This window comes from Lissotriton vulgaris, chromosome 9 (assembly GCF_964263255.1).
Source record: "Lissotriton vulgaris chromosome 9, aLisVul1.2, whole genome shotgun sequence".
NCBI classification, from domain to species: domain Eukaryota; kingdom Metazoa; phylum Chordata; class Amphibia; order Caudata; family Salamandridae; genus Lissotriton; species Lissotriton vulgaris.
In genome coordinates this window covers 396,349,711-396,638,068 of record NC_141697.1, presented here as the reverse complement: position 1 = coordinate 396,638,068, position 288,358 = coordinate 396,349,711, and the positions used below count along the sequence as shown (strand labels likewise).

The window sequence follows — 288,358 nt, the reverse complement described above, 5'->3', positions numbered from 1 at the left end:
AAAAGGGCATTCCCTCGTGATCGTGGTTGGGGAAACCTGGACGCGAAGATGGGACATTTGGTGTAGGCCGTGTTTATGAAGAGGTCGATGTCTGGGACTCCCCATCGTCGGAAGATGTCTTGCGTGACTTCCCTGTTTAGCACCCAGTCGTGCTCTTCTACAAAGTCCCTGCTTAGCGATTCTGCTTGGACGCTCATGGAACCCGGAAGGTGAATGGCCACAGTGCTGAGACCTCTTGCGAGAAGCCACTTTCAAATGGTCTGTGCCTCCAGAGAGTGAGTTCCCAACCTGGTGCCCCCCTGTTTGTTAAGATGATACATTGTTGTGGTGTTGTCTGTCTGAACCAAGAGGGCGCTGGACTGGAGAGAAGGATACAGCGACTTGAGAGCCAGGTGAACGTCTCTTAACTTGAGGAAGTTGATGTGATATCCTCGTTCTGTCTCTGACCAGAGACTTTGTACTCGAGGGGACCCCATGTGCGCTCCCCAACCTTGCAGGGAAGCATCCGTGACTATAGTCTGAGAGGGAATGTCTTGATGGAATGGGACTCCCTTTAGCAGGTGTGACTGCTTCATCCACCATCTGATGCAGTCCTTGGCCAATTGAGGTAGAGTCACACGGTCTTCCCATCGACCTGAAACTTACATCTACTCGTCCTCCAGAGACTGCTGCATAGGACGCATGTTCAATCTGGCATTGGGGACGATGAACACACAAGAAGCCATGGAGCCCAACAGTGATGAAACCTGTCTGACTGTGGGATGACTTGCACTGAGGAGATCGCGACCTTTGCCTCTGATTGAAGAGAACCCCTCTTAAGGACACACACTTGCCTTCACGGTATCCAGTGAAGCGCCTAGGTAATGGATTCTCTGTGTCGGCTTGAAGACCGACTTCTTGAAGTTGACCCGAAGCCCTAGCGTGTTCAACAGCTGGAGACAGTAGTTGAGGTGACTCTGAAGCACAGTGGACAGAGTGGTACTCTTCAGGAGTCAATCGTCCAGATAGGGGTAAATTAAGATTTTGCGCTTCCGTAGAAATGCTGCCATCACCGCCATGCACTTCGAGAACGTTCGGGGGGGGGCTGACTTGAGCCCGATCAGTAGAACTCGAAATTAAAAATGCTGATGGGTTACTTGAAAGTGGAGAAACTTCCGATGCCTCTTGGACACTGGCATATGGAAGTAGGCATCTTTCAAGTCTATAGCACACATCCAGTCTCCCTGATGTAGATGAGGAAAAATCTGGTGCAGGGCCAACATCTGAAACGTTTCCTTGTGGATGAACTTGTTCAAGAGCCGTAGATCGAGAATTGGTCTGTAGTCTCTGGTCGGTCCTCTTTTTTCGACCAGGAAGTAACAAGAGTAAATTCCTTGTCCTTGCTGTTGCTTTGGAACATTCTCTATGCCTTTTTTTTGTAGAAGACTGTCCACCTGTTTCTGCATGTCCTCCTCTTTCTGCAACAGTAGATGATGTTGATTGGATCTGCTTTGAGGAGGAACTGATGGAGGTGGGGCTTTGAACCTCAGCAGGTATCCATTTTGAAGAATATTCAGCACCCATTTGTCGCTTGTTATGGATCTCCACTCTTCCAGATGAAAAGTGACACTTCCTCCTACCAGAGTGGCTGACGGGCACGGAGGAATCCTCTGCTCATTGCTTGGCTGGCTGCTTAGTAGCTGAAGCCTGCTGCCTGTTGTTTCCTCTCCGTCTACCAGGTCGTCGTTAATGGAAATGAGACCTCTGCTGCTTCTGATTTTGGGATGACCACTGGGGGGTTTGGACCCTCTTGTTGGGAGGAGCGTCTGTCATATGGGCGGAAGCATTTTATGAATTCTTTCCGCTTCTCTAGACCAAAGGCCTTCACAGTGTCCAATTCAGTCTTCATTTTGGCCTTCTCATCATCTGAGTGAGACTCAAACAGCGAAGATACATTAAACGGAAGGTTGACAATTCTTCGTTGGGCATTTGGCTTCAGGCCTGTGAGATGCAGCCAGGCCGAGCGTCTGGAGCAGATACCGTGCGAATAGTCATGTGCGGCCAGATCAGATGAGTCTGCAGCTGCACTTATCCCCTGGTTCGTCACCAAGACCCCTTCTTGCAGTATCTCCTGAAAGTCCTGCTGGTCTTCTTTCTGGAGTTTGTCTGTGAATCTGGCAAGGGGGTCCCAGAGAGACCTATCATACTTCCCTAGGAGAGCTGATGCTCTGGCCACCTAAATTAACTGTGGCAGAGGTATTACACATCCTCTTGCCTAGTGAATCCAAATTCTTACTGTCTTTCTCGGGAGGGACTGACGAGGAAGATGTCGCAGAGTGTGCCTTCCTGGCCGCCGCCACAATGACAGTCTGGTGGGGGATCTGAACGCAGGAAAAGCGGGTCTTGATCCGGTGCTTTTTTTTTTTTTTTTGCGATACAAGATGGTACTGCGCCCACTGTGGAAGGGGTTAAGAAAGTCTGCATGGCAGGCTCTATGAGGCTTGGGACTAGAGGCAGCAGAGACCTGGTTGACGATCGATGGTGTAGAGTCTCCAAGATAACGGATGTGGAGACCGTCAAGGTCGACATACTGATGTTGAGCTTTTTGGCCCCTCTGCAGAGAAAGTCATTGAAGGTTCCAATGTCATCAATCGTTGATACTCTGGATGGCGGTGTTGCAGACAGAATTGGCAAATAGTCCTTGACCGGAGATCTGGTGGATGTGGACCACGGTGGTGATCTTCGCCTCCTCCCCTTGGGAGAGGAAGCATAATGCAAGCGAGACCGCTCCTGTGACTTTGTATGGTGGGAGGATGGTGACCGTGACCTTCTGGGGCTTCTTTTCGGAGAGACCCTCGATGATGTCGTTGGTGGAGGATGGCGAGTAGGTGCAAGAGTAATTCGAATCAGGACTTCTATGACCAGCACCCCTGCTATCGAATATCCAGTACCTTCCAGCCATCTTGGCGACAGATTGAAAGGATATGACTTTCTGGCCGCAACTGAAGAGCCCTCCGGTGAAATCTGGACAATTCTAAAGCCCAGGGATGATGAAGATCTTCTCGACGTCGAACGTCGTGACCTTGACATCGACCTTGCCCTCCCTGTCACCTCCTCCGAGACGACTACAGTATTTTTGTCTCTCGACGTCAACAGATGCCTCGACAACACCGACTGTGCCGTCTTTGACATCGACTTCCTTGGCGGCGAGATACTGGAAGATCCTCGTCTCCTCGATCTCTGCAACATCCTCGAACGCCCAAGCAGGCAAACTGGAGATTTCGCTGGCGAATCCCTCAACGCCGACCTCCAAGAAGGTGGGGAGTGTTCCTTGCCATCGACGGATGTTTCAACGTCGACGGTTGCTTTTCAGTTCTCTCGGGACCAGCATACTTCGAGCCCGAAGTATGTATCGACGTCGATTTACTTTTGTGCGATGGAGAGTGTGTTCGTCTCGACAGCGATCTGTTCCTCGACGCTGATGAGTGTCTTGCCTGCTTTTTCTACAGCGATCACGACGCCGACGGTGAGCAGTCTGGAATCTTTCTCTTTCTGGACTCTGGAGAGGTAGATCTTCACCGTTTTTGGTGTTCCGGATGAGACGGGGACCCTTGGACGCTCCCAAGGCCACTTTTATGAAGACTATTACCTCTCTCCAGCAAGGCATGGAGCCTAATCCTCTCTGTCCCAAAGAGTCAGTTTTGAAAATTGCTGACAATTACAAACATCAGGCTTGTGTGAAGATGGCAGATACACGATGCACACAGAGTGTGGGCAGATTTTGCCATCTTTTTACCACATGATGGACATTTTTAGAATAATGCTGCCATTCTGACAGAAAAATATATGGTAAAGTGTCAGAACAGATTAATAAATATCAACTAGCAGTCAAAAATGTCAAAAAATGAGAGAAAAAAAACAATTTCTGACTAAAGATAATAAAAGACTGTCGAGCTCAAGCTCCAGAATCCTCACAGAGGGAGACAGAAAAAAGAACTTCTGTTACCTGTGGTGCATGATGGGAGCAGAGGGGCTCCTAGAGGTCTTAAAGGCACGGTGTCCAAGTTCTTGGAAGCCTTAAAGGCAAGGTGCCAGTTTTCTTTACTGTACTGTGATGTTTATTCATCTATGTAGCTTGTGGGCCAACTGCCTGCTATTACCTGTTTTCCTTTCTGAAAATAAAGGTTTTCTTGTATGACACTATTACAGTCTATGTTCTCTATTACAGAGTGTATATGGGAGATTATTTTTTGTAGCTATATTTTATTCTCAATCCCTTCCAGGGGAATCCACAAACCCGGAGTAGCTTCAGAATCCCCAGATGTTGGGAAAAAGAGTGCAAATTTGGTGTGGATAGCTTTGTGGGAAACAAATTTGAGGTTTAATCGCAAACAACCCCAAAAAAATAGGAAAAGAGCTTAGCATTCTAGGGGGTGAAAGGCATAGCAACAAAGGCAAGCCCCTGCTGGACTGAAGACAGCACAAAAACAAAACATACGATAATTCTGTCTACAATGTGTCTGTATGGTGGGAACAACAGCTGGCAGCGTCTAGCATACAAGGATTGTGGGGATAACAACTTGGCTGCTAGAATGACATCCAGGACTTTGGGAAGGAGATCAAAAGCAATCAACTATCTGCGCTCAACCTCCACGCATGGAGTTATAGATTGTGCAGTCCTGGGTGCTGGACCCTGCCATGCTGCTGTTACAGAAGATCATCCTAAAGCACCATCCTCATTGAAGGACAGATGCTCATGCCCAATAGATCTGAGTACCACACTCTCCTGGACCAATTCAGGAGCCAATAGGATGACTTGGCCTGATCGTTCTAGACCTGCAGAACTCAGGGCAGTAGAGGCAGAGGGTGGAAGGGATACATTAGTCTTGTGATCCACTAGAAGTGGATTGCATCTCCCTGAGGGAGCCTTCTTGGGAATACCAAAGCTATAGAGAACTGCTACTGGACATTCTCAGAGGGGGTGAAGAGATCAAGCCAAGGCGCTCTGCATTGGTAGAAGGTTCCCTGCGTCATTTCAATAAGTAGTTGCCATTCACAATTCCCTAGGTGTTATTGGCTGAGTTTGTCCAGCCTAGCATTTAATGATCCTGCCATGTGGATCATGACCAGGGATATGCCCTGACGACTCAAACAGGTCCAGTCGCTGGGCCTATTATAACAGGTCCAAGGTACCCACTCTGCCCTGCTTACTAGACCACACAGCAGTGGTGTGGTCTGTCAGGACATCAACTAGGGTCCCTTTGATGGACAGTGGGTAGGCTTAAAACACATCTTCTCCAACAGACTGCTCTCTGGCAGAGACTAGTCTTCACATGAGAGTTCTGATATCCACCCATTCCAGATGGTCAGCAGCGACATGTCCATCCTCATTAGCAGCTCTGGGTGGGGTAGTGAGGGGTGTCTGGATAGAATCTGACAGTGCCCCTTGGTGCTGACCCACGAAGACTTCAGATGCCACTGCAGAACCCTCATGTGCGATTTGGCATAATCCAATAGAGGTTTCAGAGCCATTCTCATTGAGACCAGGGACAAAGGCTGACACATCGGGATCACAGCCTAAAGGCCTGGAGTCAGGGAACTAGGATGAACTGAATGAACCAATAAACGGATGCTACTACAAAGCTGTCAAATGTAACTTTAGCACATTGATGTAGAACCCGAAAGGTGATAAGATGCCAACCATTGGACTAACTGGGGCAGACTGTCATTGAGCTAGTGGAAGACTGGTACACAGGACCTCTAAAGATGACCTGCAAGCATCACTATCACTTTCAGGAACACCTAGGGGGGAAAGGGGAGGCCAAAGGGGAGCATGGAAAACCGAGTGCTCTTGGCCCGCCTTGAACCGCAAGTAATCCATGTAGGATTGAGGGACGAGGATGTAAAAGTAAGCATCCTGAAATTCCTACCATCCAATCTCCTGTATCCAGGACAAAAAGAACTTGGCCCAATGTGAGGATCTTAAATTTGTCCCTTTCCTGTAATAAAATGTGGAGGTGAAGATCAAAAATAGGATGAAGGCCTCCATCATTTTTCTGCACCAGGAAGTAACATGAGCAACATTCAGCCCCTATTTGAAATGATTGGACCCTCTATTGTGACTTGGTCCAAACCAAAAGAGCCTGGACTTCCTGCCACTAAATGGACAAATGGCCCTATGACAGCCACTCTGCAGCAGTTTGAATAGGAATGCTATGGCATTACTTGCCAGACTATCTGGATCCCCCATCTGTCAGATATGACGCACTGCAATAAAGGCAGGACTTGCACAGCGGGATAGTTCAATAGTTCAATCCAAATGATAATTTTGTGGCGTGCTAACGGGGTAGTGCGCTGTCTGTACCTCACAGCGTGAATCAGTGAACTAATACAAAGCTCCCCCCACTTGGAAGGAGACACCCAGTTGCACAGCTTGAAACATAGACAGGATTGTCTATAAACAGTTCATCAAAATTGATTCCACCTCATATTGGGGTTCCAAAAGTATTTAATACTTCATCAAAAGTTCAACATAATGCAAAGTTCATAAATTTCATCCAACGCATAAGTTTCATCAAACGCAAAAATCATCCAGTCATAGATCCTCCCCAATGCATTTCGGGCAGATGACAAGCCCTTCCTCAGGGGACAACTCTACAAAAAAAGGAACATGTCAAAATATCACTATGTGTACCCAAAAATTGCACCTCCACAATCACCTAATTGTGTCATTAACCACATATAACAAATCAGCTTTAAAGGTGAACACAAAGCTATGAATTCAAGATCCTCACTCAAGTACCATAAAAACAGTGCGTGTTGTTGTCGTGCTTGTGGCTCAACCCTAGTCCAAAACAACATAAAAACGTGAATTGTGAACTTGAATCCTCTGAGTGCCAAAATGAAAGGCCAACATAATGTGCATAACCGGTCACCGAACTGTGAAACAAAATCCAAAGTGCCCGTAAAGTCATGCTTTCGTGAGACCAATACTCACGGACTGTTCATATCAATGCTGCATGGCTCGCGTTATCTAAGGAATCGTAACACAATCGTGAAAATGTGGTTCGGAATTATATCAGGCACAAGTGCCGTAAAAGTAACGTGGTCCCCAGTGTGGAGTACTTACAGGTAATACATTACATACCACAGAGGTAAGAGCATAGAAATGTCCACTTTCTAAAGTACATGTCCTACCTTTTGTTTAACAACTGTTTCTTAAGCACAGACAAAAGGAAGATAGATGTCATGTCCTATCTTTTACTTACACAGCACCCTGCCCCTTGGGCTACCTACAGCCTACCTTAGGGGTGACTAATGTGTAATAAAAGTGGACTTTAAGGCTTGGCAAAAGGTTTTAAATGCCAAGCCGAAGTTAAACTGCACACAAAGGCTCTGCAATGGCAGGCCTGGACATGTTTAGGGGGCTACTTGTGTGGGTGGCACAATCAGTGCTGCAGGCCCACAAGTAGCATTTATTTACAGGCCTTGAACATGTAGTACACTTTACTAGGGACTTACAAGTAAATTTAATACGCCAATTGGGTGCACACCAATGTTACCAAGTTTAGGGAAGCAGCACATGCACTTTAGCACTGGTCAGCAGTGGTAAAGAACTCAGAGTCCTAAACCCCACGTATAAGAATCAGCAAAAAGTGGAGGTAAGCAGGCAAAAGGTTTAGGGAAAACCACGCTCAGGCCGACAGGTTTAACAGGGCAGGTGTCCAGCCAAATTACCTCCTGTTAGCCCATATAAAGATTTTCATTGCTATAATAATGGAAGCCCTTTCTCTCCTTCATTCCCATTATCGTTTCTCAGACCAAGCTATGTTCAGAGTCTGAACAAAAAAGTGTTAAGTACTTTCAGGTGACTGTAGGGAATGGTGGAGTCAGAATGAGGTTGAACAGGCAGCATCAAAAGATGTGGAAGGCATGGCTTCGGTCGAGGTCATGTTGGGCTCGGACAAAACACTTGGGCTTTCCTCCAATGTAGGCGGAGTCAGGGCTGTCATCAATATGGCAGGAACCGCAGGAGACTGTGGCGCTGGGGTTAGAATCGGGTTATGAGTCGGCTCGAGAGTCAGGGCTGATCCACCAGCAGGGTCAAGAGGCATGGATGACGCTGAGGATGATTCTGCCAATAGTAATCCAAATAAAGGCCTCTTCGGACCCTTGGGGCTAGAAGGCATGCCTGCGTGAGCAAGACCGGTGCAGAAAATCATTAAAAATGGCTCCTGTGGGGGCGTGGCCAAGATGGCGGCCTGACAAGACGTGTCTCGCGCGGCTCCCCGGCCCTGAACCGCGCATTGCCCTTTCATTAGCCCGCAAATCCCTCAAAACGCAGGCTTCCCGACCCACGAAGCTGTGCTCTTCGGCGTCGCCCACTTTACTTGCTGCGACCGCAGGGGCGGCCGCCCAGAGCCGCACTCAGCACACCGCGAAGACCCCGCTGGGAAGGTGCGGAAAAATGGCGGCTGCGCACCGAAGATGGCTGAGTCGGCCCTGGAGAGGAGGACTCCCTGCCAGGTGTCAGCAGTGAGTCGTGGACTGCTGGTCGACAGGGCCAGGACCCAGTGCAGGCGGACGGGACCCGGCGCGGATAACGCAGCATTGGGAGCCAGAAGCGGCGGCGTCCTGAGGAGGCGCAGCGGTCTGACGCTAAACTAGAGGCCCCGGCTTTGGGCCTGAGTCTTGCGGAGGAGTGGGACCTAGCAGCAGCATTGACCCCAGTGGGGGCTCACCACAGCGGATCCCGCAGCAGGCACTCACCTGGACACGTGGAGGCTGACCCCCCCTGCTTGCCAGCCGCTTGGAGACGAGTGCCAGGGAGTTAGGGCCAGTGCAGGCGACGTGGACAGTCGCAAAAATCGAGGCCCCGGGTTTGGGCCTGAGCAGGCCCGATTGCCGGCAGGGAAGAGAGTCAGCACCAGGCGCGAGGGGGCACAGACGGCCCAACGGCCCACACTGTCCAGAAGCAGAATCCAAGATCGACAGGTGAGGAGGGGCACGGAGGGAGTGGAGGTGCCCAGCTAATTGCCACACATCGAGCCTTCAAGTGGCATACGTCTTACTGGACCGGCCCGATCTACCTGGCAGGCGCTGGTTCATCACGCCACACCCAACTGAAAACACCAGCCTGCCCTGTCCCTCGGAGACAGTGTGATCCAGGCGACATGGCCAACACGGGGCGTAGGGAGGGCCGCACTATAACTGACATGTTAGTCAAGAGCACCCCGAAGGGGTAGTAGAACCCGGCACCCCCCTCGCCAACGACATCGGCCAGCACCCCGGAGCAAGTGGACGGAAGGGCCCCTATTACTAAGGCCTTCCTGGAGTCGCTATTCAACACCCTGCGGGACGACTTCCAGACTTTGAAACAGGAGCTGGCTGGGGGAACAACACAAACTTCGCCGAGATGAGGATGGCTTGGGGGAGAGGGTGGCCGCGGTGGAGGAAGCGGACCAGGTTCGCAGTGAAGAAGTGTAACTTTTTCAGCAAGAGGTCCTCCGCCTCCGGGAGCAGCAGGTGGACCTCCAAGCGCATGCAGAGGATCTCGAAAATCGCTCCCGGAGGAATAATGTACGAGTCCGGGGAGTGCCACTGAAAGCCGAGGGGAATAGCGTCACTTGCTACCTGCAGGAATTGTTCAGGGAGATTCTCGGCGAACCGGCTGACTTTGACATTCGCATTGATCGCACGCACAGGGTTGGCCTGGCACGGGGTGCACCTGCCCCTCCGCCGGACATCCTAGCCTATCTCCCTGACTTCCTCTTGAAAGAGCGGATCCTGAAAGAGGCCAGTCAGAAACAGCCTCTCCACTTCCAGGGCAACCCTGTAGCCCTATACCAAGACCTCTAAGCCATTACACTTCAGAAGAGGAGGGCTTTCCGGGTGGCCACTACATTTTTGCGGGACAACGGGGTGCCCTACTCTTGGGGTCACCCATTTTGATTAATCTTTAAATGGAAAGGGGCCCTACACCAACTCAGCTCGCTCCGAGACACGTGTGCCATGCTGGGCATCGACCTTGCAGAGGATGAGCTAACAGGAGAGGCCTCACCGCGCCAATCACAGGAAAGATACACACGGCAGTCACGAGGCGGATGGCAACAAGTGAGACGACAACGCTCTCCTAAGGCGGACCTTAAGCCTGAACTGGCGACCATGGCCCAGGAACAGGCAGCGGCCATACAAGAGGTGGTCAGAGACATGACGGCCCGCACTGAGACACTACTGACGAGGGATTTGCCTACACCGCATTGAATCTACAAGGTCGTGGGGATGGGCGGGGGGGCCAACGGGGCTGCCACTGATACGACGTACTCCTCCACATTGAGACTCTACGGGCCTGGACTACGTTCTGATAGGCCTGGGACTATGGTTTGCACTTGGAGATTCCTGATTGGGGTTAGGAAGGGGGGAAAGGGGATTGGTGGAGGGCTGGTTGGGGATCGGGTGGGGGGTAGGGGGTTTGGGAGGATTGGAATTCAGAAGGGGGGCAGCGGGGATGGAGGGGGGTTTTCAGTTGGGGTTTGGTTGGTGGCGGGGTCAAGGGTGGGAACCAGTGTGCCGAGGGGGGTTCAATGTGCTTGATCGATTGCAATACACATACATGTTACACCGCAAAGTCATCAACCTTCCATAGCACCTTCACTTCGGATGACAGACTCCGTCTTGAAGGTATTGACCCTTAATGTGAAGATTCAGAAAAGTGGGTGGTGATGAACAGAGTGTCTGAATTAAACAGACCACTCTTACCCAGTCCAAAGATCAGGGCTTGATCCATCACCGTTATTTATCTCACTGCACCATCCCAGCTCAGAACCTGGCTATATGCAAATCAGTCTGTCCCTGGCCCAGTGCATCATGGGAACAGGGCAGACTAAACTACCAAGCCAATTCTTCACCAGAAAGGAGACAAGCTACCGGGGACCGGTTTCTGGCATTTCAGCCGTCTTCGGCCCGGCTTGCTTGAATCCTGATGGTGCAGTGAGAAAGGGACTCATGTCTGAGTATACCCTGCCACACCTACAGTGGCCAAAAACGATTCAGAAAAGTGGGTGGTGATGAACAGAGTGTCTGAATTAAACAGACCACTCTTACCCAGTCCAAAGATCAGGGCTTGATCCATCACCGTTATTTATCTCACTGCTCCATCCCAGCTCAGAACCTGGCTATATGCAAATCAGTCTGTCCCTGGCCCAGTGCATCATGGGAACAGGGCAGACTAAACTACCAAGCCAATTCTTCACCAGAAAGGAGACAAGCTACCGGGGACCGGTTTCTGGCATTTCAGCCGTCTTCGGCCCGGCTTGCTTGAATCCTGATGGTGCAGTGAGAAAGGGACTCATGTCTGAGTATACCCTGCCACACCTACAGTGGCCAAAAACGATTCAGAAAAGTGGGTGGTGATGAACAGAGTGTCTGAATTAAACAGACCACTCTTACCCAGTCCAAAGATCAGGGCTTGATCCATCACCGTTATTTATCTCACTGCACCATCCCAGCTCAGAACCTGGCTATATGCAAATCAGTCTGTCCCTGGCCCAGTGCATCATGGGAACAGGGCAGACTAAACTACCAAGCCAATTCTTCACCAGAAAGGAGACAAGCTACCGGGGACCGGTTTCTGGCATTTCAGCCGTCTTCGGCCCGGCTTGCTTGAATCCTGATGGTGCAGTGAGAAAGGGACTCATGTCTGAGTATACCCTGCCACACCTACAGTGGCCAAAAACGATTCAGAAAAGTGGGTGGTGATGAACAGAGTGTCTGAATTAAACAGACCACTCTTACCCAGTCCAAAGATCAGGGCTTGATCCATCACCGTTATTTATCTCACTGCACCATCCCAGCTCAGAACCTGGCTATATGCAAATCAGTCTGTCCCTGGCCCAGTGCATCATGGGAACAGGGCAGACTAAACTACCAAGCCAATTCTTCACCAGAAAGGAGACAAGCTACCGGGGACCGGTTTCTGGCATTTCAGCCGTCTTCGGCCCGGCTTGCTTGAATCCTGATGGTGCAGTGAGAAAGGGACTCATGTCTGAGTATACCCTGCCACACCTACAGTGGCCAAAAACGATTCAGAAAAGTGGGTGGTGATGAACAGAGTGTCTGAATTAAACAGACCACTCTTACCCAGTCCAAAGATCAGGGCTTGATCCATCACCGTTATTTATCTATCTCACTGCACCATCCCAGCTCAGAACCTGGCTATATGCAAATCAGTCTGTCCCTGGCCCAGTGCATCATGGGAACAGGGCAGACTAAACTACCAAGCCAATTCTTCACCAGAAAGGAGACAAGCTACCGGGGACCGGTTTCTGGCATTTCAGCCGTCTTCGGCCCGGCTTGCTTGAATCCTGATGGTGCAGTGAGAAAGGGACTCATGTCTGAGTATACCCTGCCACACCTACAGTGGCCAAAAACGATTCAGAAAAGTGGGTGGTGATGAACAGAGTGTCTGAATTAAACAGACCACTCTTACCCAGTCCAAAGATCAGGGCTTGATCCATCACCGTTATTTATCTCACTGCACCATCCCAGCTCAGAGCCTGGCTATATGCAAATCAGTCTGTCCCTGGCCCAGTGCATCATGGGAACAGGGCAGACTAAACTACCAAGCCAATTCTTCACCAGAAAGGAGACAAGCTACCGGGGACCGGTTTCTGGCATTTCAGCCGTCTTCGGCCCGGCTTGCTTGAATCCTGATGGTGCAGTGAGAAAGGGACTCATGTCTGAGTATACCCTGCCACACCTACAGTGGCCAAAAGCGATTCAGAAAAGTGGGTGGTGATGAACAGAGTGTCTGAATTAAACAGACCACTCTTACCCAGTCCAAAGATCAGGGCTTGATCCATCACCGTTATTTATCTCACTGCACCATCCCAGCTCAGAACCTGGCTATATGCAAATCAGTCTGTCCCTGGCCCAGTGCATCATGGGAACAGGGCAGACTAAACTACCAAGCCAATTCTTCACCAGAAAGGAGACAAGCTACCGGGGACCGGTTTCTGGCATTTCAGCCGTCTTCGGCCCGGCTTGCTTGAATCCTGATGGTGCAGTGAGAAAGGGACTCATGTCTGAGTATACCCTGCCACACCTACAGTGGCCAAAAACGATTCAGAAAAGTGGGTGGTGATGAACAGAGTGTCTGAATTAAACAGACCACTCTTACCCAGTCCAAAGATCAGGGCTTGATCCATCACCGTTATTTATCTCACTGCACCATCCCAGCTCAGAACCTGGCTATATGCAAATCAGTCTGTCCCTGGCCCAGTGCATCATGGGAACAGGGCAGACTAAACTACCAAGCCAATTCTTCACCAGAAAGGAGACAAGCTACCGGGGACCGGTTTCTGGCATTTCAGCCGTCTTCGGCCCGGCTTGCTTGAATCCTGATGGTGCAGTGAGAAAGGGACTCATGTCTGAGTATACCCTGCCACACCTACAGTGGCCAAAAACGATTCAGAAAAGTGGGTGGTGATGAACAGAGTGTCTGAATTAAACAGACCACTCTTACCCAGTCCAAAGATCAGGGCTTGATCCATCACCGTTATTTATCTCACTGCACCATCCCAGCTCAGAACCTGGCTATATGCAAATCAGTCTGTCCCTGGACCAGTGCATCATGGGAACAGGGCAGACTAAACTACCAAGCCAATTCTTCACCAGAAAGGAGACAAGCTACCGGGGACCGGTTTCTGGCATTTCAGCCGTCTTCGGCCCGGCTTGCTTGAATCCTGATGGTGCAGTGAGAAAGGGACTCATGTCTGAGTATACCCTGCCACACCTACAGTGGCCAAAAACGATTCAGAAAAGTGGGTGGTGATAAACAGAGTGTCTGAATTAAACAGACCACTCTTACCCAGTCCAAAGAGCAGGGCTTGATCCATCACCGTTATTTATCTCACTGCACCACCCCAGCTCAGAACCTGGCTATATGCAAATCAGTCTGTCCCTGGCCCAGTGCATCATGTGAAGGGCCTGATTAATCCCGTTAAGCGGAGGGCAGTGATCTCATATCTGGAAAACTCGGGGGCTGAGATTTGTTTACTCCAAGAAACCCATTTACTTGCAAAGGATTGGCACAGGATGCGATCCCGCGCTTTCCCCCAACAATTCTTCTCTTCTCTATCAGAGAAAAAGGCAGGGGTGGCTGTTATGGTGTCTAGGCGCTTCCAGGGACGGACTGGTGATAAAATGGGGGAGATCAAAGGTAGGCTCCTAGCATATAGCTTCCTGATAGGTGGTCAGCAGCTGACAATAGGTTCCCTATACACTCCGAACACGGGACAAGAACCCTTTTTGAAAGGCACCATCTCGGAGACTCTCTGATCCCCTAACCCTCTTTTGCTTATAGGGGAATACCGTAACCTGGTGATGGACACTAACGCGGATAGATCTGGGCATAGATATGGGGACACAGGCCCTTTCTCCACTGCAGGCAAGACTTGGCTGCACGTGCAGGGGTTGGTGGATTTATGGAGAGCCAAACATCCGTGGGCGTCACAATATACATTTTATTCCCATGTACACCGCACTTATGCCAGACTGGATCACTTTCTCGGATCCTCTGACTTGGCCGCCAGACTAGCCGACATTTGCATTGTGCCAGCAGCTCTTTCAGACCACGACGCAGTCGAACTTACACTCACGATTCCTAAAATTAGACGTCCCCCTTGGAAATGGAGGTTACACAAAACTCTCCTGCAACACCCGTAGGTCACTAAGCAACTCTGCAAGTGCATTACTGACTACCTGGCCATTAATGACACGCCCGAGATCTTGGTCCCAGCCCTGTGGGGAGCCCTGAAATCAGTGGCTCTTGGCAAACTCATCACGATAGAAGCGGTGGAGGCTAGGGACCGTAAGGCGAAACGAGTGGACCTGACAGCCCAGATCTCTGAACTCGAAAGGGTCCATAGCCGCACCGGGGCTCCAAGAGTCTGGAAGCAATTAAAAGCTGCCAGAGACCAATTGGCCTGCTTGGATACGGATAGGGCAGAGTTTGCCGCCTTGCGCCTTCGCCACACTTACTATGTGGGAGGGAATAAGACTGGTCTCCTACTCGCTAGCGCACTAAAAGCAAAAACCCAGCGCTCAAAGATCCAGGGCCTAAAAGACGGGAATGGCGATGAAATCAGGGAGGAGGCACAGATCGCGGAGGTGTTTCGGGACTTTTACGCCTCCTTGTACCGAGCCGATACTGTCCCGGGTACGGACATTGACACATACCTGGAGAATGTGGCGACCACAGTGCTCTGCCCGGCGAGCGCAGATGCCTTGGAGGCCCCCATCCGAGTGGATGAGGTGGTGGCAGCTATATTTCGCCTTCGACCCCTCAAGTCTCCAGGCCCGGACCGTTATTCCGCTGGTTTTTACTAAGCCTTCAGCCCGCTATTGGCTCCAGTTCTTATCCGGCTTTTCAACTCCTTTTGCGGCCTGGGCTCCATTCCTCCGGATGTGCTGGAAGCCGAGATCGTGGTCCTACCTAAACCTGGCAAGGAACCCACACACTGCTCAGCGTTTCGCCCTATCTCCCTCCTTAACTTGGGCCGTACTGTCAGGATTGAGGGTAGCGCAAGAGTACGCAAGCGCCACTAACCTTCTACCGATGGCCCGCAGAGACGATAGATGATAGTCCTTCCGACTCCGCTCCGCACAAACCCCCACAATGGAATAAACCCACTGTTTGGACCTGTACGAATAGGGGCCGGGAGGTAGATTGGCATCGGGGAATGGCACGTCAGATATCGTCTGGTCTGTTACCATGAGGTGACTGGTACTGGGACTCTGCAGGTAGGGGAGACAGAGAAGAGAGGATTACTTCCACAGTACGATATGCAGGCACCCAGGATCCCTTCCCTCTTGACCTATACTCACCAGTTTCTCCACCCCATGTATCCTTAAAGGAATCCTCAATATACAGAACCCAACAAATAGGCGACCAGAAGTACAGAGGAGTTAACGTCACTCCGCTGTTACTTGTTAGTAATCTCAAATAAGCCTTTGAATTACACAGTAACAAAAACGTGGAACCTCCACGTAATAAACCCACTGTATCTTGGTGGTTATGTTTAGAACATTTACCATACTGTGTCAGTAGCCACTGACAACAGGCACCAAGGTTTTCCCCGGAATGTAAACAAGAAATGGCGGCTGAAAAGACGCCGATTGTACTAGTAACAAGACACAACAATTAAAGAGGAGGCGAGCCCGCTTCCTCTTGGTACTTGCACGACTGGAATGGTACAGGACCAACGGTTCTCCACCAGAATTCTGACCACGCTGGCTGTTGATCGGCGTTGGGCAGTCTACAGAATTCTGACCACGCTGGCTGTTGCTCGGCGTCGTGCAGACTAGGAGATCTGGCCACGCAGGCTTTTGATCGGCGATGTTTCTCTGGAATCTTGACTTGAAGCAAGGAAGGCTCATCCACAATGAGCGAATACGGAATCCGATTGACAAGCCCCGTTACGTTCCGGAGATGGCGCTTATATCACGTCCTCCCACTGAGCCAACCCCCAGCGCCGGATGGCCTTCTGGGACTTGTAGTTTTTCCGCCATGGACAGGATATTCGAAATCCTCTACCTTGTGTCTTGCTGATGGTAGCGATCGCTACAGAACCCCCTCTCGTGGACCGCCGTCCCGGCGGACGTCCCGGCTTCCCCGGAAACCTTTCATGGAATTGTTCCACCAAGTCGGGACAATGCAGATGGTCCAAGGGTTCCCAGGTCCGATCCTCGGGACCAAACCCTTTCCAATCCACCAAGTACTGGACGCGACCTCTTACCAAACGGGAGTCCAGAACAGAACTCACCTCATACTCCTCGTGGCCCTCGATTTCCACCGGATGGGGACGATCAGACAATCTCACGCTCGGGAGGCACGGACGCAGGAGTGACACATGAAAGACAGGATGTATAGTCCATGATACAGGCAATGAGAGCTTCATGGCCACAGCGTTTATCCTCTCGCAGATGCCATAGGGACCCACAAACTTCGGTTTCAGTTTCGTCAGACCTTTGATATGTAGATTACGCGTAGAAAGCCATACCTTGTCCCCTACCTTATATTCAGGCTCAGGAGTACGTCTCCTATCCGCATATGTTTTCTGGGAGTCTTGAGCATGTTCGAGATTATTCCGGGCCTCAATCAGTATAGCTCGAAGATGAGCATGGTGTTCATGTATGGCAGGAACCATAGATTCAGCAGGCCATTCAAACGGGAGCATGTTAGGATGGAATCCATAGAGGCAAAAGAAGGGGGAACATCCCAAGGTAGTATGTACCGCGTTATTGTAAGCGAACTCTGCCAACCATAAGAGTGCGGTCCAATCGCAGGCGTTCTGTAGAGAGAAACACCGCAGGTATTGCTCCAAAGTCTGATTTAGACGTTCCGTTTTTCCATCTGTTTGCGGATGGAAGCTCGTCGAGAGTCGCGCATCAATCTGCAATATGGCACAGAGAGCCTTCCAGAAACGGGAAGTGAATTGTGTCCCCCTATCAGTGATCAGCACTTTCGGTAATCCATGTGGACGGACGATGTGCTGGAGGAAGACTTTGGCTAATTCACTGGAGGAAGGAAGGCCTGGCAAGGGAATAAAATGTCCCATTTTCGTGAGATGATCCACCACTACCAGGATCACAGTTTGTTTTTCACACGGGGGCATCTCCACTATAAAGTCCATGGGCAAGGTGTGCCAAGGTTTGGGTGGAATGGGCAACGGTTGTAGCAGTCCTGGAGGTTTGATGTGACTGGCTTTCCCCTGTGCACAGATAGCACAGTTCTGCACGTATTCCTTGGTATCCTTTCTGACCCCAGGCCACCAGAAAGAACGTTCCACAATGGCTATAGTCTTAAAGATGCCCATGTGTCCCCCTAAAGCAGAATCGTGAGACCATTCTAGGACTTTGCGTTGTAATGCAGGGTTGGGGATATATAAGGCATGGAAATGATAGGCCAAGTGATCTTTCTCACATCGATGTTCGGGCTCTTTCTGTACCCAGTCAGCTATATCGAAGTCCGTTAGGGCAACCCGAACGTCGTCCAGGAAATCTTCGGAGGTGATCAAGGCGATAGCTCTATCCGTGGAATCAGCTCCTGGCAAGATAAAAGGGGGTTCCGTACAGGTAGTAGTTTCTCCATCACCCAACCTGGATAGCGCATCTGCTTTCCCGTTGCGAGTTCCTGGTCTATATTTGATTACAAAATCAAAGTCAGAAAAGAAGAGGGTCCACCTCAATTGTCGAGGAGTCAAGGCCTTCGCCGTCTTTAGGAACAGGAGATTGCGGTGGTCTGTGATGATTTCCACCGTATGCAACGCTCCCAAAAGGTAATGCCTCCATTCTTCGCATGCTCTTTTGATGGCCAAAAGCTCTTTGTCGGTGATTGAGTAGTTGATTTCACACGGAGAGAGTTTCTTGGAGTAGTAAGCCACCGGGTGGAGTTGACCAGAGGTAGGATGGCGTTGAGAAAGGACTCCCCCTAGAGCAAACTGAGAAGCATCAGTTTCCAGAACAAACGGAATCGTGGGGTCTGGATGTCGAAGGATGGGGGCCTGTGTGAACTTCTCTTTGAGGAGTTGGAAGGAGGAATCGGCGTCCACTCCCCATTTGAAGGGAACATTCTTTCGCAAGAGGGCTGTGATGGGATGGATGATTTTGGAGAAATCTTGTATGAAACGCCGATAGTAATTGGCAAATCCGAGAAAGCTTTGCACCGATTTAACGTTCCGTGGCGTTTTCCATGTAATGATGGCATCCACCTTACTCATGTCCATACGAAATCCGTGAGCGTCAATCACGTACCCCAAGAAGGCTACTTGTTGGACATGAAAAAGGCATTTCTCGAATTTGGCGTACAGGGAGTTCTGCTGTAGCCTTTCCAGTACGATTTTCACATGGGAGATGTGATCGGCTAGAGACACGGAATAGATCAAAATGTCATCAATATAGACCACACAAAATGTCTCCAAGCACCCCCTCAACACTTCATCCATAAAAAACTGGAAGGCGGCGGGGGCATTGCAGAGGCCAAAGGGCATCACGCGGTATTCGTAGAGACCGAACTTTGTTCGGAATGCCGTTTTCCACTCGTCGCCTTTCATCACACGGACTAGATGATAAGCCCCACGGAGATCAAGTTTTGTAAAGTACCGCGCCCCTTTCAACTGATCCATCAATACCGGAATGAGGGGGAGAGGATAGCGATTCTTGATGGTCACCCTGTTAATGGCGCGGTAGTCTATACATGGTCTTAATTCATCGCAATCCTTCTTTGGTATGAAGAACATGGGTGACGAGGCCGGGGAAGTAGAGTGTCTGATGAACCCAGATGCTATATTGTCCTCCAGATAGGTTTTGAGGTACAACGTTTCTTTTTCTGTTAGAGCATACACCCTACTACAGGGGATATCAGCGCCTGGAACGAGATCAATCCGACAATCGTAGGTACGATGTGGAGGTAAGTGGGTAGCGGTCTGTTTATCGAACAAGGCCTGAAAGGATATGTACTCTTCAGGAAGAGTGCTGGCACAGCAATAAGCATCCACCACACATTCATGAGCCAAGAAGGTTGCGATCGAAGGAACAAGGGGAAAATCGTGATGCATTCCTTCTCGACAATGTTCCTTACAATATTCAGAGGTCATGCTCACAGTACGGGAAGCCCAACTCACCACCGGATCATGTAGTGTCAACCAGGGCATGCCTAAAATGAGCCGGAACTGAGGGGCATCGATCAAGTCAAACTGTATATATTCACAGTGATCCTCCCCAAACCTCATTACGAGGGCCAACGTATGGTATTTTACTGGGCCTGACGTTAGTATGGTACCATCCACAGTTTTAACCGTTTCAGGTATAGCTTTCTTCTCACATGGAATACCCATACGAAAGGCATAGGTCTGGTCTATGTAATTACCTGTCGCACCCGAATCTAACAAGGCGTCTACCTGTACAGGTTTTTGGTTGGCAACCCATAGAGCGACGTTTACATTCATATGGGCGACTGCAGGGTGTAAGGTATTAGCTACAAAAGGAGAGACCGGATCAAGAGGTCGTCTCAAACCAGAGGTCTCTACCTGATTTAAGACCGACAGTTTTCCGCCGGTTCATCAGAACTAAGAACTGCCTGCCCTCGGGGAAGGGGATTTTTTCCAGGGACATAATTCCTTGCCCGGCAGTCATTGATGAAATGCCCCCCTTTACCACAGTAGAGACAGAGTTTCAGCCTCCTTCGCCTGTCTCTTTCCTCCCGGGAAAGGGGCCCACGTATTCCCCCTATTTGCATGGGTTCTGGTCCTTCGGGTGTCTTAGATTTGTCATCTACCCCCTGTCGGGATTTAAATAAAGGATAAGAGGGTCGGTAATCTCCCCCTCTTCTATCTCCCTTTCTTTCCAATAGCCGGTGATCTAGTTGGACAGTCAGGTCTATTAACTCCGCACAGGTAGTTGGTAATTGCACCACCTGAGCCAAGACATCCTTTAGTTCCCCCCGGAGTCCTTGGTAGAACAAGGAGATCCGTTTCTGGGCCGGCCAGTCTGTTTCTACAATGAGACGGTTGAATGTCGTGATGTAAGACAACAGATCTTGGGACCCTTGTCTCAAGGTCATTAATTCATGATCCAAGGACAACATGTGAGACTTCCGATCAAACAATTTCCTGAGTTCGATGCAAAAGGCAGCAAAATCATGTAGAACGGGATCGTCTCTTTCGAGCAAGGGAATAGTCCAGCTGGACGCGTTCCCTCCCATATAGGACATTAGAAAAGCCGTTTTGGATGCTTCGTCCTGGAAGAACATAGGTTTGCATAGAAAATGCAAACGGCATTGATTCAAAAAGTTTTCAAATTTTCTTGTGTCCCCATAAAACCTTTCGGGTGGAGCCAGGGGTATACCATGATTTTGGATGATATGTACAGTCGGTGTGGCCTCCGCAGAAGTGGAAGGGGCTGCGAGCGAACCCCCTGCTTGGAAGGAAGGGGGAGGCTGCAGAGTGGCCGGACGAATCAATGGTTTCGCCACCGGCTCTCTCATGGCGAGATCTGATACTTCTTTACGTAGTTCAGATATCTCTTTATATAACGCCTGGTTTTCTAACCGGGAATTCTGGACTTCCTGTTGAAGGCCTGTAAAACTCTCCAACAGGGCGGTAAGAGTGGCATTTGTATCCATCGTCTAGGCAGGGCTGTATTCTTGGGCTTGTCAATCTGTCAGGATTGAGGGTAGCGCAAGAGTACGCAAGCGCCACTAACCTTCTACCGATGGCCCGCAGAGACGATAGATGATAGTCCTTCCGACTCCGCTCCGCACAAACCCCCACAATGGAATAAACCCACTGTTTGGACCTGTACGAATAGGGGCCGGGAGGTAGATTGGCATCGGGGAATGGCACGTCAGATATCGTCTGGTCTGTTACCATGAGGTGACTGGTACTGGGACTCTGCAGGTAGGGGAGACAGAGAAGAGAGGATTACTTCCACAGTACGATATGCAGGCACCCAGGATCCCTTCCCTCTTGACCTATACTCACCAGTTTCTCCACCCCATGTATCCTTAAAGGAATCCTCAATATACAGAACCCAACAAATAGGCGACCAGAAGTACAGAGGAGTTAACGTCACTCCGCTGTTACTTGTTAGTAATCTCAAATAAGCCTTTGAATTACACAGTAACAAAAACGTGGAACCTCCACGTAATAAACCCACTGTATCTTGGTGGTTATGTTTAGAACATTTACCATACTGTGTCAGTAGCCACTGACAACAGGCACCAAGGTTTTCCCCGGAATGTAAACAAGAAATGGCGGCTGAAAAGACGCCGATTGTACTAGTAACAAGACACAACAATTAAAGAGGAGGCGAGCCCGCTTCCTCTTGGTACTTGCACGACTGGAATGGTACAGGACCAACGGTTCTCCACCAGAATTCTGACCACGCTGGCTGTTGATCGGCGTTGGGCAGTCTACAGAATTCTGACCACGCTGGCTGTTGCTCGGCGTCGTGCAGACTAGGAGATCTGGCCACGCAGGCTTTTGATCGGCGATGTTTCTCTGGAATCTTGACTTGAAGCAAGGAAGGCTCATCCACAATGAGCGAATACGGAATCCGATTGACAAGCCCCGTTACGTTCCGGAGATGGCGCTTATATCACGTCCTCCCACTGAGCCAACCCCCAGCGCCGGATGGCCTTCTGGGACTTGTAGTTTTTCCGCCATGGACAGGATATTCGAAATCCTCTACCTTGTGTCTTGCTGATGGTAGCGATCGCTACACGTACTTGCAGGGGATTCTTGAGCCCGATCAGTAGGGCTTCATCCCGAGCCGTCAGTGTAGTGATAACACTAAACGGATCCTCCACTTAGTAGACAAGGCCCATTTCCAACAATCGGACTCAGCCCTGTTGGCCATTGACGCCAAGAAAGCATTTGACCGGGTCGACTGGTCTTTCTTACAATGGGTCCTGGCCCATTTCAAGATAGGGGATCGCTTTCAATCCTGGATAGCGAGCTGTTATCACCAACCCCAGGCGCGCGTTCGCCTGGGTGGCTTACGCTCGAGCCCATTCGAGATCCAACGTGGCACGAGGCAAGGGTGCCCCCTCTCGCCTCTTTTGTTTGCTCTATATGTGGAGCCGCTAGCGCAAAAGATCCGCGATAACCCGGATATTCATGGCATCACTTTTGGCGGAGAGCCACACACGATTGGCCTCTACGCCAACGACATTATAGCTGCTCTCGATCACCCGGAACGCTCGTCCCCGCTTTTCTTGGGAGGTGGAATCCTTTGGTGAGGTGTCCGGCTTCAGGATGAACAGGGGAAAATCGCTGATACTGCCACTGGGCAGGAATGCCCGTTCTGATACGAGCACACCAGAGTACGGAGGGGGCCTGCAGATGAGAACGCAGATTCCGTACCTGGGTATCACCCTTACCTCCTCCACCGACGTCCTAAACTACGCAAGCCTTACATCCCAGGTCCGTGCAGATCTGCCACGGCGGTCCAAACAACCACTCTCCCTATTGGGGCGATGAAGATGTCGGCCCTGCCCAAGATTCTATATATTATATTATCTAACTATCCCGGTGATTCCTCCAGCTGGTGCCATCACAGCCCTACAGGGTGCCTTTCAACAATTCATCTGGGGGGGAAACGCCCGCGCTCACACAAACTATTAGCCTATCTGGGCGTGGACGAAGGTGGTCTTGGGATCCCCAATCTCCAGCAATACTTTCAAGCATCACAGCTCCGCTACCTCGTGGAGTGGTACAGACCGGAATCTGAAAAAAGATGGCTGTTCCAAGACAAGGCGAGGGCCCAGACGTCCCTCTGGAAGATCCCATTTCTCCACCGGCATGACAGGCCGCAGTACTTCCAGAAATCACCCATCACCCGCACCATTTTGCGCTTCTGGGATACGGTCCCCATTAGGAGAGACCTTACGACCTTCCCCTCCCTGCTCACTCCCCTTTTCGACAATCCAGAGTTCCCACCAGGCAATGACCCTCACGCCTTCTTACAGTGGCGCAGTAACAGCTGCAGGTCGGCAGGTCATGTCTTCGATCTGCTGGGTTTTCTTCCCCTCTCCGATCTGTCTCAGGGATATGGCGTTGTCTCACCCCGACTTTTCCAATATTTTAAACTCTGGCACTGGCTCACACATCCTGATTATTCCCCACTAGTAGGCAGACGAATGACAGACTTAAAAAAGTGGCTAGTGACGAAGGAATCCGATAAAAGTCTCATCTCGGAACTCTATCAGCTGCTTTCACCCCCGCTTGCGTCAGGTCGTGCAGCGGGACAGAAACGCTGGGAGGCAGAGCTAGGGAGGACACTGACAGACCGGGAATGGCGCTACATATACTTTAGGGCCTCACACACGACACGCAACACTGCAGGCAGAGAAGCGGCAGTGAAACTGGGCCATTTATTGGCACCTTACCCCAGTTCGACTCAACAAAGGGAATCCAACTTGTAGCCCGCTTTGCTGGAGGGGTTGTGGGGAGCGGGGTACTATGACTCCTCTCCTTTGGGACTGCCGAGAAGTCAGGGACTACTGGACAGTGGTATTAGATGATATAGACAGCACTTTCCTACACTATCCTAGGCCTCCCCAATGCGATCACCTTCCCCCTGAAATCCATGCGAGGGCGTCAAATGGGGATTGCCATGCAAGCTGCATCTCAACACATCTTGTCACTCTGGGGGACGACCACTAGACCCACTCACACGGGAGGGCTGCACAAAATCTGGTTCACACTGGGAATGGAACGCATTCAGGCCACACTCACACAGTCAGCGGATACGTTCCGCAAGATTTGGTTACCATTACTGTCCCTTCTCTCGAAGGAATTTACTTCCGCTTATTGCGCCTTACAGAGAACCCAAATGACTCTCACAGACCGAATGAAGAGACGAGCTAAGCGAATCGTGGAAGTCTTGACGATTGCTCCACCAATCCGGCACACTGGTGGGGGGGGGGGGGGGGGGGGGGGGGGGGCTGAGGAGGGGGTTTTCGGTTTGTGTTCTTGAGACTGCGTTCTTTTCACAGGCTCAATACACACGGCTTCTGCCTCACACTTATGGTTCGGCCCATGTATCGCGATTGTAGTTTGCTCTGTAGAGAAGACATGCTTGTCTGTCTCATATGCTACCTATATGTGGAACCCTTCTTTTGCAATGTATTGCCTGTGCCTTTTCTTGAAACCAATAAAAAAAAAAAATTAAAAATGGCTCCTGTGAAAGTGTCTACTTGTTGTGGCGTCACCGATTGACTCGGGAACGTAGGGTGCATTGAGACAAATTGTTGAATTGGTTCCTCTGCAGGAGACAGAGTCGAGAGGCACCTTGACTTCCCCATTACTTCTCTGGCTGAGAGTGGCGGGATGTGGAAGAATCCAACCTCATCATCTTATGTTTACTCTTTGATTTAGATTTACCTGAAGGATAGGAGTATGAAGATCTTTCGTGAGAACAACCGTGAAAACAGGAATGAGAATGGGTCTGCGTCCTGAAGTGGGAAGGATAAGTTACTTATCTGTAGCACAAGTTACTACTTGTGTAACAATATATCTGTAAGAGACATTAGTTAGTGATAGATTCCTTACCGTAGAATATCCCCAGGCGTCAGACTGGATCCGGAAAGTTTTTCGTCAGCATTACCCCTGCGCGTCGGTAGGTGGCGTTGTGCGGTTCCGCGTCCGTCGCTGGTGTCGTAAGCGCCGAGATGACATCACGGAGACTACTTAGGCGCCACCCATGCGCGCTGACGTCCGTTCTGTACACAACTTTCCGCGCCAGGAACGCAGAGCCATGCAAGAAACTGACAACTGGTGCCATGAAACCAGGGCCCTGAAAGGGATGACCGACACCCTAGAAATCAGTTCGCAGAACAGGGAGGATGGGTGGGGCGGTAAGGAATCTATCACAAACTAATGTCTCTTACAGATTTATCGTTACACAAGTAGTAACTTGTGCATCTGAAACAGACACGTTAGTGATAGATTCCTTACCTTAGAATAGATATCCCAGCAATACCAACCCGGTGGTGGGTCTGCGAATAAGATTACACTAGAAAGTCACGGAAAACAGAATGGCCAAAGAAGCAGTCTCTCCGGACTGGACTGTCAAGGCAGTAGTTTGGTAAACGTGTGCAGCGAGGCCCACGGAGCTGCCCGACAAATGCGTCCCAAAGCAGTAGTGGCTGCCGTCGCCCTGGTAGAGGGGCACGCAGCCCCACAGGAGGCTCCTTGATAGCCAACGAGTAACATGCTTTGATGCACAGAACGACCCACCAAGAGATGGCCCATTTGTGCACGGCCCAACCTTTTTTGGCACCCACATAGCCAACAAAGAGCTGGTCATCCAACCAGAACTGTTGTGTGCGCTTCAGATAGAACCGGAGCGCACGTTTTGGGTCCAGACTGTGGAGCCTCTCTTCCTCTTTCGAAGGATATGGAGGCGGAAAGAAGGTGGGCAAAGTGATGGTCTGCCCGATGTGGAAGGGCGTGACAACCTTTGGCAAGAACTGTTGTGAACGTATGTAGGACCCTAATTAAATATTCCCGATTCATGCCCTTATGTGGTTATAACAAATCATATCCTTATAAAGGCATAAGAATCATATCCATATTTAGTCATAGCCAATGCAGTCCAAATACGGCAAGGCTACTTCCATAGACTCCTATAAAGTACAATGCGTTCTTTAAAAAAACCAAGCCTCCAGCAGCCCGGGAATTCCCCCTGCTTCTGTTTTGATTTGTCCTAGAACTCCTGAGAGTCCTGAAAGAACTGCCAGTTCTTAGTGACAGTTCTTAGTGACGTCTTATGTCCAACCTTACGTCAAACACGGCACCTTCCAGGTATAAATATACCAGCATTTGCCTTAAGCAACACACAGTGGTTTGGAGCAGAGCGGCTATCTACTTACCCAAAGCCCAGCTGATGCGAGTGCCAAAAGAAACCGACCCTCCCATTGACGCACTGAGAGAAACGCCGTCTTTTCTCCTGCCGAGAAATCCAGCTCCAGTGTTTCCAGTCACCGTTGCGGGTTGCTGGGAGATCGAGTCCTGAGAAAGAGATACAAGACCTCCTTCATTCTAAAATCAAGGTACGGAGCTGATTAGATCCTTAGAGAATTCTTGATTCAGATTCTTGGCAAAACTAACTTAACTTAAACTGCAGCTCACTTACTCCTTCTCACGTTCTAGGCTTAGGTTAGGTACACCGGGGTAGGCGTATTTTAGAAGCACCAGTTGAGTACGTTTAGTCAACTTTTATCATTGTATGTATTGTATATATTTTATCCGTTTTAAGTATCATATGGCTCAGAAACCATTTAAATGCTTTTACAGTTTTATTTCATAATACTCCTTTTACTGTACGCACTTAACTTTATGTATTGCAATTGTGGCAATTCACTTCTTTTGCATGAGAAAGAAGACTGCTCAATAAATAACACCTTTTATTGAAAACGCCCGTCTCTCTATTTCTCTGCACTCTAAGCATGCACGATTGACTGAGTGAAATAGCTATCTATTGTTTTCACACGACTCTGGAGATATACTCCTTATTCTGGAGGGAGCAAAGTTGTCATGTTTATGCGGTTGTCAGAAGCTAATCCCTTCTTGTCTATTCAGGAAAGTTAACTCCTTCCTGTTCACTCGAGAAAGTTTCTAGTGACCTCTGAGCTAGCTGGCATTCATAATTAAGTCTAACATATTCAATAGAGACATAGTCCACCTCAGTCCTACGTCTAAACTATTGTTTATGTTATTCCAATGAGCAGAGCCTATTTGGAATATAGGAACTACACTACATGGCGCCCAACGTTTGGTAAGGCGATAAATCTAACGCAAGATACTAGATTAACTCAGTCGTGCTTTTCACACAGACCCCTATTCCCGTAAAAACTCCAATAGGCGTCTAGAGTGGGTAAAAGGTTAATATCCGCCAGAACTTAGTAGGAAGAGATTCCTATGTATTAGTTTTTGGTTTAGTCAACGTTGAAGGATACAGTGTTCCAAAATATTGTGCACCTAATCTTTGTTTTCTTGAAACTTGCTCTGCAAACTTTCATTAAACAATGTCAACTAACGGCGACAACAACGAAACCGGTGGAGCTGCAGTAGATGCGAATCAACCGGGTGCAGACGTTACAGGGTTTAATGAAAATTACCTGGATGCTATAATCATCCCGGTCAATATAAGAAAAGCTATAACTATAAAACTTATAGAAAATGGAGTATCATCAAGATGTGGTAAAGTCGTATTTGTGGTAGAGGCCCATGAATATCGGCAGACAGAGGTATTCTATTCCTGGATACATTTTCCAGCAGCACATGCTGTGACACGAGAGTTCCACTACTACAAAATAGAGGAATCTCCAGAGGAATACTCTCCTTTCGAGGAAGTTGAAATTCCACTAACATACCAAGAACACCTGCTCTGGTTTAATGGCGCCCTAAAACATCAAAATCACATTACCAGGCTCGGTCCACTAGGTAGACCAGGAGCCACATGGCCGGTTCTAGCCAGCTATACACCACATCCCGACATTGAAAAACATGTCAAGCGAAGAACTCTTAGTTAAAGAATTACAGAAGCATATAGAGATTTAGTTCAATTAACAGTTGACGGTACAACCTACCGACTAAATACACTAACTGAAAATCCTGAAAAAACTTTCATTAAAAATTATTTAATTACTCAAAAGTAGAAGTGGGAGGGTAATAAACAAACCTCTCCCAGAGAAAAAATAGTTTAAGTTCAGAGGAAGGTCTCCTCAACAAAGGGATAGATCTACAGAAGGAGGAGGCAAGTCTCCCCAAAGGGAGCCCTCTGAAAAAAGATACAATCTTAGAAATAGAGACAATTTGAGAAAACCGGACAGATATCAAGATATTGATACACGTCCCTCTCGATCTTTTCAGACTTCCTCACAGAAATTCTTAAAGAAAAGGATGGTCAGAACATAAAGTAGAACACGTCAAGTCCAAAGACAAGCAATCTGCTCATCAAAGTAAAAAAATTACAATTTCCCAGAAAGAAGGTAGCCATTATTAAAGTAAAACATGCCGAGAATTCTGAGGACACAACTGAAAAACAGAGAGTGGGCCCAGACAATGCTAGACAGCGCAGCAGAAGTGACCATAGCTCGCAAGATCCTGATGAATCTTCTGGAGACAGTGGACACGAATGAATATATTTAAGTGGAAACTGCAGACATCAGAGTTAGCGTGCCCCATAAACTATATGAAATAACAATACGTATAGAGGGGGACAAAACTAGGAAAATAAGAGTCTCTTTTGGGAGAATCTATCTAAAGGCTATGATATCCTTCTAGCAGAGAAAGACTGGCCACCAGAGTTTGTCAGGGAGTGCCCACATGGTGAAGAAATGATTATGCCTGCCTTCACAAATCACATTCCAATTCATAAAAAATACACATATGCTAGGAAATGGGCAGTGGCCCAAGCACCTGCATTATATAAAAATCATGTAGGGTGGGATGAGGATTCTCCTAACCATAAAATCCAGTTAAAAAATCAACCAACTGCACAGAGGCAGTATCCTGTTAAGCAAGAAGCTAAAAAACAAGCCAGAGAAATCTAAGATCAACTTGAATATCAGGGGGTGATTGAAACATGCACCTCACAAATGAACAATCCTTTGTTTCCCGTCTCCAAGCCAGACGATTCATATCGTCTAGTTTTTGACTACAGACACCTAAACTCCTGCTGTAAAACGTTTGCAGTACAAAACTCACACAGTGCAGCACTTATGAAAAACATTGTGCGCAAGAAATATAAAACGACATTAGATATTTCAAATGGTTTCTTCTGTCAAAACATAGCACCTGAAAGCAGATATTTGACCGCTTTCTCCAGCATGGGGACACAAAACAATTTTGTCGTCTCCCACAGGGATTCAAGAATAGCCCAGGATTATTTTCAGCCAGGGTAACAGAGTTACCACAGATATATGATGATGAGGCATTATCTTAAGTCGATGACATCTACCATACAGACGATGACCTGGAGAGACACTTGAAAAGAGTGAACACCATCATACTTGGGTTCTCATCTGAAGGATACAAATTTAACTTTAAAAAGGTACGAATTGCCCACCACACTGTCCTATTTTTAGGATATGAATTATCAAGTAAGGGCAAAAGCCTAGCAGACAACTTCTTAGAGAAGTGTGCAGTACTCCAAGCTCCAAAAACGCTGAAAAATTTACAATCAATTCTAGATTTCCTGAATTTCGGAAGAACATACATTCTAAATTATGCAGAGAGAGTTAAACCTCTCTACGAACTAATAAAACCTGATTTAATAATCTGCCAAGAAATTCTCTAGGAGGTATCACTCCGTACAAACTTTTGTTTGGTACAAGAATGATCATTCCTGATCTCGATTGTCACACTTCAGTGGTGAAACAAAAAAACCTTTGATATCAAAGATCGTTTGGCTGTTTTACAGGACTTGAATGAAACAAGAAAAAGTCTAAGTAACGAAAAGCTAAAGCCAACGACCACTGAAGAAAAACCACCTGTCCCAGCAAGACCTGTCTGGATTCCAAAGATTGGGGATCTGGTCAGAGAAAAGATCGCGGTGAAGAAGGAATTTGGGCCTTCTTACAGAGAAGCATTACCTGTCTTAGCCGTCAGCGGAACAAGATCAGTAGTACTACCGCCCCTTGCTGGTAAAAAGGAGAACCGAGTTGTATCAATCGACCTGGTAAAACCACAATCATGTGGCGAATCATAAGTAGTAGGCCCAGTGGACTCCCAACAAGTAGCAGAAGAACAAACCTGGCTACAATCCAAGAGGTTCAAACTGAGAGACTAATCACATTTGATAAACCTGCAGTGAATAAAAAAGGACTATGCAACAAAGCCATGGAACTTGTGCCTCTTGAAACCCAAATTGCAACAGTTCGTCAAGAAACACCAGTCTACAATGATGTAGCCTCGGACTATACTAACTTAAAAAAGGAAGAAAAGGTCATAGAGAGCACAATCCTGGAAAACATGTACAAGAGAGACTAATGGGTCATATAGTATCCACTATACTTTATGCTGTATATATCCTGTAAATTCAATTTTAGGACAAGACAAAGGAGTAAATAAAGTTCATGTTTATATTTTCATTTTCTTTATTTGGAGATCCATAAAATCAAAGTTGATAAAAAACAGCCGACACGTGTTTCGTCAGTACTATCAATCAGTACTCAGACTTTTTCAAGGCTGTGAAACAAGACAAGAAATATATATATAACATTACATGAGTGAATAAATCTTAATATAAAAAAGCAGGAAGTGCGAGCCTAAAACACAACAATAAAGAATATTGTTTGTGTAACAAAGAATATGTTGGAAACCAAGAAACCAGAAATGTGAATAGTAATGAGGAGAAAAAGAAAGTGTAATAGAAATGGGAGAAGAAAGAGACAAGATACTGGCATACACAACCCAGTGCCTAATAAATCATAAGGAGTAGTTTCTGTCCTGTAACTCCAGTTCTGTAGTAGGGGTATCTCTGTTATAGTCATAATCTAGTGAATAGTCCCGCCCATGTGCATGGACCCCGGCAATCAAAAATAATCTCTTAAATTGTCAAATTATGCAGAAACTGCAAAGACACTTAAGAGAGAATTTAAAGACAAATAATGCAGCCTATATCCACAGGCTACACTGTCCAGTACTTCAACTAGAAATTCCACCTAACAACACCACACACAACACAGCCTACCCAGTTTCTACCATAGAGAAACTTGCCTCCACCAGTAAAAGACTCTGGAATGATAGAGAGGAAGGCATGGACAGACAAGCCCCATAGGCTGCCATTATGTGGCTTAAATAGGATACTGTGCCTTTAAGAGAACTTTCCAGAACTTTATCCCAGAATGCATAGCAGGTACCTCATACTTTCTGTTTTTTTTAAGGCGTAGCACGCCAGACCTGTAGCATTGCTTACATGAAGAATTATCTCCACCGGGGAGGAGGGAGGGCGCTTATGACTATAACAGAGATACCCCTACTACAGAACTGGAGTTACAGGACAGAAACTACTCCTTCTGTAGTAGGGGATCTCTGTGTATAGTCATAATCTAGTGAATAGAATGGCAAGCCCATCCCCCCACCAAAGCGGCGGTGGAGAAAGAAATTAACACCACTATTGTGCGAACAAATTCCGCAGCGAAGCCTGTCCAACCTGAGCATCTGCCCTGGCATCAGTGTCCAGACAGTAATGCTTAGCAAAGGTATGAACCGACTTCCAAGTGGCTGCTTTGCAGATTTCAGCAATCGGCACGTTACGGAGCAAGGCTGTCGTGGCAGCTTTGCCCCTGGTGGAATGAGCCTTAGGCTTACCTCCTAAGGTCTTATTAGCTTTTTGGTAACACAATTGTATGCAGGACACAATCCACCTAGAAATGGACTGCTTAGAGGTAGCAAGACCCGTCCTGACTGATCCATAATTGATAAACAACTGGTCAGATCCACGAATATCTTTGGCTTTATCCAGATAAAATTTCAACCCCATCCTAACATCCAGGGAATGGAGAGACCTTTCCGCTGGAGATGAAGGATTCTGAAAAAACGTAGGCAAAGTTATGGTCTGGTTGACATGAAAATCAGAAATAACCTTGGGAAGAAATTTAGGGTGAGTACGCATAACAACCTTAGCAGCATGAAATACAGTATAAGGTTCTTGGCAACACAACGCCTGAATTTCACTCACCCTGCGGGCCGATGTAATGGCCACGAGGAACGCCGCCTTCCAGGACAGGTGCTGCAACAAAGCCTTATGAATAGGTTCAAAAGGCTCCTTCATCAACCTGGACAGCACCACATTCAGTTCCCATGAAGGCGAAGGAAGCCTGACAGGAGGGAATACTTTCTTCAAGCCTTCCAGAAAATCTTTGATCACAGGGATCTGGAAGAAGGAAGTCTGTGAAGGGCATTTCCTGTAGGCAGTCAATGCAGCAAGATGAACCTTAATGGAATGAACATTAAGTCCAGACTGCGCCAAATGCAGAAGGTAAGGAAGGATGACATCTTCCTTGCACGTTGTCGGGTCATGGTTCTTAGACTGGCACCAGATACAGAACCTCTTCCACTTGTAAGCATAGGAAGTCCGAGTGGAAGGTCTCTTAGACTCCTTCAGTATGTCCGTGCAATCTTCGGGCAGATTCAGATGACCATATTGCACCATCTCAGGAGCCATGCCGCCAAACTCAAAGACGAGAGGTTGGGGTGTAACATCTGTCCCCTGAACTTCATGAGAAGGTCCGGCCTACACGGCAGCCGAATGTGAGGAAGGAGAGACCGGTGAAGCAGGTCTGTGAACCACCACTGTCTGGGCCATTCCGGGGCAATGAGTATCATCCGAGCCCTGGACCGGGCCAGCTTGATGAGCACCGCCGGAATCAGGGGAATGGGTGGAAAAGCGTACAGAAAGCTGTTCGACCAGTTGATCCATAACGCATTCCCCTGCGTCCCCTGCTGGTAGTACCTGGAGGCGAAGTCTCGGCATTTGCTGTTTTCGGCGGTGGCGAACAGATCTACGTCTGGAGTACACCACCTTGCGAATACTTCTCCTAGTACTTCATCGTTTATGACCCATTCGTGGTTTTCCTGAACCAGTCTGCTCAGTGCGTCTGCCTGAACATTCTGCACACCTGGCAGATGGGTAGCCGTTATCGTCAGCCCTCTGGCCAGTAGCCAGTGCCAGATCGTCTGCGCCTCCTGCGACAGAGTGCGTGATCTCGAGCCCCCCTGCTTGTTGAGGTAATACATCGTGGTGGTATTGTCCGTCTGTACAAGCAGAGAGTTGGTCTGAAAGGACGGAAGAAAGGCCTTCAGTGCCAAGTGAACAGCTCTGAGTTCCAGGAAATTGATGTGATACGTGGCCTCCATCGGGGACCACGTTCCTTGAATCTGTAGGTTTCCGAAGTGCGCTCCCCACCCCTGGAGAGAAGCATCCGTCACGACAGTCTGCGTGGGAATGTCTTTGTGGAAGGGAACCCCTCTGAGGAGATTCTCCGCTGAACACCACCACTTCAGAGACTGAAGAGTATGCAGAGACAGTTGTATCTTGTCGTCCCAAGATCCTTTCCTCTGATCCCACTGGTCTTCCAAGCACTCCTGCAGCGGTCTCATGTGCAGCCGTGCGTGTGGCGTCAGGAAGATACAAGAGGCCATCGATCCCAGTAGAGAAGACACCGTCCTCACTGTTGTAGGGGGAGTGGTCACAGGAGCCTGAGCCTTCCGAAGGAGTGATAATCGTCGCTCTTCCGAAGGAGACACGCTTGCTGACAGCGTATTGATGGAGGCTCCCAAGTACTGTATGCATTGGACCGGAGTCGGGACAGACTTGGACATATTGATGTGCAACCCCAGCTTGTTCAAGAGAACGCACGTCTTCTGGAAGTGTGCTCGCGCTTCCGAGAAGGAGGATGCCTTGATCAACCAATCGTCCAGGTACGGGTAGACAAACACCTTGTTCTTCCGTAGGTGTGCTGCTACCACCGCCATGCACTTCGAGAATGTTCTCGGCGCAGACTTTAGTCCGAATGGGAGTACTGTGTATTGATAAAGATTGGCGCCGACTTGGAACCGCAGGAACTTCCTTTGTTTGTGTGCAATGGGCACATGGAAGTAAGCATCCTGTAGGTCTATAGCACATATCCAGTCTCCCTGTTGCAACTGAGGATAAATCTGATGCAACAACAGCATGCAAAACTTTTCCCTGCGAATCCATCTGTTTGCCTGTCGCAAGTCCAGAATGGCCTGAACTCGTTCTTGTCCTTCTTGCGCACCAGGAAGAACCGGGAGTACAGACCTCTTCCTCTCTGAGACAGAGGTACGTCTTCTATCGCCCTTTTCCTTAACAGGATATCTGCCTCCGCCTGAAGCTCGCGCAGCTGAAACTGCCAGCTGGCCGGTGGAATTGATAGAGGCGGGTTGGTGAACCGAAGACTGTATCCATTGCAAACAATATTCAGCACCCACTTGTAGGAGAGTAGGGTCTGCAATTCTATGATCACCCCAGATTTTTGCTTTTTGCTTCACTGGTTTACGACTTTCCCTGGCTGTGGGCCTGCTAATCAGACCCACAGCCTAGCTGTTCTCTCTCTAAATTGACACGTGTACCCTAGGTGCATTTACCAATTGGTACTGGGCCACCTTATCAGTCCCTGTACCCAGGGCATAGGTGTACCCAGGGCCTACCGGGGGCTGCAGGATGTATTATGCCACCTCTGGCTGGCCATCTATATCTGACACAACTGGCTGCACGACAGCTGGGGCAAGGTGGTGTAAACACACTTTGCTTTAGGCATAGTATTCCTATATCTAACCCTAAAATGGACACATATATTCCTATCAGTCACTCCTATGGCAGGCCTTATCAATCCTGAAGGCAGAGTGCTTGGAATTATGTGAGATGGTGCTCTAGCATGAGCTGAGCCCGTTTGCAGCTTGCGGAACCAAGTCCTAATAGCTGTTCCATGATAACGCGTACCATATACTCTTAAGTGCATTATAATCCTTGCGGTTATTTGCCAACTTTGGTATCGCTTTATCAAAACATGTTGAGTAAGGTGTCATACGAATTGGAATACTAACCCCTCGCCAATTCTGGCGACGGGGTTAGCATTCCACCCTTCTAGAGGGACACGACATGTATGTAACTGTGAACCCCGGTTAAAGCTAACTCGAGCCTCAGCATCACAAAATGGATGCTGCCACCACAGACACAAGTCTGACCTCCTGCTGCTGGGAGTCCTTCCAGCGAGGAGAGCTTGGACAAAGAGTTTCCTGTCAGGGGCGGTGCTAGCACCATCCCAGACAGGGTTTTGTGTATCCCAGGTAGGCAGGGCTGAGAGGAAGGTGACTGCAAGTGGCACCCCGGTGCTCACTGTGCATATGCCGGCTTGAACCAGTTCCAGGGGCACACCAGCCCCTGAGCTGGGGAAAGTCCGGACAAGGGAAAGGGGTGTAACCACCCCCTTCCTGGTCCCACCCATGGGCAGGACCTAGTCGCGTGCCAGCCCCTTTCTTTAGTATAAAGGTAGGAGCGGGCCCCCTTCCCAAATTAGATAATTCTGAATCTTGACTACTTTCCACGAAAGGACTCTTGACTATTTCTGAAGACTCTCCCTTGTGGCTAAGGAGTAGCCACCCTGCATCCGCAGGCACCATCTAAGCATCGCGGTTTGCTGTAAGTCCATCCTCCGGATCAAGACTGCCCAGCTCGACGAGACCCGGATTCCCTGGCATCTCTGACCTCTACCTGCATCATCAGCCCAGCTGAGATTCGTGGGTCTGACGAGACCTGAAGGGACCGGCCATCTTCAAAACTGCACGACGCTTAACCAGCCCGACCGCCGAGGGATCCTTGAGTGAGTGCTTTGGGGTTTGAGAAGCCCTAACCCTGAGCAGCTCCAGCACCGAAGTCCAGCCCCCCAGCATCCAGGAGATCTGCGTGGGGCCCTTCTGCTCTTTGCTGCTCACCGCGTTGTCCGGCCACTTGCCTGCTGGCTTGTAGCCCTCCTGACGACGAACTACGACGATTACACCGCTGGTCTGGTTGCTCCATACTGGCCCTAGCTCCCCTCCAACAGAGGAGCACCCCGGACCCTCCTGGTCCACTCCAGACGCCATCTTGACTCCACCACGTGGGCTTGCCTTTGCCATGGTTTGTTGCCCTAATCCTGGGCCCAGCATCGCCGACAGCAGACACCTTCGTGGGACAGCTCGCACCTCCATCCTGGTCGCCGACAACGCCTCCTGGTCTGAGAGACAGCAGAGTCTAGCGTCGCCCACACACCTGGTCGAGGTGACTTCATCCGGTGCCATCCTGGTGCCCATCTGATCACTGGCTAGTGATCAAGAACTGAGTCCCCTCTGCTTTCAGGTCGTCTCCATCATCGATCCAGGCTTGGATCACTCCGAACATCATCACTGGTCGCCTGCCAGCAACTTCTTCTTTCAGGCTCCATAGACTGTAACGAGGATTCCCGATGTCTTTTGAACCCTATGCAGCCGCAGGCCCTGGGCTAGGTAACCTGAGCATTTCGGTGCTCCAACGTAGATTCACTATCTAAGTGTCCAGATCCTTTTTCGTTTTCAGCCTATCTAGTCAGATTCGTCCAATAACAGTAACTTTACGAATACTAGCATCCATAGACTTTGTCCCGCATCCCGCGTGAGAGTGCACACTCTGCACCCGATCTCCCTAGGCCTCCTGCTCCTAACCTGAAGGTTCAGTAGTGTAGTCCTAGCGATCCTGAAGCCTCTGGATCTTGTTACTTACCTGCTAGTATTTCGCATTCCACTTTTAGTGTATATGGTTTTTCGTGCCCCTCGGGCATTCGTGTAAATTGTGCGACTTAAAGTATTTTCTTAAGAGTTTTGTTGTGTGCTTAGCTCCCTGACTCATAAAGAGTTCAGGGTAGACTTGTTATAAATAAATATCCTTTTATTTTCATAACAACTTGTGTGGTGTCCTTTCACTTGGTGTTCAAGGGGTATATGTGATGGTATAACAGCTGGCTTAACACGCCCTCTAGAGTGTAGCCTAAAGACTGCTTTTGTCCACGCTACTAGGATAGCTAGTCTATAAGGTTGACTTACAACCAATCATCAATAAGGGTCGCTTGGTATGATACAAAGTGATCACTAGAATAGTGAGCACTATATATCAGGCCAACTTCTCACATTGGTGAGCAGCGGTTGGGATTTGAGCTTGCTGTTGTTTTACCACACGTATCCTAAGAATATCATTTGAAAGATCACATAAGTACAAAGGTACATATAACTTAGCTTAGAATACTCTGAGTTCTACTGCACAAGCTGTTGTAGTTCAACAGGGCTTAGCACACCCTGACTACAACTCTTAGCAAGGGATCAGTAGGCAAACAAATAGTGTAGGTAAGTGCACCACTTACACCTCACTAGAAAAGCATGTCAGACAAAGGAGAGAACTCAGAGGCTCCCCTTATGTCAGTTGACCCTCCACAGGTCATGTCAAGATATGCAGCTCTTAGCTTCCAGGAGATGAGACAAGTGTGTACCTCCAGGAAGCTAAAACAGGGTTCTAACCCTACCATCCCATTTCTGATAGGTCTCTTAGAGACTTATGATGCAAGGAGGGCTTCTAACACAGGCCCTTCTAATCCAGATGGGAACATGCCCCCCTTAGAGGGAACCCTTGGGGACCCTGACCTCAACCTCAATGGAACAGTTAGTGAAGGCGAGGAAGAGGATCAGGAGTTGTCAGGGGATGAGACAGACAAGGGTCAGGTAGAAGTCAGTAGACTCACCAGGACCAACTTAAGCAGGCATGAAAATGGACTTGGGGGACCCCAGGCCCACTCTCAGGCAGGCTTAACATTGGGAGTGGACGAGTTAGGTCTCTATCCAGAGGCTCTAACAGATCCATTCGTACCAATGGCTCTCAGACCTCTTCTCACAGAGGGATGACATCCCCTCAGAGAAGAGAGCATGAGGCCAAGATGAGGGAAGTCAATCTGAGGATTGAAAGGGAAGAACTTGCCCTGGCCAAAGAGAGACTTGCCTTTGCTAGAGAGCAGAAATTGAGTGGGGCAGACCCCACTGGTGGCAGCATTATCCCTAGAGATAAAGAAAGGAGTTTAGACACTAGACACCTGAGTAAGATAGTGCCCCCCTTTAAACAAGGGGATGACATCCACAAATGGATGACTGCTTTGGAGAGGGCCTGCACTGTCCAGTGCGTCCCCCAGAGTCAGTGGGCAGCTATCTTGTGGCTCTCCTTTGAAGGCAAAGGTAGAGATAAGCTCCTCACTACTAGAGCTGAGGATGCTAACAATTACCAAGTCCTGAAAAATACACTGATTGATGGGTTTGGCTTAACAACTGAGCAGTACAGGTTGCTGTTCAGAGACACCCAGAAAATTCAGTCTCAGGATTGGGCTGACTTTGTAGATTGTGCCACTAAGGCTTTGGAAGGCTGGTTGCTGGGTAGCAAGGTTACTGATTACACAGGGTTGTACAATCTGATCATGAGAGAACAGATTTTAAATAACTGTCAGAACCAGTTGTTGCATCAGCACCTTGTTGACTCGGATCTGACCTCTCCCCAAGAATTGGGAAAGAAGGCAGACAGATGGGTCAGAACAAGGGTCAAGCAGAACCAGACTCAGAACCAGGGTGGTCAGAAGAAAGCAGACCAAAAGGGTAGTAACAAGAGTGAACAAAATGACCAGAAGTCTTCGACAGGTCCCCAAGAAACCAAAGAGGGTGGGGGTCAGGCTTCACAGCAGAAAAAGAAGACTCAAGAAGGCCAGTCCAAAAGGTGGTGCCAATACTGTAAAAGTAAAACTCACTGGTTTAGTGAGTGCACCAAGAAAGGAGGGCAAACTCCTACCACTACAGCCCCTAAGGCACCTGCACCCCCTAGTACAGTCAGTAGTGGTAGTGCACCTCCCAAGGGATTAGTTGGGTTAACCTTGGGATCTGAGGAGTATGACAACCTAGTTGGCACACTCACTCAGGCTATCCTTGTCTCTACAGGGGATGTGGATATATCCCCTGATGCAAGTCCCAATACTTTGGGCAAATACAGGCAGACACCTTTAATAAATGGAAAAGTGGCTCAGGCCTACAGGGACACTTGTGCCAGTGTCACAATGGTGACACCTAACTTTGTGGACCCTGGACAGATCATGCTAGGTACAGATTACCTAGTGACCAATGCCAGCAATGTCACTACCCACCATAGTATGGCAATTGTTGATTTCTCCTGGGGAGGGGTAAGTGGCCAAAAGAAAGTTGTGGTTAGTTCAGACCTCCCAGTAGAATGTTTGTTGGGCAATGATTTGGAAACATCACTATGGTGAGAAGTGGAGCAGAGGACTCACATGGAAATGTTAGGCTTGCCAGCACATGTCCTTGCTGTGACTAGGTCACAGGCCAAAAGATGCCCCACTGAACAGGTGCTGGATCCTGGAACAATGGACCAGACACCTTCCAAGAGAAGGAGCAGTAGGGTTAAGGCATTGCCTTCCCCCTTGCCCCAGGTTGTGGATCAAGTCTCAGAGGAGGCTGACCTCAAAGAACTGAGAGAAACTGAGCCTAAAGAACTTGAACCTGATCAGGTTGAGTTTCTGGGCTTAGGGGGACCCTCCAGGGAAGACCTGGGGAAGGCACAGTTAGACTGCCCTTCACTTGAACCCCTCAGACAGCAGGCTGCTGCTGAGGCTGCAGGGAACGCCACAGGTGCCCACAGGGTATACTGGGATGATGGACTCCTGTACTCTGAGTCAAGAGACCCCAAGCCTGGTGCAACCAGGAGGCTGGTCATCCCCTTGTCTCAGAGAGGTTTCCTTCTTACCTTGGCCCATGAGATTCCCCTTGCAGGACACTTAGGCCAGAACAAGACTTGGGACAGACTTGTCTCACACTTTCACTGGCCTCACATGAATGAAGATACCAAGGAGTTTTGTCGCTCCTGTGTCACTTGCCAAGCCAGTGGTAAGTCAGGTGGCACAACAAAGGCCCCCCTTATACCACTACCTGTGGTGGGGGTACCCTTTGAAAGGGTGGGGATTGACATTGTTGGTCCAATGGAACCCCAGACAGCATCAGGGCACAAGTTTATACTGGTGGTGGTGGACCATGCCGTCAATAAACTAGGGGGAAGAGGGTCTGCAGGGATAGTTTAATGACCCCAGAATGCTACTATCCCTAGGAACAGTTACAACAACAAAGAGTAGCACGGAGTCAAAACGAACTAAGTAAAACCCTAAGTGGTGCCTCAGAAGAACAAAAACACATAAACTAATAGTGTGTAAAATGAACATCTAGTGTGTAAAATGAACAACTATGGGACCACTGAACTCTTTGGGAGAAAACTCCCATCAGTCACCATCCGATTCCGCCCTTCATCATCTGGGAACCATCACCCTCAGAGACAAAGGTATGGGACTCACAGTGGACTGGTCAGTTGTTAAAGAACCTAATCTCGTCTGTTGAGTACTAAGAGAGGGGAAACTCAAAAAAAGGGGGAACTCAAAAAAGGTTGTTTGGTGACTGAAAGCAGTGCTAGAACTAGTGAGGTGCAATGTGCAAAGGTGAAATATGGAATATAAAATTAGGTAGGGAAGTGAGAAAGAATTATTTATTAGAGAATCACTTCACTCCTAAAATAAAAACATGAGTGCGTAGTGGTCTAAACAAATAACCACTGATGGAACAAAAAGGTCGACATGTTTCTGCAGACTGACAAGATCAACATAGTATCCAGCTGCTTCTTCAGGACCAAAACGCTACTGCTTTAAAGACACACAAGAATATCAAAAGAAGTAAACAGATATCACCTGGAATCCAGTGATTCTATCCTTCTCCTGGCTTTGTTGTTCAATGCCAAGAATGGTTAAACGAGAGGCACACAGCAAGGGAGAAACCAAGTACAAAGAAAGAAATTTTTAGAGACAAGGTGCTGTGTTGAAAAACGTTTTATCTAACACAATTCACTGTCATATATCAGGACAGAACCAAAAGTGTTCCAACCAGTCCTGACAATACATGGTCACATACTCATAGTTGCTCACTTACCAATTAGGCAGGAGAGAAAAATCCCACCTCACCTGGCATACAGCGCAGGTAAAACAGGGCACCGCTCTGAAAAGTAGCGAGAAAGGTATATGAGAAAGGAAACTGAGCAAACCCAGGGTGTCACGATACTCCAGCAACACCTCCAGACCACAAAACATTGTTAAAAATATAGTAGAGAAAGTACACCGGCATCACTTGTTGTCGTCATGCCGAAAAAGAGATTTAATTAATTAATTGCGCTCATAGTTTGGATTGTAGTCGAGCGCTGACATACTCTCAAAAGTGCTAACCATCTCAGTAATATAATGGCGTTAAGAGGAGAGACAGAAAACGCCTAAGACCCAGTCATGAAGCGGAGCGTAAAGAAACTAAGACTGGCTCGTGCTTAGCGGAGGTTAGTATTAGCAGCTATGGCGGTAGTCCGACACAGAGACAGGATCAGGACGCCTACCTGTCCGTCGGTACCCCGGGCGTCCCTCTGGGCTGTCGTGGGAGGTACCGACGAGGCGCCTGATCCGTCCTTATGTTTCCCCTTTCTCCCTCAGTCGCGGAACGCGACCGTGTGACGTCACGACAGCGAGCCACGCGCACTGCTTCATGGGAGTTGAAGTTTTAGGGTAGGAAATAAGCAAAATAAACGCTCGGTAGAATGTATATGTATATTATCCGTCACTAACCAGGGACACCCGGAATATTCAAATAAATTAATACTCATGAGAGCACGAAGAAATGAAAAAGAACTCCCAAGGGGTGCGGACGAAAGGAATTCGTCATCATTAGTGAATGAGAGCAAGAATTTTGAGTGATGTTAGTCTAAATATAGAAAAAATATTTGAGCTTATACCTACTCTAGGGGATGTCTCAAAGTCTGTATTCTAAGAGACCATGACCAAAGAGATGCCAAACCAATATACCCCATACACAATATTACAGCTTTCCTTCAACTGAAAAACAGATTTGAGGACAGACATCATTTCAGTGCCATCCAAGGAATTTCCTCATTCAGGCCCTCTTTATCAGAACTGAGTTTAAAAACCCATCTTTGTTCCTTTTTGAATAAGAACCCACTAATGTCAGTGATATGAGATGGAATTACAGGCTGTTCTATCACTGTCCATTTGAGTTCTGTTGGTGAGTGGCCAGCTTCTATATAGTGAGCAGTCAGTCTTGTAGCCTGTTTATTACATCTGATTGAACTCCTATGTTCGGATATTCTTGTCTTAATCTTGCGTGTAGTCATGCCCACATACCGCTTATTACAGGGGCAAGTGATCAAATAAATGACGTTCTGGCTATTGCAGTTTGTAAAACGTCGCTGCTCCCAGGGGCGACCTGTGCCAATGTCAATTTGTGTTGATTTGGTTGTAAGAGGGCACGCTACACAATTCCCACAAGGGTGGTGCCCTGTGACTGCTGGCATATCCCATAAGGTTCCAACTGCTCGTGGACAGATCTGTTTCGGTCTAGTATGGACCAACTGGTCTTTTATATTGCGTCCACGTTTGAATGCAAACAGAGGGGGAGGCAAAGTGGTTGTATCACTACCAGTATTTAAAATTGCCCAGTGCCTCTTCACAATCTTTTGAATTTGATTGGACTTTGTGCTGAAAGTATTCACACAAGTTATCCTGTTGGATGTTGGCTTGGGTGGTAGCAGTTCAAGTAAACCCTCCCTGTTATTATTTGAGGCAAGTCAAGAAAAGATAACCATGTGCTCCATGTGATTAATCCTTTTCCTTGAAAACGTGCATCTTTGTAAACGATACATTGACGACGTCTTGGTGGTGTGGCATGGTTCAGTGGATGACCTTGAAAAATTCCATGAGTGGCTCAACGCGAGGAATCCTTTCCTCAAATTCACCATGGAATACAACAGAAATCGGTTATCTTTTCTTGACTTGCTGATCACAGCTACTCCTAGTGGTTTGCACACAGAAATATATCGCAAACCAATAGCCAGGAATTCACTGTTGAATTACGAGAGTTTTCACCCGAGGGCACTTGTTAACAATCTGCCTTACGGACAATTTCTCCGTATTCAACGCAACTGTTCAACCAAGGCTGCCTTCGAAGAACACTCCCGGTCTTTGGAGAAACAGTTGCTTGAGAAGAGATATCCGACTAAATTGGTGAGAGCTTCCAAAAAACGTGCCTCAAATAATAACAGGGAGGGTTTACTTGAACTGCTACCACCCAAGCCAACATCCAACAGGATAACTTGTGTGAATACTTTCAGCACAAAGTCCAATCAAATTCAAAGGATTGTGAAGAGGCACTGGGCAATTTTAAATACTGGTAGTGATACAACCACTTTGCCTCCTCCTCTGTTTGCATTCAAACTTGGACGCAATATAAAAGACCAGTTGGTCCATACTAGACCGAAACAGATCTGTCCACGAGCAGTTGGAACCTTATGGGATATGCCAGCAGTCACAGGGCACCACCCTTGTGGGAATTGTGTAGCGTGCCCTCTTACAACCAAATCAACACAAATTGACATTGGCACAGGTCGCCCCTGGGAGCAGCGACGTTTTACAAACTGCAATAGCCAGAACGTCATTTATTTGATCACTTGCCCCTGTAATAAGCGGTATGTGGGCATGACTACACGCAAGATTAAGACAAGAATATCCGAACATAGGAGTTCAATCAGATGTAATAAACAGGCTACAAGACTGACTGCTCACTATATAGAAGCTGGCCACTCACCAACAGAACTCAAATGGACAGTGATAGAGCAGCCTGTAATTCCATCTCATATCACTGACATTAGTGGGTTCTTATTCAAAAAGGAACAAAGATGGGTTTTTAAACTCAGTTCTGATAAAGAGGGCCTGAATGAGGAAATTCCTTGGATGGCACTGAAATGATGTCTGTCCGCAAATCTGTTTTTCAGTTGAAGGAAAGCTGTAATATTGTGTATGGGGTATCTTGGTTTGGCATCTCTTTGGTCATGGTCTCTTAGAATACAGACTTTGAGACATCCCCTAGAGTAGGTATAAGCTCAAATATTTTTTCTATATTTAGACTAACATCACTCAAAATTCTTGCTCTCATTCACTAATGATGACGAATTCCTTTCGTCCGCACCCCTTGGGAGTTCTTTTTCATTTCTTCGTGCTCTCATGAGTATTAATTTATTTGAATATTCCGGGTGTCCCTGGTTAGTGACGGATAATATACATATACATTCTACCGAGCGTTTATTTTGCTTATTTCCTACCCTAAAACTTCAACTCCCATGAAGCAGTGCGCGTGGCGCGCTGTCGTGACGTCACACGGTCGCGTTCCGCGACGGAGGGAGAAAGGGGAAACATAAGGACGGATCAGGCGCCTCGTCGGTACCTCCTACGACAGCCCAGAGGGACGCCCGGGGTACCGACGGACAGGTAGGCGTCCTGATCCTGTCTCTGTGTCGGACTACCGCCATAGCTGCTAATACTAACCTCCGCTAAGCACGAGACAGTCTTAGTTTCTTTACGCTCCGCTTCATGACTGGGTCTTAGGCGTTTTCTGTCTCTCCTCTTAACGCCATTATATTACTGAGATGGTTAGCACTTTTGAGAGTATGTCAGCGCTCGACTACAATCCAAACTATGAGCGCAATTAATTAATTAAATCTCTTTTTCGGCATGACGACAACAAGCGATGCCGGTGTACTCTCTCTACTATATTTTTAACAATGTTTTGTGGTCTGGAGGTGTTGCTGGAGTATCGTGACACCCTGGGTTTGCTCAGTTTCCTTTCTCATATACCTTTCTCGCTACTTTTCAGAGCGGTGCCCTGTTTTACCTGCGCTGTATGCCAGGTGAGGTGGGATTTTTCTTTCCTGCCTAATTGGTAAGTGAGCAACTATGAGTATGTGACTATGTATTGTCAGGACTGGTTGGAACACTTTTGGTTCTTTCCTGATATATGACAGTGAATTGTGTTAGATAAAACGTTTTTCAACACAGCACCCTGTCTCTAAAAATTTCTTTCTTTGTACTTGGTTTCTCCCTTGCTGTGTGCCTCTCGTTTAACCATTCTTGGCATTGAACAACAAAGCCAGGAGAAGGATAGAATCACTGGATTCCAGGTGATATCTGTTTACTTCTTTTGATATTCTTGTGTGTCTTTAAAGCAGTAGCGTTTTGGTCCTGAAGAAGCAGCTGGATACTTTGTTGATCTTGTCAGTCTGCAGAAACATGTCGACCTTTTTGTTCCATCAGTGGTTATTTGTTTAGACCACTACGCACTCACGTTTTTATTTTAGGAGTGAAGTGATTCTCTAATAAATAATTCTTTCTCACTTCCCTACCTAATTTTATATTCCATATTTCACCTTTGCACATTGCACCTCACTAGTTCTAGCACTGCTTTCAGTCACCAAACAACCTTTTTTGAGTTCCCCCTTTTTTTGTTTCCCCTCTCTTAGGACTCAACAGACGAGATTAGGTTCTTTAACAACTGACCAGTCCACTGTGAGTCCCATACCTTTGTCTCTGAGGGTGATGGTTTCCAGATGATGAAGGGCGGAATCGGATGGTGACTGATGGGAATTTTCTCCCAAAGAGTTCAGTGGTCCCATAGTTGTTCATTTTACACACTAGTTGTTCATTTTACACGCTATTAGTTTATGTGTTTTTGTTCTTCTGAGGCACCACTTAGGGTTTTACTTAGTTCGTTTTGACTCCGTGCTCCTCTTTGTTGTTGTAAAAGGTGGACCATGCCACCAGGTATCCTGAAGCTATTCCCCTTAGGACCACTACAGCACCTGTTGTGGCAAGAGCCCTAGTTGGAGTGTTCTCCAGAGTGGGCTTCCCTAAGGAGGTTGTCTCTGACAGAGGTGCAAACTTCATGTCAGGATGTCTGACTGCAATGTGGAAGGAATGTGGTGTCAACTACAAGTTCACCACACCCTATCATCCACAGTGCAATGGGCTTGTTGAGAGATTCAACAGGACCCTCAAAGGGATGATTCATGGACTACCTGAAAAGCTCAGGCGTAGATGGGATGTCCTGATACCCTGCCTCTTGTTTGCTTACAGAGAGGTCCCACAGAAGGGGGTTGGCTACAGCCCTTTTGAACTTCTGTATGGGCATCCTGTAAGAGGACCCCTTTGTTTGGTGAAGGAAGGATGGGAGAGACCTCTCAAAAAGCCTGCAACCAACATTGTGGACTATGTACTTGGTCTCCGCTCCAGGATGGCTGAGTACATGGAGAAGGCATCTAAAAACCTTGAGGCCAGCCAAGAATTACAAAAAGCTTGGCATGACCAAAAGGCTGTCCTGACTGTTTACCAGCCTGGACAGAAGGTGTGGGTGCTGGAGCAAGTGGCCCCAGCAGCACTCAAAGAAAAATGGTCTGGGCCCCACACAATCATTGAGCAAAAGGGAGAGGTCACCTACCTGGTGGACCTTGGAACTCCCAGGAGCCCCCTCAGGGTGCTCCATGTGAACAGGCTCAAAGCATATGTCGACAGGAAGGACATGAGCTTGCTAATCCCCACAGATGAGGACAGGAGGAGGAGAGTGACCCTCTCCCAGACCTGCTCACTCAGAACCCTGATGATGGGTCAGTAGATGGTGTTGTCTTTTGTGGCAGCCTCTCTGAGCATCAACAAAAGGATTGCAAACAAGTTCTTCAATCCTTTAGACATATGCTCTCTCGGACACCCAGTCAAACAAATTGGTGTACCCATGAGGTTGACACTGGGAACAGTCTGCCAGTTAAGAGTAAAATCTACAGACAGCCTGATCATGTCAGAGACTGCATCAAGTTTTAAGGGTGTGTGAGGAGCACTCCAATGTAAACTAGTATTAGCAGTCTGCTCAAATGGTGCTGCAACTAATCAGGTTTGTCATTCCTGTAGTTAATGCTCTAGTTATGATGGGAAAGAATCTCATCTAGTTGCGCACTGTGCACATGGTGTTATCCTACACCTTCACAAATTTAAACAATTTCAACAAATATACATTTAGCAATCAGATATTTAATATCATAATCTGATTATCATCAATTTGTTCATTCCATAACCTTTTTACAATTTGCGATAAGAAAACATTTTGTCACAATATTTTCATGTATACAATATTCACTGCAATGCCGCTTCATAACCAATCATAATAATATCACTTTTCACATATTATAAATCCCTGCCCAATGCATTTCGGCACTGCATGGTGCCTTCATCAGGGGCTGATCTCTCTATGAAGTTTACGTTGTCAATCAGCCAATGCTTTCTGGGACTTGGAGTTCTTACTTGGACTGGTTATTTCGGACCTGAAGGTATTGCCGACGCTGTTATACTCGTATCAGGTTCTCCGAAAAAATGCAGCAAGACAGAAGTGCAGAAAATGTTGGAGCTGGGAGTCATTGAGCCCTCAGATAGCCCTTGGGCTAGTCCAGTAGTTCTAGTGCCAAAGCCTCACACCCAGGGTGGTAAGAAAGAGATGAGGTTTTGCGTAGACTACAGAGGCCTCAATGCAGTCACTAAGACTGATGCCCACCCAATACCAAGGGCAGATGAACTTATAGATAGATTGGCTTCTGCCAACTACTTAAGTACATTTGACCTGACAGCTGGGTATTGGCAAATCAGGCTAGCTGAGGAGGCCAAGCCCAAAACAGCATTTTCTACCCCTGGTGGGCATTATCAGTTTGTGGTAATGCCCTTTGGTTTGAAAAATGCACCTGCCACCTTCCAAAGGCTGGTGAATCAAGTTCTCACTGGGTTGGATGACTTCTGTGCAGCATATCTTGATGATATAGCTGTCTTTAGCTCCACCTGGGAGGATCACCTGGTCCACCTGTTGAAAGTGTTAGAGGCACTGCAGAAGGCAGGTCTCACTATCAAGGCAACTAAGTGCCAGATAGGGCAGACACAGGTTGTATACCTGGGCCACCTTGTAGGTGGAGGCCAGGTTCAGCCATTGGAGATCAAGATACAGGCCATAAAGGACTGGGCTCCTCCAACCACCCAGACTCAGGTTCGAGCTTTCTTGGGCCTGACTGGATATTACAGGAAATTTGTCAGTAATTATGGATTTATTGTGACTCCACTTAATGACCTGACGAGTAAAAAGATGCCAAAGAAAGTTCAGTGGACAGCAAGCTGTCAAAAAGCATTCGATGACCTAAAGCAGGCCATGTGCACAGCACCTATCCTAAAGAGTCCAGACTACTCCAAAACATTCACTGTCCAAACAGATGCTTCTGAGTTGGGTGTGGGAGCTGTTCTATCTCAGCTGAATTTTGATGGTCATGACCAGCCCATTGCTTTTATTAGCAGAAGGCTGACTCCCAGAGAGAAGAATTGGTCAGCTATTGAGAGGGAGGCCTTTGCTGTGGTTTGGGCCCTGAAGAAATTGAGGCCATACTTGTTTGGCACTCATTTCAAGATTCAGACCGACCATAAGCCCCTCTTGTGGCTAAATCAGATGAAGGGTGAAAACCCCAAACTACTTAGGTGGTCCATTTCCCTACAGGGGATGGATTTTACAGTGGAGCATAGACCTGGCACTGATCATGGCAATGCAGATGGGCTCTCCAGGTATTTCCACTTAGAGCAAGAAGACTCACCTGGTCAAGGTTAGCTTATTGTCCCAAAGTTTGGGGGGAGGGGGGTCATGTAGGAGAGTAGGGTCTGCAATCCTATGATCACCCCAGATTTTTGCTTTTTGCTTCACTGGTTTACTACTTTCCCTGGCTGTGGGCCTGCTAATCAGACCCACGGCCTAGCTGTTCTCTCTCTAAATTGACACGTGTACCCTAGGTGCATTTACCAATTGGTACTGGGCCACCTTATCAGTCCTTGTACCCAGGGCATAGGTGTACCCAGGACCTACCAGGGGCTGCAGCATGTATTATGCCACCCCTGGCTGGCCATCTAAATCTGACACAACTGGCTACACGACAGCTGGGGCAAGGTGGTGTAAACACCCTTTGCTTTAGGTATAGTATTCCTATATCTAACCCTAAAATGGACACATATATTCCTATCAGTCACTCCTATGGCAGGCCTTATCAATCCTGAAGGCAGAGTGCTTGGAATTATGTGAGATGGTGCTCTAGCATGAGCTGAGCCCGTTTGCAGCTTGCGGAACCAAGTCCTAATAGCTGTTCCATGATAACGCGTACCATATACTCTTAAGTGCATTATAATCCTCACGGTTATTTGCCAACTTTGGTATTGCTTTATCAAAACATGTCGAGTAAGGTGTCATACGAATTGGAATACTAACCCCTCGCCAATTCTGGCGACGGGGTTAGCATTCCACCCTTCTAGAGGGACACGACATGTATGTAACTGTGAACCCCGGTTAAAGCTAACTCAAGCCTCAGCATCACAAAATGGATGCTGCCACCACAGACACAAGTCTGACCTCCTGCTGCTGGGAGTCCTTCCAGCGAGGAGAGCTTGGACAAAGGGTTTCCTGTCAGGGGCGGTGCTAGCACCATCCCAGACAGGGTTTTGTGTATCCCAGGTAGGCAGGGCTGAGAGGAAGGTGACTGCAAGTGGCACCCCGGTGCTCACTGTGCATATGCCGGCTTGAACCAGTTCCAGGGGCACACCAGCCCCTGAGCTGGGGAAAGTCCGGACAAGGGAAAGGGGTGTAACCACCCCCTTCCTGGTCCCACCCTTGGGCAGGACCTAGTCGCGTGCCAGCCCCTTTCTTTAGTATAAAGGTAGGAGCGGCCCCCCTTCCCAAATTAGATAATTCTGAATCTTGACTACTTTCCACGAAAGGACTCTTGACTATTTCTGAAGACTCTCCCTTGTGGCTAAGGAGTAGCCACCCTGCATCCGCAGGCACCATCTAAGCATCGCGGTTTGCTGTAAGTCCATCCTCCGGATCAAGACTGCCCAGCTCGACGAGACCCGGATTCCCTGGCATCTCTGACCTCTACCTGCAACATCAGCCCAGCTGAGATTCGTGGGTGTGACGAGACCTGAAGGGACCGGCCATCTTCAAAACTGCACGACGCTTAACCAGCCCGACCGCCGAGGGATCCTCGAGTGAGTGCTTTGAGGTTTGAGAAGCCCTAACCCTGAGCAGCTCTAGCACCGAAGTCCAGCCCCCCAGCATCCACGAGATCTGCGTGGGGCCCTTCTGCTCTTTGCTGCTCACCGCTTTGTCCGGCCACTTGCCTGCTGGCTTGTAGCCCTCCTGACGACGAACCACGACGATTACACCGCTGGTCTGGTTGCTCCATACTGGCCCTAGCTCCCCTCCAACAGAGGAGCACCCCGGACCCTCCTGATCCACTCCAGACGCCATCTTGACTCCACCGCGTGGGCTTGCCTTTGCCAAGGTTTGTTGCCCCAATCCTGGGTCCAGCATCGCCGACAGCAGACACCTTCGTGGGACAGCTCGCACCTCCATCCTGGTCGCCGACAACGCCTCCTGGTCCGAGAGACAGCAGAGTCCAGCGTCGCCCACTCACCTGGTCGAGGTGACTTCATCTGGTGCCATCCTGGTGCCCATCTGATCACTGGCTAGTGATCAAGAACTGAGTCCCCTCTGCTTTCAGGTCGTCTCCATCATCGATCCAGGCTTGGATCACTCCGAACATCATCACTGGTCGCCTGCCAGCAACTTCTTCTTTCAGGCTCCATAGACTGTAACGAGGATTCCCGACGTCTTTTGAACCCTATGCAGCCGCAGCCCCTGGGCTAGGTAACCTGAGCATTTCGGTGCTCCAACGTAGGTTTACTATCTAAGTGTCCAGATCCTTTTTCGTTTTCAGCCTATCTAGTCGGATTCGTCCGATAACAGTAACTTTACGAATACTAGCATCCATAGACTTTGTCCCGCATCCTGCGTGAGAGTGAACACTCTGCACCCGATCTCCCTAGGCCTCCTGCTCCTAACCTGAAGGTTCAGTAGTGTAGTCCTAGCGATCCTGAAGCCTCTGGATCTTGTTACTTACCTGCTAGTATTTCGCATTCCACTTTTAGTGTATATGGTTTTTCGTGCCCCTCGGGCATTTGTGTAAATTGTGCGACAAAGTATTTTCTTGAGAGTTTTGTTGTGTGCATAGCTCCCTGATTCATAAAGAGTTCAGGGTAGACTTGTTATAAATAAATATCCTTTTATTTTCATAACAACTGTGTGGTGTCCTTTCACTTGGTGTTCAAGGGGTATATGTGATGGTATAACAGCTGGCTTAACACGCCCTCTAGAGTTTAGCCTAAAGACTGCTTTTGTCCACGCTACTAGGATAGCTGGTCTATAAGGTTGACTTACAACCAATCATCAATAAGGGTAGGTACACAGTGATCACTAGAATAGTGAGCACTATATATCAGGCCAACTTCTCACACCACTTGTCCTGAGTAATTTTTCTCCACTCTGCCAGAAAAAATTGAATGCTTCCCCCTACCGGAGTGGGTAACAGATCCGGGGGAAGTAAGTGCTCAGGGCCTAGACCCGGCCGGGCCTTTCGTCGCTGGAGCTGACTGTTGGCCACCTCTGCCCTTCTGGCGTTTCTGGAACGGCTTACGGAACTGTTGATGTTGCTGCGACTGTCCCGAAGGTCGGCCACGTCCTCTGCCCTACCCACCGAACTGCCTTTGGAATGGGCTGTACGATTTCTTCGCTTCTTTGGGCTTCTCCAGGCCCACAGCTGTGAGCGTTTCGGCCTCCGCCTTCATGCGGGCCATTTCGTCATCCGCATGTTTACCAAAAAGGGTCTCGCCAGAGAATGGAAGGTTGGCCACCCTTTGCTGTGCGTCCGGTTTTAGTGACGTAAGGCGGAGCCAGGCGTGACGTCGCTGGTTAACCCCATGGCAAAAACCATGTGCCGCTAATAGGGATGAGTCTGCTGCAGCGCTGATAATCTGATTCGCTACCAGCATCCCTTCGTTTAGCACTTCCTGGAAGTCTTCCCACTTCTCGCGAGGCAAGTGTTCCGCAAACTGCTGGAGGGAGTCCCAGAGGGCGCGGCCGTAGCGTCCCAACAAAGTCGTGGCACTCGCAGCCTTCATGAAGGTCGCCGATGTTCCACATACTTTCCTCCCAGCTGAATCCATCCATCTAGACTCTTTATCCGGGGGAACCGTGGATGACGGGGTGGTGGCATGTTGTTTGCGGGCCGCCGTCACAATCACAGAATCCGGAGGAGGTTCCGCCCTTAGAAAGGCCGGGTCCGAATCGGGAGCCCGGTATTGTTTCAGCAATCTCGATGGGGCCGCCTTAGTCACCGCAGGGGTGAGGAAAAGGTCTATGGCCGGTTCCTCCAGGCCCGGCACCAGAGGCAGCAGTGGACGAGACAGGTGTTTCTGGTGCAGTGTCTCGAAAATGACTGATGTCTTAGGCGTGGGCATCGTCAAAGAAATGCCCAAATTGGCAGCGCCTCTCAAAAGGACATCATGGAACGCCACCAGGTCATCAATCGGCGACACCCTCGTGTCCGGTGATCCCGACAAGGTCGGAGAGTAGTACCTGGTCCCTGAGGACCTCGTGCGAGAGAGAGATCTGTGCCTCCTATGGCGGTGTCTCGACCGCGTGGACGACCTTTGGCGCGATCGCTCCTTCCTCCTAGAGCGAGAGCGTGATCTCCCGGCCTGTGGACGCTCCACAGGTTTCCGTGGGGGAGTCTTCCTCGGTTCCTCCTGGGGTCTAGGTCTAGGGGTCCCCTTTGGAGGTGTCGGCAGAGGAGGCAATGACGTCGATCTCGGCGGAGGGACCGGGGGTATCACCGACCGAGGGGCAGGCCCATGCGGTGGAAGTGGTCGTCCTGGCGGAAGTGGAGGGTTGGTGGGAGGATCCTCCTTAGGTACAGGAGAAGGGGGCGACCTAGGCCGAGTTGGTGTATACACCACCGAGTACACCGAGCCCGGTGACTCCTTCTGTGAAGGGGACTGTGACCCAGTCCCTTCTGCAGGCGATCCCTTTCTCTTGCGTCCTCCACTAGATCCAGCTTGACTTCTGGCGCCAGAACTCCTCTTGCGCCGTTTAGGAGAGTTGGAGCAACTCCTAGATGCCCATCTCTTCCTTCTCGACGCTGAGCGTCGCTCTTCTGGCGTCGCACGTCGCCTCCGCGACTCTGGCGTCGGACGCCGCCTCCGCTACGTCGTCCTCTTCTTCCTCGACGCCGAACGCCGCCTCCGCGACGTCGACCGTCCATTCTCGACGACGAGCGTCGATTCCTCCTTTTCGAGGTCCTCGACGTCGAGGAGCCCCTCGACGCCGACCGTCGCCTCAACGGCGACCGGCGGTGTCGCCTCGACTGCGAGCGCCGATGCCTGTTGCTCCGTCTTAGACGTCGATAGGTCGATGCCGACGTCGCCGATGAAGGTGCAGTCGACGGTGGTCTCGACGGCGGCCTATCCAGGCCCTTAGACGTTGAATCTTCACGCCGTCTCGACCCGGAGCCCCGGGGAGATGGGGAACACACCGTCGTCATCCCTCTCGACGTCGTCGTCGATGCAATCGATGCCGACGGAGACCGGGACCGTTTGCTGGCCTTCCTGCCTCTGGGGAGCCCCCAGAGGCCTCAGCAGAGGCAGAGGGAACCTTCCCAGCCTGCCCAGACCCACCTGCATCCTGCAGTCGTCTCTCTTCAAGGCCTTGAAGCCTAATCTTCAGCCTGTCCCTCAGGGTCCTTGCTGAAAGTTGCTGGCAGATGTCACAGTCTTTAGGGACATGTGTGTCAGGGAGACAGACGATGCAGACGTCGTGTGGATCACTCTTGGCCTTCTTCCTTCCACATGCTGGGCATTTGTCGAAAAGACCAGGCATTTTAGAGCCCTAAAAAGCCTGAACCAACACACAGGAGAGAAGAGAAGCACCAAGAAATATAAACTCAAACACTTTTATCCAAAGTGACAAAAATCCAATAAACCCTTGAAACAAGGGAGAGCTCAATGCCAGGGTCCTGTTAGCAGGAGCCGGAAAAAAGAACTGAAAGTAAGAGGGACCTGCTATGTATTCTGGGATACTGGGAGAAAGTTCTGGAAAGTTCTCTTAAAGGCACAGTATCCTATTTAAGCCACATATGGCAGCCCATGGGGCTTGTCTGTCCATGCCTTCCTCTCTATCATTCCAGAGTCTTTTACTGGTGGAGGCAAGTTTCTCTATGGTAGAAACTGGGCAGGCTGTGTTGTGTGTGGTGTTGTTTGGTGGAATTTCTAGTTGAAGTACTGGACAGTGTAGCCTGTGGATATAGGCTGCATTATTTGTCTTTAAATTCTCTCTTAAGTGTCTTTGCAGTTTCTGCATGATTTGACAACTTAAGAGATTATTTTTGATTGCCGGGATCCACGCACATGGGCAGGACTATTCACTAGATTATGACTATACACAGAGATCCCCTACTACAGAACCACAGTGTCACAATGTGACACAGAGTGTAATACATGAAAAAGAAAACCCTCACCAGGTGAGTTATTAGAATAGGGTAATCTAAGCACACTGACCTATGATGAAGAAATTACCCCAACGCATGTAACCTCATGTCATGTGCATATGACAATAACAGACTCAGGAATCTGGCGATAAGAATACAGTTTCTATGAATGATATGACGATGCTATAGGCTATTAACACCAGCGAACAATGATGTTATGTTGTTGTTTTCCCCCCAATTATGTTGTAATATGATATGTATTCTTTTAATGTCTTTTTGTACTTAATCCATTGTATTACACAATGATGTGATTGCTCTAGTTGAAGTTCCATTTCACTTTTGTACTTTGCTCTTGAAATATAGGGCAGTATATTAACTTTAAATACCCAACTACTGTCTTTGTGATACAATATATTATGTGGTTCTCATTACCCTGTTTTATGTTGCTCTACTACTGTGCTTTTGTACTTTCCTCTTGAAATATAGGGTAACACAGTAATTTTTAAATGCCCGGTAACTGGTGTTGAGATACAGTGTATTCTTAATCTATCCTTCCACTTCTCTATGTGGCTTTACCACCTCTCTTTGAAGTAAATACCACTACTAATGCTTAAACTGTTAGAACCACTTCCTTTTACAAATCTACTCTGTTTTGCTTACCTCATTGGCCTACAGTACATCCCTAGTTCGATTTTTCACTTGAGATGATGCCTATTTACAGGCTTATTTAACTGAAACAACATTCATGTTGGTATACTATATCCAATTTAATTTGTATCATTTGTCCCGTAGTCCAGTCGACTGGGTGACCGTCTTCCTGGTTTCGGTGGGGATCCATCGGAATATCTTACGGAACATGCGCAGGGTGTTGAAGCACGATGACGACATGGCGTTGACTTGTCTGGTCATCGTGAGGGAGGAGTCCAGGATGAAGCCCAGGTTTCGTACGTGGTCCGTTGGCTTGGGGGTGGTGCCCAGGGCAGGGGGCCACCAGGAGTCGTCCCAGGCGGAGGGCAATGATCCCAGGATGAGGACTTCCGTCTTGTCTGAGTTCAGTTTCAGGCGGCTGTTCTTCATCCACTCGGCGACGTCTTTCATCCCTTTGTGTAGGCTGGCTCTGGCGGTGGCGGTGTCGTTGGTGAGGGAGAGAATCAGCTGGGTGTCGTCGGCATAGGAGATGATGTCGAGGTTGTGTTGGCGTGCGATGGTTGCGAGGGGGCTCATATAGACGTTGAAAAGGGTGGGGCTGAGTGAGGATCCTTGTGGTACACCGCAGATGACTTCGGTGGCCTCGGATCTGAACGGGGGAGGCGGACTCTCTGGGTTCTTCCGGCGAGGAATGAGATGATCCACTCCAGGGCCTTCCCTTGGATACTGATGTTGCTGAGGCGTTGTGCTAGGGTGCGGTGGCAGACGGTGTCGAACGCCGCAGATAGGTCCAGAAGGATGAGGGCCGCTGTTTCACAGTTGTCGAGCAGGGCTCTGATGTCATCGGTGGCTGCGATGAGGGCGGTCTCGGTGCTGTGTTTGGCTCGGAAGCCGGATTGCGAAGGGTCGAGGGATCCGTTAGTTTCGAGGAAGGCGGCGAGCTGTCTGTTGACGGTCTTCTCGATGACTTTGGCAGGAAAAGGAAGGAGCGAGATGGGGCGAAAGTTCTTGAGGTCGGTGGGGTCCGCTGTTGGTTTCTTCAGGAGGGCGCTGAGCTCGGCGTGCTTCCAGCTCTCCGGGAAGGTGGCGATGTTGAAGGAGATGTTGATGATGTCCCGGAGTTGGGGTGCGATGATGGAGTCGGCCTTGTTGAAGACGTGGTGGGGGCAGGGGTCGGTTGGTGATCCGGAGTTGATGGTGTTCATCGCGCGGGTGGTGTCTTCGGTGCTGACCGGGGTCCAGTTGCAGAGGGTGGTGGTGGGGGGCGTTGGTTCGGTGGTTGGGTGCGTGGTCTGTGCTCCGAAGCTGTTGTGTATGTCGGCGATCTTGCGGTGGAAGAAGGTGGCGAGTGAGTCGCAGAGGTCTTGCGAGGATGTGATGTTGTTGTTTCCGGCGTTGGGGTTGGAGAACTCTTTGACGATGCTGAAGAGTTCCTTGCTGTTGTGGGTGTTGTTGTCCAGTCTGTCTTTGAATGTTGTCCTTTTGGTGGTGCGGATCAGCTGGTGGTGTTTGCGGGTGGCGCTCTTGTGGGCAGTCATGTTTTCTGTGGTCTGGTCGTGTCGCCAGGCTTTTACGAGGGTGCAGCAGTTTTTCTTGGATGTTATGAGTTCGTCGGTGTACCGGGAGGCTTTCTTACTGCCGGGTCTGCTGGGAGGGTTCTTCAGTGGAGCGAGGTCGTCGGCGCAGATAGTGAGCCACTGTGTGAAGGTGCGGGCTGCTTCGTTGGGGTCCGTTGCGCTGGTGGGAGGGTTCAGGCTGAGGGAGGTGGTGAGCTAGTCGGTGGTGGTCTTGCTCCAGCTACTGCGAGGAGCCTGTTGTGGGTGGTGGTGAGTCGTGGTTCTTCTGAAGCTAAAGTGGACGCAGCTGTGATCCGTCCAATGAAGTCCGGTGGAGTGGCTGAAGGAGATGTGCTTGCTGGAGGAGAAGACTGGATCAAGTGTGTGGCCGGCGTAGTGGGTGGGGGTGTTCACCATTTGCTGTTGTCGAGGTTGTCCAGCAGGGTGGTGGTGTTGCGGTCCTTGGTGTTCTCCAGGTGGCCGTTGAGGTCCCCTAGGAGGATGTAGTCAGCGGAGGGGAGGGCGTGCGGGCTGATGAAGTCTGCGATGTCTTCGCTGAATTGGGTGCATGGTCCCGGGGGTCTGTAGATGAGGGTGCCTCTGAAGGTGGTCTTGGGGTCGGTGTGTATCTGGAAGTGGAGGTGCTCGGCGGCGGTGAAGGTGCCGGAGTCGGTCGTGATGCGGATGGTGTTCCTGTGGACGATGGCGATGCCTCCTCCGGTCTGGTGGACGCGTTCCCTCCGGGTGATCTTGTATCCGTCCGGGATGGCTATGGCGATGTCGGGCGCTGAGGAGGCGTTCAGCCAGGTTTCCGTGAGGAAGGCGACGTCTGGTGATGTTGTGTCGAGCAGGTTCCAGAGTTCGACGGCGTGTCTGTGGACGGAGCGGGTGTTGAGCAGGATGCACTTGAGGTGGTTGCTGCTGGTGCCTGGTCTTTTGGGTGCAGTGCAGGTCCGGAGGCAGGTGAATTTGCAGGCTTGGCAGCTGAAGGGTCCATGGGTGCGAATCGGGGTGGCTCGGTAGCAGAGGAGTGCAGATCGGGTTTGAGTGCGTTGAGGGTGGCGGCGTCGTAGGTCCGCCGTGTGGGCTGGCGTCGTCGGGGGCCAGGGGTCCTGGCGCTGGGCGCGGTCCAGGCGCGGACGGACGCAGACGGGGTTGCCTTCGGCGCACAATCTGCGCGCCCCCTGCGCGTACGCGCGGGTTCCATTTAAGGCCAAGTGGGAGGGTGGAGCAGCTGGGAGCGGGGGGGCCAATGGGGTTGACAGAAGGAAAAGGGGCGGGGCCGCGAGGGAGCAGCGGCGGGAGCGGGGAGATCACACCAGGGGGACAGTGACAAAAATACAAGGCGCAATAAACCAACTGTACAAAAAAAAAATAAGTACTAAACAGTAATGAACAGTAGAAATGCAGAACACTGAAAAATGGGCACAGAGGGGAAAAGAAAACGGAAAAACGGCCGAAACGTGCGAGCAGCAGCGAGGGGGCACCGAGGTCAGGGAAGGACCCGTGGCGCTAGGGGAGAGCCGCGCCTACAGCTGGTGGGCCGTGCGGCGTGGGGGTGTCCTGGGACGTTGCAAAAGCACAAGTTACTACTTGTGTAACGATATATCTGTAAGAGACATTAGTTAGTGATAGATTCCTTACCTTAGAATATCCCCAGGTGTCAGACTGGATCCGGAAACTTTTGCGTAGCAGTACTCTTGCGCGTCGGTAGGCGTCGTCTGCGGCTCCGCGTCCGTCGTCGGCGTCGTGGGCGCCGTGATGACGTCGTCGGAGTAGTTAGACACCGCCTCCGCGTGCTGACGTCAGTTCTTAGCCACAGCTTTTCCGCGCCAGAAGCGCAGAGACATGAAAAAAACCAACACTGGTGCCAAGAAACTAGGGCCCTGAAAGGGGATGACCTTAACCCTAGATATCGGTTCGCAGAACGGGGAGGATGGGTGGGTCGGTAAGGAATCTATCACTAACTAATGTCTCTTACAGATATCGTTACACAAGTAGTAACTTGTGCATCTGAAAGAGACACGTTAGTGATAGATTCCTTACCTTAGAATAGATACCCCAGCAATACCATCCCCGTGGTGGTGGGTCTGCGAACCAATAATCACACCAAAAAGTCCAGGAGGACGGAACGGCCAAAGTAGCCGTCCCTCCGGACTTGACTGTCCAGGCAACAGTGTCTTGCAAACGTGTGCAGCGAGGCCCACGTAGCTGCCTGGCAAATGTCCTGCAAGGGCACACCTCAGCCCAAGGCAGTTCTAGTGGCCGTGGCTCGAGTGGAATGAGCCCTCAGCCCAACAGGGGGTTCCTTCTTAGCCAAGGAGTAACACGCCTGGATGCACAAGATAATCCACCGGGAGATGGTCCGCTTGTGCTTTCCCTTTCTTAGCGCCCGCGTACCCAACAAAGAGTTGATCATCCACCCGGAACTGTTGTGTGCGGTTCAGATAAAATGAGAGCGCACGTTTTGGGTCCAGGCGGTGGAGCCTCTCCTCCTCTCTCGAGGGGTGCGGAGGCGGAAAGAAGGTGGGCAACGTGATGGATTGCCCAATGTGGAAGGCCGTGACTACCTTGGGAAGGAAGGAGGGCCTTGTCCGTAATACAACCTTGTCCGGATGGACTGAAAGGAAAGGAGGCTTACAAGACAGAGCCTGGAGCTCACTCACTCTCCTGGCAGAGGTGATGGCTACCAGGAAGGCAGTCTTCAAAGAAAGAAGGCGAAGAGGACAGTTGTGAAGTGGCTCAAAGGGAGCGCACATCAGAAACGTTAGAACTAGGTTCAAGTCCCATTGAGGCATCACGAAGGGAACAGGAGGAAAGGTATGAGTGATGCCCTTCAGGAATCGATTAATGATAGGGGACTTGAACAAAAAAGGTTGGTCAGGCAGCCTCAGAAAGGCTGAAAGAGCTGAAAGATAGCCCTTGACAGTGCCCAGAGCAGAGCCCTGCAGGGCAAGAGAGAGAAGAAAGAGGAGAACCTCAGAGAGAGGGGCATTGAGGGGGATCCACAGCCTTTGCTGTGCACCATGCCACAAATCTGTTCCACCTGCAGGCGTATACCGACTTTGTGGAGGGACGTCTGGCTGCCAGAATGATGTTGCAAACTTCAGGAGGCAAGTCAAATGGCCTCAACTGTCACTGCTCAATCTCCAAGCATGGAGGTGGAGACTGGACAGGTTCGGGTGGAGGACCGTCCCCTGCTGCTGCGACAGAAGGTCCTCCTGAAGAGGCAGACGAACCGGGGGATCGACTGACATACTGAGTAGCTCGGGATACCAGTACCTTCGTGCCCAGTCCGGAGCCACAAGGATGACTTGTGCCCGGTCGCGCTTGATCTTCTTCAGCACTCTGGGCAGAAGTGGTATAGGCGGAAAGGCGTACAACAGACCGCAGCTCCACTCGCGACGAAAAGCGTCTCCGAGCGAGTGCCGCCTTCGAAATTCCAACGCGCAGAACTGATGACATTGCGCGTTCTCTTCGGTGGCGAATAGATCTAACCAAGGCTCTCCCCACCGCTGAAAGAGGCCTTGCGCCACGTCAGAGTTCAGACGCCATTCGTGATCCATCGAGCACCGACGGCTGAGTTCGTCCGCCCTGGCGTTCAGAGAACCTGCCAGGTGTTGAACCACCAGAGTCACGCCCTGATGTTCCAGCCATTGCCAGAGACGCAGAGCCTCCTGGCAAAGGGTCCACGACCCCACTCCGCCCAGCTTGTTGCAGTACCACATGGCGGTGGTGTTGTCCGTGAACACCTGCACTGCACTCCCTCAGACAGACGGGAGGAATGCCTTCAGTGCCAGACGAATCGCCCGCAGCTCCAACAGATTGATATGGAGCCGGGACTCCGCCGGAGACCAGAGTCCTCTGATCTCCGCCTCTCCCAAGTGGCCTCCCCAGCCCTGGAGGGACGCGTCCGTCACAACCACGTGCCCCGGTGCTGGGCCCACTGAAACTTCAGGTCCCACTGCAGAGCCCGCATCCGCCACCATGCGTGATTCACCAGAAGGATGCAGGAGGCCATCAGCCCCAGAAGCCGCAGCGTCAACCTGACCGAAACTCGGGATAGCGGCCGGAAGATCGGAATCAGAGCCTGTATATCCCGAACCTGCTGTTCGGGCGGGTAAACCCGAAACTGCGCCGAGTCGAGAACCGCTCCGATGAAAAGGAGCTTCTGAGAGGGGCACAGGTGTGACTTCGGCACATTGATGGAAAATCCCAGCTGGTGCAGGAGATCCGCCGTAGTCTGGAGGTGGCTGACGACTGCCTGGGGCGAGCCCGCCTTCAACAACCAGTCGTCTAGGTAGGGGAAGACTGACACCCCTAACCTGCGCAGATGAGCTGCGACCACCGCCATCACCTTCGTGAACACCCGTGGGGCGCTGGTAAGGCCGAAGGGGAGCACGGTAAACAAAGTGCTCGAGGCCTACCATGAACCGCAGGTAACGCCGGTGGGCCGGCAGGACGGGGATGTGGAAATACGCGTCCTGCAAGTCCAACGCTACCATCCAGTCTCCTGGGTCTAGGGCAGCCAAGACCTGAGCCAGTGTCAGCATTTTGAACTTCTCCTTCCGGAGGAAGCCGTTGACGTTCCTCAGATCCAAGATAGGGCGTAGGCCCCCTTTGCCCTTCTTGGGTACCAGGAAGTAATGGGAGTAGCAACCACGTCCTACTTCTGGCCCAGGAACGCGCTCGATGGCCCCCTTGGCCAAGAGGGCCGAAACCTCCTCCTGCAGGAGCCGCAAATGATCCCCCGATACGCGGTGGTGTTGCGGTGGCATGGCTTGAGGGGTCGTCTCGAAGGGTTGGGAGTAGCCCCTTCGGACGATCTGCAGCACCCACCTGTCCGAAGTGACAGTGCGCCAGTGAGAGTGGTGATGGCGAACCCTGCCTCCCACTGGTGTCACATGGGCCGAAAAGCACGGACTAGGAGGGTTTAGAGGTGGATGCCGCGGGGGCAGGTGTGGACTGACTCCGCTTGTTCCCCCGACCGCCTCCACGGCGGTTTCCACGGCCGCCGCCGCGCTGGACGACAGTTTGCGGCGAGTGGCTGGCGGCACGTGTGGGGACGCCCCTTCCTTGGCCACGAAAGGAGCGAAAGGCACCCATTTGCTGGCGTGGGGCTGAGAGGCCCAAGGACTTGGCCGTAGCCCTGGAGTCCTTAAAGCGCTCAAGCGCGTGGTCTGCCGTGTCGCCAAAGAGGCGACGGCCATCGAACGGCATGTCCATGAGGGTGTTTTGGACGTCTGCTGAAAAATTGGCGGATCTCAGCCAAGCGTGGCGTCGTACCGCCACCGTCGTAGCCATCGCTCTGCCCAGCGAGTCAGTAGTATCCAGTCTACACCTGATTGAATACTGGGCTGCGTCCCGGCCTTCCACAAGGGCTTGGCCGAGTTTGGCCCGTACCTCCAACGGGCACTCTGGCAGCACTTCCGCCACCGTCTCCCACAGTGAGTGGGTGTAGCGGCCCAAGAGGCATGCGGTGTTGGAAGACCGCAGTCCAAACTAAGGGACGAGAAGATCTTCTTACCATAGTTCTCGTACCTCTTGGACTCCCTGTCCGGCGGGGCCGTCGGGAAGGCGGTCTGGGAGTTAGAGGCCTGGATGACCAGATTCTCGGGGGTGGGGTGGGAGGACAGGAAACATGGGTCGCCCGGAGCCGGGCGGTGGCGTCTGGCCACGTTCCTATCTACAGGCGAACCCCTAGCGGGCCTGGACCAAGTGCCCAAAAGAACGTCCGTCAAGGCCTCATTAAACGGCAGAAGAGGCTCCATGGAGCATGACTGCGGCTTAAGGACCTCAGTGAGGAAGTTAGTCCTCAAGGCCGCGACGGGGAGCTCAAGGCCCAAGGCCATGGCAGCCCTCGTCAACACCACACCATAGGTAGCTCCCTCCTCCGAAGCCACGGTAGGAGGAGAGACAAATCCAGTGTCTGGAGAGGTGTACAGGCCACTGGCCTCCCCAAGGTCTCCTGCCCAGTCCATGTTAGACTGGCACTCCCTGGCCAGAAGGTCCTCAGACCCCTCCCAATCCTCCTCATCCCTCATCTCCTGAGATTCAGGGTCGTAATGGTATGAGGTCGGCTCGTAGAAGCTGAAATCTCCAAAGGTCGTCGGGATCGGCGCCGATAGGAGTCGTCCCGACGTCGGAACCGAATGAAAGGAGGCATCGGGGACGGCGCCGCCCGAGGACGGCGCCGGAGGGGACACCACAGGGACCAACGCCGGGGGGGTCGTAAGGTCCACCAGTAACGATCCATCGCCCGAGGAAGGTCCAGCGGCGCCGGGCCCGCTGTACCCTGCGGCGCCGGGCCCGAGGGCACCGGCGGTGTCGGGATCGTGGAGCCCTGCGGCGCCGGGCCCAAAGGCGTCGGTGGCGTCGGGGCCGAAGCACCCGACGGCGTCGGGGTCGAAGCCCCCGACCCACTAGGGCCCCCAGACGGGTTCGCTGGGCATGAAGGCGCCGCGGAACCCGTCGGAGGAGAAAGGGACCTCATGGCCATGAGGAAACGCTCAATCTCCTCCGGCGTCGCGGTCAGCCCAGGGACCGGGGGGTATGGGGCCGGACGCGGCGCCCGCGACTCCCAAGGAGCTGCGTGGGCGGTGTCACCCGAACCCCCGGCCGCATCGCGCGAGCGTCGGGGGGGAGTCAGAAGAGCGATGATGTCTCTTCGACTTCTTATGCTTCTTACCTGACGACTTGGACCCAGAGGAGTGGTGCCGACTCCCGGAGCTGTGACGGCTCCGTCCCCGCGACCTGTCCCTTGACCTCCCGTGGGACTGGGACCTCACGCGGCGCAGGGCCGACTGCCGGAGTTCGAGTCGCCTGCGGGACCGCTCCCACCTGGCCTTCCTCGAAAGGGCCCGACAGTCGGGGCAGGCCTCGTCGTCATGGTCGACGCCCAAACACGTCAGGCACAGGCGGTGGGGATCCGTGACCGACATGGTACGGTCGCACTCGTCGCAATGTTTGAATCCGGGCATCCCTACAGGCACCGTCGGAGTCGTACAGACTTCGAAATGGATCAAAAGATCTCAAAAAGTTAGTCAAAAAGTGACTAGGGAACTGCTCTTTCCAGATCTGCGCTGGCTGGCGCGGAAAAAAGAACGGATGTCAGCACGCGGAGGCGGCGTCTAAGTACTCCGACGACGTCATCACGGCACCCACGACGACGGACGCGGAGCCGCAGACGACGCCTACTGACGCGCAAGGGTACTGCTACGCAAAAGTTTCTGGATCCAGTCTGACGCCTGGGGATATTCTAAAGTAAGGAATCTATCACTATCGTGTCTCTTTCAGATCCTCCGTTCAGGCTACGTGCCATGGCGTCTAATCAACACAACGTCATTATTTTCTATCTTTAACCTTACTGATAGACAAATCTCGATGGCACAAAAAAGAACACACTATACAGTGCTGAGCATTGAAAACTAGAAAGATTACCATTGACAATGTCAGAAAGACCTGTCATTGAATGGATAATACATGGCACCATTACAATCCCAATAACAACTTTCCAGTTACAATACTGCCAAAAGTATATACCAGCAGGCCTGTATGAAAGGTTGGGCAAAGGATACATCAAGTCAACCAGGAATTTACCTTATACACATATATGTTATAGTGAAGGGAAAGAAAGAGTTATTTCTTAGTGGTAACAATTGTAAAAAATCACTAAGCGGTACACTCCTGTGTCAAGGTATTAACTTGCATGGAGCCTGCGAAGGTTCATAAAAACAACCTTTCATGTCATCTGCACGGCACCCCTGCTACACAGATGGAGCCCTTTTTCAGACAACTTTCCAACGGTAGCTACGTTATTATAAGTGACCACAGCTGTTGTGGCATGATGCCAGGAAAAGCCTATCTCGTGAGCGTTACTTCCAGTGTCATTTGTTGTATGCAAGTATTGTATCCAAATGTCAGGAACCACGCAATTACTGCCATCTTGAACAAACCTTTGCCATGTACCTTTAAGAGAAGACCCAAAGTGGTAATCAAACCACAAATGGTCAATTTTTGGTATAATTTATAATGACAGTTAATCATTGCAAGATGGCCGCCGCATTGGTTGAATGCGACGCCATTGTGTTTCACATTCACAGTCTAGTCTATTTAGATGGCGTGCGCAGGTTACACGGCACACTTCAATTTGAATCTGTTTGAAGCAACACGTTCCGAACCGTCTCTCCGCCTTGTCTAGTGCGTGAGAGGGCGTTTCATTAATTACCAGTCTTTAGAAGTCATTCCGTTTTCGAGAGGCTGAGCTAGTCTCATTCAGCTCTCGGAATATTCTGTTGTCATCTTGAGTCCAGAGTTCCAGAGTATTTCGTGCGCTGAGAATCATCAGCGGAGAATACAGCGAGTCTTCATCAGATATTCCAAGTGCTTCGTGCGCTGAGAAGTATCAGCGAGGTAGAACTCACTAAGGACGAACTGTAAGATTAGTGGCTGGGAAAAGTCAAGCGTCGCCACTACCCAAGTAAGACTTTTCCATTGGTTGTCGCTCTGAACAATATTTCCTCAAGACATCGTCCTTTTGAACCCTGTCCTTTTAGCGCTTTACCTATCTTTTCCTCCCCTTTCCTTCCTTCCTCGTTTCCCTTTTGCGCGTGAACTAAAGGACCTTCTCGTTCAGCAATTCCTGGACTATGAAAGAAAGTCAAGGGTTCTCCTCAATGTAAGAATATTGAATAGACAACTCCTCTTTGGAATTAGAAGGTAAAGGTTCCAGAAGTTGTCAAGACTAAGAAGGAAAGACATTTAATACTTAGTACTAAGATTGTTTTTCTCATTACAGAAAGTTCACATGCTCTGCCAGTTCCATAGAATACCATAACTACACCACAGAAGAGAGGCAATACTCCAAGTTAATACTGGTATAGTAGATTAAATATTAGAGAATAGCAAGACAGAGAATTGGTTAGAGTGTTTGTGTTTAAGTCTCTTCCCATCTGTGCATTAGGTGTCCCTTCAAGAAATACGAAGACCAGTGGCTGTCTTAGAAGATTATTCGAGGACAACACTGGAGTGTCTCTTCTTTCTCTTCCAATTCCCCTTTCCCTTCCGTTGGTGGAGTTGCTCTGTCAGAAGCGCGACATCACTGGTGGTTGGGAGTTGGGAAAGAGCGGCCATTTTGTTCCTGCGAGGTTTCTGGGTCCTGACAGATTGAAGTGCCCACGAAATCACTTCGCTCGAGCAAAATGGTGGAAGGGTTTAATTTAAAGTCCTTGGGTGAGATGATATGAGGAATCCAGCGTGAGATAGGGGCAGTCAGAGAGGAAAATAAAAATTTAAGACAAGAGTTAGTAGCGTCCCGACAGGAAACCATGTTTCTCTCACAGAAGGTTGACGGGTTGGTTATGGGGAATCCGGTAGCTTCTTCTTCCACAGTAGACAAGTCAGCCCCTATTCAAGACCCCCGAACAGTGGCACAAGTAATTGATTCCATTTCACCATTAATTCCTTTGGCAGCACCTGAAAGGTTCATCGGAGACCCACAAATAGGCCCAATTATTTTTAACTCAGTGTTCCTTGCACTTTATGTGCCGTTCTACCCTATTCCCGGATGCCCAGTCTAAGGTAGCGTTTGTTTTGTCCTATCTAGGAGGTGATGCGGCGAATTGGGCCATGCCTTTGGTAACCAGAGATGATCCCTTTTTGCATGATTTTGATTTGTTTAGAGCTGAATTTTTGCACATATTCGACAGGCGTCGGATATCCCAGGCCACTGATAATGAGTTGCTTGAGCTTCGTCAAGGAAATAAAGATTTGATTACTTATTTGACACAATTTAACAAACTACTTGTGGAAACTAACTGGACAGAAGAAAAAAAGGGCAGCGCTCTTCTATAGAGGGCTACGAGATGAAATTAAAGACACCCTTGCTCAGATTCCCAATCGGCCCACAGATCTGTCTGCCTTGGTGGATCTTGTTTTGGAAATTGATTTCCGTAACTCAGAGAGAAAAGGTGAGAAGAGGAAAGAGTTCAAATGGAATATCCCACGCTTTGACAGAGTCCGAACGGAAGGAGGGAAGTCGGCAGGTTCAAATTCAGAGGTGGAGCCAATGCAAATTGGAGCCGTTCGTGGTCCTTTGAGTAAAGAGGAAAAAGACCAGCGACGATTAAAGAAACTGTGTTTATATTGTGGAGCATCTGGACACTTGGTAAGAGAGTGTCAAAAGAGACCCAAGTTCCCGAAGGAGGGAAACGCCTTGAACCATCAGTAGAGGGGGTCGCTCTGATGGCGAAAGTAGAAAAGAGGATCCCAGACACTCATGTAATAATGAACACCTTGCAAACGTTTGCCCCTCATGTGATACTACATATGACAGTCAAGTTTCAAGAAAAAGAAATTCCGGGAGTAGCCGTAATGTTGGATTCTGGAGCCACCGGAAATTTCTGTGACATAAAATATGCCCAGCGAATTGGTATGCAAGCAATTTGGAAAGAAAAGAGTGAGCCAGTTCGTGCTGTTGATGGGACCAATTTGTCTTCAGGCCCCATCACTTGTCACATGGAGCCATTAGAATTAATCCAGTCAGATGGTCATCGTGAGATACTACAGTTTAATTTGATTGATGCACCACAATTTCAGCTCATTCTGGGGTTACCTTGGCTGACTATTCACAACCCTACCATAGATTGGGAAAATCGAACTGTGCAAATGCAATCCACCTTCTGCCAGGAACATTGTTATCACTTACATGAATCAGAATTGGAACCTACTCAAGCAAGTTTATTATCTTTTGGAGGACAGTCCATCGGAGTGATCAACTCAGTTGAGATTCCCCAGGAGTATTTGGAGTTTGCAGAAGTTTTTAGTGAAAAAGAAGCTGAACAGTTACCTCCACATGGTCCTTACGATTGTGCAATTGATCTTGAGCCAGGTTCCGTACTCCCGTGTAGTAGGATATATGCTTTAACTGAAGCAGAAAACCAACATCTCAAAGAATACCTGGACAGATACCTTGCCAATGGGTTCATTCAACCTTCGCAGTCTCCAGTATCCTCGCCTTTGTTTTTTATCCCTAAGAAGGAAGGAACCTTGAGGACTTGTATTGACTATCGTGCCCTAAATCGAGTTACGATCAAGAATCGTTATCCACTTCCACGGATTTCAGTTTTGCTGGATCAAATTAAAGAGGCCAAAATTTTCACAAAATTAGACTAGCGTGGGGCTTACCATTTGGTTCGAATGAAGGAAGGCCACGAGTGGAAGACTGCGTTTCAAACAAAATTTGGATTGCTTGAGTATCGAGTCATGCCCTTTGGGCTTTGCAATGCCCCATTAGTCTTTTAACATTTTATCAATGATGTAATGGGAGATCTACTGGATAAGATTGCAGTGATCTATTTAGATGATATTCTAATCTACTCCAAAGACCCTCGAGATCATCAAGAACATGTGCGACTGGTGTTAGAGCGTTTGCGCACTCATCAGCTCTACGTGAAACTTGAAAAATGTGTTTTCGGTTCTCCTCAAGTAGAGTTTTTGGGGTTCATTTTGTCAGCACATGGGGTTACCATGGATGAACGTAAGGTGCAAGCAGTTTCTGAGTGGCCGTCACCAAAAGATGTAAAAGAGATTCAGAGGTTTTTGGGCTTTGCCAATTTTTACAGACGATTTATTAAAGGTTTCTCTCAGCTGATCGTACCCATCACACGTTTGTTGAAGAAAGGAGTAAAATTCCAATGGAATTCCGAAGCAGAACAAGCCTTCTCCAGTTTGAAGGAAAGATTTACTTCCGCATCGATCCTTTTACATGCAGATCCAGATGAGCCTTTCTTTGTTGAAGCGGACGCTTCTGATCAGGCCATAGGAGGTGTGCTTTTACAACGACATCGTGACACTGGACAGCTACATCCTGTTGCGTATCAATCTTGGAAATTGAGTCCTGATGAAATTAACTATACCATAACCGAGAAAGAACTCTTAGCAGTAAAAGATGCCTTCGAAGATTGGAGACACTACTTATTGGTAGCCAAGCATATGGTCACAGTAATCACAGATCATAAGAACCTCCTATTTTTGAAGACTGCCAGGACCTTGACTCCTGGGCAGTTACGTTGGTTCTTCTACTTTGCGGATTTCGATTTTGTCATCACTTTTCGTCCAGGAAGTAAAAATGGAAAGGCAGACGCATTGTCGCGGCTGAATACAGAGGAGGTTGAACATTCAGTAGAACCACAACCCATCATCCCAGAATCTAAATTTGTGTGCGCTCTTTGGATCGAGAAGTTTCATGAAGAAATACAAAAAAGTCTTTCTCCGGAGGCAATGCGACAGTGGGCTTCCCACGATGTGGATAGAAAAATTTGCAACCAGTTACCGTACTATAAAGACTCTTTGTATTTGCCCACCAAGGAATTACAAGATCAAGTCCTTCAAGAATGCCATGATCAGCCTCTAGCAGGTCATAAGGGAATCAATAAAACTTTGGATTAAGTTCAGCGCTATTTTTGGTGGCCTGGGTTGTCCTCGCATGTTAAGCAATGTGTTCAATCTTGTGAATTGTGTGCTCGAGGTAAGGCTTGCAGACAAGCTCCTCAAGGTATGTTGCAGCCTTTGCCCTCTCCTCATCCGTGGCAGATTATTTCCATGGATTTGATTGTAGATTTGCCTTTGAGTCAAGGTTTTAACACTATTCTTGTAGTGGTGGATACCTTCTCCAAGATGTCTCATTTCATTCCTCTCACAGGGGTACCCTCAGCAAAAGAGTTAGCAAAGGTGTCCCGTGAGCATATTGTCAAGATTCATGGGGTTCCCAAAGTGGTAATTTCGGATCAAGGTACCCAATTTGTGTCCCATTTTTGGAAGGCCTTCCTGCAGAAATTAGGAGTGGAGCCCAGATACTCTACCAGTTATCACCCAGAGACAGACGGTCAGACGGAGAGAATAAATCAAGAACTAGAACAATATCTTCGTTTGTACCTGTTGGACCGGGGAGTTAACTGGTCAGAGAAGCTTTGAATGGCAGAATTTGCATGTAACAATGCTAAAAGTGTATCTACTGGTTATTCACCCTTTTATCTAAATTATGGTTATCATCCGAACCCTTTTCACATACAATTGGATCTAAAAGTTCCAGCTGTGAAAGAACAAGTGAGAGATCTAACAGCCCTTCATCAGTCGGCAGAATCTAATCTAATAAAAGCTAAGGAGAAATACAAGATAGGAGCCGACAGGCATAGGAAACCCGCACCCAAGTATGTAGTGGGAGATCAGGTTTGGTTGTCTACTAAAAACCTTCGTTTGAAAGGGAATAGGAAGTTTCAGCCTCGTTTTGTAGGTCCCTACTCCATTACACAAGTTTTAGGGCCTGTTACTGTAAAACTGAAATTACCTCCCAAGTTAGGCAGTCTTCCATGTCTCCCTTTTAAAAAAAGACAGCCCCCACTGTACGAATTTCAAACCCCCCAGAACCATTAGAGATAGATGGACACCCTGAATATGAGGTAAAAGAGATTTTGGACTCTAAACTTTCTAAGGGGAAACTTTTCTATTTGATTGATTGGACAGGTTATGGCCCTGAGGATAGGTCATGGGAACCTTCTATTGATGTTCATGCCCCTCAGTTAGTCAAACGCTTTCATTCACAACATCCTCACAAGCCAGGACGATAAATCGGTCATTGCAGAGGGGTACTGTCGGGAACCACGCAATTACTGCCATCTTGAACAAACCTTTGCCTTGTACCTTTAAGAGAAGACCCAAAGTGGTAATCAAACCACAAATGGTCAATTTTTGGTATAATTTATAATGACAGTTAATCATTGCAAGATGGCCGACGCATTGGTTGAATGCGACGCCATTTTGTTTCACATTCACAGTCTAGTCTATTTCGATGACGCGCGCAGGTTCCACTGCGCACTTCAATTTGAATCTGTTTGAAGCAACACGTTCCGAACAGTCTCTCCGCCTTGTCTTGTGCGTGAGAGGGCGTTTCATTAATTACCAGTCTTTAGAAGTTATTCAGTTTTCGAGAGGCTGAGCTAGTCTCATTCAGCTCTCGGAATATTCTGTTGTCATCTTGAGTTCAGAGTTCCAGAGTATTTCGTGCGCTGAGAATCATCAGAGGAGAATACAGCGAGTCGTCATCAGAGATTCCGAGTGCTTCGTGCGCTGAGAAGTATCAGCGAGGTAGAACTCACTAAGGACGAACTGTAAGATTAGTGGCTGGGAAAAGTCAAGCGTCGCCACTACCCAAGTAAGACTTTTCCATTGGTTGTCGCTCTGAACAATATTTCCTCAAGACATCGTCCTTTTGAACCCTGTCCTTTTAGTGCTTTACCTATCTTTTCCTCCCCTTTCCTTCCTTCCTCGTTTCCCTTTTGCTCGTCAACTAAAGGACCTTCTCGTATAGCAATTCCTGGACTATGAAAGAAAGTCAAGGGTTCTCCTCAATGTAAGAATATTGAATAGACAACTCCTCTTTGGAATTAGAAGGTAAAGGTTCCAGAAGTTGTCAAGAGTAAGAAGGAAAGACATTTAATACTTAGTACTAAGATTGTTTTTCTCATTACAGAAAGTTCACATGCTCTGCTAGTTTCATAGAGTACCATAACTACACCACAGAAGAGAGGCAATACTCCAAGTTAACACTGGTATAGTAGATTAAATATTAGAGAATAGCAAGACAGAGAATTGGTTAGAGTGTTTGTGTTCAAGTCTCTTCCCATCTGTGCATTAGATGTCCATTCAAGAAATACGAAGACCAGTGGCTGTCTCAGAAGATTATTCGAGGACAACACTTGGAGTGTCTCTTCTTTCTCTTCCAATTCCCCTTTCCCTTTCGTTGGTGGAGTTGCTCTGTCAGAAGCGCGACGTCACCGGCGGTTGGGAGTTGGGAAAGAGCGGACATTTTGTTCCTGCGAAGATTCTGGGTCCTGACAACAAACAGCAATCCAGACATGGAGGCAGCAATATGGCCTTCTGTGAATATCTCTTCTATTCAAATTGATACTTTAAGCAGAATGAAGTCTATTCTTTGACAGACAACTGTGCCTTTAACCTCGTCCAAAGAGACGTATGACCTGCAAGTTGCAAGGACAGCGGCAGAGATACATACCCTATTATCGACAAATTGCCCCGTGCATTTCGTAGAAATGTTGAGCCAAATCTTACACACGTCTGATAACAGTGGCATCGCACATGTATTTAAGACAATTTTTTCGGGACTGTTAGCACCCTTTGAAACAATTCTGGGCATCTTCCCGAATTTTGTGCATTCCTTTTTCGGTGGCCTGCCTCTTATTTTGGGACTCGTAGCAGGAATTTTATTTTTGTTCCTTCTGCTCCGATATGGCAAGCCAAGTCACAGACAAAACTCAGGCTACGATGGAAGAAACGATCCTAGCAATACGATACTGAGAACGTATCACTTAAGTCCTCGGATTGACCCGGCTAAGAGATCTGAATACTACTTGGTTTCTTTCATTCAGACCAATCTGGAAAGATTGCATCTTACCTGTGCTTCGATGTCTGCTATGCGGAGAAGAATGCGTGTTGGACGTCTGTCTTACACTACCATCAGCAGTACCAATGGCTATCGATGCTTTGCTTGGTTCGGTAACGGCTCATGCAACGTGTTGTCCCCAGCGGCTACCTATTCTGATGACGGCATTCGTGGAGACTTCACCATTACGATTAGGTGGCGGTGAAGTACGAGATGAAAGCAGCACCACACAGGTACAACCTTCCGTGACCATTGCTGATCTAAACACCGATGATGGCAATGCATCGCATATATGCATTATTTCCGATTTTTCGGAGTTGGCCCAACTTTCACCTACTGTTGTAGACACATTTTTTGCCGGCCTATCTGAAGTAATGTTCTCTCCTAACAACGGGAATATTATTTGAAATAGCGGGCACACAGCATTCCCTGATCTTTGAATTCGGCCTTCAGTTTTGATAAACATAATTTCTAAAAAACATTGGGACTATTTTCTTCCCGAAAACGAAATTATTTTTCTCCAGTACCCAAAATGTTTACCTTTTTTTTGGCACATGGTACTCTGCTTAAAGTAGAACTATTCTTGGAGAACAGAACTTCTATTTTTAGAGGCTCTAGAGACAATATTTTGAATCAGCCTCTAGCACATTTACAAATCTTGTATAAATATGTGATGAAATGGTCTCGACCTTCTCTTCTGTATTAAGAGCCATTTCATAAATGTAAATTTAGTGATTCATTCAGTGAAGATTATAATGCACTACAGAAATTTTATCTGAATGATACCACTGCTTTAAAACGTACAGTATAATACTCATTTTTGTGTATCTATACCATTTCAAATGCATTTGATTTATTTTGGGGTGGGCTGGAAAACACATGCATACTTATATGTTTATATATTGCTTAGTATTTAGTAATGATGGACATTATACGTGGAGTGGGTGTTGTGAACGTATCTAGGACCCTAATTAAATATTCCCGATTCATGCCCTTATGTGGTTATAACAAATCATATCCTTATAAAGGCATAAGAATCATATGCATATTTAGTCATAGCCAATGCAGTCCAAATACGGCAAGGCTACTTCCCTAGACTCCTAGAAAGTACAACGCGTTCTTTAAACAAACCAAGCCTCCAGCAGCCCGGGAATTCCCCCTGCTTCTGTTTTGATTTGTCCTAGAACTCCTGAGAGTCCTGAAAGAACTGCCAGTTCTTAGTGACGTCTTATGTCCAACCTTACGTCAAACACGGCACCTTCCAGGTATAAATATACCAGCATTTGCCTTAAGCAACACACAGTGGTTTGGAGCAGAGCGGCTATCTACTTACCCAAAGCCCAGCTGATGCGAGTGCTGAAGGAAGCCGACACTCCCATTGACGCACTGAGAGAGACGCTGTCTTTTCTCCTGCCGAGAAATCCAGCTTAAGTGTTTCTAGTCACCGTTGCGGGTTGCTGGGAGATCGAGTCCTGAGAAAGAGATACAAGACCTCCTTCATTCTAAAATCAAGGTACGGAGCTGATTAGATCCTTAGAGAATTCTTGATTCAGATTCTTGGCAAAACTAACTTAACTTAAACTGCAGCTCACTTACTCCTTCCCACGTACTAGGCTTAGGTTAGGTACACCGGGGTAGGCGTATTTTAGAAGCACCAGTTGAGTACGTTTAGTCAACTTTTATCATTGCATGTATTGTATATATTTTATCAGTTTTAAGTATCATATGGCTCAGAAACCATATAAATGCTTTTACAGTATTATTTCATACTACTCCTTTTACTGTACGCACTTTACTTTATGATAAGTATTGCAATTGTGGCAATTCACTTCTCTTGCATGAGAAAGAAGAATGCTCAATAAATAACACCTTTTATTGAAAACGCCTGTCTCTCTATTACTCTGCACTCTGGTGAAACTAAGCATGCACGATTGACTGAGTGAAATATCTATCTATTGTTTTCACACGACCCTGGAGATATACTCCTTATTCTGGAGGGAGCAAAGTTGTCATGTTTATGCGGTTGTCAGAAGCTAATCCCTTCTTGTCTATTCAGGAAAGTTAACTCCTTCCTGCTCACTCGCAAAGTTTGTAGTGACCTCTGAGCTAGCTGGCATTCATAATTAAGTTAACATATTCAATAGAGACCTAGTCGACCTCAGTCCTACGTCTAAACTATTGTTTATGTTATTCCAATGCGCATAGCCTATTGGGAATATAGGAACTACACTACAGAACGAAGGACGGGTCCTTAAAACCACCTTGTCCGGATGAACAGAAAGGAAAGGAGGTTTAGAAAAAAGAGCCTGGAGCTCACTCACTCTTCTGGCAGAGGTGATAGCCAACAGGAAAGCCATCTTTAGAGTGAGAAGGCATAAAGGACAGTTATGAAGGGGCTCAAAGGGAGCACGCATCAAATAGGTCAAGACAAGATTTAAGTCTCATTGAGGCATTATGAACGGCACGGGAGGAAATGTGTGTGTAATGCCTTTCAGGAAACAGGTAACAACTGGGGACTTAGAAAGGCGGAGATGGCCGAAAGATAACCTTTGATAGTGCCCAGAGCAGAGCCCTGCTGGGCCAAGGAGAGTAGGAACAGAAGGACCTCAGAAAGAGGGCCAGAAAGACTTCGCTGTGGACCTTGCCACAAACTTGTTCCACCTGCAGGTGTATACAGTCTTAGTGGAGGGACGCCTGGCTGCCAGAATGACATCACAGACTTCGGAAGGAAGATTGAAAGCTGTTAACTGTCGCCACTCAATCTCCACGCATGGAGGTGGAGGCTGGACAGGTTCGGGTGGAGGACCGTCCCCTGCTGCTGCAACAGAAGATCCTCCCGAAGAGGCAGTCGGATCGATCGCCATGTTGAGTAGCTCAGGATACCAGTATCTTCGTGCCCAATCCGGAGCCACAAGGATGACTTTGGCTGGGTCGTGCCGAATCTTCAGCACTCTGGGCAGAAGTGGTATAGGCAGAAAGGCGTACAACAGACCGCAGCTCCACCCGCGACGAAAAGCATCGCCGAGCGAGTGCCGCCTTGGAAATTCCAACACACAGAAGAAAACTTGTTACTTACCTGTAACTTCAGTTATCCAGTATTGGTATCTTTCATAGATTCACATGCTTAGAATCATCCCCGCCGATGAGGTGGGAGTCTTGCAGTACAATAAAACATATTTTATAATAACATTATACCATAGGCTATAGTGTATAGCAAAGTCACTACATTAGCCTATCTTAGTCTTTTTGCAAAAATACCCAAACTTGGAAACCAGCCAATCAGGCAACAGCACCCTCTAGAACCTTCCCCACAGAGAGGCAAACCCTCAGATTTTCGTAGCACCAGAGATAGTAGTATACCTTCATGAAAAGGTAAGCCTATCCGGGGAAGAGGGTGGGTCGCATGTGAATCTATGAAAGATACCAATACTGGATAACTTAAGTTACAGGTAAGTTAATCGTTTTCTTATCCAGTATTGGGGTATCTTTCATAGATTCACATGCTTAGAATCAGAGTAGCTAGCAGTAAATAATACTTATACGCATAGTGGATGGTGGGTATCATAAGAAGTTCAAGAGATACCATATCAAACCAATACAAAATATACAAACATATCTATTTTGTAAGAAAGAGTAAGTTATACACATACACAACAATGGTCGTATGCAATAAAGAATATTTACAATATCAGAAACAATATATTCTTGTCATCAGGCTTACCCTATCTAAAAAGGTTTCGTAGTACTGCTTGTCCAACTGCTGACTCAGCCTCTGTTGCCAGATCCAGGCAATAATGCAGAGTGAAAGTATGTACACTCTTCCAGGTTGCGGCCCGGCAAATCTTGTCCAAAGACACACCAACAAACAATGTGTAGATGAGGACACTGCCCTGGTAGAATGAGCTTTTGGCTTGCTTGAAAATGGATGGCCTGACTTGCAATGGCAGAATTGAATAGCGGATGCAATCCACCTTGAGATAGTAGCTTTTGATACAGCTGATCCTGGCTTGGGACCACCATACGAGAGAAATAACTGATCAGATTTTCTGATGGACACAGTCCGGGATATGTAGAATTTCAATAATCTTTTGACATCTAAAGTATGCAATGATTCTCTGCCGCGGAAGACGGATTAGGAAAGAATGTCTGCAATATCACAGGCTTATTAAGATGAAATGAAGTAGGAACTAAAGGTATGAACCTGGGATTAGTTCGCAAAAGGACATAATCATTAGTAAATTTCAAATATGGTTGTCTTATAGTGAACGCCTGTATTTCACTCACTCGTCGGGAAGAGGTGAGTGCCAACAGTAGAGCGGTCTTCCATGAGAGGTATTTAATATCTGCTTTATGAATGGGTTCCAATGGATGTTTCATCAGTTGTTGTAGAACCAGATTTAGTCTCCATTCCGGAGGAGGAGCTCTAATAGGAGGGAAAGTTCTGAAAAGTCCCTTCAGGAACTGCTTAATGAGACAATTGGAACAAAGTGATGCCATCCCTGAAGATCTTCTGTATGTAGAAATAGCGGCTAAATGCAATTTAACCGATGCGAACATCAGACCAGACTTTGAAAGTGACAATAGATAAGGCAGAACCTTATCGGGAGAACATTCCACAGATGTAAGTTGTTGTTAGAGCACCAGCAACAGAATCTCTTCCATTTTAAGGCATAGGTCCATAATGTAGAAGGGCCTCTTGCTTTATTCAGAATGTCCCTGCATTCTTGAGGTAAGTCTACATCCATGAAATCTGTGAGTCAAGGAACCAAGCATGGAGTTGCAGTTGAGCTGGGCAAGGATGAAGAATCTGACCTTCGCTCATTGATAGCAGATTCGGTAGTATCGGAAAGCGAATGGCTTGAACTTGGAGAGAAGTTCTGTGAACTAGTACTGAAATGGCCATTTCGGTGAAATCAGAATAATGCAGCATGGTTCCTTCTTCATCTTGTGTAGAAGTCTCGGGATCAGAGGAAAGGGAGGGAATGCGTAAGCAAAGATTCCCGTCCACCTCATCATGAAAGCGTTCCCCCAGGAACCTTTCTCCGGTTCCCAACTTGCGAAGAAAAGTGGTGGCAAAGAGATCCAGATTTGGCTTGCCCCACTTCTGAAAGATATTGTCCATTATGGTTTGATCCAGTTCCCATTTTTGACAAGATTTTGTTGTCCTGCTGAGGGAATCTGCCCAGGTGTTCTGGACTCCTGGAAGATGTTCCACCTTGATTGCGATATTGTGCAAGAGAAGCCACTTCCAGATGTTTTGCGCTTCCTGGGACAGAATGTGAGACCTTGTACCACCTTGCTTGTTTAGATAATGCATGCAAGTGGTGTTGTCGGTTCTGATGAGAACTGTAGATCCCTGAAGTCGAGGTAGAAAAGACTGCAGGGCCAGTGAAATTGCTCGAAGCTCCAAAAAGTTGATGTGCATTTTCGCCATTGCTGAAGGCCATTTACCTCTTATGCTGAGGTCTTGAAGATGGGCAACCCAACCTTCCAGGGAAGCGTCTGTAGTGATGATAAAATCCAGAATTGGAGGCTGAAAAGTGAGCCCTACGGAGACATTCTAGGACCACCTCCACCAAGAAAGCGTTTCTTTCATGACTGGAGTTACTTGAACTATGTCGTTGAACGAACCGAAGATCTGGAGCCACTGATTGTCCAGTTCCTCTTGAAGTGGCCTCATTTTTAGCCGCGCCTGAGGCACTAGCAGAATTGCTGTTGATAAAATCCCTAGAAAAGATTTGATCATTCTCACTGAAGCGAACTTTCTTTTTCGGACATCTGATGCTAGAGAGAGAAGGCGATCTATTCTGTCTGCGGACAAGAATGTCTTGTCTTGAATAGTGCCTAATTTTTCTCCCAGAAATTGTATTACTTGAGAAGGATAGAGGCGTGACTTTTGGGCGTTTAATGAGAGGCCTAGAGAGTGAAACATTTGCAGGCTTTTCGTTGTTGCAAGAGAAGCCTGGCGAAAGGATGGAGCCTTTATTAGCCAGTCGTCCAGATATGGAAATAGTTGGATGCCTTGCAGCCGGAGATGAGCTGCTACCCGGAGATGAGCTGCTACCGGAGTTAGAAATTTGGTAAAGCCTCTTGGAGCCGGGCGCAGGCCAAATGGAAGGACTTTGAATTAGAAATGTGCACCTGCCACAGTGAATCTAAGGAACTTTTTATGTTTGGGATGAATTGGGATATGGAAATACGAATCTTGGAGATCCAAGGTTTTCATAAAATCCGCATGATCTAGAAGCTGAAGAATTTCCTGGAGTGTTATCATGCGAAAGGATTTCTTCTGAAGGTACTTGTTCAGCATTCGCAAGTCCAAGATTGGCCTCCAATCCCCAAATGTTTTCTTTATCAAGAAAAAGCGAGGATAGAATTGCTTTCCTGTTTGAGAGAGAGGAACTTTTTCTATCGCCCCTTTTGACAAACTAGCTTTCACCTCTTTCCTGAGTAGAGAAAGATGCAGTGGCTTTTTCTTTAGAGGTGGATGAGGAGGAGGAAATTTGGTGAACTCCAGGGTGTGTCCAAATTTTATGATATCTAATACCCACTAGTCCTTGGTTATTTTCATCCAATTGTTGAAATGTTGGGAAATATTTGGAATTTTGAATGCTTGAGGCATGTCTGCTGCAGGAGCAATAGGAGTGTCACTGCCTTCTGCCTTCTGGCAGAATCTCTGCCTTGAGATTGACGTCTCTTGCTTTGTTGCCTGGAGGATTCCTGTAGGTTTGCTGTTGTTGTTAGTAATTATATCCGTATCGCCCCTGGTTCCCCTGTTGTTGGTATTTTTGGTAACCCCCTTGAAAGGAGTAGGAGCCGCTGCCTCTTGCTCCTCGAAAACATGTCTTCCTATACTGCAAGGTACCCAATGATCTTGCAGTATCTGTGTCCTTTTTTATTTCCTGTAGTGCATCATCAATATGTTTGCCAAACAAGAGGTCGCCATCAAAAGGCATATCCAGAATTTTCGTCTGGTTTTCAGGGCGAAAATTTCTGGATTTATGCCAGCCCTGACGTCTAAGTGTAGCTGCTCCGGCAAGTTGACTGAATCTGAGAGACGCTATATCCATAGAGATATCTATGACTTCAGAAGCCGCTCTTTCACCCTCTGTGAGAATTTTTCTTGCCTCAATTTTCTTGTAATCAGGCAGATATTTTATATAGGGCGAGATGTCTGACCACAATTGTCGATCATATCTGCCTAAAATGGCTAAACAATTCGTAACCCGAACTGCAGCGCCTGCCATGGTGGTAAAGCATTTGTCTATGTTGTCAAGGAGCCTTCCATTTTGTCGAGAGGAGCTGTTATTGGAGTGGACGGATTCCGAGATTTTCTCTGCGCTGCCTGAGAGATAACGGAGTCTGCTTTAGGGTGATCAGAAAGGCAGGCAGGTACATCTTCCGGCGCTTTGTATTTTTTGTCAATCCTAGGGAGGATTGCAGGAATGGAGAATGGAGTTCATATGATCTTTACTCCCTCTTCCCATATATGATCAATTATGGGGATAGAATGTGTGGACTTCCCCTTGAGATCTTTAAAATCATATAAAAACACTCTGTCTTCTGTACTGGCATGGTCAGGTGAAACCTAGCAGATGCCCTTTCCATAATGGGATGGAAACCTCCTATGTCCTCAGGAGGAGTCTGCAGCTGGAGGACCCGGTGAAGCTGGAGTCGGGATCAGATATTCATCCCATTCATCTATGGTAGTGGGCGAATTAGGAATTCCTCCATCCTCTACTACCTGTCCCCGTCATCATCTTGCAGCAGCTGTGAAGCTAACACCACCTGGGGCTCAGAAACTGGTGTTGCAGGTGTCACAGGTTGCATCTCTATAGGTGCAGAAGCTTGTTGTGGAGCTGGAACTGGAGAAAAACGGCTATTATAGTCTTTCAACATTGCCGTAAGGTCTTGAAGCAAGTTCATAGTATTTCTCCTCTTCATCATATTCTTGATATTTAATTCTGGTTGTGAAGGGTCATGTGCCTGTCCATAGGGATCATCGTCATCTTCAGATTCCTCCAAATAATGGCTAGGAGGTAAAGGTGAAATGAGTGACATATCATGGTAAAATCATCTGGTAGACGTTAATTTAGAGCTCAAAATCAGCGTAAATTGTAAAGGCGTGGGTTTTTTACACTTCAAAGTGGCAGAAATATATGTCGATGGTGATTCATATTCTGCTGAGATGGCTGTAACAGACGGTATCGTCGATGTTGTGATCATAGACGTCGTCGACGGAAAAGACATTGTTAACGATGTGGTCGTCGACGTCCTGGTTGATGTGGTCGTCGACAGTGGACTCGCCGTCGAGGGTATAATAGTCGTCGACGGTGAGATCGTCGACGGTATCGTCGTCGGAATTTGAAGCATCGCCGACGGGATCCTCGACGACGAAGCCGGCGTCGACGTCAACGTGATAAGAGTCGTCCACCTCATAGGGACACTCGTCGACGGCGCCGTCGACGGAGATTTCATCGGCGGTGTATTTTTCTTCGACGCTGAAGACTTGTCACCTTCTGTGGCGATTTTCTCGTCGACGAAGATGTTTTACATGTCGACGGAGAGTTCTGAAGAGATTTAGAGGTAGTTTCCAGAGAAACCTTCACCTTATCACTCGATTTTACCTCAGTAGAGACTTTCTCTTTTTTAGAGGAAGAGTGGCCCACCTCAGAAGAGGATGTTTTCAAGGTCTTACTCAGCTTCTCAGGAGGATCCCCAGATCTATCTCTCTTCTTGGATATGGGGGTGGATGCTTGAGGACTAATACTGCCTTCACCTTCAGATACCACCTCAGATGATGCCTTCAACTTCTCCAACCAAACCAGCAGGCGTCCTTCTCGATCCTTCAAGTTCTTGGCAGGAAAGGTTCTACAGATCCTGTAGTCCTTGACCTTGTGTGCTGGGTAGAGGCAGTAAATACATTCCTTATGTGGGTCCTCAAAGTGTAGTCTCTTCTTCCCACATGAAGAACAGGCCAAAAACAAACTCTTTTAGGAAGGAATTAGTTACTTACCTGTACACTATAGTTCTCCAGTATTATCTTTCATAGATTCACATGCTTGTATCTTCCCCGTCGTCATGGTGGGAGTCTCACGGTAACAGAATGACCAAGCAGTATCATAGAGAAGAAAAACTGCATAGAAAATCCCCATAGGGGCTGTATTATTTGGTAACCAGACCATTTCTTTGTTTTGGTCCAAAAGCCAGCCAATCAGAATTGCTGCCCTGCCCTCACACTCCCCAGCAGCAGCTTCCTGCCTCAGATTTCCGTCCCCGAGTGAGAGACAAGGATAAATTCCGAGAACAAGATCTGCCTGAGAAACGGGGAGGCGGGCGGGCGCATGTGAATCTATGAAAGATAATACTGGAGAACTATAGTGTACAGGTAAGTAACTAATTCCTTCTCCAGTATTACATCTTTCATAGTTCACATGCTTGTATCAGAGTAGTAAGCAGTGCTCACCATACCTGTAGCGTTTCCAGGACAGAAACTAGAAGGAAGCTCTGCCGCAAAGCAATGATATAATAGTAGCTAGGAAAAACATCAGCAATACAATAAATGCATGTAAGTACACATCAAAGCACTGTATAGCAAAAAACAATATGCCATTAGGCCATACCTTACTGGAATAGACGCTTCAGAACAGCCTGTCCCACTGCCGTGTCCTCCTTCCACGCAGTGTCTAGACAGTAGTGTCTTGTAAATGAATGCACACTCTTCCACGTGGCTGCTCTGCAGATGTCTGGCAGTGCCACTCCTGCGAACAAGGCCATCGAGGTTGCCATCTTCCTCGTTGAATGTGCATGCACTTTAGAACATAGCGGCTTCCCCGCTTTGTCGTGACATTTCAGGATAGCTGAGGATATCCATCTAGCAATACTCAGTCTTGACAATGGAAGACCTTTTCTCTGCCCTTCAAATGCAATGAATAATTGCTTGGACTTGCGGAACGGTTTTGTCCTTTCAATGTAGAACTTTAGGCATCTAGAAATGTCTAGAGAGTGTAAGGCTCTTTCTGCTTCCGAGGAAGGCTTGCTGAAGAAAGTAGGTAAAATAATGGGTTCGTTGAGGTGAAAAGACGTCGCCACCTTGGGAATAAAGGTAGGATTAGTTCTCAGTATAACCCTGTCCTGACGGAATTGTAAGAAGGGTTCCTCCACTGAAAAGGCCTGGATTTCGCTAACCCTCCTTGCAGATGTTAAGGCGAGGAGGAGGGCTGTTTTCCATGACAGGAACTGCAAGTCTGTCTTATGTATGGGCTCAAAGGGTGGCCTCATAAGCTGCGATAGAACTGTATTGAGGTGCCACGGCACAGGTGGTCGTTGGATGGGTGGGAAGACCCTAAAGAGTCCTTTGAAAAATTCCTTTATTACTCTGGATGACCAGAGAGATGGTTCGTTTGGCTTTCGCCTGAATCGTGATATTGCTGCTAAGTGCATTTTGACTGAAGCATGCGACAGGCCTGACTTTGATAGTAAAAGCAGGTAAGGCAGGATACCTTCAGGCTGAACCTCAAAAGGATGCAAGTTTTGTGTGTTGCACCAGTGGCAGAAACGGGTCCATTTTGCAGTATATGTTTTGTTCGTTGATACAGCTCTCGCTTGTGAGAGAATATGCCTGCACTCTTGCGAAATATCTAGATTCTGAAATTCACGCTCGTGAGGTTCCATGCGGACAACTTTAGAGAGTGTAGGTCCGGATGCAGAATCTGCCCTTTCTCCATGGAGATGAGGTCTTGAAATGTCGGGAGCTGGATCTTGTCGCCCCTCGACAATTGAAGGAGGTCTGAAAACCACGCCTGTCTTGGCCAGGCTGGTGCAATCATTATGATCCGGCACGGTTCCAGTCTCATCTTGTGCAGGATGTGCGGTATCAACGGGAACGGAGGGAACGCGTATGCAAACCTTCCTGTCCAGTCCATGAGGAATGCATTTCCTATGGATCCCTGTTGACGGTACCTTGACGCAAAGTGAGTGCACTTTGAATTGCTTTGAGTCGCGAACAAATCTAATGTGGGAGTGCCCCACCTTTGGAACAGAATGCGAATCTGAGTGTTGTGTAGTTCCCATTCGTGTGTCGCATTGGGAGTGCGGCTCAGGGCGTCCGCCCGAGTGTTGAGGACTCCCTGTATATGCTGAACTTGGATCGAGATTTCGTTGGTTATGAGCCATTTCCAGATCCTTTGCGCCAGTGTCGACAGCTGTTTGGATCTCGTCCCGCCCTGTTTCAGCAGGTAAAACATGGTCGTGGTGCTGTCCGTTTGGATAAGTACTGACGAGTGACGTATTCTGGGAAGGAATGCTTGAAGCCCTAGGAACACCGCCTTGAGCTCCAACATGTTTATGTGAAGCTGAGCTTCCCAATCTGACCAAAGGCCCTGAATTTCCAGCTCTTGAAGATGCTCGCCCCATCCTTTCAGCGAAGCGTCCGTCGTCATCACGAAGTCGTGATCTCGATGAATGAAGCTCAGTCCCTGGTTCAGGTTTTTTAGGATCTTCCACCATGACATGGCCACCTTCATACGGGTCGTGATGGCAATGCGATCCTCGAAGGTTCCACTGGCCTGTACCCACTGTTCGTCGAGTTGTTCCTGCAAAGGTCTCATTCGCAGACGACAGTTTGGTACCAATGGGATGCAGGATGACATCATCCCCAACATGGACTTGTAAATCCTCACGGAAGTGGACTTTTTTGCTTGAAGAGAAGCCGTCAGCCCTCTGATCTTTCTCATCCGATCTTCGGAAGGGTAGGCTTTTCCTGCTCTGGTGCATATCCATGCCCCTAGGAACTGAATGCCCTGTGCCGGAGTCAGCGAGGACTTCTCTAAGTTGGTTTTCAGACCTAATCGCTGAAACAATCGGATGCAGCTCTGTAGAGCTTCTGCTGCGTCCCTGAAAGATGGACCTGTCACCAGCCAGTCGTCCAGGTATGGGTAAATGTAATGCCCTTGCAGTCTTAAGTGGGCCGCCACCGGGGCCATGCATTTGGTGAATACCCTCGGGGCTGATTTGAGTCCGAATGGCAGGACTTTGAACTGGAAGTGGCGACTCTCCACAACAAACCTCAAATACTTCCTGTGCTTCCGATGGATGGGAATATGGAAGTACGCATCCATGAGATCCAAGGACGCCAAGTAGTCTTTGTCCTTTAACATGAGTAAGATCTCTTGCAACGACAACATTCTGAAGGGTATCTTTTTTATGTAATGATTGAGATCCCTCAGGTCCAATACCTGTCTCCATTTCTGGGTCTGTTTCTTTTTGATGAGGAAGAAATGTGAATAGAAGCCTCTCCCTCTGAGATGCTGTGGTACTTCCTCTATGGCTCCCTTTTGTAGAAGCGAGAGAACTTCCTTCTGCATTTCTGTGCGATGATGGTTGAGCCTGAGTACTGGAGGGTGGTCCGGTGGTATCTCCACAAATTCCAGTGTGTGGCCCTTGCTTATGACATCCAGGACCCATTTGTCCGATGTTATGGACATCCAGTTGGTGTAGTATTGAGACAGATAGTGGTCGTTGTCCGGGATCTGTTGTGTGGGGAGCGCCTGCCTGAAATCATTGACGTCTATTAGACTGCTGATTTTTCCCCCTGGCGTTGGATTTACCTCTGGACTGTTGTTGGTAAGAGGAGTTAGAGGATCTGTACTGGTTGTTGGTGTTAAACTGACGATATCCCTGCTGATTGTACGGTTGATATCGGATGGATTGAAAAGAGGATCTTTGATTGAATTGTCCTCTTGCACCCCTCTTTCCAAAGGACTGAAACTTTCCCTGCTGAAGAGATCCCAGCGCTCTAGCCGTATCCGTGTCCGACTTTATGCCTTGCAATGCCTCATCGATATGTTTCCCAAACAGGTTTTCACCGTCGAAGGGCATATCGACAATTTTCGCCTACACTTCTGGTCGAAAAGAAGTCGCCTTGAGCCAGCCCTGTCTGCGAAGCGAGACCGCCCCGGCCATTTGTCTGAAGGCCAAAGACGAAACATCCATGGCGATGTCTATAGACTCAGCCGCCGATTTTGCTCCTTCTTTAAGAAGGGCTGCCGCTTCTTCCTTTCGATCCTCCGGCAGCGCTGACAGGATGGGAGCCAGATCTGACCATATCTGCCTGTTGTAACGGCCGAGCAGAGCCATCGCATTTGCCGCTTTAATGGTAGAGGCTGCCATGACCGCAAACCTCTTACCTGCACCATCCATTCTCCTCCCTTCCTTGTCTGGTGGCACTAGTGAAGTAGCCACCGGGTTTTTAGAATTTCTTTGCGCCGCCTGTGTCACAACCGATTCCGGCCTGGGATGACCAATGAGGCAGGCTGCCGTAGATTCTGGAGCCCTGTATTTCTTTTCAATCCGTGGAACCGAAACCGCTATAGAAGCTGGTGTTTTTAGAATCTTGAGGCCCTCCTCCCATAAATGCGGGATAATAGAAATTGAGCGAAGGGACTTTTTGTTATCATCCTTGAAATCGTACAAGAAACAATCCGTTTCTTGTACGTCCACATCCAGACTGAATCTCTTGGCCGGCCATGATATCATGGAAGCCTCCGATGTCTTGAGGAGGGGAGGTAGATTTGAGTGGTTCAGGTGATGCAGCCGAAGGCAAAACGAATTTGTCCCATTCCTTCCCCGAGGCATCATGAACTAGCTCTCCGTCTTCGGGCTCTTCATCGTCATCGGAGTCCGTTAGGTCGTCCCTAATAGTAACCACCTGCGGAGATTTAACCCCTTGATCTTGAGGGGCAGGCACTTTTTTAGGTGTCTGCGTGGGAAGCGTGTGCGTAACTGGTTGCGATGAATTCGCCTCTGGGAAGCGACGATAGTAGTCGTTTAGCATCAGTCTAAGATCAGACACAAGGGTGAGGGGTATAGAAACTGTCTCTTGACGTTCTTCCTCCCGTGAGTCCTCGTGCTGCTCTTCTTCCTCTTCATAATCACCAGATTCCTGGAATGATACATATCTGGAAGATTGTGGCCTGTCCCTGAAGGAAAAACTTTCCTCCTCATCCGTATCTTGGCTTTTTATCTGAAGCTGAGAAGGACTGTAGGCGGCACCTGAGGACTCCTCTCCCGCCGAATCCTGCTCCAACAGCGATGATGGCGGCAAGGGAGAAATCTTTGTCCAGGAGGTGAACTCTGCGGACTTACTGATGGTAGCCGAACCTCTTGTCGACTGAAAAGAGCGGATGGAGATCATGGTCTTCGACTGAGAACTGTACGCTTTAGCCGTTGAAAGCAAGATTTTCGTCGACGGACCCACAGTCGACGGGACCACCGTCGACGGGACCTTCGTCGACGGGACCTTCGTCGACGGGACCTTCGTCGACGGGACCTTCGTCGACGGGACCTTCGTCGACGAGACCTTCGTCGACGAGACCTTCGTCGACGAGACCTTCGTCGACGAGACCTTCGTCGACGAGACCTTCGTCGACGGGACCTTCGTCGACGAGACCTTCGTCGACGGGACCTTCGTCGACGGGACCTTCGTCGACAGGACCTTCGTCGACGGGACCCCCGTCGACATTTGTGACATCGAACCTGTCGTCGACGGAGTCGTCGTCGTCGACGGTCCTGACAGAGACATCTTACTCATCGATGTCGTTGCCGTAGACGTCGTGGTCGTCAACGCAGCCTTAGATCCTGTCGTCGACGAAGCCGTAGTCGACGGAACTGAAGTTTTCACCACAGACTTAACAGCAGAAGGCATTGAATTGGTAGAAGGTGCAGACCCAGGTCCTTTAAGACTTGACTGCTTCTCCAAAGGAGTAATAGGAAGAGATGATGTCGATTTTTCCTTAGATTTACTCCTTTTAGACTCCACTTTCTCCACAGAAACAGAGGCTTTTCTTTTCTTGGGAGTGGAGTGAGAAGATTCTCCCTCAGAATCTGAGCCTGATGTGGCCTTCTTCTTCTGAAGCCATAACAGTAATCTTGCCTCTCTGTCACGCTTAGTTTTGTCAGAAAATTTTCTACAAAGCTTACAGTCCTTCACCAGGTGTTTAGGGTAGAGGCAGTAAAGGCAGTCCTCATGTGGGTCCTCAGAGAAAAGTCTGGCCTTCCCACAGGATCTGCATGGCCTGAACAGCCTCTTCTTAGAGCTTTCAGCCATCATAAGCAATATGAGTACACACAATACCTCAAAGTAGAAGGCAGGAACAAGATTCCCAAAGGGTCAAAAGTTCACACAGGAACAGAAGAAAACTGAGCAGAGCTCAGGGAGACTCCTTTCTCACACGAAGGCGGTTGGAAATCTGAGGCAGGAAGCTGCTGCTGGGGAGTGTGAGGGCAGGGCAGCAATTCTGATTGGCTGGCTTTTGGACCAAAACAAAGAAATGGTCTGGTTACCAAATAATACAGCCCCTATGGGGATTTTCTATGCAGTTTTTCTTCTCTATGATACTGCTTGGTCATTCTGTTACCGTGAGACTCCCACCATGACGACGGGGAAGATACAAGCATGTGAATCTATGAAAGATGTAATACTGGAGAATCAGCCATACTTTTTCTCAGGAAGAAAGGTTTAAGGAAAAAAACTGAGCAGAGCTCAGGGACACTCCCTAACACACGAGGTGCAGTAGAAAATCTGAGGGTTTGCCTCTCTCTGGGGAAGGTTCTAGAGGGTGCTGCTGCCTGATTGGCTGGTTTCCAAGTTTGGTTCTTTTTACAAAAAGACTAAGATAGGCTAATGTAGTGACTTTGCTATACACTATAGCCTGTGACTATAATGTATATGTTTTATTGTACCGCGAGACTCCCACCTCGTCGGCTGGGATGATTCTAAGCATGTGAATCCATGAAAGATACCCCAATACTGGATAAATGATGACATTGTGCGTTCTCTTCGGTGGCGAATAGATCTAACCAAGGCTCTCCCCATTGCAGAAAGAGACCTTGCACCACGTCCGAGTTCAGACACCATTTGTGATCCATCAGGCACCGACGGCCGAGTTTGTCCGCCCTGGCGTTCAGAGAACCTGCCAGGTGTTGAACCACCAAGGTAATGCCTTGATGTTCCAGCCATGTCCAGAGGCGCAGAGCCTCCTGACATAGGGTCCACGACCCCACCCGCCCTGTTTGTTGCAATACCACATGGCGGTGGTGTTGTCCGTGAACACCTGCACTACACTTCCCCGGACAGAGGAAAGGAATGCCTTCAGTGCGATTCGCCTGAAGCTCCAAAAGATTGATATGGAGCCAGGACTCTGCCGGAGACCAGAGGCCTCTGATCTCCGCCTCTCCCAAGTGGCCGCCCCATCCCAGGAGGGACGCATCCGTCACCACTGTGTGCTCCGGTTGGGGAAGGGAGAGGGTTCTGCCATTGACGCAATCCAGATTTGTGAGCCACCACTGCAATTGTCGTGCAGTGCCCTCTGAGTTCTGGATATGATTGGACAGGTTGCCCTGATGCTGTGCCCACTGGAACTTCAGGTCCCACTGCAGAGCCCGCTTATGCCACCTGGCATGTTGCACTAGCAGGATGCAGGAGGCCATCAGGCCCAAGAGCCGGAGGGTCATCCTGACCGCTCTTGACAGGCGTCTGCTGTTGTGAATTAGATAGCGTGAGAGTAGCGGCCCAAGAGGCATGTGGTGTTGACGGACTGCAGCCCCAGGCTGGCAGAGGAAAACAACTTCTTGCCAAACTGCACCAGCTTTTTCGATTACTTATCCGGTGGAGCGGTGGGAATGCACTTTGGAAAGTGGAGGCCTGAATGATGATTTGTTAAAAAAGCAGGGTCACCTGGTGCCAGGCGATGATGCCTGGCCACGTTTTTATCCACAGGAACAACCGTGGCTGGTCTAGACCAGGTGCCCATCAAAACATCCGTCAAGGCCTCATTGAACAGAAGCAGAGGTTCCATACAACTTGCCGCCGGCTGAAGCACTTCAGAAAGGAGGTTCGTCTTGAGGACAATAGTAGGCAGATCAAGGTCAAGAGCCTCAGCTGCTCTACGGAACACCACAGTGTATGTGGCGCCTTCCTCCATGACAGCGGGAGGATACACAAACCAAGGTTCAGAGGAGAGGTCAAGGCCACCTGCATCCTCCGCCCACTCATGTTCGGACTAGCACTGCCGTGCCAGAGGGCCCTCCGATCCCTCCCAGTCATCCCCCTCCTCCACGGGCCGAGGCACAGGCTGCGGCAGTGGGGGAGGCAGAGGGGAAAAGAAATGCTCCAACGGCGCCGGGAACAGCGCTGATCCAGCTCCATGTCCCAATTAGGGTCCCAATTGTCCAGAAACTCAGGCAAGGGCAGAGGTGGGACGAACAGACCCCAATGCGGCGCCGGGAACGGAGCTGCGGGCGGAGGACCTTGTGGCGCCGGAGATGCCGGCGGCAAGCAAGGGCCCGCAATAGGGACCGCGGGCCCGACACTGCATGCCCTAGGCCTGAAAAGGCAGTCCATGGCGGCTAGGAACTCTTGCACCTGGGCCGGAGTCGCCGACGGACCCGGGTATGGCAGGTAGGCCGCGGGACTCTCAGGGTCCTACGGAGCGCAGGGAAAGGACCCCAGGCCCCCTCGTCCGTGTCCGGAGACTGACGGGGGGAGGTCGGAGAGCATACACGCTTCTTTGACTTTTTATTGTGACGTCTCTTACCCGATTCCGAGGGTGAAGACTTGGACTCCGAGCGATGGTGATGGCTCCATGGTCGGTCCCTTGAGCGACCCCTGGACCTCGCACAGCACGGAGAGGACTGCCTGGCCTCCGGCAGCTTTCGGGACAGCTCCCTCAAAGCCTTCGGAGCCATGGCCAGACAGTCGGAACATGACCTGGAGTCATGGTCGCACTCCAGACAGTAGAGACAGATGCCATGGGGGTCGGCCACCGACATCGTACAGCCGCAGGCCCCGCAGGATTTAAACCCAGGTATCCCTACGTGGCACCAGGAGTCAAACACTCAAAAAAGTAGGCAAAAAGTGACTAGGGTACGTGCTCTAACTGGATCTGCACTGGCTGGCGCGGAAAAAGAAAGAACTGTCGTCAGCGTGCATGGGTGGCACCTAAGTAGTCTCCGTGACGTCATCTCAGCGCTTAAGATACCAGCGACGGACGCGGAGCCGCACGACGCCACCTACGTACACGCAGGGGTACTGCTGACAACAAACTTTCCGGATTCAGTTTGACGCCTGGCGATATTCTTAAGTTAAGGATTGTAGATCCAAAAGGCTAAAATGTCAAAATTACATGGGTTTCTATTGCATGAAAATAATCCCACATATAAATACTGTAATAGAGAACATACACTGCCATAGTGTTCCACCATAGCCCTTTATTTTCAGAAAAAGAAAACAGGTAATGGCAGGCAATTGGCCCATAGGCTGCATAGATGAATAACATCACAGTATAGTAAAAAACTGCCACCTTACCTTCAAGGCATCCAAGAACCTGGACACCGTGCCTTTAGGACCTCCAGGAACCCCCTGCTTCCATCATACACCACAGGCGACAGTTAGGTCAGTTCTTTTTTACAGTGTACTAACTTGTAGTAACCAGGATAGAAGATACAAACAACACACTATTGTACGGTTAATGCTCGTCCGGGGAGACGGGAGGGTTGCTTATGACTTTGATGAGTATACCCCTGGAAGAGAACTAGAATTACAGGTATGTAACTTTTCCTTCTCTTCCAGGGGATATTCATCAATAGACATAAGCACTGAATAGAAGTAGCAAGCCCATATCCACTTCCCGCGGACGAGTAAACAGCACCAAGAACAGGTAACATAGCATCTAATATGGAAATATCCAAATACATTTCTTAGTGAGGCTTGCCCAAATTGAACATCCACCTGTGTATCAGAGTCCAAACAGTAATGGCAAGTGAAAGCATGAACTGAACGCCATGTGGCTGCTTTACACATTTCTGCAATAGGTACATTTCTAAGGAGAGCCGTGGTAGAGGCTTTCCCCCTGGTAGAATGGGTCTTAGGTTTGCCCGGGAGGACTTTGTGGGCCAGTTGGTAGGACAAAGATATACAAGACACTATCTACCTAGAGATATATCTTTTGGAGGCTGCAGAACCGGTATTTATGGAACCATAGTTTATGAACAGTCGGTCAGATTTTCTCAAGCCCTTTGTTTTGTCTAAATAAAATTTCAGAACCCTGTTGAGGTCTAGAGAATGAAGGGACCTCTCAGGAGGAGTTGAGGGATTGGGAAAGAATGTGGGTAGAGTGATTGCCTGATTGATATGGAAATCCGAGATCACTTTAGGCAGAAAAATCTGATGGGTTCTTAAAAACACTGTTTGCATGAAAAACAGTATAAGGCTCTCTATAACACAAAGCCTGGATCTCACTAACCCTGCGGGCTGAAGTGATGGCAACTAAAAAGGCAGCTCTCCCTAACAAATGCTGCAGAGAACCTCTGAATAGGTTTAAAAGGAGCACCCATCAATTTAGCAAGAACTATGTTAAGTTCCCAAGGTGGAGATGGAGATCTAATCGGAGGGTAAACCTTTGTTATCCCCCTCAAGAAAATATTTAACCACAGGGATTTGGAAAAAGAAAACCTGTGTCGGGGACTTTCTGTATGCAGCGATAGCCGCTAGATGAACCTTTATAGAGGAAAACTGAAGGCCAGATTTGGCCAAATGTAGCAAATACGGCAAGATCACCTGCTCTTGAACCCGAACGGGATCATGACCACTGTCCATGCACCATAAGTAAAATCGTTTCCACTTGAAAACGTATGATTTTCTGGTGAATGGTCTTTTGGCTTCCTTGAGCATGTCCATAGATTCCAAAGGTAAATCTAAGTGTCCGTACTGAAGGACCTCAGCAGCCATGCCGTCAATCATTAGGGATGAGAGATTGGGGTGAAACACCTTCCCCTCGTTTTTGGACAACAAGTCTGGGCGGCATGGTAACATCCTGTATGGGACCTCTAATAGCTGAAGAAGGTCTGGGTACCACCACTGAGGAGGCCATTCCGTAGCTATCAGAATCATTCTGGTGTTGGTCAGGTAGAATTTGTTGATCACTGCAGGAATCAATGGGATTGGTGGAAAGGCGTATAGTAATGTCTGAGACCATTTTGTCAAAAGGGCATTCCCCGTGAACCTGGTTGGTGAAAACTGGATGCAAAGACGGGCTTTTTGCGTTTGCCGCAAATAAAAACAGATCAGTGTCTGGCACTCCCCAATGCTGGAAAATGTCTTGCGGGACCTCGCTGTTGAGCGTCATGAGCTTCGACAAAATCCCGGCTTAACGCATCTGCTTGGACGTTTAGAGTTCCTGGAAGGTGAACGGCCACAATGGTTAAATATCTTGCAAGAAGCCATGTCCAGATGGTCGGAGACTCCAGAGAGAGAGGTCTCGACCTGGTACCCCTCAGTTTGGTCAGATAATACATAGTTTTGGTGTTGTCTGTTTGAACCAACAGGGAGTGGGACTGGAGAGTGGGGGAACAGTGATTTGAGAGCTAGATGTACAGCTCTTAGCTCTAGAAGGTTGATGTGATACCCTTGTTCTGTCTCTGACCAAAGTCCTTGCACTTGGAGATGACCCATATGAGCCCCCCCCATCCTTGGAGGGAAGCATCTGTGACGATTGTCTGAGTAGGAGGGTCCTGGTGAAAAGGAACTCCCTTCAGTAGATGGGATCGCTTCATCCACCATCTGATGGAATCCTTAGCCGATTGGGGGAGAGAAACACGGTCCTCCCAGAGCCCTGATATCTGCATCTACTGGTCCTCCAGAGATTGCTGCAGAAAACGCATGTTCGGTACGATGAAGATACATGAAGCCATTGAACCCAGCAGCCATGACACCTTTCTGACTGGGGTGCTGAGAGAGAAGATTGTGACATTTCTCTCGGATTGAGGGAAACCTCTCCTGCGAAGGACACACGCTTGCCTTTGAGGTATCCTGGAAAGCACCCAGGTAGTGGATCTTCTGGGTCGGGTTGAAGATCGACCTTTTTGTAGTTGACCTGTAGGCCCAGTTTGCTCAGTAGTTGAAGGCAGTATGAGAGATGACTGAAGCGGAGTAGGTGACGAGCTCAGGAGCCAGTCGTCCAGATAATGATATATGAATATCCTTTGTTTGCGAAGAAATGCTGTCGCCACTGCCATGCATTTCAAAAACGTTTGTGGAGCGGATTTGAACCCAAACAGAAGAAGCTTGAATTGGAAATGCTGGAAAGCCACTTGAAATCGCAGAAACTTTCTATGTTTCTTGGACACAGGAACATGAAAGTAGGCGTCCTGAAGGTCAATAGAACACATCCAGTCACCTTGGTGTAGATGAGGGAAGGTTTGGTGCAGAGCGAACATCCCAAAATTTTCCTTGCGGATGAATTTGTTTAAAACCTCGGGTAGAGTATTGGTCTCTATTCTCTGGTGGGACCTCTTCTCTGTACCAGAAAATAACGAAAATATATTCCTGGCCTTTGTTGTGGAACCGGAACTAATTCTATGGCATCTTTCTGCAGAAGACTGTTTACCTCCTCTTGCAACAAGCTGTGTTTTTGGAGACATTTTTCTCGTGGAGGTACTGGTGGAGATGGGGATTCAATTTGTGCAAATAGCCATTCTGAACAATATTCAGCACACACTTGTCCTTTGTTATGGTCTTCCACTCTTCCAGATGAAACTTATTACTTCCACCCACCCGAGTGGCTAACGGGCATGGAGGAAGCCATCACTCATTGTTTGCTGGTTGCTTCGATGTAGAAGCTGGCTGTCTTGTAGCTCCTGTTCCTCTACCAGGTCTTCTCTGGTGGTAGTGAGCGCTGGGTTGATTCTGATGCTGGGAGGACCATTGAGGGGTTTGGACCCTCTGCTGAAAAGAGTGCCGCTCGTATGGACGGAACTTCCTTCGGAATTCCTTCTGCTTTTCCAACCCAACCTCTTTAACTGTGTCCAATTCTGTCTTCATTTTGGACATCTCTTCGTCCACGTATGATCCGAAAAGAGAGGAGCCATTAAAAAGGAGATTCACAATCCTCCGCTGTGCGTCCGGTTTCAGCCCCGTGAGACGCAGCCAGGCTGATCATCTGGAGCGGCTGCCGTGGGAGTATCCGTGTGCAGCCAGATCTGATGAGTCTGCCATTCCACTAATAGCTTGGTTTACCACCAAGCCACCTTCCTGCAGGATTTCTTGAAAATCTTGCTGATCTTCTTTTGGCAGCTTTTCTGTGAACGGTGACAAGGAGTCCCAGAGTGATCAGTCATACCTCCCCAAGAGAGCGGAAGCACTGGCCACCTCCATCACTGAAGCCGAAGTGTTACACATTCTCTTGCCCAGAGAGTCAATGTTCTTACTGTCCTTCTCCGGGGGAACGGAGGAAGAGGTTGTCGCAGAATGCGCCTTTCCGGCCGCCGCCGCCACTATGACGGAGTCTGTAGGGGGATCCGATCGCAGGAAAAGCGGATACAGACCTGGGGCTTTGTATTTCTTAGAAATACATGAGGGTGCTGAGCCCATGGTTGAAGGAGTTAAAAAGGTCTGCATTGGTTCTAGTAGACCTGGGACTAAGGATAGCAACGGTCTCGCCAAGGATCTGTGATGCAAGGTTTCAAAGAGGACAGATGTAGAGACTGTTGGTGCCGACATACTAATGTTCAGTTTGCTGGCACCCGGGCATAAGACCCCATTAAAAGTCCCTATGTCGTCAATTGGGGAAACTCTGGATGGTGGTGTTGCAGAGTTGGAGAATAGTCCCTAATGAAAGACATTAAGGACGTGGACCAAGACGGTGACCTTCATCTCCTCTTTGGTGTAGAAGCATGACGAGATCGTTATCACACCCGTGATCGCAAGTGTCGTGGATGCAGTAAGAGGAGGTCCACCGGAGACTCTGGAGGGTGAGTATGCTCTGGAGAAATCCGAGCCTAAATTTCTGCGTCAGGTTTCAGCCCTGGGACCCTCCAGTGTCATATGCTCTCTAGCAATCTTGGAGAAAGATTGACAGGCGAAGTCTTCGAACCCGGAACCGGAGATCCCTCCGGTGTAACCTGTATGCTGTTAATGCTAGGGGATGATGAAACGTCCTCTGACATCGAACGTATGGTCCTCAACGTCGACCTCTGCCTTTCTGGCACTTCTTCTGAAGTGACTGCAGGGTTTTTCTCTCTTGTCGTCTAACGTCTCGATGACTACACAGATTGTGCCACCTTCAACGTCAACCACAACTGCGGCAAGATACTGGAGGAATCTTGGCTTGTGCTTGACGACGGACTCTTCGATGTCGACCGTCCACGGGACTGTGATGAAGTCCTCGACGTTGACCATCTACGTACTTTCTACGACACCGGCCTGTTAGGCGGTGACCGTCTTGAAGGCGACGGAGTTCTCAACGCTGACAGCCTATAGGCTCGCGGCAGTCTTTGCCGTCGAATCTCTTGACGCCGACCTTTCAGAAGGAGGCGGAGATCTAGACGCCGACAGGTGTTTCGACATTGACTGGTCTTTCAACGTCGTCTTAGGTCTCTCAGGACCAACATTCTTCGAGCCAAAGTAGTTTGCCTCGACGTCTACTTTCTTTTTGGCAACGGAGGCTCCAAGTCGTTTCGACAGCGATCTGTTACTAGACATTGTTGAATGCCTTACTTGCTTTTCGGACGTCGATTTTGACGCCTAACATTCAGGGATAGGCTTATTTTTCGACGCTGGGAAAGCAGACTGATGCCGTCTTCTGAGTTTTTCTTTAGAGGAGGGCTCTTTGAAAGCAAGATTGCTCCCAAGGCCACGTTTAGAATGTCCTTTTCCTCTCTCCAGTAAGGCATAAAGTTTAATCTTCTCTCTGTGAGGCAGAGTTCTTCTTGAGAATTGCTGGCAGTAATAGCATTTCTCTGGGTTGTGTGAAGATGGCATACACACGATATACACAGAGTGAGGGTCTGAATATGCCATATTCTTCCCACAGGAAGGACATTTGTTGAATAAAGCTGACATCTGACAGAAAAAAGTTGTTAAATTGTCAGAAAATAACGGAGAACAGCTACCAGCATTCAAAAATGTCGAATGAAGATGAAAAAAACCAAACAATTTCTGACAAGAAATAAACAAAAACTGACGAGCTTAAGCTCCAGGATCCTCACAGAAGGAGCCAGAAAAAAGAACTTACCTATCACCTGTGGTGCATGATGGGAGGAGGGGGCTCCTGGAGGTCTTAAAGGCACGGTGTCCAGGATCTTAGAAGCCTTAAAGGCAAGGTGCGAGTTTTTTTTTACTATGCGGTCATCTATGCAGCCTATGGGCCAATTGCCTACTATTACCAGTTTTCTTTTTCTGAAAATAAAGGTCCATGGTGGAACACTATTGCAGTGTATGTTCTCTAGTACAGTATTTATATGTGGGATTATTTTCATGCACTAGAAATCCATGTAATTTTTGCATTTTAGCCGATTGGAACTATAATAGGCTGCATATTTATGAGTGTATACAAGTATATATGTATGTTTAGGAAGTACGATGTACTTGTGGTTCTAAACATACACATATATATATGTTTTTAATATATGCTCCGGGGTCCCGGAAGTGGGTGTGGATTATTCAGTGCTTATGACTATTGATGAGTATCCCGAGAGAACATCCATTATACACCTCAGCAACACCAAGCTTGGCCTCATATCCCGGATAGCCTTGGGGTTCATCCAAGCACCATATAGCAAGACATGGAGCTGCGCGAACAACCTAGACATACACTGTGTGTTTGTGTGTTGGGGGGTATGGGGGAGAGAGCTGTCACAGACATCTACTAGTGAAAGTCCCTACTACCTGTTGTGTTTGGTGGGGACATTTCCATTGACAACTGTGAAAAGATCATGCAGAAAAGATTGGTCGAAGGAGGAGAAAGTTTTGAAAATAAGCTCCAGATCTGCAGCCAAAGACGCAGAAAGTAAGGAAATGACATCAGCATGCTTATGTGCAACCCTTTCTTCAATGTGCCTTAATTGCAATTTCAAATGTTATTTTAAACTAGAACAGCATTGCAAATTCGCACCAGGTACAACTAAGGTACACCACTATTTTTAGTTGTTTTACTTATTATATTTTCAAGTGGAACATGCATTACTAAAGAGGCAATATCATATATACACCATTTCTAGATTAAAGGTAATAGTACCAATAAATAAAAATAATGTTATTCCACAGATGTGCAGCACACCTTAAAAGAAAGGGGATTGAAAGCCAAACTGATAATATATTTTTAATATTAGCTTTATACCAAATACAAAAATGTATGTACACAACAAAAAGGTTAAAAAAACTCATTTAGTACACGATAACTTATCTCTGGACCAATCGTAGGGAATTCCATATGCTTTACTTCACTTGTAATATATCTAATGATCGATTACAAATCATATCACCAGACATGAATTCTTAAATGAAAAAAACAGAGAACTGAAAACAAAATATATCAAGGGCATGATGATTGATTCCACTTTGGTAGCATTATTATTCTGGGTCTATTAATACAAAACAAAGATTAAACTAAAATAGCATTCTTCTATGCTTTACGATGGTTGCAAGTGATCAGTTATAGATGACGTGCAAATTCTCGCCAGATTACAATGCACTGAAAAGCATTTGCCAAAAATGGGGTCAACCATGTGTAATTCACAACTAAATTAAGAGACATATTGCAAGTGCTTATTCGGGTGCATATCATCCACTAGTTAGCTGGTGCTAGCCACTTACAAATCCTGATAGCAAGGTGTGAGACAGGCGACTGCTATGAACAATAGTTACTTACCTATAATCTGTGGTTCTCTAGTATTGGTGTCTTTCATAGATTCACATGCCTGAACCATTCCCCATCGTCGGAGTGGGAGTATATAAAAAGCAATAATATCCTAAGAAAAACTTGGTAATAACCAACCAGGAAGTAAAGTAGCCCAAGCTACAAGAGTAAAAACTTCCACACTCATGACTATCCTAGTTATTTTGTATAGCCCAAACTGCAGTCAACCGGGCGACGGCACCCACCAGAATGTTCTCCACAGAGGCTCAGGCTCTCAGATTTTCTCGCACAGGAGTGAAGCTAAAAACATTCTAGCCTAGAGAGCCTCTGAGGGGAGGTGGGCGGGTTGCATGTGAATCTATGAAAGACACCAATACTGGAGAACCACAGATTACAGGTAAGCAACTATTGTTCTTCTCCAGTATTGGGGTGTCTTTCATAGATTCACATGCCTGAATCAGAGTAGATAGCAGTACCCAAATAATGCTTGGAAGGCGCTATTTGTAGTATAAATTTGTACATAGCAAGTATATACATTTACATATTAAAAATGCCAACATTCATATATGCATGAAAAAACTTGCAATCAAATGAGAATGTACTCAATATTAGGCATGGAATAAGCGTCTGGAAAGCAGTACAGAGGAGGAGGGAAACCGAGGCTCACCTCATCTGAAAAGATTGCGTACAACCGCTTGACCCACTGACGCATTAGTCTCGCTGGCAGCATCCAAACAATAATGTTTGGTGAAAGTATGTCTCCTGGACCAAGTCGCTGTAGGGGAACTCCAGGGAAAAGAGCAGTCGAGGAAGAAACAGCTCTTGTAGAGTGAGCTCTTGGAGTTGTCTGTAAAGGTCTACCAGCGTGCATATAGCAAAAGTCAATAGCTGCAGAAATCCATCTAGTTATGGTTTGTTTAGACACTGCTTGTCCTTTCCGTATCTTTCCATAGGCAACAAACAGTTGATCGGATTTGCGAAAGGTAGAGGTCCTTAGCAAAAAGAATTATAAACATCTTCTGATGTCAAGGGTATGCAATGCCCTCTCCGTAGGGGATGGCGGATTAGGAAAAAACGTCTTTAAGTTGACTGGTTCGTTCAGGTGAAAATCCGAAGGCACCTTAGGCATAAATCTTGGGTTTGTACGTAGCACCACAGAATAGGACGTGAATTGTAAGAAAGGCGAATTGACAGTGACAGCTTGAACATCACTGACTCTTCTAGATGAAGTCAATGCCAGCAAAAGAGAAACCTTCCATGTTAGGAATTTGAAATCCACCTTGTGAATTGGCTAAAATGGGTGGCGCATGAGCTGCGCTAACACTGCATTAAGATGCCATGATGGAGGCGGACGACGTACAGGCAGGGCCGGACTGGGAACCAGAACCGACCCTGGCAAAGTCCTCGGCCGGCGTCCTCCCCCCTCCAGGAGGAGAGGGGAGGGGGGAGAGGTGCGACCGCGCACTGTGACAGGGCCGGTTTTCGGCCGTTTTTGTTACAGGGCCGTTTTTGCAGCATAACGGCCCTGTAACAAAAACGGCCCCAGGGGCCCAAAACCGGCCCCCAACCATGCGGCCCACCGGGGGATTGCCCGGTGCCCTCAACGGCCAGTCCGGGCCTGCGTACAGGAGGAAACATTCTGAATAGCCCCTTAAAGAACCGTTGTATTATCCTTGAAGAATAAAGAGAGGTGGACCCATCCTGACGGTACCTTGAAATGGCTGCCAAAAAGACCTTCAACGTTACATGAGATAAGCCTGATCTTGCAAAGTGTAAGAAAAAAGGTAATATCTGGTCCGGCGTTGCAGGATATGGGTGAACCCCAGCAGATTGACACCAAATGCAGAATCTCTTCCATTCAAGTCTATACGTCTTTATTGTTGCAGGTGCTCGCGTGTTAGCCAGTACTTCATTACAATCCACAGAGATAGTCAGATGAGCAAATTCAAGGTGCTCAGGCGCCAAGCTGCTAATTTTAGAGAAGTCGGATACGGATGGCAAATTTGACCATTCTGAATTGAGAGGAGATTCGGTATTGGTCGAAAGTGTATTGGATCGCACTCTGAGAGGAGAACAAGTTCGGTGAACCAGTATTGGCGAGGCCATCTGGGAGTGATGAGAATCAGGCGACATGGCTCTTTCTTCATCTTCCGGAGAACTCTGGGAAACAACGGTATCGGAGGAAAGGCGTAAGCATATATTTGAGACCAGTCGATCGAAAACGCATTCCCCTGAGAGTCCCTGTGGGGATGCCAGCTTGCATAGAACAGGCTTTTGCTGTTCTTCTTGGTCGCAAAGAGGTCCAGATCGGGATGACCCCACTGTTGGAAGATTCGATCCGCCGTTGGTTGATGCAGTTCCCATTCGTGGGTGGACACCGTTGACCTGCTGAGAGTGTCCGCCAGAACATTTGCAACTCCCGGCACATGAACAGCCAAGAAATTGATTCTGTGTCATATCGCCCAAGCCCATATCTGTTGAGCTTCCTGAGATAGAAGAACCGACCTCGTTCCTCCCTGTTTGTTTAAATAATGCATACTTGTAGTATTGTCTGAGCGAACCAATATTGTGGCCCCTTGAATGAGTGTACGAAAAGACTTGAGGGCTAAGAAGATGGCTCTTTGCTCTAGCAGATTGATGTGCCAAGCCTTTTGCTGAGGGCTGACCTTCAGCCCTTGAAGATGTGCTCCCAACCCTCGAGGGAAACGTCTGTGATGATTGTGTAATTTGGCGCATCTTGAAGGAACGCACACCCTTCCTGCAAATTTCTTACTAGTGCCCACCAAAGCAAAGCCTGTCGCATCCGAGGAGTGATTTGAATGAGATCTTCGAATGAACCGGAGACTTGCAACCATTGCAGGTTGAGTTCTTCCTGAAGGGGCCTCATTCTGAGGCGGCAATTTGGTATCAACGGGATGCAAGAAGAAACCATTCTCAGAAAGGACTTGATCTGTCAGACTGAAAGTGACTTTTTTGATAGTAACATCTGAGCCATGTTTTGTATCCTCACTTGCCTGTCGTCCGATATGAAAGCTTGACCAATTGTGTCCAAGGTTGCTCCTAAGAAAGTTTGCCTTTGGGAAGGAACAAGGTGTGACTTGCTGAGATTGATAGAGACCCAGCGACTGGAAGGGAGACAGACACCGTTGGACATGGATGTTTGTGTCTGAAAAAAAAATTTGCCTTGATAAGGCAATCGTCCAGGTAGGGAAATATTTTAATCCCCTCCAGCCGGAGGTGTGCTGCTGCTGGAGCCAAGACCTTTGTAAACACCCTGGGTGCCGATCATAGCCCAAAGGGGAGGACCTTGAACTGAAAATCCCTGCCAGCCACTCTGAAACGCAGGAACTTCCTGTGACGGAGTAAAATGTGAATGTGGAAGTATGCATCTTGAAGGTCCAGGGTGGCCATGTGATCCCCTGCCGATAGAAGATGCAGTATTTCTTGAAGCGATAACATCCGAAACGATAGTTTCTTCAAATACTAGTTGAGGGAACGAAGGTCAAGAATTGGACGCCATTCTCCGGACTTCTTCCTTATTAGAAAGAACCGTGAAAGGAATCCTTTTCCTCTCTGCCCTTATAGGACTTTTTCGATAACTCCCTTTTTTTTTAACATCATATTGATTTGGGAAAACAACTCCTTGAGATGAGCTGGAGGTGGGCCTTTTGAAGGGAAGTTTGGAGGAAACTTCTCGAATTCAAGAGCATGGCCCCTGGCAACAATGTCAAGGACCCACTTGTCCGATGTTATTCAGGACCAGTTTGAGTAAAATTTTGAGATTCTTCCTCCAATCTTTACATGGGACTGCGGCAGTAGCGGTGGCAGGTGATGATACTCATTGTCTTTTATTGGAATCTTTTCCGTGGTAGGCAGGCTTTTTCATGTTCTAGGAATAGGATGTGTTTCGCTGGCCATACGATTGGTAATGTTGAGACTGGTATCGCTGATTCCCTTGATAAGATCTGTAAGAAGATTGTTGGCTATAGCGTCCTCTATTAGAGGACGATCCACGTCCTCCTGCATCCCGAAAGGGCGGCTTCTGAAACTGTAAGGTGACAAGAGATCTGGCTGTTTCAGTGTCCTTCTTAATGGTTTGTAAGGCTTCCTCTACCTGTGGGCCAAACAAAAATTCCCCATTGAAGGGCATGTGTAGACCATGTTTCGTCAGGAGGTGTTCTGACGAAACATGGTCGCCTTCAGCCAGCCCTGTCGGCTTAGGACAGCAGCTCCCGCTACCTGTCTGAACCCAGTAGAAGCCACATCCATTGCAGAGTTTATAATCTCAGCCGAGATCCGTTCCCCCTCCTGCAGTATCTTCAGAGCTTCCGATTTTGAAGGTTCCGGAAGCATGTCGATGTACGGTGAGACATCCGACCACATCTGTCGGTCGTACGTACCCAGAATGGCTAAAGAATTGGCCGCACGGACCGTTGTCGCTGCCATCGTAGAGACTCATTTCCCCAATAGAGTCAGAACGCCTGCCGTCTCTATCCGGTGGGGCTGTGATCGGGAATGATGGATTTCTGGCCCGGTTTTGGGCAGCTTGCACGATCACAGATACCGCCTTTGGGAGTCCTATAAGGCAAGCTGGAGATTTGTCAGGTGCCTTGTATTTTTTCTCCAGACGTGGCAATATTGGAGGGATAGAAGCAGGAGTTTACATCACCGGGAGTCCCTCCTTCCAACTGAATTCAATAATTGGAATTGTCCGTATCGGTTTCCTTGGCTGGTCTTTAAAGTCATAGAGGAAACATTCCTCCTTCGCAGTTTCCATAGGAATAAGGAAATTTTGGGTTGCTCTCTCCATAAGAAGGTGAAAACCTCCAATGTCCACCGGAGGTGAATCGGCAGGAATCCGAGGTGAAGGAGAAGGTGTCTGGATCTGATATTCATCCCACTCCGACAAGAAGGATCTGCATCAACCTCACCTTCCTCTCTCTCTTCATTCTCTGATGATTGTGCTTCCGCAGGATGATGGGAAATCACTGGCGAAAGAGGTCTTGAAGGCCTGAATTCTGAAGTGGAAGCCTGCGCCACAGGTGTAGGAGGCACGGAATCCGCTGATTCAGATGGCGGGAAACGACTGTAATAATCGTTTAGCATATGTTGAAGATTGGTTAACAATGCCTCAGGCATTAGAGCTGTTGGAACATTTGTAGTAGGTGACGCCAAATGTTCAGGACGAAGGTTGATCATCCTGATCTTCCTCTTGGTATTTAATGAGCAGTTCTGAAGGATTTGTAGCTGCTCCAAACCTACCATCCAAATCAGAATCTTCCTCGCTGTCTTCTGAACCTGTAGAGGTAGCTTGTGAGGCGACAGTCGCAATGGAGATAAAAGTTCCAGTCCAGAACCGCGCCTTTGTAGCAAGAAAGGCTTCGCAGTAGACGGTGTAGAAGTTAAAGCCGTAGATGGTGACCAGACTCGAATTTCTGTACATGCAGACAATTTTGGCGTCGACGGAAGAGCCGTCGACGGGCTCGTCGACGGAGGAATAAGTCCTGAAGATGATAACGCAGACGAGGGCGTAGTCGTCGATAAGGTTGCATTCGACGACGAGGAAGGTTTCGGCGACGATGAAGTCTTCGTCGTCGATGAAGTCTTAGTCGACGAAATTTTCTTGGACTTAGTCGAAGGTGCGCCGACGGTGGCAGATGTAGTTTCTCTTGTCAATAAGATAGGTTTCACTGAGACATACATCAGTGTCGACGGTGATGTTGCCGACGACATGATCATCTCAGGTTTACGCGATGAAAAAGTTACCGTTTATGTAGACGTTGCGTCAACTGAGATCTTAGTCGACGACGGGGTCTTCTTCTGAGGTAAAATCTTCTCAGAAGTTGGTTTAGGAGGCAAATTCTTGATCGCTCTTCTCGGGGGCGTGAAAGTCAAAGTTCTGCTCTTGACAGGAGGAGTAGCCTTAGAAGTGGAAGGCCTCGCTGACCTCTTAGAAGTTGCTGTCTCTTCACAACCTTGGCCCCAGGAGAAGACAACACCTCCTCAGCAGCTCTTTTCCTAGAGGCCACAGTAGACCCAGAGGCAATACAGCCTACCTTAGACACTGGATTGTCCTGGTCTTTGAGATTTTGTAGCCACAGGAGTAAGCGGCCCTCTCTGTCCCGGAGGGTCTTTTGAGGGAAGGTCCTGCATATCTTGCAGTCCTTCGCTTGATGATCCGGATACAGGCAGTAGAAGCATTTCTTGTGGGGATATTCTGAGAAAAGCCGGAGCTTACCACAAGATTCACAAGGCCTGAATAATGATTTCTTTGAGGAAGACATCCTAAAACCAAGAAATCCTGAAAAAGTTGAGAAGAACTGAGTAGAGCTCAGGGAGACTCCCTTCACCTGACGTGCGGTAGAAAATCTGAAAGCCTGAGCCTCTGGTGAGAACATTCTGGTGGGTGCTGTCACCTGATTGGCTGCAGTTTGGATTAAACAAAATGCCTAGGATAGTGATGAGTGTGGAAGTTTTTACTCTTGTAGCTTGGGCTACTTTACTTCCGGGTTGGTTATTACCAAGTTTTTCTTAGGATATTATTGCATATTATTGCTTTTTATATACCATGAGACTCCCACTCCGACGACGGGGAATGATTCAGGCATGTGAATCTATGAAAGACACCCAAATACTGGAGAATCTGATGACACTTGCCTTCTGACTATCACTTACCATCAAGACAGCAATTGAAACACTGGTCCAATTAGGAGCAGTTTCAGAATTGTAGCTTGTAAAGCACTGTGGCAAGGCAAGCTACTGCCTTGATTAAGAATGCAAAGGATCTTAGCCACTTTTCTGTTTGCTCATCATGATATCGAAAAATCTAGTGCAAAGCAAAAATCTGAAGAATACCTTCTTATAAATACACATCATTTACCAGATAGGAAAACATTGACGTGTAAATAAGAATTAGAGGAAAGAGCACATTTAAAAAGCATTCTGATTAAACACGGTTATTGGGTACAGCAAATTTCTTTGTCATTCTGTATAGACTCTGGCATAACGTCACCGGAATGTTTAGGTCGAGCCTGGGCAGTGCATGCTTTGCTCTGGGAGGCATGCTGTATTCAGGAAGGGACTTGAAGCTCCGCCCATATTTTTCATTGGCTTGTGTCATTGTTCACTGTAAACTGTGGCTGTTCATTAGTCAATTGTCTTAGTAGTCCCTCCTTAGTACAGCCTTGTCTCATTTTGTAACCTCCCATGGCGACACCCAGTTACATATGTGGTTACTCGGTACGCTTTAATTACAGCCTCCGAGCACTATTTTCGCAAATAGCTTTATCCTACCAACTGCTGCAGGCAGGACACGTTCTCTCGTAACTTTTTTTTTTTTTAAATCACATGCGCTGGCATTTGCAATGCAATAGGTCTCGCATTTGTGAGAGTTTAAGCTATTGGCACTGTAAGTGACAACGCCTGAGGCTTTTACTCAGGCTAGAGTTTTTCTTTTAGTCTTCTCCTCCGGCTCTGCCTTTTTCTGTAATTTTGTTTTGTTATGTTTTCCAGTTTCCTCTTCTGGGTCTGGAGCACAAAGCGCCGGGACACTCCTTTGGAGAAGCCGCGCGCTATAGAAGTCCCATTATAACATAACATAACATTTATCGTTTGAAAAACAGCACATAAACAAAAGGCATTGTCATTACATTGACAATAGCTCAAACTCTCATAAATGCCAGACCTATTGCATTGCAAATGCTTGTTTTAGGTTTAAGACTGGGTTTCCAAGCTGCTAGATGCTCCACACTCACTTGTTGAATACAACAAATTTAAAACCATGCGTTACGCCGAGAAGTATGAGCACTAAATAAAACGAGTGCCCCTTTGCAATATTTGCTTTTGGTGAATATGAAAGATGAGGCCGTCTTTGAAACTGATCAGAATCATCAAGAAAGGAATGTAAAAGAAACAGTTAAGCATATTAGTTATAATTAATTCTGTGGCAATGTAAATGAGACATATAAATACAATTATTAGAAAAAATAAGGCTTTGAAAACAACGCATTAAACATATTGATCTTTTAGTTCAATTTTACCACTCAAAATTCCCAAACGTTTTCAGAATTCAATAATTTCAAATGCCAATTTTGTATTTCATCAAGTCGACAGCATAGAAAACCAAAGTACAACATGGTATTTTAACCTTGCTGAAAGAAACAACCAACAGCAGTACAAGTGATACACAAGGCTAATAGAAATATATACTAAAACATAGCCCGGGGTACTTGAAAAGCAAAGCTAATTCATTGTTCAGAAATATGTTAACAACTGTTGTCCAAGAAAGAATACAGACAACATACCTGCATCCTCTTGCTTAGGTCTTGAGAGTCTACAAAGATTCACAAAATTATAAAATCGTCTACAGGAATTTTTTGATTGCCATGTGAAAGCTAGGTAAAATCCAGCGACATTCATTTCAACACAAATCGTTCCACAGAAGAAATTACACCAATACCCTGTTTCAGTGAATTCCCTGAGAGAAGACTGATACTCGACAAGCGACGCCTCTCATACACGGCCAAAGGAAACAATACTGCACTGCTGAATGATCACAAGTAAGGGAAAACTGATTCAGAAATCTTACTTTAAATTGGGCAACATGGGTAAAGTGGTAAGACGCTTCAATAACCAAAAGGTGCAGGCACCACAGGAGTGTACATTTACAAATAAATTGTTGTTTTATTCTTTCAGAAACGGTGCATAAAGAGTCGAGAAGAATATTTTCGCCCAATTAACATTTAGAAAACAATGTCTCCCTGGGTTTTTCGAAGGGAAGAAACAAGCATGTCTTTTTTCCAGGCCAATAAGGCAAACATACATGCAGCTGCACTACTTTAAACGCATGGTTTAATTAAAATATTGGCATACCTCTTTATTCTAATAGTTCACTGCACTCAATGCTTAAACTGGGCACTGGACCATTCCAATAATTTAAGGTTAGCACCTCACCTGTGAAGGGTCTGTGTGACCATTTCACTGAAGGAATCCGTTTTTCACACGCCTGAAAATCAGAGCATAAACACAAACACCAAGAAAAAATACTACAATATTATTCAAACATGCGTTGTGTGTAAAAGGCACAAACCTTTTATTTACCCCAAATTCCAACTAAGTACAAACAGCTTTGGAACAAATGGTACACAGCGCAACAATCGGTGAAAAAAACCTGAAGTAGGTAGTTTAATTTCTTCTCTCAGCACGAGTGTATCTTAAGGGTCAGATACTTTCCAAAGGAAAAGGTGCATGGGGTTAGCATCAGCAGTTTAGTATCAGAAGGAAGATTTCCGTAAGCCGTTTCACACCAATATCTGCCTTTCAAGGTCTTAAGACGGTATGCCTTCAAACAGGCACGTCTGCCTAGATGTTTGCTTCCTGTGGCGGTAAAACGATTTTTAACTATCAATGCTGCATTATACCACTGCTATTAAGAGAAAAAACATGTCCTTATTAAATTATGCAATATTCACCAACGGTACTTGGAAAATATTGTCACCAACTGAATTATTAGCTGTGGAGCAGTTGTGTAAGAAGGAAAGTCACCACTCGAGAATTAGATTGCATAGTGTGGCTGACATGAACTTCATCAAAATTGTGCAGGTTGGGGGCGGGTTGTCAATTTATACATCAACAAATACGCCTTTTCAAATACATTTGAGCAGGTCTTTCCTTTGCAATTTCTTAAGCAATTTTATCATTCTTGGAAGTTAATGCAAAGGGCGGGGCTTCATTGCTCATCTAAATACGACTCACTGCTTATGCCACGTTTTTCTGCATGGTGCTCTTTGACGTTGTGGATGCACCTCAGCATGCATCACAGAGAGCACAGGGCATGACAAATAACAAAGTCCATATCTAGTGATCAGTGAAGTCCCGTCCACAACTTGGTCTTTTCTATGAACAAAGAAAGAGCATTATCCAACTGCCAAGAGCAAGGAGACAAGACGTGCCGAAATTCAGTCAGACATGTCTTCATAAACATTACATTGGCAAGAAAGTATAATCACCGATTTGCTTTCTCCAATTTAACAATTAACGGTATCTGTTCGAAGTAGAACGTAGCATATGCATGCATTTTTGAACAAATTTAAGCTGCACTGAACATTCAAAAACTGAAAAATGTTTTGCATCAGTCTGGTGTGCACTATTAACTATAAGGATACCAAAGCATGTATGGCAAATAACAAACAAAAGTTAACATGCTACGATAGAAACCAAGCCTAAAAACTGAATGCTTAAGAGATGTATCCGAACCAATTTTTACACTATTGTGCATTTTTTGAGATTGATTAAAAACTCAATCATATGATGCACTCTAGTTTTTACAATTAAATTAGTCCCTATGGAATGCAACTACATTACAGCAGCCACTTTAGTGAAGTATTTGACATAGTATTCCATCCTACACACCCCTTTCAGCTAAAAGATCATTCCAAATATGGATTTTCTTTGTTGAATGGTCAATGAGAAAGGAAGAATGATAAAGACTAATCCACACTATAGATGCAGACATTCAATAAGTTATTACCAAAGTAAGGTTAAAATCTACTGAGGTACGCAAACCAACATCTCTCAATAAAATAATTTACCTGCCAGAAATGCAACTTGACATCCTTGTTACTCTGCAACACTTAACTATATGAGTAAAAACCATAAGCAGGACTGATGTAAAGCACTAAATTTCCTGTAGAAACCTCAGTATTTCCAATTAAACGTACATGCATGTGTATATCTATGTGTGTGTGTGTGTCTGTATATATATAAATATATATATATATATATATATATATATATATATATATATATATATATATATATATATATATATATATATATATATATATATATATATATATATATAGACACACACACACATATACACACACACACAGAGAGAGTAAATCAATTCATCTTTCCCTTGCATGGTAGAATTGTGCAGTTGAATATCTGTTTTGCCTTCCATTAAAGTTGGACAACATGCTGTAAACATCATTAACACACAGCATGTAGAAATCTTGGTAGATTTTGGGTGTATCTCGTCTATTTTCCAATTTGAGATATTAAAAGGGAAGTCAGACCAGTTTTAGATAGCAAATGAAAAACTCTGATGAGAGAGAATTTTCTACCATGTTTTTTCCTCTGGACCGAAGTTTTATTGTCCTTTATATTATAAGGGATGCACATATTGGGTGTTAAAAGGCCAGGGCCTGTACAATACAGTCTACAAATCAGCACCACTTTCCAAAGTAAGAAGGTAAAGATAATTACAGTGAACATCAGAATCTGGCAGTATTGTTCCTACAAAAAAAAAGTGACTAAAATGGGTTTTAATTGATTAGCACTATTGAATCACGGCTAATATTTCATACTACATGATTTAAATACGGCTATACGGTACAATTATACAAAATGTGTTAACGTCAAAGAATACAACCAAAATTAAGATAGCAAACAAAACCTATATAATCTTTTTTTTTTTACAGGAAAATACTTTTGAAGTATGCATGTAGTACAGTAACTGTCCATTCTTTTAAAGAAAATCTACAGCAAGCAATGTTATCAACCTCCAGAAAAATCACACATAGCATTACTAAGCATATCCCCAAAAAGTGTACAATATGCACACTTGGAAAATACAAAATTAAAAAAATTTAAGCAACAGGTGAGCCTCGTATTTATAAGAATGTGAAAAGTCCAATTTAGCACTGTTGTATAAAGAAGTGTCTTTTTCGATGCAAGTTCATGAACTGTCCTCTTGTTGGGACCACACTGTACAAAAACGATGTTCTCGGAACCGGTTTACAGGGCAAGAGAGCATCCCAGCAATATTATCCTTAAAGTTTTTTATTGTACTATATCAAAACGTGTCCTTTAGGCTTGTAGGATTCTTTTAAAATTCTTTCGTAGAAGCCATACGGAGAGGAAGCATAGTTTCCCCATTCATAGTCCAATAAGATGCTTTGTTGAGTTTGACAATTTCCCCCAGTGTAGTCTCATTGGTTGTTTTTGGCCTTTGCATGTGTTAAGATGTGAGATTTCAGGTTAGTTGACTGGGCAAACTTCTTATTACAGCCATCAAACGGGCACACATAGGGTCTGTCTCCAGTATGAATTCGCACATGAGTGCGCAAATTAAAGTCCAGTGAAAATCGTTTTCCACATCCTTCAAACGTGCACTGTGAAAGTAAAGACAATGCATTAACGTGGCAATTTTACTTTCAACAAAGGACTAATATGAAAATGTTACCCACATGTGGTAATTTTTGCTTGGCTTTCTTTTATGGTTTATGCTGCCAGATTTTAGAACACTTCATAAAATAAGGTAGCCTTTCATGAACAATGCCATTAGAAGCATTGTTTGGGATATATACCTTCAAAACGTTATAATTCATTGCATTAGTGCCTCTCCTTTTGAAACAAAATTATGAACATATGGAAACACATACAAGCATTAGAAAGTCAAAAGGTCAGGCTTTCACTTATATTAGGATTACAGAGAAAAAGGTTACTTAACCTGGGGAAGGACATTCTTACTTACCTGTAAAAATTGATTTGAGCTTGTGACACTATTGCACTATATCCTCTGCACCCTACTTGCATATAGTGTTGAGCAGGAGTGTTGCAAATTATTATTCTCCGACATAGAGGTTTCACGGGGACTTATGAAGCCACCTCTAAAACCCACAACAAATCAGGACATAGGCTGGTATCTTAGATTGTGTTTTTCCTAGAAGAGCCAGAGTAAGAAGATATAGCGATGCGAGCAGGAGAGGAAGATGTTTGGAACAAACCTGTAGGTACAGTTATCCGAATGTGTACTTCTTGCCAGGTATAACTATCCACACTGCAATTTTGATGCATGTGTGATTAAAAGACCGTGTTTAAACTTTACATAGAACTGCGAGTGAAATTTTGCGTAGGAAAGCTGTAGTGCTCATTTTTGCATGTAGAATACACTCTAGGAACAGAGTTTAGTGAGTGTTTGGCTTTAGCATAGTATTCTTCAGACAATCGACCTGGCAAGGCACACTTTAGAAATTGGTTTGCCAAGATGAGAGTGGGCAAATGCGAGTACATTCTTGGTCTTCCTAAATGGTTTCAGCTGGCCAATGAAGTAAAGAGAGGCTCTTACACATCTAGAGTGTGTAAGTCCCATTAAGCAACTGATTAGCGTTGGGGGAAAAACTTGGTAAACCAACAGTTTGGTTGTAATGGGAATGAGGTATGACCTTAGGCAGAAAAAGAGGACAAATAGATCTTCGTGCACTTGAATAAATGCCTCCTCCGATTATTAAGCTTGTAATTAACTAACTCACCGGAGAATAGTGTTTACAATGAGGTAAGCCACTTCCAATGAATAAGCTGCAGTAGGCAAATGTGTGAAGGCTCAATTGGGAGTCTCATGAACCATCAAAGAACAAAGCTGAGTTTCGATGAAGGGACTAGTGTCTCTACTAACAAGGATCTTGAAAACGGACTGGTCTCTCCTACTTAGCAGGTAAGCTACTGCAACACAGCATGATTAACATATCCTTCCACAGGGGTTCACTGAACTAAGTAACACATTGTGTTTTATACAGAGGTATTCAAGAGCTTGCTTACGCAGATTGTTACAATAGTGGGCAAAATTATTCCAATTGTTTGCGTAGCAAATCCGTAAGGTGGGCTTTTCGGTCTGCTTTCAGAAATTGCAGGCACCTTTCTGGAAGCTCACACAAATAAAACTAAAGAGTCAGTGCCCTGAGGTTGGGGTGTTGCAGCTGACCTTGGTGGTAGGTGAGAACAGGACATACACATTTCTTTTTATGGGGACATATGGGTATTTCCAGAAGTAGTGAGTGCAACAGTGTGTGTTATGAGAATGAGCCTAATTGGTGTCTGCCGCATTTTCTACACTACATACTGAACAGACCCTCCAGGATTTCTTGGCACTGTTGCTTTTACCACTTGTATCCATTTGTACACATGGTTTCAAAGCACAGGAGTTCTCTCTGCCTACAGAATTCTTTTCAGACGTGCCTCTCCTGTCACTCTAAACTACAGCTGCATTTGCTGAAGTAACTGCATGTGATAGAATGTGTTCCCAAAAAAGCTTGAATGTACTATTATTGAATGGAAGATTGAGAAACATTGTAATATTGCTTGGTACATATGATAATCCAGTAGAATTTAGGATATAACAGTACCGTCTCAGGAACACTACTGGTAGGCAGACAGAGCTCACACAGAGTCAGGCACATGTCAGACTCCTCTTGACAGATAGGCATGGCAGAGGCAGAGTAGCGCACATGCCCCTCGGAGGGCCCAGTAGTAGGGCTGTTTAGAACTCACTGGTTGTCCTTAAGAACAGGTACTTGCATTGCGGATGTCTGTGTGGTACTAATTCTTGTGTGCAGGAAGCGTGCACTTCTGATGCGAATACAGAACCTCTTCTATTTGTGTGGGGAAGGGTGCATACATCGGCACTAGAACATCCCAGGGAGAAATACAGCTCCCTCCCACGAGGTCAGGACTGCAGCTGTGCTTCCGCAGAGCTGCAGACACTTTAAACATGCCTACATCAAAGTGGAATACTCTGCTAAAACAGTTTCCTTTGATTTCCGGTTGAAAATTAATGATTAGGAGTAAAATAAAGTGCAGCAAAATGTCCATACTTGTGCCGCGAATGTCCGTATTTGTGCCGCTAAATTTGCTAACCCATGGCGCAATATCCTGGGGAGTCTGACTGAATGAGCAGCAGTGGAGGATAGCGTCCACAAATATCCCTGACCAGCTCATCATTAGAGAATAGCCCAAGTATTGTGTTAAGCTTTGGCATTTTTATTTGTTGTGCAAAGCAAACAGATCTAACGCTGTAAGCATTGGATTAATTGGGCATGGTTGTTCCATTTGCGTGTCTGCTGATGCGCCCTGCTGAGCAGGTCTGCAAATTTGCAGTTCACCTACCGGGAGGTGTCCCGCCAGTAGACGGCCAAGGTGACAAATGGTCGGATGTCAGACTGTTTGTGCTAGCTTAGACAGACAACTGTGGTGTGTGCCGAGTTGTCTACGCAGGTAGAACATGATGGTCATGCAGTCTTGAGTGAAGGAATGCCACTCAGTAGTGAATCAGTCTGTAAAAAGCTTGAATGGCTAGCAGAACTAGCTTCAGTCCCAGTACACTAATGTGAAACCGTTGTTATTGTGCAGACTACTGCCCATGGACTGGACAAAGGCATATGTCTGCTCCCCAGCTGTTACTAAGCTGGAGGAGCAGTTCTGCAGCTTGAATAATTTCCGATATCACATGCTATGCACGATTCCTCTATGTAGTGAATGGATCCAGAATTGTGCCCCCTCACCCCTCCCCTTTGGTGGGCATTGAAGTAGACTACCATTTGGTGGCATGGCCACCCCCCTGTGACATCACAAGTGCGCCCTGCAAGTTCCTGTGAATAGTTGCCATTTTCAGATTATTTTATCCCCTAGCGAATTGCAGACTTTTACACTTCCTTCTCTGTGGTGCTTCTTTCGCGGTTCACCTCTTTCCCCCTTACTTTCCGTGGAGGCGAGTGTTGCATGTGAACCCAAAGGAATATGCTACTTACCAGTATGCATCTGTTCTTAGCATGTAGGACTGCTGACATTCATATCTGTGCATAGATCGCCGCCTAGTGTTGGGTCCAGATGATTGCACATTGTTGTCCTGGAAGAGTCTTCGAAGTATCACGAGATAGGGGACTCCTCCCCTGGACTACAGTGCGCATGGGCATCCTCTCCATCCTCAGATTGTTTTTCGCCATTGTGGCAGAGATGGAGATAGTAAAGTAAGAGATGGCAATGCAAAAGATAATGCTGCAGCTGCGACAGGCACCGGGGAGGAGGGCGGGCGATATGAATGTCAGCAGCCCTACATGCCAAGAACAGATGCATACCGGTAAGTAGCATATTCCGTTCGAGGCATGTGGGCTGCTGAATTCATATCTGTGCATTGACTGTATAGCAGTATCTCCACTAGCGGTGGTTACCTGTGCCAGCTGCAGCAGTTTGAAAAAGAGTTTTTAGGACAGCTTGGCCTACAGCAGCTTGCTGCTTTGCTTGCACTTCTACACAGTAGTGTTTTGTGAAAGTGTGTATGGTAGTCCATGTGGCTGCCCTACATATATCTTCAAGAGGAATATTCCCTAGGAAAGCCATGGATGCCCCCATTTTTCTTGTAGAGTGTGCTCTTGGGGGGACGGTTAAAGTGCGTTTGGCTTTTTGATAGCATATTTGAATGCATTTAACTATCCATCTGGCTATTCCTGACTTTGATATTGGATTTCCTTTATATTGTGGTGAAAAAGCAACAAATAATTGCTTTGTCTTTCTAAATGATTTCGTTCTGTCCACATAGTAAAGCAGAGCTCTTTTTACATCCAGTGTGTGTAGGGCTCTTTCAGCTACTGACTGGATTTTGAAAGAACACTGGCAGTTCTATCGATTGATTAATATGGAAATTTGATACGACTTTTGGCATAAACTTAGGGTTTGTTCTAAGAACTACCCTCTTAGCATGTACTTGCATGAAAGGTTCTTGAATTGTTAGTGCTTGTAATTCGCTAACTCGCCTGAGTGAGGTAATGCCAATCAAGAAGGCCACCTTCCACGTTAAGAATTGCAGTTCGCATGAGTGTAGAGGTTTGAAAGGAGGTCCCATAAGTCTTGTAAGTACTATATTTAAATTCCAGAATGGGGAAGGAGGGTGGCTTGGAGGGTTCACCCTTTTAAGACCCTCCATAAAAGCCTTGATTGCTGGTACTCTAAACAGTGAAAAGGTGTTGCCTGTTTTGAAGGTATGCTGTTATAGCAGCTAGGTGTAGCCTTATTGAAGAGTATGCTAGGTTGCATCTATGAAGATGCAGCAGGTAACATATAATGTTTTGTATGGAAGCATCTAATGGGTTGATTTGGTTATTGTTGCAGTAAATAACGGATCTTTTCCATTTAGCTGCATAGCATGCTCTAGTGGTTGGCCGTCTTGCCTCCTTAATAATGTTCATGAAATCAGGAGGAAAGTTAAGGTATCCGAACTTGAAGACTTCAGGAGCCAGATTGCTAGGTTCATCTAATTGGGATCTGGGTGCCTGATTTCTCCATGGTTCTGAGTTAGAAGATGGGGTGCGAGGCACAGCCTTTGATGAGGAACTACTGAAAGCTCTAGGAACGTTGTGTACCATGGTTGTCCCGCCTTGTGGGAGCAACTAGGATTAGCGTGAGTGACTGTTGCCGCAGTTTGCCTGCCACCAGCGGAAACAGCGGTGCTGGGGGAAAAGTGTACGCAAATCTGCCGGACCAGTTCATCCATATCGCATTGCCCTGTGACAATGAATGTGGGAACCTGGCGGCAAAGTACTGGCATTTCGAGTTTTCTTTTGTGGCAAACAGGTCTATTTCTGGGTGACCCCACTGTTTGAAGAATGGCTGGAGAACTTGGGGGTGAATCTCCCATTCGTGTAGTTGTTGGCTGTGCCTGCTGAGCAGGTCTGCTATCTGATTGTCTTTCCCTGGAAGGTGTTCTGCTAGGAGAAAGATGTCTTTTGGAATTGCCCACTTCCATATGCTCTGTGCCAAGTGGGACGGCTGTGGAGAGTGTGTTCCTCCTGTTTCTGGATATAGTACATTGCGGTCATGTTGTCCGCCCGGATCAACACAGTCTTGCAGTACAAGTATTTCTGGAATGCTTTCATGGTTAGGAATATCGCTAACAACTCTAGTTGGTTGATATGCAGTTTCTTTTGTCTGGTTGTCCAGAGCCCTTGTACTGTGTAGTGAAGGAGGTGGGCTCCCCAGCCTGTCAGTGATGCGTCCGCTGTTAGTACTAGTTGTGGAACCGGCTCTTGGAACAGTCGCCCCTTCGAAAGGTTTTGTGGGTTCCACCAATGCAGAGAGTTGTGAGCGCGACTGTCCACCAACGCTAGGTCTTTTAGTTGTCCTTGAGCCTGGTTCCATTGCTTGCTAGGCATTCCTGCAATGGACGCATTTGAAGTCTGGCATGGGGGACAATGAATATGCAGGAGGCCATCATGCCTATGAGCTGCATGAAGACTCGAGCTGGCAGAGAGTGTTGTGGCTAAAATTTGCGAATGTGCATCTGCATGCTGGCTATCCTTGCTGAATTTGGGTATGCCTTTGCCACTGAGGTATCTATAGTGGCTCCCAGATATTGTTGTATGTGGGACAGTTGCAGATGCGATTTTGGGTAGTTTATGGAGAAGCCTAGGCTGTGAAGCAGATGGAGTGTTTGGGACGTGTTTTCTGCACATTGTTGGTACGATTTTGCTTGTATTAGCCAATCGTCCAGATATGGGAACACATGAATGTGTTGCCTCCTGAGATGTGCCGCTACTGTCGCTAAGCATTTTGTAAACACTCTTGGAGCTGTGGTTACCCAGAAGGGCAAGACCTGGAATTGGTAGTGTTGACCTTCTATTGTGAACCTGGGATATTTTCTGTAAGCTGGATGGATGGGTATGTGAAAATACGCATCCTTGAGGTCCAATGTTGCTAGGAAGTCTCCTTGCTGTAGTAGTGGGAGCACTTGCTGTAGTGTGATCATATGGAAGTGCTCTGACAGTATGTATTGATTTAGGGGTCTGAGGTCCAATATTGGTCTGAGGGAATCGTCCTTCTTGGGAATAAGGAAGTATAGTGAATATACTCCTGTCCCTTGATGTTGGAAAGGGACTGGCTCTATGGCCCCCTTTTCCAGCATGCATTTCACCTCTTGTTGTAGCAAGGTGATGTGTTCTTTAGACATAGGACGGTGTCTGGGTGGTATGTTTGGGGGGTAGAAGTGAGTTCCAGGCAATAACCATACTGGATAATTTGTCTCACCCACCTGTTCGTGGTAATTGCGTTCCAGACAGGTAGGAATTGTTGGAGTCTGCCTCCGACCGGTGTTAGGTGGTCCGGAGGTAGCGTGATGAAGTCACTGTTTTGTGGCAGAGGAGGCTCTGGTGTTATTGCCTCCACGTCCTCTTCCCTTACTATTGTTTCCCCGATAACCTCCTCTGTTGGAGTTTTTGGTAAAGGAACTTTGTGTGTTGCCTTTGTATGATGATGATGTTTGGGAAGCATTGCCTCATGTAGCTTCCCTGTATGAGGAGCGTCGAAAGGAATTTCTGTGTTGCTGAAACTGCAATGCTCCCATTGACTTTGCGGTTTTGGTGTCCTTCTTCATTTTATCTAAAATGGTGTCGACAGCAGGGCCAAAAAGGAAGTCTTGGTTGACTGGCTGATTAAGGATGGTGGACTGCACTTAGTTTTTAAAGCCTGAAATACGCAGCCATGCATGTCGCCTTAGTAAAACACTAGTGTTAATAGACCTGGCTGCGGTGTCTGCTGCATCAAGTGCACATTTGATGGAGGCGTTTGTGATGAACTTTCCCTCCTGTATGAGGTCATCAGCTTGGGCTTTAAAAGGCTCAGGTTGGTGTTGTATTAAGCTTTCAAGCTGATCGTAGTGTGCCCTGTCGTAACGAGCTAGCAGAGCTTGTGTATTGGCAATCCTCCATGAATTGGAGGCCTGTGCTGCTACCATTTTACCTGAGGCTTCTAGTATCTTTGATTCCTTATCGGGGGGAGGTGCTTCCCCCGTTGTCTGTGAGTTAGCCCTTTTTCTTGCATTAGCCACCACTAGTGAGTCTAATGGTAATTGCCCTCTGATGTAGGTAGGGTCTGTAGGGGCTGCTCTATACTTTTCTCAATCCTAGGATTGATTAACCGTGCCCTGGCTGTATCCTTAAATATGTCAGGTGCGTGTTTTAACACTCCCTTTAGCATAGGAAGAGTTCTGAAACTTTTTTCTGAAGTAGGGAAGGTGTGTAAGAAGTCTTCCTCTACAGGGTCATTATGCATGTCTACATTGTGGTACTGTGCTGCCCTGTCTATTAATTGGTTCAAGACAATGGTGTCATCAGTAGGTGAAGGCTTAGTTGAATAAAAGGAGACATCAGGGATGGGATGGGTGTTATAAGGGTCAGTTGGCTCCCCCCATGGTTTATTTTGTGGCTCAGGGTCCTGTGGATAATCATAATCAGGCTGAGGATCCTCCCCTGTGTTCCCCTCATTGTCCCCATAGTGAGAAGGAGAGTAAGGAGGAAAAGGAGTATTAGGCATAATGGGATAAAATGGAATGAAGGGTCTAGATGGAGAAGTCTCAAAGTCCTTCTTTTTTAGTGGAATAGGGGAATGAGAGTCAGTGTTTAGTGGCCTCTTCTTCCTGTGCAGGATTGTTACTTTACCAGTCTCTGGATTAATATATATTTTTGCCTGGTCGTCTGCTGGATCGGGTGGAAGAGTTTTTCTTCCTCTGTTCTTGGTTGTGACTTTTTTGGGTCGACGACACCTTCTGCTTCGACGACTTTTGGTGACTTAGTGCTTTTCTTCGGCTCGGGAACTTTTTTTCGGGTCAACAAGTGTTTTTGGGTCGACCGGGTCTTTTGGTTCGACACGTTTCTTGTGCTCGACAGGCTTTTTTGGTCGACTGTCCTTCCGAGTCGATGGTCTTTTTAGGATCGACTGGTGTGTTTGGAGCACTGGTCTTCGGGTCGATAGCCTTCTCCGGCCAGATTATAGGCTTCGATATGGCACCCTTCCAGTCGGCGACCTTCTTTGGTTCGGCGACTTTTGGCACAGCCGGCCTTTTCGGGTCGACGTCCTTTTTTGTGTCGGCGCCCTTCGGCTTGGCGTCCTTTTTGGGCTCGACGGCCTGTATCGGGTCTACCCCCTTTTTCGGGTCGACGGTTTTCTTGGGGTCGATGCCTTTAGGCTGCACGGCCTTCATCGGCTCAACGGTGTTCTTTGGATCGACGCCTTTAGGCTGTACGTTTTTCTTGGGGTCGACGGCCTTCGGCTCGATGACCTTTTTAGGCTCTGGAACTTTCTTTGGGATTGTGGTGCTTGGCCCTGGGGTCTCTGAAGGTTTCGGTGCCGAGCCGGATGGCGGGGCTGGCGAATGTTTCTTTGGATCTTGGCTAAGGCCTTTTGGCGATGCCTCGACTGGAGCCTTTGGTAACTGGGTAATCGGTGTCAGGGGCAGTGTACTCACGATTTGCCCCGGTGGGATCTCGTCATCGGAGTCAGAGAAGTCCTCGACGTTGACGATCTCTAGGTCCGAATCTGGAGCTTCTTTAAGTTCTTGGTCATCATCGGAGATGTTGTCCAGTTCCGGTGCCTGTCGCTGCATCTCTTGCCTAGCAGCCCGTCGATTCCGTATGGTTTTATTCGACCGAAACTGGGCACAGGCTGGGCAGGTTTCTTCCTTACGGTCTGGAGAAAGGCACTTGTTGCATACTTGATGCTTGTCAATATGCGGGAACTTGGATTGGCATTGAGGGCATCTTTTAAACGGGCTCCTTTCCATCGACAGCAGGCCCACGTGGCGTTGAAAAGGCCCAACGGCCCGCGTCGACGACCGATTTGAGATGGAAAGCTTAATTGAGTCAAGAGGTACCGAGCGAGAACAATACCGTCAAATTCGAAGGCCTTTTGGCCTTTATAAAAGTTTTGTTTCGATTCCGAAGTTGAAGTGTAGGAATAACATCCGAACCCAATGGCGGAAAAAAACAATCTGAGGATGGAGAGGATGCCCATGCGCACTGTAGTCCAGGGGAGGAGTCACCTATCTCGTGATACTTCAAAGACTCTTCCTGGACAACGAAGTGCAATCATCCGGACCCAACACTAGGCGGCGATCTATGCACAGATATGAATTCAGCAGCCCACATGCCTCGAACAAAGTCTTCAAGCTGCAAAACTACTTCTACAGGTAAATTATCACTCTGTTTTGGATCAAGAATATTTTCTTTATATACACATACTGTGATCTGATTTTGTAATCGTATCTGTCTCATTGGGGAAGCTAGGTAAAAATACTTTTTCCGCACTCTGTCCTGCCTGACCTTTTCTGTTTACTTGAATATCCACACAGTACCCTTTAGTATAGGGGAGTATTGAGGACCAGACAGCTCGCATACAGATGTCATTAATGGAAACGTTTGTCAGAAAAGCTAGAGTAGCTTCTTTTTTCTTTGTGGAGTATCGCCTTGGTTATTTCTAAAGTATCATGCCTGCCTTCTTGTAGCATATTTGAATTATTTGCACTATCCATTGTGCAATGGTCCACTTAGATACTGGAGTCCATTTGACAGCTGCTGCAAAGAAAACAAAGAACTACTTTCCTTTTCTGACATGCTTAGTTTCCTGGACGTAGTACATGACGGCTCTGCGGGCGTCTAGCATGTGCAAGGCTCTTTCAGCTTGTCTTGCTGATAGCAGTATAGTTTGGTTAACGTGAAATTGTAACACCATCTTAGGAAGAAAATTCAAGCTTTGTCCTCATGACCAATCTGTCCTTATTCCTGAATGGTGAAAACTTGTAGCTCAATGACTCGATGCAGTGATGTGATGGCTACTTCAGCAGCAATTTTTACAGTTAAAACATTTAGCTCGGTCTTGTACATGGATTCAAATGGTTCTTTCATTAGCTGAGCAAGCACTATGTTTAGGTTTCACATGGGCGCTGACCTTGGGAGGCACCCTCGTTGCTCCTTCGAGGGATATTTTTAGGACTGTTATGGTAAAGAAGTTTTTTTACCTGCGAGTCCCTTCGTGTATGCTACAATAGTTTTTATCTACCATATGAGTTATGTATATAATGACTGTGGTGCCCCCAGATCTATTGTTTATGAGTCCGTTTCTCGCACCAGTGGATATATCACTTCCACTCTGAGGTGTAGCACCTCCGTGTACTTGGTCGCTTACCCTTCCTAAGGATCTCCTTAGTTCTTGGCATGATGTTAGTGTCCTAACTAAGGACTAAGTAACCAAGCCACCAGGTTGAGGCTGATCGGTTCTGGATCAAAAGCCTGTCCATCCTGTACTGTGAGTGGGTCCTGACCTGTTGAGAGGAAAATTCATCCTCCCCAAGAGATCTCTATCAGGTCAGAGAACCACAACCTACAATCAGCACTCACCAATCTGATGACTGAAACAAGACCAGAGTGCCCACACCACTTGCCCACCAGAACCATTATTAACAATATAGAAATCAATGACACCGTGAGTCACGCACTCACTGACAGACACTCTTCATTTATTGACTGCATCACACCTGTCAATTTGAAACTAAACATCCCCACCCCCTCCTCACAGGGTATAAACAAAATCTTAATGAACCTAAACACGCATCAGAAGCCTGCCCAACGCTTACACCTACGATCCACAGCACCAGCAACCAACACCCTAGTTTTCCCAAGACACAGCCGGAACTCAACGCCTTTTAAGAACCATTCTCAGAGACCACACAGAACAAGTGCCACAATGTCTCAGAGGGAGAGGACAGATCTTGCCAATTCTTATGACTCCCCATCAACCACAGACAACCTCACTTCCAAGATCCAGGTTATCACTGGATTTGGGAGAGACCATATCCCACCAAGAGCAAGGCCACCAGCTCACCACATTAATATACCCATGTCACCTTCCCCTACAAAGCTCAATAACAATGGAATGCCTACATGCTTATAAACTGCAGATCCGCAACCAAACACAACAGAAATGGCGTAAACCATCCTGAACCATGACATTGATATCACGTTCATCACAGAAACTTGGCCGAATGAATCCTGCTATCCCAATCATTGACATGCTAGTGCCCCCGGGGTTTCAATCATCAAGAAAGACAGAAAAACCCATTGTGGTGGTGGCTTTGCAATCATCCACAAGAAGAGTATTGCCATTACTGAAAACTTCACCTAAAACACATTAATTTGAATATCTAACCTCCACCATAATGTTGAAGAACAACAAAACTATGTACTCTCACCTCCTTTACCAACCTCCAGGCAACACAATCCTCGTCGGAGTACACCTATCTGACCCGATAACACACTGCTTACTCTCAAACACCAATATCAATCTTAGGTTACCTCAACCTTCAATGGAACAACGAGAATAATGCTCTAATCCAATCCTCAAACAAATTCGTACTCAATAACAACCATATCCAGCGCTACAAAGATCAAACTCACAACAGAGGCTCATTCCTTGATGTCATTATAGCTCATGAAGATACAGTTACTCTTGACCACAACCTTCCTGTCGCCTCGGTGCCCACTCTGATCAGCGATCACACTCGGCAACTCTGGGCATTAGCTTGCCTCATCTTCACTAACGGCCCCACCAGACCGCCGGGGATGCCTGGTCTCACCCTGGAGATACCCATTAAGGGACCATCTCTCAGGGAAGCCAGGAAGGGTTTCGCAGCGGTCGAAGCGCCTTGGGACCCTACGGGTAAGTAGTGCGCTATATAAATGCCTATACATACATACATACATACATTAACCAAGCAATTCCTCACCTATCCCTACCTTTGCAATGGTCGACCACAAACTTCTCCTAAACTCCCTCCGAGAAAGGATCGGAGTAGGCAGGGTGGTCCTACAATGGTTCACATCCTTCCTACAAAACTACTCACAGCGAATAAAAATAAACAAATCAACTTCTGAAATATTTCCTATAACTTGGGGTGTCCCACAAGGCTCCGTTCTCTCCCTCTCATTGTTCAACATCTACATGGAGCCCCTTACCGTCATGCTCAAAAAGGCATATGCAATGCAATAGGTCTCGCATTTGATAAAGTTAGAGCTGTTGGGGTTGAAAATAACAGTTTTTTACTAGACAATGGTAGAAAAAAAAGCAAAAGTAAAAATTTCAACGCCAACAGCTCTAACTTTTACAAATGCGAGACCGATTGCATTAGAAATCGGTCTTGCATTTGTTGGAGTTATTGGCATTATAAATGCTAATGTTTTTTACCTAGACATGTTGCAGGGTGCACTACCATATGTGGCCAAAAGAGGTCCAATGGGACCTCTTTTGGCCATATATAGTATATGGTAAATCCACCCTACTCATAATGCATTGCATGCAAGACAGTACCACAAGTACATTCAAATAGCTATGCCCATATATACAATTAGTAAATGTATGACAAAAAAAAATTATATTAATTCTGGATTAGGTTGTACTAATATGGAGCTGATGAAGGCAAATTTATAGACGGTCTTATAAATGGGAGATGTGCTAGTGAGTAAAGTAACTATTGCCATGCTTGCATAGGACCAAGCGTGTGTCCTGCTGTAAGTCCTTCAAGAAAATAGTGCTCAGAGGCTGAAATTAAAACCTAGGGAGTACCAACACATGTAACATGGGATGTCCTCATGGGAGGTTACAAGAAGAGACAAGGCGGTACTAAGGAGGGACTACTAAGCTTATTGACCATTGAAGAGCCACCATTTACAAAGGACAGGGACAGGAGCCAATTAAAAAAGATGGGCGGAGCTTAATGCCCATATCCTGAATACAGCATGTCTCAAATAAACAGCTCAAGTGCTGCCTAGGCGAGCCCTAAAAAGACAACTTCCCCCTCCACCTCTATGTGGACGATAGCCAGCTCTACCTGGCAACGTCCTCAGTAAATGACATACATAGGCTAAATGGCATTCTCTGAGAAGTCCAGCACTGGCTATCACACAAACACCTAAAACTCAACCAAGGTTACGACGAAAATCCTCCTCATATCCAACAGCAAACAGAGCACCCCCCCCCCAATTAAACAATGACAACTCCTCAACAAAATAAAACCCATCCTCCCTCCTAATGATCTTCAATATGCCACACAATCTCTGGTTCTGTCCAGATTAGATTACGGGAATGCAACCCTCACAGGTGCGGCAAAATCACTTAGCTCCCCCTCAAAAAAACACTGAATGCAGCTGCTAGAAGGGTCACCGGAGTCAAGAAATAAGCCCACATCTCACTTCAGAACTGGATGTCTCACCCACAAAGTCAATCACCCTGGCACACCAACTTGGCTTGCGTCCAAACTCAAAAAGGCAGGTCAAACAAGAAATCTTAGGAGTCCAAACACCCTACTTCTCGGTCCACCCAAAACTCGAAAACAAAAAACCTTGGCATGCTTCTTCTCGGGAAATGCCCCTAAAATCTGGAACTCCATCCCAGCCCATTATCAGGACTGACCCTTCCTTCATAAACTTCAAAGGACAGCTCAAGGATCTCTTCCTCAACCAACATCTCGAAGACCTGCATAGCAACCATCCAGCGCAACAGTGTGCCTCTACTACAGGCATCTCGTCCAGATGATAAACAATCGACCAACGCAAGAGGGTTCCCACATCCCATCTTTTGCTTCCCCTTCTATGCTCCCCTCCAAGCCATGACCCCTGATTCGACACAAGACAATGCTGTTTGTTGAACGGTTTGTCTGTTATTGTCACAGTAATTGTTGTAAAGCGCTCCGATACCTTCGGGTCTGGCCAGCGCTATATAAAATTCCTAACTAAATAAACAAACATCTGCATCGTCCACTGCAGAACTATTAGGATTCACATCCTGGTTGAGTGTTTCCAGTTATCTATTTCCATTGGAATCAATGGTATATGGGAAAAGTATAAACAAATATTCCTGACCAGTCTATTGGTAAATGATTCAGCTTGTTGGCCAGCGCATTTTATATGCCGAGCAGGCGCATTGCCACCGCGACTGTATGGATGGCCCACTTTCATATGTCATGGGCAATTTTGGACAACGGATAAAATCTTGTCTCTTCTTGCTTGTTTAGATCGAATATTGCAGCCATATTGTAAGTTTGGATCAATAAATTGTTTTATCTTAACATGTGCATTAAATCCCTTCAGTGCCAGTAACAGTCTTGAGCTCCAACACATTCATCCACAGGTCCCAGATGTTGAGGCTTCCCATGAGGTCTCTCCCCCACTCACTCAAGATGTGTGATGCATCTGTGGTGATGATCACTGGTGGCAATTTTAAAAGTCTCACCACAGGGTTGTGTTCTGTTTTCCATTATTTTTTCTCTTTCTGAATTCTCTGACAACCACTAGATCCTCCTAACTCCCAGTCGCCTGTGCCCATTTGTTCTGCAACCATTCCTGAAATGGGTGCATTTGCAGTTTGGCATATGTATAAGATGTACGCATGATGAAGTGTTCCCATACGTTTCATTATTGGTCAAGAGACTGACCCTTCTGATAGAGGCAAGTTTGTGTTTTCAAAGCCAAGATTCTTTTGGGTATGCTCTTACCCCCTATGAATTTAAGGTTGCCCAAGAAAACTTTTACTGGTTCTGGAGCCAGTGCGGGCTTGCCTACGTTTCCTGTAAACCCTGTTCTTGCACTGTTAGCATTACAATGCAAATGTTTGACATTGGCGCTGCAAGCTCACCATCACTAGCTAATTCTCCAGATAGGTGTAAACATGTATCCACTGTCTCCTTAGGAATGCAGCTACCAGGGCCAGGCTATTTGGTTAAACTATGGGTGAAGACTGTCTTCTGAAAGGTAACACTGTGAATTAATAATATAGCTGGTTTACGACAAAACCGGAGGTACTTCTTGTGGCTGTGATTCATTGGTACATAGGTAAGGGTCCTCCTTTAAAGTGGTCATTTTGAAATGTTGAGTACTTCTTCACTAGTTTGGCTGTGTGAGGTCTAATATTGGCCTTAATGACTGATCTGGCTTTGATATGAGGAAGTAACACGAGGAGAACCCTCAATTGAGTTCATTCTCGGGGTCACTTTGTATTGATTGCGTTTGTATGCCCTCCTTTACATCCTGCTGTAGGTGGCGCAAGTCCTTTCTGGAGGGAGTCTTTGCCTTTGGTGGTATTGTTGGCTGTCTTTTGAGCTACTTAATGAAATAACCTTTTCTTTATTCATTTGTCTAAGGCCTGAGTCTCCAACCGGTCGATCGCGAGCTACCGGTAGCTCGCGGAGACCCCGGGAGTAGCTCGTGTAGCACTTCATGGGCTATTTACTTTTCCGGCTGCATTTGCCCGCCCTCACCCAAACCAGTCGCTCGGATTGGAGCTTAGCTGAGGGTGGGGGCGGGTGAAGAGGATGACGCTCCTCTCCTGGAGCTGCAGACTCTTCTCGTGAGAGTCTGACTCCTGTGACGTCATCGAGGGCAGAACGGTACGAAAAACAAGGGAAACAGAGGGCAGAAGGGCACAAAAAACAAGTGTGAAACATAGGGTAGAGGGGCACGAAAAACGAGGGAAACAGAGGGCAGAAGGGCACGAAAAACAAGGGGAAAACGAGTGAAACAGAGGGCAGAAGGGCACGAAAAACGAGGGAAACAGAGGGCAGTAGGGAACGAAAAACGAGGTAAACAGAGCAGAAGGGCACGAAAAACGAGGGAAACAGGGCAGAAGGGCACGAAACACGAGGGAAACAGAGGGCAGAAAAGCACAAAAAACAAGTGGAAAGCGAGTGAAACAGAGGGCAGAAGGGCACGAAAAACTAGGGAAACAGGGCAGAAGGGCACGAAAAACGAGGGAAACAGAGCAGAAGGGCACGAAAAACGAGGGAAACAGAGGGCAGAAGGGCACGAAACACGAGGGAAACAGAGGGCAGAAAAGCACGAAAAACAAGGGGAAAACGAATGAAACAGAGGGCAGAAGGGCACGAAAAACGAGGGAAACAGAGGGCAGTAGGGAACGAAAAACGAGGGTAACAGAGCAGAAGGGCACGAAAAACGAGGGAAACAGAGGGCAGAAGGGCACGAAACACGAGGGAAACAGAGGGCAGAAAAGCACAAAAAACAAGTGGAAAGCGAGTGAAACAGAGGGCAGAAGGGCACGAAAAACTAGGGAAACAGGGCAGAAGGGCACGAAAAACGAGGGAAACAGAGGGTAGAAGGGCACAAAAAACAAGTGGAAAGCGAGTGAAACAGAGGGCAGAGGGGCACGAAAAACGAGGGAAACAGAGGGCAGAAGGGCACGAAAAACAAGGGAAACAGAGGGCAGAAGGGCACGAAAAACGAGGGTAAACAGGGCAGAAGAGAACGAAAAACGAGGGAAACAGAGCAGAAGGACACGAAAAACGAGGGAAACAGAGGGCAGAAGGGCACGAAACACGAGGAAAACAGAGGGCAGAAGGGCACAAAAAACAAGTGGAAAGCGAGTGAAACAGAGGGCAGAAGGGCACGAAAAACGAGGGAAACAGGGCAGAAGGGCACGAAAAACGAGGGAAACAGGGCAGAAGGGCACGAAAAACGAGGGAAACAGGGCAGAAGGGAACGAAAAATAAGTGGAAAACGAGGGCAGAAGGGCACGAAAAACGAGGGAAACAGAGGGCAGAAGAGCACAAAAAACAAGAGGAAAAAGAGTGAAACAGGGCAGAAGGCCACAAAAAACGAGGGAAACAGAGGGCAGAAGGGCACAAAAAACAAAGGGGAAAACGAGTGAAACAGAGGGCAGAAGGGCACAAAAACAAGGGGAAAACGGGTGGAACAGAGGGCAGAAGGGCACAAAAAACAAAGGGAAAACGAGTGACACAGAGAGCAGAAGGCCACAAAAAACAAGTGAAACAGAGAGCAGAAGGCCACAAAAGACGAGGGAAACAGAGGGCAGAAGGACACAAAAAACGAGTGAAACAGGGCAGAAGGGCAGAAAAAACTAGTGAAACAGAGGGCAGATGGGCACACAAAAACAAGGGGAAAAACGAGTGAAACAGAGAGCAGAAGGCCACAAAAAACAAGGGGAATACGAGTGAAACAGAGGGCAGAAAGGCACAAAAAACGAGTGAAACGGAGGGCAGAAATGCACAGTATGGGCTCTGATGAAATTAGGCTTAAAGTCAATGAAACTGGGTGTGGGGGGGTCTCTCGGAAAAATGCGCGAGTTGCTTCGGGTTCAGTAGCTCACGACGATTTTCACTGGCCAGAAGTAGCTCTCACTACACAAAAGGTTGGAGACCCCTGGTCTAAGGTGACTATAGATGAACCCCCCCCCCATCCTCTTCCCCTATCTCTCCCGAAAAAGATGGTCTTGACATTGTGATGATGCATCTGTTGGGGTTAATGGCTGGCTAATGTCTGGTCATTGGGTCAGGCAACCATTGCCTTTGTGGTTTCATTGCCTTTCTTTATTTACTGTAGAGCCTCGTTTATTGCTGACCCAAACAGGGAGACACCTGTGAAGGGCATATTGATGCATGAGGCTTGTATTTCATGCTTTTACCCGGACACTCGCAACAGATGTACCTTCTTATGGTTGTTATAGAGAACATTTGCTTGCTGGCCATGTCCACTGCATTGACTGTTGACTTGAGGAAGGTGTTGGCGATGGTTTTCCCCTCCTGCACAATTGTTTTTGCCCCCTTCGTGTACTCCTTAGGAAGGAACTCCACTTCCTCTCACTGATGGTGACCATAGTGGTTGAAGAGTGCACTGGAGTAGCCAATTGTTCAATGTGTGATCGCCTCTCTGTCCATCATCCTGCCCACTATCTCTATCCCCACACTTTATTGGGAGGAGGCCCCACTGATGTGGGGGCAACTCCTCTTTTCCTGACTGGTTACAATGACTGAATCTGCAGCCACCTTCCCCTTGATGAAGATGAGATCCTGGGAAAAGTGTCAATATTTTTTCTTGACTTGAGGGGTTACTTTCTTCGAAGTGGCTGGTTCTCAAAAAGCCTCCTTTGGTTGAGAATACCAGGGAGCAACGGCAAGTATAGGTTCCTTTCTCAGATAGCATGAGTGCTTCGAGAAGGAAACACGATTTGGCCCGTTCCTCTGAGTTGCACCACATGGGTGTCGACAGCCCTCTTTGTGAGCATGTAGTACATTTTCAGTTTGAACTCCACGCAGGTCTCACATTCCCAGCACTGTGTTCCCTCAGAAGGTTACGGTCACCGGCCAATTCTTCTGGGTGAATTTGGGGTGGCGCTAGGGGTGTAAATTAAAAGGGGGTATTCTTTAATTTCCCCGGTGGTCCCAATTCTATACATTCTCCGACCACGTGTTCTCCTACCGGTCATGTTTTTTTCATAAGAAACCAGTTCCTGTTTACCAGCAGCATACATTGAAGCTCTGCTGTTGTTCAGTATCCTTATTCTCTTCTTCCCTCAAACGTCTGTCAATTGTCAAATTTGTTTAGATTCCTTCAGAACGTTGAAAAAAAAGAATTTGAAGATGGAGACCACTCACAGGAATTTCTGGGGTGTATGGGTGATGTCACAAGGGGATAGACATAGCGACACATGGTGGTCGACAACAATCCCACCTAAGAAACAAAGACTAAAAAAAGAAGCGAGATAGTTCTGGAATCGACCACCAGACGGCTGAATAACGCACAGCAGGTGAATCCAGAAAAGATTTATGCTGGAAAATCTCAAACTCGTCCCCCCAAATATCTGCAATCCTCTGAAGATCAATTTAGGAGTTAAGGAGAAATGAGAATTTTAGGCATTGATGGTTAAGTTCAAGTAGTGGCGGAGAGTCACTGTCTGCTGGAGGTGTTCCTTGCGCAGTGATGGGGACTTAACTTTCACTGACCAATATAGTCCAAGTATTGAATATATGACTGTTGAAATGAAGGTGCAATAATCACCCACACAGGGAGTGGTTGTGAGTCCGAATGGCAGACCTGGCAGTACTGGTGTCCCACCATAAGCTTCAGGTAATACATTTAGGTTGGGAGGGTTAGAAGATGGAAATAAGTATCTTAAAGATTCACAGAATCAAACTAATCCCCCACATTAAAAACGCACCTAGAGTTTGGCCTGGTGAATGAATAAGTTCTGAAGATGGAGATCCAGGATGGACCATAAACCTCTGTCTGTCTTGGGAACACCCCTCAAAAAGCAGAGCAGAACCAGGCAGCCTTCGACACAGTGTCCCACCACACACTGATAAAAAGACTTCACCTCATCGGCATCCAAGGCAATGTGATCAGATGTCTCACCTCCTTCCTCATCGGAAGAAGACAAAAGGAGCCACCTCCCATCTTTACCCTCTGAACCAAAGGAGGTCACCTGCGGTGTCCCCCGATGCTCATCCCTCAGCCCCATGCTTTTCAACGCATTTCTGACCCCGCTGGCCAATGTAGTCAGATCCTACGGTCTCAACATAATTTCCTACACAGACACACAACTCATCCACTCACTCACAGAAACCCCCACCACCACCAGAACCAACTTCCACAGATGCATGACAAACATCACCAACTGGATGAAGAACTGGCTGCAGCTGAACACACAAATCGGAAGTATTGATCTTTAGCAACCGCAACAACACATGGAACGACTCTTGATGGCCATCAGCCTTAGGACCAGCATCATTGACAGCAAACGCACCATGAAATCACAGATCAATGATGTCTCCTCTGCCTGCTTACTCACTCTGCGCATGCAATTCAAGATCTTCAAGTAGCTACCCGTACACACGGGACGCACTGTGACACAAGCCCTCATCACCAGCCGACTGGACTATTGCAATGCCCTCTAAGTAGGAATCGCCACACACCTTCTACAGAGACTTCAGATCATACAGCACGCCGCAGCCAGACCCATCCTTTGCCTTCCCCGATGAACCCACATCACACCTGATGTCAGGAATCTCCACTGGCTCGCCGTACAGAAGAGATGCCAATTCAAGCTGCTAACCCACGCACATAAGCCTCTACACAACCAAGGACCCGCCTGAATTTCCACCAACGATCGAGAATTAATAGTTTCATACCGGTCGTTGTTGTTTTGCAGCTTGAAGATCTTTCTGGATTCACTATGCTGTGCATTATTCCGCGGTCTAGTGGCTGGGTCCGGAATCGTAGTCTTTTTTCTTTTTTTCCCCCCGTAGCCCAGGTATCCGTATCGTTTGGTTCATTTAAAACCTTGACACCACCTTTGGTAAAAAGTGTGGGTCCGTTCTCATTGCCACCCTGTCATTGTGTATTTGAATGTAGGGTTCTTGTAGTGATAGTGCTTGCAGCTCGCTTACCCAGCGTAGCGAGGGAATTGCCACTAGAAAGGCTGTCTTCATTGTGAGCATTTGTAGTGAGGCTTTATGGATAGGTTCAAAAGGCGCCTTCATAAGGAATATGCTACTTACCAGTATGCATCTGTTCTTGGCATAGAGGGCTGCAGAGTGGTACATTATGAATAGATCGCCATCTGGTGTTGGGCTCGGATGATTGCACTTTGTTTTTCTCTTGGAGAGTCTTTTGTATCTTGGTGACTCCTCCCTTGGTTGGTAGTGCGCATGGGCATCGGCTCCATCCTTAGATTGTTTTGCCATAGTAGGGTTAGATGGAGTAGTATAGTAGAATACAGATAAGAGTGCCCATGTAAGTGTATCTAAATAAGATAATGTTGGAACAGACACAGGTTTCCGGGGAGGCTGGGAGGGCATGTACCACTCTGCAGCCCTCTATGCCAAGAACAGATGCATACTGGTAAGTAGCATATTCCGTTCGAGGCATATGGGCTGCAGATGGTACATTATGAATTGACTATACAGCAGTTCTCTCCCTAGCGGTGGTCGCCCGTGTCTGTTGCAACTGTCTGAAACAATGTTTTTAATACTGCTTGTCCCACTCTAGCTTGTTGTGTGCACATCTACACAATAGTGTTTTGTGAAGGTGTGCGGTGTAACCCAGGTAGCTGCTTTGCATATGTCATCTAGTGGAATATTTCCCAAGAATGCCATAGATGCTCCTAGTTTACGTGTAGAGTGAGCTCTAGGAGGAACAGTTAATGTTCTCTTTGCCTTTAAGTAGCATATTTGAATGCATTTTACAATCCATCTGGCAATGCCCGCTTTGGAGATGGGATTGCCTTTATGTGTAGGAGAAAACGCAACAAATAGCTGTTTTGTCTTTCTGAAAGTCTGTGTTCTTTCTATATAGTACAATATGGCCCTTCTAACATCCAATGTATGTAGGGCTCTTTCTGCTACTGTTTGTGGTTTTGGAAAGAAAACCGGTAATTCCACTGACTGATTGATGTGGAATGCTGAAATAACCTTCGGTAAGAATTTTGGGTTTGTTCTAAGAACCACTTTGTTTTGGTGTAGCTGCATAAATGGTTCTTGAATCGTAAAAGCCTGCAGTTCACTTACTCTTCTAAGTGACGTGATAGCTATGAGGAAGGCCACCTTCCATGTGAGGAATTGTATTTCACACCTATGCATAGGTTCAAAGGGTGGCCCCATTAGTCTGGTAAGCACTATGTTGAGATTCCAGACTAAGGAAGGTGGTCTTCTTGGTGGAATGACTCTTTTGAGTCCTTCCATGAAAGCTTTTATTGCAGGTACTTTAAACAGTGAGAGATGTTGCCTGTTTTGTAGGTACGCCGCTATGGCTGCGAGATGAACTCTGATAGAGGTATATGCTAGGTTACATTGCTGTAAGTGTAGTAAATAGCAAATGATTTGTTTAGTGGATGCGTCCAGAGGGTTGATGTGCTTACTGTTACAGTGTATAGCAAACCTCTTCCATTTTGCTGCATAGCATGCTCTGGTGGTAGGACGTCTTGCTTGTTTAATGATTTCCATGCATTCTGGTGGTAAATCTAAATACCCAAACTCTATGACTTCAGGAGCCAGATCGCTAGGTTCAGTTGTTTGGGATCTGGGTGCATTATTTCTCCATGGTTCTGTGTAAGATGCATGGGTAATAATCTTAGCTTTTGATGCAGTACTTGTGAGAGTTGTAGCAGCGTGGTGAACCACGGCTGTCTTGCCCACGTGGGTGCCACTAGTATCATTGTCATTGAGTGTTGCTGCAGTTTCCGAACCAGTAACGGAATTAGTGGTAGAGGAGGGAATGCGTAAGCAAATTTGTTGGACCAATTTATCCACAGTGCATTGCCCTGGGACCGGTGGTGTGGGTACCTGGATGCGAAGTTTTTGCATTTTGCGTTCTGATGATTGGCAAACAGATCTTTGGTTGCCCCCATTTTTGGAAGAATGGCTGCAGTATTTGGTCGTGCAGCTCCCATTCGTGTACTTGTTCTGACTGTCTGCTTAGGATGTCTGCTATCTGATTTTGAACTCCTGGTAGGTGTTCCGCTAACAGGTAGATCTTTTGAGGAATGGCCCATCTCCATATGTCCTGTGCTAGTCTGGACAGTTGGAGAGAGTGTGTCCCCCCCTGTTTTTGAATATAATACATTGCAGTCATGTTGTCTGTTCTGATCACGACTGCTTTGCTTTTTATTTGCATTTGGAAAGCTTTTAGTGCTAGAAATATTGCTAATAGTTCTAGGTAGTTGATGTGCAGTTTCTTTTGCTGCACACTCCACTTCCCCTGCACTGTGTATCTGTCCATGTGTGCTCCCCATCCGGAGAGCGATGCGTCCGCTGTTATTATCACTTGTGGAATTGGCTCTAGGAACGACCGTCCCTTGGAAATGTTTTCTGTGTTCCACCACTTCAGAGAGCGATACGTCCGGTCGTCTACCAACACCAGATCTGTAATCTGACCTTGAGCCTGATTCCACTGTGTCGCTAGACACTCTTGTAGTGGGCGCATTTGTAGTCTGGCATGTGGTATTAGCAGTATGCAGGAGGACATCATGCCTAATAGTTGCATAAACACTCGTGCTGGTAGTGAGTGTTGTGGTTGAAATCTTTGTATTAACCTGACCATTGTCTGTACTCTGATTGGGTTGGGGTATGCTATTGCCTTTTCTGTGTCTACTGTAGCCCCCAGGTATTGCTGAATCTGGTTTGGTTGCAGGTGTGATTTTTTGTAGTTCACCGTGAACCCTAGGTGGTGCAGCAATTGAATTGTCTTCTGTGTGTTGTGAAGACATTCTTCTTTTGACCTGGCCTTTATTAGCCAGTCGTCCAAGTATGGGAAGACATGTATTTGTTGTCTTCTTAGGTGTGCTGCCACCACAGCTAGGCATTTTGTGAAAACTCTTGGTGCTGTTGTGACACCGAAGGGAAGGACTTTGAACTGATAGTGTTGTCCTTCTAACACAAACCGTAGGTATTTCCTGTGGGCTTTGTGAATTGGGATATGAAAGTAAGCGTCTTTTAGATCCAGTGTAGAAAGAAAGTCCCCTTTCTTCAGTAAAGGGAGTACTTGTTGGAGCGTGACCATGTGGAAATGCTCCGAATTTATGTAAGCATTGAGAGGTCTGAGGTCTAATATTGGTCTTAGGGACCCGTCCTTTTTGGGGATCAGGAAGTATAGAGAGTATACTCCTGTTCCTTGTTGATCCTTTGGAACCTTCTCTATTGCATGCTTTTGTAGAAGTGCTAGAACTTCTTCTCTTAACAATGTCAGATGATCTTGACTCATTGGACGCTGTTTGGGGGGGATGTTTGGTGGGGTAGCTGTGAGTTCTAGGCAATAACCATGTTGGGTAATTTGTCTCACCCACTTGTCTGATGTGATGTTCTCCCAGACAGGTAGGAACTGTGATAGACGTCCCCCGACCGGTGTTATGTGGTCTGGGGGGAGTTCTATGAAGTCACTGTTTTGGTGTTGAGGCATTGCGGTTGTTATTATTTCCGCGGCCTCTACCCTTATTGTTGTTACCTCTGTAACTGCCTCTTGAATTACCTCTGGGTGATGTTGGTGTGAAAGAGGTGGATTGCTGATTCGTTCCTGCATTCTTTGAGCCCCCTCTATAGGTGGATCTACGAAAGGAACCTCTGTGTGTTGGCTGTTGCAATGCTCCCATTGACTTAGCCGTTTCTGTATCTTTCTTCATTTTTTCTAAGGTCTCGTCTGTGCTTGAGCCAAACAGTGTCTTCTGATCAAATGGTTTGTTCAGTAGGGCTGTTTGTACTTCTTGTTTGAATCCTGAGATTCTAAGCCATGCATGCCTTCTTAGCATGACACTGGTGTTAATAGATCTTGCTGCAGTGTCTGCTGCGTCTAATGCACACTTAATGGAAGTATTGGTTATTATTTTACCTTCCTGTATTAATTGATCTGCCTTCTTCTGATGTTCTTTTGGGAGATGTGTGAGAAGTTTTTCTAACTCATCATAATGTGCCCTGTCGTAACGTGCGAGTAGTGCTTGTGTATTGGCTATACGCCAGCTATTCGCTGCCTGTGATGCTACTCTTTTGCCTGATGCATCTATTAACTTTGATTCTTTATCTGGTGGAGGAGCCTCTCCTGTAGATAATGAATTTGCTCTTTTACGAGCGTTTGAGACCACCAGCGAGTCTAGAGGTACATGCCCTTTAATAAATATTGGGTCCTTTGGAGCCGCTTTGTATTTTTTATCAATTCTTGGGTTTAACACCCTGGCTCTCACTGGGTTTTCGAATATTTCCTCTGTGTGACTAAGAAGACCCTTCAACATAGGAAGAATACCTGATGTTCTCTGTGCATTAGGTAGAGTCTCTAACAAGAAATCCTCTATTTGAGGTTCTGTATGCATATCTAGTTTGTGATATTTTGCTGCCCTATTAATGAGCTGCACAAAACCTGTGTTATCATCAGGTGGTGAAGGCTTTGAGGGATATAGCTCTGGGTCGTTGTCCTCATCTGACCCTACATCATAATTTTCCCATGGGTCCTCCTCATCTGGGATAGTTCCGTCATCCCCTTGATGTTCTCCCTCCCCTAGATCACTGTCTACATCTGACTGAGGTGTAGCTGGTCTTGGTGTGGAGGGTGTAGGAATATTTGGTCTATTGTGAGGAATAGGAGAAGAGGGTGTGACTCTAGGTCGAGGAGAAGCAGGAGGAGTTATATTTGTCCCCATTGTTCTCTTTTTTGAAGGAAGAGGTTTATCTTCTGACTGTTCACTCTTTCTCTTCTTCGTGACCACTTTCCCAGTTTGTGGATCAATAAACAAGATCTTTTGTTTGGGATCTGTCTGTTGCTCCTGAATCGGTACCGACGATCCTGGTTCCGAGAGCTGTTTTTGTTTTCGATCGTCAGATCTTGTTGTTTTCGACACCGAATGTCTGCTCGATTCGGACTTTCTGGGTATCGAGTGTCTTTTGGGCGATAAATCATATTTATGTTTCGACATGGAATGTTTCGATACCGAGCTTTCCCTTGTTTGTTGCCTCGGTGCCGAAGTCGATGTCGCCCTTTTCTCGGATCCGACATGGTGGGAGTCCGAGTGTTTCGGTTTCAGTTTCGGTTTCGTTGCCGGGCCCGAGGGCGGGGCGTCGGAAACTTTTTTCTGCGGTTTGACCGGGCCCGAGGGCGGGGTCGTTACCGCACGGGGTCGGTTTTTCGGTAAGGGGACGTCGTCACTCACGGTTTGTTGCTCGATGAGTTCTTCGACCTCCGACTGGTCCCCTTCCGACCCCGACTGGTCCTCTTCTTCCTCGATTTGCTCGTCCCCGAACAGCTCCGGGATCGCCTCCGCCTGCATTCTGGAAACCTCGTGTCTTCGAGCTCGACGATTTCTAATCGTTAGCTTGGAGGAGAATGCTGTGCAGGCTTCGCAGTCCCTGGATTCGTGTTCAGGCGATAGAGGTTGCACACCTCGTGTAGGTCCTTGTGTGGGAACTTAGCACCACACGTTGGACATTTTTTGAATGGAGTCCTTTCCATGGACTCCGGGCTTGACTGCGTCGAGAAAGGCCTCCTGTTCTTCGACGTAGATCCAAGTTTTTCTCTTCGATTTTGAATTTGCAACGCGTCGGAATGGAAATGAACGCGCTCGATAACAATACCATCGAATTGGAAAGGGAATACGCGCCGATAAATCACTTTCTTCTGAAGTTGATCTGGAGCGTCTCGATCCTCATCCGAACCCGATGGCGGAAAAAAACAATCTAAGGATGGAGCCGATGCCCATGCGCACTACCAACCAAGGGAGGAGTCACCAAGATACAAAAGACTCTCCAAGAGAAAAACAAAGTGCAATCATCCGAGCCCAACACCAGATGGCGATCTATTCATAATGTACCATCTGCAGCCCATATGCCTCGAACGCTCTGTTAGGACTAAATTAAGGTTCCATGCCTGTGGCGGGATCCTTTTTGGTGGGGCTATCCTTTTAGCTCCTTCCAGGAATCTCTTTACCACTTGGGATGTAAATAAGTTCTTTCCCGTCTCTCCTCTTGTGTAGGCTACTATCGCTGCTAGGTGTACTCTCAGCGAGGTAGAGCTTAGGTTCGCTTTTAGCAAGTGTGTTAAATATTTTAGCACTGTTAATTCCTTGGTCATTTTCTTGTGCAACTTTTCCCTGATGCACCATTGTGTGAATCTTTTCCATTTTGCCACATAGCACCTCCGTGTTGTAAGTCTCCTTGCCTCCCGCAGTGGGCTCTCTGGGAGTTTCAGGTGTGCAAACCCTACGTCTTCAGGAGCCATGTCGCGAGGCAGAGGCGCTCTGGGTGAAGTACCTCCACGTTTTGCATGGTGAGCAAGTCTTTTCTTTTTGCGAACTTGTGAGGTGGTCCCTGCGCCATCGCCACTATTTGTGAGAACCAGGACTGTCTGGCCCACTGTGGTGCCACCAGAATCAGTGTCATGTTGCTGGTTCTGCATTTGCTGAGTACCCTGTGTATCAGTGGTATCGGGGGAAAAGCGTAGGCAAATGTTTTCAACCAGCTTATCCATAGGGCATTCCCCAGAGACTGTTCCCCTGGTTGCCTGGATGCGAAGTATTGGCATTTTGTATTCTGGTGTGTTGCAAATAGGTCTACTTTTGGTGTCCCCCACTTCTTGAATAGCTTTTGCGTTTCTTGTGCATTGAGCTCCCACTCGTGGGACGCTGATGTTTGCCTGCTGAGCCGGTCTGCCTCCACGTTGTCCTTTCCTGGTAGGTGTATAGCCAGGAGGTCTATTTGTAGTGGGATGGCCCATCTCCATATCGCCTGCGCTAGGTTGGATAGTGCGACTGATTGTGTTCCTCCCTGTTTGTTGATGTAGAACATTGTTGTTGTGTTGTCAGTTTGTATCAACACTCTCTGCTTGTACAGTTGTTTCTCGAAGGCTTTTAGAGGAAGGAACACGGTCTTTAGTTCTAGGTAGTTGATGTGCTTGATCGCATCTTTTGGAGTCCACAGACCCCGCACCTTGAGCTGGTTCATGTGTGCTCCCCATCCCCTCTGGGATGAGTCTGTGGTGATGGTCACTGTTGGGTTTGGTGGTGTTAAAGGCTTCCCCTTTATGTTCTTCTAGTCCCACCACGCTATCTCCTCTTGCACTGCGTGCGTTACAACTACTAGATCTTCCCAACTCCCTGTAGCTTGTGACCATTGCTGTTTGAGCCATTCCTGGAATGGTCTCATGTGGAGTCGTATATTGGGGACTAGGTGTATGCAGGACGCCATAATCCCCATGGTCTTGTTCGCTAACCTCACTGTCAGAACTCGCCCCTTCTGGTATTGACTTGTCTCCATCAGCAGGGCTAGTGTTCTCTTGTCGCTGGGGAACACCTTGCTCTGTATGGTGTTGATCTGTGCGCCTAGGAAGATCTTCACTTGCTCTGGTTCCATTGAGGATTCCCCCTAGTATATTGAGAATCCTAGTTCTGTCAGCATCTGTGTGACCCGCTGTGCATGTCTTTGGCATTGTTTGTAGAAACTTGCTTTTATTAGCCAGTCGTTGAGGTAGGGATATACATGAATCCCTTCCCTCCGTAGGTACGCTGCTACTGCTGCGAGGCACTTGGTGAAGACCCTAGGTGCGGATTTTAGTCCGAAGGCCAGGGCTGTGAACTGGTTATGCACTTTGACTATGGCAAATCTCAGTAGATGTCTGTGTTGTCTGTTCATGGGAATGTGTAGATAGGCATCTTTGAGGTCTATGGTGGACATAAAATCTCCGTCCCTTATCTGAGGGATGACTTCTTGTAGGGATGTCATTTTGAATTTTTGAGTTTTTATGTATAGGTTTAGGAACCGTAGATCCAGGATGGGTCTTAATGTTTCGTCCACTTTTGGCACGATGAAGTAGTTGGAGTACACTCCCTTGTTTCTTTCTTAGAATGGTACTGTTTCTATTGCCTCCTTGTGGAGAAGTTCTTGTGCTTCCTCTAGGAGTAGAGCTAATTCTTTAGCAGAGGGCGCCTTTCTTTTTGGTTTCCAGTTTGGAGGCTTCTTTTCCAGTTCTATGCAATATCTGAACTGTATGATGTTCAGTATCCATTTGTCTGTCGTTATTTTCTTCCACTCCTGGAAGAAGTGTTTTAGTCTGCCCCCTCTTCTTGTTTGTCCTCGTCCATTCGCTCTCCCGCTAAAGGACTGGCCCCTGGGCTGGTATTGCCAGTTTTGCTGCTGCTTCCCTGCTGCGCTTGGTTGTTGGTAGTTCTGCTGGAATGTCTGATGTGATGTTTCTGGCTGGTTTCCCCCCCTTCCATTTGGTCTCCATGTTGGGATGCCCCTTCTCATTCCTCTGAATTGCGAAGCCCCCATGGACCTTGCAGTTTCATTTTCCTTTTTGAGTTGCGTCAGTTTCTCATCCACTGGTGCTCGAACAGTGTTTCTCCATTCAAGGGAGTGTTCAGGATGTTGTTCTGGACTTCCGGCTTGAAGCCTGAGATTCTCAGACAGGCATGTCTTCTTTCTGTGACCCCAATCATCATGAGTCTGCTGGATGCGTCTGCCACATCCAGGGCTGATTTTAGGCATGAGTTTGCTATGTTCTTGCCTTCCTCCACCAAGTGCGTTACTCTCTGTTGGTATTGCTCAGGGTGGTGTTTGAGTAGCTGTCCGACCTCCTCCCAATGCTGGTACGTATGCCTGTTGAGTAGGGCTTTAGAGTTGGCAATGCGCCAGGAGTGCTGCATTCCTCTCTATTTTCCTTCCAGTAAGGTCTATCCTCTTACTCTTCTTGTCTAGTGGTGGGCCAGAGTTTGTGGGAACGTTGGCCCTCCTTCTGGCTGTTGCTGCACTGGAGCCAGCCGTGAGGGATCCCTGTATGTATGGTGGATCCTTAGAGGAGTGTTTGTACTTCTTCTCTGTCCTAGGTGTGACAGACCTGCAGTTTGATGGCTCCTTGAATGCTTCCCTTCCCTGGTCCAAGACACTTGGGAGCATGGGGAGGAATTGACTCCTAGTTTGTGTTGGAAGCAGTGTCTCTAAGAGGAAGAAGGCTTTTGGTTTTCCATCCTCCTGTTTCACCCCATATGCTGTTGCCGCGTTCCTGATGACTATATTGTAGATGCCAATGTCATCTGGCGGCGAAGGCCTCGATGGATACGTATCTACGGCCTCATCCGGGCTTTCGGCATAGAGGTCCTGCCAATCCAGGTACTGCGCCACCGAGGATGCCGAGCCCAAACTTGTTTGCTGGTCTTCTTTGCCTTCCCCTTCGTAATAGTATAGGCCTTCTTCCTCTTGGTGTTCTTGGGGCTCCGGATTTTTCGGCGGCACTTCGGCGTCGAACTCCTCTTCGTCCTCGACGATGGTCGTCTGCTTCGACGGGATGGTAAACCTTTTCATCCATTCGTCGAACTCCCTTTTCCTTTGCAGGATGTTGTCCATTTCAGCCTCGAGCCTTCTCTTCTTCCTCTCCATCTCGGCAGCCTGTTCGGCGTCGAGGGTTTAGGAAGATCTCTTCGATGTTGGAAGTTGCCTTCGGGTCCTTTCCTTCGGCGTCGAGCGCGCCTTTTCGGGGACGTGCTTCGACAACCTAGGCTTCTTTCTGGATTTTGCCGACTGGGAGTCCTTTTCTAAGGATCTGCTGGGCTGTTTGCCTCTGGATGCAGCTGCGTCCGTCGAAAGTTTCGGCGCCAGTGCTCCTTTCGAGGACTTCAACTCCGTTTTTCGAAAGTCTGATTCTGATTTTCGAGAGTCTGTTGGGGTCTTAGGGGTCGATGTCTCTCTTACCTCCTTTGTTGTTTTCGTATCGGTCTCTACGACCGTGTAGTCATCTGGTCCCTTGGCGATGTTGTCCTCTTCCCCACCTTAGAGGCCCAAGTCCCGGAGCAGGCGTTGCAATCCTTGCTCTCGTGGTCGACCGGCAGGCAGAGGTTGCAAGCCGGATGCTGGTCCTTCTGCGCTTACTTGTGGTGGCAACTGCGGCAGAATTTGAAAGGTGTTTTGTCCATTTCTGCGCTCAGGGGGCCCCCTGTGTGAGAATTCTCCGTTGGACGTCGAAGTTTTCGATCTTCTCCTTCCTCTTAGTCGCCCCAAAAACTCTGGGACCTCACGGTGACGATCCAGACCCAACGGCGGAAAAAAAAATCCGAAGATGGCGCCCAAAAGTGGGAGTTTCCGCAGGAAGCGTGCAGACGTCACAGGAAGGACACAAAAAGGTGAGACGTCGACGCCCACCTGGGTTTCGGAAAATAAAAACAGAAAAAAAGACTACGGTTCTGGACCCAACCACTAGACCACGAAATAATGCACAGCATAGTCAATCCAGAAAGATTCACGCTGCAAAATACTATATTCCGCCTCCCTTTCACTTGCCCATACTCCCCGCATCTACCGAAGCAGGAGTGGAGGATGCTCCTTCTCCCACATCGCAGCAAAGACCTGGAACAGCCTCTCCAAGCACCTTCAGACCACCACCTCAGTTCCGAAATCCCGAATGGCCCTTAGGACCATGCTATTCAACTAAACTTCAGAGGCATGCAAGCGCCTGGATACCCTATTGGGTGATAAGACCTGCTTTATAAATCCTGATCAACTGAAAAAGAAGCTCCATTTCCTGCAGAGCAAGGCAAGGACTTTTGTCTCCAAAATCTCTAAAATGGGTATTAGTGACCTGTCTTTTTTGGGATTGAGAAAGTATAGAGAATATATTCTTGTTCCTTGATATTGATGCTGTACTGGCTCTATGGCTCCTTTGAGTAAGAGTTTTTGTTTTCCTGCTTGAGCAGGATTTAGTGTTGCTTGGGCAGATTGCGTTTCTTTGGGCGGAATATTTAGAGGGGTTGTGACAAGCTCATGACAGTAGCCATGTTGGATAATGTCCAACACCCATTGTTGATCTGTTGAAATTGTTGAATAGTAACGGAGTCACTGCTTGGAGGAAGTGTTTGCAGAAAGTGTATTATTTCCCCTTCTGCGACCTCAAATGATTTCCCCTTTATCTGCCTTAGTAGAATGTTTTAGAGGATGTGGACTGTTTTTATTTTGTGTACCTGAGGTATCTTTTGATGCAGCTTTTGCGCCTTGTTTAACCGCTTCAGCGCGGCTCGAATTTTCAAGCTGTACTGAAGATTCCAAAACGGGTGTGGTCGTGACGGAACGGTTCCGTCACCAGCACTGCCCAACCGACGTTCGTGACAGAACTGTTCCGTCACAAGCGTCGAAGGGGTTAAAACTGGGGCGACAGAAGGACCCACAAAATGACGATGTTTGAAAGCACCAATAGATTTTGCAACATCTATATCTTTTTTCATTTTTTCTAAATGCTACATCTACTTGTGGTCCAAAAAGGTGCTCCTTATCAAAAGGTAGATTAAGGACAGCCTGGTGAACATCAGTTTTAAATCATCAAACACAGAGCCATGCATGTCTGCGCAGGAGGATACTTGTGTTAATTCCTCTTGCTGCTGTATCAGCAGAGTCCTGAACAGATTTGATGGAATTATTTGCAATGAGTTTTCCCTCAAACTAGTTCATAACCCCCTCTTTTTATGCTCTTCTGGGAGATGCTGGGAATAGCCCCTCTATCTCGTCCCATTGTGCTCGGTCATAACGTGCTAAGAAAGGCCTGACTGTTGGCTATACACTAATGATTAGCTGATTGTGCGGCTACCCAGTTACCAGATGCATGAATTAGTCTGGCTTTTTTCTTGCATTAGCAACCACTAATGAGTCGTGTGTTAATTGACCTTTGATATATATGGGGGTCAGATGGTGCCGCCTTATACATTCTTCTTGCCCGTACAGATATTTAAAAACATTATTAGCGTGGCATAAACCTCCCCTAAGTATGGGTAAATATTGTGAACCCCTTTGTGCATAAGTGAGGGTCTCAAAAAGGAAGTTGTCTTATATTGGGTTTTTATGTAAAGGCACTTGGTGGTTTGCGACAACTCTAGCTATTAAATCTTGATAAGCTCCAGCATCATCTGGTGAGGATTGACATGCTGGGTAGAGGTCAGGGTCTGTATCCCCTTGCGGATCTATTTCATATGCATCTCAAGGGTCTGTAGGTTGTGTATCTTCTCCCATATCACCCTGGTCACCCCTAATAGGTGCATGTGTCTGTGGTTTAATATTGCCCCCCGCCGACTGTTGTGGGGATTGAGGTGGAGCAGTGTGAGATGGTAATGGTGAAGTGGGAGAGGTAGGGATAGGCATATGTAGAGGGCTTGTGGCAATGTCTTTTTGCAATTCTTTAGAGGCATTACAGGATTTTTGGAGGGGTTGTTGATTGTAGGATAATATTTTTTGTTCCAAGTGGAAGTTGTAATGTTTTTGTTTTGGACCGAGTCATTCTTGCATTTTCTCGATAATGAGCTCTGTTGGTTTTACCGGTACGAAAGTATAATAGTATAACATTTCGGTGCCGATGACTGTTAAGATTTCGGTGCTGGAGTGGTCAGAGCTGAAGAGCTGTGGGGTTTGGCCTTAGAACTAGATTGTATGGTTCGGTGTGAAGGCTCAGATGCAGCTTTTAATGTGGTGGCCCCTGCTGCAGCCTATTTCGGTGCCGAGCCAAAGAGTGGGGCCACCAAATTGAAAGAGCGTTGCGTAACATTGCTTTTCTGCAGTGATGGACTGTTAGCAGTTTTTTCGTTTGAAGCTGAATTTTTGGGCTTCGAATCAGGGGAGGAGGGGGTGATTGTACTTATGGTCTGAGGATCTTCAGAAAACTGCCTGTGAACTGGATCTTGTTCAGTGTCCGACTGGGAATCGGCTTCTTGTATGGAAACAGACTTTACCACTGCTGCAGATATTGGAAGTGTAGTTTCTGCACTGCATTTCTAGAAGACGTGAACTGCAGGCCTCACAGTTATCATCTTGATGGTCGGGCAAGAGGCATAAGTTACAGACGAGTGTTGACTGGTATGGGGGTATTTGGAGTGGCAGTTCGGACAGAAGCGGAACAGAATAAATTCCATCAGTAGCTCATTTTTAGGTAGAGCAAAATGATAGGAAAGAGGCCCAGCTGGAAAGCCTAAAGGCCGGAAAGCCAATCGAGAAATTAGACATGACGGATTGTTTCAGAGCTTGAGATGCAAGAAAATCTACTCGATGGAGAACATACCATTGGTTAGATGACTAATGATGAACAAAATAGAACCAGAGGCAATCTCGACCTGGAGCGCAAGAATACATCCAAACCAGTCGACAGAAAAAAAATCCAACAATGGAGTTGATGCCCATGCGCAGTATTACCGAGAAGAGGAGCTGCACATCCTCATGACTTAAAAACCCTCTTCGAACAAAAACAACTTGCAATAATCTGAGCCCAACACTAGATGTTGGACTTGAGCATAGCATGCGCATCTACAGCCACACATGCATCGAACATATGTTCATATATACATATAAATATATATATATACACACATATATATACACACACACACACACACACACACATATATATATATATATACATATATATATATATATTTATATATATATATATATACACACACATATATACACACACATATATATATATATACATACATACATATATACACATACATACATATATATACATACAAACATATATACATACATACACACATACATACATATATACACATACACGCGTCGGTAGGCAGCTACCAGATTCTGTGCCTTAAATAAAGAACACTTAAGCATCCAGAAGTAGCCTGCGTATTTTCTTCGTAAAGGGAGAAACTTGGATTGCATTTCAAAGGGTGTCCGGCACCCACGCAGGCTCGCCGCAATTCAGAAACCAGGAGCAGCCGGGAATGGTGGTTCGTTATCTATCTATCTATCTATCTCTATATCTCTATATCTCTATATCTCTATATCTCTATATCTCTATATCTCTATATCTCTCTCTATATATATATATATATATATATATATATATATATATATATATATATATATATATATATATATATATATATATATATATATATATATATATATATATATATATATATATATATATATATATATATATATATATATATATCCACGACCAGCTCCCACATGCAAATTCACATTGCCAGATACAGACACTGCAATTCCAGTTTTCTGGTAAGGTTGTTGTTTTTCAAGTGCTGTAACGCGTTTCGGCAGGGTCCCCTGCCTTGTTCACAGAAGGAGCTCCATTACTATATTTTCCTTTTACCAGGAGTTACGGTCACATGATGTCATGGACATAAACAACACACCTACAAGTTTCACGATTACTGTTTGCTTTCAATGGTTTGACAATGTAAACTTACTTTAATCAACTAAACAAACTTTTTAAGCACATTTATCCATATTTCAAAAGCATAATTAAATAAAAATGTTGATTTCAATTTAGATCATCAAAACATTCTTTGACATGTGCATACTTTATATTTCATTTCCTTCTACCCTACTTGACATGACTAATTACTGATATCTAATGTTTACGTTTTTATATTACCTGAGACCATCGATACCTCAACGGTACCCAAACACTGATTTTAACTTGCCTAGTATTACCCAGTTTAAAATACCTTTTTGGTAGGTGACCGTGAGTCTATTTTAAGTCAGTGGCACCCTGTCACTTCCCTCAAAAAGTCAAGTCAAGTCAAGTCAATAGATTTATATAGCGCGCTACATACCCAGAGGGTCTCAAGGCGCTTGAAGAAGGGTGGGGAATTACTTGTCAAATATCCACGTTTTAAGTTGCTTTCTGAATGCTAGGTGGTTCTGAGTAAGGCGAAGGTGAGTGGGAAGTGAGTTCCAGGTTTTAGCTGCCAGGTAGGAGAAGGATTTACCTCCCATGGTGGTTTTGTTGATACGAGGTACAGTGGCAAGGGCTTGGTTGGAGGATCGTAGCTGGCGGGAGGGGGTGTAGAAGGACAGTCGTGTGTTGAGGCATTCGGGTCCGATTTTGTAGAGTGCTTTGTGTGCGTGGGTTAGGAGGCGGAAAGTAATCCTCTTATTGACGGGGAGCCAGTGGAGGTTTTTCAGGTGACCAGAGATGTGTTCTTTACGCGGGATGTCTAATATGAGCCTGGCTGAAGCGTTCTGGATGCGTTGGAGTTTTTTCTGGAGTTTTGTGGTGGTACCGGCGTAGAGGGTGTTTCCGTAGTCCAGTCGGCTCGTGACCAGTGCGTGGGTGACCGTTTTTCTAGTTTCGGTGGGGATCCAGCGAAATGTTTTTTTGAGCATGCGAAGAATGTTGAAGCAAGATGAAGAAACGGCGTTGACTTGTCTGTTCATCGAGAGTGAGGAATCCAGGATGACGCCCAGGTTCCGTGCGTGGTCCGTCGGGATGGGTGCTTTTCCAAGGGCCTCTGGCCACCAAGAGTCATCCCAGGCGGAGGGGGAGGTGCCTAGGATGAGGACTTCTGTTTTGTCTGAGTTCAGTTTCAGACGGCTGTGCTTCATCCATTCGGCTACTTCTTTCATTCCTTCATGCAGGTTGGTTTTGGCAGTGTTAGGGTCTCTGGTGAGTGATAGGATCAGTTGAGTGTCATCGGCGTAGGAGATGATGTTGAGGTTGTGTTGGCGTGCGATGACCGCGAGGGGGCTCATGTATACGTTGAAGAGGGTGGGGCTAAGTGACGATCCTTGTGGCACGCCGCAGATGACTTTAGAGGCCTCTGACTTGAATGGTGGGAGGCGGACTCTCTGGGTTCTTCCGGTGAGGAACGAGGTGATCCATTTCAGTGCTTTTCCTTGGATTCCGACGTTTCTGAGGCGCTGTAAAAGGGTGCTATGACAGACCGTGTCGAAGGCTGCGGAGAGGTCGAGGAGGATGAGGGTGACTGTGTCTCCATTGTCCAGTAGAGTTCGAATGTCGTCTGTTGCTGCGATGAGGGCGGTTTCAGTGCTGTGCTTGGCTCGGAAGCCGGACTGTGAGGAGTCGAGGGATTTGTTGGTTTCGAGGAAGGCGGCGAGCTGGTTGTTGACCGCTTTCTCGATGACTTTGGCGGGGAATGGAAGGAGTGAGATAGGGCGGTAGTTTTTGAGTTCGGTGGGGTCAGCTGTGGGTTTCGTCAGGAGGGCGCTGAGTTCGGCATGTTTCCAGCTTTCCGGGAAGGTTGCGGAGTTGAGGGAGCAGTTGATGACGTCTCGGAGGTGCGGTGCTATAATGGAGTCTGCTTTGTTAAAGATGTGGTGAGGGCATGGGTCTGTGGTGGATCCTGAGTGGATAGAGTTCATCAGACGGATGGTGTCCTCAGTGGAGATTGGGTTCCAGTCATTGAGGATGTTCAAGGGGGGTGGGGGTCCTGCAGAGGGTTGGGTGGGTTGGTCTTCGGGTCGGTTGTCGAAGCTGTTGTGGATGTCTGCAATTTTGTTGTGGAAGAATGAGGCTAGGGAGTCGCAGACAACAAGCCCCGCTGTAATCAGGCGTCAAAGCACACCTTTGAGACATTTGGCTTCCAGGGTAGATACCTGATGATGAAGCATGTCACCAACTAAGATGGTGAGCGAGGGTTCTTTTAAAAACTCTGAAGGTTCCCCCCTGCATTTTTGTAAGTGAGAGACTCCAAAGGGTCCTATGTTAGATAAACAAAGTACTTGCTATTGTTGCTTGATAGATAGCAAGGGAAGGCGAGCAGTTCTTTTTTCCTCGCTCTTTTTTTTCCTGCTTATGATAGAAAAAACAACTGCAAAATCATTTTCACAATTAAAATAAGAAGGAATAGGCTTGTAAATATGAGTATGTTTGCATTATAGAGATATGTAATTGCCAGAGATAAACAAATTGTTACCTGAAAGGGTTTTTCTCCGGTATGGACTAGCTGATGCCGTTTTAACTTCGAACTCTCAACGAAGGCCTTTCCACATTCTGCACATACATGTACTCTGGGACCGTGAGTATGTAAATGTTTTCTCATTGCAGAGTTGTCCCTGAACATCTTTGTACAACCCTGGAAATAATGTGGGTACAAATATTAGCACACAGGGTATGAACTATTTAATATTTCACAGTATTTTGTACTAAACTTTTGTGATGAATATTAAAGTTACGCTTGACTCAAGTATTTAACATTTGAGCAGGTCACCTTCACCAGATTTAATGAACTGGTGAAAATATTAAACTATATGTTGCTACGGGCTAAATGTACTTGCCAACCAATAGATGAGTTTTTCGTTACCATACCATCCCATCCTGAGCACTAACTGTTAAGTCACAATAGAATTGAACACACTATCAAAAGAATAAAGTCCAGAGTTCATTAACATGAATATCTGGCCATCAAAATGAACCCTTAGACCCTGTTATGCAACTGCTTTTTATTTTTGGTTGTGTAGAGCTATTTCAGAGTAGTGACATTGTTTTTTAACTCTCTATAAGAGGAGAAGAAACAAAGCAAGAATAGAATATACACATCACTCTTCAACAATAATATTTTGACTATGTTCAAGTATTTCAGAAGCACCACAATTGCAGAATGCAAAAGGGTCAGCTATAGAATTCGTGTTTATTCATTCTTTATCATTTTATAAAGCAAAACGTTCAAATCAGTAAACCAGGATATAACCATATATAATTTTATCAGACAAAGGAAACAGCATGATTTGCATCAACTGTATAAACAAGTGCCTGATAAGAAAAAAATAATATTAAAGAGAGGGTGGAAAAACACAAAATGAAGAAGGATAGTTTGAAGAATAGATATCAACACTAATGCAGCCAATAGTGTGATCAATAAAGTGTACAGAGCAAATAGTAAAGACCAGACAATGAAGAACAAAGACCATTCCTCCTCCCAAACCCTTCTCCCCATTCCATAACTTCCTTCATAGTCAGTCCCTCTGTGCACTAGTCCGTGTGTTGCAGAATCAGTCTGTCATTCTTAAATCTCTCCCTCCTGTTGAGTGACGGTCATGCGAATGGTGTAATAAGATACATTGTGACAACTATACTGAATAAGTGCATATAAGCCCCTTATTCTCAAGTAGTAGGAGCTTGGCTTTATTTAATCTTATGAAAGGACCCCACAAATCTTTACATTGGCTAAGTGTGTCCTGAATTGTATATATGCGCCTCTCATAAGTGGCTAAATCAAAGAGTTTGGTCATCCATTCTTGGTGTGTTGAAGTGTCGTCTGGCACCAGTGCCTGAAGATACAGACCTTTGCCACCATAAGGGATGTCAATATCCATTGCTCCCAAAGAACTGAACTGTAATTCAAGAACATCATGTAAGAAGGCAAGTTTGGCCACTGCAAAAGGAAACTGTGCTAGTATTTTTCAATGTGTTCCATATATCTGTGTAGTAGCGGGGTCATTTTGTACAGGACCACTGTATATGGTGATGGTCGCACTTAGGTTCCTGGCACCTCCAGCAGTTGTTGCTACGCAGTAGATGAGTCCTTTTCAAATTGTATGGGGACCAGTACCAATCATGTAAGATTTTTAAATAGGAAAACTTTAATTGTGCATCTATTAGAGTCTTGTCACGATTATGGAGCAATTCATTAGTATAGTCAACAACTCAGCAGGCCTGCCAATACCTCCTTTTGGGTAATATCACCAGAATATAGTGAGACAATAATATTCTGGTATAAGTTTGAGCACCCCTGGATTGGACAACGCAAGTAAGTACTTCCTAATAGGTGACTCTGATAGGGCCACTGGGCCGGCACAGAGCAGGCGCATTTGCCTGTACTGCCAATAGTGTACTGGCCTTAGGGGAAAGTCCCTACAGAGTGCTTCAAAGGTCTTCATCATACTTGAAGTGGTACCGTAAACATCCTCTTTTGCCATAATCCCTCTTGCAGCCCACTGTGGCCCGTAGAAAGTTTCATGGCCTATCTTAAGAGCCGTTAGACCAGAGTTGTGACCCCAGATGATGAAGCGAACCGTTTACACCTTTGGGGGACGTGGGTCAATCGCAGTATAGTATACTCTGGCCTAGTGTTAAATACACCACTAATGTTTCGGTAGTGACCCAAGAGGGCCAATCCACATAAGGGAACATTAAGACTCACAGCTGCAAGAGGTGGTGAGCAAGATAGTACACATACATATCAGGTAGATCAGTGGTTCCCAAACTGTGCACCATGGCTCCTTGGGGAGCCGTCAAACCTAGCCAGGGCAGCCGCGCACTTTAATGCATTTATTGTTGAAGGGTCTGTTGGCTTCAGTTAAACTAATTGGCCTCAAAAGCATTATGTCAAAGCTTTGTACGGGGCATGTCGAGGGAGATGACCCCATATTTCACTGGATCCCCACATTCCAACACTCTCAAAGTAAGTAGAAGATGCCTTATTTATTTTGTTAGACTCGTTAATAGTTTTGTTTTTTTCCCAAATGCATTTTACGCCAATGCAAGTTATCAGGAAAGTAGTACAGTTGTCCTGTCTATTAAATACACAAAGTATTATTAAGTGTTGACATTTGTACTTGAATCATAGGTACTTCCAGTACACATTTCTTTAAGTACACACACATTTCCAGGCAGGCCTGCTCTCTCCTTGAGCACAGGGAAGTAAAACATCATATACTGCTTAATGCCAACATTTGGAAGCAAGAAAAAGGGACGTTTAAAAAATAAAAAAAATCGGAGGAATTTAATTTACTTGTATGATTTGGAGGCAATTTTAGGGAGGAGACGGCAAAAATTAAGCGTATGTGGTTTAAAAAATTGTGAGTCACCCTGAGACAGGTGTGCTGGCACGTATGACATGGGTAAAAATGCAAGTGCATGCAAATATTTTTCAAGGGCAGAAACATTTTGGCAATGGGACCTACAAGCATAGGGGTGCTATCTAGCACTTTAAGTGGAATGAAATTGTTTTCAGAGGGTACTCTAAAAAAAAGGCATGAGCAAAGAAGTGTCGCTAGGAATATTTTATTAGAGGCACCGCCTTAGTAATAGGAAACACCCTCTCTATATGACTATAATACCTTCATCAGCTTCATCCCAATTATTTTCAGGGAGAAAAACGCAAGTACTTCCGAGGCACCCAGATCTCTCATCCTTGTGTCTTCATGAAGGTTTGCAGTTTTAAGTCTAGGCTTTCTACCCACCCAGATAAGAGCGTTGAAATGCTTACTTATGCTCAGATCAAATTAAAAAAAGGGCCATAGGAATTGCCAGTAGTAGAATACCCAAATCATAAATGAATCTGGGATCAGTAATCATTTTTACCACTTAAGTTTTAACGCACAAGGGAAGCTGTAGGGAGGACTACCTGTGTAAGTCACTGTCCATTTGTGTCAGCAATGGCTGCAAATTGGCCGTCGCAATCTCCTTGAATTCTTTTGTAATCTGGATACCTAAGCATTTGAGTACCGTGGATTTCCACGCAAAGCAAAGTCCTTTAGGTACCTTCTAATCAGTCATTTCATGATTGGCAAGGCTTCGCTCTTCAACCAGTTGACCTTATATCCAGAGAAGGGAGAAAACTTCGAAATCAAGAGCATTAGTTGGGGAATCAAGGCTTCAGGGACGCTTAGAGTAAGGAGGATGTCATCAGCATAGAGAAAGGGTTAAAGATGCCAGAGTTTTATCAATGCTCAGTATTTTCTCACATTGGCGAATGGCCGTTGTGAGTGGTACTAATGCTGAGAGAAATAAAAGGGGGAAAGCGAACACCCTTGTCTCGTTCCTCTAGATTTGGTAAAGGACTGCTACATATGCCTCCCACAGTCAACCTGTGCAGTAGGATCAGAGTAGAGCCAGTGTATCGTGTCAAGATATCCTTCCTGCACCAACGATTACTTTCAATGTTCTAAAAAGGCATCCCCATTCTACCCTATCAAATACCTTTTCTGCATCCAAGGTTATATATTGTCATTCATGAGGTCCTTCACTTTCCAAAGGACATTTGATATGAGTCGTAAGTGATTCATGAGGGAGTGACTGGGGAGAAAACAGACCCGAGATTCATGTGTAACGCAGGGGAGGACTTTTTAAAATCTGGTTGCAAGTACTTTGGCCAATATTTTCATGTTCATATTTATGAAGTATATTGGGCAGTAACTCACACATTATGTTGAGTTTTTTATTGGACTTCAAGAGGAGGCTAACAACAGCCCTGTTTAATTCAGCACAAACTAGTATATTTTGTGTTCATTATAAAGCTCTGCAGGGAAGCTATCCATACCTGGGACTTTGATATAGGGAATGGCTGAAATTGCAATCAAAATCTCCTCCTCAGTCATCTCACCTTCTCATAGCTGCCTATCCTCATTTGACAACATTTAGTTAAACCAGTGCCATGAACACATTTTCAGATTGCGAAGTGGCAGCTACTTCTGCACCATATAAATTTCCAAGGAATTGGGCAAAGGTCTCAGCTATGACCAGTGCATATTCAGTTAATCTTCCAAGTCACTAATTGGCTATATGGCTATGTAAGCCTCTTGCTGTCAGAGTTGAGCTGCTAGCAAACAACCTGCTATTCCCCTTGTACACAATGTCTCCGCTTTAAGCAAAGAAGGGCATATTCCGCTTGAGTGGTGAAATGCGCATTCAGATCTAGTTTCGCTGCTTAGATCTGTCAGCGGTGTCAAACGGTGGGAGGGGGGGGGGGGGGGGGGGGGAATTAGGGTGTGGGGTGTTTATTGCGTACTGTCACCTTCTATTTTGTCCTGTCCTGAGAGGCCCTTTTCTTAAATGTAACTGAAGGGTCATTAATATCTACATCTCCAGCGAGTTTTTTGTCTTACAGACAATGTAGTTAGACCTGTTTAGGCACCAGCATTCGGTATTGGGGACAAAACAGCCTAGTGCCAGTTCTGAGGCCACCAATGCATGGTCCTATAACCCACCTTCCTCTATTGTGCAGCCTTGCAGAAAGGCTAGAGTGAGTTGATCAATAAGGTAGTGTAAATTCTAGAATAAATACCATGTACACAAGAGAGGCAAGTATATTCCTTATATCCCTGGTGCAGTAGGCACGAAGGGTCCAGTAGGCCATAATCTTTCAGTGGGTCTCCTTATTTGCTGTATCTTTAGCACTGGATTTGTTAAGCGGTCCAGGCCTGTCTATATATGGGTCAAAGGCCAAGTTCTAATCTCTCACCCACTTAGTGCAACAAAATTCCGTAAACAGTATCGAGAGATGTGAAAAAAGGCTGTCCTGTTGTGATATTGGGCCTACATGGAGCCCACTAGCATTGTTGCTTGCATTGTGTTTAATTTTACAAAAACATATCTGCCCAAATTTTGAGGATGGCGTATGAGATTTCTTAATAGCCACTCCACTTTTTTAGGTGATGAGGTAGACGACGAACCTGGGAAGAGCTAGCAGTCCTGTCAAGCAGGCTGCTACTAACTACTCTACCAACCCAATTCTTCCTAAGCTGTCAGTTGTAGATAAATGGGTCTCCTTGAGGCAATATCAGGCGCTTAATTGTTTTTGGGGGTTGTGCGCTCGTCATTGTTGAATTATTTTTGAGAACAGTGGTACCTAGAGAAACAAAAATAGGAACAAGGGAATTAATATAGACCCAATCAGTACTAGATTTGTTAGACTTATCCAGCCGGACAGAGGTCTAATATTTAATATTTTAAATCCAATGAAAACAATATAAACAAAAAATTTCAAGTGGGACACAAGCCTGCATCCTACTAAAACTAAACAGGACAAACAATAGGACACACAAAAAGGCTCAGGCAAAGCTATAGTTCTGTTACACATAAAATTCTCAATGTGACAAACACATCGCAAATTGTTGAGGCCATTATGGGTGTCACCAGTGAGCAGTGTTAACATAGAAATTGACCATAGCAGGGAAAGGGAGTGGTGTGTAGATGTTGAGACTTGGCACCTCCTTGATGTAGGTTGTCTGGAAAAAATTTGAGCAGGTGTATGGGTGATCACACTGACTGTAGTGAAGTAATTGCAGAAGATACAGGGACACATACGTAAAGTTCAATAAAATAAAAAAAAAAGCCTGCAAGTGACAAAAAAAAAAAGGATACAAAAAGAGCGAGAGTCTTGTCTTTCTCTGCAGTGATGTGTTTTTTGGATACTGAGGCGGCAGCCTCATTCCTCCACATTTGTTTTGAGTTTTTTAGTCGCGGTTTCGGTTTTCGTAATGATGTGTGACACTTTGTCACATTTGAAGTTGGTTCACAAGGTCAGCGCTATGATGGGCCGCGGGCAGCGGTCAAGTGGGTTTGCAGAAATGTCAGCAACTTTTATTGCAGAGTCTCTTCTTTGTCTGTCAAGATGCCGTCTGACGATGATGAGTTTTGGGTGCCTGCCGAGGCTTTAGCCTTCTGACAGTGATGAGGTTTGGATGCCGAGGCGGTAGGCTCACTGCTCCACATTCCTTTTAGCTTTTTAGTCGCTGTTTCGGTTTCCCAAGGTCAGCGCTATGATGGGTCGCCAGTAGCGGTCAAATGGGGTTTCAGATATGTCGGCAAGTTTTCTGATCTGTGGGTTTTCTTTTTGAGGCAATTCTTTGCAGAATGTTTTGTTGAGTTTGCGGAGATGGTCGTTCAACATCTCAGCACCTAGGTTTCGGTGGAGGTCTGCTGTTCTTGTGACAATAGGAGCACCTGCTGCAATACGTAAGGCCTTGTTCTGTAGTCTCTGTAGGTCCTTCAGATACTGCGGGTTGCAGCCACTCCAAACTGGTGAAGCGTACGTCATTGTTGGTCGAATTATTGCGTGGATTACCCGCACCTTGCTCTGTATAGGCATTGACTTGGTCCTCAGGAACGGGTAACAATGCGACCAGTTGTTGCTTTCTGGCAAGTCTTCTATATGTGGTTTCTCAAGCTGAGTTTGGAGTCCAGAGTCACCCCCCGGTAGGAGCGGTTTTCCCATTTGAGCTCCTCTCCATTGAGGAGGATCTGGGGATGCTTCATGTTCAGCTTTCTGGTGAATAATGTTGCTGTAGTCTTACTTGTGTTGAGGGTTATCCGCCAGTCGCTGTACCATTCGGAGAGTCTGATGAGCGATGTCCCAAGCTTCTTGGCCACTTCCTTGTCGCTGAAAGAGTGGGAGATGACTGCAACATCTACGTAAAGAGCAAGATACGTCTTCTTTTGAGTCCGTGGGTATGTCGTTTGTGATTATATTAAAGAGGAATGGTCCAAGAATTGATCCCTGAGGCACTCCAGCAAGAATAGGGCGTGATGTTGAGCATTCTTCCCGTACCGCCAAGTGAAAGGTCCATTCTGACAAGTAGCTAGACTGCAGCTTAACCAGGTATCTTGGGAACTTGAGCTTGAGGAGCTTCTAAAGCAGTCCCTTTTGCCATACTCGGTCGAATACTTTGGCTACATCCAGAAAGACTAAGCTCAAAGAACTCTGTATCAGTTACCAACAATAAACTAAATTCTTTAAACGGGTGAGTTTCTCCCCTCAAATCAGCCACCCACCGCCCCTTGTATACACCGGTCAGGAAAACCTGAGGCCAAACCCAGAAATTAAGGCAGCCCCTCCCCCCTTTACATGGCAGACAAAATTCCTTTTTGACGGTCATGGGCAAGTAATGATCAAAGCAGATTTTACTGAGAAGGTTTTAATGGTAAGAAGGGGTGTACGTTACCTCCCCAAAAAATAACCAAGGTGCAGAACTGGGATTCCAGATAACGTTCCCTTACCCAATCTTGGACTTTTATTTGTAAGACTCGCTAACTTCAATATAGAATATCAAATTCAACTCTGAAGTCTGAAGATGGGAAGACCAAAAGGACACAAAAGAGGAAAGGAAGAATCCAAACGTGCACTGTGTTGAAGAGGAGCCTAAACCAATAAATTGTGTGTTCTGACAAGTGTTGAAAAATCACACCAGTTCCTTTCTGCACATTTCAACAAATTGAACATTTATTATAATAACAGTAGTGACTTCCTTTTTATTTCCTGAACTAACCATAGTTCTACCTGTAGGAGATCAGACATGAAAGTATTTACTTTACTGGAAGTTGTCTCTCAGGAGGGAAAGCACTAAATAGGTATTTCATTAATGAGGTTTAAGATATTTTGGGACAATAATGATGGTGCATCGCATGTTTACCTAAATCTTGAAACTGTGGCCAAGGGAACGTAATTGAATCCTTTCTGGGCCAGATAAAGTATGTATGGCAGTGTTAGAAGGGGTTGCATTGATATGAGATCAAGTCCTTTGGACCTGCATCACATACAGACCTATTTAGCCTTATTGTTGTTGCATGTGGTCGTGATAATATCAATCGACAATCCGTAGAGAGGTCTAAACTCCAAGTGGTCAGCCACCAAGCAATCAGGTTGAGTAACTTCAAGTTGTAATGGAGGGTTGGTCATTGTGTCTGAAGAGGAGCATGGCATAGTTCTAGAACTGCATCACTAAGCATCGTTGCAGTCTCAGCAGGACACTGTACTAGAACTAGAGGAGCTGTGCTGGTGTAATAAGAATTAGCAGAGTGGTCCGTCTTGTCCTTTCTCAGCACCACGGTAACCAGACGATACGGTGGAAAGGTATAAGTGAAGATGTTCAATATATCATGGAGAAGGCATTTCCTACGGACCATGGTTGCCAGTATCTGTATTAGATTTTTCTTGTTCTGCAGGGTTGCCAAAAGGACTAAAGTAGGATGACCCCATTTTGGAGCCCCTTCTCGTAGCAGTGTGAAAGGGAACCATTGAGGGCATCTGCCTGGTAATTTTGACCTCCATGTAGGTGTTTTACTGTAATATCCACCCTTGCTTGTGGCCCAGTCCCACAGGATCTGCATCACCTCTGGGAGGGAACTAGACATGTGCTCCGCCAGCCATCTGGTGATGAAGCAATGGAGGTCTGTGTGGTCTATTGGGATTATGGAGTAACATTTTCATCAGACCACAGGCCTTCTGTAGACCATTCCTATATGTGAGCGTAGAATCATTCCATTGATGCATCTTTGTCAGTCATTCTGCTCATAAAGAATGGAATGGAAGGCCCACATGAAGAATGCTTCGGAATCTCCACCATCTGGATTCGAGAAGCATATTATTCCACGATCCTGTTGCTTGTCTCCACTGCTGAGCTACTTGTACAGGCATTATCGCAAACTGCAAAAGGCACTAAAGGCTCTTTGAAACAGAAGGTTTCTGCTAATGCTTGAAGTTTGCCATCCGTCCTTATGCTGAAGGAAGAGCTTTTCTGTGCTGTGTGTCTAGGAAAGCTATTTGAATTTGAAACTTTGACGCAGCACAAATAAGCAATGTACATTTGACGATAAACCCAAACGATTGAAAAGGTTGATATACGTCGTTGTAGCAGTGTAGCCTTGTGCCTCCAATGACAACTCGATGATCCGGTCATCCATACATGGAGACCCCTTGTATCCTTATCTTTGAGGCATCCATGGGGGACAGGCACATTGTGAATATTCTGGAATTGGACAATAGTCTGAAAGTAAGTGCTTAGAACTAGTAGTGCTGCCCTACTATGCTGAATCAGTGATATTCCTGGGATTCAGCAGTGGAACAAGGAAGAAGACACCCCAACAATCCAGAGAGGTAAGGAACATTCCATCTACTTGAGACACTATAAGGAATACCTGCAAGGTGAGCATCCAACAGGATTTCTTCTTTAGAAAGGTCTAGGGTTAGCCTCCACTCCTGGTTTCTATGTAACTGGGAAGAATCTGGAATAGAAGCTCAAATTCCTTTGGGATTGTGACTCCTTCTCAATCATGTCTTTTAATAGATGGATAACAATTTCTTGTTGCAGTTTGTGCAAGTGCATATGATGCTTCTTTTGTGTATTACTGAAAGGCTTTTCTAGAAATTTCATGGTTTGCCTGGACTACACAATTAGGAGCACTCAAAGATCAGTGGTAATCTGTGTCCATACAGGAACAAAAAAGAAACTTCCTCCCCCTAAAAGCTACACTGGAGTCAGCAGGGGTCAGGTTAATGGGTATATTTTGGTAACCAGAATGAGTAGCATTGCTGGTTTTCACTGGAGATTTGGGATAGCCAAGACATTAACCTCTCTACAACGAGTAACATTCACTTTAATAGCTCGCCAGTCATTAGACATGGCATAAAGTCCAGCCAATCAGGCAACAGCACCCTTTAGAATTCTCATCACAGAGGCTCAAGGCTCTCAGATGTTCTAGCACAAGTGAGAATGACATAAGTCAAATGAGCCCCAAGCCACAGGGGAGCCTCTATGTGGAGGAGGAGGATGGGTCGCATGTAAATCAATGAAAGATACTAGTTAACCACAGTAACAGGTAACTTATTTTCTTCTCCAGTACTGGATCTTTCACAGATTCATGTTTGAATAGTTAGCAGTGAATAGTACAGCAAAATTATACCAATAAATGCATATAGATAATCAAACATATTGTAAGGAGGGTGACAAAAGCAGGCTCATTTTATTGGAATAACTGACGGAGGACTGCCTGTCCTGCGATACCAAAGGGGATGATGGATGGAGTGCTTGAGCAAATTAAACACACCCCTCCAGTCAACTGATCTGGGTTTCATCCATCATCATTATGTTCTGCGGCTGCAAATACATTTTCTGTGGCATCCAGGCAATAATGTTGAGTTAAAGTGTGCCTGCTAGACCAGGTTGCTGCTCTGCAAATCGGCTGTATGGGCACACCAGCAAAGTGAGCTGTTGATGTAGAGACCACTCTGGTAGAGTGGGCTTTAGCTGTAGTAAGTAATGGTTTCCCTGCGTGTTGAAAGCAGAACTGTATTGCTGAAGCGATCCACCTCGCTTTGAAACTGGAAATCCTTTCCCGAGATTACCATACGGGACAAAGAGCTGATTTGCTCTGCAGATGCGGACAGTCATATGTATATAGAATTTTAGACATCTTTGACAACCAGTGAAAGCATGGACTTTTCCGCCGGTGTTGGAGGATTCAAAAAAAGGTCATTCGAATGACAGGTTTGTTTCAATGAAAGTAAGAGGCAACCTTGGGAATAGACCTTGGTTTAGATCAGAGAATTACTCAGTAATTTTTAAATTGAAGGAAAGGCTGTTTAATAGTGAAAGCTTGGATGTCACTTACTCGTTTAGCCGATGTAAGCACTGGAAGAGCTGTCTCCCAGGAGATGCATTTCGGCTCTGCCTTGTGAATGGACTCAAATAGATCTCTCATTAACTGTGATGATACAATGTTCCGATGCCACGGTGGAGGCGGTAGCTTCACAGGAGGAAACATTCAAAACAATCCTTCAAGAAATTGTTGATTCTTGAGAAGCAGAGAGACGATGACTGGTTTGTCTAAATCTGGATATTGCAGCAAGATGTACTTTGATGGACGAGTGAGAAAGTCCAGATTTTGCCAGGTGAAGAAGGTAAGGAAGCATCTAATCTTGTGAAGAATGGACAGGATGTATCACTGGTGCAGTGAGCTAAAAAACGGTGATGGATCAAGCCCTGATCTTTGGACTGGGTAAGAGTGGTCTGCTTAATTCAGACACTCTGTTCATCACCACCCCCTTTTCTGAATCATTTTTGTCCACCATAAACGTGGAAGGGTATACTCAGATGTGAGTTCCTAGCTCATTGCACCATCAGGATTCAAGCAAGCCGGGCCGAAGACGGCTGAAATGCCAGAAACCGGTCCCCGGTAGCTTGTTTCCTTCCCAGTATAAGAATTGGCTTGGTAGTTTGGTCTGCCCTGTTCCCATGATGCACTGGGCCAGGGTCAGACTAATTTGCATATAGCCAAGTTCTGAGCTGGGATGGTGCAGTGAGCTAAAAAACGGTGATGGATCAAGCCCTGATCTTTGGACTGGGTAAGAGTGGTCTGCTTAATTCAGACACTCTGTTCATCACCACCCCCTTTTCTGAATCGTAAGCACTGGAAGAGCTGTCTCCCAGGAGATGCATTTCGGCTCTGCATTGTGAATGGACTCAAATAGATCTCTCATTAACTGTGATGATACAATGTTCCGATGCCACGGTGGAGGCGGTAGCTTCACAGGAGGAAACATTCAAAACAATCCTTCAAGAAATTGTTGATTCTTGAGGAGCAGAAATCTGGATATTGCAGCAAGATGTACTTTGATGGACGAGTAAGAAAGGGCAGATTTTGCCAGGTGAAGAAGGTAAGGAAGCATCTAATCTTGTGAAGAACGGACAGGATGTATCTCAGAGTCCGAACACCAAATACAAAATAGTGTTCCCTTGAGTTGGTAGATCTTTGTTGTGGACTGTGCTCTGGCATTTGCCAGAACCTCCCACCAATCATATGAGATGGCTAGATCGTCAAACTCATGGTACTCAGGAGCCAAGCCAACAATCGAAGAGATGTCAGGTTGGGATGACAGACTTGACCCTGGTTCATTGTTAAAAAATGTGGTATTTTGATCACAAACGGAATGGATTTCAGCTCTGAGAGGATGAGGAGTTCTGTAAACAAACACTGGTGGGGCCACCTGGATCCTATGGGAAGGATCCGACAGGGCTCTTTCTGAGTACCTTGGGAATTAAAGGAATCGGAGAAAAGGCGTAGGCATAAATCTTTGACCATTCGGTCAAGAAGGGATTCCCGCCACAATCCCACTCGGGCCGCCAGCTGGCGAAGTACTGGCATTTTCGGTTCTTGTTGGTTGCAAAGAGATCTAAACTTTGCTTGCCCCATAGCTGAAAGATGTTCGTAAGAGCTGACTGATGTAGCTCCCACTCATGGCATGTTGAGCTGGTTCTGCTTAAAGAGTCTGCAAGCACATTGGCTATACCTAGGACATGTTCTGCTATAGGAGTTATATTGTGTTGAATTGCCCAGGTCCTTATTTGCTGAGCTTGCAAAGACAGTGCGGTTAATCTTGTCCCACATGGTTTGTTCACGTAGTGCATGCTCGTAGTATTGCCGGTCGGAATCAGAACTGCTGCTCCTGCAATCTTGGATAGGAAGGATTTTAGAGCCAGGAAGATGGCCTTTAGCTCTAAAAAGTTGATATGAAGGGTTGTTTGGTAGGTGTTCCATTTGCCGCTGACTGTCAAGCCTTGAAGATGGGCTCCCCACCCTTCGAGGGAGGCATCTGTTGTAATGACATTGTGGGGTGTCGGCCTGGAAGGAGCGGCTGGTGGAGCAGTTTGGGATGTGTGTCCATCACCACAAAGCTTGTATCATCTTGGGTGCGATCTGAATCACATAATTGAAAGAGCCGGTGGCCTGCATCCACTGGCTGTCCAATTCCTCCTGTAGTGACCTCATGTGTAAGCAGCAGTTTGGTATGAGGGGGATGCAAGAGGAGAGCATTCCCAGCAGAGATTTGATCAGAAACAATTTTTTTTATATGAGACGATGTGTTAGGTTGTGAATCTTTTCCTGTCCTTCTTAGGAGGTGAAGCCTTTTGCCTGCAGCATGTTGTTAGTTGCTCCCAGAAACAGAATGGTAGTTGTGGGTGTCAGATGTGATTTTAGGTAGTTGAGCGACAGCCCCAGGGTATGGAATAGAGATAGACATAGACTTGTATGTCTGCTTGCTTCTGCTGGTTTGCTTGCCTTTATTAGCCAACCGTCCAAATATGGAAATGTCTGGACTCCTGCTAGCCTTACATGTGCAGCAACTGGGGCTAATACCTTTGTGAATACTCGAGGTGCCTATTGTAGGCCGAAGGGCAAGACCCTGAATTGAGTTGCAATTCCCCCGATTTTTCGCGTATCAGAAAGAACCTTGAATAGAAGCCCATGCCCCTTTGAGCTCTTTGGACTACCTCGATTACCCCTTTGCGTATCATGGTAGTTATCTGAGAAAATAGCTCCTTAAGTGGGAAAGAGGAGGTTCTCAAGGTGGCAAGTTTGGTGGAGTCGGTTGAAACTCCAAGGTGTGTCCTCTGGAAACAATGTTGCTGACCCACTGGTCTGATGTTATTATTTGACCATCGGGGAAGGAAATCTTGGATATAGAGGTAGGAGTGGTGGTCGACACTAGCGATACATCACTATTTCTTTGGGGTATCTCTCCCCCCTGTAAGAAACAACTCTTCCTATACAGGGATGTCTGTAGGAAGCGGAAGGCGGCTGCTTGTAGGGTTGCTGATCCTGCTGGGCAGCGGTGTATTAATTGTTACTGATAGGGCTGGAATTGCTTATACTGTAGCCTCCGCAAAAAGACGTTCCTCGCCCTCTTGCTCCATGAAAGGGCTGTTTCTTAAATTTGAGTGTACCTTGGACTCTGGCCGTAACAGTATCCTTCTTAATCGCCTGCAGTGCTCCATCTATGTGTTGACCAAAGAAAGTCTCCCCATTGTAGGGCACATCAAGTCTTTGATTGCACTTCCTGGTGGAATGAGGTAGCTCTTTAACCATACCTGGCTGCTAGTTAGCGGAAATCTGTAGAGGAAAAGTCTATTGCATAGTATGATTTCAGCAGATATTTTTTCCCCCTCCTGTAGAATTTCTCGGCTTCCAATTTAGAATCCTCTGGCAAGAGATCAATAATTGGTAGAATATCCGATGACATTTGGCAATCGTACTTGCCTAGGATTGCCAGACTGTTTGCTGCCCAGACTGTGGTCGCCGCCATAGTAGGGAATTTCTTCTGTCTCTATCTGGGTGAGCAGATAAGGGAGATTAGGTATTCCTGGCAGGACCTGAGCTGTCTGGGAGATCACTGAATACAGCTTTGGTTGCGATGAAGCAGGCTAGAGCATTGTCGGGGCCTTGAATTTCTTCTTCTAGGGAGCACAGCTGGAATGGAAGCTGGAGTACTCATTACTTTCAAGCCCCCCTTCCATACTAAGTCCACTTCTGGAATTGCACATACCTGCTTTTTACTCTTAAAATCATATAAAAAGTAATCAGAGATTTCTTAGTAACCACAGGGAGCTGAAGTGTCCTTGCTGCTCATTCCAAAAGTGTAGTAAACCTTCCTATGTCTCAGGCAGGGAGTCAACTGGAGGAGGAGGAGGAGTTGTAGGAGATGGTGTCTGAATCTGGTATTCATCTCACTACAGCTCCCCTTCTTCTGTTTCATCTTCCATAGACTGGTGATCCTCTACTAGTCTTTGCAGAGTTATTGCAGGTAAGGGTGGCAGGTGGTGCAAGAATTGGAAAGAGACGTCTAGGAGAAGCTAGAAATGAGGTTTGTAGGTTTACAAATCTGCAGATTCCCTGGCTACATTTACCTCTATCAATGTTAGGTTTTCCATTCAAAAGGGAAATCCCCCCAAAAATAGATCATTTGCAATGTTGAAGTGCTAATTACTATTTGCTTTAAAGAAAAAAAGAAAAAAAATGTAAGTTAATGTAGTTGAGAGGCACATATTCTAAGGACAAATATAAAAACATTTTCAGAAGAGATTTCTATTTAATTAGGGGTCTGAGATCCTGCACATGTACAGGACAATTCCATGTTTACAGTTAGCAATGAAGATCCCAAGGACAAGAAACTAAAGAACTTCAAGATCCTAGATTTTTCTGCCAAAGAAAAACTTTAACATGGATATTTAACATATGTTATCATACCTTAAGCAGACATTCTGGTCAGTTAAAATATACATCTGTCAAGGACAAAAACACACAGAAGACAGAATGACTGCACACAGAAAACGGTTCCCTTTTCTTAATCATCGTTTCAATCTTATTTTTCCTTTTGTAAATGAAAGTACATGCATATCAGACATTTAGGGAAAACGCATTACAGTAGGAACAGAACTATGCAGGTACAAGCCTTCTCAATACAATAACTGCCTGCAATGTAATGTAGCTCAAAACACTGTTTAGTATACCTTATGTTCTAGTTTTCTGTAATATGAGAATTAGAACCCAAGATGTTACTTTCAAACAAAGAAAAATAAGCCCAATCTTTAGTAGAACGCGGAGTATGATAATCAGCACATTGTTCTGATCAACAATATGTTACTGATGGACCGGAGTACATCTTTTAAGTCACAATAGGAACACTTACTTTGTGAGGGCATGCTATCGTTCGTGGAGCATCATCTTCTTTAACTTTCCGTGGCTTCATTCTTAAAAAAACACAAAGATATTAAATAAAGCTTACTTTTCTCCAGCATTAATAACATTTTCCACTCCAAGCCAATAATTTAGTTTTTTTTTTTAATGTGCTATTACTCTCTGCTCTGTAATGGCAACTTCAAAACACCTAACAAGAAATCTTTAGCTGTGTTTCAGACTCCAAAATGGAAACAGGCATTGGTAAAGCCAACAGGTCTTGTCTTTGGGATCTACTGGTGAGTTTTGGTGATGCTGTACAGCCTCGACACAGACACTGTGCATCAAGGCCAGGGGGGGGGGGGGGAATGCATATATGTATGCATTCGTGTTTACGCATGAGCACGCCTACAAACTATTTCTTTTTTTAAGGCTAAGTGCCACAAATAGCAATATACTGGCCGCTCCTTAATAAATGTTTTTTTTTTTTTAAAGAACTGCTGGATGGGGCAACAGGGAGTGGGCAGGGGACGGGAAAAGTAGAAGACAAGAGATAACATGGGAGGAGCACAGGTAAGAAAGCTACACAGAGCATAGGTGAAGGGGAATTAGGTTGGAAGAAAAATCCACGAGAGAGAAAGAGCACTGACCGCAACATGCAGTGGAAGCAGATTTTTGGCAGGGGACAAAATACAAAATACACATGGGAGAGAGCTAGAAAATACATGCCAGCTGATGGAGCGCTTAAGTAAAAAGAAAGAAAGTTGTTCCCTAAAAGCGAGGAGTGGTAAGATATAAGTAAGTTAAGCCAAAGGATGGTAAAAGGTTATGCTCCAGAGGAGGTACAAACAAAGGATGGAAAAAGAAAGCCATCAAATAAGAAGCACGCAATTGAGTGACAAAGCCAACCATGGTAAGCAGATCATGGGCTTTAAGCCCACTGTAGGTTCTTGGTAAGCCCACAAAATATGCTTCCCAATCAGACAACCTGTGCTGTCTGCAAGGCAAGACCAAAATAGAGGCATCACAACCAACCAGCTGAACTAAAGCTGGACCTCTTACTGTAAAGAATAACCCCCAGACCCTCCTACACTGCTCATGGAAGAATGAGAAGCTATGCAAATCCTATCCACACCTGAGGTCTGATCTACCTAAGCCACTAGCAGCCACTTTAAGTAGTGGATTGGAAAAGGTCCTCGGAGACTAACCCCAGTAACCCACTCTGGCCTTCTCGCCCTCTTCCTCACCTTCATGATAGATCCCTTAGACTCCAGCCTCAGATGTCTGAGGAAGACAAGCTCGCTCTCTCACTTTCATATGATGACTTTGAGGACCCCCAATAGCATCATAACTACTATCTCTTCTGATCCAGATAGAGTACCTTGCGTTAATTTTAGATCCATGAATAAGGCAGATGTGATAGATCTATTCAATCTGAAGGGGGGGGGGGGGGGGGGGGGGGGGAATGCAAATTGCCTGCACCCATCGCTCTAGCCTCGTACTGAAGCAGACCCATAATGATAACATGTCCTCATGTGAGGTCCTAGTCCCTGAAATCTGGAACAAGGGCATCACTCGATCTATCATCCCCCCAGGGATAACCTTCGCTTTGTAGAGCAACTGATGGAATCCATCTTTGCTAGCTCTGCCCTCCACCCCACCCCATGGGGCTTCAACCTTCATTGGAGTGACACGGATGATACACTAGTTAGCTCTTTTAAGTCATTCCTCTTCGACCTCAACTATATACAGGCTTGCAACTGACCCACTCACTCCAAGGCGCTACCCTCGACCTTATTATAGCTAGAGACCACATCATTCAACTAGATGACATAATACCATGCGAGTGGTCTGATCACCACTAAATCTACTTCCACATCATAGAAAAGGTATTGCTCAGACAAGGTCAAAAAGTCAAAACAAGCAACTGTCTCATAACCTGAGAGACATCAACATGCCTAACCTCACCAACTTGAGCAAGAAGCTTCTAGAACCTCCCACTAACATGAATAATTTGTAAGAGTTGACATATCACTACATCAACACCATGACCAATATCCTCGTCTCTGCAGATCCAAAGCAACTCAAAAGGACCCCTTGCAAACAATCCAAACCTTGGTTCAATGGTGCCCTTAACGACGAAAGACACAATATAAGGCTCACTGAGAGACGGTAGAGAAATTCCCCCTCCAACCATAATCTCATTCAGTTAAGGAAGAAGAGAAGTACTTATAACAAGCACATTCGCATTGCTAAATCAGATCATTTTAGGGCGCAAATCCTATTCCTGCAATCAAAACCGCAGGTCCCAGTGAAGAAGCCTTCTCAGCGCACTTTTTGGAAAAGTCTAGGAGTATTGATCGGGAACTGCAACGTGCCGCCGCTAACCTGTCGATGAGCTCCCTGGGTGTGACAATACCTGCAACAGTGAGTGCTCCGCCTTACTCCACAGAGTACACACCCAAAAATAATGCTTGCTGGAACACCTTCATACTCCCCGATTTGGAGGAGAAATGACACTCAATGGCATCTCTTAAACCATCTAACCATTTCAGTGATCCTCTCCCGCTATGCTGCTCAAAGACTTCAACCCGGCCATTCTGCCTCTCTGGTCCAAGATCATCCAACAATCTCTCTTATAGGAGAGGATTCTGGACTGCCTTAAAATGGTGCAAGTCACACCTATACCCAAGAAGCCCAATGCAGACCTAACTGACCCCAATAACTACCGGCCGATCACCAGCATCATGTCTTTAGCGAAGTTGCTCGAGAAGTGAGTTCACAGTCTGCTATGCAACCATTCGAGAAATTTAGGCTGCAAGACCGACATCAGTCAGGCTTTAGACCAGGTCATAGCACAGAAACATCCCATACGCAAGTTGTGGATGACACCTTGAGAGCTCTGGACAAAGACACACCTTGCCTTCTAATTCTTCTAGACTTGTCCTCTGCTTTTGACACTATCAAACATGATAACTTGGTTACCTTCTGCAATATAGGATGGGGCTATCTGGCCCTGTCTTAAATTGGTTCTCCTCCTTCCGGCACAATCGAACGCAGAGAATCAAAGTCAACCAATCTTTGGCTGCAAGCACCCCTGTCACTATCGGGGTACCTCAGGGATCTGCTCTCTTGCCCATGCTCTTGAATCTCTTCATGGAACCGTTAACTGCTATTTTAAACGGGTCAAACGTTAAATACCATATGTACGCAGACAATACGCAACTGTATTTGAAGATCTCCTCTCCAGATGACATTAAAACTCCTAATGGCGCGCTCCAAAAAACTTAACAATGAATAACACAATCATCTGTTACTAAATGGACTCAAAACAGAATGACTCTTTACACCCTGCAACAAAGAGACCCTAACGCAAAACAGCATCAAAGATATCTCTGCACTCAACTGCTCCTCGCACGTGGTGGACTTCGCTTGCTCTTTAGGTGTCACTCTGGACAAATTTCTAAACATGCAAGGACACATCAGGGCCACTACTAAGAGTGCGAACCATCAGCTCAACACTCTCAGGAAAACCAAACCTTTCATACCTCCTGAGGAAGTCCAAGTAGCAGTACCAATCTCTTGTTCTCTCACGAGTTGAATATGGCTTGGTAACCCTAGCAGTGCTTTCTAAAGCAAGGTTAGCGCCACTAAGAGCTACTCTGAAAGCCTCTGCCAACTAATCACAGGCTCCAGAAAGGATGATCATATTACACCTAACCTAATTCAACTTAACTGGCTTCCTATTAAAGCAAAGATCCGCTTCAAGATGGGTTGTCTGACGCAAGGCTATTCACCGCAATAACCCTGTTTACCTGGCAAAGAAACTCAAGCTCTCTGGTTCCAATCGAAACTTAAGAAGCTTGAATACCGTACTTCTGAAACCACCCAAATTCAACAAAAAAAGAACATACAATCGCACCTTCTTAGGGTTGGTGCCAAGAATCTGGAATGCCCTTCCAACGGAAATCAGAACTAACCCCTCAACTGCTTCTTTTAAGAATCCAGTAAAATGGCTACTTTTGGAAGAACTTCAATGTTTTTGTGATAATCACTTCCCTTGAGTGCTTGACAATCTTTTTTATTTTGTGTATTGAAATGTATGCCTGACAATCTTTCTCTCTAATATGGTTTAAATTTGTACTCAAATCGAAATGCACTGTATCGTTCTTGGGGTGTAGTGCTCTGCTTAAACTGTACTGCCTCTTCTAGTAGGGCCTTCACCTGGTCCTTCCTATGCTACCTTTGCTGCATTGTAATTTTACTGTGTCCCCATGACAACACTAATTGTCCTCTCTGTACAGCGCTCCGATACCCATTCTGGGTCTTCTTCGCGCTTTATAAAACCTTTCAAATAAATATATAAACTAGTGAACGGAAATATATTGATCATGCAGTAGAGCAGAGGTCTTCAATCTGTGGGGCGCGACCCCCAGGGGGGTCGTGGAGTCCTGGGAAGGGGGTCGCATAATCTGTCCGAGCGTGGCTTGCCTTAACCCATAAGTTCACCGAGGGGTGAAAAACATCAAAGCCTCATTAACACGCAGAAGATCTTTTAAATACCTACGAAGTACTCTGGTGCAGTTGTGTGTGTCACCTGGAAGCTGTCTCAGCCCGGGCTGACACACACGAGGCTTGGGGAGGGGGAGGGAGGCCGAAACCCTTTGAATTCGATATATATAATACATTTTAAATTTAGGATTCCTGAAATGAAAAGCTGAATGTTCTGTTTTTGTACAGTGTTAAAATGAGGGGAATGCATTTGAGAGTTTACAGAAATCAAGGAAGGAGATGCGCTGAGCTCTTTCAGGATACAAATGTATTCCCCTCATTTTCACGCTGTAATTTAAAATGCATTATATATATCGAGTGTATGTTGATCCTTGTAATTTTTCATGAAAAAGGAAATTAATTACTTTTGAAAAAACGTTTACCTATATACGTTACGTTCATTGATGTTTAAAGAAACATTTCAAGTTTAGTGATTTGAATGCGATTTCTATGGTATTTTTAGATTAGTTTCACTTACCAGTAGTGCTAGAAGATTAAAATTAATATCTGATGTAAGGTGTACTTTGTAATACATTGACTCCACACCAAGCCAAATTATTTCACAGCAGCGTGCAACTGCAAGCACCTTTTCTTTTGATGCACCTCTCAATGGGCTACAAAAAAATCTGTTCCTTAAACAGAAAAGAGCAGCAGTCTGCTCAATAGACGCATGTACATTAGTGTCGTTGTTATAATCCAGTTCTCTCAATTCTGGATTACAATTAAATATAAACGGCAATCTTCTCTATAACATGTAGAATGTATTTGTTTCTGTCATAGTTGTGAAAATAAATGCAGCCCAATAACAGGTTATTTAGAACAACTGTACTAATAAATGAGTATTCACAAGTATATTACTACAGTGCAGAGGCCAAAATTAAGTTTATGGTAAAACCTTCATGACAAAAGCATTTCATACCGCGTCAGAGATTGCTTGTAACATTTACTTTGCACAGGGAAACCACGCTCCTATAGTCAATACATCTCTTCAGTTTTCTTTTACCTACTTCAGAAATTTACCCCCTGCGTCCTGGTTTTGGTAAGATAAGCAGGGCTTTAAGTGGGCCAGTTCTCACAGGGGCCTCGAAACGGGTCTCAATCGGGCTCTGTTTTGTGCCCTGGCACAGGCGGTTCGTTTTTTTCCAGACTGCAGTGACAGCAGGCACATCGATGTACGCTGCTCTCACTTCTCACTATTGGAGAAGTTACGGTATAACGTCATGCCAGGTGAGCACATTGATGTGAGCTGCTAACACTACTCACTTCTCACTAGTGGAGAAGTTACAGCATGACGTCATGCCAGGTGAGCACATCGATGTGCGCTGCTCACACTACTCACTTCTCACTAGTAAAGAAGTTACAGCATGACATCATGCCAGGTGAGCACATGGATGTACGCTGCTCACACTACTCACTTCTCACTAGTGGAGAAGTTACGGCATAACGTCATGCCAGGTGAGCGTTGTAGGGGAAGGGAAATCCTTTAAAGAGAGTCATGTTCTCTCTGGATTTCCCTTCTCTTTTCGAGACTCAGGAGCAGCAACATTGTTGTGGTGTTAACAGGGCTTTAAGTGGAAGCTTTTTCAGTATTAAATACAACAAGCCAGAGTTGCTGCTTATTTATCTTATGCAACCAACAACCATTGACCAAGCCAATAGTCCTAACTTGTTGTAGGTATGATGTTACTTGTTGTATTATATATCTGGATGCAATGACAGAAACAGCAAAATACAAGTTGGGTGGCACACTATACTAAACACAGATTTTTAGCTTGTGTATTTAAGCCACACCCTTAATTACATTGGCCACAACCCTTTGAGAGACCCCCTTCAGTTTTTTCATCCCACTTAAAGACCTGGAAAGGTTTGTTAAAACCAGCACACATGATTAAAATACCATTGCATAAAACGTGTAAGCAGATTCTCTGACTCTCGCTCTTCCCCCATTGAACGCAATGAAGTGTGTAATTACTATTCTAACCCCACACGTTTTGATAGTAGGGTAGGTTACTTCTACTTTTGGTGCAAGAGGTTGATAAACCATTTGCTATAGCTTGTAACTTGCATTACCATAAGGCAGAGGTCTTCAATCTGTGGGGCGCGACCCCCAGGGGGGTCGTGGAGTCCTGGGAAGGGGTTCACAGATTCCCCAGCTCCACTTGTCCCTGCAAAAAGACAGCTCTCCTACCCTGGGAAGGCTAATTTAGATCATTATCAGCCGCTTTGCCTGCCTGAATGAAAAAGGCAAATGTGCCTTATCAGGTATCTGCAAGTGTTAAGGATGCTTGGGAGCAGTCTGGCTCTTTGTGATGACAAAGATTTGTTCGGCTCAGTGACGGTCATCCAGCGACATCGGTGAGACCAGAGCTGAGGTGCAGAGTGAAGAGGGTGCTCTTTGCTGTGCTGACAGATCACGGATCAAGTGATAGTGCCGGTTGCGGGGATAAGCTGGTGTTGGTCGGTCCAGACTGTCGTGTGGGACGGGACGGTGTGTCGAAGACTTGCGAGCAGTGTCCCCAAGCCAGGGTTGCTGTGTGAGATGCAGCAGTGCCCTCTGCGGTGCCTTCAGGACACGGAGCCCGCGACAGAGCTAACCTAAGAGTCTGTGATGGAGTCGGTTGCTTTCACCCCTCTGTGGCAACTGAATCCACGGTTCCAGAGGCGGTACCCAGAGGTAGGTGAAGTCTTTGCAGTCCCTTTGACTTCAGAGCAGAAGGCAGGCTCTACTTCAAGCCCTTGGAGATACTCAGCAACAAGTAAAGAAAGTTTAGTCCAGTCCTTTCACTGCCCAGGGCAGAAGCAGTAACTGCAGGCCAACTCAACAAAACAACAACACAGCAAAGGGGCAGTACTCCTCTTGGCAGTTCTTCCAGCTCTTCTTCTTGGCAGGTTCCTTGATTCCAGCGAGTTCTAAAGTATGGGGTATGGGCCCCAATATTTATACTCAGTTTCTCTTTGTGCTTTTGAGCAAAGAATGTCTGTGCCAAAACCAAATCAGTTCCATCCTCTCTGGCCCAGCTTCCTGGCAGGAGGTGGTGACAATATTGTCCAAGGCAGACCAGGCCCATTCATGTGCCAGGAAATATCCTCCTACTACTATAAACACAGCCCAGGTCTACTTAGCACAGCCCTGACTAATCCAGGAAAGGCTGGACACACCTTGACCCCCCAGTGGCTGTCTGATGAAAATGCATATCCTCAGCCCCTGTCACTCCAAAGCCAGACAGTCAATCCAGAAACCCAGCAGAGAGACGCAGGATGGCTAAGCAACAAAATACCTACTTTCTAAAAGTGGTATTTCCAAACACAGAACATAAAAATCATAGTTACTAAAAGATTCATTTTTGTATTCTGAGTCCAGGCATACTAAACACACTTCTCTATCTTGTCCAAATGGGAAGATATGCTTGTAAGATGTTATAAGTAAACTCCCATTCTATCCTTTGGGACAAATAGTCTTTACATAGTGAAACATGAAACACACTGTAATTCACTGCCAGGACATGTCACACTCACCAGTACATGCCCTACCTTTAATATACATGGCAACCTGCCCACAGGGGTACATTGGGCCTACCTTAGGGGTGACTTACATGTACGAAAAGTGAAGAATAGGGCCTGGCAAGTGGTTGCACTTGCCAGATCAACATGGCAGTTACAAACTGCATGCACACACTGCAGTAGCAGGTCTGGAAACCCTTTTCAGGGCTCCTTTAATGATTGGCACAATCCGTGCTACAGGCCCACCAGCAGCATTTGATTTACAGGCCCTGGCACCCTCAGTACACTTTACTAGGGACTTACTAGTAAGTCAAACATGCCAATCATGGAAACACCATTCCATAATACAATTTACAATCGGAGCACTTGCACTTTAACACTGAACAGCAGTGAGTAAGAGCGCAGAGAAACTAAACCAGAAAAAAAGAGTCAAAACTTGGACTTCACAAAGGAAAAAAACAGGGAAGATGCTGGGTTTAACAGGCGCATTTATGGTTGTCGATAGTTGTTGATGAGGAGTACCAGTTTCTAGAAACTTTTGTCAGAAGGGGGTCCTTACGCCTGAAAAGGTTTGACAAGGGGGTCCCAGCATAAAAAAGTTTGAATACCTCTGCAGTAGAGTCATAATCACATAATAGACTACTAATACATATGATCACATACCCCCTCAAGATGACAAATCACTAACGTGCTAGGAGAAAAGTAAAAGCTTTTGTGGATGAAGTTAGACAGAAGTCAAGAACTTGTATGAAGAGTGATGCCCTTCCCTTAACTATATATCAGAAAAGCTTCAGATGATGGATCGGTTAAGCATTTTGAAGACAATAAATTACTGATCTGCTGAGGACTACCAACCTGCTGGAGAATGCTTTAAGCATGTAAATCAATCAATAGACGAGTGCTGGAGAATGATGGCAACAATACTGGGCCAATGCATGTAAATATATCAAAGCTGCAGCTCCGAACATATATCACCAACAAGGAATGTTTTAGAATAGTGACAATGGATGCTTAACCTCTAGCTGAATAAACCCGAGATTTAATTAGAAACTCCCACTAGCTGTGACACAGGGCAGCATTCACCTAGCTAGGTTGTGCATGGATAGTACCAATATATGAAGTGACCTCACCACTGTGAATGATAAGTAGGGAGGGAGATGATCAGCAAAAATTAGTTAATGGACATTTCAGAGTAAGTCCTTTATATGTCGCCTCCGTAAAGTTAAGCAGGAAGGCTTTTGCAGAGTTTTCCTTTACTGTAATAGCCAATTTTGGTAAAAACATAAAAGGTGTCTAAGTGGAGAAAATAAAAAGAAAACATTATACTAAAGTGAACATAGTCCAAAAAGAGGCCACTGCTAATTTAAGGGCTCTCAGAAACAACTAACAGTTTGCTTCGCAGACCATATTCTTTTTTTCACGCTGACTGAATCTTAGACCATTTCAGGGAGATTTTCTCTTGGTTTATTGAGACTTTTTTTCTTAAAGCTACAAAAATTTTAAATATGTAATTTTCCCTCTTTAACGTCCCTTCAGCAATTCCATTTTCCCACAGTTGTGAAGTTTTTTTTCTCTCGCATTGCCTTCATTTTTATGAAGTACACTTTCTGATGGGGTAAGAGGGCTGCCACAGATCCTTAATCTGTGTAGTAAATCGCTCACCTACAGTCAGTCAAATATTGTGGGTTCGGTTTAAAAAAACATAAAGGAAATGATCTTTCAAGAAGGTAACATTTGTCTAAGAGAAAAGCATAAAGGAGAACAATGACAAGCACGGAGTTAAACCAATGATAATGGTTAGGGGAGACAACGAATATGGGACAGTCATACCTGGAATAGTGACACACACCAGATCAACAAAGACACTATATTGAACAATTATGAAGTGGGAAGTTGCAGACAGGTAGCAAATCAAGGAATGCACAAAACATAGCACACCAACTTTGGGAGGCAGTTTTTAAGTCTTACCTAGGCAGCGCTTGCGCTGCCCCTGCGAGACATGCTGTATCCTGGATATGGTCTTTAAAAGATCCGTCCATTTTCAAGGACTGTCCCGGTTTCATGCGTTGTTACTCTGAGCATGTGAGCACTATTTCTTTCCACTGCTCGTGGTTTATAGAGCTCTATTGTAAACAAGGCTGCAAATCTTGCCACATTTGCTGTGCATTCATAGACCACGGTCTATTTTGGATGCATCTGCCTTCTCCTCTTCCCTCCTGCTTTTGAAATGCACAGTCCAGGTGTGATGGTCCCTGCCTCCTAAGGCTGCTGCCGCCTCCGTCTAAAGAGACATCTTGATAGGGCATTATAACCGCACGTCTATTTAATTTTAAGGATTTTATTGTCATGACTGAGACTAGCTCCATTCCAATCCCCATATTTCTATAATGAATCAGTCCTGAGCAAGGTTATTTACGAACAGGGTGAAAAGGCCTTTTTAGTTTCTATAATCTCACTGATTTCAAACATGCAAACAAAGCAGTTTTATTACTGAAGAACGTTTCGAAGTTCATGGTGAGATTACGAAGGCACATTGGATACATATTTGTATACAAGGATCGGTAGTGGTGTTTCCAAAGAATTGGAAAAAACCGCACATACACTAATATTAGTGAAATGATAAACAGTACTGGACAGTCAATAGGATCTTTCCAAATATCAAAGACGGAGTGCTACATGGACCAATATCCCCCACTACCAGGAGGGAACAAAACTCGTCAAGCCAAAGGATTGACAAATATACATATAGGCAAAAATGGTCAGGAGAGCACAATCCTAAAATGTGAATATGTACAAGACTAATGCAGTATATAGTAAAAACAACAAAGAATCCAAATAGAGTCAGCAACTTCCCATATGGTACAGGACAAATAGATGAATAAAGTTCATATTTTGGGTCATCATTTTCTTTATTGATTCTTAAAAGTGATTTTTCAATGGATAAAACTACAGCCGACACGTGTTTCGTCCGTACTATGAATTAGTACGAGGACTTTTTCAAGGCTAATGAGGTAGACTAATGCGGCACATGTATCATCAAATCAGGTAGATGATATAGTAAACTTGAGGCTCCAGAAAAACAACAACAGTCCAAATTGCCCGATTGGGTGGATCGCAAAATATATAACTGGATGAGTATCAAATGGGGTTTCACACCATGGGTTCTAATATGTAACCACTATGAAATTATCCAAATGGGTCCCACATAAATGATAACCACAATCAATGGCAAGATGAAATCAATCAAGCTGGACTCAGTAGTTAGTTAAACATTTTCCAATCCGAGCAAGGAGATAATAAATAGAGCAAAGCAAACTACCGCACGCGTCTTGGTCAAACCATTTGAATAAAAGTTATGGTGGCCCAATCCTGGGTCGCAATATGTCTTTGCGGTGTGTTGTAACACCAACGTACTACAAGATCACCTCGATAGTATATGAGGCGCACTGGAAATGATATGATATTATATCAGTGTTCTTGGCGGGGAACAGCAGCTTACAGAGTGCCAGTATCAAGTGGTGCCAGACTTTCCAGTGCGCCTCATATACTATCGAGGTGATCTTGTAGTACGTTGGTGTTACAACACACCGCAAAGACATATTGCGACCCAGGATTGGGCCACCGTAACTTTTATTGAAATGGTTTGACCAAGACGCGTGCGGTAGTTTACTTTGCTTTCTTTATTATCTCCTTGCTGGGATTGGAAAATGTTTAACTAACTACTGAGTCCAGCTTCATTGATTTCATCTTGCCATTGATTGTGGTTATCATTTATGTGGGACCCATTTGGATAATTTCATAGTGGTTACATATTAGAACCCATGGTGTGAAACCTCATTTGATACTCATCCAGTTATATATTTTGCGATCCACCCAATCGGGCAATTTGGACTGTTGTTTTTCTGGAGCCTCAAGTTTACTATATCATCTACCTGATTTGATGATACATGTGCCGCATTAGTCTACCTCATTAGCCTTGAAAAAGTCCTCGTACTAATTCATAGTACGGACGAAACATGTGTCGGCTGTCGTTTTATCCATTGGGAAATCACTTTTAAGAATCAATAAAGAAAAAGATGACACAAAATATGAACTTTATTCATCTACTAGCAGCCCGCCCCAGAGTTGCCTGGGGCAGAAGACGGCGTTGATCTGGCAGTTCATGGAGAGGGAGGAGTCGAGGAGGGGGGGTTGGATTCCCGAGGGCAGAGGGCCACCAGGTGTTGTTCCAGGAGGAGGTCCAGGGACCAAGGAGTATGCATGGTATGCTAATATACTGGCATTACAGACAACACAACTTCAATTGAACAGTCCCTTACATTTGCACTCGCATACAGTTTTACTGATAGAAGTTTACAGCGCACAAACAATAATTTGTGGAAAATGTGATTACCCAATGTATTGATTTGATCATACATGCAGTTCATTTACATACATTTGAATTTTGTTGTGTGCTAGAAAAAATAAAACATCGTACAGCCTACCTCAAGCAAACCCAAACCATGATTGTCACATAATCTCACTTTGAAGTCAGAGACAAAAAAATAAACACCAAACTCCCTGGAAGACACATCCTGACATTTGACCTCTATCTTTGAATGCACAGCAAATGTGACAAGATAAGAACAAGATGAAAAGGCCGGTTTACAGAAAGAGTTTGTGGAGGAATACAGTAAACAAGGTTGGGCAACAGAGGGACATACTCAAGCTGGACAGCCTAAAGGAAATAAAGCCAGCAAATAAAAAGCCCAAAAATTTGAGTTACAAATCACAAAACTAATGGTAAGCAACGGTTGGAATACATTAGAAAAACTTTCTGAATGTCCCCAAGATGTCTTTAGCACACCAGACAACTGCGCTGCCTGGTAGATTGTATATATCATTCTCAATGCCCTGTCACTTTTTAGGAACACTGTGTATAAGTACTACATTATACTGTTTAAATTAAACAATATATTCACAAATAAGATATGTATAAATAAATGCACTAAACGCATAACAGAAACGTACCCATTTGAGTAGTTTTTTTCCTCATTGCCTAATATAACACTAATGCTGTGGTAGTTAAGAGCTACACTACCCCCAGAGGGACCACTTTATTGTTTATTAATTGACCAGCCCAGGTTTTTGGATTACTTGGTTGCCTCCTTTTCTATTTAGAGTCTGGTGTATTGCGACCTAAAAAAGTACCTCAATCCCAGCGTGAACAGTAGGGCACGAACCAAAAAGAATCAATCAGTACTTGGTCCATGCTCCATGGACAGGAAAACAAGCAAAGGGACTGCCAATCAGGAACCAGCAAATACGAGTGACAATGAAGCCAATGAATTTATAAGCAATGGGAGGAATCAAAGTCCTTTTTAGTTCAATAAAAAAAAAAAACTCACACAAGTGTCAGCACATGCACCAACTTTGTTGAGACCTAAAATGGTGACTAGGATTGAGAAGGAAAGCAACTAACAAATTGGGGAGACCTGAAAGGGGAAGCAGCCCATGAAGAAGAGAGCTAGAAAACATTGGCACTCTCAAGGAGTCCTTACAAAAAAAAAAAAACGTAGTTCCCTAAAACTGAGCAGTGGAAGGACACAACTCAACAAAATCAAGTAGATGGTAAACAAGCTATGTTTCAGGGAAGGAACAAACGCAAGAAGAGAAAGGCAAGCCATCAAATAAAAAGCAAGCAAATGAGTGACAATAAAGCCAGCCAATGGTCAACAATGGTCCGGCTGTGAGCCCACTGTAAGTTTAGATGATTTGTTTTTTTCCCTGCTCGATAAGACAGAATGCACTGCCTGGTAGACTCAGCCCCAAAAAAACATATATAGAGTTCCAAAATCAAAACAAGCAAGTTTGTGCTAAAAAGAACATTTTCCACAAAATGAACAGAGACTCAGTAACCCACCTAGCAAATTCTGCCAACTGTTTTGGGTCAGACAGGTCAATGCCAGGAATACCACCCGGAGGGAGTTTCTTTCCAGTCATGTACTCTGAATAATCTGGAGGAGAGTTTTCACCAATGATCTGTTCTTCCACAACTGCTTCATGGTCGATATCTTTTTTGTCATCTGGAATAGAGATACAAGGGCAGTTACTGGTTTGAACACTGAAGAAAGCGATGCAGATGCAAAAGTACACTTTGATTTGTTAACAGATTTAACTGCTTTATCATCCTACCATCACTGGAAAAAGATCACAGATCTATTGGAAATGTAACCGTGTTCATTTTCACAGCTCAATATAGTTATTATACTTTAAAACTGCACAGAAAGTCTGGATGGCGACCGTGTCGGTATCATAGCTTTAGAAACTGGCTCGTCCAACACTACCTCTGGGGTTTGAGTTAAAATGGGAGAAGCTGCGGAGGGGGGTAAAACTGAGTTTCCTTGCCAACTGGGAGTACAAACTAGATGCAATGCAACTATCCTCGAAGCCAGTGTTTAACGTGTGTTCTGGGAACCCCTGGGGGTACGCAATCGGCTCAGTGGATCTACGACTGCTTAGAAAATTAAATAGTATTACTAGATTAATAAAGTGTATATAAAGAACCACAATGCACAATTGAACATCTTAAAAGTGTTCTATATATTTGAAGTAATTGGAGATTGGATACCAAATATTAAGTTTGTATCCTCAAATTGATTGGCTGGAGCAGCTTAAGTGCATCAAACAGAGTATAGTGTAGACGAAAAGTGACCTCAACTGAATTTAGAAAAGCTCCAACCGTCCCATTAACATTGGAATTGTTTTTTAAATACTTGTTGTTGGACCTGCGATGGGCAAGCCCAGCACAAAGGGGGTAGCTTGGCTCAAGTGTCAAGGCAAGTGAAGGCTGTCGTGTTAAGCCGGCTTTGACCCAATAATATCTCCTTGTACAACCACCAAAAAGAAGGACACCACACCACTGTTGTAGAAAAATATGATTCCTTTATGTAAAAATTCTCTGTTGTGAATGGGGATCAATTAGGAAAGCACATTTACATTTATTTTGGGTCACAGTTTGCTGGGTTTCGATTTTGGAATAGATTCAATAAATAAGCTTAGGAGTACAGTTCATCAATAAATAGAATGAATAGCAGGAATAAATATTGTCAATAAATAGAATAAATATTGGGAATAAATATCTTCAATAAATAGCATAAATATCACTGTCTGTATAGCAGAATAAATACTGGTTCAGTTCAAGAACATCTACAGATTCATTCTAGTATCGCTGCCACCAATTAAATACTTCAGGAACACTACATTTGCGAATACATTTCAGGTTGGAAAGATTACTCTTACAGTTTATGACGATTTCACCATTAGTGTACACAGGCTTCTCTGGGCACAACAGGGAGTGCTGGGACTCTTTAAGAATCACACGGGGGTTATGCGCGTAATATCTAAAAGGCAAGGAAAGACAGTGAGCACTTCATTTACACTCGGCTGCCACCGGGTTGAGATCTCTGTTTGCCGGTGGGGGTCTAAGCGCGCCTAGGGGTTTCTGTCACCGCTAGCACTCAGGCGGCACCAGTTCCAAGTCTTTAGACTGCCGAAGAGGTCACACAATCTTCGCGCTCAGTCAAATAAATGCTGGTTCACAGTTCCTTTATAACAGCGCTTCCCACCTGAAGAAACTGGCCCACCTCACATCGGCTGCAATCGAAAAGCGATTCAGTCGGGTTCAGCACTTCTCTCGCCAGCGACGGGTTCTCAGGGGCTCCACGGACCTCCCTCCGACTTCCTCAAACAGGGATGGTTCCCGCCCACAGCTACAGCCGCCGATCCACTGGGGAGGGGCAGAGACAGTAGTCACGCTCAACGAAGGCTGGCCTTTCCCCGCCCCGGCGCACCACCTCACCTCAGTCTGCGCAGGAAGCACTCTACGCTGGTGAAGCTCGGAGACGTCCAAGCTCCTCGATGGAGGCGCCTGTCACACAAGGGGCACAGAAGACGCTCGCGGTCGCGGCGAACTTGCTCTCGCCTCGCGACCCGAGTCAGTCGTAATTCACCACCGGGGGGGCGGGAGGCACACGAAAAATCGGCCACAGTCTCTTGGGGGTGACGAGGCACTTGCTGGGCAGGCGCTGTAGGTGCGAGGTCACCGCACACACAGCTGACTGGAACGCCAGTCAGGATCCACGCCAGTGACTCTTGCTTGCTCTACTGCCCGCGCTACCAGCTGCCTCCGGGGTCAACAGGGCAGGTGTCAATCTGGTGTCAAGTCTGGAATCTCCTTCTTCACCTAGATCTGGAACATCATTATCCTATCTAGTCTTTTGGTCATCTAAAATGGCCGCCAGGGACTGGACCTTATATAGCCAGTGCCCTGAGGTGCTGGCTTGTGCCAGTAGGTTCTAGAACCTTCTTTGGGTTAGGCCAATGACCTGGCACTTCTGGGGTATTTGGGTCTCTAACAGCCACCATACTGGGTTTCTAGAGCAGCCATTTTGTGTACCTGAGGAAAATAAAGTAATTCCTGTCAGGAATGCGCGCCAAGTAAAAGGGCGCCAAAACCTTGAAAGGTCAGGGTTCATGGAGGCTCCACAGGGAGTCACTCTCATGAGGAAAATGGATGGCCACCATTTTGAGGTCATTCATACAGGTTGCCAATCCCAGTCTATAATGTCACAGGTTTCGCCAGGTGTCTTGTGAATAGGTGCCAAAAACCTTGTGAACAACTGGGCGTCAAGGAACATCTAGCCACATGAAACAGCACACAAAAGGTCCTGGTAGACAAAGAAAAGCGACAAATTTTGGGAGGTACAGGGGAACAAAGAAATCATAGTGGTGAGGGGACTCTCAGAAGCAGACGGGTCTAACACTTGTGAATTAAATAAAATATTTAATCTTTGTTTTGAGGTTCAAATAATCGAAAATGCTTAGGCCGGGGACTCCGCCTTACAGTAATGACTCAGTGGGGTCCCTGGATTCCAATAATGGTTCAGTAGGTGTCCTCTGGTTACATTAAAAATTAAGAGTGAAAAGGTTAAGAAGCAGTGCTCTAAGCCGTAACCAATGTGCTACTATATTCCTATCAATACAGCAGTGTATGGTTCGGTTTGCAGAAGGCAATATCCAGTATTTATTGGCTAGAAGAACTTGAAAAAATTATTTACCTATACAATTTTGTATTTCGGCCACAATCTTATTTTCAACTAGTCCACCAGAAAAAAACTACACAAGTAAAATTTTACAAGTCCACTACAGACATTTTGAACAAGCAGTGGCCAAGTCAACAGATCTTGTATTTGGGACCTACTGGCTTTGCCATTGCTTTTTAGCCAGCGGGACAAAAAAAGCCTTTGACATGGTAAGCCTTATCATATTTTAAGGCATGTGCATGACACGGCATGCGCTTACAAATGAAACAGCATTTTTTGTTATGCTCTTTTAGGTATTGATCGCATTTCGATAAACATGGGTGGGAGGCTGTGAGTAGAGGAGGGGTTGAAGTAATATGGGGTGAAATCAATATGGGGGTGGGGAGGAGGGGTAGAAGCAACACCCAAGGTACGGAGGGGGGAAGCAAGATGGAGGACGAGGCTGCAGAAGTAGTGGGAGTGTAAGGGTGGGCGTGGAAGAAAAAGAGTGACAGAGATCAAAGTGAAGCTGGCTGGGTGAAGCACACAGCCAAGAACATGGAATACAGCACACCAGTGGATGCTGTTGCTCAATATCAAAAACACTGAATCTAACAAAACCCTGTTGCACCCTCTCATATCACTACTATGACGCACTGTGCCTCAGGCCTGCAAACTTGCCTCCAAAATGGCACTCAGTGGTGTTAATTGATGACTTTACCAACAAGCGAGACAGACAGGCCATCCAAATGTAATTATCACTGGCACTACTAGTAAGTGGCGGGGTGTGTTACGTCCCCCAAATTCTTTTGAGCAATAAATAGACTTATTCAGTGAGTATTGATCTAAGGTGAAGTTTATTATCAAAACATGGAATATTTATTGGTTAAAGTCAACACGGGTTTCACAACTACATGTTGCTTCATCCGGGCCATTTGATAAATCCTGTGATTAAAAACGTTTTACAGAACCCCAGACTTCACCGAGTCATCGGCTATTACATCGATTTAATTACTGAATATCACATTTGGAATGAATAAGAATGCACAATATCAACACACACTGGGCTCTTAGTATTTGTGGAAATTTAAGAATACTTCATTTGTTACCAATCCCCTTTAACTCTGAGCTTAATCAGCCCTATTAATATCTGTATATAGGATTTATCACTTGGCCCTGATGAAGAGACATGTAGCCATGAAACACGTGTTGGCTTTAACCAATAAATATTCCATGTTTTGAAAATAAACTTCACCTCAGATCAATACTCACTGAATACGTCTACTATTATGTCGACTCAAAAGACCTCAAAAACAGTCTTGTTTATACGTCTGTAGTGTATTTACATATGATCAGGGAATAATCTAGGACTTTAGAATTAACTTCAAACTGTTACATTTTGAGAACAAGTGTACACATTTTGATATTGGAACCTCTGAGATGCAACCTGAGCTTAGTGTTCACTGCATGCTTACCTAAATAGTGATGCTTTTGTATTAATTAATCACATATACAGGTATGGATACACATATTGCCTTAGTAGCATGCAATCCTTTTTTTTTTTTTTAACAGAGTTTTATATAGCGCGAACTTGACCCGGTATCAGAGCGCTTTACTTAGCCCCAGTTGCGTTACATGAGGACACATACATTTTTGTGTATCAGCTTCACAGCGCCTACGGGTAACGTACAATCTATATGGGCCCCAAATATCAACAGGACGGGAGGAGCAGGGCACGAGTGTAGCATACTCCTCACAGTTCACGTTACAGTATGCCAAACTGCGAAGCCACGCATGGAAAGTAGGGGCTTTCTTGCTGACCCACAGCAACGCCACCTCCCGTTTGGCCAGTAGGAATCCCAGTGAATCGAGCTTCCTGATTTTTTGGGGGGGAAGTTGCACATGTACCCCAACAGTGCAATTTCAGGAATGGGAACAAGTGTCATAGCAAATATATCTCCTAGCGTGTCGTGCACCTGTACCCAATAGTGCTGCCATTTTGGGCAGGTCCAGGAAAGGTGGGCAAAGTCAGCGTGTGGAGCAGAACATTTCAGACAATGGTGAGGTCTAGAGGGGTCTATACTGGGTGACCAAGCTGGGGTATGTTACATCCTGCGAAGGATTTTAAAATGCAACAACTTGTGCCGACTATTCAGCGACACCTTCTTCGTAACCCTGCAACACTGCTCCCACTGATCATCAGTTATAGGACAACCCAGATCACGCTCCCATGCCGCGCGAACTTTAACGTCAGAGTAGGGAAGATCCATAATACACTGCTTATACATTTTAGAGACCAAAGGTGCACCTGTAGGGCTCTCAATTATTACCGCCAGTGTAGCGAACGGTTTGGGAGCGATCGAAATGTGGGGAAGGCAGCCCACAACATGGACAGCATGCGTCACAACACAAATCTATCCATAAAGGAGCAATCCTGAAACCGGGCCTCCTCGGACACCTAAAAAACATAATTGTTGGGGAACAGGTCACCAAGTGTGGAAATCGGGAACGTTGTCGGTGTACGCTGCACCAATAACTCCCCAGTGATGGGAAGTAATGTGGGATTCGGGAGCGGGCGTGCCAGTGAATATAATAGATCGATACCCAATAGCATACGCAACTTGACCCACGCCCAACTACTGGTGGAAACAGTTTGAATATCGTGTAGGTCTCGAGGGACCCCAATAGGTAATATTGTGGATAATTTCTGCAGCAGTACCAGATCTGCCTCAGGCTTCAAATAGGGGATTCTGGCGTCTGGGTGGTACCAAGCATAGGAATAACAACACTGTGCAATCAAATAATATAGGATACATATCCGGGACACCCAGTCCGCCTCGCTCCGGTGGCAATGTCAAAACCCTCCAGCTCACCCGCGGATTCCTGCCGCCCCATACCAAGCGCAAAAGAAGACATTTTGTAAAAAAAAAAAAAAAAAAAAAAAAAAAAAAAAGGATTGGTAAGAGGAATGGGAATGTTATTAAAGGAATACAGAAATCTCGGGAGGACAACCATTTTTATAATGGCAACCCTTCCGGCCATGGACAAAGGCAGCCGCAACCATCTATCCACCTGCGTTTCCACCACGCTAATAGCTCGGCCATGGTTTAGCCAAATAATTGAGGCAGTATCCAAGTGAATATAAACCCCGAGATATTTAACCACGTCATGGCACCATTCCAGCGGAAACTCACAGTCCCATGTAGTAGTACTGCTTGTTAACGGAAAAATCACTGATATGCGCCAGTTTATACTAAGACCGGAGAACCCGCCAAAACGGATAATCTCCCTAATAAGGGGCTCAAGGTTAAGGTGGGGTTGCCGAACATATAAAACCATGTCATCGGCATACAATGACATTAAGAGGGTGCTAGTGCGAAACTGCAAGCCACGGTGAAGATGTTTCTCCTGAAAGTGTCGCACTAAGGGATCCATCGCCAAAATGAAAAGCAATGGGGATAGGGGACAACCCTCTCGAGTGCCGCGGGAAAGACGAAAAGGCGGGGAGACCGTGCTATTCATACGCAGTCTTGCGGTGGGCTCCGTGTACAGCAGAGCAGTGGTGGAGACAAAGCATTCAGTCATACCCATACGACGCCGAAAGAAGAAAGGCCACTCAAGGGAGTCGAACGCCTTTTCGGCATCGAGAAGTACCGCGGCGGCCTGAGTGGCGGGGTCTATCCTATGCAATACAGTAAACAAAGTGCGTAGGTTGAGGGAAGTAGACATGTGAGGGACAAAGACAGATTAAACAGGTGATATTATATACTCCATCAATAAGGACAGCCGGATGGCAATTACCTTGGCTAATATTTTATAATCGAGGTTCAGCAAGGACAGCGGCCTATAGGAGCCACAAAGGGAAGGATCTTTGCCAGGCTTGGGGAGTAGGATGATAACCGCTTTTCGAAAGGTTGGGGGAAGAATACCGACCTAGAGCGCTTCAGAATACACCTCGATCAATCTAGGAATCAACACATCTTTATACGCTTTATAGAAATCCGCGGCCAGGCGCCGAGGAGCCCTTTAGTGCATCTATCGCCTCCTCCACACTCTCCCGGGACATGGGAAGGGCAAAAAAGTACTGCATATGTCGTTCAAGATGCACCAAAGCAATCTCCGCTATGTATTCACCCTGTTCACGAAGGTCCCCAGAGAGTCTAGAGGTGTATGAGTTTTAAAGTGGTTCAGAAAGATATCGCATATCTCCGGAGTGGAGTGAAACAACTGATCGACTGGACTCCTGATTTCAGTAATATAAGCATTACTGCGAGTGGGCGAAGTGTGTGCACCAATATCCTGCCAGGTCGTTCACCCTCACCATACCTCCTGGCAACAGTCTGCTTGCTGAAAAATAAGAGTTCACATTCTGCGGCCTCCCTAAACTCCATCATCAAAGCCAAACGGCGAGCCTCACCAGTCTCCGACGAACGGCCCAGCAACTCCACATCTAGAGCAGATATGTCGGATTCAAGATGGTTTAACGTGGATCGTAGATCCCTCAGGACCCCTGCATTCTTAGCAATACAAACCTCCCTGATATAGGCCCTGAAGCCTTCCCAAAGGACCGCCCAGGTGTCCACCGACCCAGTTTTAGATAGTATATTTTCCTATTCTGCCCATATCTGTAGTCTAAGATATGGGCAGAATGGTTTTAGACAGGGCTTAGGAACAAATGAGCAGTTTTTAAATCTTAGTATTTTAATTGGAAAGTACACCCAGGCAAAGGCAGGGAAATTTTACATGGCATTTGTTGACCTCAATGCTGCCTTTGACTGTGTTATACATAGTAGACTGTGGGATATTCTGGCTGCTCTGAAGGTCGTTCAGGTATGGATTCGTTTTTTTAAGACAATTGTATTCAGGGGCCACCGCCAAGGTGTGACATGGAACTAACGGGGAGAGCACTGCGTCATTTAAAGTGGAGAGGGGGGTCAGACAAGGCTGCGTCTTGGCGCCGTTCCTATTCTCTTTATATTCCATTTCTTTGGAACAGGAACTGGTTGCCAGGGCAAGAGAACCGCCATATGTCAATAAACGACTCCCTTCTCTAAGCTGACGACGCAGTGCTTATGGCTCATAAGCAGTTAGGTTTGACGAAAGCCCTTGTTTCTTATACCAGCTATATGGAAGACCTAGGACTAAAACTGAACGCCAATAACTTTCATAATGGGAGAAGGAGCTTTACGGCGGCCAAATTGGCAGCGTAAGCTCAGGGCTCCTGTGCACCCCGCCAACCCAATATCTATCCTGTCCGAGATCCTGAGAAAGATTGATGGGGAAATGTTGCTAAACGTGTGAGGACACGACTGCCGTTTTCAGTTTTCCCGGAGACCCAAGGGAGCCCGAGAAACATAGTCTGAAAACTTTGCGGCCTTCAGAATTGGGGCCCGGGACCTGGAGGTGGGGGCGGTCCGGGCTCTAGTGCAACAGCGGGGTCCGCCACCGGAAGTCGCCAGTCCGTAACTCAATCTACGGGAATTGTTGGCGCTTCCCTCGCCAGTGGAGAGGGGACATGCCCGTACGTGGGCACCTTCAGTCGCACCTCTTGGTTTGATCGTGCTCCTCGTGCCTGGACTTGAGGCGCTTCGCTCGGAGCACGATCGTTAGTAGTGGAGTGAAGTGATTGGGATCGGGTCGTGGCCGCTGGAATTCGGGACATTATACCTGGCACTGGCGTACTGGAACGTATCTGAGTATTGTGTACCCCTGTGGTCTGGGGTTCCTCCTGTGTCCGTCCCGAGATGGCGACCAAGCCGGACCTCGATAAACAGCAGTCCCCGAACTGTCCAGGTCAATAAGATGGACCGTTATGCGCAGCCGAGGAAATCCCCTGTCACCCTCGGGAATTCGCAGGACGGTGGAGTGGAGTCATCGGGTCAGACTACGGAACCGACAATGTCTGACCTAATGGCGGCTATACCAGAGGTCGAACCCTCCCTGGGTAAACTTATGGAGTCGCTGGATCACAAACTAGATACCGTGACCATCGAGGTTAACCTCATCAGAACTGATCTCACTAAGACCAGAGAGCAGGTTAAAGACGGCGAGCTTGACTGATGTTGTGGCTGAGCTTCAGAGGGAAGTGAGGGGCCTCAAAGCCTCTGGCGAGATGGCGGCCCGCAAGCTGGACGACTACGAAGGACGGGCTCGAGAGAACAACGTGCGAGTAATCGGGATACCGGAGAAAGCCGAAGGACCTGCCCTGGATTTGTTTATGGAGGCTTTAATCATAACCCATTTGAAGCCAAAGGGACTCAGTAATTTTTTCACGGTGGAGCGGGCTCATAGGATCCCCGGAGGTAGACCACGACCGGGGGCTCCGCCTCGGCCTATGATCGCCAGGGTCAGGGACGCTATCCTGCAGATGTCGAGGACCGATGGGCCCCTAAAGTTTGAGAACTCAACCGTGAATTTCTTTCCTGATTTCACGCAAATGGTACAGAGACTGAGGCAGAGCTTCGGGGGGGGGGGTCAAGCGGAAACTTCGAGACTTGGACATCAAGTATGCCATGCTGTATCCGGCCAAGCTACGAGTTGAGGTGGAGGAGAAGGTCTGGTTCTTTGACAATCCTGAGATAGCATCTGACTGGGTTGAGACCTTGGCCAGCAAGACCTCCCGGGATCAGGACGGTGAAGAAGAAGCTCCATGATGGCGGAGACTCCGGGTGACCCAGAACTTTATTTGGACATGGCGTGAACAGCGGGTGGGAAAGGCTTTCAGATAGATCCCACTGTTATAGTTGCATATCTAAGAGCTAGCTTCAGATTCAAGGGGTAGGCGGGGAAGCGGGGCACCGATATCCTCCTCCGATCTATTTTTAGATAGTCTTTAGTTTTATTATGGGGCGACAGGCACACTGTGAGTTGGGGGGCGGTAGCCAAATGCAGGGGTGCAGGGTGGGGGGAGGTGGGTGTAAGTGTAGTTTGTATTTTTGTTGGTTCTGGGTCTTCTCTTTGCTCAGGTGGAAACATAGTTTTGCTATTTGAAGTACATGGGTTCAGGGAGACGTGAGTTCAGGGGATCGGGGATCAAGGTGCTGAGCTGGAACGTCAACGGTTGGGTGATAAGATCAAGAGGGGGATGGTCAGTCAGCTAGTCCAAAGGAACTCCCCAGATGTGGTCCTGCTCCAGGTCTTTTAGTGGGGAACAAGTGTAAGGCCATGCACACGGCACTCTCACGCTTGGACTACGTCCTCCTCCCAGCGGCGATGGCATTGTATGTGTCGGAGGTCAGGCATTTGGGCTGGGGTGTGTTTGATCACTCTCCGCTCTGGTTGTGCCTTGCACTTGAGCTTCCGGCTGTGGGCAGGATAGCTCCCATAGGAGCGTGGAAGCTGAAAGACCCGTTCATTGCGAAGGAGGTGCGCCACATGTCTGATCGGTACTGCTCTGAGAATGTCGGATCGGTTGATTCTCCCAGTTCGCTGTGGGAAGCATTTAAGGTGGTGGCCAGAGGGGAGGTGTTATCCATTGTCTCGAAGATGAAGAAAGAAGGGTTGGCTGCGCTGCTCGGGAAGGAGGAGGAAGGTCTCTCCCAGGAAGGCGGGTGGCTGAGTCTCCCACAGAGGCCGGCCTCCACCTCTTGAGGCTCCGTGAGGAGGAATATAGGAATCTTGCTAGGGAAGGAGCTTTAGCGCATCACAACGCAACACAGTGCCGTGTGTATGAGCACGGAGACAAAGCGGGCAAGCTTATTGCCTGGCTCGAGCGGGGAGAACGTCCGTCCAGACAAGTGCCTGAATTGGAGAGTCGATCCTCGGGTAGGCTTACGAACCCGCAGACTGTGGCCGATGAATTTGCGAAATACTTTCAAGAGATCTATGCCGCGGGAGACAGGTTTACAGAAGTCGATAATGGGGAAATGATTAGAGATATAATTATGCCGAGTTTGTTTGAAGAAGACCGTGATTTCCTCGATTCAGCGTTCACGGATGACGAAGTTGCACAGGCTATCCATCAGGTCAAGTCCGGCAAAGCCACTGGCCCAAACGGCATTCCGGTCGAACTATACAAACTCAGTGCCTACAAACTCGCTCCCTATCTGAGGGCTATGTTCACCGACAGTAGAGACAGGGGTGTACTCCCATACCACCAAAGGGTGGCCAATATCGTGCTCATTCACAAGCCTGGCAAACCTGCGGATGTATGTTCTTCCTACAGGCCCATTTCCCTCCTGAATGCCGAACTCAAGATCCTGGCCAAATTGTTGGCCACCAGACTGGTGAAAGTGATCCCCTCACTGGTACATCCGGATCAGTCAGGGTTCATGCCACGGCGCAGTACCGCGCTGAATTTGCGCAGACTCCATAGCATATTGGGGTCGGCCGGTCATCTACAGGAACAGGCGATCATGGTTTCCCTGGACGCCTCCATGGCTTTCGACAGAGTGGAGTGGCCCTACCTATTCGCAGTGTTGGCAAAGATGGGATTTGGCGTGAACTTCATAGCTTGGGTGCGGTTTCTTTATGCATCCCAGCTGGCTGGAGGGGTGGTCAACAACTGTAAGTCGGAGGACTTCGCCCTGGGAAGCGGCACCAGACAGGGGTGTCCATTGTCCCCATTGCTTTTCGCGCTAGCTATGGAGCCACTGGCGGCTTGGGTGAGATGGGACCCCTCGATACGGGGCATAAGGTGGAGGCCTGAGTGGGAGGACAAGATCACCCTTTACGCGGATGATGTCCTGCCCTACCTCACGAGATCTAAGACCTCTCTCCGATATTTCCTGGATCTTCTTGAGGTCTTTGGGAGGTACTCGGGACTAGTGATTAACTGGGACAAGTCGGTGATATTTACCCTAGCCGGTGGCCTCCCTGAACTTCCGCGGTCCTGTCCCATTAGAGTAGAGACCAACACAACCTCAACATCATCTCCTACACAGACAACACCCAGCTAATTCTCTCCCTCACCAAAGACCCAAACACCGCCAAAACCAACCTACACGAAGGGATGAAAGAAGTAGCCGAAACTCGGACAAAACAGAAGTCCTCATCTTAGGTTCATCACCCTCCGCCTGGGACGACTCAGGGTGGCCACCGGCACTGGGAAGCACACCCATACCTACGGACCACGCACACAACCTGGGCTTCATCCTGGACTCCTCCCTCTCGATGACCAGACAAGTCAACGCCGTCTCATCATCATGCTTCAACATCCTACGCATGCTCAAAAAAATCTTCAGTTGGATCCCCACCGAAACAAGAAAAACGGTCACCCACGCACTGGTCACCAGCCGACTGGACTACGGAAACACCCTTTACGCCGGAACAGCCAAACTACAGAAAAAACTCCAACGCATCCAAAACGCCTCAGCCAGACTCATACTAGACATCCCCCGCCAAGCCCACATCTCCGGCCACCTGAAAGACCTCCACTGGCTCCCCGTCAACAAGAGAATAACATTTCGACTCCTTACCCACGCACACAAAGCCCTCTACGACCTAGGACCCGAATGCTTCAACACTCGCCTGTATTTTTACACCCCCACCCGCCAACTGCGATCATCCACTCAAGCCCTCGCCGCAATCCCACGCATCCACAAATCCACCATGGGGGGGGGAGATCCTTCTCCTACCTAGCGGCCAAGACGTGGAATTCTCTCCCCACCCATCTCCGCCTTACTCAGAACCACCTCTCCTTCAGAAAACAACTTAAAACTTGGATATTCGATAAATAAAGCACCCCCCCCCTCCTCAAGCGCCTTGAGACCCTCTGGGTATATAGGGCGCTATACAAAATGTCAAACTTGAACTTGAACTTGAGACAGAGGGCTTTAAATATTTAGGTATTTTTTTCACACTTGATCCGAAGCAACGCTTTGATCGTAATCTGGCCGTCCCGATGGCGCGGTGTAAGACAGACGTGGAACGCTGGCACGCCCTCCCGCTATCCTTGATTGGTAGAGCCACTCTCTTCAAAATGATGGCCTTGCCGAGATTCCTCTACACCCTACAAAACTCAATGGACCCGGTGCCCGCTTCCTATTTCAAGGGGATTGAGTCTTTGCAGAGACACCTCCTATGGGACGGTGGAGCTCGCATAGCCTTTAACAAATTGACCTTGGCATGGTACGACGGGGGCATCGGTCTCCCTGATCTGCGCAAATATTATTGGGCCTCACATCTAGCTGCCATCAACCATATTGTATATGGCGTGCCGGGCGACCCCGGTTCCGCCATGGATCGGAGCCTTTCCCCTAGTGGGGAGATCGTCAGGGCACTGTATGCGAGGATGGGCAAGTATCCATTGATTGGTCCGACTGCTCATGCGGTGAGGGTTTGGCATGTGGCCACCAGGAGTCTGGGATGGGCTGGGAGGCTCACGCTTTCCACCCCTTTGTTTAACTCTGAGAAGCTGGGGAGCCTGTGGAAGTCGAAGGGGCTCGATAAATGGGACCTTCTCGGAATCTCCCAGATTAAAGACGTCTGGGGGAAAGATTCTATTCTGCCGCTCAAGACCTTGGCGGCCCGGTATAGTCTGCATCAAAACGAGTACTTCCGGTACTTGCAAGTGAGACACGCCTTGGTCACGCATGCCCCGAAGGGTGCGGAACTCATTGAGGCTTCCCCCCTTTGAGGACCGGGTTCTGGACGGCCACCTGCCTGAGAAGACTACATCCCTCATTTACCGAAAACTGATTAATAATATCAGGAACCCACTTGTGAAGCTTAGGGCGAAGTGGACTGCAGACGGGTTGGAACTTGATGATGAGGACTGGACTGAGGCCGTGTCCTCTCCCAAGGTCGTGGCGATACAAATGAGATTGCGCCTGGTTCAGCTGGAAATCCTGCATAGGACTTATGTGACGGGCCCGCGTTTGGTGCGAATGAGACGGGCTGAGAGTGGAGAGTGCAGGAGAGAATGCGGCGAGGAGGGTACCCTGATGCACATCATTTGGAATTGCTCCTATGTGCAGACATACTGGAGGGCAGTACACGAGGAATTGAGGGCGGTGCTGGGACAGGAAGTGTGCCTTGAGGCACGGAGATTTTTGTTGAATGTGTGGGAGCCGACGGACCTCAATGAATATCAGAAGCAGTGGGTTACGCTGGCGTGTATGGTGGCTAAACGCAATATTGCGCAGTTATGGGGGGGCGCGTCAGCCGACCCGGATTGGGAAGTGGGCGGATGATCTTGACTGGTGCATGTTTAGAGAGCGTGCGGTGTACCTGGGCCGCATAAATGGGGGAAGATATGGGGTGCGTGGAATGCTCATCGTGGGGATATCTGCGAGGCACCTACGCCGAGTCTGGACTTGGATGCACCGGGATCCCCTTGATCTCTAACAGTTATTGTAATGAGACTACTCCTGTACCAAATGGACCTAACGTATGTAACTATTGCTGGCTTCCACCTGAGTGTTCTTTCTGTTTGTTACTTGGTTATTTAATAAAAAGTTTAAAAAATAAAATAAAATAAAAATAAAAAAAACTTTCATGACTTGTGGCCGGGGGAGACAAATATGTAGTAGCCTCCCATTAGTAGAAAGCAGAGTAGTCTCCACTGATTCCTTTACATACCCGGGTTTCTTGTTTGAAAAATCAGGTTCATGGATACCGGCGGTAAAGAGCAGGAGTTTACTCTTTATGAGGTCAACCGCAGCTCTCGTAAATTTCTCCATAAAAATTGGTACAAGACGCCCGGATATTCTTCTAAAGATATACCAAGCGAAATGCGTGAGCATTGCGATTTTTGGTGCAGGAGTCTGGGGTTTTTATGATGCTTCTCCTATACAATGTGTGGAAAACGCATTTTTGACATTTGTTTTAGCAGTACCTGCCAGTTCCCAGTTTTTAATTGCCATAGTGAGTTGGGAATTCTTACATTTCAAACATTATTAAAGCTCAACCTGTGCTACTTTGGCACAGAATTTGGACTTCTAGCTTTACACATCTAAACAGAAAAATTGTTTTTTGGTGGTGTGGAGTGCAAAAAAAACGATGGATTTAGGCCCAGATCTCTGTACTGGAGTGAATGTATGACATTGTTCTGCAGTCTGTCCATCAACTGTTGTTTTTGCATTTGTCACCCCGAGTGGGATGGGTATGCTCAGACTTGAGTCCCATGCTCTCCACACCACGGGAGTCAAGCTATCCTGGCTGAAGACGGCTGATAGCCAGACACCGGTCCTAGGATGCTTGATTCTGGTCCAGGAAAGACATGGCTTGGCAGTTCGGGCTGGACTGTTCCCATGAGGCAAAGGGTCAAGGCTGATTTGCATATGGCCATGTCTGAACTGGGGAGGTGTGGAGTGCAAAATAAAACGATGGATTTAGGCCCAGATCTCTGTACTGGGGCGAATGTATGACATTGTTCTGCATTCTGTCCATCAACTGTTGTTTTTGCATGCGGACAGAAACCTCGGCAGGTGTAATCAGACCCCACTCCACAGGATACTGGGGGGTTTAGCAAATTTTTGCTGCACATAATTGCACTCATTTATTCCTATTCAGTCTTACAACAGTGGAAACTAAATCAGAGTATTGAACTTCGAAACAGGCATGTTAAAGTAATTGGTAGTGATTTTGTGCTACACGTTTCTTTGTGTAAACCTGCTAATGCATATGTCAAGCAAACACACACCGTACAGATTCCTGCCCACAGCTGTCCACCCTCTTATTCCGCAGAAGCACATACTGCCAGGGAGAAGGCAGGTGGTTTGCAGAAGTGATGCCATGTGCTCCCATCAAGAAGCGAGCTGCAACAGACAGCAGGATCCTGGATTGGTGTGTACCGCCTCAGATATCTGCAGATTAAGCTCGCAAATAGGTGGAGTGAGGGGAGGGTGCAAAAAGACTGCCCTTTAATCCGACTGTATATATTGCTGTGGCACTAACTGCCATAGACAATGTAAAAGTCATATTTTATGCCCCAGGTTGCTGGATATTGTTGGACCTTTACTCCAAAATGGGTCACTGTAATTTAAATATCTTAGGGTAACAGGTTGGGGATCCTAGAAGATAGGATTAAAACAAAAAGGCTTAAAGGAGAAACGTTAAAGCTCAATTTCTGGGGGACTGGCAATGTGCTATGGCTGATCAAATGTAGCTCCTATCTGCTCCGAGCTGGAGCACCAAAAAACAGCCAGGGCACCCAGTAGAGTACAAAAGGTGCTCATTCATGGCTTATTGAGCCCCAGCTAAGCATTTATACACCCTTGATTGAGAAAATACTGGAGGTGTGTCCAGGGATGCAAAATTCCAGAAGGTCAGTGACATTATTAAGGGTCAAGGACAACAAGATGCAGAATTGGATACCAGTTCTCACTAGCTCATTTTGGATCTGTGAAAGATAATTGTTTGCAGCTAAGGTAACATTTTAACCATATGTTCAAACATGTTTATATTTTTAATTAATGCAAAGTCTTTTTTTATGAGGCTGAAATGCTGTAAGTGCGGCTTGCATTACTGACCGTGGTTTCAGTAAACATAAAAATATGTACATACAATTGCAACGTTTAACAAATTGAGGCTAGTTATATTGGTCCCAAACTGCTCTCCGATTTGACGCTAACCATTGCAGGAGCTTGAAATCAAAATTAGGGATAGTTTGATTTCAAAATAAAATTTACACAAAAATATGTAATCAGAAAAAAACGTTTGTTAAACAGTTGTTCAATTTTTGGCACTACTGCTTTAAAGCATCGATTGCTAAGCAGTGGTTGATAAATGCCATTATTTCCAAAATAACTAATAATGGAGAATCAGTGTAGGAACCATTTCGGCAAGATTATGGAAAAAAACTGACAACAAACTAGCAATGGCAAAGCCAATATGTCTGGCCTTGATTTCCAGGCTTTTGGGCTTGGATCTAGTAAAATGTTATAGTTGTGGAAGCAGACGGGCTCTGACCGAGAATTGAAAAAAAAAAACACTGGAAAGTCCAATAGGTCTTACCAGTGGCAATGTTTTTAAGCCATTTTGCACAACATGGGCTGGAGGAAGGAGAAGAAACTCAACAAGAGCGGGAGGAGGGCGATAAGATCATGAAGTGAATGGCACAAAGGAAAACAAGCACTGGCGTTGCCAATAGGTCTCGCAGTAGGAAAGTTGGAGCTATTGGTTTTGTAAATGACAAAGCCCTTTATGTTTTTAAAATGAAAAAAAAATAAAAGGCATTGTTATTTGCAATGGTAATGGCTCCAACTTTCCTACTGCGAGACCTATTGGCAACGTGAGTGGTGTAGTGTGTGTGAGTGGCGTTGCGTGAGTGATTGGCGTTGCGTGTGTGAGTGGCGTTGCGTGTGTGAGTGGCGTTGCGTGTGTGAGTGTTGTTCCGTGTGAGAGTGGCGTTGCGTGTGTGAGTGGCGTTGCATGTGTGAGTGGCGTTGCATGTGTGAGTGGCGTTGCATGTGTGAGTGGCGTTGCATGTGTGAGTGGCGTTGCATGTGTGAGTGGCGTTGCGTGGATGAGTTGTGTTGCGTGGATGAGTGGCGTTGCGTGTGTGAGTGGCGTTGCGTGTGTGAGTTGCGTTGCTTTGAGTGAGTGGCGTTGCATGTGTGAGTGGCGTTGCATGTGTAAGTGGAGTGAGTTGCGTTGCTTTGAGTGGCGTTGCATGTGTGAGTGGCGTTGCATGTGTGAGTGGCGTAGCATGTGTGAGTGGCGTAGCATGTGTGAGTGGCATAGCGTGTGTGAGTGGCGTTGCGTGGGTGAGTGGCGTTGCGTGGGTGAGTGGCGTTGCGTGGGTGAGTGGCGTTGCGTGGGTGAGTGGCGTTGCGTGGGTGAGTGGCAAGTTGGAAGTTCGGTGGTATTCTATTTACATAAGGCAGAGTGAAGTTCCCTCCTAATTCTGGCATATAAACATATATTCCCAGCATAGGTTTTATTTGAAATGCAGTGCTACGATGAATGAGTGCCAGGTCCTAGTACCTCTGTCACTTACCAACCTCTTGTATTCGCCCTATAATTCGTTCAGGTATAAGCAACTAAAGCATCCGACACAATAATCAAAAGTGGTACTGATAAAATGATGTAGAGCGTAAAGTAAAATGACGCTTGGCTCTTAATACAGCTGCTTTTGTTGCGCAACGTGATGGTACTAATGGTATTGGCCTTGGAAATATGAAGTACAACCCCTACCGAGATTGCGTCCCTTGACCCTTCGGCAAGACAAGCTGCACGCGCTTAACGCGCAGATCCATACTATCAAGTGAACGTGACCTTATATAATGTAACTGGTGCCCATGTAAAGCTTTCCAGTACTTCTGGCTCGGTTTCACGCAAAAAAAAACAATTGGGTGGGTCTTTTTTCGGTTCCATGCACACGCTTGTAAAATACATGCTGTATTTACCAACAGGTTTGCTAATTTGCTATATGTTGTAGGGAAACTACTTTCAATTTCTGTGCTTGCTGTCATTAGATGTGCAAATCCGATTGGTTAGGTGGAGGCAGCTCAGAACTGTGGCCCCTAGAAAACCATAATTTTTTCTAAATAAAAGTGCAAGACCCGAAACATGGTGGGATCGATGTAGGTGATAGGTACTGTTTACTCAGTGGTTTTAGTTTGCAGGAGAATAAAGCACAGGGAATGCGAGCGAGGGGAGGCAGGCAGATTACGAGGGAAGCCGGATGGGGGCGGGAGAGCCTGGTGGGGGGGCGTGAATGCGCGAGGGGAGGCAGGCGGATTGGGAGGGAAGCCTGATGGGGGGGCGTGAATGCGAGAGAGGGGAGGTGCTGGTGTGGGAGGGGGGAGTTGCTGGTGTGGGAGGAGTGCTGCTAGGGGAGGAGAAGCCTGATGCCAGATGGGGGCGGGAGAGCCTGGGAATGCGAGAGGCTGGGCTTGCATGCGATGTGCGTGCATGTACACGGGAACTGCATGAAAACCGCGGGGCTGAGAGCCCTTAGGTTTCATGATGTTTTCGCCACTTGAATTCTCGCTCCGCTCGATACGCTTGCGCACATCGATAGGTCGCGAGACCTAAAAAAATACCTGGAACAACATGCACCCAGTGGGAGTTCACTAGCTGCACACAGGAAGCTGTGCTTGCTCCACAGCATCGACAGAAGCCCCCGAAGAATGCAGGAGGAAGTGAGTAGCTCGCAGGAAGTACGAAGTGTGACCAAAAAGAAGCAAGGAAAAGAGATTGAAGTAGAATCCAAGCAATGGTAAGTAATGCATGGGCTCTAAGGCAGTTTTTATTTAAAGATTTTCTTTAAAACAGTTTTCGCTGACAGCGCATGAGAGGAGAGATCTAAAAATATTACCTCGTTCACAGCACCAGCGGTGGAAGAAGGATTAGTTACTTACCTGCAATCCTAGTTCTCATCCAGGGGTATACTCATCAAAGTCATAATCTATGAATAATCCCCGCCCATGTGCGGGATCCCGGAGCATATAGAAAATACATATAAATATATATGTATATATATGTGAAACATATATTTGCAGCCTAAAAACATTTCCTAACTGGCAAAAATGCCGCAAAATCACATAAATTAGCATATATACAGTAGTACTCTACCAAACCCTATGGAAGAAAAAGAGCAGAAAACATTTGTATACAACAATGCTTTATTGCCATAGGAAAACCTGTAATTGCAGGCATTTGCCAGTAGGCTGCAGTAGAGTATAAAGCAAACAATGAAAACTGACACCTTGCCTTTAAGGCATTAGAGTAGGGGTACCGTGCCTTTAAACCTGAAGGCAACCCCCTGCTCTCATGGTGCACCACAGGTGACAGTTGGGTCAGTTCTTTTTGGAGGTGCATAACACCTGAGGAGATCCACAATAAAACCTCTTATAACTGTGTAACTCTGCTCGTCCGGGGAGGTGGGCGGGAGCTTATGACTTTGATGAGTATACACCTGGATGAGAACTAGGATTACAGGTAAGTAACTAATCCTTCTCATCCAGGGGATACTCATCAATAGTCATAATCTATGAATAGATTAGCAAGCTCATACCCAAAGTCTCGCGGACGAGCAAGAAGTATAAAAACTTCACAGAAAAACTAAGACATATATTGCAAATACATCTTATGCAAACAAGTTCCTTAAAGAGGCCTGCCCTACTCTGGCATCGGCCTGAGTATCTGAGTCTAGGCAATAATGGCGGATAAAGGTATGGACAGACCGCCAAGTTGCCGCTTTACAAATTTCAGAAATAGGAACATTACGAAGGAGAGCTGTAGTGGAAGCTTTCCCTCTAGTAGAATGTGCCTGTGGTTGACCCTGCAAGGTCTTGTTAGCTAGTTGATAAGCAAAAGCTATACAGGAGACAATCCAGCGAGAAATTGACCTTTTGGAAGCTGACAGACCAGTATTAGTACTGCCATAGTTAACAAAAAGCCGGTCAGACTTTCTCAGAGGCAGGGTTTTTGACAAGTAGAACTTCAGTCCCCTCCGGAGATCAAGGGAGTGTAATGACCTCTCCGGGGGAGTGGAAGGATTAGGAAAAAAGGTAGGTAAGGTAATAGACTGGTTGATATGAAAGTCTGAAACTACCTTAGGCAGGAAACTTGGGTGCGTTCTTAAAACCACCCTATTGGCATGAAAAACTGTGTAAGGTTCCTTGCAACACAAGGCCTGGATTTCACTGACCCTACGGGCAGAGGTAATCGCCACTAAAAAGGCAGCTTTCCAGGTCAAGTGCTGCAAAGAGGCCTTATGGATAGGCTCCAAAGGAGCACTCATCAGCTTAGTCAGTACAATATTAAGCTCCCAGGGAGGAGAGGGGGACCTCACCGGTGGGAAGACTTTTTTCAGACCTTCTAGGAAATCTTTAACTACAGGCATAAGGAAGAAAGATGTCTGATTAGGAGACTTCCTATATGCTGTGATGGCAGCTAAATGAACCCTGATGGAGGGGTATTTCAAGCCTGATCTCGCTAAATGCAGTAAATATGGAAGAATCACCTGCTCTTGGCCATGTACCGGGTCAAGAGAGTGCTCACGACACCATAAAAAGAACCTCTTCCACTTGAAAGCGTAGGACTTCCTAGTGGAGGGTCGCTTTGATTCTTTAAGAATAGTCATGCAGTCTGCAGGGAGGTCTAAATGTCCATACTGGATGACCTCAGGAGCCATGCCGTCAAGCGAAGGGAAGGAAGGTTGGGGTGCAACACCCTCCCCTGGTCTTTGGACAACAAGTCTGGACGGCATGGTAGGCGCCGGTGAGGAACCTCCGACATCTGAAGAAGATCGGGGTACCACCACTGGCGTGGCCACTCTGGTGCTATCAGGATCATTCTGGTGTTGGTCCTGTAGAACTTCTGGATCACCGCTGGGATCAGAGGCAGGGGAGGAAAGGCGTAGAGTAACCTCTGAGACCTGCTGATCAAAAGGCCATTCCCCAGTGATCCCTGTTGGGGAAACCTGGATGCGAAGACGGGGCATTTTGTGTTGGCTGCGTCTGCGAACAGTTCTACGTCCGGTACGCCCCAACACCGAAAAACCTCTTGAGCAACTTCCTCGTTGAGCACCCAATCGTGCGCTTCTACGAAGATTCTGCTGAGGCAGTCTGCTTGGACGTTTTGAATTCCTGGCAGATGAACGGCCACGATGGATAGGCCTCTTGCTAGGAGCCAATGCCAGATAGCTTGTGCTTCCAGAGACAAGACTCTTGACCTCATGCCTCCCTGCTTGTTCAGATAGAACATAGTTGTCGTGTTGTCCGTCTGAACCTGGAGATGGTTGGTGCGCAGAGCAGAATAAAGAGACTTGAGAGCAAGATGAACTGCTCAAAGCTCCAGGAAGTTGATATGGTAGCCTTGCTCTACCTCGGACCAGAGGCCTTGAACTTGGAGTTGGTCCATGTGAGCACCCCAGCCTTGGAGGGAGGCATCCGTGACAATTGACTGAGATGGAGGAGGACGATGGAATGGTACTCCTCAGAGAAGATTGGATCGTTTCAACCACCATCTGATCGAGTCCCTGGCTTCTTGAGGAAGCAAGACCCGGTCTTCCCACTGATCCGACCTCTGAGACCACTGATCTTCGAGGGCTTGTTGTAGAGGTCTCATGTGAAGGCGAGCATTGGGCACAATGTAAATGCATGAAGCCATCGATCTCAGCAGAGAGGACACTTGTCTGTCTGTGGGGGCCTGATTGCCCAGAAGAAGGCGACCCTTCAGGAGCATAGATGACAACCTCTCTTCCGAAGGACACACGCTTGCCTGAAGTGAGTCCAGAGAAGCACCCAGGTAGTGGATCCGCTGGGAAGGGTTGAGAACTGATTTCTTCAGATTGACGTGAAGACCCAACGATTCCATCAGTTTGAGGCAGAACGACAGATTGTTCTGAAGCAGCGACGGGGTGGAGCTCTTCAACAACCAATCGACTAGATATGGATAGACGAAGATCTTTCTTTTGCAGAGAAAAGCAGCCACCACCGCCATGCACTTTGAGAATGTCCGAGGTGCAGATTTCAGGCCAAACGGCAGCACTCGATATTGGTAGTGACGACGTCCGATCTGAAACCTTAGAAACTTCTGATGTTTGATTGACACTGGTATATGGAAGTAAGCGTCCTGCAAGTCGATGGCACACATCCAGTCTCCCTGATGAAGATGTGGGAAGATCTGGTGCAGGGCGAGCATACGGAACTTTTCTTTTCGTATGAACTTGTTTAGCCTTTTCTTTTCGTATGAACTTGTTTAGCCTTCGAAGGTCTAGAATGGGCCTGTATTCTTTGACAGTTCCTCGTTTTTGAACCAGGAAATATCGGGAGTACACTCCTTGATGTTTGTGAGTTGAGGGAACCTCCTCTATGGCCATCTTTTCTAGAAGGACGGAGACTTCGTCTTGTAGCAATTGAGACTTGTAACGTGGGAGATGTTGCAATTGGGGGAACACCTGCAGAGGAGGAGATTTGAACCTCAGCAAGTAACCATGCTGCACAATATTCAACACCCATTTGTCTTTTGTAATGGATTCCCACTCTGTCAGATGATGAGAAACACTCCCTCCCACCGGAGAGGTGAACAGACGTGGAGGAAGCAATGGCTCAGGGCTTAGGAGGTTGCTTTGAGGAGGGCTGCTGTCTGTTATTGCCCCCTCTTCCTCTGCCAGGACGACGCTGCTGGTACTGCGTCTTCTGCTGAGACTGGGATTGCCACTGAGGGGTTTGAACCCTCTGTTGGAAGGACTTCCTGTCTCCTTGACGAAAGCGTTTCTTGAACTCCTTGCGCTTTTCTAATCCCACAGCTTTGACGGTGTCCATTTCTGCCTTCATTTTGGACATTTCGTCGTCCGTGTGTGGGCCAAACAGAGATGTTCCATTGAAGGGCAAATTTAAAATCTTCTTCTGGGCGTCAGGTTTAAGCCCTGTCAGGCGGAGCCAGGCCGAACGTCAGGAACAAATACCACTTGAATAGCCATGAGCTGCAAGGTCAGAGGCATCCACTGCAGCACTAATAACTTGATTGGCTACCAGGCCTCCCTCCTGTAAAGTCTCCAGAAAATCTTGGCGATCTTCCTTGGGGAGCTTGTCGGTAAAGCGAGTCAGGGAGTCCCAAAGGGACCTGTCGTACCTTCCAAGCAAGGCAGAGGCACTAGCCACCTTCATAAAGGAAGAAGAGGTGTTGCATACTTTCCTACCAAAAGAGTCCATAAGTTTACTATCCTTCTCAGGTGGTACTGAGGAAGAAGTAGAGCCTGCATGGGACTTCATGGCAGCCGCCACAATGATGGAATCCGCAGGAGGATCCGATCTGAGAAACAAGGGATCCTCTGCAGGGGCCTTGTACTTTTTGGCTATCCGAGATGGAACAGATCCCACCACTGCTGGTGTGAGGAAAGTAGCCATCGCTGGTTCTAGGAGACCGGGAACCAGAGGCAGTAGAGGCCTGGGCGCTGTACGATGACGGAGGGCATCAAAAATCACAGGAGTGGGAACCACTGGAGTGTGCAGCGTGATATTCAGCTTTTTTGCTCCCCTGACCAGTACATCGGAGAAAGTCGCGAGGTCATCAATTGGAGAGACTCGGGAAGGAGGCGTAGAGGAATAGGTCGGAGAATAACTTCGGTAAGAGGACCTAGTCGAGGACGACCTTGTGGAAGATCTTGTAGGCTGCCTCTTATGGGACCTGTCATGATTCCTGCTGTGACTGCCCCTGGACCTAGAACGATGACTTGATGGGAGACCTTGGTCTTGGCCGGATTGGAGATTTTGGTCTGTCAGGTGTCCTTCACCGCACCGGAGAACGTGATCTGACTCGAGATCTCGGCCTGGGTGAAATCCTGGGATTCCGAGGAGATCTCGCTGGTCTGGCTGGAGTCTTTGCCTTAGAAGGGTAATATGTACGGGAGTAATCCGAGCCCGGACTACTCTGTCCAGATACAGCCCCTTGAGGATGAATCAAGCTGCCCGCAGATCTGAGCGAAGATTCTGGGGAGACCTGTACGATATTCAAGCCAGGAGATGATGATTTTCCCGAAGTCTTAGAACCAGGTGACTCCACCTCTGCTGTCACTTTATCCCTCGTTGGCGAAATCCTCGACGTCGAAGTCTGGGTGACTAGTGGCGTCGAGCGGTGTCTTGAAGCTCTCGACGGTGATCGACTAAGTCGTGAAAAGCTCGACTGAGAACCTAGACGCCGATCCGGAGACTTCGACGTCGATCCTCGACGTCGATCAGGTGGAGGTATATCATGACGTCGACTCGACGCCGATTCTCGACGTCGTCGAGACGATTATCTTCCTCGACGTCGCGTCGACGGTGACCTTTCCTGGCGTCGCCTCGGCGTCGACCTCCTTGACGTCGAAGGATGGGATCTAGCAGTCCCTCTCGACGGCGGCCCACTAGCCAGCGGCGACCTAGATGCCGTCCTAGCTCTCGACGCCGATCCCTTCCGGGGTGGCGGAGAGTGTCTCGACGTCGACGGAAGCCTCGACGTCGACGAAGACTTAGATGCAGCAGCAGCCATGGACTTAGAGCCCGAAGCATGGCGCCTCGACGCCGACTTACTTGACTGCGGCGGAGATCTTCGACGTCGTGAAGATGATCGGGGCCTTTTCGACGGCGACCTCGACGGAGTTCTTCGACCTTCATTCCTCTTTCTGGAGACAGGAGAGGTGGAATGACGCCATTTTTGGCCGTGCTTGCTTGTAGGAGACAATCTAGGGGCTGTGGAAGCACCCACCTGGTGACTTTTGTCCATCTCCTGCATGGCATGAAGTCGAATATTCTCCCTGTCGCGAAGAGTCCGACTCTTAAATTTTTTACAGTGATGGCACTGATCAGGAATGTGTGAAGATGGAAGGCACACAATACAAACAGAATGTGGGTCAGTCAGAGCCATCTTTTTGTCAAAAGAAGGACATTTCCAAAACAGAGCAGGCCTTCTGACAGGAAATTCTTGTGGGTTACCACAGAAAAATAAATCAGAAGCCTTATTTACTCAAAAAATGTCGAAATATTTGAGAAAACTCTCTCAAAAAACCAATTTCAGTTGAAAACTGAAAAGCTCAAGCTCCAGGATCCTCACAGAAGGAGCCGGAAAAAAGAACTGACCCAACTGTCACCTGTGGTGCACCATGGGAGCAGGGGGTTGCCTTCAGGTCTTAAAGGCACGGTACCCCTACTCTAATGCCTTAAAGGCAAGGTGTCAGTTTTCATCGTTTGCTTTATACTCTACTGCAGCCTACTGGCAAATGCCTGCAATTACAGGTTTTCCTATGGCAATAAAGCATTGTTGTATACAAACGTTTTCTGCTCTTTTTCTTCCATAGGGTTTGGAAGAGTACTACTGTATATATCCTAATTTATGTGATTTTGCGGCATTTTTGCCAGTTGGGAAATGTTTTTAGGCTGCAAATATATGTTTCACATATATATATATATATATATATATATATATATATATATATATATATATATATATATATATTTTCTATATGCTCTGGGATCCCGCACATGGGCGGGGATTATTCATAGATTACGACTATTGATGAGTATCCCGTGGATGAGAACTGCAATTAAGACCAAATCAATGAGTACTTGGCCCATGCTCCAGACGCACTCCCCAATGAGCAGCAAATGAGAGTGACAATGAAACCCACGAATGGTAAGCAGCGGGCAAGCTCAAAGCCTCTTGTAGAAAACATCTTTCTTGCAAGGGCCTGCGCTATCACAGGAAAGACCTAAAATTTGCCTGAAAGCAAAAAAATGTTGGGGTCTCAAAACAAATACACTGCCATAGTACACCCTTACACTGAAGGGAACTGCCTGTGTGTCAAGGTAGGCCAACTCACTGTTGTAGATGATTCTAGGACTCTAGTAAATTAGTAAACATTCCCGATTTCAGGCCCTTATGTGGTTATATCAAATCATACCCTTATACAGGCATAAGAATCATGCCCATATTAAGACATAGCCAATGCAGTCCAAATACGGCAAGGCTACTCCCATAGACTCCTAGAAAGCACAACGCGTTCTTAAACAAACCAAGCCTCCAGCAGCCCGGGGATTGCCCCTGCTTCTGTATTGATTTGTCCTAGAACTCCTGGAGTCCTGGATGAACTGCGTGTTCTTAGTGACGTCTTATTTCCAACCTTGAGAGACGCTGTCTTTTCTCCTGCCGAGAAATCCAGCTCCAAAGTTTCCCTGTCACCCTTGCGGGTTACTGGGAGATCGAGTCCTGAGAAAGAGATACAAGACCTCCTTCATTCTATAACCAAGGTATGGAGCGGATTAGACCCACAGAGAATTCTTGATTCAGATTCTTGGCAAAAAATGCAACTCATCTACTCCTTCTCTGTAATAGGCTTAGGTTAGGTACACTGGGGTAGGCGTATCTTAGAAACACCAGTTGAGTATGTTTAGTCATTATTTTATCGTTGTATGTATTTTATCCATTTTAAGTATCATATGGCTTAGAAACCATATAAATGCTTTTATAGTATTATTTCATAATACTCCTTTTACTGTACGCACTTTACTTTATGATAAGTATTGCAACTGTGACAATTCACTTCTCTTGCATGAGAAAGTAGAGTGCTCAATAAACACCCTTTTTATTGAAAACGCCTGTCTCTCTATTTCTCTGCACTCCTGGTGAAACTAAGCATGCACGATTGACTGAGTGAAATAGCTATCTATTGTTTCCGCGACTCTGGAGATATACTCCTTATTCGGAGGGAGCAAAGTGGTCATGTTTATGCGGTTGTCAGAAACGAATCCCTTCTTGTCTATTCAGGAAAGTTAACACCTTGTTTACTCGAGAACGTTTCTAGTGACCTCTGAGCTAGCTGGCATTCCATAATTAAGTCTAACATATTCAATTGAGACCTAGTCGACCTCAGTCCTACGTCTACACTGTCGTTTATGTTATTCCATTGCGCAGAGCCTATTGGGAATATAGAAACTACACTACACCACTGTTCCATGCTGCAATGGCGGAGAGCCTAGCTAAGTGGATTGGGTGTGAGGATGGATGGGTTGATTGGAGTGTAGTTCTTTAATCAGACCTCCCAGGATTTTGAGGTTTGCAAAAAATAAAAAAACAAATAATTGCAATATAGACACTTTTGTAAACAAACAAAAAAATTTTGGGGCATTTTTACAAAAGTGCCCACAAAATAGGTTAAAAAAAAAACCAACCTATGTTTACCCTCTCTTTACTGGCTCTGTGCTGCCACTGAGCCAGGCAGCAGAGGTTATAAATTACTCTGTCTGCTGCCTTTGAAAGGGCACCTGACCCCCTCCCAAGCAATTAGCCTGAAGGCCGCCTCACACCTTTGTGTGCCCCCTGAAGCCATTTGAAAGTACAAGTCTGCATGTTTTTGTGGCGGCACATATTTTGCCCACCGCAAAAGTACCGCAAATTTTGTGGTTTTGGGTCGCAAAATTGGCTTTTTTGGGCCTTGAAATTTGTCACACAATGCCGCAAAATTCTTGCGCCGGGGGGGGGCTTTCGGAAGAAATCGGGGGTCTGTCTAATAAAATTAAAAGGTATTTGTAAATTGTACTCCTAGAGACGTTGGTGAACTGCATTTTCGCATGAGGAAATAATGTGTTTGGAAGTTCCTTTTCTCCAACACTGAAAAAAGTTTTACTTCTGCTCTGGAGTAAATTTTAACCTTAACCAGTGTGGGAACAAATCTGAGAATTAATGAAAATGTTTAGAGATGTATGTCTGTAGGTGTGCATCAACTCAAACGGGCATTCCGACCCTAGAAAAACTGCTCCCAGCTTCATTTAAATTCAGTATGTAGATTTGTGAAAAGGTGGCAAAATCTAGCCATTGCTACAGTCCAGCTCATGAATCATGTAATAGGAGTCCTCGCATAATGAGAGGCTTTTATCAGAGCTCTGATAAGAGAACGCTGTCATAATTTGTCGCCTCACTACATGACGGCAAAGGAACAAGTGGAATTTTGTATACAAGACAAGTAGATTTTTGAAGCATTCCATAACAGTTCAAATACTTTTATTCGATTAACTTGTGATAATCATAAAAAGTGCATCATACAGTACAATATGTAAAAATATTATTACATGGTAAAATACAAGTAAGAATAAAAAGATAAAAATGTAGATCATTTTGACAGCAATGTTTAAATGGTAGAATTAATTTTGCTACGAATCAACAGGCAGGATTTTAAAAACAAGGCAACATTTTTGGCTACATATTGGGTTTCTAGCATCTGTAACGCCAGAAGTGCTGGGCGACAGGACCTCAACCCCATTTGTCTCAGGATTGGGATAATCCAGCGCTTGCGTGTTTCTTTATAATAACCACAGAACAAGATAACATGAATAGTTGATTGGGTAGACTCATGATCACATGGGCATTTGGATAGTTCGTGAGACCAATCAGACACAGTTGGAAAGGTGAGAAGGCGAAAAAGCAAATTAAAACGAAACCTGGTCAATAAATACTTTTCATAGTTTGACAAATAAAAAGTGAGATAAGGTTGTATACTAAAGGAAACTTGAACCGTCAACAATTCCATAACAGAGAGATGATTAACCTGAGAGTTGAGGCCTCATTTGCCTGCAGTTTGTGGAAGTCTCAAGGAAATGGGCATAGGTTCGGTACAACAACCCCCCAACATGCACACACCTTTAGTAATACTCATTGCATTGGTTAAAACTCCCACAGGTGCGAACGTGTGGACTGGTGTAGTGGGGAGTTTAACAGATGTTAATACTAGTGCATAAAGGAGCCAAACTACGAAGCTGCACAGGTAGTCCTCTACTCACTGTTATTAGTGTCAGAAAGAGTCACTAGCACAAGTGAGCTGGCCTTCCAATGGTACAGCGCCAAAGCACAGAGACCATCTCTCCAAACAATTTACTTTAAGTGCCATGGCAACAAAGAGCTAACCTGCCACGAGAAGAATACAGCTTAGTGTTACCTGGTGTGACATTTCGGAAAAAAGCCTTTACTGTTCACAATAAATAGGGCAGGTTATACCATTCCATTCATTCCTATAGGCCTGGAGGCCCATAGGAATGAATGGGAAGCCATTCACTATTACCGATTCGGTAAATACCGAATCAGTAATGGAGGGAGCATATTCAAGGGTGGCAGGGTGTCACATTGACACCCTGTTGCACCCCTGAATCGTGCATGTGTGCACATGTGGCGCACATACATGCCCTAAGGGCATGCATATCTGCCACATGGCACTTAAGCACAAAATAGCTTTTTAAAGGTATTCAATATTCACCATCAACTTGTAGTTGGTGGTAAATAACGAATCCTTAATTCAAAAATGCACTCACATGTTATTTTTGTAGTACAAGATGCTCAGAATTGAAAGAGGCACTCCACAGCAGCTGGTCTGCACGCAACCTTTATTGCTTTGAAGGTGGCATTTCCTCCGTCATTTAAAAACCTTCCATCATCGCATCAAGCCATCTCACCCTGAAGAAAGAGCGGACAGCTCTGAAACGCGTTGGTGGAAGGTTTTTAAATGACGGAGGAAATGCCAAAACCGCAACAACCACCGTCGAAGTACAGGAGTCCAAATCACGGGGGCGCAGTGAAGTTCACCTCGCCCAATGAGGAGCCGAATGGCACCTACACCGCTGCTTTCTTCCTGGCTGGGAGGTGGTGAGATACAGCCATTCCAGACACCTGGACAGTCAAAATGTTCACGGGAGCAAACAAACCAGCAGGGCTGAATCCACTTTGTGTTGCGGGGGTCCAAACAGCGCGTATCTGGCATCCGCGCACAATGTATATCACAAACTTCTTCTCCAACGAAAAGAAAAGGACCACAGCAGGGGAACATTTGGAGGCCACTTTATTCACAGATGGGCGTATGCATTTCGGCTTCAGGTAAGCCTCGTCAGCGCCAGGTGAACAGAAGGAGCAATGAAGCAAGTCTGCGGTACACTGAAGGTTTGAAAGTGTCCTGCTTTTACCCCATTGGGTGATTGTTGCCGGTTCCGCCCCTTTGCACGTGGTAGAGGCACAGTCGAACTACCTTGCCCAGAATGCAATGTAGATTCCAGGTAAGTTCAGGTTCGGCGGGGATGGATTTCCGACAAGCAGGCTCCGCAGGATTGAATGTTTGCTGCTCTCTGCCTGTGAATGTCACCTCCTCAAGCCCCAAAAACCGCAACAACCACCGTCGAAGTACAGGAGTCCAAATCACGGGGGCGCAGTGAAGTTCACCTCGCCCAATGAGGAGCCGAATGGCACCTACACCGCTGCTTTCTTCCTGGCTGGGAGGTGGTGAGATACAGCCATTCCAGACACCTGGACAGTCAAAATGTTCACGGGAGCAAACAAACCAGCAGGGCTGAATCCACTTTGTGTTGCGGGGGTCCAAACAGCGCGTATCTGGCATCCGCGCACAATGTATATCGCAAACTTCTCCTCCAACGAAAAGAAAAGGACCACAGCAGGGGAACATTTGGAGGCCACTTTATTCACAGATGGGCGTATGCATTTCGGCTTCAGGTAAGCCTCGTCAGCGCCAGGTGAACAGAAGGAGCAATGAAGCAAGTCTGCGGTACACTGAAGGTTTGAAAGTGTCCTGCTTTTACCCCATTGGGTGATTGTTGCCGGTTCCGCCCCTTTGCACGTGGTAGAGGCACAGTCGAACTACCTTGCCCAGAATGCAATGTAGATTCCAGGTAAGTTCAGGTTCGGCGGGGATGGATTTCCGACAAGCAGGCTCCGCAGGATTGAATGTTTGCTGCTCTCTGCCTGTGAATGTCACCTCCTCATGCCCCCAAAACCGCAACAACCACCGTCGAAGTACAGGAGTCCAAATCACGGGGGCGCAGTGAAGTTCACCTCGCCCAATGAGGAGCCGAATGGCACCTACACCGCTGCTTTCTTCCTGGCTGGGAGGTGGTGAGATACAGCCATTCCAGACACCTGGACAGTCAAAATGTTCACGGGAGCAAACAAACCAGCAGGGCTGAATCCACTTTGTGTTGCGGGGGTCCAAACAGCGCGTATCTGGCATCCGCGCACAATGTATATCACAAACTTCTCCTCCAACGAAAAGAAAAGGACCACAGCAGGGGAACATTTGGAGGCCACTTTATTCACAGATGGGCGTATGCATTTCGGCTTCAGGTAAGCCTCGTCAGCGCCAGGTGAACAGAAGGAGCAATGAAGCAAGTCTGCGGTACACTGAAGGTTTGAAAGTGTCCTGCTTTTACCCCATTGGGTGATTGTTGCCGGTTCCGCCCCTTTGCACGTGGTAGAGGCACAGTCGAACTACCTTGCCCAGAATGCAATGTAGATTCCAGGTAAGTTCAGGTTCGGCGGGGATGGATTTCCGACAAGCAGGCTCCGCAGGATTGAATGTTTGCTGCTCTCTGCCTGTGAATGTCACCTCCTCAAGCCCCCAAAACCGCAACAACCACCGTCGAAGTACAGGAGTCCAAATCACGGGGGCGCAGTGAAGTTCACCTCGCCCAATGAGGAGCCGAATGGCACCTACACCGCTGCTTTCTTCCTGGCTGGGAGGTGGTGAGATACAGCCATTCCAGACACCTGGACAGTCAAAATGTTCACGGGAGCAAACAAACCAGCAGGGCTGAATCCACTTTGTGTTGCGGGGGTCCAAACAGCGCGTATCTGGCATCCGCGCACAATGTATATCACAAACTTCTCCTCCAACGAAAAGAAAAGGACCACAGCAGGGGAACATTTGGAGGCCACTTTATTCACAGATGGGCGTATGCATTTCGGCTTCAGGTAAGCCTCGTCAGCGCCAGGTGAACAGAAGGAGCAATGAAGCAAGTCTGCGGTACACTGAAGGTTTGAAAGTGTCCTGCTTTTACCCCATTGGGTGATTGTTGCCGGTTCCGCCCCTTTGCACGTGGTAGAGGCACAGTCGAACTACCTTGCCCAGAATGCAATGTAGATTCCAGGTAAGTTCAGGTTCGGCGGGGATGGATTTCCTGGCGCTGACGAGGCTTACCTGAAGCCGAAATGCATACGCCCATCTGTGAATAAAGTGGCCTCAGTAATCCAAACATCGTTGTAAAAACAGCGGATAAAGGAGGCAATTTGGTAATCTGGGATAAAAATGACTATGTGACTGAAGCGACAATTGAATACCATCACTTGTTACAGTAAAACGAACAAGAAAGATTACTTTAACGCTATAACTGTGTTGGAAAAAATACTTAACAGATTTCGGCGAGAGGGATTTATTTCAGGTGAGGAGTATAAATTTATGCATAAAGAGTTCCCCGTCCTCCCTGTTTTTTATCTAATCCCGAAAATACATAAAAATGTCTCGCCTACCCCTGGAAGACCTATCATCTCGGCGATCAACAGCGCAGGAGAAAATGTTAGTCGCTATGTTGACTACTTTTTGCAAGACTTAGTCAAGAAATTACCCAGCTATGTGCGTGACACTGGCGACTTCTTGATGAAAATTAAAGACTTGGAATGGCAGGAGGACATGCTGCTCATCACTTTGGATGTGGAATCCCTCTACACGAGTATTGGTCATGTAGAGGGATTAAGGGCTACTAAACATTTCTTAGACACTCGGTCTGCGGACTTTTATGAACAAAACAAAGTCATTTTGGAACTTATGCACTGGTGTCTCAAAAACAATTTTTTCACCTTTGGGAAAGATATATGGAGACAATTACGAGGCGTGGCAATGGGTTCCTGTTTCTCCCCCAGCTACGGGTGCTTGCACGTGGGCTGGTGGGAGGAACAGGTCCTGGGTACAACACACGCAATTTGGGTGAGAGAGAAGATTATCAAATATTTGAGATACATAGATGATATCTTCATCTAGCCCTGAAGAGTCGTGTTGACTCAACTCTAACACGACGAAACACATGTCGGCTGAATGTGGATCAAATAAACAACCTTCCTAAAGGATAAAGACACAAAGATCTGCTGTTGTTTATTACTGAACTGTCACTTACTTTGTAGAGACGATTTTCTGTCTTCAATTATACTAATTTGTGGTTGCGAGAGCTTTGCTTATTTAGGTTTGGGAGAGTCTGTTGATTTTCTATTTGAACGGTTAAGGGCTTCTCCGTTCGCTCTTTACGCACTGCACCCTTACTTGTATTTAAATAACCTTATAACGTTTACTCCAGGCAGAGCGCCCTACATCCTCTGAAAGTCTAAAAAACCCTCCACAGTTAGCCAAAACATGCTACTCAGCTTGTATGCTTGGCCTTGCATCCACAACGCAAAACATCTCAAAATGCAACATGGAGCCATTGGCATGGGTAGCTGTGGATTTTGGGCCTGGATTCGGCCACCATCCAAGGAAACCTACCAAGTCTAGATATTTCCTAAAACATATGGGGAGTCCAGGATGCTGGGACTTATGTGAATTTCACAAGAGTTCTTCTTTTTTTGTAATCCAGAACATCTTGCAGCCCTCAGACTTGGCTAAAATCATGCATTTTCCTCAAGCTTCTGATAAAAACAGTACCCTACTTGCGTGATTGGGCCTATCACCGGCAGCAGGAACAGATCATACCAGGAACCATGTGAACCCTATATGGTCTTTGCATGGTCACTGGTGAGCTATAAAAAGAATAACAAAATACCCAAATTAAATGCACCCATAATATACATTTTTTTAAACTAGCATTGACATTGTCAATAGGTCTGGCTCATGAATAAAAGTACTCATCTTTGCAGTTAAACGTCAATTAGCCCATTCACTCGCCCATTCTTGCATTCCCTGTCTAGCAAAAAAACAATAAAATACACAAAAACTCAGCATTAGCTAGATTAATTCATAGAATACAAGATGAAAAAAGAAAACATGCTGCCATCTAAACTTGGAGGAATATGCCTGCAATAATGAAACTAAACATAACCGGTGTCTGTCTTGCAGTAACATTGTAGATTGTCCATCATTTTCTTAACGTTCCGGCCCAGATGTCATGTTTAGAACAAATGAGTTGGAAATTTTAGAATGATACACTAGGGACAACAGCATCCCATAATGGTTGCCTGGTTTAGAAAAGTCCGCACTGGATGTGGCACACTCTTGGATTAAATGAGTGGCAAGGAAGTGGCCTTGTAGCGCTGACTCGGCACTGTACCTTGTATAGAAAAATTAAAATATAATCGAGAAAAGGCAAAGAAAAAAAAAGGGGAACTATAAAAGCAAGGAAACTGAACACGAATGTGCTGGACAACTAGCCCAGACACTCAAGCGTGCTCATTTGATCAGTAAATCACATCATCATTCAAAGGACAAAGACTACTGGGTACTGCTTCCATCCATGACAGCATGCTGCATAGGATAATGGTTCAGAGTGTAATGACACTAAGACAGACCAATGCAGAAGAGGGCTGACGCAATAGCCCTCTATGTAGTTATATATATTTATATACAGGTGAATGTAACATTTGATTATTTGTTATTACACGATCCTGGAAGACAGCTAAACCTGTTAAGCCTTCCAAAAAAGGCACTAGCCATAAATACTACAGTGGACAAGCTTCAAACCTGAGGATGTCTCTAAGGTGATAACCAAAAGAAAAATGTTTCCCTACAACAGTATAATGTTAGATTTTATGTAACAAAATACAGACTGCATGCTTTACACTGTCCATAAACAATGCAAACATATAGGCCAATTGTATTTAAAGTAAGGGCTACATAGTAAGTAAAACAGTCCGACTGCCTTTGCCCTAACATCCCACAATAAACAGATCAGATGTATTTCACCCGAAATACCCTTTTCTAGTGATCCAATCCAGTGTACAGGGGTTATCATTTTGTCCCCATGACCAATTCAGGCATACTATATTGAGCTGAAACGTTTCCACAAGTCAAACATCAGGCATACAATCATAAAATAACAAAAGTATATAAAATTACAGTTGGTAGCCTAAAATTAGATCCTAAGAGGGGCTAATAGGATTCTTATAGAGCAAATCTTCTATACGCACTGTTTGCCAGAGGAGATACTCAACACCAAAATCCTTGCCACGTACGGTAATCTGTGATTTTCCATGTAACAAAATTCCTATTTGTAGACTTTACCAGGGAGCAATAACAATCCTTGTTAAATGTCCACCATCATATGATTTTTACAATCAATGTGTCAGGCCTGTTGTCTTTATCAAAACTTTGGATTGGCTCGTCACCGTAACCAACTCAAGAGCTGCTATAATGGGCACAAGCTTTCCAACAAACCAATCATCAAGTATCCTATAGAAAAATTACCAATCTGTAAACCATCAGAATGGTCATATTTTAGTGCAGAGGACGCCAACGGGTCATCGTCTAATTTGGAGGGGGGGAGGGGGGGGGGGGGGGGGGTTGTAAGCACAGCATGCTGTTGTTGCTTTCACTGGGCAGTGCGAGGAGCAGCATGTCCAGGGGGTTTTTCCTCCATCACTGCCAATTTGAGAACAGCAGCACTGGAGGGGGGGGGGGAGACTCTCTTTTCCAGCATTGCGTTATCAAATTGATTCCTGTTTGCGGATGCACTTCGTTCCATAAGCAGGGACCACTAGACACCAGGGATAATATTATATAGAAAAGTATGGTCGACCCCCCCCCCCCCCAAGGGGCATACATTTATATGTTTACGTTTGTGGTGCCTGGGTTCTTTCCAGCTTTCCTGGGCAGCACAAAAGGTGTAAAGGCATTGCTGGGAAGAGGAGAAAACCTGGCGAGAGCCACGTAAGTCACTCCACACTTGATTCGCCTCCTCTATGTCTAGCTTTAAAAAATGTACAGGTTTGCTAGATTTCCCTAGTTGCCAGCTGAGCTAGGGCCCAAAATCTACAGCTAACCATATTGCAAAAAAAACCCCAAAAAACAAGCATTGGAAATGCAATAGGTCTTGCCTTTGTTGAAGTTAGAGCTATTTGCTTTGCTAATGGTATTGTATTGTAGTTATGTCTTATTGAGTGTATGTATGTGATAGGTTGTTACTTTATGCTGTTTGCATTGTAATTGTTAGCTGTGTTGTACTTTAAAGCATAGTGTTAGGAGTAGAAGAGCAGTGTGTTGGGATTTGTGAAGGAGAGTGAGAAGAACAGCATGAGGGTTAATGAAGTATAGTGAGGAGGAGAGTAGCATGAGGCAGAAGAAAGGGGAGTGAGGAAAGCAGTATGAGGGAGAAGGACGAAAGTAAGGAGGAGATTAGCGTGATTTTGAAGAAACGAATGTGTGGAGAGCAGTATGAGGCACAAGGAAGGAGAGGAGAAAAAGAGTAGCTGAGGGTACTGCCCCAAGCGCAAAAACAACATGTACGCCTTCACTTATATCTAATACCCTAACGAGTAAAGCAAATCCAAACAAAAATTAACAAGCATTGAAAATGCAATAGGGCTCGCATTAGGAAAGTTTGAGCTATTGGTCTTATAAATGAAATTTTTATTATTTAGGTGTTATTTTTTAAAATAGCTAAATTAATAGCTTTGTCATTTACAATGCCAATAGTTATAACTTTCGCAAATGTGACACCTATAGCATTTGTAATGCAACAAGTTTTATATTTACGGGACTTAGATGTATTGATATTACAAATAACAATGGCTTTTAATTTTTTTAAATAATTAATACTTAAATAATTTATTTAATTTGTAATGGCAATAGCTTAAACTTTTGTAAATAACTTTTGGGAAGATTATGTTAAGTGTTTTTTATTGTGACGAAAATCCAAGAACAGAAGTGAAATATTAACATCTTTTTGTGATTTGTAATAACGCTTGAAAGCTTGAAAACAGCTTGAAACATTGAAAGAACATATTTGAACCAGTGATGCTGTGGTGGTGCTGAGTGATGCTGTGGTTGCGCTGAGTGATGCTGTGGTTGCGCGGAGTGATGCAGTGGTTGCGCGGAGTGATGCTGGGGTGGCGCCGAGTGATGCTGGGGTGGCGCCGAGTGATGCTGGGGTGGCGCCGAGTGATGCTGGGGTGGCGCCGAGTGATAATGTGGTGGTGCTGAGTGATAATGTGGTGGTGCTGAGTGATGCTGGGGTAGGGCTGAGTGATGATGTGGTGATGCTGAGTGATGATGCCGAGTGGTGCTGTGGTGTTGCCGAGTGATGCTGTGGTGTTGCTGAGTGGTGCTGTGGTGGTTCTGTGGTGGCGCTGAGTGGTGCTGTGGTGGTGCTGAGTGATGCTGTGGTGGTGCGGAGTGGTGCTGAGTGGTGCTGTGGTGGTGCTGAGTGATGCTGTGGTGGTGCTGAGTGGGAGATGGGGAGAGGGGAGAGGGAAAAAAAGGAGAGCAGGGAGAGGGTAAAGAGATGGAGAGAGGAGAGAAAGGGGGAGAGAGGAGAGAGGGACGGAGAGAGAGAAGAGAGGGAAAGGGAGAGAGGGAAGTGAGGGAAAGGGAGAGAGGGAAAAGGAGAGAGGGTAGAGGGAGGGGAAGAAGAGCCAGAGCTCGGGGTATGGTGGGTTGAGTCTGCACGGGCACACCATACCGAGCAGCTGCAGCCCTGGCAGAGCTCTGAGGCATCGTCTTCTGCCCTGGAGAGACGGCCGGGTGAAATAAGAAATGGAACAAGACGGACATGCGGACTGTCAGAACTCCCGTCAACCTTTGATGTAAAACACATTAAGAGGCATTCGCTGTCCTCATCTGCTTGGAGCTCTGGAAAAAGACAAGAGGGTGGGTGCGAGCAGTTCACGGTCTGCTGCTAACATTGCCAAGCACAGGCACAATGAAAGGAAAACAAGGAATGCGAATGCGCGTGTGAAAATGTGCTGAAACTAAAAAAATATATGTTACTAAATTCGACAAAATCAAGACTCTTGGGGCGAACTGGCGAAGCCCTTGTGAGTAGACTTGGACATTTCAAACTCGCTATTCATGTTAACGTTTGGATATTTTCGATGGGAGCTTAAAAGGAGACACGGCCTGGCGGCCGTGAAACTGAAAGTACGGCCGGCGCTGGGAGGAGAAATGCAGAGCGCACGCTGAGAAGCTTGTGGGAAGGAGGCTGGGCTGCCTTTGATGTGGTAATGCGAGGCAGGCAGGCAGGCGGCTGGTGGCATTGTGCACGCGCTTTTTAGGGCTTGCGCAATGACCTAAAAAGCACATGCACTGCATGGAATCGCCAGTGGTTAAACTCTGGATAAGCCACTATAGAGCTTCGCCAGCTATGCGCAAGCGCATCAGCAGGCGAGCCTTAAAAAGGATTACCTTTGTGCCCATACCTACGTTGCTATGCTATTCTGAAAAAAAGTCACCACACTATGCGCACATTTGCAACTGAAAGACATAACCTCTACGTTCCCCGAACTGCAGCCAGATGGACGACCATATTTAATTAAGCAAATTCTGCGAGACAAAAAAGCCTACCTTTTATTCCCACACCTCCGGTGCTCTGCTCGTATTTTGGGCCGTCTTAAAAAGGACACAAATAAGCACAGATTTGCTACAAAGTAGCACACCCACTACATGCCCCTAACTGCGCCATAATGTTGTAAACAGCAAACAGCAAAATCAAAACACGACCGGTACATGCCCCACAGGCTCCGGGGAAAAGCTCACAACGCTGTGCAAATCCGCAACTAAAAAGTACAACTTCTACGTGGCCCAAACTGCAGCCAGTTAGAATACAAAAATAAAAACACCATTTCTCCGGTGCTTTGCTCGTGGTTTGGCCCGCCCAAAAAAAACAAAAATCAAAAGCAACAGTAAGCACACATTCACACAGAGAAGCACAACCTCTATGTGCTTCTAAATGCGACATAATGCGATTGGCACAATTAGCAACATAAAACAAGACAACCTCTACATGCCCCATAGACATAAGAAACTACAAATATTAAAGGTGGTAGCATAATGTAAAAGCACATCCATGTAATAACGAATAAGATATGCCTACCTGCAGATGTTCGTAAAAGTGCGTAGGTTTCGGCAAAGTGCGTAGGTTTCGGCCCTGGAACACCACAAGTGCCTGCTGTTTGTAGTGCCTTTGTGTTTTTCCACTATTTTTCTAGCAAGAAAACAGTTCTTGCATCAAAAGTTGATGCGAGGATGTATTTCGCTCTATGATATAGCATTAAATAACATATTTGCATTTTGCATAATTTTGCTGCGGTTTTGTGGAATTATGCAAATTACTCAAATTTCACACACCCCAACTTTTTCTCAGTGCACCATTCATATTTTTTTTTGTAAATTCTACTTTACTCTGGGATCGATAAAGTGATTTACTAATAAAATAGCAGCCCTGTCCTTCCATCACAAATTATTTTAATTGTGAGTAAATAAAAATTTTCAGTAGCATTTACTGAAGGTGTACTGTTAATAAACCTATGTATTTTCTAGAGCTGTGTTATGTCCTTCGTATCAATGGGTGTTACAATGTCAAATTAGCTAGATATTAAAGCCATGGATAATTAATCGTTACCTGCTGAATAATTTGCCTTTCTATTGCCATATGATTTAGGCAAACATTTCACATAAACTGCATAATTCCAGTGACTCTGGACGTATCTCTGTTGTCTAACATCCTCTTGTCAGGGCGAACCCACTCTCTGATATCAAACCTTTGAAAATCTGTACACTTAAGGTTCAGCTGGGCTTTCTGAGGCCCGACCCTGTGAAATCTATGAACCTTGAGGGATAGTGCTGCTGCTTGGTGCTTGAACGTGTTAGACCCATGTGTTCTGGAGGGTAGGCCTGCTGTCAGAAACCTGCTGGATGATATGAACTGTTGTTCAATATAGGTTTACCATATGGCTAGCCCCGTTGTCTGATACTGGAACAGCTGGACTGCTGTACCCTCACGTATACATCTGCCGTCTGACACCTGCTTGGTCTTTGTAACCTTTGACCCGTGAGGTATCTCCGTTTGATAAACAACCCCACTTGCTCTCCTGTCTTGTACTTGGGTGACCCCAGTACAAGACAAGAGTGCAGACCGTCTGCACTCTCTCTGCGGTCTCGAGGATGGGCTCTGTTTTCTCAGGTTGCGGCTAGGAGGACTCTGAAACGTTGAAAGACAGGGCCCGGATTATGTCCTGACTGCCTCGAGTGACTGTTGTTTGAGGCCTGATTAAGCAGCCTCTATCACCCTTGAGAGACAGCTCTGCTGTCTGAAGCCGGTCTTCATATCTCGCCTTATCATTTAGGGGTGGTTTTGCTGTGTGAAGCACAAGACTGTTTGTACCCAGAGAGTTAGCGCTGCTGTCAACTTTCCAAGGGACATATCTGCTGTATAAGGCCGGTGCTTTCATCGCTCTGTGCCCTTGAGAGATAGCTCTGCTATCTGACTTTGGTGCTATTATCTCTCTGTACCCTCGAACTTCGAAGGATAGCTCGGCTGTCCGAAGCTGGATTGAGTTTTCTCTCTGTATCCTTGAGAGAGTTCTGCTTTCTGCTGCCCGTGATCTCATCTCATTGTAGTCGACAGACGTGACTAAGTATAGCCCGTCCCCGTTGGAAGAGAAGCTTCTGTGCCGTCCTGACACATCATCCTTCCCCCCATACATGACACTCGTGAACTGAGGACAAAAGCAGGACAAGCATTTGCAATGCAATAGGTCTCGCATTAGGAAAGTTTGATGTTTTGGTATTGTAAATGATATTTATTTTTATTTATGTTTTTTAATAGTGGAAATATAGGAATTAATTGTTTTGTTTTTTACAATGCCAATAGTTTTAATTTTTTTAATGTGACACCGTTTGCAATTGTAATACAATATGTGTTGTTTGTATGTGACATATGTATTGAAATCACAATTAACAATGTCTTCTAATGAAATCTATGAATTAATTTTTAAATAAAAGTTATTGTAATGTATAATGGTAATTGGTAAAACTTTTGCAAATAATTTGGTGGACTTGTATTTGGCGGGTGGAGTTTGATTGTGGTTTTGTTTTTTGAGTCTGTTGTTTGATGGTGAGGGTGGAGGGTGTAGTTGGTGTTGGAGGGTGGATTTGTAGGGTGGAGTTGGAGGGTGGAGTGCTTCTGTGGTGGTGCCGAGTAGTTTTGTGGTGGTTCTGAGTTGTGCTGTGGTGGTGCTTAGTGGTGCTGTGGTGGTGCTGTGGTGGTGCTTAGTGGTGCTGTGGTGGTGCTGAGTGATGCTGTGGTGGTGCTGAGTGATACTGTGGTGGTGCTGAGTGATACTGTGGTGGTGCTGAGTAATACTGTGGTGGTGCTGAGTGATACTGTGGTGGTTCTGAGTGGTGCTGTGGTGGTGCTTAGTGGTGCTGTGGTGGTGCTTAGTGGTGCTGTGGTGGTGCTGAGTGATGCTGTGGTGGTGCTGAGTGATACTGTGGTGGTGCTGAGTGATACTGTGGTGGTGCTGAGTAATACTGTGGTGGTGCTGAGTGATACTGTGGTGGTTCTGAGTGGTGCTGTGGTGGTGCCGAGTGATGCAGGGGTTGCACCGAGTGATGCAGGGGTTGCACCGAGTGATGCAGGGGTTGCACCGAGTGATGCAGGGGTTGCACCGAGTGATGCAGGGGTTGCGCCGAGTGATGCAGGGGTTGCGCCGAGTGATGCAGGGGTTGCGCCGAGTGATGCAGGGGTTGCGCCGAGTGATGCAGGGGTTGCGCCGAGTGATGCAGGGGTTGCGCCGAGTGATGCAGGGGTTGCGCCGAGTGATGCAGGGGTTGCGCCGAGTGATGCAGGGGTTGGGCCGAGTGATGCAGGGGTTGGGCCGAGTGATGCAGGGGTTGGGCCGAGTGATGCAGGGGTTGGGCCGAGTGATGCAGGGGTCGGGCCGAGTGATGCAGGGGTCGGGCCGAGTGATGCAGGGGTCGGGCCGAGTGATGCAGGGGTCGGGCCGAGTGATGCAGGGGTTGGGCCGAGTGATGCAGGGGTTGGGCCGAGTGATGCAGGGGTTGGGCCGAGTGATGCAGGGGTTGGGCCGAGTGATGCAGGGGTTGGGCCGAGTGATGCAGGGGTTGGGCCGAGTGATGCAGGGGTTGGGCCGAGTGATGCAGGGGTTGGGCCGAGTGATGCAGGGGTTGGGCCGAGTGATGCAGGGGTTGGGCCGAGTGATGCAGGGGTTGGGCCGAGTGATGCAGGGGTTGGGCCGAGTGATGCAGGGGTTGGGCCGAGTGATGCTGGGGTTGCAAGGGGAAACAAGCATTTACAATGCAACGGTTTCGCCTTTGGAAAAGTTAGAGCTATTGGCATTGTAAATGACAAAATTTGCATTTATGTGTTGGTTTTGAAAACAGATAAATAAATGGCATTGTCATTTACATTGCCAATAGCTTAATCTCTCGCAAATGTGAGACCTATTGTACCCTACGGACGAGCTTAGCAGACAGCAATTACTACCACACACACCCAGAGCCAGCCACACACACCCAGAGCCAGCCACACACACCCAGAGCCAGCCACACACACCCAGAGCCAGCCACACCCAGAGCCAGCCACACACACACACCCAGAGCAACACACACACACACCCAGAGCCACACACACACACACACACCCAGAGCCACACACACACACACCCAGAGCCACACACACACCCAGAGCCACACACACACCCAGAGCCACACACACACCCAGAGCCCCACACACACACACACACCCAGAGCCCCCCACACACACACACACACACCCAGAGCCCCACACACACACACCCAGAGCCCCACACACACACACCCAGAGCCCCACACACACACACCCAGAGTCACACACACCCAGAGCCACACACACACACCCAGAGACACACACACCCAGAGCCACACACACCCAGAGCCACACACACACCCAGAGTATAATATAATAAATAATATTTATACTTTGGGGTAGTTTAAGGACAGTGGAGATCAGAATTTTTCATGCATGATTAGTTTGATTAATTAGGTTAGTGTATTTCGGTTCGGGGAGCGCGAGGACGTACCGTGATCGACTCACTCCGGTTGCTAGGCAACCTCTGGTTTACTGTGCCTGGCGCGATCGTGCCACTGAAGTTTACAATAATGAGTTCTACATATGTATTTCCAATGCCCAGCTGGACAAGGAATTTTTATTTTTGTCAATCTTTGAGTATAAAATAAACAGAATAGAAGCACACACAATTATACATGGGCACAATCCTGTATCCAACAAAAGGAAGGAAGTGAGGAAAAAGGACAATAACATACAAAATATTCAGGCAATAATTTTGAGCTGCGGGGGTTTACACTTGAAATATAGTAAAGCAAGCTCTCCTAAACCGTATCCACAATATTATCACTCAATGGTTAGTTTGTGGCACTGTTTCAAAACCGTCATCGTGCTGAGGACCTTAGATTGATACCGAACACACTGCAAGGAGACTCCTTAGAGCTCCGATTCAGCTTATACCGTTTACTGGCGCGGCCGAACGGCTACACCAACCACTTGAAACCCATACGGACCATGGACACTCTTCAAAGGACCGCTAGATGTGAAGATTAGATACTTAACGCAGTGGTTTGAACAACCGATTTGCCCAAATACAGGCCACCCACGCCTGATATCTGGCACCCACGACATATACCAGGCAATTGTAATTAAAACTAGTCGTGATGAGGATCCCAATTACCTAGGAGCAAGGTATCGAAACGTCGACTGACCTCACACATACCGAAAAGGTACTAAGCAGACAGGGCAGTGCATGCGTTCATCACACACAGAACAGGAAATGTGCAGAGCAACAGGGCAGGGTTCCTCCTTTCAAGAGCAGGCACAGTACAGGTGGCAGTGCAAGCGACTAAACATAGAAAGAGTACAGCACCCGTGGTGTTTACTTCATTACATTACTCTTGCGTTTACTCAGGGCTTTAAGTGGGCCGGGTCACACCGGTGCTGAGCGCCGGCAGTTTTTTACAGGGGGCCTCGAAACGGGTCTCTATCGAGCTCTGTTTTTTGCCCTGGCACATGCGCTCCTTCCCCCCCTCTTACCCCCCTACCCCGACTGCTGTGACAGCAGGCACATCGGTGTGCGAATGCTTAAACTGCTCATTTCTCAGTAGTGGAGAAGATATGGCATGACGTCATGCCAGGTAAGCGTTGTAGGGGGAAGGGAAATTCTTTAGAGTAATTTTATCTCTGGATTTCCCTTCTCGTTCTGAAACTCCGGAGCAGCAACATCGTCGAGGTGTCACCGGGGCTTTAACCGCATTGCTGCGGCGGTAATTTTTGCGCTGCGCTGCTTTTTTACAAAAGCCGTGTTACATGACTAGCTCAGCTCGTCATCCGCACACGCCCCCAGTGGCTGATGACGAGCTGAACTCGTCATCAGCATCGAAGGGGCTAAGTGGAAGCTTTTTCAATATTATATACAAGCCATAGTTGCTGCTTATTTATCTTATGCATCTGGATGCAATGACAGAAACAGCAAATACAAGTCGGGCGGCACACTATGCTAAGAATAGAATTTAAGCTGATTGTGTTTTAAGACACGCCCTTAGTTACATTGGCCAGGCCACTGCGAGAGACCCCCCCCCCCCGTTTTTTTTATCCGACTTAAAGCTCTGCGTTTACTCCAGAGAAGCTAACCACTCGTGCGTCTACAAACCTTCCATCCTAGCTGTGTCTTGGCCTTCACATTTCACAGGAAGTCACCTTCGTATTATTAACCCACTAATGGACACTGCTGAGATCAGGCTGGGCTCCATCAGCCCTGGTAACACAAGACTACTCTACCCAGCCCAGCTTGCTTTTCAGACCCACTCTTGCAAACTCCATGCGGACATTTAACAGAGCCTCTCGGAAACCATGCTGAAATAGGTGAGAGCGATTTACAAAAGGGGGTGGTGATGAACAGAGTGTCTGAATTGAGCAGACCACTCTTACCCAGTCCAAAGATCAGGGCTTGATCCATCACCGTTATTTATCTCACTGCCCCATCCCAGCTCAGAACCTGGCTATATGCAAATCAGTCTGTCCCTGGCCCAGTGCATCATGGGAACAGGGCAGACTAAACTACAAAGCCAATTCTTTACCAGAAAGGAGACAAGCTACCGGGGACCGGTTTCTGGCATTTCAGCCTCTTCGGCCCGGCTTGCTTGAATCCTGATGGAGCAGTGAGAAAGGGACTCATGTCTGAGTATACCCTGCCACACCTATAGTGGCCAAAATCGATTTACAAAAGGGGGTGGTGATGAACAGAGTGTCTGAATTGAGCAGACCACTCTTACCCAGTCCAAAGATCAGGGCTTGATCCATCACCGTTATTTATCTCACTGCCCCATCCCAGCTCAGAACCTGGCTATATGCAAATCAGTCTGTCCCTGGCCCAGTGCATCATGGGAACAGGGCAGACTAAACTACAAAGCCAATTCTTTACCAGAAAGGAGACAAGCTACCGGGGACCGGTTTCTGGCATTTCAGCCTCTTCGGCCCGGCTTGCTTGAATCCTGATGGAGCAGTGAGAAAGGGACTCATGTCTGAGTATACCCTGCCACACCTATAGTGGCCAAAATCGATTTACAAAAGGGGGTGGTGATGAACAGAGTGTCTGAATTGAGCAGACCACTCTTACCCAGTCCAAAGATCAGGGCTTGATCCATCACCGTTATTTATCTCACTGCCCCATCCCAGCTCAGAACCTGGCTATATGCAAATCAGTCTGTCCCTGGCCCAGTGCATCATGGGAACAGGGCAGACTAAACTACAAAGCCAATTCTTTACCAGAAAGGAGACAAGCTACCGGGGACCGGTTTCTGGCATTTCAGCCTCTTCGGCCCGGCTTGCTTGAATCCTGATGGAGCAGTGAGAAAGGGACTCATGTCTGAGTATACCCTGCCACACCTATAGTGGCCAAAATCGATTTACAAAAGGGGGTGGTGATGAACAGAGTGTCTGAATTGAGCAGACCACTCTTACCCAGTCCAAAGATCAGGGCTTGATCCATCACCGTTATTTATCTCACTGCCCCATCCCAGCTCAGAACCTGGCTATATGCAAATCAGTCTGTCCCTGGCCCAGTGCATCATGGGAACAGGGCAGACTAAACTACAAAGCCAATTCTTTACCAGAAAGGAGACAAGCTACCGGGGACCGGTTTCTGGCATTTCAGCCTCTTCGGCCCGGCTTGCTTGAATCCTGATGGAGCAGTGAGAAAGGGACTCATGTCTGAGTATACCCTGCCACACCTATAGTGGCCAAAATCGATTTACAAAAGGGGGTGGTGATGAACAGAGTGTCTGAATTGAGCAGACCACTCTTACCCAGTCCAAAGATCAGGGCTTGATCCATCACCGTTATTTATCTCACTGCCCCATCCCAGCTCAGAACCTGGCTATATGCAAATCAGTCTGTCCCTGGCCCAGTGCATCATGGGAACAGGGCAGACTAAACTACAAAGCCAATTCTTTACCAGAAAGGAGACAAGCTACCGGGGACCGGTTTCTGGCATTTCAGCCTCTTCGGCCCGGCTTGCTTGAATCCTGATGGAGCAGTGAGAAAGGGACTCATGTCTGAGTATACCCTGCCACACCTATAGTGGCCAAAATCGATTTACAAAAGGGGGTGGTGATGAACAGAGTGTCTGAATTGAGCAGACCACTCTTACCCAGTCCAAAGATCAGGGCTTGATCCATCACCGTTATTTATCTCACTGCCCCATCCCAGCTCAGAACCTGGCTATATGCAAATCAGTCTGTCCCTGGCCCAGTGCATCATGGGAACAGGGCAGACTAAACTACAAAGCCAATTCTTTACCAGAAAGGAGACAAGCTACCGGGGACCGGTTTCTGGCATTTCAGCCTCTTCGGCCCGGCTTGCTTGAATCCTGATGGAGCAGTGAGAAAGGGACTCATGTCTGAGTATACCCTGCCACACCTATAGTGGCCAAAATCGATTTACAAAAGGGGGTGGTGATGAACAGAGTGTCTGAATTGAGCAGACCACTCTTACCCAGTCCAAAGATCAGGGCTTGATCCATCACCGTTATTTATCTCACTGCCCCATCCCAGCTCAGAACCTGGCTATATGCAAATCAGTCTGTCCCTGGCCCAGTGCATCATGGGAACAGGGCAGACTAAACTACAAAGCCAATTCTTTACCAGAAAGGAGACAAGCTACCGGGGACCGGTTTCTGGCATTTCAGCCTCTTCGGCCCGGCTTGCTTGAATCCTGATGGAGCAGTGAGAAAGGGACTCATGTCTGAGTATACCCTGCCACACCTATAGTGGCCAAAATCGATTTACAAAAGGGGGTGGTGATGAACAGAGTGTCTGAATTGAGCAGACCACTCTTACCCAGTCCAAAGATCAGGGCTTGATCCATCACCGTTATTTATCTCACTGCCCCATCCCAGCTCAGAACCTGGCTATATGCAAATCAGTCTGTCCCTGGCCCAGTGCATCATGGGAACAGGGCAGACTAAACTACAAAGCCAATTCTTTACCAGAAAGGAGACAAGCTACCGGGGACCGGTTTCTGGCATTTCAGCCTCTTCGGCCCGGCTTGCTTGAATCCTGATGGAGCAGTGAGAAAGGGACTCATGTCTGAGTATACCCTGCCACACCTATAGTGGCCAAAATCGATTTACAAAAGGGGGTGGTGATGAACAGAGTGTCTGAATTGAGCAGACCACTCTTACCCAGTCCAAAGATCAGGGCTTGATCCATCACCGTTATTTATCTCACTGCCCCATCCCAGCTCAGAACCTGGCTATATGCAAATCAGTCTGTCCCTGGCCCAGTGCATCATGGGAACAGGGCAGACTAAACTACAAAGCCAATTCTTTACCAGAAAGGAGACAAGCTACCGGGGACCGGTTTCTGGCATTTCAGCCTCTTCGGCCCGGCTTGCTTGAATCCTGATGGAGCAGTGAGAAAGGGACTCATGTCTGAGTATACCCTGCCACACCTATAGTGGCCAAAATCGATTTACAAAAGGGGGTGGTGATGAACAGAGTGTCTGAATTGAGCAGACCACTCTTACCCAGTCCAAAGATCAGGGCTTGATCCATCACCGTTATTTATCTCACTGCCCCATCCCAGCTCAGAACCTGGCTATATGCAAATCAGTCTGTCCCTGGCCCAGTGCATCATGGGAACAGGGCAGACTAAACTACAAAGCCAATTCTTTACCAGAAAGGAGACAAGCTACCGGGGACCGGTTTCTGGCATTTCAGCCTCTTCGGCCCGGCTTGCTTGAATCCTGATGGAGCAGTGAGAAAGGGACTCATGTCTGAGTATACCCTGCCACACCTATAGTGGCCAAAATCGATTTACAAAAGGGGGTGGTGATGAACAGAGTGTCTGAATTGAGCAGACCACTCTTACCCAGTCCAAAGATCAGGGCTTGATCCATCACCGTTATTTATCTCACTGCCCCATCCCAGCTCAGAACCTGGCTATATGCAAATCAGTCTGTCCCTGGCCCAGTGCATCATGGGAACAGGGCAGACTAAACTACAAAGCCAATTCTTTACCAGAAAGGAGACAAGCTACCGGGGACCGGTTTCTGGCATTTCAGCCTCTTCGGCCCGGCTTGCTTGAATCCTGATGGAGCAGTGAGAAAGGGACTCATGTCTGAGTATACCCTGCCACACCTATAGTGGCCAAAATCGATTTACAAAAGGGGGTGGTGATGAACAGAGTGTCTGAATTGAGCAGACCACTCTTACCCAGTCCAAAGATCAGGGCTTGATCCATCACCGTTATTTATCTCACTGCCCCATCCCAGCTCAGAACCTGGCTATATGCAAATCAGTCTGTCCCTGGCCCAGTGCATCATGGGAACAGGGCAGACTAAACTACAAAGCCAATTCTTTACCAGAAAGGAGACAAGCTACCGGGGACCGGTTTCTGGCATTTCAGCCTCTTCGGCCCGGCTTGCTTGAATCCTGATGGAGCAGTGAGAAAGGGACTCATGTCTGAGTATACCCTGCCACACCTATAGTGGCCAAAATCGATTTACAAAAGGGGGTGGTGATGAACAGAGTGTCTGAATTGAGCAGACCACTCTTACCCAGTCCAAAGATCAGGGCTTGATCCATCACCGTTATTTATCTCACTGCCCCATCCCAGCTCAGAACCTGGCTATATGCAAATCAGTCTGTCCCTGGCCCAGTGCATCATGGGAACAGGGCAGACTAAACTACAAAGCCAATTCTTTACCAGAAAGGAGACAAGCTACCGGGGACCGGTTTCTGGCATTTCAGCCTCTTCGGCCCGGCTTGCTTGAATCCTGATGGAGCAGTGAGAAAGGGACTCATGTCTGAGTATACCCTGCCACACCTATAGTGGCCAAAATCGATTTACAAAAGGGGGTGGTGATGAACAGAGTGTCTGAATTGAGCAGACCACTCTTACCCAGTCCAAAGATCAGGGCTTGATCCATCACCGTTATTTATCTCACTGCCCCATCCCAGCTCAGAACCTGGCTATATGCAAATCAGTCTGTCCCTGGCCCAGTGCATCATGGGAACAGGGCAGACTAAACTACAAAGCCAATTCTTTACCAGAAAGGAGACAAGCTACCGGGGACCGGTTTCTGGCATTTCAGCCTCTTCGGCCCGGCTTGCTTGAATCCTGATGGAGCAGTGAGAAAGGGACTCATGTCTGAGTATACCCTGCCACACCTATAGTGGCCAAAATCGATTTACAAAAGGGGGTGGTGATGAACAGAGTGTCTGAATTGAGCAGACCACTCTTACCCAGTCCAAAGATCAGGGCTTGATCCATCACCGTTATTTATCTCACTGCCCCATCCCAGCTCAGAACCTGGCTATATGCAAATCAGTCTGTCCCTGGCCCAGTGCATCATGGGAACAGGGCAGACTAAACTACAAAGCCAATTCTTTACCAGAAAGGAGACAAGCTACCGGGGACCGGTTTCTGGCATTTCAGCCTCTTCGGCCCGGCTTGCTTGAATCCTGATGGAGCAGTGAGAAAGGGACTCATGTCTGAGTATACCCTGCCACACCTATAGTGGCCAAAATCGATTTACAAAAGGGGGTGGTGATGAACAGAGTGTCTGAATTGAGCAGACCACTCTTACCCAGTCCAAAGATCAGGGCTTGATCCATCACCGTTATTTATCTCACTGCCCCATCCCAGCTCAGAACCTGGCTATATGCAAATCAGTCTGTCCCTGGCCCAGTGCATCATGGGAACAGGGCAGACTAAACTACAAAGCCAATTCTTTACCAGAAAGGAGACAAGCTACCGGGGACCGGTTTCTGGCATTTCAGCCTCTTCGGCCCGGCTTGCTTGAATCCTGATGGAGCAGTGAGAAAGGGACTCATGTCTGAGTATACCCTGCCACACCTATAGTGGCCAAAATCGATTTACAAAAGGGGGTGGTGATGAACAGAGTGTCTGAATTGAGCAGACCACTCTTACCCAGTCCAAAGATCAGGGCTTGATCCATCACCGTTATTTATCTCACTGCCCCATCCCAGCTCAGAACCTGGCTATATGCAAATCAGTCTGTCCCTGGCCCAGTGCATCATGGGAACAGGGCAGACTAAACTACAAAGCCAATTCTTTACCAGAAAGGAGACAAGCTACCGGGGACCGGTTTCTGGCATTTCAGCCTCTTCGGCCCGGCTTGCTTGAATCCTGATGGAGCAGTGAGAAAGGGACTCATGTCTGAGTATACCCTGCCACACCTATAGTGGCCAAAATCGATTTACAAAAGGGGGTGGTGATGAACAGAGTGTCTGAATTGAGCAGACCACTCTTACCCAGTCCAAAGATCAGGGCTTGATCCATCACCGTTATTTATCTCACTGCCCCATCCCAGCTCAGAACCTGGCTATATGCAAATCAGTCTGTCCCTGGCCCAGTGCATCATGGGAACAGGGCAGACTAAACTACAAAGCCAATTCTTTACCAGAAAGGAGACAAGCTACCGGGGACCGGTTTCTGGCATCATGCACTGGGACAGGAACAGACTAATTTGCATACAGCCAGGTTCTGAAACTGGGATGGTGCAGTGAGCTAAAAAACGGTGTTGGATCTAGCCCTGATCTCTTGACTGGGTGAGAGTATTCTGTTTAATTCAGAGACTCTGTCCCTCACCACCCCTTGTTGTAAATATTTTTGTCCACCCTAAGCGTGGAAGGGTATACTCAGATGTGAGTCCCTTGCTCATTGCACCATCAGGATTCAAGCAAGCCGGGCCGAAGAGGCTGAAATGCCAGAAACCGGTCCCCGGTAGCTTGTTTCCTTCCCAGTGTAAGAATTGGCTTTTGTAGTTTGGTTTGCCCTGTTCCCATCATGCACTGGGACAGGAACAGACTAATTTGCATACAGCCAGGTTCTGAAACTGGGATGGTGCAGTGAGCTAAAAAACGGTGTTGGATCTAGCCCTGATCTCTTGACTGGGTGAGAGTATTCTGTTTAATTCAGAGACTCTGTCCCTCACCACCCCTTGTTGTAAATATTTTTGTCCACCCTAAGCGTGGAAGGGTATACTCAGATGTGAGTCCCTTGCTCATTGCACCATCAGGATTCAAGCAAGCCGGGCCGAAGAGGCTGAAATGCCAGAAACCGGTCCCCGGTAGCTTGTTTCCTTCCCAGTGTAAGAATTGGCTTTTGTAGTTTGGTTTGCCCTGTTCCCATCATGCACTGGGACAGGAACAGACTAATTTGCATACAGCCAGGTTCTGAAACTGGGATGGTGCAGTGAGCTAAAAAACGGTGTTGGATCTAGCCCTGATCTCTTGACTGGGTGAGAGTATTCTGTTTAATTCAGAGACTCTGTCCCTCACCACCCCTTGTTGTAAATATTTTTGTCCACCCTAAGCGTGGAAGGGTATACTCAGATGTGAGTCCCTTGCTCATTGCACCATCAGGATTCAAGCAAGCCGGGCCGAAGAGGCTGAAATGCCAGAAACCGGTCCCCGGTAGCTTGTTTCCTTCCCAGTGTAAGAATTGGCTTTTGTAGTTTGGTTTGCCCTGTTCCCATCATGCACTGGGACAGGAACAGACTAATTTGCATACAGCCAGGTTCTGAAACTGGGATGGTGCAGTGAGCTAAAAAACGGTGTTGGATCTAGCCCTGATCTCTTGACTGGGTGAGAGTATTCTGTTTAATTCAGAGACTCTGTCCCTCACCACCCCTTGTTGTAAATATTTTTGTCCACCCTAAGCGTGGAAGGGTATACTCAGATGTGAGTCCCTTGCTCATTGCACCATCAGGATTCAAGCAAGCCGGGCCGAAGAGGCTGAAATGCCAGAAACCGGTCCCCGGTAGCTTGTTTCCTTCCCAGTGTAAGAATTGGCTTTTGTAGTTTGGTTTGCCCTGTTCCCATCATGCACTGGGACAGGAACAGACTAATTTGCATACAGCCAGGTTCTGAAACTGGGATGGTGCAGTGAGCTAAAAAACGGTGTTGGATCTAGCCCTGATCTCTTGACTGGGTGAGAGTATTCTGTTTAATTCAGAGACTCTGTCCCTCACCACCCCTTGTTGTAAATATTTTTGTCCACCCTAAGCGTGGAAGGGTATACTCAGATGTGAGTCCCTTGCTCATTGCACCATCAGGATTCAAGCAAGCCGGGCCGAAGAGGCTGAAATGCCAGAAACCGGTCCCCGGTAGCTTGTTTCCTTCCCAGTGTAAGAATTGGCTTTTGTAGTTTGGTTTGCCCTGTTCCCATCATGCACTGGGACAGGAACAGACTAATTTGCATACAGCCAGGTTCTGAAACTGGGATGGTGCAGTGAGCTAAAAAACGGTGTTGGATCTAGCCCTGATCTCTTGACTGGGTGAGAGTATTCTGTTTAATTCAGAGACTCTGTCCCTCACCACCCCTTGTTGTAAATATTTTTGTCCACCCTAAGCGTGGAAGGGTATACTCAGATGTGAGTCCCTTGCTCATTGCACCATCAGGATTCAAGCAAGCCGGGCCGAAGAGGCTGAAATGCCAGAAACCGGTCCCCGGTAGCTTGTTTCCTTCCCAGTGTAAGAATTGGCTTTTGTAGTTTGGTTTGCCCTGTTCCCATCATGCACTGGGACAGGAACAGACTAATTTGCATACAGCCAGGTTCTGAAACTGGGATGGTGCAGTGAGCTAAAAAACGGTGTTGGATCTAGCCCTGATCTCTTGACTGGGTGAGAGTATTCTGTTTAATTCAGAGACTCTGTCCCTCACCACCCCTTGTTGTAAATATTTTTGTCCACCCTAAGCGTGGAAGGGTATACTCAGATGTGAGTCCCTTGCTCATTGCACCATCAGGATTCAAGCAAGCCGGGCCGAAGAGGCTGAAATGCCAGAAACCGGTCCCCGGTAGCTTGTTTCCTTCCCAGTGTAAGAATTGGCTTTTGTAGTTTGGTTTGCCCTGTTCCCATCATGCACTGGGACAGGAACAGACTAATTTGCATACAGCCAGGTTCTGAAACTGGGATGGTGCAGTGAGCTAAAAAACGGTGTTGGATCTAGCCCTGATCTCTTGACTGGGTGAGAGTATTCTGTTTAATTCAGAGACTCTGTCCCTCACCACCCCTTGTTGTAAATATTTTTGTCCACCCTAAGCGTGGAAGGGTATACTCAGATGTGAGTCCCTTGCTCATTGCACCATCAGGATTCAAGCAAGCCGGGCCGAAGAGGCTGAAATGCCAGAAACCGGTCCCCGGTAGCTTGTTTCCTTCCCAGTGTAAGAATTGGCTTTTGTAGTTTGGTTTGCCCTGTTCCCATCATGCACTGGGACAGGAACAGACTAATTTGCATACAGCCAGGTTCTGAAACTGGGATGGTGCAGTGAGCTAAAAAACGGTGTTGGATCTAGCCCTGATCTCTTGACTGGGTGAGAGTATTCTGTTTAATTCAGAGACTCTGTCCCTCACCACCCCTTGTTGTAAATATTTTTGTCCACCCTAAGCGTGGAAGGGTATACTCAGATGTGAGTCCCTTGCTCATTGCACCATCAGGATTCAAGCAAGCCGGGCCGAAGAGGCTGAAATGCCAGAAACCGGTCCCCGGTAGCTTGTTTCCTTCCCAGTGTAAGAATTGGCTTTTGTAGTTTGGTTTGCCCTGTTCCCATCATGCACTGGGACAGGAACAGACTAATTTGCATACAGCCAGGTTCTGAAACTGGGATGGTGCAGTGAGCTAAAAAACGGTGTTGGATCTAGCCCTGATCTCTTGACTGGGTGAGAGTATTCTGTTTAATTCAGAGACTCTGTCCCTCACCACCCCTTGTTGTAAATATTTTTGTCCACCCTAAGCGTGGAAGGGTATACTCAGATGTGAGTCCCTTGCTCATTGCACCATCAGGATTCAAGCAAGCCGGGCCGAAGAGGCTGAAATGCCAGAAACCGGTCCCCGGTAGCTTGTTTCCTTCCCAGTGTAAGAATTGGCTTTTGTAGTTTGGTTTGCCCTGTTCCCATCATGCACTGGGACAGGAACAGACTAATTTGCATACAGCCAGGTTCTGAAACTGGGATGGTGCAGTGAGCTAAAAAACGGTGTTGGATCTAGCCCTGATCTCTTGACTGGGTGAGAGTATTCTGTTTAATTCAGAGACTCTGTCCCTCACCACCCCTTGTTGTAAATATTTTTGTCCACCCTAAGCGTGGAAGGGTATACTCAGATGTGAGTCCCTTGCTCATTGCACCATCAGGATTCAAGCAAGCCGGGCCGAAGAGGCTGAAATGCCAGAAACCGGTCCCCGGTAGCTTGTTTCCTTCCCAGTGTAAGAATTGGCTTTTGTAGTTTGGTTTGCCCTGTTCCCATCATGCACTGGGACAGGAACAGACTAATTTGCATACAGCCAGGTTCTGAAACTGGGATGGTGCAGTGAGCTAAAAAACGGTGTTGGATCTAGCCCTGATCTCTTGACTGGGTGAGAGTATTCTGTTTAATTCAGAGACTCTGTCCCTCACCACCCCTTGTTGTAAATATTTTTGTCCACCCTAAGCGTGGAAGGGTATACTCAGATGTGAGTCCCTTGCTCATTGCACCATCAGGATTCAAGCAAGCCGGGCCGAAGAGGCTGAAATGCCAGAAACCGGTCCCCGGTAGCTTGTTTCCTTCCCAGTGTAAGAATTGGCTTTTGTAGTTTGGTTTGCCCTGTTCCCATCATGCACTGGGACAGGAACAGACTAATTTGCATACAGCCAGGTTCTGAAACTGGGATGGTGCAGTGAGCTAAAAAACGGTGTTGGATCTAGCCCTGATCTCTTGACTGGGTGAGAGTATTCTGTTTAATTCAGAGACTCTGTCCCTCACCACCCCTTGTTGTAAATATTTTTGTCCACCCTAAGCGTGGAAGGGTATACTCAGATGTGAGTCCCTTGCTCATTGCACCATCAGGATTCAAGCAAGCCGGGCCGAAGAGGCTGAAATGCCAGAAACCGGTCCCCGGTAGCTTGTTTCCTTCCCAGTGTAAGAATTGGCTTTTGTAGTTTGGTTTGCCCTGTTCCCATCATGCACTGGGACAGGAACAGACTAATTTGCATACAGCCAGGTTCTGAAACTGGGATGGTGCAGTGAGCTAAAAAACGGTGTTGGATCTAGCCCTGATCTCTTGACTGGGTGAGAGTATTCTGTTTAATTCAGAGACTCTGTCCCTCACCACCCCTTGTTGTAAATATTTTTGTCCACCCTAAGCGTGGAAGGGTATACTCAGATGTGAGTCCCTTGCTCATTGCACCATCAGGATTCAAGCAAGCCGGGCCGAAGAGGCTGAAATGCCAGAAACCGGTCCCCGGTAGCTTGTTTCCTTCCCAGTGTAAGAATTGGCTTTTGTAGTTTGGTTTGCCCTGTTCCCATCATGCACTGGGACAGGAACAGACTAATTTGCATACAGCCAGGTTCTGAAACTGGGATGGTGCAGTGAGCTAAAAAACGGTGTTGGATCTAGCCCTGATCTCTTGACTGGGTGAGAGTATTCTGTTTAATTCAGAGACTCTGTCCCTCACCACCCCTTGTTGTAAATATTTTTGTCCACCCTAAGCGTGGAAGGGTATACTCAGATGTGAGTCCCTTGCTCATTGCACCATCAGGATTCAAGCAAGCCGGGCCGAAGAGGCTGAAATGCCAGAAACCGGTCCCCGGTAGCTTGTTTCCTTCCCAGTGTAAGAATTGGCTTTTGTAGTTTGGTTTGCCCTGTTCCCATCATGCACTGGGACAGGAACAGACTAATTTGCATACAGCCAGGTTCTGAAACTGGGATGGTGCAGTGAGCTAAAAAACGGTGTTGGATCTAGCCCTGATCTCTTGACTGGGTGAGAGTATTCTGTTTAATTCAGAGACTCTGTCCCTCACCACCCCTTGTTGTAAATATGAAATAGGTGAGAGCACCACCTTTTATTCCTTGGCAAGCGCCTAGAAGTGGGCGTGGGTACTGAGTGTGTCATAAATTCTATCACCCACTCACACAAAATGGCTCCGGGAGTTGAGCGTCTAATGGAGAACTTTGCACGCACCCCGCTGGGCTTGCGTGAAACCCCAGATTACAGCTGCGAATGTCGCCAGGTGCACGGAAGAAATCAGTAAGCATCCAGCTGTCACAGGTTCACATCTGGACTGACTCGGACTTTCATCCTTTCCACACTTGAGAAAGCATTATTACGTTAGGTAATATCACCACGTTACATTGTAGTGAAAAGAACCGAACAGTTTGTAAAAAGTGCTGTGTAAATGACACATTTTATTTGTAATCGTCATCTCCAGGCAGAGGCTGCGGCCCCGCCTGTGCTTGGCGCCGACTCTACCCTGGCATGGGCGTACACAAAAACACCCTGGCGACCAGGATTTCATCCTGGGCCTATAAATAAACCTCACGCGAGCGAAACAGGGTTCCATTCAGCTCTTCCCGCCAGGCCTGCACTAATGAGGCGACGAGCTTGGTATTTCATCCACGTACAAATTGGAATGCTGGATGAAGGCCCGCTTCGCAGCACTGTGCTATCTATGGCCGCTAGAGATATACAAATGTGTTCATCTGAGAGCTTTGGATGGGGGAAAGGGGTCATTGAATGCATGTATAAGGTATAGCTAGCTCCTGAAGAAGTTACAACCAGTACAATACTGCAGGTGAGAAAGGCCATAACTCCTGGAGAGAGTGACGTCACAAGGAGCTATGGCCCCCGAAGAGAGAATGCAGCAGATCCCTTCATCTCGCGAAGTCCAAGATGATGGGATCCAATCAGTCTTGTCCCACGCAGCGCTGGGTCTAAGGCTGCTGATTGGCTGCAGTAAAGGGCGCTCAGACTCGCCTCATCAATGTCCGTGCTTTGGGTGGGCTGAACGTAGACCACCATCATGCACAAGAAGCAGCTCGGCCGGCAGCCAATCACAGCGCGGCCCGGGGAATGACGTCGCAAGACTGACTGGGTGGTTCAGCTGCTAAGTGAGCAAGAAGCACTACATCTAGCTGGTGGGTCTCCAGGCACACAGGACCCGTCTCTCTCTGGATCACCGGCAGGACGGGGGAGGAGGCACGGACAGTGGGCGGGCGGGAGGGAGGAGGCACGGACAGTGGGCGGGTGGGAGGGAGGTGGCACGGACAGTGGGCGGGCGGGAGGGAGAAGGCACCGACAACGGGACGGCGAGAGGGAGGGTGTGGGGGCAAGACTTAAAAAAAGACCCAGAAACGCCCCCGAATCGCGTTCCGACTGGGAAATAGTGATTGACAGCCAATCTCTTCCAATGGCTAGCCTCCATTTATGGAGCTAGCCAATGGGAGACAGAGGCGGGACAAAGCCCCATACTGTAGGATCATAAGTTTTCGCCTGGGCGGAGCACTGCTTCGCAGTACTACGGCCAGGCCGAAACCTAAAAAACGAGCCTAACAGGGGCAGAAAGGCACAACAAGCAATTACAATGCAATGGTCTCGGCATTATTAAAGGTAGAGCTATTGGCATTGCTCATGATTTTTTTTTTTTATTCATAAATAAATGGCATTGTCATTTACAGTGCCAATAGCTTAATCGCTCACAAATGCATGACCTATTGCATTACACCCACACAGAGCCACACACACAAAGCCACCCACACACACACATACAGAGCCCCCTACACAGAGCCACCCTCACAGACAGAGCCGCCCACACATAGAGCAACCTACAAAAAAAAGCTATCCACAGAGCCCCCCACACACACACAGAGCCACAGAACCACACACACACAGACACACAGAGCCCCCACACACACAGAGCCCCCCACACACAGGGAGTGACGCCCCTCTCCTCCAATGGCTGGCCAGCAATTACGAGGCCAGCCAATGGAGAAGAGGGGCAGGTTCAAGCCCCCTACACTTAAAAACATAAAATCTTCAGAGCTCCCCCCCACTGCTTACGCAGTGCGACGGAGTCCTCGACCTAAAAACGAATGATCCCTAGTTACAGTAGTATATTTAACAGACATGGCATCTTAAAGTGGGTATATTGCAGAGGATGTAAGCCCTGAAGTGGTGTATATGATACAAAAAAACTAGAAGTGAGCGAATTACTAAAAGCAATCATGAGACCTCTCTTAACCCTTTCGATGCTCATGACGAGCTCAGCTCGTCATGAAACCAGCAAAATGGTAATTTTCAGCACAGGAGGGGGTAAACGCCTAGCAGCCAAGGTGTTAAATGCAGGTATATTAGAGCAGATGTGAATACTGGAGCAGAGTAGAATCATTGCAGGGGTCTACATCACAGAGCAGTGGGCCGTCAGGACAATATAATACACATAACTGGAGGGCATGTGTTACTTAGAATTTGACCTTTTGTCATTCTACATTACATCTGAAGGCTGTTGAAGTTCCATTTTAAAGATAAGTACCATAAAAAGTGCACTTAATAAATAACTGAAGTTGAGTGTATTTGATATATTAAGGTTGTGAAGCCCTTGCACGGGTGTAAATTAAAAGAGCATGTGACATTTGAAGTAAGCTATATTGAATTGGGACCTGCGGAAAAGAATACTGGACGAATTAAAATCGTTAAGGGCACTGGCGTAAGTCACCATTTCCAAGCTTTCCTTATAAAAATATTGGTTTAAAATGGTTAGAGGAAGTGAACCAGGACTACAGTTTTAAGAACATATTCGGCTGTGAATAAATATATCCATAAAAGTGCACTGCCACCTTGGTGACTTGAGAGTCTAGCAACCTTACTGTAGAAAAGAATGAGACAACAGACTATACGTCACACCTGTATTATATAAAAGTCACATGGCATTCATCTGATAATGTCACACTTTGACCCATGCAGTGTATGACGTCACAGAAGCACTCGCTCACCTTCTCGTATAAGTTGACATCTTCGTCCTCGTGCTCCAGCGCTCCCCTGGCGGCCGTGGGGGTGGTGTGTGGTGGACGAGGCCGCGGAGTACCAGTGGGAGGCAGGAGCAAGAGTGGGGCGGACACCCACCCCGCCGGAGCTCAGAAGCTGAAGCGTTCTTAGGCAACACAGGCGCAGCGCCATGACCGTCAGTGGCAGAACGGGTCACCTCCAAGCCGGAATCGGAAGTATAGTGCCCGGCACACTTCCAGAGCGAGGCTTGACACGCATGCGGCTTTCTGCCCAGTGCTTTAAGGGATAATGGTACACCTACGTTTAAACCCTTTAGAAATACACGCAACCGCACATTTTTTGAAAGAGGGAGGAATGGTACACCTACGTTTAAGCCCTTTAGAAATGCACACGACCGTACATTATTTGAAAGAGGGAGGAAAAGTGATGAACGACGTAACAGACTCAGAAAAAACAAACTTAATAAAGACTAATGAAGAGGCAAACACAAAGGGCAGAATATAATGCAAGAAAATTAAGAAAACTGAGGATAAACGGGGCTAGTACCAGACAGGAGCATCTGGGAGGAGCAGAGAGGACGTACCAGACAGGAGCATCTGGGAGGAGCAGAGAGGACGAGTAGGGGCATACAGACGTTCCGCAAAGCTCCGAAATTTTTGGGAATCGGGGGCGTGTTTTTGGCGTTCTTAGTGACGGATGACGTCACAGTCGAAAGAACGCAAAAAAACACACCCCCGAATCCGAAAGAGACGGGGCTTTAAAGGAGTGATGCCCCTCTCCTCCAATGGCTGGCCTCCGTTTAGGAAGCCAGCCAATGGAGGAGAGAGGAGGGTTCAAGCCCCCATACTCCAAAACATTAAATCTCCTCCCGCAGACTGCGCAAGCGCAGCCTTCGGTCCTCGACCTAAAAAGTATAGTGGAGCTGTGGAAGGATACAAGCTGTCCAGTCAAATAGATGGTAAAGAAGCTATGTTCCAGAGGAGGAACATACACAAGACGAAGGAAAGCCATTGAATAAAAGGCAATCAATAAGATAGGCACGAAAGCCAACAAATGGTAGGCAATGGCTAGCCAAAAGCCTACTATAACAGGCGCGGCTCCTCCATTAGGGTGGGGGAGAGACGCCCCACTGCTTTCTCGCAGTGCGAGAAGTAGAAACATAAAATGGTACTTTAAATACCATTTTATGTTTCTGCGTCTCGCGCTGCGAGACAGCAGAAGGGTATGCCTGGTTGGGGCAGGTGGGTGGTTCAGTGAGGAGTGGCTTGCCCAATGCTATGGGCCCTGGCGGTTTGGTTGGCAATCTGGGGCCGACCAAACCAATCATGCACACTCTGCATATTCTCTACGTAGGCTGCATGCAGCTTACATAGAGAAAATGGCCTCCCTACAGGCGCCCAGCCGGGCGCCGTCCGCACCAATCACAACACTGCCATTGCAGAATTGTGATTGGCTGAGGGGAGGGAGGATGCCTGCTTCCTGTTACTACTGAACGTGGGACGGGCCATGAGCGGAGGCAGCAGGGGACCCGATAAGGTAAGTTTTTAGAATGTTATTTAAATTCCTCCACGCGTGACCCCCCCCCCAACTGTGAGTCATGTGAGCCGCGACTGTACTCTAAGAGTTGGTATTGTCTAGAACAGGCCATTAAAAAAGTCTGCAACTAGACCTAAAAAAACAAGATATGAAATAAACTCCCAGTAAAAGTTATTAAAATTCAGTGAGAACTACAAGATCAGGTGGAGAATGCTCAATACACACTGAAAAACGATGCCAAATTTAGCAGCGAGTGAAAAAAAAATCAATATCTGCATTATACTCTTCTGTTTCTGACTTACCAATACGCTCAGTCCTACTGGCTCCTGGAAAGAGGCAGGGTCTACATCAGATTCCAAACGTGCATTTCAACCTTTTTACTTCCTAATGTTGGAAGCGACACAAGGCTCTTTAGTCTGTGGTCAGTCTTCCGAGCTCAACATGGCAATGACTGATACCTGAGCAAAGACACTAGAGATATACAAATATTAAACTTTGCAAAGTCCACAAGGCATGGATTAACAAAGGCAGAGTCTACCAAGGAGTTAGGGGTGCAAAAAGAGAAAAAATTCAATATGTTGAACAAATATCTTCCTTTATCGCTTGAAAACTCCTATTCCGCTAGACTCGAGGATAAGACTTCCTCACTGACCTTTGGAAGAGAAAGGAAAGATGCTAGAATGCCCTTTAGGTAGCGAGTTATTAATGTTCTGCACACCTGAAGGTTAGAGTGAAATGAAAGAGTAAAACTTCACTTCCAGTACTTCAAAAATTACAGTGGCAGCACGACTCCTTGCTGGGAATACACAAGAAGCTCCTCTAACTATATTTTCAAAATATTAAATGAACATTTAATAATGCGTCAAATGTTCTTTTTTTCCTGCCAGGTAAATCTAATGACCTGTGTTTTGTGAAGTGTAGAATGAGGAGTGTACGACATTGCCCGTCTATGTCATGCCTCAAGAAACCGGAATACTTAATTCATAACAGAAATCGCAAAACATGTAGGGTACCTAGGTCTGTGCCGGTTGCTTTTCTGAAAAGTGACTACCCCAATAAGCGGATTCCATGAATCATGGATGGGGCGTTAATGTCACACAACAAGGGAGACTTCAGATACGAAAAATTGATTTAAGGCTGAAAAGTATGTTTCTAGCCTTTTTGCTCAAGGGACGTGTTGTAATTTGCATCCTGATTATTGGTAGGACGAATCAATGCCATAATTTTAATTATTATTTCGGCTCCACTGTGGGTACAGTTCATTCTCGATACCATCTTGGGCATCTTGAGATTCAAAGATGTGACACAAATATCAAGAAAACTTTTTTATCTCACAATATATTGATGTTAGCTCAGGGAGCGTGAGGTGTTTTGCCCAAATTGCTGCCTCCGGTATCAGGAAATCTGCCTTTTAATTCGGCATTTGGTTCGTAACCAAAACTAGGCGACAGTGGGCACGTCTCTTTAAACTGCAAGTGCCTCTGCGCCCTTCTTAGCCAAAAGAAAAGGTCTTCGAGAAGCGTGAGGATTTTGCCCCTCGCACTCAACTCGAGAGAGTCTTACTTTGTTAATCTGCGCCTTGTAAAATGTAACTGCACTTTGCTATTTAGACCAGAGTTCTCCAATGCCGGTCCTGGAAGGCCGGATCCATGCCAGATTTTTAAATAAATACATTTAACTAAATGTGGATATGCTAAAAATCTACCAAGGATCCGGTCCGCCAGGACAGATTTTGGAGAACCCTGGTTCAGACTGTAAAGGGCCCAGAAGCAATTTCAGTTTGGGGTGCTGCGGCTTAGGGGACCCATGCATCAACCACAGAATCATTTAATCTGGAGAACAACTGCTGGGCCTATTTAAGCTTTCATCCTTCGAAGGTCGCTATGTATTACCACTCATTTGTAGAAAAGTAACAGATGTGTCAGAGCACCCCCTTAATACTGTTTGTATAATACAGCTCACATGTCACAATGAATGGGTGTTTCCCACACGATTAGCGCCAATTAAGAACATGAATCTAATTACCACCACCACCTTCGTGAACCTTAAAAGGGCAGCTAGTTATTGATAGATGCGTTATCCTGGCGACGAGGCTCGCGTCACCCTTACTATGCAAGTCAGCAGGCGCATAGCAATAGCCCCATCTGCTCTGCCAGCTGATGCCGTCACGTGGGCAGGAAGAGGTGGGCAGGCTGTCCTGATGTTCCTGCAGACACTGGCCGTCATATGGCGAGTTAAAGGGCTCCGGTAGCAAAGCACACATCCATGTCCCCAGATGTCCCATTCTCTTCGAATTAGGGATGCTCCCCGTCTGGGAGGGCGCGGATGGTACTCAGAGGAGGCGGGATGCTGTCGAGAGGCAGGGATGCCTCATAAATATCTTGATTCACGTGGGGGCGGGGGAGGAAGGGCACGTCCCCGGCTCAGTTAAACAGCTAGACTATGCCCTTTGTGAATATAATTCTTAACCACAAAAGGGCTAATAAGGGAGCTTAATTTAGTCTGGGGCCCCGGGAGCCCTTCCCAGGGGTAGTTTGTCACAGCAACGTGTGCCACAAGTCACTAGAGATTCTTGTGTCAGCATGGACCCTAGTCACAATTTGAGAATAGCGTCCATAGACTCACAAACTATAGGATGTGTACGTCTGGGAGGGCAACAAAACCACGTGGCACAGTGAGACTTGGGTGGCTCTCTTCTACAAAGAGTACAAATAGCACGACTTCTGATGATGCCCACAGTCGACCCCACACACTGCCACAGCCATACATCGCTTTCAAAAGCAGGATGTGTTGAGACTTATCACAGTGGCTACCTCGCCCCCACCCCCCCACATCCACCCGCACCCCGCATGTATATCTAATGCTATCCCCTACCACCCGTATATCTTATGCAACCGCCATTTGCATAGCGCCTTATTTTCGCAGCCTGGCTCCGGCTCCGCACGAGATTGTAGGCTCCCTGGATCGCGGCGGTGCATAGAGCAGCAAGCAGGCGTAACCCCACTGGGCAGCAGCGTCTTGTATGTACCGCTGTCTCCTGCACGCTGTCCTGCGCCTTCTGCCCCTCTTCCAGTCATCTGCTCCCGTCTGTCTATGCCGGCTGCACTCAGGCCGTGAGCCCGCCCACCCTGCTGGCTTCGCCCCGTCCGGATGCCCTTCAGCAATTCCGCCGTTTTAGGCGAGAAGTTTTGAGATTTATGAGGCGTTCTGTGTGAAAATTGTTTAGAGTTTCAAAAAGCTGCTCTCTCCTCCCGGCAGCCCGATAAAGTCTGTATTATGGTACTGGGTTACTGCAAAATCTATTTGTGTTTTGCGTACCCACAGTCAATATCGTTTCAAGGCGCCTAGCATTGGTGTACTGTCAGATTCTGAATTCAGCCTAAATAAAGAGGTTTGTTTGCCCCCTTCAGGGTCTGGCCTCTGCAATAACAGAGCCATGGCCCGCTGCAGAAGAGTGCAGCGCCGGCTTTTATCTCCCGGCTACCAATCACACCCTGGCTGCGACTGACCCCGGCACGCACATTAACAGCTACCTGAGAGCGTGGGCGCTGAGGCTGCTCCAAGATGGTTGACGCTCCGGACACAGCTTCATGCTGGGATGCCGTAATTGCTCGCAGTATTTGAAACAATGAAATCAGTAGCGTCTTCTGCTATTGTTGGTCGAACACGACTGGTTACAGATGCCGAATCTGGTTTCAGGAGACGGCTTGCTGTGCGCTTGCTTACACCACGCTCCACTGGCAGCCCTCCAGCGCCCAGCAATGCCTCGGGAACTATTCCCCATGTGGACAAACGCTCATTAAGGAGTGGCATAGCATTGGGACCCTACGTTTCCTCATTACCTTCTTCGCGTGGACCCCAGACTAGTGCTTACTTTCAACCTCGCCTCGGACACCTATCCCGCAGCTCTCCTCATCATCGTCACCTCAGCTGAGGTCAGATAACAGTATTAAATGTGCGAGGCGGGCTGGCTCTACACAAACGCGCTCGTTGCCACCGCATGTCACATCCTTTCGGTTTCAATGCCTCGCTTCCTTGCCCCACGCCCTTCCCTCTGTGGCTCTCCGTCAGTGCCGTTCAAAGCCTGTTCCAAGTCGGTGACAACACTAACGTCCCTCCTCCTCTCCGACGCTGAGATGCTGTGCGGGCGGGCTGCATACATAGCGGGAGGGGGCGGGAGCAGCTCTGCAGGAAAACGGCTCATCTTCACTGCAGTGCTGCTTCATACTCGCAGGGCGACTCGAGGACGTGGCTCTCTTCACTTAAAGACTCGGAGGTGGACAGGCAACAATGGCGGCCAAAAGTTTTGAAAAATTTCGGATTGGGGGCGTGGTTTTGCTGTCCCGAGTGACAGATGATGTCACTGTCTAAAGAACAGCAAAACTTACGCCCCCAAATCCGAAAAGGACGGAGCCTATTCGGAGGGATGGCTCTCTCCTCCAATGGCTGGCTTCCGTTTAGGAAGCCAGCCAATGAGGGAGAGGCCAAAACTGAGGCGGGACTAATAGTCCCACTAAGTAACAATAATTCTCGGACTTCCGGTCTGCGACCGGATATTACCGAGACCTAAAAAGCGAGTCTAACATAGGGCAGAAAAATAAGGGAAAAAACGAGTCTAATGGGGCAGAAGGGCACAAAAAACGGGTCTAACAGGCTCAGAAGGGCACAAAAAACGAGTCTAATAGGGGCAGAAGGGCAGAAAAATAAGAGAAAAACAAGTCTAACAGGGGGCAAAAGGGCACAAAAAAGTGAGTCTAACGGCAGAAAAACGGGGGAAAAAAGAGTAATAGGGGGAGAAAGGCACAAAAAACGAGCTTAACAGGGGCAGAAGGGCACAAAAAACGGATCTAACAGGGGCAGAAATACACAAAAAACGAGTCTAATAGGGGTAGAAAGGCACAAAAAAACTAGCCTAACAGGGGCAGAAGGGCACAAAAAAGCGAGTCTAACAGAGGGCAAAAGGGCAGAAAAACGGGAAAAATCAAGTCTAATAGGGGCAAAAATGCACAAAAAACGAGCCTATCAGGGGCAGAAGGGCACAAAAAATGGGTCTAACAGGGGCAGAAATGCACAAAAAAGCGAGTCTAAGAGAGGGCAGAAAAACAGGAAAAAACGAGTCTAATAGGGGTAGAAAGGCACAAATAACGAGCCTAACGGGCAGAAAAAAATGCAGCCGCGAAATGAAAGTAAATAAACGCGGCCGCGAAATGAAAGCTTTTGATGCAGCAGGGGGCGGAGCGGATCCCTTTGAAGTGAAGCTGCTGGCGGCACCACGCTGGGGAAGCAACAGATGGCTGGCTTTGATGTGGTGATGCGAGGCAGGCAGGCAGGCGGATAGAAGCCGTGCACGGAACACATGCACTTCTGGAAATCCGCATTTTTGAGAGCTTAGTTCAGCTCTTAGTTTCGCCCCAATAGTCTCATCCTATTCATTCCTTGCGGAATGGAATAGGACGAGACCTAAAAAAGCACATTCCGCTTTCACTTTCGTCCGTCTGAAAGCTTTCTTGTCTTTATGGGGCCATGTGTTTCAAACACATGGCCCCATAAAGATAAGAAAGCTTTTACGACAAACGTAAATAAGGCGAGCCCATCCAAGTGGGCTGTGTCTGAAAAACAGAAAAGTCTACGTCACGAAATGCTCTTTCTCAATGCTGGCCACCGTTTAGCATAAACGGTGACACCGGCCAATGGGAAAGAGGGGCGGGGCTTAAAGCCCGAAACTTGAAAGCCCTCTAAATCATTAAACTTTGCCAGCGAGACTGCGCATGGGGGTCCGTTTTTAGAGGAGTGTGGTGTCCACGTTTCTTTTGGGGCCTCATGGGCACTAGTCCCATCCAAAAAAGTTTGGTACAATTTCAATTGGGAGACTTGAGGGAATGCAGGATGGTAGAAATGTTGTGGCTCCCCACAAATTCCAGTAAGCCTTATAGGGATGCACAAGTTATATGGATAGATCTAAAACTCAACGATTCACACAAGTATCAATACATGCCCAGCCCTGGAGCAGTTTGCTGTTGTGCCTGGGATCAAATCTGGTTAAAGTTGGGGGTCGCAGTCCCACTCATCGGCTTGCAGCACAAATGTACACATTGGTAATCATATATAGGATTCTAATATAGTGAAATAAACTCATTTCAAATCAGGGCACCTCTGTTTCACTAAATTGTGTGATCCTCAGAAAACATCTTTGTTCTCGTTCCCCAGTATACTACTCAGACCAACAGTAATGGATCGGACATCGCAAGTACACCCTGTGTAAGAAATATATAGAAACACCGACCTCGAGTACTAGGCCCCGCTCATCGCTTCAATGTAGGCTTCCAGGCCCCCTTAACAAAAGATGCAGACAGCGGTAAGCAAAAGAACTGACCTCGAGGCTGGAGCTATTCACGGCGACACATACATAAAAATGCCCAACATAGTGCAAAAACAGTATCAGCATTCGAAAGTGCTAGGCTACACTTAAGAGATGTGCATTACACAAAGACTAGCAACCGTATCACCCTGGAGCCCCCCACCCGCCATCCAAAGCAGTCAAAACGAAAAGCACACCCGCCTGACGAAGCCACAAGGATGGCAAACAAAAGCACCCATCCACAAACACATGAGAACAGCAGGGGAGAAGTGAGGCACCGGGGCACACACATGCCTCTTTTCAGGAGCACAGACTATACAAAGACAGAGCACCGGCACCCCAGCACCACGTGCACCAGCCATCTCGAGCCTTTGCGTGGATCCAATCACTCGGCCTGGGGCATTTACCGAAAAGAACATTGGGTTAAACTGCCCATCACACCTGCCAATCACTTGTTCATCAAAAGCGGGCAAATAAACCTGCAGATGGAACGTGTCACAAGGGAGTGGAAGTCAAATTGTACAGAAATCAGACTACATCACTGCTATCCAACAACGGACCAGAAATGCTTAATTAAGATAGCTTATGCGTGGACTCCATCGCCGGGTTTGTATACCACGCCCCGTGCACAAAATTCAGGTATCCTCAACTCACACGCCTTTGGACAACAGTACTGGTAAAAGTAACACTACATGCTTGGGTTCAGACAGAGACGAAGTAAGCGTGGTGTGTGCAGCAAACACTGCCCGCACCCTCTCACCATCACTCAACACACCATTAGGGCACAGATAACATAAACCAGTTGTGCAACAGACTTCAGTGAGGGGGTCCAGCCACAACTAGGACATGTAAAATGGATGGCGGAGGAGGACCCCATCTCACACACTCTGAAGGAAAGTTCATACATTCCTAGCACCCTCTGGTCGCACACTGTTTGGACTGCACAGGTAGGAGAAGCCACCATTGCACCTTTCGCGGTGAGCAGTACCTTCGGCATCCCGGTCCACTGAAGGGTCCACTGGTAGCACATCCGTACCCCGGATAACACATGCCTACCCGGGCACTGTCCCGTGGGATCTGGTACTACAGTGACCAGGAGGCACCCGCACGTGTGTCGACTTTCCCAGCTGCAGCTCCAGCAGTCCTGTTTCTGGATCCCCAGCATCCCATAGCTACCGGCTCGCGCGTTTAGCAGTGTGGATACATCATGAGGCAGAGTTTGAATTTGAATTTGAATTTTAACAAATTTGTAGAGCGCGCTTATACCGAGACGGTTTCATGGCGCTAGGTAGCAGTGGACAGGGACAGAGACTAGACTGCAAGGGATCTGGAGAACAGGAAGGTCTTGAGATGTTTGCGGAATTCCGCATAGGAGGCAGAGGCTCTGAGGGCAGAAGGGAGAGAGTTCCAAAAAGATGGAGCCAGGACCGCAAATCTTGTCCCTCCGGACCTCTTCTTCCTGAAGCGGGGAATTGTCAGGAGGGCCTGGTGAGATGAGCGGAGCTCTCTGGCCGGAAGGTAGGGTGATATGACATCACATAGGAAGGCAGGGGCAGTCCCTGACCTAGCCTGATAAGTCATGCAGCCCAGCTTAAAGAGAGCCCTCTCCTTCACCGGTAACCAGTGCAAAGATTGTAGCAGCGGGGTAGCATGGTGAAATTTAGGGAGTCCGTAAATCAGGCGGGCAGCCTGATTTTGAATCTGTTGAAGGCGGCGGATCAGGTAGTCTGGGGCGCCATTGTAGACCACATTCCCATAGTCAAGGCGCGATAGCACCATGGCCATGAGGATAAGCTTAAGGGCGGGAACAGAAAAAAAGCGGGACACCTTGCGGATAGTGCGAAGTGAAAAGAAACAGGAGGACACCACTGAGTGAACCTGCGTGTGAAGGGAGAGCTGGGAATTGATAAAGATGCCCAGGGTTTTGACCTTTGGGACTGGGAGGGGAGGGGAACCAAGTGAGTCAGGCCAAAAAGACGGGGACCAGAGACTGCAACCACTCCCGGTCAAAACCAGTTCGGTTTTGTCGGGATTTAGTTTAAGGTAGTTTAAGAGTTGATTTACATAGCACCACTAAACAGATTTGGTGCATCAAGTAGCCTCCATTCGTATAGCAGGAGCAGTGACACCAGAGGCCTGAGGGAACCTTGATTATGGTGGTATTTCAGACTCCAAAAAGTAGCTAGGACAATGCTTTAACAAGCATTGGCATTGCCAATAGGTCTTGCGTTTGTGACCTTATAAGTATTTAGTTATGCAGCTATCCTTGGTGCAACAACATTAACATTAACAACATTAACTGTTGCATGGTTAAACTCTCATAAAGGTCATAAAGGCGAGACCTATTGGCTATGCCAATGCTTGCTTGTTTGGCCACTAGGCCTATCCACGGATGTGAGGTACTATTTGCATCAGGAAACTTGAAGGATGTTGGGTGATGATGGGAAATATGCGGGCAGGCCCATAGCCTCGTGGCCAGCGGTACAAAAACTTGATAAAAACCACGGCCCCTGGGCGGTGGGCCCGCGGGGCATTACCTTTTATCAAGGTGTGGGCCCACAAGACACATGCATAATTTATTTTTTGTCTTATGTAGGAATTTTGCGGGTACTTTTCTAAAAAAGAGTGGGCTTTTTACACACTGATTGCTCAATTTATTTGCTAATTTCCAGGAGGGTCTGGATAGGTGCTAGGTGCTCGTTGAGCTATGGCTCACAATTTTCCTACATTGCAATAAAAAATAAAAAAAAAAGGGGGGTGTCAAAGTTGCATTTTGGGCCCTTGGTCTACCCAAATAAGTGAGGTAAAATGTTATCAGGAGGCTTGGGGGAATGCTAGGTGGTAGGACATTGGTGGCTCGGTGCAGATTCCAGAAGTTTTCCTCACAGAAAAGTGAGGACATTTGTGTGTTTTTGTCAAAATGTGATGTATGCAAAAGCATCTGTGTTAGAAAACCAGGTGACAGCCACGCAAGTTGCCCCACCCTGGACTCTCCTCGTGCCTAGTTTAAAAAAACTGTCAAAATAAATATACATTTATCTGAAAAACATGTGGGTGCATTTAATAGTAGAACATTTGTTATTACCAATTGAAATTCGTTACATTTGTTCCTTCCAAATTTAAGCAAAAGTGTAAGAAAGGCCTTTTGAAAATGTTCTCTGAATCACATGCTAGCAGAGATACCCACAAATTCAGAGATGTACAAATAACCACTTCTCCTAAACCGCGCTCATATCAGAAATACACAGACTTCCTTGATGCCTATTTTCACGCTACATATTTAACTGTATATATTGGTCTATACCCTGTACACCATGAACATCCATTGTATGGTGCAGCTCAGTTGTTGGCTCTGGGTCCTTTGGGTTATTGGAGAACCCACAAACCCTATATATGCCCATTACTAGAAAGGTCTAGTGGACGTAATGGTATATTGCTTTTGCAAATCATCCATTGTGACAAAAAGTTACAGTTGAAAACGTCATTACAAATGGCAGTTTTTACTACTCATTTTCGATATTCTTTTTATACAGTTAGTTTCTATGGGAAAATCTTGAGGTATCTACACATTTGATCCCGTGCTGAATTTCAAGTTTGATGTACTTTCAGAGCCTCATTAGGATTAAAAAAGTGCAAACCTTACATCTGCATAGTTTGTTTTGTTGGGTCACAGACACCAAAACCCTCGCCCAATACAGTGATCTGTGAGATTCCATGTAATATAATACCTGCAAGCATTAGCACACTGTAATAACAGTTTATCCTTAACTGCCTATTGCCTCTCTCAGGTTTTTCACAATAACTGTCAGGCATACTTCCTAAGTCAAAACCTTTTATAACAAACTGATCAAAGATATGGAATCTGATATTACTTTCCCCCAATCAACTGATAAGGCCTATAGCCTTTACCACTGGCTTGACACCATAACCAACAAGCATTTACAATGCAACGGTCTCGCCTTTGCAAAAGTTAGAGCTATTGGCATTGTAAATGACAAACTTTTTATTTATGTGTTGGTTTTGAAAACAGATAAATAAATGGCATTGTCATTTACAATGCCAATAGCTTAATCTCTCGCAAATGCAAGACCTATTGCATTTGCACCCACACAGAGCCACACACACACACAGAGCCACACACAGCGCCACACACACAGCCACAAATAACCAGAGCGACACACAGAGCCACACACACACACACACACACAGAGCCACACACACACACAGAGCCACACACACACACACACACAGAGCCACACACACACACACACACAGAGCCACACACACACACTCTTACCCAAAATAGTTGCGGAGAACAGACCAATCAGCGAAGAAGCACAGCACCCGCAAACATACACAAACCAAATCCACAAAACAAAAACACATCATCTCCGCAACTCCAAGTAACATGCATTAACAATCAAACAATTATACCAACACAGTAACCACTAAACAGGAACGGCCACGAGTATTGTGTGGCAACACTGGAGGTCCGTCGGAGCCATAAGACTGACGACGCGCAAATAGTGTCGCCCAAACACCGACTCGTGGCGGGGACAACCTGCGCCGCGCAATAGAAGCAGAGGAAAGACTACCGGCTCCGTAGCTCCGCTAATGTCAGGACAATGAAAGGGGAATGACACTGCTGCAAAGTACATTTCAACCGAACTAAGCAGGATGCTGAAGTGAACGTTCCATCTTTCCACCTGCATTTTTAAGTATGTGCACCCCCGCCCCCCCGCACCTGCCCCTCACCAATCTACAGTAAGGTTCAGACGGGCACATTATTTTTAATCTGAACTCTCCCGGGCCAAACTGTCAGCAGGGGAATACTGTTTAAAATGGTCTCCCCTGCACTACACTTAAATAATGGAGGTTTTATGTGTACAGCCTGGCACACAGTCTCCCTGCGGTGACGCCGGGGTTCTGTTTGTACATGTGGAAAAAAGTACTGAACTACGTTTCTCGAACCCTTACAGAAAAAAAGAAAGAAACTGTATAACATCTGCCCCCTTCATGTTATTATTATCATTATGTATAATAATAATAATAATAATAATAATAATAACAAGCAACGAGGGGGTGAGGAGTTCACGCAACCACAAAAGCAACGATGGGGGTGAAGAGCTCACGCACACACAAGTAACGAGGGGGTGAGGAGCTCACGCACACACAAGCAACGAGGGGGTAGGGGGTGAGGAGCTCACACACACACACAAGCAACAAGGGGGTGAAGAGCTCAAGCACGCAGAAGCAACGAGGGGGTAAGGAGCTCACACACACACAAGCAACGGGGGGAGGGGGAGGAGCTCAAGCGCGCAGAAGCAACGGGGGGAGGAGCTCACGCACGCAGAAGCAACGAGGGGGAGAGCTCACGCACACAAGCAACGAGGGGGGTGAGGAGCTCACACACACACAAGCAACGAGGGGGGTGAGGAGCTCACGCACACAAGCAACGAGGGCGGGGGAGGTCACACACGTAGAAGTCACGGGGGTGGAGGGGGGTGAGGAGCTCACGCACGCAGAAGCCACTAGGGGGGAGGGGAGTAGGAGCTCACGCACACAAGCAACAAGGGTGGGGGGTGAGGAGCTCACGCTTGCAGAAGCCACGAGGGGGGAGGAGGAGCTCACGCACACACAAGCAACGAGGGTGTGAGGAGCTCACGCTACCTGAAACTACACACGCGCACACTCCAGAAACACAAATAGACCCAAACACGTACCAGGAAACTACCACTGGACTTTAAAAATTAGAGGAACATAACCACGAGAAGAAAAAGTCCAGCAGGCAGACTAATTCTAGCTTTGAGGATCCCACAAACTACTAAACCAACCCCCATTCATTGAGAACGCACCCACTTAAGTTCAGCTGTAAAGAGCAACAAATAGACAAATCTAACAAGCACCAGAAGCAATTTTAAACAACTGCTGCGCTTCCTTAAAGCTGCCACCTCATTTTGGCGATTACAAACCCTCTCATGGGTGGGGAGACCAGCCTCCTTTAAAATGTCTGCCCTCCCTAAGTTCTTATACATGTTCCAGACCCTCCCACTCCCCCTTCGAAGGGTGGAACTGGCACAGCTGATGGATATATGCAGATCTTTTATTTGGGCCAGGAAACAACCTCAACTCAGCTGCCAAATCATCACGCACCTTCAGAAATATGGCGGGCTGGTATCCATCTCTACTACCTGTAGGTGCAGTGCAGAGGCCTATAGCTGCTAATATTGGCTCCCTCGTTTTATTTCTTCTCCACCACAAGGCAGTTTAAATCCAGCCGGCATGCACTGTCTTGTTATGTTTCATGAGGCGCACATGGCCCTGTCACAATCTATATATTCGGAAAAACACAAATATAAAAATACCTTTTGGAAACCCCAGGTGGATTGGCGCAGACTGCTCTCTGGGACGGCAAGTGCATGTCTGAGAAGGGCTCTCCTGTCCCAAGGACAGTGGGCCTCAGCCAGGCTGTCCTTAAAATACCGAAGCGTGCCCCCAGCCTGGAGGTATGTGCAACCCTCAGCTGAAAACTCTCTCTGGACTCGAACCGCCGCTAAGAGGAGCCGGATGTGCAGAGACGTCAGCAAAGCCACCAAAGAAAGGGGGTGGGGGGGGGGGGGGGGGGCTGCGGCTGACAGATCGAGCGCTCCTTGTGCTCCTCATCATTCTCTCCGCCGGCAGACCCAGTCACTGCACAAGGAAGGACAAATACTGCCTAGCCCGCCTCCCCGGCACATCACCTGACCTGAGATGGACGGGAAGTGTCACGCAAACCGCGGGAGGGAGGCGCGTCTGTCCTGGTAGGGGTGGGCGGCGGAGGCTGACAGACGGCACGTCTGCCTTCGCTTCGCGTGCCTTGCCGCCCAACTTCCTGGAAATCTTTCATAAACAAAAGATTCTGTGCCAGTAATGTAGCTCACTGGGTCAATGAGTCGGCTGCGGATAGGACGACGACCTGTGAGTCACGGGTACAACATCTGGAGTGACAGACTCGTCTTCTGCACTCGGGAAATACATGAGGTTGAGTTGGGTAATGATAAAAAGTCGTGTTACTGCGAAACACGGCGGCACAACTGTCCGGTAACTCTGCCCCATCACCTGCTCAAACACACTGATGCTTTCTCGCTGCCAGGCCGGGGTGGGCAGTAGTGTAACCAGAAAAAGCAGCAGCACGACTCTGCCCCATCACCTGCTCAAACACACCGATGCTTTCTCGCTGCTAGGCCAGGGTGGGCAGTAGTGTAACTGGAAAAAGCAGAAGCAGGAAGAGCTTTAAACAGCAGTAGATTTGCACAACCATGATAAAACAAGATGAGGTGCCGTGACAGCGGGAGGAGGGTGGGCGGGAACGGGCACACGGACAGCGGGCGGGAACTGGCACACACTGGTTCAAGACGGACAGCGGGCGGGAACTGGCACACACTGGTTCAAGACGGCACTGCAGAGCTTCTCAAGTAAGCTACTGCCCGGCCGCCATCTTTGGAGAAATGACCAAAACAAACATAAAAAAAAAAAAAAAAAAAAACACTGCCCACCGCATGACGTTTTAAATGGGGCGGAGAGGGAAAAAATTTACGGAACGCCCACGAATCGCCTCGGACAATGACGGACGCCTCTCTTCCAATGGCTAGCCTCCATTTATGGAGCTAGCCAATGAAAGAGAGAGGCGGGACAAAGCCACATACTGTTCTCAAAAGATTTCGCCTGCGCGAATGCTACTGTGCAGCGGACGCCAGGTGAAACCTAAAAACGGCCTATTCAAATGCACAGACTGGCAAACATCATGCACACTGTTGTTAAATTAAGAATATGGGGAAAAATATTTAGCAAAACGATATACAGCCCCCTGCTACCTTTGTCACAACTTTTCATAATGTTTCCCAGTGCTTCAACCAGGCCTTTAGCTTGTCATTGTAGCCAATGAAGGCATATTGTTTTGAGTGTAAGCTATCGTTCCCACATGGCAACCATCAAATATCAGACATAACAAGCATTTGCAATGCAATATATTTCGTATTTGCAAGAGTTAGAGCTACCGGCGTTGTAAATGACAATGTCTTTTACCTGAGTGTTTTGGTTTGGAGTGTAGTGGATGTTTGTGGTTTGGCATGGAATTTTGTGGGTTGTATTGGAATCATTAGTTGTGATATGATGTGTAAATTTGTTGTGTGTTTTGGAGGTATGTGGTGTGTTGTGTATTTGAAAAATTTGGTTTTGTGCGGAATTGTGTGATGTGATTTATTAATGTGTGACTGGCGTGCGAAATTATGCTTATTGGAATTGTGTGTAGTGCATTGTGTATTGCTGGTATGTGGCATAGAGTGCATTTATGTGGGGTGTATTTTGTAGAGTCTAATTATGTTTAGTTTAATTATGTGTAGCTGAATGGTATGTGGAGTGTAATTATGGTGTGTGGTGCAGAACTGTGTGGCATTGAATTTTGTTGTGTTGTGCGGAATTATGTGGCATGGTTTGTGTGACATGGTGTAGGGTAGTATATTATGGTTTGGAATTATGTGGCATGTTGAAAAGTTGATTTTTTTGTATAGTGCAATTATGTGTTTTGGAATTAAATGGATACATGTGCAGTGTGAATATGTTGCATGAAATATAAGTTGAAGTGTAGCTATGTGTAGTGAAATTATATGGAGTTGGATTCTGTGGACTGGAGGGTAATTATATGGTTTGGAGAGTAATTCTGTGTAGCTTATGTTATTGATTTGTAATTGTGTGGCACGGAGTGGAACGATGTGGTGCGGAAGTGTGTATAGTCGAATTGTGTGGCATGTTATTACAAGATCTTAAGATTCGTTGTGGATTTATACGGAATGGATTGAAGGATAAGGACAAAAGCCTGTGCATTTGGATGGTTGGAAAGAAATGCGCTCTAATCCTAAATAGCCAAGTGCATGGCAGACCTAGCCTTGGGTATGCCAACACCCGAAAGCAAATTACCTTTTTAGGTCTCGCCTGTCGATGCGCATGCGCATCGAGCAAGCGAGACTATAGGGGCTCATCGACTCTTTATCTAACTTGCAAGGAATCGTGGCGATTCCTTGCAGTGCCCGTGACTTTTAAGGTCAATGCGCATGCGCATTGAGCTTATGCGCATTGACCTTAAAAGCGCGTGCGCGTGCACGTCCGTCTCCTAACAACACACACACACCCTCTCCCCCGCTCCGCCCCCTCCCGCCGTGTCGCATTTCTCTTTCTCCTCCCCCTCCCCTCTCTCCCCTCCGTCTCGTTTCACACACACCCTCTCCCCCGCTCCGCCCCCTCCCCGCCAACACCGCCTCGCGAGCTCGTCATTCCAAACCCGCCCTCCCCCGCCATTGCATCGCTGTATTTCTTAACAGTTCACCCATTTACTCACAGTTTTCCCAGTGCACCTAGATTCAGGCTGAGTTGGTGATCGCCACGGTTGCACGAGTTTCCTTACACCGCCATTCCTCTTACACAGACTTGGAAAGACCGAAAAATAAAATAATTAAAACAACATTTGCTGTTTTATTTGCGGATGACAAGGTTACTCGCCATTCCAATACTTTAGGCCCCCTCCCGCCGTGTCGCATTTCTCTTTCTCCTCCCCCTCCCCTCTCTTCCTTCCGTCGTGTCGCACCTCTCCCCTCTCCGCCCCCTCCCCGCTCCGCCCCCTCCCCCTCCCTCCGTGTCGCATTTCTCCTCTCCCTCTCCGCCCCCTCCCATGCCCGCCGTGTTACGGTGAAAGGCTTGTTTTATAGTTGACAAAAGTTAATTTGTTGACACCAGCTGTCTTTTTCACCTCGCGATGAAATGTCACAAACGGGAATAGTCCTCAGTAAAGATACAAGCTCTACCTCCGCCTTGCCTCGCAGTTCCCCTTAACATTGCATCGCTGTATTTCTTAACAGTTCACCCATTTACTCACAGGTTTCCCAGTGCACCTAGATTCAGGCTGAGTTGGTGATCGCCACGGTTGCACGAGTTTCCTTACACCGCCATTCCTCTTACACAGACTTGGAAAGACCGGAAAATAAAATAATTAAAACAACATTTGCTGTTTTATTTGCGGATGACAAGGTTACTCGCCATTCCAATACTTTAGAAAAATAGCAACAGTTATTGTACTTACTGTTTTTTTTTTTTTATTGATTTTTTTTATTTTCATTACAATTATTGGGAGAGGTTTTGTGTACAGCTCCCATGTTTTCGCCTCGGGTACGCTCTGTGGTTCTGTGTCACGTGTCTTGAGAAGTCACTGCTTTAATGTTATATATATTTGAACGAGCTGGTAATGCGTCACCCGAAGATTTTTCTGATGTAACTGTGTTAAACCCTGCTCCTAGCCTTACTCGGCAGTAGTGTGAGCAGAAGCCTCTGGCATGTTGGTTAAAGAGGGAAAATGCACGCTTCTTTGTTCAGTGCAATCAGAGTGAAGCTCGCTGAGCTGCCTAAGATCCATTTCTTCCTTTCAGTGCAGGGTCGCCGTGTATCCCAGAGGTGGTGCAGGGCGAGGCGCCCTTGCAGCGAGTTGCTCCTGCGCCGATAGCAGGCTCTGGTGTTTGCGGTCTCCACGCTGGGCTCGCGCGGTTGCTAGGCCGTGTCAGATGACGCCTGCTCACATGACACCCGTTACAGAGAAGTGCGTGGCCAGCATTGGAGCACCCTTGCAGCCGGGGGCAGGGCAGCACAGCACGTCCAGGATAAACCTACCACAGCACAGCCCTCCTGGCAGGTCTTGTGACCGAGGGACTGACTGTATAATCCCACCCTCAACCCCTCACCCTCCCTCACCCTCACTCACCCTCAACCTCACTCACCCTCAACCCCTCACCCTCAATCACTCACCCACACTCACCCCCACTCACCCTCACTCACACTCACTCACCCTCACTCACCCTCAACCCCTCACCCACCCTCAACCCCTCACCCTCACTCACCCTCAACCCCTCACCCTCAACCCCTCACTCACCCTCACCCTCAACCCCTCAGCCTCACCCTCACTCACCCACCCTCACTCACCCTCACTCACCTTCACCCTCACTCACCCTCAACCCCTCACCCTCACTCACCCCCACTCACCCTCAACCCCTCAACCTCAACCCCTCACCCTCCCTCACCCTCACTCACCCTCAACCCCTCACCCTCACTCACCCTCAACCCCTCACCCTCACCCACACTCACCCACACTCACCCACCCTCACTCACCCTCACCCTCACCCTCACCCACCCTCACTCACCCTCACCCTCACTCACCCTCAACCCCTCACCCACCCTCAACCCCTCACCCTCACTCACCCTCAACCCCTCACCCTCAACCCCTCACTCACCCTCACCCTCAACCCCTCAGCCTCACCCTCACTCACCCTCAACCCCTCACCCTCACTCACCCTCAACCTCATGCTAAAGATTTACAAAAAAACCCATAAACAATTCTAAAAGCACTAACTCTAATGCTGCGAGACCTATTGCATTTCTAATGCTTGTTTTGAGAGGGATCCTGAAAAAAGAAGTCCACACACCCCTACATAGGAGCACTCACAAAAAAAGTAAATGAGCAGCACCGTAAAGAAGAGAACCTAGGTAAACAGTCAACAACTACTCCCATCCCTTTTCCACAGAACTAATGCACCAACCTATGTACCTGCATAATGGGAGTGGTCAAGAAGCAACAAGAGCAAAGTTACAAACAACACAAATAAACACATAATTAATCTCAAACCTAGTAACCACAAATGAGTCCTAAATCTTGGCACAGGCTCCCATGTCCGCACTCAACTCGTCACCAAGTCGAAAACAACTGGCACACCACTTCAATATTTCCACTCTGGGGAAATTGTACTGATCGGGTTGCCCTCTGGCTAGCTCTTATGTCTCTAGGTGACAGATTGTGGAATCACACTCTGAGCCATGGCTGCGGTCTCACCCACCCTTCCTTCCAAAGAGCAGGTTCTATGCCAGGCTTGCAGCTGCTTCTCGGAGCTCAATGTATGTTACATAAGTCTGGGTGAAATGGAGCAGGGGAGAAAACACTGGAGCTATGATGCAGTGCAGTGAGTAGGTCAATAATCAAGAACTGCCTTCAGGGGGGATAAGCAATCTTCTCGTACAGCCACAGGCAGGATTCGCTCAGAAAATAGCATCCTTAAGTGGCGCAGAGCATGTAAGGCTTTTAAAAATGATGCATGGGTCTGTAAACAAAGACTAATAAAACTGAAAATACACCATATAACAGGACCATGGCATTTTAAATACTACACTAACACCCAGGTTAGAGGACGTCTAAGCCACTGAAAATGCACTGCCTGCAAGAATTGGTTTGAACCGAAACACTGACCCTTGACTACACACTGCAAAGTCACTCCAAAACGAGATTTGAATGCTGGTGCATAAAAAACAAGCAATGACTCTGTGACGGAGATGAGATCACAGGGGAGTGGGAGGAAGTGAAAGCGCGCCATGCGCGTGTTGTCCTGAAAAACGCCGCGAGCTGTGGGACAGGAGATGTGCACGCGTACGGAGTGCACATCTCTTGTCTGTACGTGTGCCATCTCCTGTCCCCCTTCAGAGGAGACGCCATGCACATGCACATCTCCTGTCTGTGCGCGCACATGGTTTGTCTCCCACCGCGCACCAAATCGACAACTATAGTTTTGCCAAATGCGCTGCATTCGTTAGGCAAGACCTACAAATAGAAAGGTATACAAAATTATAGTTGTGATGGTAAAAGGAACTAGAATCAAAACTAGAGATCTGGCGTTCCAAAGGATAGATCTGCACTGAAAAACATATACCTGTGTATCAAACATTCTATACTAGCAACTCTATACCATCCTCTTAAAAAACATTAAGGAGCATTCCCGCAACAAGTATGAAAGCAGATACTAGCCAAAGAACAAGCGCTCTACAAAATATCGGCACACTACATAAAACAAAACAACATGAAGCAACTCCGCTTTTTCAATAACGTATCTTCTTTTCATAATACAATGCTTTCCAGGGTATTGTCAAGTGGGCCCAATATGCAACAAAATATACATGTTTTAGGGGATGTGGCCACGCCGTTGACCATAATAGCTCCACAGCAGTGAAGAGACACTGGTCCTTATCTACTAGTGCTTTGTTGGATGCGTTTTATTTGTTCAGAACTTCGTTACTCCATTCTTGAATATTTTGAGATTAACTCTGGCTTCGTTGTCAGTCATGCCATCTTATGGGATGCCTTTACAGCATATTTACGTGGCATCTGCATTTCAAAGTATACGGATGTGTTTCACAATATCTGCAATAATCTGGCATGGATAGGGGACAAACTTCGACAGGGCTAACTCTCCCCATTATAACTCCTCTTCTCTACGCAGACACTAAGTCTTCTTTGCAGAATTCCAGGACCTTGCCGGAGACCACCCTACCTCGGTAAAAAACTCCATGGCTCATAAATATGGCGAGGGCGATATAATTGACACCTGAAAACTTTGTACAGTGTTACATTGGCCTCAGTTTTGTGTGTGTTTATAAAGCCTTGAGAAAGTCGCGGACGATTCCCTTTGTAAGCAACGAAACACGTGTTGGCTGTCTGAAGCAAGATCAAAAGAATAAAGAAAGAAAATAAGAATTGAAATAACTGGTGTATAATTTGTGCTTACATCGTGCACCTAACGAATTGTTGATACACCTATGATGTGTGTTGAGATTTCTTTGTATATTTTGTTGTCTTTGGCCGCTATTTTAGGGAGGTTGATGGTTCTCCTCACCTTATGCCACTGTCTTCCAAATAAGTGGTTTTAAGTACAAATACACGTGGCATTGTCCCGAGTGGCGCCAAACTACTGAAGCATTATACCACTGTTCATTAGTAGTTCCTTTAGAATTTGATCTGGGCAGGTCGTAGGACCCCGATCACCTGGAATACTCTTGCCCTTCCAGATTTTCAGATATACTTCCTTGAGTCCCAGGCCTAAATTGCATACCATTGGTATCATCCGGAAGCCTGTCAACCTTATGCTAAACCCGAACGAGACCTGGCAGAACCTACGCCTCTATTGCTGCAGGGTATCAGGCTCAGCCCTTCGGATATCCAGGCCAAGTCCACAGCGTGTTGGGCCCGGCGCAAAACTTAGTAGGGCCATGGGCTGTGATTTTCTATATTTCCCCGAGCTTCCTCTCATAAAATCCACGGCTGCCTTTGACACCCCAAAAACTTGTTCAGCGCACACTGAAAATACATGACCTTCACACACTGGGTATCTTATTCCCAGATGGCCATGTACTATCCCATTCGGTAGGTTCTAGATTTGCAGAAGCTACATACATGGATAAGTTCGGATTTTGCTGGCTGCATGATATACTACACTAGACAACTTCACTCCCCTTACATTTATAACAGACTCTGAGGGGACTTATATGGTTGCTAAACTCTACTGCGCGGCCCTCAGACATACCCATGATAACAAGCTCTGACTACAGTAGGAAAAAGATCTAGACAATCCTATCTCTGACCAAGATTGGTCTTATTCAGGGTTCGAGAAATCCACTTGCAATAGCGAGTGAAATTTTATCAGGTCAAGCTATTTTTATCATTTACTCGTTCATGCTGGCGGGTTTACTTAAGCTGAAAGGAACAGGTGTTCTGTTCATTCAGAAAGTGAAAGAGCAATAAAGATACTGTTAAATCTTGTTTTTGTCTTGACACATTTGCCGTCTGTTCAAGAATTATCTGCACCTGGGTAATGGTGTTTAATTTTCTCTTTCTCTTAATATAGTTAGTGCTTTTTGTCAAGTGAGTTATCTGACAATAATTGTGAAACAAAAGGCTGTAAAATGTCAAGTTTATTTTGTAATACAACATTTAAACAGCTTGTAAATTAATAGTACAAGTATTTCAAAATATACCAGGAATTATGAAAGGACGTTTTTCTTGTAATGCAGATGTGTGATGCAAACAAAGATTTATACAGGAGCAAAACAAATCCTGATGACAATGCAGTTGATGAACTGAAGCAAAGCGGTCATGTGGATCCTATAAGTGGCTAGATTTGTATTATATATGGAGCAAAAGTTTAGACTATTAATCACACACGAAAGAGTTTTCTGTACAGCAGATATGCTGAACTCGCGTATTTGAAGGTGCCCTCATATGTGATAAAGAAGAAAATTATGTCTCAGTGAATTAAAATACTTGCCCAGGATCACAAAATTTTAAATCAGTTTATGGGTCAAGAGCATTATACGGTCGAGTAGATTATTGGCCCCTAGACCTCCCGGTCTATTAAATTTTATAGGACTTTCCTAGGCCTGTTATTGCTGTGCGCAAACTAAACTAGTATCCCAAAACCACCGTCATATGTTACATCACTTTCGGTTTTTGCACAGATCCTGTACCATCCCGCTGGTTTAGCAAGATCCAAACACTCCAGGTCCTCCCTATGTACCAAGTGCAGATTTCCGGAAGTGGACTTCCCCCATTTGGCTTGGAACAGTCTGCCCATCGTTACGATTTGAGCTGACATTTTTCACGCCCTCTCCCACATGATTTTGATTGATCTTGAACCATCCACCCTGATGGCACTACTGGGCAATGTGGCGAATGCCACAAAGAGCACCCAATGGTTCACTGCAGAGAAAGCACTGCGCTGGGGCAATGGGATACGCCATACTATTAAGCCCTGGCTACATAGCATGATATACAGTGACCTGACAAGTGAAGTTTTTGTCACGCTACACCACCCACTGCTAGACCTAAAGATATTTGACAAACCCTGTGTACTTATCTACTTTCTGGAATCAAACTCCCTGAGCTCAACTTCTAATTCTCCCCGGCTGCTTCACATTCCGCCAGTCAAAACGCTATTGCATAGAGGTTATCACTTCCCCTGTCGCTCTTTCAATCAATGATCGCACCCTCCAGTGTTTAATACACTGTCGAGTCTTATTGTTTTCATTATATACTGCAATGTCCACTGTGGAAACTGCAATGACACTGTTCTGAAACTGGATGTAGTATTGTATGTCTCGTGATGTCCGCATTATTTTTGTCTAAAATGACAAAGTTTACCAAAATATGTGCATGTTTTAATATGACATCGGAAAAGAAAACGGTTATGGAACATTGAGTTTACAGAATACTATTCACACAGTTTACTGAGGTCATCATACTGACCACCTTCCGATTATAAGGCAAGGGGATATCTCATTACTGAAAAATTATATAAATAATAAAATAAATCAGAACAACTTAAACATCCGGCTGAGTCACACCTTGAAAATTGTAGATTTTCAGAATCCATTCATATTAAGGGGATAATAAAATCCAAGTCAAAGTCCGCAGAAAACACACAGCAGCCAATGCAATTCTAAACACAAGCTACCACTTCAAGACTGTCATTCAAGGTGGTGAACTGTTTCCTATTAAAAGTAACTGTATTGAAGACAATAGCTTTTATGGAAAACCTGAAGAAGCAATGACTTTTTTACTGCCCATTGACACAATTGAAGGAGCTGAATAAAATATTTAATCAATTGCAGGGCCTCGATAAGACGACTCTTGAAAATTAAACTAAGAAACTTTTAAACAAATTACTCCGTGGATATGACGTCAATGACGTATTCCTAAAAACTTTTTACATTTGCCACAACTGTAAAATCTGCATAAGGGTATAACTTCTTTTTAAACATGTGTGGCTAGGCCTGAATATCATTAGTTTTCTCATCAAATGCAACAGCACCTTTGTGAGCTACCTTACTGTCAGTCCCTGCAAAGAAACTTACACTGGTGGCCTATCGGCCTTCTCAAAAAGAGAAGACAAGAACACTATAGAAATAGCCATAGAAAGGAATTCAAGTAATCGCTGGCTGAAAATTGTAATGAACATCAATCCCATTGTTGGGATTTCTAATACTTAGCCATTGAACACAACAAACAAAATTCCAGAAGTGGTGACATGGAATTACATTTATGACAAATAGAAAGTCACTGAATATTATGACCGGAAGCAATTAAACAAAAGCCCAACAAATAAGCAAAGATGAACCACTGATTAAATTAAGACTCATCAGATTGTCAATTCCATGCTCAAAATCTACTTTAGTCAAATCCTCAACTGCAAAATTGCACCTATAAAAATAAATATATATGCGAATTTCACTTTTGAAAGGTCTATGATTCTTAATTTCAGCACTTTGTATACTTACTGTCATTTATGGACATATGTACACCTACAGTGTGATAATTATTTCCTTTCCCACCAGATTCAGGAACTAGGTTTGTGCCTCCATTATCAACACTTAGGAAATAGAATAAACTACGTAACAGGAACTATATTATTTTTATACCGCAGAGAACATAAATGTCTCATTTTGGAAACGTTTTTAATAACTGTCACATCTGACAACAAGGATGCAAGCACATACAATTTCAGTAAATATGACTTTGCTCTAACTGGACATCAATATAACAAAACTTTATTCACAAACTATAAACTCATGCATACCATGACATCATCCAAACATGCAGACTAATATCTAAAATTCACCATTAAAACATATCAAACCTAACAATGACCATCTCCAATATGGTACACTCGCACGGCTGATCCTACAATTTGTTCTGTCAAGATTAACCTAGTACTCATTTACTACATTGGACATTGCTGGTTTAATAAAACACCTCGAGTTATATTAACATGGCAGGTATGCTCTCGTGACTCATTCCACCATGATTAGAAGAGTACCCCTTAGCCTCACCAACTATGCTATGACAGCCTCAAATAGAAAATCACACCCACTAGTACCACCAACATGGTATTTATATTTGCTGCGTATTTTGTCATGCAATAATTGAGGTTTCTCGAATAACTAGACATCCTGATACAATTTATAATACTTTATTTGGAGGGAGTGGGGTGGGGGGGGGGGGGGATCTACTAATTCCCTAATTCCTTGGAAGGCTCACGTGTAGAGGTGAACAAGCCAACAACTTAACTGTACAAGCAGTCAATACAATATTATTTGTAAAGCGCGCTACATACCCGTGGGGGTCTCAAGACGCTGAGGGCGGGGGGGGGGGGGGGGTCTCTACTTATCGAAGAGCCAGGTCTTATGGAGTCTCCTGAAGACCGGCAGGTCCTGGGTCTGTCGCAGGTGGGTAGGGAGAGTGTTCCAGGTCTTGGCGGCGAATAGGAGAAGGATCTGCCGCCGGCGGTGGATTTTCGGGTGGGAGGTACTGTGGCGAGGTTGGCAGAGCGGAGGTTGCGGGTGGGGGTGCGGAAGTTGAGTCTGTGGTTGAGGTATGCTGGTCCGGCATTGTGGAGGGCCTTGTGTGCATGGATGAGGAGTTTGAAGGTGATCCTCTAGTTGACGGGGAGCCAGTGCAGGTCTCAGGTGGGGTGTGATGTGGTTGCGTCGTGGGATGTTGAGGATGAGTCGTGCCGCGGCGTTCTGGATGCGTTGCAGCCGCTTGGTTGTTGTTCTAGCGTGGAGGGCGTTCCCGTAGTCCAGTCTGCTGGTGACGAGGGCGTGGGTGACATTCTTTCTAGTATATGGGGGGGAGGGGGGATCCATTTAAAGATTCTGCGGAGCATTCGGAGGGTGTTGAAGCAGGATGCGGAAACTGCGTTGACTTGCTTGGTCATGGAGAGGGCGTAGTCTAGGACGATCCCCAGGTTGCGTGCGTGGTCGGTGGGTTCTGGGGCTATTCCTAGCGATGATGGCAACCAGGAGTCGTCCCAGGCTGAGAGGGTGGAGCCGAGCATGAGGACCTCCGTCTTGTCTGAGTTCAGATTCAATCTGCTGTGCTTCATCCATTCGGCGACGGCCTTCATTCCTCTGTGGAGGTTGGCTTTGGCGGTGTGGGGGTCTCCGGTGAGGGATATGATCAGTTGGTTGTCGTCGGCGTAGGAAATGATGTTGAGGCTATGTTGACGTGGGCGAGTGGTGCTATGTAGATGTTGAACAGCGTCGGGCTGAGGGAGGATCCCTGTGGGACACCGCAGATGATCTCTGTGGTCTTGGAGTGAAAGGGTGGGAGGCAGACGCTCTGGGTTCTGTCGGTGAGGAAGGATGTGGTCCGGGCCAGGGCCGTCTCTTGGATTCCGGCGTCATGGAGGCGAGCTGTTAGGGTGCGGTGGCAGACCGTGTCGAAGGCTGCTGATAGGTCTAGAACAGAGGTCTTCAATCTGTGGGGCGCGAGGTCACAGGAAAAGGGGCGTGCATTTCCCAGCCGAGCGTTGTGCCACAGAGAGCCTCGCACTAGGAGCTGAACTAAAGAGCAATCTTATTGTGCACACTTGACACCAGCTGATGAAGGAGGATGGGTATTGGCGACAACGACCATTAGGAGGCAGTCAGGCTCTGCAGGAGGCCAGTGCTAGCTTATTTGACCTCATGCTGGCTGGGCCTGTTCATGCACCGTGTCTACAAGGGAAGGTGCGATCTGGGCTTGGTGGGAGGGGTAGCGGGGGGGGGGGGGGGGGGTCGGGGCTGGAGCAGGCCGTTCTCAGCGAGGGGAAAATGGGATGGAAATCAGAGGCCAGAATCACCAAACATTCCATAACTTTTGCTATTTTGAAATTTGTAATTTTTCCTGTTTTTTTCTTCACCTAGTCTACCCAAATAATTTCGATTTTCGAATGTTTTATTGTGGTGCATAAAACACCGGTACTGGAAAGGCACTTGACACCTGGTGCTAATATATTTATATTTCCTTTCAAATACATGTTTGACGATTATGACAGTTTTGTAAACAAAATATGTACAATCTGGGTATTACTAAAATGCAAGTTTTAAATATTGACTTACATATTCACAGTGCTATCTGTAACAAGCTGTAACCTAGCACAAAAAATGCACACGTGACTATTCTCCACTGCACCATCAAAGAATAAATTATGTGGGTCCCTGGTTACACATAGACCTCTGAGGTGCAATAAATCAATAAAGGTGTCATAATGTACTATTGTGCATTTCCCACTGAGTAACAACTTTTTAAATTTATTTTTCACTTAAACTATCAGTTATTTAAACGTAGCTACCTGGCAGTGAAAAACCTAAACATTTTTACAGAATACACTGTTTAATAATATTTCCCCACCGTAAAAATGATTTAACACAGGAATTAAGGGAGTTTATGGTTATTGATGGAGTGTAACAGGTTCTAGAATATTTTGCCAGGAGGGGGTCCTTACACCTAAAAACTTTTGAGGAGGGGGTCTCAGCAGCAAAAAGTTTGAAGACCTCTGGTCCAGAAGGATGGGGGCGGCTGTTTCTCCTTTGTCCATCAGGAACCTGAAGTCGTCGGTGGCGGCGATGAGGGCGGTCTCACAGGATTGGCTTGACGCTAAAAGGCTGTGCTCAAGAATAGGCAAGAGAATATTTGGCATGTAAACCATGCAGAAAACATATAAAAATATGATGGTCAATAAAAAATAAAAATAAAATGTGGAGCTTGGTGAAATTTGAATCAGGTGACCACAAATCTATTATTTAATACAGGCTATGCCCAACGACCTAAAGGCTCAGAATACTAACTGGGAGAAAAGGCTAGGAGCAGAAGGGCAGATAATACAGGTCATTAGAGGTTCGGGGTGAGACACTGCTAGCCGCAGGATTTAGGACTCAGCATTTCAAATCTGTATTTGATTTATATTACACTCCGGCAAAGCTATATAGATGGTGTAGGAAGCATGATGCTAAAAAATAAAAAAAATAAATAAAAAATAAAAAAAAACGGGGCCTGTTGGGGATACTCCCAAATTTTCTAGAACGGAAGACAGCTTTTAGCAATACATAATATGGAGGAGCCTATATGAAGGCCTGGGCGAAGTTCGCGGAGTTTTGCTATGCGGAACTCCGTGAAGTTACAAAAATACTTCACAAAGTTCCGTGAGTGGCAGAGTGCAGTGCAAACTGCAGTTTGTGCTGGTATTCCAGCCGCTAGGGTAGAAATTCTACCCAAGCGGCAGCTCGCGAACCTTCCATTCCCGATCGCAAACCGGAGTTTTCTGCACTCCACTAGCTCTGTGGAGTGCAGAAAACTCTGAACGGAGCAAAGTTAACAGCCCAGGCCTACCTATATGAATGTAAAGACCGGAAGGCATGAAAACGTGGAGCTCTGTTATGGTCACCATTGTCTGACTGGATTGAGAGCATTGGTTATGGAGAGAGAATTTGAAACTATAGGGGATGGGTCTCTTCTCATGTTTTTAAATCACGGATCTATATTTTACTGTGATATTTACGGATTTCACTTTTATGTTAAAACGTTAAGCGGCCTCCTTCATATTCTTGCTGATATATGGAATTCAAGATGTGAAAGAATAAAGAGATTTTCTTTAGTTTTGCTTATTTATCTTCTTCATATATATGTGATGTTAATATTACAATGAATGTAAGGCAAAGGGGTTTGACTGTATTTTTATATTGTGCAATTCCCCTCTAGGATAGGAAACAGCATTTGCTAAATACACATGATTCATATGAATATCTAAACTGTGGTATTAATGAGACTTAACACTTTATATTTAAGCACAATCTAGGCACAGCTACTTGCACTATTATATATCGTTGTATCAGATTTACTTTGGTAATAACTCACCACGCACTGTATTACTGTATAATTTATGCTTGCTGCCAATTGCTACATGAACTGTAAAGTATACTGGCCTGAAATGCGATATTTACTTTTTTTCATGTGATTTATATAATCTTATAATTATGGTTATGAAAAATGCACTTCACCATTATGTACTAATTTGTGACATGCATTTTTAGGTCGAGTAATTTTAATTACTCGAAACCTATTACAATAGCCAGTCAATCGTTGATCATTTTAAATGTTTATTTAACCTCTTGGCTGCTAGGCGTTTTCCCCCTCCTGTGCTGGATTTTGCCATTTTGCTGTTTCCATGACGAGCTCAGCTCGTCATCAGCACACGACACCCGTGGGTGATGACGAGCTGAGCTCGTCATCAGCATCGAAAGGGTTAAGAACGAAAAAAAAGGTGCGATCACTTCAACTTATTCAGTTATGGGAAATGGTGAAAGTGCTATATTATGATCATAGGGATGCTCTGATGATCATTTCAGGAGATTTTGACACTCATCTTTTATCTTATAAAAAGCAGGTAACCCATTCAGATCTTTTATCCCAATGGTCTAATTGTGAATTTATTAAATACAATCTAACGATGTTATATGGTAGCGAGCACTTTCCAACACTTAATAAAGCTGACTGTCTTTCTATAATTGACTATACGATATTGTCAGATAAACTCTCAGAACAAGTTCAAAGTTATGAGATTGTGCCAAGGATGGGGAGCGACCATAATAGGCAAGTTATTGCGATCAATTTATCCTTCGAGTATCTACCAGAGACTAAAATAGTGGGAACGGCCCCGTTCGCTTTTAATTTAAAAAGGTTAATATGGGATGAGAAAACAGAGAAAGATATCATTGACTTTCTCGCTCTTCTAATCCTTGATGCGCAGGTCAAATACTCTGATGGAACTCCAATGATTGCCCTATGGCCCACCTTATGCGGCTCCCTATTGAATACATTTCCCAATAGGGAACCATCTGGGGGTATAATTTTGAATCCTAGGAACCCAGGTTGGTTTTCCCACCACTTATTATATTTGAAACGGTCTCTTAACAAAACAATAAGATCAGTGTACAAAAAAGCAAAGGGATCTTCCTACTTTTTAACGTCGCTTAAAATCAGAAATCTAAAGAGGGGTTATAAGAATGAAATCTGGAGGGCTAAACAATTGTATTATGAAGAGACTTGGGCCAAACTCCATTTTGCATGTAAGTCTAAGGATCTAAGAATGTTTTGGAGTATAATTAATAACTTAGAAAATGGAAATTTTAGAAATTCAAGCGCCAATATAGATGAATTAAGCTGGATATTTTTTTTCAATAATAAATTAACTTCCCAAAGCCAACTGATAGAGGAGCTTGAATGTCCTAACCCCAAGTGTAAATTGGAGTCAGATGAAGGGTCCGACCCTCTCGGCACAAGGGATACACCAGGCTCTAAGAATACTAAGTTATGGTCGGTAGACAAAGTTAAAAAAGTTTTATTTAAAATGAGATCAAATGGAGCACCTGGTCCTAATGGAATGCCGAACGCTATTTTTAAAGCTAAAATTGAGCACTGGCCAGAGTTATTAACAGCCCTCTTCAATGAAATTCTTAAAACAGGCTGTATCCCGGAATCATGGAGGGGGAAGTATAATACAGCCGATCTAAAAAAGTGGGCCCCAGGAGAACCCTGCAAAATATCGATTAATTACCCTCACAGACGAATATGCTAAAATATTCGCAAGTTGTCTGTTAGAGGAGTTGGAGTTTTGGGCGGAAAGAGAAGAATTGATCCCAATCTTTCAAACAGGATTTAGGAAGGGAGAATCGACTCTTACCAATTTGATTTTATTGTCTTTACTAGGAGAAAGAGCCATATGTAGGAAACAAAAATTGTACATTTGTTTTATTGATTTAAAAGCCGCATTTGATTCTGTACCCAGAAATATTCTTTGGAAAAAGCTAACGAATTGGGGAATATCAGAAAAACTAATAAAAATGATTAAACTATTGTACTCAAATACCTGGGTGCAGGTCAAAATTGGCGATGGTAGACATACTACCCGCCGCCTTGAAACAAATCTAGGCTTAAAACAAGGATGTGTGCTCGCTCCTTGTCTTTTTAATTTATTTATGTCTGATCTCCCAACCCATTTTATTGATGTAAATTCACATTCCCCTTCTGTAATGGGTAAAGAAATCAAATACTTACAGTATGCGGATGATGCTATTTTACTTAGCCAAACTATGATAGGACTAAAAAGATTAATAAATTCTTTTAATATATATCTAACCCAAAATGGTTTAACAATTAATATTAAAAAAACAAAAATAATGTTAATAGCGAAAGGCAAACTTGGAGTAAAGGAATTGAATATCAATGATTTGTCTGTGTAAAAACTTATAAATATTTGGGAATTACATTTGAGGATCGACTATCATTTAGACAGCATTTTAATAACTTAGAGGCTAAAGGTACCTCATTTGCTTTCGCATTTCGTAAATTAAGAGATAAATTAGTATGCCCCAATTATGACCACCTACTTAAAGTCATGAAAGCAAAACTCATCCCCTCCCTGGACTATGGGTCCATTATTTTTAAGGGTAGAGACGTGAAAGTATTGGAGGCCATAGTTGCAAGGACATATAAATCAGTATTTAGGATTCCTAGGCAGATTTCACGTGCCAATTTAAAATTGGAATTTGGCTTACGGCAACAGCTCTTGGTGCGTAAAGCTGCATTTGTTAATACACTATTGGCATTATCTCGAGCCGAGGAGGGCACGTTGGCCTATATGTGTTGGATCGAGATTTCGACAAGCGAACATTCTAGAAGCTGGCAGGATTATTTAGCAGAGTGTCTCCTAAAATTCAAATGTCCCAAATTGGAAGGCGAAACAAGGAGTAAAATGGTTTATAAAAAATGAATTAATTCAACTGTTGCCTTGCTGTCAGAAGTGTTGGGATAAATATGAGTTGGGGGAAAAAAACACTTTTGGTCCATTGTCAATTGCTTTGACAAAATGATGGTCCAACCCTATTTACTTTTTCATCAAAAACACTTAATTAAGAACAAATTTACGTTATTAAGGTTTGGAATCTATCCAACCACAGATGGAACCCCCAAATGGAAGTCCAAATGGCATCAAATATTTGTCGGCTATGTGGTCAATATGATGAAACCTTGCTGCATATGGTAACACTATGCCCAAAAATGATGAAGGAACGGAAAACAATTTTAAAACCTATTTTTATAGAAATGGGTCCTAGGACTTGTAGATCGGGATTAATATTTTGCTTAAGTGGTGTCAACGTCCATATAATACACCAATTTGTAAAATGTATGCTTACAGTGGAAATTAAATTATGTAAGGTTGACGCCCAAGGTATATGTTAAATTTGTTACGGCTGTGAAATGAGGATGCTGCTGTTTTCAAGGTGATGATGAATTATTGCTATGGCTCTTTTTAATGTACTAATTGTTTGTTTTTAGAGTACTACTTTTTAGATCATGTTCTATTTATTATGTTTATTATTTTTATCTAATGATATACGTGCACTTTATCCCTGAAAAATGCCAAGCCCTTAAGACTATTTTAAAAATGAAATAATAATTTTAAATTACCCCGAACCGGAAAAAAGTTAATTGATTGTGTTCAACATTATGCATTGTATCCTGGAATATTTCATCGGGTAATGTGTTGTCTTTGTATTTATTTCTGTTCTTTGTTGTAATGTAGTGGAGGAGTGTGGCTCACTAATTAGAGCGGCAGACCTTGATGCAGAGGTCTGGCCCGGGACCAGGGTTCAATTCCCGACGCGGCAGGGTCCTGAGCCCCATAATGTCCACGGACTCGATAATTCTCGCCTCGGTGCCTACTCTAATCATGGGGTCCCACGCTGCAACTCTGGGCAATAGCTTGCTTAATCTCCAGTATGGCGGCCCACCCGCTGCGGGATGCCTGGCTTTCACCTTGGGGATGCCCAGTAGGGGTTATCTCACAGGGAAAAAGCCAGGACGGGTTCCCAAGGCAAGCGCCTTGATGCCTTCTGGTGATACGTGCGCAATAAAAGTCGCAATACATTTACATGGTTTTAATTAATCAATCAATCAATCAATTACATCTGAACCAAAGTCTCTTGAACCAGCCAGATTTCCTACATTGCATGTTAACTTTTCAACCGTGACGCTTCTCCAGCTCGCGCTTGGCCCGTTCCCTCCCACTCGCTCACATCCCGCCCCCCCCACCCCCACCAGGCTTCGACTCTGATGCATGCAACCGTGACGCTTCTCCAGCGCGCGCTTGGCAGTTTCCCTCCCACTTGCTCGCATCCCGCCCCCCCACCAGACTTTGACTCTGTGATGGACGCTATATAAATGACAGCGCTCACCCCCTTACTCAAAGTTTCTTTATTTACATTCGCTCTGTCTCTTCTTAACTCTCATTGCGCAATTACTACCTACTTCTCGTTCGCAGTGGCTTTTTCCCCTCTACCATTTCTCACTTATACTCTTTCTTTTCACCACATCAAAGGCTACTGCTGCTCCCCCGCCCACCCACACCCACCCCCCAGCAATGCCGAAAGCTTGTTTTGGTACTTCCCCATAGTCACTCCTCGTTTCCTGCTGTGTCCGTCCTGAATGCCAAGCCTGTATGGAGTTTGCCTGTAGTAGCTCTGCGCTACGTTACCCTATTTTAAGCCAGCAGTGTCCCTACTTCAATGTTAAACGTTTGGACTGGTGAAAGGCTTATGTTAAAATCTTTTACATTTATTTATGTGGGAACGGTGTGGAAATGTACACTGCCAATGGTAAAGTCTAGATTCACCACCTTTGCCTTGGAAAACACAACAAAATAAAAGAGACCTGTGTGTAAATACTTGTGGCGACCTCCAGGGCAGGTTTAACCTGGAGACCGCAGCTCTGCCAGCCTCTGATAATCTGACTCCAAACATATTTTAAACCACCTCAGAATGCAAATGTGTTTGGATACTATATATATATATATATATATATATATATATATATATATATATATATATATATATATACATATACACTTTTATAGCATTTTTAAACACTATCGCCCGCCGAGAGCCACTTGGGCTGTACTGGAGTCTCAGAAACGTCATCAACAGTTCCCCTGTTACTCGGGTGTAGGATTTGTAGATGTATTGTATACAATCTTTTTTCACCCTCCAACTCCACCATGTCACTCGGGGACACCACCACGTCACTCGAGAACACCACCACGTCAATCTGAGAACACCACATCACTCTGGGAACACCACCAAATCACTCTGGAACACCACCAAATCACTCTGGAACACCACCAAATCACTCTGGGGCACCACCACATCACTCAGGGGCACCCCCACATCACTCAGGGGTACCGCCACATCACTCAGGGGCACCACTCAGGGGCACTACTCGGGGGCACCACATCACTCAGGGACACCACCACATCACTCAGGGGCACCATCACATCCCTCGGAGGCACCACTCAGGGGCACCTCCACATCACTCGTTGAAACCACCACATCACTCAGGGACACCACCACATCACTCTAATACACCACCACATCATCACTCAGCACCACAACAGCACTGTCCTTGCTTGCTACCAACAAGCATTGCCATAGCCAATAGGACTAGCATTAGGAAAGTGTAAGTTATTGCCTTTGTGAATAACGATGCTATTAATTTATAGATTTTCAAAGCCAACACATTAAAAAAATATGTAATTTACAATACCAATAGTTCACACTTTCCTAATGCGAGACCTATTCCATTGCAAATGCTTGTTATAAATGTACCTGCTGTCAGTGTTGCACGAACTGTGAATATGTACATCAGCGGCTCTTAAAAAAAATAACAAATAAAAACACGAACCTTCAAATACCAAATGTTTGGGTAGGCAACTCAGGCGTTATCAGATAACCGCACACTTCATCAATACCCCGGAAGATGCTCACTATACTCCGCACGGAGAATACCCGTTTCAATGTTCTGTCACAGATGTTGAAATAATAACATTTTGCATTCTTATTATAGCCTAACTCCTACTTGTGACCAACATTCGCAGATCACTTTAACAACCGCGGTCACTTCATCGTGGAGGTCATCGCCATTTCCATTCTGCTTTTTAACTACGAGAGTAAAATACGGGAGTACGAAATTTAAAATAATAAAAGTATGAAAAGTTAAGCGTGATCCGCACAATAACGTTTTAAGATAATCATATCGTAGCTAACCAATATTTAAAACTGTTGTAAAGGCAGATACCAAGTTCTGTTCACGAGTCTATAAACTCACTCTTTAACGAAAAAGGCAATACAAAGTGAGAAAGGCATTTCTGAAATAACTAAATATTACGGAAGAGGACTACGACTCCCAAATATGGAAATCCGTTTTAATGCGCCACTGCTTCTTGTACAGCACAAAAACTGTAAAGCCAAGTGAGGAGGAAGTCAGAGTTGGTCTCGTGGTCAGCGAAAGAGCTCGCTGTCACCAGATCAAACTGTCAAACTCCATGGCTCCGCCCCCTCTCCCACACAGCCGCAGTTCTGAAGTGCGCCATTGCGGCCTAGCTGTGAAGAGAGAGGGAGCCGCGCGCTCGCACCCGACCGGGACGCCATCTTGGCCCGGCCGCCATCTTCCCCCCGGACCCCGCACGGCCATCTTGCCCGGGCAGCCATGATTGTCAGGCGAACATGGCGGCGCCCAGCCGCACGTAAAACATGGCTTCCCTTCAAAACAAAAACACGCCGGTTGGCTTTAGAGAGCTGCGGTAGAGGCGTAGGGGGGCTCCCAACGACAGGGACTGAGAGGGGCGCGGCAGGGGTCCCCCAGGGGGCAGCAAGTGGGTTAGGGAGAAGAGGTGGCTTACCTGATGCCCACATCGTGACAGAGAACTCCCCCTCTAGAGTCTTGATCTGAACCTGCTTCTGCTCCCACTTCCTACCACCGTGGTCTGCACCAGTACTTAGGTAGCTCTTCTTGTTGCTCTTCTTGCCGCTGCCGCCTTTCTTCAGACGCCCTCCACTCTTGCCAGCCATGGTAACCAGGGTCTGTTCAATGTACTCGTCCTCACCAGCTGGGGTGGGTACGGGTATAAGGATATGGTCCTCATACCCATCGTCCGCTCGTAGATCCGAGTCATCGCCACCCACTACCTCTTCGCGAGTCTGTACCAGGATAACCTCCTGGTGGTGCACCTGGTGGTGCAGTGGGTGGTGCTCGTCCAGAGGCTGCAGAGCAATCATGGGTTGGTGGTGGTGCCGATGGTGGTGACCATCGTCCTCATCATCCTCGTCCTCTATCTCTTCATCATCCTCATCACAGCCCCCAACAACAGTAGTCTCAATAGTCTCCATAGTCTCTACAGGGATAGTCTCTACTTCTATCTCGTGTAACTCCACGATCTCGGCAGGCATCTCGGAGCCGTCCGTGGCTATGTAGAGTGTGTCTCCCGAAGCCATGGCTGCGGCACTGGGTCCGGGGCCGCAGCCGGTGTTGCAGTCGGGGTCCCCCGGGCTGCTGTCGCCGTCCTCCACCGCCTCCCCCTCCTCCCTTCCTCCTTCTTCACAACACAGATACCAAGTCAGGCCGCCCAATCCCGAAGCCACGGTCAGATTCGGCATAACCTCGCGAGACTTGGCATCACCTTCCAAACCGGTGGTATGGTGGACGAACGTCGGCAGCGGTGGCACGAGCTCTCCGGTACGGTTCAGGCGCCAGCCGTGTTCTGTGCCGTTGGCGTCACAATGGGAAGCCGTTGGGCGGGGGATGGGGCAGGAAGCGGCCGTTATGGGTTTGTTTTGGGCGCGAAGGCGCCGGGTGGGGGAGCTCGCGTGGCGGTGCCTGTGAGGAGCTGAGAGGCGGCCGCTGCTGTGGGTGACGGGAGACAGGGCTGCGTCGGTCACGGGCGGCGCTTATACGCCGTGTGTGGTGCTGTGGGGAGTGAGTATGCTTGCATCCAGGGCGGGCCCACAACAGACTGAAGGAGGCGGCTGCGAACAAACCGAGCCCAGGGGCACGGAAAGAGTTGGAGAAGGCTCACGACAGCCCTTTATCATCACGCGGAGCCTTGGAACTCACATATATACCGCTATTTGAGAAGATTATGCAGTAGAAAGGGGTACCGTTTTGTGCCGTTAGCATGGAGGTGAGAGCTCTTTCATCACGGAGAACGCGATTGAGCGTTTAGATCAAAAGTGTAGTCTAAGATCTACCCAATTTTGGAAAGGCTTACCTTTTTATATGGAGACAATGGCCATAATATATTTTCGAACAAGGAGAAAGGGAAAATGGCCCCTCTTAAAGAACGTTCTTGAATTTCATATCCTCACCCAATGAAATAATTGCCAGTGTCCTCGACAGACGCCTTAGTGGCCGTTGCAATGTACATTTTCTCAGCTATATAAGGTTAATGTTCTTTTGAAAACGAGGGCCATTCGCTACTCCATGTACATAACGTGGACAATCCAAGTCGCCAAAACCGGAGGGTGTTCGTTTCCAGGGTCTGTTGAAGACCGTTCATGAATGAAACGCTGGTTTATTTACTGGTTTTACAATCCATGATTATAAGCTATTTTAGTCGTTCGTGATATTCTCAAAGAAAGGACGAGTATGTATTGGAGAAGTGAGCACCAATCAACCTTTTAAAGGACAAATTATCTGTTGATGCCAATTATCTTGCATTTGAAGTTAACTTTGTCACTCTTGATCCTGTGTATGTCCCTGCCTTGAACCGATAAACGATCACATTGCTGATTTTGAGCCAGGAATGAAGAGAAGTGCATCGCAACTTTACAGCAACCGCCTATCTGACTGAAAAGGCTGCAGCTTCTGTAAATCCCAGTTATATATGCAACTAGAACATGTGTGAATCTCCTCAACCGCTTCTCTATAAGGACTGTTATCACGGCTATTTATTCTCCTATTTCGATACTTTTATTATTTTTGTTTATCATTTTATTTTTACTTAATGATATAGAGGCTACATGACTCGTTGTATTTACCTTAATAGTACTAACATATGTTTAATGTATGGAGGTGTGTAGAATTTAGAAGTTGTGTTTTAGATAATAAACTTTGTACGGCAAATGCTGAACATACAGGTCTGAGATGGAGACTAAACATGGTGCAGTTTGCATGAAATCCATTTCATTATGGTAAGAGTGAACGCTGTATAAACGAATAGATCAAGCTGTTTCCCTTGAATGGAGACAAAATGCACAGCACTAGTAATTCGTGGGCAGATAAACCGTGCCTTGGGGTCCGCAGTGTTTGATAAGAGGTTAAATTAGCTGATTTACTGGTGGTATAAGTGAACACTGACCATAATGACTGATGTAAATAATCTTGCTGCAAAGGGTGGTTGCTCGTTTTTTTTTTTTATCCACTGGGCCTATGGCAGGATAATAGATTATTTTCAAGGTTTTTTTTTCAATACAGTAAGGTGCTAAATATTAATTTTAATTGCAAGTAGAAAGGGCCAGGGACATTGTTCATTTTGTTTTTCCAGCTTCAGGATGATCTCTGGCTGGCTTCATTGTAGTTGCACTGAGAAATTTTGAAAGGGTATACTGTCAGGGACTGGACTTATCAAAGTGTTGAAAAGTAGGTACATGATAGTTGTTCCTTGTGAAACAGTTACTTCTGCATTAAAATAGTGATGATTAAAAAAGGTGTGGGAGAGTGAGTGATCATGAAGAGCCTCTGCAATTAATGTTGCTCTTTAGATTGCAAGCCCTTTAAATCTGCATAAGGATGTAAAATGGTTCAGTGTGTCAAATGCCCCTAGTGTCAAACAGTGATGCCAGCCAGTTCATGTCTAATGTTGATTTAGACGCTGTCCTTTAAGTCGGTTTTGACCTGGTGCTGCTTTTAGGGCAGAACCCAGTTTTGGCACAAGGCAAGCGTTTTTAGATTTCAAGGGTTAGCAAATTCTTGCACAGTTTGGCTGACAATTAGATTGCACATACCAGATCAGATGAATGTATCTCTTTTTACCAGCTTAAAATGTGACTAGAAAACGCACGTTTTTAGCTAATTTGTGAAAACTGTCAATGTAAGGGAGATACGATAGCCAGTGGAAGCGAGATTCTGAGAATTGTGGCCTGCGCAGAAAGGAAGGAGTGCCACAATAACTGAGATGGTGTTTGGGCTCTTCCAGCAATGCTTTTTTTGCGTAAATCCCTGCATGGTAAGTGGGTAGTCCACCAAAGTCAAAGGATGGTGGCATAGATGCCTGTATCACTACTGGACACAGTAATTGATCAAGAAATTAGTATTTGAATAAGGCATGTTGTGTTTAGCAACAACAACCACTACAAAAAGGCATACAATTTTTATGGTAACATACATATTCATGTGTTGGATGCTTGGTAGGTGTTGAATTAATGGAGGCTAGACTAACAGCAACATACAGGCTATGCTACTTAATGTGTGTGTTATATAAACATTAACATTCACCAATTATGTATAGATTATTAAGGATCACAGCCTACCTTTGTGAGTCAGAATGAGTCTATGATTGTGCCTTTAACAATGAGTGTGTTGCTAGAGGATTGCAATGTGTGAGTAACATTTAGTGATGGCATGTAAGTTCACAATCACTGAAAGTGTGGGCATGAGGATTCCGCGGTCTATCAAGTCGCATTTTCACTTCAGTTTTCTTGTAGTTACTCTGTATGCCTTGGAGTGAATCATCTGGCACATCTTATGGTTGCACTAATCGCATCCCGAGCACCAGCTGAGATTTATACAGGGAGCTGGCTTCCTGATTAAATACGTCCATAGCAGCTCATTAAATACTGTGCCCGCTCTTGCAACAAGGCCAGCTCCTCATAGCAGCAAATAATTACCTGCTCTAAAAATTGGTTTCGGCCTTCTTCCCCCCCGAGTTGCTATAGGCAACGTTGATGAAACCGCCGTTAGCCTAGACCCACAGCTTATGTTGTCCAGTGGAACTCTATGTCAACATCCCCCTCTGGTCGCAAATTGGGCTCCAGCTTCCATCTAGACTTTATGCCTTAACCTTGAGATAATTCAATCTCAATTATTCCCCTTTTGGGCGCGCTTTGGACACCAACTTTCCACATAATTGACCGGATCAAATCTGATCTATGCCCTACCCTGAGATAATCCATAATTCATTTCACTGATTCTCTGCTGTGACTGACCCCGCTGCCATTGTGCCCCCACCCATTGTGAATAATTCAGACCGCTCACCTATAGTCCTGAAGATGATCTCAATGTCATGAGATCGAAACGCCGTCAACCCCTACAACAGGAACTCCTTACATTTTGGTAAATCGCGTGCAGTTCCATTTTTCTTGTTGTCAATGCGATGTCAAAATTTTAACTCGCCCTCACTTTGTCACTTCACGCTTTTTTCACTTGTATGTAAGCCCCTGAATACTACTTACGTATTTTCATCTGTGTTTTGGTAATAAATACCTTATCTTACAAGACATTTCTGCCCCTGTACACCATTAGATACTCCCTACGTGATTAAATATAATTGAAAACGTTTTTCCTGATAGTATCCCCCTTTGGGAGCACTAACTACTTATATGGACCCTTAGGGCCACCTCTGAACCATTGTTTTTTCTAAACACTTTCTGATATAAGGCAGAGATTGCATAAGCAAGTGAACGAGTAGTCCAATACAACTGGATTCTGGATGTAATGTTGCATTTAGAAATTTTTAGATGCCCCAGTCATTTGTTTGTTTTTGGACTGTGTTTTTAAACTTGCATAAGAATGGTATGTGCACACTTGAGACAGCCGAGCTTCTCTGCAATCTACCTTATGATCCTAATAACATCCAGCATACTTAAGCAATGAGGGTTGTGCTTCGGGACCATTTTGGCATTGTGTAGATACATATATGTGTATAATATAACATTTTTTTAAGGCAATCCAACTCATATATCTTACACGTGGAAGGAGTTGTAGTTTGCCAGTTTTGTTCTTGATTAATTTGTTGTTTGTTTATAAGTGTTTCGAAGCATCTTGTAATATGCTTTCCTTAACCGTTTGCAACTACTCCTCTTCTTTTTGTTTTGTCCAGTTATCTTCCTCTCTATTACATAGGTCTATACAAGGAAGGATGGTTGTTCAAAGTCTATTAATGTCATTTTTTTTCAATGCGGAGCGTTCTACATCATTATGTCAAATTTACATTTTCCCTTAATGGGGAATTGGTGGTGTGGGTATCTAAATCTTTTATTTCATTCTGCCTTAAAAAAAAAAAAAAAATATATATATATATATATATATATATATATATATATATATATATAATTTGTTTTGAAATATGCATTTTAAGTATGTTGATATTTATTTAAATCAGGCATGGTTTCATAACTGTTGGCCTTCATCACAGTGTTTTTTGGAGATCATCATTTTACAGTTTTATGGAATGTGCAAAGATCAAACAGTTCAGGAAACCATATTGCATTGTAATTGCATTTATATAGCGTTTACCCCTGACAAGGTGTCGAAGTACTTTTTCGGCGATTAGCACGCCACTCCGGATCCCATAAAGAATTAGTGTTGAATTAGTATAGTGAAATATGTAAGTAATTTGAGTGGTGGATAGGTTAGTCAGTTATTTGGATTTGAAAGGATAGCGGAGGGATAGATGAGGGGAAAGGTTTGCATTTATATATTGCTTGTTACCCCTGATGGGGCGTTCACGCGCTTTTTTCGGCGAGTAGCATACTACTCCGGAACCCATAAAGGATTAGTGGTGAATTAGTATAGTGAAATAGGAAATTTGAGAAGTGTACAGGTTAGTCTGTTATTTTGATTGAAAAGGGTAGTGGAGGGATAAAAGAGTGAATGTTTTCGATTTTTTTGGAGGGGGGAGTTCATAGCAGTAGTGGGAGGCTTGGGATGAGTAAAAAGGGATGTGTAGGTGAAGAGTGAGGGAAGAGTTTAGAAAGGGTTGTTTTCGGGGATCAGTATAGTAAAAGAGGTGTCAGATGGTGCAAGGAGGGGTAGAGTAGGGGAGAATCTAGAAAGGGCTATTTTGGGGAACATAGTGTTATGGGGTTTGAGATGAAAGAGTGGGTGTAGAGGATATATCGACAGAGGTATAGGGTGAGAAATAGGGTAGTGCATTGGAAAGAGTAGTAGAAACAGGTTTATGATGAGTCATAGTTGTTAAAAGATATATTGAGAGAGGTATATGGTGAGAATTTGGCTAGTGCATTGGATTTTCTGACTTAGAAGAAAGTAATAAATATATAGATCCAGAAGTACCTGGAAAGTTAATAGATGCATAAAGGAAATAAGTATATGTAGATCAAAGATATTGATAGAGGTATAGGGTAGTGCATTGATTATGTTTTTTTTTGGGGGGGGGGGTAATATATAGATCCAAGTAATATGAAGGTATGTAGATGCATAACACTTATAAATAAATAAAGGAAGTAAGTATAGGTAGATTAAAGATGCATTCGATAAACTCTGGTTTTCAAGCACTTTTTTTTAGCCATAATTATTTTACATGTTTATACAAAGCAATACACATATATAGGTACATATCTAGCCTCATAGATGCTCGTAAACATCCCTCCCCAGTGCTGCGCTGTCCATTGGAACTAGTGCTGAATGGACATCCAATGGTCGTGCGCAGCACTGGGGAGGTAGTGCTGCCGTCGGCCAACGCCCCGACGCAGCACTTAAGGGGCTATAGTACAAATAAATGCTTATATACAGAGGGATATGCTGCATATTTCTGTTTGCGTATGGACCTTATGTGGCGAAGAGCCAATTTTTGAGTCGTTTTCTGAAGATTAGGTGGTTGTCTGTGGATCTTATGTTGGGGGTAAAGAGTTCCATATTCTGGCTGCTTGAACAGAGAAGAATGTGCCACCCATTGTTTTTTTTCTTGTGTCTCTGTATTTTGATGTGAGGTGACACTCTAGAGCGGATGTTTTTATTCCTGATGAAGAGCGGTCCCGTTCCATGTATAGCTTTGCAGGTGATACAAAGCAGCTTGCACATTGGTCTTCTGGCAACCAGTAACGAATGCAAAGAATTCCACCAAGCACTCAAATTATACAATCAAAGTCCACAATAATAAAGTTAGTTTCTTCAAATATTCTTCTCTTTATTCCTTCATCCAATGTAACTGTAATTCTCAAAACACAGCCAACACGTGTTTTGTCTTGTCAGTCTTTGACAATTAGACTTCTTCAGGGCTGTAAACAATTACAATAACCTTTGTTAAGGCCTCAGCTCCAAATGATCATATACATCAACAAAAATCCACAAATACAGTGTCCATTATTGAAAAATTAAACAATTTTAAAAGTCACTGAATATCAAATGAGAAAGGAAGAGTAAAGCAAAAGACAGTACCTATCACCAAGAGAGAACCTAAATCACCCAAGTGTGACAGAAAGCAGTTGGCAGTACCACAGTTTGAGTCCCGTAGTAGAACAAAATAGTCTGTTTAATGCGGAGTAAAAAAATACCCCTAGAGCTTCAGTACTTCGGGGTGAAAGTCATCGCAAGTATCAATCATCAGTATAGCTTACTAATATAAAAGGTATTTGTTCTTTGGTTACCTGCTTTAACAGAATGTTATTTAGATATAGTAATCTGTAAGATGTACATTGTTTTATAATAATAGATGTAACCCTCGTCTGATTACTTCATTTTCTCCCTCACACTATGTCTTTTTGCTTATCTTTTCCCTTATCATTGGTATTTTTATATTAGTAAGCTATACTGATCATTAATACTTGCGATGACTTTCACCCCAAAACTAGCCCATAATTTTGGGCACATTGGATATTACATGAGAATCTGATGTACTGTGTAGTTCTGAATACGTCCTAATGACTAGTTTAAGAGGCATACTGGCACTGATACGAAACGTAAGATACGATTCACAATAATACAATTTGTTTTCTTACGTTTGCAAATGACAGAGATAGGACTTTGATATTACCCGCATGCAGGTGGCGTATTTGCCGATGTATGGCTGTTACTTTATAATTACTTATTCCTTTACATTATCCATTTGTTGCATTATCAGTTGTTGCTTTAGTGGCCAATAAAGATTTTAAGATTTAGACATTTGGGACGCACTTACCCACTCCAAGATGGCGAGCTTTATCAATACTATATAAAGCCACTACAAGATGGCGTCTGCGTAGCACGCGGAATGACTGATGGCAGGTTCTTGCTGATAAGCGGTAAGCTTCGCCCTTGATTTATGCGGAGTTAGCTATTTAATTAACTCGTAATACTTGTTTCAGTTACGTTTTGCAGTACATGGATGAATACTGAGACTTAGTTATTTTACAATTTTTCAGTTAATGGACCGTGATTCTTTAAAATGATATCCTGAATACGGGAGAATTATACGTAATAATACTGACAGGTAAGACAGTGGTCGCGGTTGAAAATTATGGAGTGTCAAGATATTCTGGCTACTATAGTGAACTGTTTGCACTTATGGTTGAATTACTTTATATTTGCAGTTACTTGTTGAATAGTACGTGATTTTGAGCTTACCAAGTTACACGTTGAACTAATGAGGAAGAAACTTTTAGATTTGTGCTACATGATTCATAGTTTCTCTAGTTGGTGAGTCCTAATTTTGCTTGGTTTTCGCTATTTACTGGACTCGAAAGAATGGCTTGTGATCGGGGTGTTCACATTTTATTTTAGACAGATTTGAAGATATATATACTGTGGTTCTTAAGAAGTACTGAAGCTCTAGGGGTATGTTTTTTACTCCGCATTAAACAGACTATTTTGTTCTACTACGGGACTCAAACTGTGGTACTGCCAACTTGGCAACTGCTTTCTGTCACACTTGGGTGATTTAGGTTTTCTCTTGGTGATAGGTACTGTCTTTTGCTTTACTCTTCCTTTCTCATTTGATATTCGGTGACTTTTAAAATTGTTTAATTTTTCAATAATGGACACTATTTGTGGATTTTTGTTGATGTATATGATCATTTGGAGCCAAGGCCTTAACAAAGGTTATTGTAATTGTTTACAGCCCTGAAGAAGTCTAATTGTCAAAGACTGACAAGACGAAACACGTGTTGGCTGTGTTTTGAGAATTACAGTTACATTGGATGAAGGAATAAAGAGAAGAATATTTGAAGAAACTAACTTTATTATTGTGGACTTTGATTGTATAATTTGAGTGCTTGGTGGAATTCTTTGCATTGTTCTTAGCCACTTGTTGGCTTCATATGAGAGTCGTGGTAACAGACTCTTGCCCACCTTGAGCACCAACTGGACTTGCATTTGGACTTGCTTATACACGCTGTGGGCTCCTGTAAAACTGTTACCTTTGTTTGTTTGTTAACCGGTAACTAATGCAGGGCTTTCAAGGCAGGGGAGATGTGTTCTCGCGGTTTTATATGCAAGAGTAGTCTGCAGCAGAGTTCTGAATCCTTTGTAGTTTTTTCATAGTTGTTTAAGGAGATCCGTGGTAAAGGCTATTTGCGTCATCGAGTTTGGACAGAACAAGGGAGATGGTAGCTTGGACCTTATGTAGAAATCCCAAATGGGGGAAGATTCTTCACATAGTTTTTATAGTAACAAAGCTTGATCTTGCTAGTTTGTCCACTTGGGCATTCATTGATAGCTTGGAGTCCATGGTCATTCCGAGATTTCTTACTTCCTTCGATACTTTAGGAGGTGATCCCAGTTCATCGGGCCAGGGGGCAAGCGGGTCATAATGTTTCCAATCTGCAAACATGAGTATTTCCATTTTGAAAGGATTCAATTTCAGATGGCTCCAAGTCATCCATTGATCCAGGACTCTGAGACAATTGAAAATTGGCGAGTTTCTAATGTCTTTGGAGCGTTCCAGTTGAAGGAGTATTTGTATGTAATCTGCATAGTTATAGCACATGAGGTGAAATTGATTGATCAGTACCGGTAATGACTTCATGTAGAAGTTGAAAAGCATGGGCTAGATAATATAGCCTTAAGGGACCCCAGCTTTGTGGAGTACGGCTTGCACGAGAAAGGGTGGGTATGGATGACATTTGTTCTGTTTGGAAGCTAGGACGTGATCCAGTCTAAAGCAGTCCTCTCTATGCCGGCTTCGTAGAGTCTTTGTATTAGTGTCATGGTCAACTGTTTCAAAGGCAGCCGAGAGGTTCAAGATGAGTAGCGCAGCAACCACATTGCGATCAGCGGTGTTCTTCAGGTCATCCCAGATGACCAGGAGGGCAGATTCTGTGCCTCTTCCCGGACAGAATCTTGTTTGGAAGTCTTAAAGTATGGCATTGTCTTCAATGAATTGTGACATCTGGGTGAACCCTGCTCTTTCTACCAGTTTGCCCAGGAAAGGTCGATTTGTAATGGGTCTGTAGTTGTCAGGGTTCAGCGGGTCCAAGTTTTTTTTTCTTCAGTAAGGGGCTTATGTAGGACTTTGAGTTCTTCTGGAAATGTTCTGGTAGTTAAAGAATCGTTGATGATTCTTCTTACCGGAGTGACAGCAGAGGTTGTTAGAAGAATTGTCTTGAAAGTTTGCTGTGGACACGGCTCAGAAGGGCTGCCGGCAGGCCTGCTTGCTTTGACCAGGTCCATAAATTCATCGTGTGAATCGTGTTGCAAGGAAAAAGAGCATGTGTTGGAGTATTCTTGGATTGTTTTGTAAAAGGTTAGTGCTGGTGCTTTGTCTCTTTTTTTAAGTAGGAGTCCAACGTGTCTGCTTTCTGTGTAATGATTTGCCAGTTTGTCTGTGAAATCTTGAGTAACGAGACAAGTTCCTTTTAGGCAATTTGGTTTACGAAATTCATTCAGTATTTTATATAATTCTTTATTTTCACATTTAGCATTTAGAATTCTGTCTGAATAGTACCTTTTTCTTTTTTGATAGCTGACTTGTATAATCTGTTAATTTTCTGTAGGTGAAGTTTGTCTTGTTTGTTTTTTGTTTAGAGCCAGGCACGTAGCAGCCTTCTAATTTGTAGTTTTATGTCTTTTATCTCTCTATTTCTCCAATGTGCTCGTTTTCTTTTGTTCTGTCGTTTTGAGTGGTGTCAGGATATCACAAGCTTCATGTAGACACTCATATTGTTTTTGAACAGAACTTATAGTTTCCAGATCTGTACTGGATGTTAGTTGTGTTTCTAAGTGTTCCAAATTGAGTTTGTTCCACGGTCAATAGCTGGCTGCACGTAAGGTGGTTTTAGGTGAGTCGCTTAGTGTTGTTTTATGTTTGGAAAGCAAGGAAATGGTGGTCTGACCATGTGACTGGAGTTATAGTTTGAAACACAAGTAGTTCATTACTAGCCAAAAATTACATTGAGGATATGTCCAGAGATGTTTGTGGACAATCTGATGCAGGTTCAGTACGTCTAGGCTAGTGATTTTTATTTTCAGATGGGTCATATTGGGTTTGTCAAACCAAATGTTGAGGTCGCCCGGAACGCATAGGTTGCAGTGTATTGTTATCTGGTTTGAAACTGTGTCTAGAATTGCATCTGGGAATGTCGCGGTGCTGAGTGTAGGTCTGTAAAGGAGCAGGAAGTTACAGGAGGAAGACTGTGTAGGATTGCATCTGGTGAGAAGAGCCTCACAATTCTTTATGGAGATGTCAACTTTAGTGATATGTAATGTTTACCTGAACAAAACTGCCACGCCTCCTTCTTTTTTTGTCTGTATGGTTTTGGGTGATAGTTTGATAGCCTAGAGGAACGGCTTCATGCAGGACTGGAGCCATATCCTCTCCAAACCATGATTCAGTTATGAATAGTTTTCTGGTTTTGTATTGGTGAGAAGGTCGTAGATGTGAAGTTTGTTTTTAGAGAGAGATTAAGCATTTATTAGTAGACAGTTTAGAGAATGTTATTTGGTGACAGCGAGAATTTATTTTGTAGAAGAGTGATCAGTATTGTGTGGGTTAGTAGCAGGTGTGTTTTTACTGCTGGTATTCTCTGTATTAGGATAACAATTGTGTAGCTGTTCTGTAATGTGTTCCTCGTCCAGCAGGCTAAGAACGCATTTTGATGGGGCTGTGTGCGTAGGTGGTGGAGACTGTTTGAGAGTGCGTTAATGTGCTGTGTTTTTGTGGTGTAACATTGTTGAGCAGTAGACATGGAGAAGCACAGTTATGATTTGTGGCACGTTGCTTATATTGTTTGCGTATGTTTAGTGCAGAAGGTTTATGAGTCAGTGGTGGTGGTGCAGCATGTGGGTCATGTAGTAATATTCTAAATTCTCCAATGGAAGAGAGGCGGTTAGAAGAGAGTTGCTGTATGTATGTTAGCTGTGGTAGAAGAAAGAAAGCTTTGCATTGTAGTTTGTTCATATGTGTAGTTTGAAAGGTGGGTGTATGATTGATTGTATTGTGTGACTGTATTATGAGGTGTATGGGTTTAGAGATTTTGTTGTGCTGATGTGTGTGTGTGTGATGAGTTTTGTTTTTGAGGAGTTTGGAAAAGAGGTGCTGATGTATTTGTTTTTTCAGATGGATTTGTTTGTATAGTATTGTTTGCGAGTGGAATTTGTAAGGTAAAGGGGGTGGTGAAGTATCTGAGTAGAATGTATGTTGCGTAGGAGGGGATGAAGTAGATTAAGATTGTTTGTGTTAGACCTGTTTGCTGTAAGATTGTGTTAGACCTGCTTGCTGGAAGATTGTTTGTGTTAGACCTGTTTGCTGCAAGAGTTGAAATGTGTGCTGTGGCATGTAACTGTTGTGTTATTGTGATAGAAAGAATAGGGGGGGTTTTGGTTGGACAAATGATGAAAGGCTGAGTATGGGTTTGTTAATGATAAAAGGGGGTCTGTTAGGAGTAATTAGAGTGGGGAGTGTGGCTCTGGATAGGTTGTAGTTAAGTATGGTATGGATTTTGATTGTGTTAGTGATGAGTGCATTGGTTAGTAGGGTAGAGTGTGTACTGTTTGTAGGTGGTGATGGAAATGTGTGATAGCTGGAATAGAAGTGTATTGAGGCGTGGTTTTGCAGTGCAGGCAGGTACATTGATCTGTGCATAGGGTTTGTTTGTAGTAAGTGTGTGGTGTACATTTAATGAGTGTGTTACTCTTGTTTGTGGATGGTGTAGGGTAGGTATTACTGAATTGGAAAATGAGCAGCATGTGTGGCCCTTGTCTTCACCAGGCTCTAATAGGCAACAGCCCTTGCCGCCAGGGCTGAGACGCCCTAAACCCAGGCCTTTTATATCCCTAGTAGTCAGGTGACCCCTCCAGCCAATGGGAACCCTATCCCTAACCCTATCTAATCATAACGCTAGCCCTAAAATCTAGAACCAATAGGAGAACAAGACCTTATTGCCAATCATAACCCTAGACAAAGCGCTCAATCAGGCTCAACCCTTAATCTCCACAGTCAATAGAGGCCTTAGCCCCAGTCCCAGCAACTAATGACCCAGGAAAACCTAATCCCTACTTCCAATAGAAAGCCTAACCTTATCACACAAGAAACCCTAATCGCTACTTCCAATAGAAAACCTAACCTAGCCCCAACCTAGTCCCAGCAACCAATCACAAAGGAAGCCCCAGTCCCTACACCTGATAGAAACCCTAGTCCTAGTCCCAACCCAGTGTTAACTGAATCAGAGACTCAGAACCCTCAAATACCCAACCAATAAGAAAACTAAACCTAATCCAATAGAAACACAAAATACAGCCACCAATCAGTGCACACATGTACAAACCAATAGCAGACTATATAAGGTCCCAGCGATCTCGAACAAGGTTTGTTAGCCAGGAAGTAGGAAGCTGCTCCTCTATTCAGAATCTCCTAGGAGACAGATCAGCTCAATTCATACTTTGGACTTCTGCAGGTAAGGGCCTAACAAACTTTGTCCTCTAACAATACTGTTTGTATAAAACTTTACTCTCTCTCCTAGCCAAAAACAAGTGCACAATCCCCATAAAACACAGCGTAAAGAGCTAATAGGTGATTATTGCTGTCTCAGAACACCCTCTGTTCACTCTCTGATGTAGAATATCCCTGTTGCTAGAAGGGGGGTCTGGGTTCACTCACTTGCTAACACAACATTGGAGCTGGGGATGGATTGCTTAAGATACAGGTCTGAGCACAGAGCAAAGGAGAAATTAGGAGGGAAAACAGTCACAGGAAATGTGCCTAAGTTGTACATACTTGTAAAGCTGGGTCTTGGAAAGGTCGTAGTGGGTCTAATGGTCTTCGAAGGAGCAGATGTGGTCCCTCTCACACACACACTCCCACCCCCAATTTGCAATTACTCTATTGTCCCATGATCGTAAGCCTTCGAGCCGCCCAAGTTTGTGGACCTGTTTACCTCTCCACAGTGGGATTTTTTTGCGTCCGTCTGCCATGCCAACCCATGAAGTGCAGTAGGTCGGGGAGATGTTTTGACGTCCTCATTTATGAGGGAAATGGACCCGTAGGAGCTCTGTAGTCAGGCAAATGGCTGGCTTTAGGGAGGACCACTATTGTGGCTCTGTCTAATTCAGGAGGGTGGCCTTTTAGGCTACCTATAGGTGTTTATTAAGGAGGTGTAGAGAAAAAATCTTCCAGAATGTCTTGTAGTATTCTAGGGGACAGCCGTCTGGCCCAGGAGTCTTCCCAGTTCTCAAGCATATCACTCTGTACATTTTTTCAATAGATATGGGTTCGTCAAGCATGTGACAGTCCATCTGGGACGCATGTTGGATTGGTATGTCGTTTAGAATGGAGCGGGTGTTCATGAAGTAAACTACGTGCGTACAGTTTGTGTTAGTCTACAAACACTGAAGCAATTTCGTGGGAACTGCGCCTAAGGGAGCTTGGAATCTCTAATATTTCGGGATATTCTAGTGGCCTCATGTCTGACAGCTAGTCAGTAAAGATTTTTGATAGCTTTATACCCATGTTGGTATATTTTTTGTGTGAAGGTTTGCCAACATTGGCGAGCATCCTCCATGAT

At 46.4% G+C, this 288,358-nt stretch overlaps 1 protein-coding gene across 1 annotated transcript; it reads right to left on the bottom strand.

Annotated features, from left to right (window-relative positions):
• Positions 1 to 108,896: 108,896 nt before the first annotated feature.
• YY1 (YY1 transcription factor) lies at positions 108,897 to 274,437 on the bottom strand. Its single transcript, XM_086937805.1, has 5 exons — positions 273,331 to 274,437; positions 177,366 to 177,528; positions 163,425 to 163,485; positions 147,375 to 147,533; positions 108,897 to 109,954 (listed from the first exon to the last, which is right to left on the bottom strand). The coding sequence occupies exons 1-5, from the start codon at positions 274,082 to 274,084 to the stop codon at positions 109,772 to 109,774; spliced, it is 1,320 nt and encodes a 439-aa protein (XP_086793931.1). The 5' UTR covers positions 274,085 to 274,437; the 3' UTR covers positions 108,897 to 109,771.
• Positions 274,438 to 288,358: the final 13,921 nt, after the last annotated feature.

Excerpts from the sequence above, each read along its gene's own strand:
- YY1 (XM_086937805.1), bottom strand. The coding sequence starts at position 274,084 with ATGCCGAATCTGACCGTGGCTTCGGGATTGGGCGGCCTGACTTGGTAT. Across the intron at positions 163,486-177,365 it reads CAGTTGGCAGAATTTGCTAG|AATGAAGCCACGGAAAGTTA; the intron begins GTGGGTTACTGA and ends TGTTTTTTTAAG. Across the intron at positions 109,955-147,374 it reads CCGGAGAAAAACCCTTTCAG|TGCACGTTTGAAGGATGTGG; the intron begins GTAACAATTTGT and ends TTACTTTCACAG.